Source organism: Falco biarmicus, chromosome 1 (genome assembly GCF_023638135.1).
Source record: "Falco biarmicus isolate bFalBia1 chromosome 1, bFalBia1.pri, whole genome shotgun sequence".
In the NCBI taxonomy this organism is placed as follows: Eukaryota; Metazoa; Chordata; class Aves; order Falconiformes; family Falconidae; genus Falco; species Falco biarmicus.
The window spans coordinates 109,650,793-109,931,197 of NC_079288.1; the positions used below are offsets into that span (position 1 = coordinate 109,650,793).

The window sequence follows — 280,405 nt, forward strand, 5'->3', positions numbered from 1 at the left end:
CGAGTACCATCAGATTCTAGTATAAAGCTTAACATTGCAAAGAAACTTTCTCTTTATGTTCACAAAAACACATGAAGAGGCTCAAGTATAAGAATATGCATTTTTTTTTTAGCCAACAGGCTGGAAGGGCTTAGTCAAGCAATTGGTTTAGGTCAATTCTGTCAGTAATAGGTCATTTTATCTGACATCTCTGAATTAAACTCTTGAAAAAGCAACACAGCTTTATTAGCATTTATATTTTGGAGTCTGAGTTAATGCTGTCATTAATCCTGATGGCATTGTGGGGGGATATGAAATTCCTCCAAGAAACTGCTGCCATCAGAAGTTTTTGGGGGGTTTTTGGTTTTGTTTTTTTTTAATACGTATTTTCTAAAAGTTAAGCCACAGAATGAAGTGCTTTAGTGCATGATTTGGGGAAGTGGGTTTTCTTTTTCCTCTTGATTTAAATGATTACAGTAGGAGTTTTGAGGTAGAATCTTGCTCAGCTTCAGTTCAGTTTTCATGCCCTTTAGCACTGACCTCAGAGAGGCAACTAGTGATCTAGTATGTACTGAGGGGATTTCCTGTGGGAGATAAAATTGACAAGTTGAATTCCCCACTCGTCAGTTCCACTGAAAGAGCAGTCACAAGCTATCTGCGTACCTGCCAGCAGCTAGCTCCGGCTTCAGGCCACCCAGAACTTTTACTAGGTGAGAAACAGATGTGCTTGCATGTTTTTTATCTGTAGAGTAAGCATGAATTTGCATAACTGGGAATCAAGCGCTTTAAAAAATAAGGGAAGTGCAAATACTTCTTCACTCTATCATGTCATGTCAATATCTACTTTTTGTTCCTGTACTGTATCTCTGCATTCTGCATGGGGCTTCTGATAGGATTTAAATAGACCTGCGTCAGATTCCAAGTTCCAAGTCATATAGTCATGCTATAATTAGGTTTCCCTTTTGTAAAATAGTGATGCCAGAATTCGTTTTGTTGATAACACCCTGAGATTTTCTGATGGAAAACCTTGCAGGAACTCTGTTTTACTACATTCAGTTTGCATGTTTTACATCAACATTAAGTAATTAGTCCTGTTTCTGAAGACTCCACTGGAGCTAATTTTAGTGTTTGTGCTTTACACGTGCCGAGTAACTATTTCAAGGCTGTGATCAGTGTCAGTCACTGGTTTGAGAGACCAATACAGTGGAGTCTCTATAAGTCAACCAGATTAGAAGGCACATCTTTGAGAGCACAAGCTCCTCATCAGAAAGGTCCTGTGCTACTTCAGAAAGCAAACAGTGCCTTCTTTTGGTGGTGTCAGGCCTTTCTCAATGGCTGTGGCTCTCTGCAATGTGACAGCATGCCTCTTGGGGGTGTCCTGATGAGCAGTCATTGGGTCTTTCCAAGATTTTGCAGACCTTGTTCCATGGGGACATGCCTGTGACATTTCCAGTAGAATAGAAAAGATAGATCTTATAGAAATGAAAACATGAAATCTGGGAAGTCCACTCATTCTGTGAAGAAAATTTTCAGTATCTTCTGAATTTACAGCCATTCTAGGTGGTGCAGCTTTGTGGCTCATCTTCTCCATAGGTATTGTCTTGGGACAAAGGTGCTTAGTAAGACCCATGTAGCAGTAAAAATGAGTCCAAACCAAATCAGTTCACATCCAAATTACTGTAAAGCAGAGCCTGAGACATAGAGCTGTAACTTGGATCTTGGAATCACTAACAGTACTTAAGCCTGTTTTGTTGCATTGTTAAACTCAGAGGACAGAAAGAATTTTCCTACATATATTCTCTGTTATTTTTCTGGCTCCTTTTCGAGGTGCTTGAAGGCTCCTGGAAATCATTTGGGGAAACTAAATTATTTATGTGCACAAGAGCCCCTGATCATACACACACGACAGGTCTCAGAGAAAGTTGATGTGACTTCATAAACATCTTGGGTACTGTTTTGTGCCCCCAAGTGCCACTGTTTGTTTAAATATTCTTTGAACACAGCTGTTGGCTTAGCAGCGATGGTGGGGGACTGGCCTCAGAGGTTGATGGAATTCTTCCAGTTCCAGGCCCCCTCCCATCATCCCATTTGCTAATACAGGGAGCAGAGGCATTGGGATCCTCAGTGTGTGTTCTCAGGGTCAACTCCTGTTTCCCACTTACTTTCACTAACATGAGGCACCTACACGCTTTTTGAGGACAGGACAGAGGATTCCTGATAATTGAGAAACGAGGTAGGTTTCATCATGTGAGCCTGGTGTCTGTGCTCATGTTACAGTCACTTGAGGCATAGTCACATCAGTGAAATAAGAGAAAATTAAGACACTACAGTTAAGGCTCTATAATAAGAACTTGCAGGTTGAAAAATGATGCAGTTGATTCAAATGATGCAGAATTGAATGCTTTTTTTTTCATAATTCTACTTTTTATATGTGTTTAATCTACCTTTATACTTGGTGGGCTTGGGTGTTTGGTGGAGTTATTTTAGTGTTTGCAATTACGTATGATTTACCACTGTATCTTACCTCTGTTGGAGCCTGTTGGAGTCGAAGCTAGCTAGCTTCCTGGCATTAGCAAGACAAAAATTCCCCTTCCATGATTCTGACACTCAAGAGTCACCAGGAATCATGAGCAAGAAGTTGCTATTGTTGTTCTTGCCTTAGTAGTATTGCTGTCTTTCTGCCTGGGTGAGGGAAAATCATCTCCCTGCCTTTTTCCTGTTCTGCTTTTGGTGGAGTATTTTTATGTATGTCTTGGGATACGTGACCTCTCTTTTATCATGTATTTGGATACCACTTAACACTTCCATGGCACAATTTCTTAATAACTACTGATTAATATGTTAGAGCAGTATAAAGAACTATGCTGTGCTGTTTTGAATGTCCTCTTTCTTGTGTAAATTTTATTCCATAGTCTGCATCTAATGAAATTCACTTCTGTAGATGTGGCAAAAACTGAAGTAAACTGCCTCATTTTCCTCAGCGTCCACCTACAAAGTGAGTTCCTATTAGCTTTGAAGACCTGTTCGGCCTGGTATCTCACTTAGCTTTCTTTTTTTTTTTTTTTAGTTACCTGATTCTGAACACACCATCAAGGGGAGAATGAACAAATTTCTAATCCCGACTTCAATTTTGCTCATATATATCCTGTATACATAAAAGGAAAACTGGTTTTTAGGCTTGATGAAAGGCTAAAAGAATTGATGAAAATCTTTTCTCCTAAATGCAGTGGGCTTGTGTCAGGCTTTTCTGATCTAGAACGCTTAGGTTACTACAGGAAGAACAGAACAAAATGGAAAATTGCATGAAAGACACCAGGAGTTTTCTTAGGTTCCTTAAGTTGAAATCCATTTGCTGTCCTTTTCTTTCCTAGAATTGGCCTCTATAGAGCACTTGGAGAAATGTTTGTAAATGGAAAAAATAGTTCAGATTTTTTTTTTTTTTCAGTTTCCAAGTAATGAAATTCATCTGGTTTTCACTTGTTGCATGTGGGTTTTTTCCCCAGATGCCTTCTGTCCCTTTTCATTGGAAACTATAGCTATGGTAAACTTAAGTCTTTGTTTAATTTTTATTTAAAAGAATCAGAAAATACTGATAGCTTAATGATTGTAGAGGATTCGTTATTTAGACAATACAGTGCCTTGTGGGTAGCTGGAATCTTTTGGACCAGGGGTCCTCAAACTTTTTAAACAGGGGGCTGGTGTGTGGATGAAGTGGCAGTCAGTCATCTGCGGCTGCTTGGTCCCCCCCCCCCCCCCAACCCCCGGGGGGGGGGGGCGGGTCTATAAATACCGGGGGACAGATTGAGGACCCTGGGGGGGCGTATCTGACCCGCGGGCCATAGTTTGAGGATCCCTGTTTTGGACAAAAAGTAGTTGTGCTACAGCCCAGCGCATGAAATAGAGCATGTGCAGGTCGGAACTGGAGATGCATTAGGGGTACATGTATTGAAGTCATTGCACGAAATCTTTGCCAACCCACACAGCTAGGAGAAATGAGCTTTTTACTTTTGAGTATGTTCAGTGTTAATTGGAGTAGTAAGCCGAGTGCTGGTAGCAAGTTAAAGAGTCTGGCTCAGCTAAAAGGTGAAAAGAAATCTGAAGATCACAGACACAGCATTTATTAGGGTACATTAAACCTGCTTCTTGACACCTGGTGGGTTTTCTGTGATGTTTATTAAACAAGTCACAAACAGTTTACAGGATTCATGTTGCTACTGGGGGAAAAGTATTACAAGCAGAAGCATTACTTCCCCCTGCTGTTTTTTTGTGTAATATCAAGATTTCCCCTGGAGAAAATAAAAATCCCACACTGCAGTTTGGTATCTAGAGTGTGGACATCTTACTGGTGCATAGACTGCATGTTGTTTCTCTTCAGTGATTCCTTAGGACTGTGTGAAGGGGAGAGACCGTGCAGTCTAAGTGTGCAATGATGGTGATGCTGGGAAATAGCAAGCTTGTTTGCAAGAGCAGTTGTGAAGAAAGATATGTGGATTTTTGTTGGTTTTTTTTTATACTGCAAGGGCAAAAGGAAATACTTCTTAATTCTCCTTGTAACTCCAGCATTAAGCATGAGAAAATGGGACACGGGAACTTACGTCCTTTAAACAAAATTGCACATTTATAGCTGAGAAAGTAGAAAATTTTACAATGAAACTAAAAAAAAGTGAAGTGAAATTAAACGTCTGATTTTATTTCCAGTGACTGTAGAAGTTCAGGCTGGGAAACTGGGTTAGGTGAGAAGAGGCTGAGCAATAGTTATCGTGTCTCTGAGTACAGGCAGCAAAAAGGTCTCTTGGGCTTTCATGCTGGAAATGATTGTGCAGTTTTGCTTCTGAATGCAGTGCTGTTTGGTGGACCTAAGGTCTGTTGTAGGATGTGGTATACTGAAGATGAACTGCTCCATAATCAATTACAGGTTAAACTGTGCACCAAAAAGAAATAATTCAGGTAGTATGTTTTGGTTGAAGACTCTGATGACGTTGACTCTTTCAGAAAAATGCGAAGGAATGACAAATTGAGTGCAGAGAATTGAAAATGAGGGAGCTGAGCATGGTGTGAGCCAGGTATCTTACACTAATCTCCCACAGAAACAGCTGGAAGCCTGGCAGCTCATTTTATTGCGTATACAGGTCATAGAGAAACAGGCATAAAATAGTCTTGTTAATTTGTTTTAACGGTATCAATTTTATGACATAAAAGCATTCCATTCCTGTTGAGTTTCAGAACCTTCAGACGATGCTGCCTCTGGAGACCACTTAATCGCATAATAGGCTGAGACCTCTTCCAGCAAAGCTGTGTCGTAGATGTTGTGCTGTAAGTGCTATGACTATTGTGATTAAAAGATATCCTAAATAGGAATTTGATATGGGATTCGCTCTTTCCACAGAAAATTTTCTGACGTAGAGTTGCAGTGTAGCAATCAAATGTAAAAACAGTTTGTGCAGCTGGCAGGTAATTACAGCAATTGAGCTGCATGAATCAGCTTTCATTAAAAAAATATCTGGTAAGTATTTTTCAGTGTAGAGGTGAACAACTGATCTCCTTGATTTATTCAGCAAATTGGGAATTTCTTGAATTGATGATTTGTACCTTATCAGCAGTGTGCTAAATTTTTTTTAGATTAATTGTGTATATTTGACTGACATGATTTAATACTGCATTCACAGTCTGAAGGGGTTACTCGGGAAGGTGTGTAGGCCTTTTCTCATATTAATTCTTTCAAGAATTAGCTGTACTTGAAGGAAAGGTAAAAAAACTGTGAATCATATAGACCTGCTTGAACTTGGGTTGCTGTGAGGTTTTGCTGGCGACAGAATTCCAATGTTGTTTTGTTTTTCTTAGACCATTGACAAAGAATTTATATATTAAATCCTTGTTGCAAAGGACCCAGTCAGGTGGCTAGCCTGCCTAGGTTGCTAAGTGCTGCCTCTTGCATTTCTATCAGGGCACAGGCCCGTGCAAAATGCATGTCACATTCTTTAATTTCTTGCCACCTTTCTTTTTTCATTTAATCCCTCTGAGGCTGTAGCTTTTGGAAAAAGAAAGTGCGTGTCTGGTCCTGGTGCTGAAGGGTTCCTTAAATGGCTTTTTTTATCAGTTGCTGGGCAGGGATGGGAGGTTCTGTCCTACAGGTCTGTGCTGTTTTACTGCCTAAGTGCCTTTGTCCTCACGTTCAGAAGGGCTGAGTTCTCCCAACTTCAGCTGGGCTTGTGGATTGGGCCAACCTGCCCCTGGGCCACTGACCCCATTGGGCAGCCCCATTGTGGTATTGTGACATCCAGGTTCCAAGGCTCTGGGGAGCTGCAGGGGCCATAGCGCCAGTTCCTTTAGGCAGAGCTAGAAGGTATGCATGGTGGTATGTCTCCCATTAGGTCTCTCCTTTAATTTTTTTAAGCATTCCTTGTCTGGAAGGCCTATTTGTGCATCAGAATAGGGACTCCAAGGAAATTGCTTATCTGAACAGCAGGGGGAGGGGGAAGGGCAGGCTTTTAATTAAGTCTCCTCTCCCGTCAGTGTAGATCAACAGGACCCCAGAGGATAGCCATGCAGCCAGGGCAGCACCTGCAAGTTTAAAGTCAGGTGCTCCATATGGACAATCTGGTATGATCCTTCAGGAACCACAGCTGTCCATTACCTTTGCCTGTGTTATCACAGGATTAATTGCTGTGGGCAGCAACATGGGTATGACACCAAAGCATACGTCAGCAGCTGCTGCTGTCTGCAGGGTTGAAAGCTAGCAGGATCGAGGAACTTGCGTTTCCTGGTTTCCATTCTTGTAGAGAGTACAGAAAAGGGATTTGGTGTCATGAGAAATGGAAAGGATCAGGTGACTGGGGAATACAGGGGCTTGAAAAGGCTTAATTACCTTATTGTGCCATGTGAAGCCCTGTTTTATCAGTACCCCCACCCCCTGTTAACAGTCAAGTCGTCATCCACCTGGCTATTAGCAGCTCACTTGAAAATTAAGGCCTCAAAAGCAGTCATGAATGCTGGGTTTCATGTGTTTGCCTACTTTCATGTTGGGTTGTGTTTCTTAGAAATACAGTAAAATTGTGACCTATTGCCAGAACGGTTCAGCGTTAATTTCTAGAAGATTTCAGAAGTTGTAAACGTAGCATCCACAAGTTATCTGTATGCTTCCTCTTGAGTACTGCTTTTACAGGTGGCTTGGGAAATGCTTATAGGTTTAGCTTTGCAGTACTGTCCTGTAGTTGTCATTCACAGCAAACATAAACAGTATCTTTGACCTGGATCTCTGTGCATACAATACAGAGGATGAGGGACACTGAACCTGGTGATTCTGCTGTTCTTCTGGCAGTCCTGCATTTCTCTTATTTCCTTTTTAGGAGAGAAAAACACTACTGCAGCTTTAACTCCAGATTTTTTACCACTTTGCTCTGCAAGCTGGATGCTGTGAATCATTTTTTCTGCGAGGTTAACTCACCATGCAAGTTGCAGGTAAGGCCATTTTTATGGATTTTTTTTTTTAAATTATTGTTGTTGATTATGATGATGTTATTGTTATTATTGTTATTATTAATTTAACAGCCTGCAGTGTGTCAAATTAATTTCAGGCGGAGAGGGTAAGGTTCCAGGAGGGCTTGCTGCTGATTCAGCTTTAAACATAAATCTTTTTGAGGATAGCCATTTTGTGCTGTAATCCCAAGGCTCTGCTGTGTAGTGAGTAGCCTGGCTAAATACAAATTCTGTATTGTGTGCATGATATTTCTCTGTAAGGGGTAGAGTAGAAAAAAAAGATTTCCAGAGATGTGACTTTTGGCAGGAAGAACATTTCTCCACCGTAAAACTGCCCCTTTAACTTGGGTTGCCAACTTGGAAACATCTTGCCCTGTAGAGCTGGCTGGTTGGTCTGCGCCAAGTCAGCCAAGTTCAACATGCAGCGGAGCAGCAGTGTATCAAAGCAGAGACCAGGGGCTAGCATGGGATTAGGAAGTAGTGTCACCACTGGGGCAGGTATTGAATCTAAAAATTGCTTTTTGAGGATTTCTTGAAGTTTCCTCTGAATCAGCTGCCCCCAGCATGCAACTGAAACAAGATCAGACTGAGGATCAGCACAAGCTGATGCAGTAATTGCAATGTATCAGGTGCAGCAAACCAGCATGCAGACATTGCTCACGCCAGTCACCACATTTCTGTAAAACTCTTAGAAATAGAAGGTATTTCAAAAGTGTTATGATGTGGAGGGCATCTGTCATACTCTTATTCTTACCTCAAGAGTAAGAGTTAGGACAGTTAAAATGTGTTCCCAAAATTATGCACCTAACAGTTCTGTTACATCATCTGCTGATGCTTCAAATTTGAACTTAAAATGAAGAAAGGAGTCTTATAAAATCAGTATTTAAATAAAGCCGGAAAAAGGAGCTTTGAGCCACTGACTGACATTAAATTCACATTTTAAGTCCAAATGACTCTGAACCTAGACTTGGAATGTTCTAGGATACACAAGTTTACTAAATGAATGAATTTCCTGCTTTTCTGTACATTCTAAACTAATACCTGCCACCAAAATAGTTGCTGTTGCTAGGAAAAAAACTCTGCTAAAGAAAGATTTCTCCACTGAAACAAAAGTTGTGTTAGCTGTTGTCTTCCTAACTATAAGACCTCACAGTGGTATTTTGCTATTTTATTTCCTGAAAGTTGCTATTTGCTCAGAAGTACTTTACTGTAGGACACAAGTGCCTAGGCACCTTCATCTGGTGTTTTCCAGCCTGAGGCGGGTTTACTGCAGGCTCTGTGGTGAGATAAATTTCACATGCTGTTTAGTTATAGGCTTGACCTCTTCAGTAAATCAAGAGGGCCTACAGGAAGCTGTGTGAACCAGAACATTGTGGAAGTGGTTTCTCTGGTGAGGTTTTTCTCCTGTGTGCAGGAAGAATATATATCCGAAGATCTATCTGCAGGATGTGGCACAGTTTCTATGAACATCGCTCAGCCTGCAGATGTGTGTATTGAGGGAGTTATCTCATAGTCTGAATGAATCATGTGGTGGAAATGTTTCTTTGCTTGTTAAGAAAAAAAAAAAAGGGAAGGTGACAAGAGAATATTTATGGGCATGAGGCTTCTCAGTCAGTCAGCTCTCCCAGTGTTTCTGTTGCTACTGTTCTGCTTCCTACCACTGATGAACACCTTAGGGGTACATAACATATTTGAAGGTCCTCCTTATTTGCTTACGGAGTTTGAGCAGAAATACAAGACAAGAATTTACAAGTCTTGCGCATGTACTTATGTGATGATAGGAAACCACGTCTTTGATAAAGTAACTTTATTGCATCGTGCTTGTGTGTATGAAAATTTACTGGCTAATTGGAAGGAGTTTGTTTAGGTAAGATTGGCATGCCTGAACCTTTAATGTAAGTATTAGGTAGTCCTTGAGGCAGAGAAGGATGTAGGCATCCAGCAGCCCCTGTTGCCTGACCCTACAGTGACAAGGAAAAGCAATGCCAAGGGGCCTTTTATTCCACCCCACCCCCCAAGTACACCTCTCATCCCGAGGAAGGACAGCAAGTGCTCCCCTCCCCTCTTGGCTTAATGTCTTGGCTAGGTAACGCCTGTCTGAGCTGTAACTTTTCCTGTCATAGCCTGTTAATCCTGTAGTAAAGGGGGGTGATACTGGCAGTGCAAAGCAGCTTGTTTCTGGTCTTTGTGCTGCCAAAAGGTCATGCTGCTGAAAAAGAGACGGTTGTGAGAAGGCAATCAGATCTGTGGGAAGAGCAACTCTTTGCATCCTCTTCTGTGGTAAGACCTGCAGCAGCTCCGTGCTGGAGACCTCCTTGAGCTGGTACAATCAGCTTCAGCGGGCTGGAAGCTGGAGAGGAGCCCCAGTACCGTGCAGGGCTCCCTGCGTTCATTTGTTTCCCTTCAGAAAATTAACATGAATTTGCGTTAACCTCAGTGTCAGCTTAGAAACACCTGATTCACAGTGTGAAACTTAAAATCGATTTGAAGGGAAGAGTAAGGTGCCTAGCTGCGGCCGAGGCAGGGTGTCATAATGTCACTTTCACCGGAGCCGGGGGCTCACGTCGCCGTGCCGGGGGGGGGGCGGGGCGAGCCGCCAAACCGTCCGTTTCGAGCGCCGAGGTGCCGTTACCGGGGTAGCAGCGCTGCCGCTGCCCGGCGGTTCGGGAGCGTTCTTCAGATCCACTCGTCGCCCGGAGGTCAACGCAGCGCAACGCGGGGCCGGCGGCGGCGCCCGCAATCGCTCGCTGCGGCGCTACCCGCGCCCGGCCCGCAGCCCCCCGCGCCCCCGGCGGAGCGGGGCTGCTCACCGCGCTGCGGCCACGGAGCGCCGCGCAGCAGGTCAGGGGGGCGGCGGTGCTCCCTGGGCGGGAGGGGCGCGGGGTGCTGGCCGGGGCCGGAGGGGATGGCGGCTTCCCTTGCCGGCCCCGGCGCCTGCCGCTGCCGGGGGCTTGCTTACCCGGGGCGGGGGGAAGCGGCCGGTGCTCCCCGCCGCCGGTTTGGGGAGGGACCGTCCCGGCGGTTTCAGACGGCTTGAGGCAGCTGGGCGAGTCTTGCGGTGCCGCGGCACGCTGTAGCGCAGCTTTAGCAGTAGCGTTAGCTGCTGAAAGTTGCTGCGATGTTCCATGGAAGGTGAGGTTAGGTGTGGAAGTGGTGTGTCCTTTCAGGTTAACGAGGTGATAACTGGGAACCCGGCTTGTTTGCAGGAAGGTGTTTTATCAGGGGGATTTTATTCCCATGTTCCCCCCCAGTTTTCCTTGACTGGAGCACAGGTTTTTCTGTCTGCCCGCCTCACGCTGGGTAAATGGGATCTTAGCTTGGGATCTGCTTTAGTGAGGAGCTTGTCCTGGGTATTATTACTCAGGAGAGTAATGCCACCCTTCTCACTAGGGCATGGGTATTAGCTGGCCTTGTAGTTGAGCTGTAGCACCCCATGAGTAGAGGGTGATGGTAAAGCATATGTGGAAGAACCCAAACTAGAGAAGTGAAGCCAAAACTATTGATACTTTTTTTCTTAGTTGTAATAATCCAAAGTCTTCTGTGGCTGTACATTGAGATGTCCCTTCACGTAATTTTATATATGCAAATGCATCAAGTTTTGCCCATAATAATACCATATCTATATATATAACAACAGTGTTGAAGGGAAGGGAACCAATGAGATGGGCACATAAGGTTTAACTTTCCAAGCGTCTTCCACATTCCATCAAAGCAGCTGTTTGCCTGTGGCTTGGTGGAGAAAGACAGAAAGAAGAGGAATACAAATATGTTGAGCTGAGGGATACAGAAATTAGTTTTGCCAAATACAGCCATGTAAGAAATTTGTAAAAAATCAGATAAGGGCCACTTGAGTACCTGCTTTCATCTCCACTGTATGCTGTGGCTGTCTATGACAGTAGCTTTTTAAAAATGAGGAATAACGATTACAAAGGGTTCAGCTTTTTTACCAGCAACTAGCCTTGCACTTCCTTTTGGGATAAATATGAAGTAGAAATGAGTAATTGGCAGCAACAGAAAACTGACGGCTGCAGATAGCCTATCCATGGGTAAAGCCAGTAAAACAAACCACTCCTCATGACAATACTTTTTGCAATTCCTGGGATACAGTCAGAGCTTTCCACGCTCAGCTCTGACAGTTTTTTTTCTGTTCATGAATACTAGTTGCAGTGTTCAAATCTATTTTAGATTATAAGGTAGGTACACGTGCATCTCACCTGGCTTTTCATTAGTAGTAAATTGTAAGCCATGGTACTATATGTATGTCTTGTTTCCAGACAGTTTGATGAGAAATACCAAATAACATTAAATTTGGATACACTTTCTGGTAGATGGGTAGATTACTTACTGGTGACAAACTTACCCAGTATTAAGCCAAGAGGTCTACCTGCACCCACAAACTTTGCAATGCATTCATAAATTTCACAGCTTGCAGAACTACATTGTCTAAGCTCCTGCAGAGTCAGTTCAACAGCATTTCTGTCACCTTTTGGTGCATAAGATTACCTTCCACAATTAAATCCTGGAATCCGTGTTTTTCTTGCCTGTTGAAGGCATATAAGGTACTCTTGGATCTATCTCCTTGTTGGATTGTATCATCAATTTAGGCAAGCTTCTCTTCTAAAGGCAGTGCTGTGGGGTTTTTGTTAAAAAGTTGGGGTTTAACGCTAATGATCTAGCCAGTCACAAAGCAGTCTTATGTCTTGGTTAGGTTGTGATGAAGAATCTAGCTGCTTCTGAGCATCTCATTTTTTCATTACTTTGGGGAGAGTCTTTGGAACAGAAACTGCTTGGTCTTGAGTTTCTAATGGTGGTTTTGCTGAGGTATGCAGCTCAGGTGTTGGCATTTGAGTGGTTAGCCCTCCAGCTGCCCTCAGCCCCATGGATTAGGAGCCATTGTTGGCTTGCCTGGGGTTAAAGGCAAATGTAGGCAGTTTCTTCCCCCAGCAGCTCTCCACTTCCTCAGTTTCAGTTTAACTCTTGATTAATCTGTACCTAAATGTGTAAAACAGAGCTTGGGTCACTAGGGTGCAGTGCAGGTGGATTAAGAGCTGCACCTCATAGTCACTGTTTTATGCAAGGTAGCCAGAGAGGCAGGGTGATTTTGTTTCATCCTCCAGGTGCCATCAGGGGTTTATTTATAGTATTTTTTCCATACGCCCTGATGTATAGTGCTAATGTTTCCTCTTTCTCATTGAAGAGTTATGATGTATCCTAAGCAGTGTTAAAACGTCTATTTCTAAGACCTCAGTAAAGCAAATAGTAAAAAAGTGACCTTTCCCACAGAGGAGCAAACTTAGCCTGTCTCCTTTTGCATTGCTTTACTTTTACATGACTGTTAGTGGCAGTGGTTTTGGAAGACAAGTTAGCAGCTTGTATAAATGCACACAGGCATTAATTTCTGTTTTCAGTCTGAAACTCTTGAAGAATGAAGCAAACAAAAAAGTCACTAAAGAAAGGAACTGTACAAAAACGGTTAGCATTTTTTGTACCTAAAAAGCAGTTTCGGCCAGTCTTTTGCAAGGGTGCTTCCTGACTGCCTCAGAAGGAAAACCTTGGCATCCTAGAGTCCCTGAAACACTGGGGAGTTGTGGGGGTGCTGCAGGGCAAGAAGCAACACAAATCACTGAAAATGAATGAAGAAAGAAACATTTTTTAGCTTTTTGAGCAAAAAGCACTGTTGATAACAGAACAGTTGCTTTTACAACAAGGAAAGGCATCCTAACTAAATTAGCCAGCTAGGCTAATTGACATCAGAGGGGAAAGCTTGTGTTTATAAACTTATCTTTGTTGCAGAAAATAAAAGCAAAAGCATTTGTAACTTGTTGAAATATGTCAGATTAATAATGTCCATACAACCTCAAATCCATGCTGCATCAGTACGGTTGAAAACCGGGCCCTGTCAAAGGCATTTGCAGAACTTGTGGATTGTTTAGTGAAACCTAGATATTACTGCTGGACGCTCACGTGCTTTATAGCCATGTTAAGACTAAGTTGGTGACAGAGCAGGCTTCCCCACCAGCTTGTGTTTAGTCAAAGGTGTGCATACATACCTTATCTGCCTACATTACTACAATGTGAGGTCCATGCACTGGCTGAGGAAACTTGTCTGAACATTTGAAGATCAGGAACACAGAATTAAATAAACAAAAGTTGAAAGAAAGTTGGAATGACTTCTTCTAGTACATGCTTCCTACTTCTCCCACCTTCAGTTAAATTCAGGTGGGTACCTTGTTCTTTCAAAGCTGTTTGCTAGCAAAGGTTGCAGTTTTCACTATTCTTAGGAGGAAACAAATATTAAGGGTTTGTTTGCTTTCAGATCTGTACTCTAAACTTAGTATGCATGTCTGTTACTTAGTCATCCTAGCTGCAGGTTGAGGTAGCTGTCTGACAGGATTCCCATCTTTAGTGGCTTGTGCCTTTTTGTGGCTTACAGAATGGTTATCTGATGGTATCTTACCTGGGATTAAAACCATGAGCTAGAGGTCAGCTGCTTCATTTAGTCATCAAAGCATCTGTGCTCTGCTCTAAGTGGGTTCACAAGGCTTCACATAATGCTACTGTAGCCTGTCCCCCAGCCATAAATCATTTTGCTCCTTGAGGAGTCTGAGGTGCTGCAAATGAATGTCACAAATAGAAATGTAAACTTTTTCAGTTGTATTTCTTCCTGTTGGAGATCTTTTGCTTCTGCTGAGATGATCTTGTACTTTAATTTATCTAGTCTTGTTTACCATGTCTGTGTTTCCAGGCATGTTTCTTTTCATCACAAGTCCATGTAGACCACGTCTTCGCTGCCCAGGGCACCCATGTGGCAAGCATCATGAAAACTTATGATGCCATCAGTTCTGCACACACTTTTGTTTTGTCTGCACCACCGTGAGCTAAAGACAAGCTTGAGACAGACAGGGGATGGTGAGAAATAGGTGTTGGACACAAAGCAAGCAATGAGCTTTGTGTGAGAGTATGCTCAGAGTTAATCTTTTTTGTGTGGATGTAAGCAAGGGGAATTTTTTTTTTTTTTTTTTTTTTCCTGTGATTGGCCAAAATGGCCCTGGTTATGTAGGGGCTGTGAAACTTGGCTGTCTCTGAGGTCCCTGCTAGGTGGAACTGCTGTTACATGAGGGGCTTGCACTCTCACAGTAATTGCTGTAAACCTTCCCCTTCTGTTTCTTCCTTGCTTCCTGAATGCTTCTGCTTTGAATTTTTATGAGATTTTTAATCTGTAGCTCTGTTTTTAATGCTAGGTTTTTTTATCTTCTCTCCTTCCCCTTTCCACAAATATTTCCATTCATCAGAGGGCTATTTGGTTGTCTGAAGGGAGTGCCCTAATGGCATATTTATTCTTAAAATTGAACTGAGTATCCCAGAACCTGTAGCAATAGCCTGGTTTGTCATACTCTTGGCCAAGCCTGTAGTTCTCTGTAAGAGCTGACCTGAAATGCAGTGTCACTGCTGGGGGAAGGGGAAAATGGATATCTTGGTTCTTCCATTCTTAACTACATATGATCCATGTATTTGGATCATGTGTTTAGGAGCGCTGCAGGGACTGCCAGTCAGACATCCCAGGTTCTGTGCATCGCATGGCCTGGAGATCTGGACCCAGTCTCCCTGCTTTAGGTAGGTGCTCACCCAGCTGCTGTTAAGCTCCCTGTTCCAAGTGCTGAAGAGCTCAGCAGAGATTGGCACAGCTGCTGACTTAGGTAGCTGTTAGTCCTTTGAAAAACCTGCTGTGAGAGGTGAGAGCCAGTGTCACGTGGCAGCTCGTGCTGCCTTGCTATTCCAGACATGATTACTAAATGTATTTTGTTGTTCCTATACAGTTATGGCCAGTTTCTACAAACACTCATTATGATATAGTGATGAGTGTTTGTGGCTCTAACAGATCTCTTTGAAAGCCACAGAAATGTTTACAGGAGTGTTCCCAGCGTTTACAAGCTTTTCCAGAACTCAGTTCCTTGAACTGTGTGTTTGGTGCAGAGATTATGCCTTAGCCTAACAGTATTGAGGATTGTGGAGAAAGCTGTCAGCCTAGTGAACAGCAAAAATTCAAATGATTTGCTGCCTTGGGTAAGCAATCTGTTCTTTAGGTTACAGCTAATCTTCCTGTTGTGTAGTATTTTACACAGTCATCCTGAACATAATTGAAAGATTATTTAGACTGCCAGGGAGAACTGAGGGATTGACACAATTCTGAGAATATCTGTGGGAGAGTGTTGGTGATGAGTACTGTGTATCTTCTACTTTTGTGGTGCAAAATTATTTTGGAGAGTTATTTAAAATGGAGATTTCAGATGTAGCACACAAAAACCTAAATGCAGAGTGCATGCACAGACATACATAGACAAAGGAAATAAACATTTAGATTTCATTTGCTGCAACAAACATTCTAGACATCACTATGCTGTAACGAGTTGCTACTTTGGAAACTGCAAATTTTTTATGTTTGCTTATTTGACTCTCCGTTTTTCCCCCTTTGCTGACTGAGGAAGGATGTTCCCAGGTTGGTCTCAGTGACTGCTGAAGCAAAGCTGGGGGGAATCTACTGAGTACCTGTGTGCTTTTGTAAAAGAGATGTTGAATATCTGTTTTTATCTCTTCCAGATGAGCTGACTGGATGGGAGCATCATAATGGACCCTACAAAGGAACAAAGCAGTGATGATGGGTAGGAATTAATTTGATTTAATACTGGCTTCCCAGGTGCTGTGACAAATTTCGAGATGGCTTAAGAAAATAATACCCCCCTCGATGCAAGAATTGTAATGGCTGAGTGGGAGAGGAGGAGTTTCAAATCTGACAAGCTGTTTTTTGCCAAAAAATTGATGCCTTTTGTAACTTGAATCTGTTGTGAAATGAACACAGCTTGACACTGGGTCTCAATGGGACCCTCACATAGATGTGGCACTTAGGTACATGGTTGTGGTGGACTTTGTAGTGTCAGGTTAATGGTTGGACTTGATGATCTTAAGGGTCTTTTCCAACCTAAGTGATTCTATGATTCTCACTGGTGAGGGTGGCCCGTTGTGCTGTGGAAACTCTACTCATCACATGGAGTTGAGGTGTTTGCTCACAGCACATAATGCCTTGATCTCTACTGCACCAGCCTTGTTGCTTAGTATCCTGACCTGCTTGTGGCCTCCGTGTAACAGGGGGCAACGCTGCCATCGCAGTGATCTGCGTGAGGCAACCCAGCCCTTACAAGAAGCGTTTCTGCACTCTATGCATTTGAAGTGAGAAAGGCAAGCCTGTCAGGTCTCTCTGAGTCTTGCAGGTACACGTTTGGAAGTTTGGACAACGAGGAGTTTACATTTAGACACCTAACTTGCAAAACTGATTATTTCCACACACACCCACAGGGTGGTGTTTTTCTGCAGTTCCCATTTCTTTCTCATTTAGCTCTTTACAACTGCCAGTATGCTTTATCCTCATACCACAGGTCAGTGTTCTTTTCCCCTATTATATGTACCATCCTGAGGCATAAAAGGACAGTGATCGCTGCACAATCACATTAAGGGAGGACACATGGGTGGACAGAGATTTTGCAAAGACATCCAGACTCCTCTGCTATCACTTAATTTATTTTTAAATTTTTTTGTTGTGTCAATACATCTGCAAGGATTGGACCTTAAAACAAAGCAAAAAAAGATCTGTTCTGGGTGGCTTCTTCTTGCAATACTGGGTATAGCAGCCTGATCAAAAAGCAAACCAAAATCATGGGCATTTACTTGCTCGGTGTCCTACATACCTCTCTGCCTCATCTAGGGATTGGATAACACCACAAAATGAATCTGACAGCTGTAGTGAATCTGAAGGGTACATTGTGTTCTGTACATAGATGTTATCTTGATTCAATTGGAATATAAATCAGGATATCTAACACTCTTCACGGTTTGGTTTCTGACAGTTCCAGTGCCAAAGCCAACAAGGACTATAAACTTCTTTCTGTTGTTTTTAACTGTTTGTGTAAGTTCATGCTTGTTATGGAACATTTTAAGGCATTCAGAGTGGTAAGTGAGTAATGCCAGGGAAGATGATGGAAATTGCTCCTGATGGCTGCCAAAAGCTGGAAGGGTGCAGCCTCTCATGCAGTCTGGTTCCTGGGAGAAGGTGGTTTCTTTTTCTAAATCTATTTTCTTCAATTTAAATAATGAAATGTTTTCCTCTCTTTTCTCAGAAATGTTTGATTCCTAACATCTGTAGAGCAATTTTTTTCATAACAGCCGGCATCCAACTTAGTCTTCTGTTGTTAAAGTTGAAATAACCTTTTTGTTACGTTCTTCCCTGCGATTTTTTTCAGTGTTGGACTCAACTCGGTTCCTTTCCTTTGCCCTGCAGCTTCTCTAGCCTCACTGTAGCTATGCTGTGTGGGTTAGACCTGGTGAAATCTAAGTGCTTTTCATGGTTTGCCCAGCAAGGATGTGCTGCTGGCAGTCAGCTTTGGTTCTGGAAAGTGCCAAGTTTAAGACGGTGCTATAAAGCAAGCTTATGGAGAAGTGCTTTGCTGAATCAGGGTCAACAGAGAGTTTTGCTGCCTCAGCCCTCTTCAGACTTACCATTGCTTACAGCGCACAGCTTCATTTACCTTGTTAAACTGGTTTTTGTTTACGCTTCTGTGTATGGGTTTCTGAATTTTGCTTGCTTTCCAGCTGTACTTTAGAGGCAGGAGTTTGGGAATGAGATTAATCTATCTCTTTTTCTATGAATATGTGGAGCCCTTGAATTTCTATGTTTTATGGTTGCAACCTGTGCTTTATGGTAGTGTGATGTATGTATTTGCTATGTGGCTAGTTCCTCGACTACTGGTGGAGCAAGACGCAAGAGTATCAATCCCTTAGTTTTGTGGGGGGGGTGGGATTGCCAGAACATAAGCAACTTCTAAGGATTTACCTCTCTGCAGGCATGCAGCCTCTGGTTTTCTGTAGAGGTAGCAAAGAGATGCAAGGAAGAAAGGTGCTGACAGCCAGGGAGGCTTGGGGGGCTGAGAGGTTAGGAGTTGTCCTGCGGGTCTGGGGCAGCAGAGCCTTTGTGGACACAGTCCTTGCCTTCTGACTTGGTGCAGAAGTCTCCTTTGCACATGAAAAAGCTACCCTCGGCTGCTTCAGGCTGGGAATCACAACATCCATTTGCCCCTTTTCACCTCCAAATGTGAAGGACTCCTCAGCGGCAATAAATGGCAGCAGTAAGATGGATCTCTTGTCAACAGAGCTGGGAGAACACATTTTAATTACAGGACAGCAGTGCCTCTTGAAAACTGAAAGTAAGCGGGTGTGTCTGTTCAAAAAACCTGATGCAGTACAGTGCAACGAGATGTTTTGAAAAGCTTTGGTAAGGGCATGAATTTGACCTATTTCTGGGTATAAACAAATACATGGTTTACTTTACAGCAAATATATTTCAGGAAAGCTTGTATGGTGGTGCATCTTGCCCCCTCCCCCAGGCTGTTGCACAGTCTCGGGAATCCCTCTTAGGCTCCTAGCCTCTGTGTAGTGAGGTGGGCAGTTAAGCATCCCTTGACTATACCAGCAACTCCTGCATGGCTGTGGTGGGGAATGGCACTGACTGTACCAGGAACATTCCTTATCTGAATCGTAACATCCCCTGACAGCCTTGGAGAATTCCTTATCTGAATCAAAACATCTCCTGACAGCCTTGGAACATTCCTTATCTGAATCTGACTGGTACAGTACCGCTGTCACTGGAATTTTGAAAATTCCAGTAATTACCAGCTTGGATTGTGGCCAGGACAGAAATTTATTGACTGAAGTCAATCACCTCCAACCCTATAAACAGCAGTCCTAAGTGAGGTCTTTTTGAGCTCTCCTGGACTGCAGCGGGCTGCGACCAGCATCTCCCTCTGCACGGGGTGCCTCTCAGAGCTTGCAGACAGTTTGTGAAGTTAGGAGGACCGTCACCGTAATCTAAGGACAGAGCCTGGGCTGATATCCCAACTCCTCAAGGCTCAACCCTTTCTCCATTGAGAAATGCAAAGATTTTTGATGTGAATATTTCACTGAACCTTGAGGGTAGCTTTGAAGAGGTATACCTTTGTACAATTTTTTTATATATATATCTCTATATACATCTATTCCTTTGTGTCTGCATGCTTGCATGTGTGTGTGAATTGATTTAGGTACCTCATAGCAAGTATAGAATGAATGTTACTATCTCGGATCTGAAATTAAGTTACTGTTGTGATTGCAGTAAATCCTGTTGATCCACTTCATAGATAAGCAGTGCTTAATAATTGACTAATTTATTAAATTTTGTGATCAGCCTTGAACTGTGGATAAACCTTAGACAACCTTTAGATATAAACTGTTGTCCAAGTCTGAGACTAAGATTGGATCTAGCCGCACCTAAACTCTATAAATAAGAGTTTAGAAAGCAAGGGGGTCCTCTCTGAACCTCGTGACTCAACGGGAGGATTTCCCTTACTCCGTATATTCCTTTAGATATAAACCGTTGCCCAGGTCTGAGACTAAGATTGGATCTAGCCGCACCTAAACTCTATAAATAGAGTTTAGAAAGCAAGGGGGTCCTCTCTGAACCTCGTGACTCAACGGGAAGGTCTCCCTTACCCTTTTACATCTTTAGTCTCTGTGTAAATCATTCCAACCTAATTTTTTAATTTGGTTCTTCTTTGTGTGATTTATCTATGTAATAAGTAATAGTGAACCTTGCCACTGAACTTTGTGAAGTTACACTCCTAAAAATTCATATTAAAACTATTTAGCTAATGCCTTTGATGGTGATTCTTTAAGTGACCTAAACCACTCACAACAGCTTATCGAGCCATGTGTTTAATTATTTTAATATAGCTTGGTATCTATTCCTTCTTCGTTGGTACTCAGTGCTTGATTAATTGTTTCACAATACTGTAAGCTTCTGGGATTTGTCCCACAAACTTAATGGATTATCATACATTTATTAGTATAATGTCAAATTGCATGTTTTTTCCTCAGTTAAGTGATGCTGTGTTCCCTTTTGAGCAGTCCTTGATTCAGATTTGTTGGATTCTTGCAACAAAAGCTAGGTATTGATGGCTGCTGTTAACGTTGTTGTTCTTTGGTTTATTTTATTTAACACTTCTTGAAAACAAAGATGTGCAAAGATTTCTTTAATAATACTACCCCTGTGCATGCCCACCCAAACCCCTAAACAGCATTATAACCAAAAAGGCCCAAGAAATTTTATAAATTTTATAGCAGGTGAAGAATTACAGACTTAAAGAATGGCTTCCTCAAGCTTTCTAGAGTTGTGGAAAACTTTCAGATGCTTTGGGAGGAATAAGTTGAATAGGTGAACTAGGCTGGAGATAAAATACCATGTGCTTGCTTTGAAAATCCATGTGTGTGTGAACTGAGGCATGGCAGGTGTTATCGGTGAGCAAAGAGATACTGATCTTCCTTCTGTATGAGTGCTGGACCCTGCTGTAGATGCTGTAGGTACTGATTTTGGCAATGTATCAGCATCTGCACCTTATTGCAAAACGTTGTCACTTAATGCTTGAAACTTCTGAGTCTTCTTGGGTTTGGGATTTTTTTTTTTCCCCTCCCTTGTAAATGCCAGCTTCCTTTTGGTCAGCATGTCCAGATATGCGTAGCTATATGGCCAACTGAGATGGTGCTGTGTACATAAAATACATGTAATGTACCCACATCCTATGCTTTACCACTGATGCCTGAGGTCAGTAGTCTGGCATTTTCAGGAGTTCAAAACTAAGAAACATAGCACCCAGGTTGCCTGCACACCCTCGTTTCTTTTTCAGTTGGATTTGCATTTCTATGCGGTATTTAAATCACAAGCTTCATGTCTGGAGAACTCCATTCTCATTCAATGCATAGGTAGATAAGAATGGATCTTCTTTACTTAAAATGCTCATAAATAGCTTAAATACATGTGGAACTAGGATCACCTGCAGGAAGCTTTTCCTGTTAGGTTTTCAAGAAGTGTTTCTTTGGTAATTCTCTTCACCGCATGAACATTTCTGAACTTACCATGAGCTGAAGAGTATGAAAAGCTTATTTTATTTATTCCTTTTGTTTGTGTTTTGCTTAATGGAGACAGTTTCCTTCATTTGCAATACTACTTTCAGGGGCAAGGACCTGAAAAAGGGAAACTTTAATCCCTGATCAGTGAATAAAATAAAATAAAATAAAAAGACCAGGTAGGAAAAGCTGCAGTTTGCTCATCTTAAATAGATGTAAGGGAGGGGTCAGCAGCTGACAGGATATATTCTGACAGAAAGCTTTCTTCAGGGAAACACTTACTTGTCTGACTGAAAATGTTCCACAGGAATTTACCAGTTTTCATCAAATCTTCCAACAAAAAAAAGCATAATTTTGTTTTAGGGCAACTGGTAAGCCAGAAACCAGAGGTGGGGAACGCAGGGCCTCTCGGCTGTTCCCCTGGTTGTGTGTCTGAAACTTTTAAAAAAGCATCAGAATGGCATTTGCTTCATGTGAAACATTTGTGGCATAGGATTTCTGAGGCTTTATTCTAGGTGGGATGTTCAGTGCTCTGCCCTGCCTCTCCTTCCCTAAAAATGGAAAGTGGCTGCCAGGCCAGCTCAGGAATTATGACTTACCTTTGTTAGGAGAAAGCAGGCACCTGCCTGCTTTGGCTTTTTGGGAAACTTCAGTAAGTAAGTGGGATTGTTGGGATGTTATAGAAAATCTGAAAGTAATACAGTGTTGTTGTTCAGTTGATTATCTTCCCTGTTAAATTTTTAACAGAGAGAATGCTCAGTTTAATTTTAAAACTCCTTTTATAACTTCAGCAAACTTGAGATGCTGTTTTCCATACATGATGCTTCCAGCGTTCTTTGCTTTTCCTTTTCCTGGGTCTTCCAAGGAAAGGAGAAGCCCTGCAATTTAGTAGTAGTATGTTGTTAAATCACTGAGAGCACTGCTGGGAAAGTCTAGTCCTGGTGCCCTAGTCTCCCAGTCCTTCCCTGCTTTGATTCCTGATAGTGTTTTTTCCTCTCTTCTAGTAGTTGGCAGGATCTTGATATTCCCCTCCTGTGCTCTGTGATGTTTGGTTTTTTTGTTGGGCTGGTTTTTTCTTTGGTGTGTGCTAACGTTTCAAATTTGAGTATTGATTTTACTTACAAGCTCTTTTCAGGGAGCATGTGTAGCATGACGTTATGGTGACTTCGTTGATCTTTTTTAACAAGTGAAATTAATCCACTTTTTATTTGAATTCACTGTTAAACCAAACTCAGTGTGACACAGACTGGGGGAAGAGAAGAGACCATTAGGTAAAGAATACCATTTATCAAAATTTAGATGATTTAAGTAAGGTTCAGGTAACAATTTAGTGAGAAAGGCAGGATTTCCCAGGGCCAGTTTGGCCACAAAATGTTGTTCTGTACATACAGCATGGTCCCTAGAAATCGGGAGCTCACAAGCAATGAGGCACCAGAGCTTTGGAGATGAGAAGGCAATGACTTCTGCTGGCTCTGTTGCTCAGGTACTGCCTAATAAAACAGTCTTTCTGCCAACTGCAGCCGCATATAGGGAGATCTGTAGCACAGTGTCACTGCTACAGGGGCCTGTTGAACCAGCCTGGTGCTTTTTCATGGCACTGATGCTCTGGGAAGGGTCTGCCTAGGACCCACTTGGGATAGTGGTGCTACTGCTGCAAGAAGCCCAGCGGAGCTGTGGACTGAGAGGAATGAGGTAGAGGCTTCAGGAACAAGGCCCGAAGAGCTTGTTGTAAACATTAACTCCCTTTCTTCTGTGAGCAGCTGTTTCACTCCCGGGATACGTTTGGCCCAAGGATTAAAAGTGGTTTCTAGGTGGTTCATGGCCATGTCTTGAAAGACTCTGTCATTATTGCCTGGTTGTAGGTGATACTAATGTTTCTTAATTTTGGAGTGCCTGCCTTTGCAAAAACGACAGCATCCTTTTCATCACAGCATATCTGTGTTTTGGGGGTGTGTAAAAATACAAATTAAAAAAATATTAAAAATGCCAGTAGCTGTTTCTGAGCTGCAGTTTTATTTGGTCAACCTTTTGATTTATCTGCAGGTTGGCAATCTCTTCAGAGTCTCAGCAGAGGTGTCTGCTGTGTGCTTTGAAGAAATTGATGGTAGGCAGTCCTCACCTGGCAATGTGAAGTGGGGTTAGATTTTTCTTTTACAGTCTCAGAGAGTTGCATAGGCACTCTCTGAGTGAGACGAACACTGAAATACAGAAGTTGAATGATGACATGGAGGTTTGTCTCCTGCTGCTGCATTTCTTCACAGTCCTTGTTCTCTTGGGAAGCCTCTGTGCTTCCAGTGCAGGTGCCTTGCCTTGGCACAGCCTTGTATGCCTTGGATCAATGCCGAAGGCCTTGCCATAAAGCTAACACAGTTAAACATCAATCCCTTTTCACAATACTGCAATCAAGAAGCACTTGAATAAGTGCTTTTCAAGGAGGAGGGGGTGGAAAACTGCTAGAAACTTTTGGTGCAAACAAAGCATGTTGTTCTGGACGTTTTTTCCTGGAGAAAGCTTAGTTGTCGTGGCAAGTCTCTATTTTCCATCATCTACTTTTCTGCCTGAAAGAGCTGAGATGAGTTTTATTTAATCTTCAAGGAGATAACCTGTATGGAAATCTCCAGTCTGAGCTATCTGGACTAAGAAAATTTATGTGATCAGCTGGAGAGGGTTTTTAAAGAGGAAAGCAGCTCTCCCTGTTACTTGTTTATCCCTTTTCCTTGGCCTTGTTTGCCACAGGGAAAGAACGATGTCCATGGGTTAGTATACATGGCGGCAAGTGGAGCTACACTTGTAGGTCGTGTCATCTGAGACACTGCTGTACTATAATAAATAACAGAAATTAAGGTAGTGATAGGTCAGATTAATGCTTTGAGAGGGGAAAATGCATTTTGTGGTCAAAAGTGACTGAATACCACAGAGCTCTGTAAAAGCTGGGAGGACATAAGGAAGCGGAGAGTGTTTTCTGATGCTTTCTTGTCCTTGTTTCTACCTCGCAAGTTCTTTCGAGCAGTGAAAGTGCTTATATGACCGATTTCTTAGCAGGGGGCGTCTACAGGGGTGGCTTCAGTGAGAAGTGGTAGCACCTCTGGGATAATGTATTTAAGAAGGGGGGGGGGAGGGGCGCAGCTGAAGCAAAGCAAAGGCAGCTTCAGCCACGGAATGGAGGAGTGAGAGTGTGTGAGAGCAACTCTGCAGACCCCAAGGTCATTGAGGCAGGAGGTGTCCAGGCACTGGAGCAGAGATTCCCCTGCAGCCCATGGTGAAGCCCATGGTGAGGCAGGCTGTGCCCCTCAGCCCATGGAGGTCCATGGTGGGGCAGATACCCACCTGCAGCCAGGGGAGGGCCCCATGTCAGAGCAGGTGGATGCCTGAAGGGGGCTGTGATCCCCTGGGCAGCCTGTGCTGGAGCAGGCTCCTGGGAGGATTTGTGGAGAGAGGAGCCCAGGCTGGAGCAGGTTTGCTGGCCAGGCTTGTGACCTGTGGGGGACCCATGCTGGGGCAGCCTGTCCCTGAAGGACTGCACCCCATGGCAGGGACCCACGCTGGAGCAGTGTGTGAAGAACTGCAGCCTGTGGGAAGGTCTTACGTTGGAGAAGTTTGTGGAAAACTGTCTCCTGTGGGAGGGACCCCGTGTTGGAGTAGGGACAGAGCGTGAGGAGCCTCCCCCTGAAGCATTTTTCCTTTTTGGGCAAAGGAAAAGAGTGGGGAAAACCGCCAAACATTTCTGATTTGTATTTATGTTTTAAAATTATGTCCTTAAAATTAATATGCTTGTGGAAGCTTTATATAAATGAGCTTTTGAAGTTGTAATGGGCCAGGAATGGGGTATAAACTCTTCTCCTGGCAACTGCTGAGTACTTTGACACAAGTTGTGCTTTAAAAGAGAGAATGAGGAGTGTAATCTTACTGCAGTGTTGGTAGAAATCTCAGCTGTGCAGTGCCTGCTGGGAAGAGCCAAAGCGATCTTGGATAAATGTCTGCCTGCTGAATGCCTGGTTAATTACTGGTGGAAAGGAGTTGCAGGAGGAGGTTGTTTTTATAATTGTGCTGAGGAACACCCAGAGCAAGGGCTAGGTATTGCTGCTTTCCGCGTGAGTCTACGTGCCATGGTCAGGGCAGGAGCCCAGCAGAAACCGCAGTAGCAATCTGCAGGCTCCTTAACGTGTGGTGTCGAGTGTGGGCACCTGCCTCCTTGCTGCATCTCTGCGGCCGGGTGGGATTCACCTTCACAGCTGGGTTCCTCATTCGGGGTGCAACCCCCCTGAGCCATTTTCTGCTGTTTCTCTGCAAAAACCAGACAGACGGAGAAACACCCCCGCACGCACCCCGCGGCCCGGGCCCTGCAGGCGCAGCCGCTGACCCCTGCGCGTCCCGCGCCTTCCCGCGCCTCGCGCAATCGCGCAGCTTCCTTGCGCGGGCACCACAGCATATCCTTTTAAGGAGGTTGGGTCGTACCATGAGAGGGTGGGTAAAGAGGGGGTGGATGTGCCGCCTGGCGTGGGTGTGCTGCCGCAAGCCCCGCTCGCAGAAAACAGCGGTGGAATAAAATGGCAGCGGGCCGCGGTGGCGGGCGGTGCTGGCGCTGGCAAGCTGCGGGTCAGCCTTTGGCTTTCCAGCGGCGCTGTGTGCCCCCCCCTCAGCTGAAAGTGCGAGGGCCCCATCACGCTCCCCGGCGGCCGGGAATGCGCGGGGCCGGGGGAGGGCCCGGTGCCCGGATGTCGATCAAAATGAGCGTAGCCCGCCCCTGCGCCGGGCAGCCGGGGCGCGGGGAGCCGGGGCGCGGGAGGCCGCCGTGACACTTCGGAGGGGCCCGTTCGCGGGGACCGGGCAGGGAGGGCAGCCGGCAAATGGAAGAGATCTTGGCAGGGGGGTAGAGCCTGGACAGCTGGGGAAGGAGCTGATGGATAGAGGACGCTTGGCAGCGTAAACTTCACGATGGCTGCCCAGTCGAGGTACGGCATTAAATAACTTTTTTAATTATTATTTTTATTTTTAATTTCTGTCTGCGGATGCTACCGAGGGCTTTTGCATAGCCTGGTGTTGGTAACGGCGGCCTCTCTCCTTTCCTGGCACGGTTGGCGGCGGGTTTGGCGCCGCGTCCCGGGCAGCCCCTGGCTGGCGCGCCCGCCCCCCGCCGCCGCTTCTCGGCACCAACTTTCTCGTAGCAGGAAAACCAGCGCCTTAACAGCGCCCTGTCAGACCTCCCCCTACCCGGCAAGTTAACAGCTCTTTTGAAACTGATTTTCTTCTCCCTTATGGACTTGGCGACTGTTCGGCTGGGGTTTTGGTGATTTTCTTCCCTCTTGTAACCAGCCCTGGCGTAAACAGGTTTCTGTGGTTGCTTACAGCAGCGTTGTACGAGGCGGTGAATGGTTTATATGTGGTCGGGCTGGAGGGCTGGCTGCGTAAAATGGAAGCAGGTTGTGTCTGCTTGTGTGCAAATCTGGGAGGGTGGAAAATGGTCGTGGAGTGTGAGGAGGGAGAATGCACTGGAGTTGCTGTCAGGGAGCAAAATTCAAGCGAATAGACCGATCTTGGTTAAATACTTTTTTTCCAGCTAGCTGTGTTTTTAAAGAAACGGCTTCTTGCCCGCTCTCAGGGGGGCATCCTGCCTAAAGTGAATTTCACACTCAGCATGGGGGAGGCAGCTTTTCTTAAGGCGTAGTACTTGATGAAGCAGTGCTATTTAAGGTACCTGTTAAATGCTTTTTAGCTTTTACGATGCTTTAATGGGCATCTCAGAAATGCCGAAGAGAGAAACTCCTCTCTTTGCTCTGCAGTCCCACACCAAACAGCCCACCCCCCCTGCTCCCCTTTCCTCCAGGCAAGGGGAAAAAAAATAAATAAATGGTGATGTATCTTACACAGCAGTTTGGCACTCGCGGTGTGTTTTCACAGTGGTGCTTTTCTGCAGGTTTGAAGCCAAGAGCTGGCTTTAAATTACAGGCTGCAAAATGACAGAGCCCTGAGGTTTGGGAAGATGGATTGCTTCGTTAGTAGCTGAACTCTTCTCTAGCTCTGCTTGCCTGCTCTCTCTGCATGTGGGGAGACTGGGAGTACTTAACAAAGGCAAAGGTTTAATTTTTCAGCTTTTTTTTTTTCTTTCCTTTGTGCAATCACTTATTCGCATGATTTACTGGCCTGCATTATCAGCGCATTGCTCTAATAGGCCTGCCTGCTAAGAGAGGATACAGCATAAATCTTGGTGCTGCTGGCTGGCCTTGAAGCTTGGCTTGACTCCAAGGCCAGGGACATGCTTGATGTCCCAGAGGTCACCCAGCCATTTTCTCGGGTGGCAGGGGGGCACATGGGAGTCAGGTCCCAAGCAGGAGCCCCCCAGCCTGGGCAAACGGGCTGAGAAAGGGCAAGGCTGGCCCTGGAGTCAGTGAACCACATCCCTAACTTGTAAAGGGAATGGTGCAGAGAATCCAGTTTTGTACGTTGAGTGGTCCAAACTGGGAGCGAGGGCTGGATCCATGTGGGGCAGGTGAAAGGACTGTGGCCCACACCTAGTGCTTGAGATGGGCACGGAGACAAGATGTGCACCTGCCGTTCTGTGTCCTCCCTTCTCCTCTGTCGGGTGCCTTAGCTTTTGCTTTTGTTAGGATGCTGTGAGGTGCCCAAGCTGTAAAGCTGCGTCAGAGCATTTCAGTGTAGTGAGTAAGAGGGTAACCTCTGTATCCCTGCAGATCAGTGTTAAAATCTCTGATTGTTTTTCATTTTAAGACGTTTAGAAGAGAGTAGGAGTGAATATGAGGAGCAGAAATTAGTCTCTTGCAGGAGAAGAGGTTACATTTGCTGGAAAGGCTGGTGCTTGTGGTATTTCTGTTTTGGTAGCACAGGTCAGCAGGGGTGTCTGTCTCAGTCCAGGAGATTTGTGCTTTGTGGGTGTGTAGAAGCTTTTACTCCACAGTGAGGCATGACTTTATATTTACAATAAATAACTGGAGTTATACTGCGTGGGACTGAGAGGCTGCACGTCTCCAGAACTCATTTGCCAAAACATGACAGAGGGTTTACTTTGCTAGATAGTCGACCAAAGGTGTGGGTGAGCTTTTTGTGTGCCTTTCTCCATTGTAACGAATATGAACAATTTTTGCAAGCTCAGTAAATTACTGTTGAGGTGGGCACGATACAGAGCAGCATAGCGTTTTGGGTATCGCTCTGTTTGAAGCCTTCGGGCACTCTTCCATCTGCTTGGGTTTGCTATTTCTCAGATGCTGTGTGTTTCAGCTGGTGAAAGGGATGTGACATTTGGGAGGATGCTTGTTTGGTAACAACAAGAAAATCCTGCATCCTTTCTTCAGCTTCAGTGCTGTGATCCTGGGCAGCTCGCCTAGTATTTGGGTTTCCCTGTTTTGAAGGGTGGAAGGAAAACAAGGTGATAAAACATGCCTGTTGCTGCTCTTCAGTATTTTAAAAACTATAGTAGTCATGACTGAGAAATTGATGTGCTAATGGATGCCATGACATTTTTTAAAAGAGTAAATCTTGAGAAGTGATTGTGTGGTGAGTTGGGTATGTTTTTGTTTCAGCTATTTGAGAATGATGAGCTTGTACCAGTGGCTGCTGTAAATAGCTTATATCCAGGCCATTAGGTGGAGAAACTATTATCCAGTTAGCGCTGTTTTGTGTATAATGTAGATTTTCGTATTATTTTTGTTTCAAGTTGCTAGCTGAGCTGTAGGTTTGCAGCTGTAGCTTTCTATGCACTTGCTTCTGGAACGTGCAGATGATGTGCTGCCTGTAGTGCCCCTGGGCAGTAGGGCCTGTGTCAGGTTTTTATGGCATATTCGGGAACATGTGAGTAGAAGCAGAATCGATCTGAATGAGGACGAGTTTACTTTCTTATGAAGCATGACATGATGTTCATCACGTGCTGTTTGGCTGCTCTGAGGTACGGCAGGACCCCTAGGAGGTGCGTGGGACAGACTGGCACCTGTGCTGTCCGTCGGCTGGTACCAGCGATCCGTGAGGGTATGGCTCCTTAGCTGAGCCCATCTCTCTTCTGCTTCCCTCTTCATTAAAAATGTGTGCTCTACTGCAGCGGTCGCAAGCTGAGGATCTTTAGGTGAATAGCTTCCTTATTGAAGATGTAGGCTGCTTTTCTCAGGCTGGTTGGGGTCATTTTAAATCACCTGTAGACCTCATCGATTACGCTTACTTAAAATTGATGGATAAATAAATACTTTGTTGCTGTGGATGCTAAAAATTTCCGATTGTCATATAACTTGCCTTTTGAAGCGGTCATGACTAGTGTGATTGCGGGTATGCAGAATGAATGCAATTCCCTAATCTTTGCGCATAGGTGAATACAGGAGCATACTTAGAACAATGTGAAATCTGAGTGTTGTGCTATCGCCCCTGCTGGGCTCACCTTGCTCTTTCTCCTGAGTCAGCCCTGCAGGGAAGGATAGTGATGGACAGCAGTCTGGGAAACCCTCTGTTTCCATTCTCTAAAGCCAAGTTGTACCAGCTAGACCCAGAAGAGTGTTGAAACAAGGCTGTACCAGTCATTTTGGTAGAAAAAAGAGGTGATGCTGTGCAGAAATAAGATGTGGCCATGTCTGCATTTAAAACGTGGTAAATGCAGCAGAATGGTTTCTGCTAAAGGGAATACCCTGGAGGCTTTTCCCTGGGGAGAAGCTATGCTGAATGATGCAGTTTGATTTTGTTCTATGTCGTTTCACAGCTTTCCAGGCCAGATCTAAAGACACATTTCATAACTTGTTTGCTTCGTGGGTCCTGTTGATACAGGCAAATGTCAGTATTGGTGATGCTGCATTCCAGTCAGCTGATACAGGTGAAGAAGGGCTGAAACAATGTCTTGTTGGAGTCTACCTATCTACTGAAAGCTAAAACGTACTGTGAACCACTGTCGGTTTTGCTTGTACACTGCTACTAGCCCTGCCTGTAGAAATACAACTCCATCTTGTCCAGAGCAGAACGCCTGGCTAATCCATGGCATGTTTTGCGGGCTGCTGGGGATTTTCAGTTCACAGTTCCTTGGACTTTCTGAGCCTGTAGTCTGTTGCATTGGGGCTGGCCTGCAGCTGAAGCTACCCCATGGAGAAGAGATGCTCCCAGGGAAGTGGATTTTTTGAAGTAGGTTTGTTGGGTTTTGGTGTTTTGGGGCTTTTTTGTTTGCGGTGGGGATTCCAGGTTGTAGCAGACTCTTGAAAACTTAGAAACACTATTGACGTGGTATGCCTGAGCTGGTATAGAAGGGAATGTTTCCTTAGATGACATAGTTTTCCTTGGTGTGAATCTGTATTGTGGAGAGAGGCATCTTCTCGCTGCTGTTTATGAGAAAATAATTTGCTAGCTCAACTGCAAGATGCAGCACGAATAGCAGGAAAAAAGCTTTTAATGAACTGCATAAATTCTCTTCAGCGCTTTTCTTCAGAGCATAGCCACAGCGAATGATGGCATGAAGCTTTTAAATGCCTTCAAAATATAAGAGGAAAGCTGTCTCAGTGAAGTACATGATGCTACAAAGACATTATTCTTTGTGAGGTGGATGACAGTGAAGTGAGGACAAGTTCTCCAGGGTGGTCCAGAGCACAGAGGCTGGTTTACTGCTTAGCTTGCAAGCAGGTTGGTGAAGGTTACTTTAACGTAGAGATGCCTGAGCCACCCAAAAAAAAAAAAAAAAAAAGTACTCATCCTGTTCAGGCTTGAATACAATGTGGAGATTTTTTTTTTCCCTGCGGTGTGTTAAGAGTAAAAAAAGTACTGGCTATGTTACGTTTTGCAATTTTGGCTGCTGCAGTTTGGCTGTATCCATGATAAAATTGAGAAGACACACGTAGCCCTGTCTGGGGTGGAGCAAGTGGCTGGGGCAGATCTCGCTCCAAAATGCGGTGTTATCGTAGGTGGATTAATATAGAGCTGCATTGCGCCGGCAGAATGTTTTTATGGGGAACAGAGAAGAGCTACTGCATGTGCTGTGAGCAGATTTTCCACAGTTGCATATTCACAGCCAGTTTGGGGAAGAGAAGTTGCATTCTAGATCTATATAGAAGGAAGCAGCTGTGGGAAGCAGGGAGAGGCAGGGTCCTTCCCACCCGACTTTCCTCTAGGCTGTGACGGTTGCTTTGTGCAGAGCCAGCCCCCAGCTCCCTTATACGTTGCTGAGGTGCACAAATTATTGATCACCTTATTTTACTGCACAGGTTTTAAAAAGTGCACTTCTTTTGCTGCCTTGTTCTTGTAAGAGAAAGGGAGAGGTGGCAGGCAGGGAGAAGAAGCAGGTGTGCAGGCACAAAGCTGCATTTGAGGAGGTGCTCTGTTAATGTTAGTACTCTTTCCACCATTGTCAAGCTGAGGTGACCAGGCAGTTTTGAATAGGCAATCTTCATCACAGGTGCCATATGCTTCATGAAGATGTTTGTCTTCTGGGTTAATTGAGGCTTAGATATTGTTTAGAGTGTAGAGCTGTCATTTTTAGTTGTATCAAGTGTTTATTGTACCAGTAACCTGAAGTTTTCCTGTAGTTTGATTTTGCAACGCTACCTGTCGGGTTAAGAGAAAATAATGTCCCTGCTTTAATGTTTAGAGAAAGTTCCACAAGCAAATTGGTAATGTTTAACCTCAGAGACAACAGTAAAGCTCATTCTCAGAACTCTAAAAAATGTGGGTGTCAATTTTGTACTTAAAAAAAAAAAGAAAAAGAAAAAAGGCAACAAAAAAACAGCAACAAAGAATAACAAACAACAAAAACACCCCTACGCCCCGATTCACCAAAACTGAAGCAGGAGGAGTACAGCAGAAGCCCTTTGTAAAAAGAAACAGAAGAGCAAACTCACAATATGGTAGTATTTTCATTCTATATGCTTTTTTGCCTAGAATGCCATATACTATCAAAATATATATGTACATATACATACTCTATAAGCAGCAAATGATGTATTCATTGATGCATGAACAACTCCTTCATGGCACAGTGGTACTTAGCAGCTGGTGTGTGTATGTGAGGTATGTGGGAGAGCATGAGTGCATGTGTCTCTTCCCTGAGCGGAGTTATGGGCATTACAGTTCAAAATAGGAGTATCTGCTAGCATCTGAAGTGGAAAGGAATTATTAAAATGCATAGCATTAAAGGGACATTTACATCTGTGGAGAATTGTAGACATGGTAAGAAATTGCTTTGAGTGTTGTTGTGCTTCTGCAGTTTGTTAGATTGTGCTTAAAAAGGTATATTCTGAGGTAATTCATCTTTGCAAGCACAGCTTAGAAAGTCTGTCTCTCATAACTGCTCTGCAGCTGTCTCTCAAGAATCCTTTTCCCCCAGTAGTCTGGTTTGGAAAAATCATCCTAATTTGAAGACGGGGAATATGCTGGCAGTTTAGAAGTGCTTTGATGAAATGCCTGTCTTTTCCCTGTCCCTGCCGCCCTCGGCAGAACAAGCTGTTCTAGTAAAAGTTGTTTTCCTGGTGCCAGTAAGCCTGTGGTTCTGCTGAGAACAAGCTGTTGTTGGTCCAGGGGCCTATTTCTTCATACCTTTGCTGAAGTAATGTGTGCTAACAGAAAGATAGCATGGGCTAGCCATGCTGCAGGGCAGGGAGGTTTGCTGGCGTTTGGTTTGTTGGGGGGTTTTTTGGTGGTGGGTTGGTTTTTTTTTTCTTCTAAAGACTTCCTAGCATTGCTATTACCTGGAGGCCCCCATCCCTGGTGGCTGCCATGTCTGTCTGTCACTGCAGCTTCAAGACCTTGTTTACCATGAAAAGTTACGCTGGCATAGCTAAAAGTACAGGTAACAAGTACACTGTGGAAGTGAGATAACTGTGTTGACCACAGCTTGGTGTGAGCTCCATGATGCTGGTGAATAAGGCTGCTTTTTCTGGCATGTGGCTTCTGGGAGGATGGGTATGGGGTGGTGGGTGTAAGCTGTGTTGACTGAAGGGCTTTTCAGGACCTTGGTGCCTCCCTTCTTTGCTGAGACCCTGCAGACCCCGCGTAGTGGCATAGTCTGCTTTGTCTGGCAGTTAACTCTTAATTGGTGAAAGAAAACACCCATCTCTGTCCAGCAGGACCATGATGTTTCCTGTAGTCCACCCTGAAAGTCTCTTCAATTTTACTGAAATGTTACACCCACCTTTTAATGTTGTTTTTAAAGTTACTTCCACACTTGTCTATCTATATATAAATTTTCAAAAGCACTAACCCCCCCAGTGCTTAACATAGATAGAAAAATGAAGATGCCTCATGCATAAATCACTGGGTTCATGGTACATGCCTCATGGAAAAACTAGTTTTTTCCATTACTAGTGCAAAATTGTCTGGCACAAGGAATGCAGTTACTTCTCTGTGCCTGCTGAGTATCCTTTGGCAAAAATAATTTGTACAGCTACTGTTCCTGTTGTCTAAACTGTTGTGCCTGCCTTCAGCGTGTGAGCAGGGTGGTTGCATTTGGGGCTGGTACTTGTTTTGGGGTGCAGGGTGAGGAATGGGGAGAATGGAAAGTAGTCACTAGAAATAAGGTGGGGAGACTTGAGACTGTAATATGTTGTCCCTGGTGATTCTTGTGCTAAACTGTGGTTACTGCCCGAGTTAGCACCTGGGAAATAAAATTCTTCACCGTTCTTGGAGCAGGGTGTTTTGGGGTCAGCCTTCACCGGTGCGGTACCTGGCTGTGGTTTGCTCACTTGTGCCTCTCTTTAGTATTTATTTAGTATTTAGCTGTGGGAAAGTCGAGCACACCTGTAAACTCTGGAGCCACAGCCTGGCTGGCAGTTAATTCTCTGTCTATGCTGCAGGGCGATCTTGGCTGACTGATGCTCGTGTTAGTGGTACATCCTGGTCTGGAGAGGGAGCTTTGCTGTCGGATGCTTTCCTGGTGGCTGGCTCTGGTGCAGGCTGATGGGACGCGTACGGCGGGACTAGCAGCAGTGCTTCTCCCTTCAAAAATAGTTTTAAAGCTTTAAGAACGCCAGTTCGGAAGCATGTAGAGTTTATATGGCTTTTTTCTGTGTCTAAGTATATTTTATGTACATTCATTTTTGAAAGCTCATGATTTTCAACTTGTTGAACAACAGGTTTTCTTTTTTCCTTGTTTTTTGTGTGTCAGAAATGTTTACAAATATCAAGTGTTGGGTTTGATTTTTGGCTTTCTGGTTTAGATATTTCATAACTTTCATTCTGGAAACAAGATGAATGAGTCCCTTAATATTTAAAGGGCATGTGATCACTTTGCTGAGGTATCGGAACACCGTTAACAATCTGTCTGTTTGCAAACCCCTATCCATTTTACGTGGGCTAGTTTCAACAAACTAGTAGTAGGCTTTCTTTGCTTAGCTAGTGTTTGTGACCCTCCTAATAAGAAATGCCTGGTTCTGTGTAATGGACTACAGGAGTAAAAAAAAAAAACTACTACTGGTCTGGAGCTTAAGAAAATACTTTAACTGCGCAAATTCGGGAGAGACAGGAAGATAGGTAGAATTGTGTTCTGTTCTTTGAGAAAGTCTAACCTGCTTTTAAAAACACCCTAATGATGAGATACAGTCTTCAGAAGCACGGGGGATTTTTCCCATTGCATTCTGAGTGAAAAGCAGTTGCCATGTACACTGAGGTGTTGAAAATAATAGACCAGAAAAACTTCCTGAATTGGCTAACTTGGAAAAATTCAGTAACTCAGTGCTTCACCTTTGAAAAACGACTTTTGGGCATTTAGTGAATAAAGTGCTACAAAGCTTTCTGCTGCAGTTCTCTATTCATAACAAAAGTGCCGCCAGTACTCTCAGCCTTTTCTGTTAAAAGTATATGCTGATAAAGGAATAAATACCTGTATGACTTTTTCTCTTCTACATATATGGAATTTTTAATATCATCAAGCTGTCGGGGTAAAAATGATGTGATATATGAAGGAACTGGCAGAAATTCTTCCCTGCTGAGAAAAGCCAGAGTTTGTAAGTTAGATGGTACCATGTGATCAAGAAATGTCAAGTAAGAAAGCTGAAAGAGAGTATGGATGACACTAATAATGCTGTAAAGGTGTGCCATCTAGCTGTAACAGATGTTGAAGTGTTTTTTTCCCTAAGTTCTCTATGGAAACAAAACCCTTATTTTCAGCATATTCAGCGAGTTTCATTTGGGGGGGTAAAGAAAAAGCTTTACTTTCTAGACTTTCTTAGCACGATACCAGTGTTTGTATTGACCAGTTCTGTGTCTTACTAGGGGGCCATTAATAACAACGGCTGAAAGGAAAGTTACTAGCTGAAATTAATCTCTCATGAAAATGAGTATTTCTGAGTATGAAGGTATGCTGAAGGTTTGGTTGTGGGTAGCTACACATTCCATCTACAGACTGCAGCCTTTTGTGCAAAAATAAACGACTCTGAAAAGTCATTTTTTTATCAAAGACTCTCTATGCAGATACATGGAATTGTGCCTACAGGGCAGCCTAGCCAACTTGTGATGAAGAATTTAACTTGGGAAAGGAGAAAAAAAAAATCAACAGCTTTTCTTCAGCAAAGCCTAGGCTTCCCCTCTGAGGATGCCCTTAACTTTTTGTTTATGTTGTTCCCTTCTCCTTCCAGACCAGCTTCAAACTCTTGAGTAAGTGGGATGACCTCAACCTTGGTTCTGAATGAGCCAAAATGAGACAGCCCCCAGTTGGAATTTCTGTACCTACCTGAGCATGTTGCTGAGCATAGTGTAGTGCAGTTAACTTGGTGCTGCGGTGCACAGGTGGTGCAACTCTGCGCCAGGTAGGACCACGGCGGATTAAAGTGGATGGGTGAAATTGTCAGTCTGCAGGAATGGTAACATTAAAACTTGGCTCCCCAGCTGGTTCTTCCATTACTTAAATGTGTGAATCAGTCTAGTTCCTAATGATTTGGAAAGTGTGTTTTCTTTCCAAGTCAGTTAAGTAAACTGAGCAAACTGACCTGCGGTGGATAGGTTTTTCTCGCTGCACATCACTTTGTCACATGTCTTTGGGGGGACAGTCTGAATTTATGTGCAGGGGGCCTATGGCTCTTCCTTTCTCTTACAATGTAGACAGCTGATGTAGTCTAGTACTGCGTTTCACAGCCAGAACCTTCTTTCTGTAATTCTTCAATAAACAAAACCAGTTTGTAATTGTAATATGATCTGATAATTGCAACCAAAACCTTCCTGGGCTCTGTTCTGGCAGCTGCATTAGTGTGTGTTCATGCTGTTTCACAATTTGAACAACTTGTGAGACAGTTTGTAATGAAAACTTAGGAACCGTGATATTTAAAACAAAAAAAATAAAATTTAAAAGCTATTCAAAATAAGACACCCCAAAACAAAGAAAAGGGAAATTGCATGCACAAAAAAATTCCTGTCCTGTAATGCTTGCAACCCTGATGTGTGTGTGATCTGGGTTAATTTTTAAATCTAATGAACATTTAGTTGACATTCCATCCTTTGGGCTGAACCTTGTGTTGTTTTGTGGCCAAATACAGTTGTGCAAGTCCTTACCCTAAGAACTGACTTGGTATCTGTGCTGTACTTAATTATAATGAGCCATGTATGGAGCGTGTGGTGTCTCAGTCAAGGGTCTTGCTTTCGGTACTGTTTCTGCTTAGCTCCCTTGAGAGTGCTTATTCCTGTAGCTGTCCTATTTGGCAGTAATCGTTTGTGTTAGCCCAAACAGTAGGGAGGGGGGAAAAAAACTCCCTTTTTTCAGCTGTAGCAAAAGAAAATCTTAAAAATCCTGTTTAAAAGTATTCCCCCCCCCCCCCCTTTGAAAAAATCTGGTAGAAATGCCATATAAAAGAAGGTATTATGAAGGAAACTCTCTTCTTTCTGTGTCCTAACCTCTTTTGCTTTTCTTTTGATGGATTTCTGCATTAGCCACACTTTCATTCTTTTTTATGGCCCACTGCTTTCTAGCTGTTGGTTTGGTGGGTGAGGGGTGTCATGCATCAGGCAGATGAAAAAGCGTGCAACTTAACACAGGGGAAATACTGGGAAAACTACTTCTTTACTTCCCTGTTCCTTTGTACGTTGATGAAATATCAAGTTAATGGTTTCCTTTTTAAAAAATTGCTTCCTTGAAAACAGGCCATCCTCCTCCCTCTCAGCCTAATGACGGAAATGTACAGATGATACTGATATAAGCTATGTTTACTTGAGTGTAACAACTTTAAAGATTGTTTATGTACGGTAATCTGCCAAGCAAATAATGATTTGTTTCTATTTGCTCACTATTTCTTTCTTTCCCCTAGAGAAGTCCCTGAACACACAAGGAGGAGAGTGTGAGGGCTGAAAAACCAGTAGCAATCGCTGGGGTTAATACAATGCGTTTAAAAGGCCTTTAAGTCATGCCGTTTTCTTAGGAAGTCCTTGAACTATTCTTCACTCTTTCCTCTTTTCTTTCCCTTTGCCGAGTACATGCATATAAGGTGGAGTGCAAGTGAGGTGCAGGCACTGACTAGATAGAGATCTTGGGTCCTGCTGGCGCACAGCGAAGTCTCTATGGAAAGTAGGAAACCAGAGGAGGGTTGAAAGGGTTTGTGTGAGTTTGGCCTGCCAGGGGTGTGCTGGAAGCTGAGGCAACGGGCCAGGGCTCAGCAGGGTGTATGTGCAAGGTGTTGTTACAGCTGCTGCTCTGAATTTCATGGGTTCCTTTGGGTTTTTCTGCATCGGTCTCGTTCAGGGCCACGTTGTAGCCTTCAGCATGTACGCTCAGTTCCAGCTGATCTATTCCTTCCACATCTTTTGAGAGGCTTAAACTGTCTGTTATAAGGCAATGAACTACTTTGGTGACAGGAGGAATTTAGACCACTATCTGTTTTTCTAGTTTTCTGTGGCTTTAAGCTCTCAAGTCCAATTGGAGAAAGCATTCCTGTTAGAGCCATGCTTGAGCTCAAAATGAATTCTTGACCTGGAGCTTCTGCATGGACAATGGGTTTTATGTGCACGTGTGTGTGCATATAAGCAGGTGCTCAAAATGGTTTCCTGATTCATAGCTTGAAACTGAGGAATGACTTCTACATGTGTGCATGACAGAGGAAAAGAGATGCGGGAGAAGGAGGGATATTAACCTTAGTTTCTTCTGTTCTTCCTCTGTGGTGTATATTGCTACAAGCATCATATTTATCAGTAGGGCTGTGTTAAGTGGAAAAAATGTGGGGCTAAGGCAATACGTGCTGGCCAGGAAGGATTCTAGGAGTTGTTCTGAGGGTGGGTGAAACGAAAGTTTCAGGTGGAGCAGGAAAATGCGGGAATAGTGACTCTCTCTGTTCTTTCCCTCCTCCCATTTTTCAGGTGGCTTCCAGAAATACTTATGCATAACAAGTGTGTTGTGCAAAACATTTACTCTTTTGTGGTTGCATGCCTAGTAACTGCGACAACTAGGCAATTGAGTAAGATAGAAAAGGTACAGAATGTGTTAGAAAGTGTGTACTGAGATTTTAGAGAGATTTAGTTGTCCTGTGGTTTTAAAAAAAAAAAAAATTATCCCAAATCCCTGTGATCATCTTCTGTTTTCGTGGAAATACCTAGCTTTCTACAGATAGCTTGGTTGGATGTTACTTGGGTCATTTGGGGTGTTAGCTGGTGCTGGGAGTTGTTATTCATCGTGTTTATGGACGCTTTGTTAATGAATCTCTGGGACGGTGAGAGACTATGGAGAGATGAAGCAATCCAGAGGAACCGCGTCCCCGCAACGATGCAGGAAGCTGTCTGGTTGGAAGCAGGTTGTTCAAGAGGCTTACCACAGTTGACACTGGATGTAGCTCTAGACAGAGTCAAGGAAAATGCAGCAGCCTACATGGAAGAATTTAAAACCTCCTCCAGAAGTTTGACGCAGTGGTTACTGCAAGGCATCTGCTCCGTCCCTCAGAGAGCATGGCACAGACCTCCTGCCTCGGGCTCAGGGCGATGAATAAGTGTCATTGGGAACATGTGTGGGAGGGCAGGGGATGAGGAACCCTAGGGAGAGGCAGTGCTGATTCATTCTCCTTCCAAACCATCTGTTGTCACTGTGGCATTGAGGACAGGGACTCGGGGGCCATTGGTTGTTGCCATGAAAATCCTCCTAAGGGCAGAGGCTCTGATGGGTTTTATCGGGGAGGGTGATGTGTCCCTGGAAGATGTCGTGAGTCACTGCTGAGTGGATAAAATGCTGCATATAGCTGGTGAATATCCTCCTGTGTACTTCGGTAGTAATTTTCCAGCCTTGGTCACAAGCGTGGCACAAAATCACTGTCATTATTGTCTGGACAGATGTGACTTCCTTCCAGAGTGGTAACTTCCCCAGACAGAAGGATAGCCAGTTGAGAACAATCTTGAAAAGATACCAGTCCCCTAGAAGATTAAAACTGGAAACAAAATGATACAGAGTCTGGAAACCGATAAAATAGAAGAGCTATAATGTAATTAACAAGTGCTTTGACTAGTTGCCTTTTACCAGTTGACTGTCAGGTTTTGCTCCTTGAGGAAGGAAAGAAAAGTTGCTGTGATATGACCCTATGCTCTCATAGGTGAGAGAGACAGGCATATTGTTAATACAACTAAAGTTCAGCTTCCTCTGTAATTTCCGTTTGCAGGAGTTGAATCTAATGTCTGTTCACTCTCTGTGCTTCCTGCCAAGGTCTGAGGAAGAGCATCTTCCTCGTTTGTCATAGGCTTCACTGGTACTGACCCTTTCCAAGGGCTGAACCTGTGTGCACGTGACAAGGCAGTGTGCCTTTCACCAGTAACCTCCAGTTCTCACAGGCTTAACATGGATTGGGCAGAGGGCAAGGACTTGGGAAAGAGAAGCAGAGCAATGCTCTACAAAAAGGAGAAAGGAAGGGGGAAAACCGCAAACCAAACAAAAAAGAAATGTGGTTGGTGTGTGAGGGGAACTACCCACAGACACTGCAAACATACTTTGTTACCTAGTTTTTTTGGTGGTAAATGTATTGACTGAGGCTGCACAAACGCGGGAGACGTCTGAATAGCTGAATTCCTACACTCTGCCTGCGTACTGAAATGTGAGGGACAGAAGTGATCGCTCTTTACAGAAATAAAACCTCCATAACATTTCTTACTCTGCTCTTAGAGGCACGAGCAACCAAGTTGTGTTTACGAAGGGAACTCATCCTGTGCCTAGGTAGGTGTCTAGCTGGTGACTTCCCAGTTTCACCCAGACTCCTGGAAGGCAGTCAGCTTCTTCACTGCTTACACCATGCTGGCCCATCTGTGTTCACGCTGCCTGTCCTCTCCCTGGGTTTAGGACCTGGCGCGGGAGGATGGTTTCTCTGTTGACCCACGAGCACTGCCTGCCCTTCCTAGGCTGCTTCGCAGGGACTCTGCCTGATGGACATCTGCTTCTGAGACTCCTGTGGTTACATTGCGTTTGTTGCTCAATTGCTTAACAAAGTGCTTTTAATGGAAACGTAAAACCGGATAGAAATACAAAGCCTAATGGAATAATCTCCTAATTGCAGTGCTGTAAATGATTATTCAGCACATGATTACTGTACTTGCAGGGGGGACAGTGGGGAGGAAAGATTATTGAATGAAAGACAGTAAACACTTCAGCTGCTAAGAATGATGATTTATTGCCAATCTGAGCATCAGGCTAAGCAGGGCAAATAAACTGACAATAGTAAGTGCTTTTGGAGGTAGAAATTGCCTCATTCAGGGTATTCACTGTGTGGGACACGTAAATTCTACCAGGATAAATGCACAAAGAGAGATTAATTAATAGTGGCGAGATACTCATGCATGCACTGTCCTTAGGCAACCCAGAAAAAGTATTAATCAGCACATTGCCCAATTATTGGCAGATAGCTCCTGGTATGTAGTAGTTTGCCATTTCAGCTAGAAAATGCATTGTCCCTCTGCCTCCCTGTAAAAATCATTGCTTTTGCTGTGTTACGTGGTTCACAAAAAGTACCTCATGCTTTTAAGCAGCAAAAGAGCTGTGCTCGAAGGTACATTGATGTTATCATTTTTTAGTATTGCTGCAAGCCTTTCAAGATACATCAGTCCTTGCAGAAGCTGTGTCCGTCTTTCAGGTATCTCACCTAGGTTAGGTGGCAGCAGGTAAAATATAGATTAGCTTGGTATTAAGCTGGCAGTTGATTTGGTGTTTAGCTGCGTGCTCTCCAGAGCAGAGCATAGTTATCAGGGAATATGTGCTGCAAGAGCACACGGTGGTCAGGGAGGCAAGGTAAGTGTTTTGGAAGTGGCCTTGCTGGTTCCCGCTGGCAGTCCTCTTTCCCACAGTTCACTGCGTGGTTTCCCTGTGCTGTCAGAGAACTAGGGTGCCTGACTTCACCTGCTTGCAAAAGCCCATCTGTGGCTTGAGCTTTTCTTTGCATGCTTAAGACATCCCCCATATCTGTTAGACTGACTTTGGTTTTCCTCTGCACGCGCAGACGAAGTGCCATGCCTGCAGCAAGCAAGTTGGAGAGATTTCCAGTGTTTGCAGTGGGTCTTGGCCCTGCCAAACCCATGCTGCTATCCCGTGGGAACTGGAGCTAGCTGTTGCTTTTGATCTGAGCCAGAGTGTGATGTTCCCACTGCCTGCACACAAGTGCTGCTAACAATGGTAAAGCTGAGCAGCTTGCTGTTTCTCATCTTGAAGGAAAGATAGGAGCTTTTCAAATAGGTGTTCGCCTGATGCGAGGAAAATTTTCTTTTTTTACATTGTAAAATTAGAAAGGTGTTGAATAAATGTGTTCAGAATTGAAGGGACAAAGTATTTGTAGCTTTCGTTATTTTCTTAAAGGAGTAGCTTTTTTGTAGCTGCTAAAAGTAATGACTTGTGTAAAATGTAAATATTTTGTAACAGCTGGAAAAAGGAAAGATAAGATACTTCAGAGTGCACTTTCAAGCGGCATGTGCGTTGCAACGTGCATTAGGCATGCATCGGTACCTGCCTAATGCACCGTGTCATGGATTATTGCTCTTGCATAGTCTGAAGGCTTTCCAAGTCCTTTTGAACGACAATGAGATGCTTTGTTATATAGACATCAGGCTAATGATTTGAATGCAGTTTGAAACTCCAGTGTAGAGAGGTACTCTGATACTGAGCATGTGCGCCTCTTAATAAAATTGAACAACGGTTACAAATCGTAGGAAAATTAGCAGGTGCTTCTGTGTGTGGATGGAAAAATTAGGAAATACTTCTGAAACAATTATAGTCTGGCAAGAGACTGCAGGAAAGATGTTTAAATAGGCTTTTCAGCATATAAACAGATCTTTTGTACAAACAGTGCTAATCTCTTTCTGTTCCTACTTAGTCCTTGCTATGCAGATAAGACTTGTCCAACCTGTTACTCAGTACATGCTGTTATGTAAGTGGAAAACTCAAAAGAATAGGAAACCTTTTCATTCATGCATGATTTGTTTACTGCTAATTCGTGTGAAAGTGTGAAAGAATTTAGGTCTTTAATATTCTTTATTGTTTTTTCTTACTCTCAAATTAGTTACGGTACTGTCCTGTTTGTAGCACATGAGGTCTGATTTAGTTAATTGTTTGGGAAGGATTTTACACAGAGAATGTGTTTCACAAATAATACTGTAGATTTGCTCGTGTGCTTAATAGGTTGCAGGGGGTGAAAGATTCAGGAGGCAGAATTGTATACAACCCTATTTCTGAGACAGTTTCAAATGCTCATGTTTGTAAGTTTTTTTGCTTTTGTTATGCTTTACAGCAAATTGAACTGCTGATAGTTTGATGTGCAGTTTAAACAACTTCAGGTTTGCAGTTATGAAAGAAACAAATGCGGAACTGATGTTACGTTTCATTTTATGTTGGGCTTTATTTGCCTTAAGCTGTAGGGCTTCAGGAGTACCTGTTAGCCCACAGCTGGGATGGTAGCAGAGGGTAGAAAGGAGGACCCTTCCGACTGTGCAGGAAACATGAGGTGAAACACTCTTAGGCTTTGCAAACTGGCAGCATTTAGGAAAGGCTGGGTGAAATCAGGCCTTTGAAAAACATAGAGCTTTTTTTGGAAGTGTTTACAGGAAAATGGTACGGATGGCTCTGCTGCCTCAAGAGGGGAATTGACAAAAAATAAGTAAGATGTATGTGCCTGTATTTGCATGTCATGCAAAGCAAGACAAAGTAATGCTGAAACTGGTGCTCTGCCTGCATGGCACGGTGTACGAGTGTGCAGGGGTGCTTTATGGAGAAATGGTGCTGGAGCTGAGCTGCCTGTGAGATGAGGCTGCGATGCGCTGTGTGGCAAGAGGTCTGTGATGTGGCACCTGTGGACCGCATGGCCGTGCAGGTGATGGGCTTAGAGCTGGACAAGGTCAGCTGATAGCAGGCTTCCACGGAAAACTGGTGACGTGTTCACTTGGCTAGATGTACAGGGATGTTAGCTATGATGAGGAGTGTTATGTGAAAAGGGGTTTAAAGTGCAGAGACATGAAGAAGCTGCTCACTAAATGTTTCTTTTTTACTGTGTCTCTTGTTAAAAATCTTCTTTGGTGTAGTAGAGAAGGATAATGGGTTGATTTTTTTTGTTTGTTTGTTTTAAATAGAATTTAGGAAGCCAGTTCTAGAAAATAGGTGAAAAAAAGGCACGTCCACTAAAATAATTTTATTGTAGTCTTAAAGTAGAAAATCTATTGAATATTTGACGACTTGCACCTGCAGTAAACATTTATGTATACTCAAAGAACTGAGATAGAAAAACAGATTGTGAGGCTTGAATCCTTATTTAACTAGCAAAATGACTTCACATAGAAAATGAAGCATTTGTTTTTTTCTGAATGTAATAGCTGATATAATCTAGACTTTTTTTTTTTTACTTAGCTGTAACCTACTTTTTTCTTAAGACCTTTTCACAGAACGGTCAGGGTTGTAACCTCTAGAGATTACCTAGTCCAACCCCCTGCTAAAGCAGGCTCACCTAGAGCGGTTGCACAGAACCACATCCAGGCGGGTTTTGAATGTCTCCAGAGAAGGACACTCCACAGCCTCTCTGGGCAGCCTGTGCCAGGGTTCTGCCACCCTCAGAATAAAGGAAGTTTTTCCTGATATTCAGATGGAACCTCCTGTGGGGCAGTTCGTGCCCGTTGCCCCTTGTCCTGTCACAGGGCACCACTGAAAAGAGCCTGGCCCCATCCTCTTGGCACTCGCCCTTAAGATATTTATATGCATTGGTAAGATCCCCTCTCAGTCTCCTCCAGGCTGAACAGGCCCAGCTCCCTCAGCCTGTCCTCACCTGGCAGATGTTCCAGGCCCCTCATCATCTTTGTAGCCCTCTGCAGGTTCTCTCCAGCAGTTCCCTGTGCTGGTGCGTGGGGCTGTGCCCACCAGGGGCAGGACCCTACACCTGCCTGTGTTGAGCTTCACCAGGTCCCTCCCTGCCCAGCTCTCCAGCCTGCCCAGCTCCCCCTGAATGGCAGTGCAGCCCGCTGGGGTATCAGCCGCTCCTTCCAGCTCAGTATCACGGGCAAACTCGCTGAGGGGACACTGTGCCTTCACCCAGGTCACCGGTGAATAAGCTGAACGGGACTGGGCCCAGCACTGAGCCCTGGGGAACAGGGTGAGCAGCCGCCTGGCTACAGCCCTCCAGCTGGGCTCTGCGCCGCTGGTCACAGCCCTCTGAGCTCTGCCATCAGCCACTTCTCAGCCCACCTCGCTGTCCGCTCATCCAGTTCACACTGCCTGAGCTTACTGTCATGGGAGACAGTGCCAAAAGCCTTGCTGAGGTCAAGGCAGACAGCACCCACCACTGAGAGAACTTAGGTAGTTCTTTGAAAGGCTTATTGTTTTTATGGGGACCCTGGGGAAACAGTAACTGGGTTGGGGGGGACACTGTTGGGCTTTTCTTTACTGAGGACTGCTGGGTCAGGAGTAAAATGTGTGGACAGTTGGTGTGCAGAAACAGTAGGTCTAAGCCATCATGGTTTCATTTCCTATGATCACTAAGTAGAAATATGCGTGTGAATCAAAATCTCGTAATTGTGTGAAAAAATAAGTTAAAATAGGTATGGGAAATAAATAATAAAGGCAAAAAACCATTTTTCTTCATACCTTACTTGATTATTTGGCTCTTTCTCAACCAGTACTAGTTTGCTCAGCCTTTCTACCTAATCTCTCAGATCTCCAAGATTTGCCAGTAAAAGACATTCTGTCAGAGCCTATTTTAAAGAAATAGAAACCTGACTTCATTTTTACATTATATTTTTTGTATATCGCTACTGTGAATGCACGGTTCTCTTGCTGCCTTTAAACCTATTACCAATAAATTGATTGTACTGATCAACAATAACAACAAAAAGCATATTTCAAGGCAAAAATGAATGAAAGGTAGGATAGGTTTTATATAGGGTAGAACATAGATTTTTACCCTATGCGTTTTCCCAGGCAAACCTGGAACGTCAGATCCAGGCCTCCGGGAGACAAGCTGTTGAGCTGGCATAGCTCTCTGCTGAAACCCAAGATAACAAGAAATGAAAGCAATACATAAGGACAAAAGCCAGAGCCAATGCATCTCTTTCTAAAACAGGTTGTTTTCAATGAGCCAATCTCATTTTCTCTTCCCAGGTAAAAGACTGTTTGCCTCTTTCAGAGAGGACAGAGAAAGACATAAAAGCAGGAACAAGTTTGTTCGGAGGTGCTGGATTTCTGTTGCTGAGAGGAGGAATTCAGAGGTGGATGGGGATGGTAGATTTCAGGCAGCCCTTGACTGAAGAAATCCCTCAGACTGATTAGGCAGCAGCTGATAACCACTTCTGTATTCAACTACGCTTTATCAGCATTAGAAACAGTGATATTTTGGTGGTGGTGGGTGAGTTGATAAAACGTCACAGCCCTGACTTCTGCATTTCTGCTGGGGAACACCTTGCTGTGCATGCAACAGAAGACCGTCCCTGCCCTTGAAAGCCTTGCTGCTTACCGCATAGTACATACCCTGTTCCCCCGCTCATATAACTGACTTACAGAGCCGTAACAGAAAGATTGGGCTTAGAGGTAGTAGCTGAAGCCATGCACTGAAGTGCAGGGTGCTAGAAGATCCAGCTGGGTTTAACAAAATTTGAGTTTTGGCACCCTTCCATGGATTTTACTTCAGCCACATCATTTTCCTGAGCTCGGGTTTGTAAGCTAATGCCTGAGTTAGATTGATTTGTCTCGGGCTGGGAGAAGTGCATGAATGTTTTTATGGTGAATGGTATGTAGATTAATCGAGAGGGAGAAACGTTGTGGGAGGGGATAATGCTGCAGGGCAGCCCAGTCCTGAGTGGTAAGAGTTGTAAGGTGGATAGCAGGTGGTGTGGACCTGGGGGTCTCATGGGTGTACTCGCCTTGATTTTTCAGATAGCCCTCATACTGTCTGAACACCGTTTTACCCGAACAAATTGCCACTGTGCTGCTCTAACGTGGCCGCATTTTGGTTCATTTCTACGTTCTTAATTCATGGCAGTGCTAAGTGCTTTACCTCTGTTTTCATCAAGGGGAACCCCCCACGCATGCTGCAGCAAGCTCTCGTTCTGCAGAGGCAGGGTAAGTACCACTGAAATAGTTAAACAGCAGCTGATGCACAGTAGCTGTTACCCTGCTGCCAGCATGTCTGCACTTGCCCTGTGGCAAGTCAGGAATAATAGAAGGTTGCTTTTTGTTGATGGGAGACTGTATGACCGCATTTGACTTAAAAATCCATAAAAAATGTGAAACAGTCACTTCTGAGAAGTTTTATCTCGATCTTGTGTTCAGGATGGGTTTGCATGTGAAGTGACTGATTTTAAAGCTGGACTCTGGCTACTGGAAGATTTACCTTAACTGCAGGAAGCTTTTAACAAAATCAGACTGTAGGCAGTAATGCTTAAGTAGATGACTGGTTACTTTTTCAGCCTGTACTGTGACAGCAGTTCTCTTGCAGCACTGGGTTACTACCTTACATCTGTGATTACTTAAACACACGCTTTCCCTAGTAAGATTTGATCCTAGGTCACTTCCTTTTAAAGTTATTTTGCATCTATGTTGTATTGAAATGTTTGGACTGGGTGAAGCAAGATCAGCCCTGGTCAGCTCTGGGAACTGACTGCACGGTGTGTGGATGTGTTTTTCAACTGTCTCTGTCTTTCTCCTCCTTATCTGAGGAAATCAAAATGAAAGTACATCATTAGAGATAACTTCTCCCTTGCCCATTAACACTTTTTTTTTTGGTTGGATTTCTCAATGTCTGGCATACCACTGGAAAAAGAAACCCTGGAGCAAATTCTGACAGACGGACGTCTCCCTCTCTTTTTTTTCCTCTCTTGTTTCCTTATTTCCTCATGTAATTTTTTCATTAATTCTATAGAAGTGTGCATGACACTGTGTGAGGGCTTTGTGGCAATTCTTTTTCATGTGTGATATTTGGTAGAAGCCTGGGCTTTGATCTGGAAATGTGTCACAGTTCTTACGTGGGAAGCTCTGCCAACTCTAGGAAGTCAGGTAAAAATGTGTTCATCTTTATGGGTGTAACTGCTAGTAAGGCTGCTGTCCTAGTGTGCGTGGCACTTGGTAGATGAAAACACAAAAAAGGAATAGCCGTTTTTTTTTGTGGTAAGGGTGACTCATAGGCTTTTAGGGATATCTTTCCATAGCTATTGATAATAAGTTGCTCGTAGATGGGAAAAGCTTGCTACTGGGGTGTAGTTTTATATGAGACGTCATTGTATGTGTGTATGAAGCGTTTGATTAGAAATGGCCTATCAACAGTATTGAAAATGTGAAGTTGGCTGCACCTTCTGTATAAAAGTCCTTTTTTTGCACTAATTTTTCATAGAACTTTCTTGAAGGAAAAAAACATAAACTGAATTCAACAAAAACAAAAAACAGACAACGTCAACTCAGGGAACATGCTTTTCAGGATAGGAGAAGGGAAAGAAGAAGAATGTAAGGATATAAAGCCATCCATCATGTATGTGCTCCTCTGTAAACTAAACAAACCTATTGAGCAATGTCTTTCACCTGCTTGTCCACTTAACATCAGAATCTGGCTGGTTCTTAGGCAATCCAGCTGGATTTTTAAGCAGCATTGTTGTATGTGGAGAGTGGTGAATTACTGCACAAAGTAAGTCTGTGTATAGCAATTTCCAAGATGTTTACAGCCATCAGGTATGTCAGTGAAAATTTCTGTTCTGCTCACGTGAAGAGCATTTTGTGGCCTTGAACCATTTTGTAATCGGTTCAGCCGCCCTTAACTTGACTCAGCGGGGCAGCTGGTATCAGGGTGGTGTGAATGCAGATGCTCTAGGCTGTGTTGTGCAGCGTAGCCATTCTCATTGGAAAATAAGCTAACATGGAAGGAGTTTGCCTCAGCACAAGCATCCAAGAAGATAACATCCAAGGCTTGTCAGAATGGCTCTTAGGCTAATGCAAGAAGATGCCAAGACAAATCGAGAAGAATGGTAAATGAAAACTCAAAGCATGATGCTGCAGTCACTGTGACGATGGGTGGTGGTTCATGAAGGCTTCTAGGAGTCTTCCTTTCTAAATACCTTATGAACTGGCATGCTGAAGCAGGTTGGGGGCAGGGGGATAGTGCTTAGAAATGGTTTGAGTGTGGGACTACGTGAAAGAAGACAAGTAGAATGGAGTGGGATATAAAAATGTGAATTAGATGCACGATTGCTGTGGCGGCAGCAAAAGGGACGGAGCGGCTGGCCTTTGAAATCTGGTTTTCCTGTGCTTTGACGGTGTATGTTTTCTGTCTGAGCTAAACTTCCAAGCAGACCCAAAGTTTGCATTCTGGTAGAAAGGCTACACCCCATGTGTTTGTTGATAGTGCCAAGGCCTTGTATTTACTTCCAGCAGCCTTTGATCTAGGAAGGCATGATGTAAGTACCTTTGAAGGGTGAATGTCTCTTCTGTTTGTGTGATCATTTCCTCAGACCTTTTTGCAGACAGGTCTTGGGGTGATCGTGGGTGACTCAGGGTCCCCTCCCTGTTAGAGCAGGATCTGCTCAGCAGGGAATGCTGTTTCTCCAAACAGACCGATTCTCAGACAAAGCCAGGATGTAAAACACTCTTAAGAGATCTGGGTATGCATTTCTCAAAGTGCCAGCAGGGCTTTTACCAGATCGGTCTTGGGTCTGAGTGTGCACTGTGGGAGCGCTGCTGGCAGCACTCAGGTCTATGTGAAAATGTTTGCTCAGCTCTGCGACGGGGGAGCGTAACTGTGTTAGTGGCAGACTGAAGTCTCCCATTTTGATAAAAAGAGTGAAGTTCAGAATAACTCGTTCTTCACTGTCACCTCTGCAAAGTAACACCAGTCATTTGGGTGCATGTCTGTCTGCATCCTGAGCAGGCTAATGTTTTCATCCTTGCTGATGAAGCGAGAAGAGACATGGATGGGCCTCTCTTTCCTGCAAAAGCTGGTCATGTGTAAGCTCAGTCCTGTCACAGTTGGATCACCACAACCAAGGCCAGGCTGAATGAGGCTTTGAGCAATCTGGTCTAGTGAAAGATGTCCCTGCCCATGGCAGGGGGAGTGAATCTAGGTGATTTTAAGGTCCCTTCCATCCCAAATGGTTCTATGAACCAAGGCTGCTCGGTGTGCAGCTGCGAGGGTGCTCTTGGGATAGTCCCATAACTGGGTCTCATCCTAGGCTGCACATCTGGAGCTGCTCTATCAGTGCTGCAGCCAAGGCACCAGCAGCTTTGTCTGAACCTTTTTGTGCATACTCAGTTACTGAAATGGCACTCAAGTTGCAGATCTTTACTTACCTACCCAAAAAGACATACATGCCTTCAGGGCTGAAAGGCAGGCAGACCAGTTACTGGGCTTGGGGAAATCCTGAGCTGTGTGCCTGATGAATTAGGCTTTTGTATACAGAGCACCTTGTCTCTTAAGAGGCAAAGCGGTCAGGATTTTTCATCGCACATACCTGGTGATTTAAATTTTTCACATTTCCTCCTTTGCCTGCCACATCCAGATCAAACAAAGCCTTAAATTCATCATGGTTCCAAAGCCTTGGCTGCTCTGCTTGTAATTACACATCACACATCCACACCTTCTTAGAAGTCGTCCTAGTGTATTTGCATTTAGATGGAGAATGACAACTTTTGTGTTCCCCAGCTAACTTATAATTAACACCGTTTTTGACAGCGTTCTATTAACATCAGCATGCATAGGGTGATGTTGAAAGCCTGGCTTTCTTCAGAGGCATCTGAAGCAATCATCATTCTGCAGCATCATGAGTGGAGAGACTGCCTCTTGGTTTGTTCTGGTGCTTTGACTATGGCAACATAGTTCAGGGCTGTTGCTGAAGATGATTAAGGGAAGACTGTATAAGCTGCAGTAATTGTCACATTTTCCTAAATTTTCCGAGTTGTTGCTGTATGTTAAGCGAGGCTGGCCCTCAGCGTGAGCTCCTGTGTTTTGTTGGGAGCATCTTTCTGCTGGCAGGCTGACTGTTTGCGTGCTGCGTTCTGGCCTCGGGGATTTACCGCTTTGGGGAGGGTGTCATTTGTTTGTGATACATATCCATCATGAGGCTTTTCTGCCTCTTGCAATCCAAAGCTTTCTGCTTGTAGGGTAAATGGTGTGTCTGTGGAGACTGAGGAATGGTCAGCTCGGGTGTGAGAGCTCTTCTCGCTGTGGAGGGCAGGAGGAACAGGATGCTCTGCTGCTTAAGGGAGCACTGTAGCTTGGAGCACTCCTGTTGGAAGCATTTTAGGCCGGACGGTGCCATGCTATCAAAAAAAAAAAAAAAGTATCCAGGGCCTGTCTAGTGCAATACTGCTACGGTGGGTTTCATTTACAACTAAATAAAAATTAGATTTTAAACATTTCATTGCATGAGGGAAAATCCAAGTCAGAAGCCGTTCATTTGTTTGCCTTTTTTGAGTAGGCAGAGAAGACATTGTTACCATCAGTAATTGGCATCTTGACACAAATCTTTCTCCTCTTTTGAGCCTTTAGTGGTGTGTAGAGTGTAGGCTGAGAAATACTGCTCCAAATCCTGGGGTGTGTTTTTAAGTGCATAGCCATTTGATGATTTGGAGTTTTTAGGCTCGACTCTGTGTTTGTCATGTTTGCAGAACATCTTGAGAGTTCACAATTCCTGATAAAGTCACTGGGCACTGCAGGGGCTCAGCTCTTCACAGGAAACGTTCAGGCTTATTCCTGGGAACTACTTGATGAAGAAAGGGGCTATTGATGCCAGAAGGAAGCAAAAGCCTTTTAATGGCCGAGTAATGCATATATTTTTTAATTTGGCAACAGCAATAGGAAACAAATGAGAATTTGAACCTGAAGATTACTGTGTAAGAGGCAGAGCGAGAAGATGCTTAATGTTACATAGGTAGAACTGATTTTTTTTTTTTTTTCTGGCAAAAACCAAGTTAGTTTCTGCTTTAGCAAACTGGTGGTTCCCTGCTGCCTGTTACAACATCCCAGCTGTTCTCCACTTCAGTGTTTTGGTGTAACCTAGAGGGCTGTGTATTCAGAACATAGGAAGAAATGTATTCAGCATTGCTTTTTTGAAGGAAAAGCGGTTCATTCATCCTTTTGAAGGAAAGCTTCCAGCCGTACTGGATTTTCTTGGAACTTTATTTTTGTTCAGAAATATTTGCAGGTAGGTTTCTTACCGTCATCATAGAAGTACGGATGGGCTGTGAGGTATTGATCTCTTGCTCGGTGGTTCTAATGCTGGCTGTTGTAGTTAGTAAACAGGGCTGGATAAACTTGAAAAAAAAATGCATTCCAACTCGTATTTCTCCAGTGTAAAGATACGTATTTTTTTGGAAAGCATGTACCAAAGCTGGTTGATGATGATGCAGAAAATAATTGACTAACTGTACCATCTGTTGCGCCTCTACCATATGTTTTCCTCTTTATCATTTGTTTCTGTTCAAACCATGTATGTTCTGTGAAATAGTGTTTGATGTGAAACAGAACTTTAAAATATCCAGCAAGTTACAATTTGATGATATTTCCATAAAGGAAAGGAAGCCAAGGTTAGGGCGAGCCATTTTTGATGCTGTTTGGTATTAAATGTAATGTCATCCTTTCATCTGCTTGCCTTACAGTCACGGTCAGGCAAGCTACTTGGGTGATACAAGCTGAGAGCTGAGCACATCTGGGATGCTCGGTAACTTTCTGTGCCCTGTGTTTATCCATGTTTCTTTTCAAGCTGATGGGCTGATGAATGAAACTGCATTTTTAATCTTTGTAGATGTGATCCTGGCTGTATAAATCGGTGGTGATTCTTCTATGGAGACTTGCAGGGTAGCACAGCTGAAGTGCTGCAGCGAGCCTGTTCCAGTGAATCTGTGTGGTTTCTGTTTAATCTTTTTTTGGGGGTGATGTGTCTTGTGTTGAGATTAAACAAGAATATGTCTCAGTCTTGAGAAATGATCATCAGCAGCTTCTCATGATTTTTTTTTTTTTTTAAGTCCATTTTAATGATAAAACAGCTTCAATAAATCTGTGATTTCCTGCAGTTGTACTGAAAGGAAATGTTCTCTCTGAAGTGTTTCGAAGGAAGAGGTTCTGTGTGTTCAGAGGGAAGTGAGCATCCTCATTCTGTGTTTGCTTTAGCCTTTCTCTACCCTCCCTCACTGCTGTTGAGTTAATTCCTTTTGGGAGCCAGCAACAGATCTTATTACAACTAAAACTAAAGCAGACTTCTATTTTAATTTCATTTTCATTTGGAGAACACACAGGACAGGAGGAGAAGCAGAATTCCTTCTTGCACCATCTATTTTTTGAAAATGCTGTCATGGGCTGGATTGTCACATATCAGCATTTGGAACTCTGTAGTAAGGATTGTCACGTCACTGAGTGTGGCTTCAGATCACGTTGGTATTTTCATGGTTTCTGTTACAGACCCAAGCCTGGATGATGTCATGAGTCAGGGTGTATGCTTGGATGAACTTAGCCCTGTTACTGGAGCCGGTGGGCTGTCTTCTCCAGCTTGTGCTGCTTTGAGCATAGGAGTATTTTACTCTTTCGGTGTGTAGCAAAGCGTGATTGGGTTTTGTTTGTGGGTTTTGGGTGTTTTTTTTGGGGGGGGGGGGGGGCAGGGGGGATTTCTGTGTGTGTTTACTTTTTGTGGAGCATGTTTGAAGATCAAAACTGACCTAACATTTCAGGGTGAGCATTCAGTCTCATCAGACTGTTTGAACATAATGGGGTGTTTGGGTTTTCCTGATGACATGTCAAGTGTAGCCCAGCTGCAGAAAGTGCAACACTGTTTTTAATTCTCAAATTTGGAACTGTTTCCCCTCTGAAGATGGATGTGGTGGGACCATGGAGACCCCCTGCTCCTTGTGCTTGACATGCTAATGCCAAATTTCACAAAGCATTTCCACAACAGTAAGGAAGAGCTTGGAGGTGGTTTTGAGGTTGGTGGTCAGTTTTTTGGTTTTTTTGAGTGCCCATTCTAGGAAAATCTTAATATGAAAGCTCATCTGGAGAGGTACCTGAAGAACTGGAGCTGGGGTTCTCCCTGCAGCTTTGGCCATAGCGAGGTTAGAGCTCTGTCATGCATGGGACGGTTTGCTGGAGACTGGCAGGCGGCTGCGCTGCGCGGGTTTCCTCTGGTGGCGCCTGGCTGGCCATGGAGACCTCCTTCCTCTCCTCTTGGCATGGGGCCACACAGGGACTGAGCTGATGGTGGCTCTCGGATGCTTTCTGCCTGCCTTCCTTAACGCTGACTTTGGGGAAACTGGGCGGCCTTAAGCTCAACAGCATAGCCCAGGTTTTGAAAAGCTTTAAAGAGCATCTCAACAAATACCCCTAAATGGCCAGGACAGACACGATGTCTCCTCAGGTGTTGGGACCAGGGTAGCTACAGGCTTATATTTAAAAAGTGGAAGTTTTAGCAGACAGCAGATGCTTCTGCTCTCAATTAGGAATGCAGTCTAGTGCAATGCAATTTACTTATTTTTAAATAAAAGCCCCGCAGTATGAGACGAGGCAGCGTGCATGGGAAGTGTATGCCTCCATGATAAAATACACGAATTAAAATGAGTTTTAGCTGTTGTCTTGAAGTAGTTTAAGGGCTCGCCTGTAACTTAGAGAAGGGGGGGCTGGTGCTCTCAACTGCATGATCAAGTCATGCAGCCACTCAGTGTTTATTCCCTCATCCTTCTGCTTTTAAAATGTGCTTCTTTCTGCACGCTAAAGTTGGAGGGAGACTGGGAACAAAAATTGGTTGGGTCCGTTGCAGAAAGAGAGGCAGAGGGTGGATGGTGTTCCTGAACAGCCAAGTGGAGGGGGATGATGGCTGGGCTGAAGGGGTGGCCGGCAGCCTGGGCCACTTGCCACTGTGACAGTACAAAGAGGTCTGCAGTGGCAGCAGCGCATGGCTAACCTCGCTGAGCAGTGCCCCGTCATCTCATACGTGTGAGAGCACCCATGCCCGCCTTGCTGTCCGGGAGCAGGCATGTTTGTCATCTTTTCAACCTGCAGGAGCTGGCATTATTACAAAAAGGCAGTGTCCCTTCCCCTCCCCTCCGGCCCTCCTCTCTTCATACACTCTTTAAAAAGAATTTATTGCTGGGAAGAGAGCTTGGGGTCAGTGAAGGTTCAGGGAAAGAAAGAGGCCTTTAGAGGTATTACAGCTGCTGTTTCTGCAGCAAGCAGGGTGTGAGATGTTTAGTGTTGCAATACATGTAGGAAAGATAGCTGCTTCTCGTTGTGTCATTGTTGCAAGAGATACAAGTTACAGTTGTTTAGGGGTTTTCCTTTTGCTTGAATGTAATCAGAATCTCTGAGCAAGATGGCTTGATTGCTCTGAACTTGGATGCTCGCCAGCCTAGAAATAGAAGGATATCCGTAATCCACATGGATGTAGCACAGTGTTTTAGTAGAAAACAATTTGCAGGGTCATAATATGTAGCTTGGGTTAGTTTTTTGGTTTTGTTTTTGGGTTTTTTTGTTTGTTTGGTTGTTTTGTTTTTTGGGTTTTTTTTGGGGGGTGTTAGTGGGTTGGTTTTGGATGTGTGGTTTTTTTTTATTGCTGGTGTTAGTTTTTAAACTACTTGCAAGTTATGGGCTTCTTTTGTTCAAAGTTAAGATTTAATGAGACTTTTGCAGCAAGGCATAATATAAAACAAGAACCCTGGTCAGCCAGTGCTGACAGCAGATTTTTATCCTGGGAGAACAAATAAAAATAGCCCACAAGGTTTCCCCCAGTCCTTCACACATATCACTGATGTTCTGCCTGCTTCCTTTCCAGTGAATTTTGCTCATGTGCACATACATGTTCTGTTTTGTCTTCATTATTAAGACGATGTTATTGTTAAGAGTTTGTGATAAATAGGATGAAATATATGAGTAGCAATATTGTGCTAATGGTTTGATTTATGATTAGAATTTATGAACTCATATTTTTAATATTTGAGGACTGGTGTTTTTGGGGTGTGGTGGGTTTTTGTTTTGAGGCGGTGGGGTTTTTTTGGGTTGTGTTTGGTTTTTTTGGGGGGGTTTGGTTGGGGTGTTTTGTGTTTTTTTTTTTTTTTGTTTAAGTGCAGCAGCTGAACCTTGTGAACTGTTATATAGTGTTCCAAATGATGACTTCCCCTCATTTTACGGGAGGCTTGCTCATGTGTGCCCAAGGTCAGGCCTGTTTTGCATGACTGAAGAATGCACTCTCATTACCCAGCACAAAGTCCGTTGAAACAGCTGAGAATTTTTTTGCCTGTTTCAGTGGGCTTTGGCTCACCCTCCTGCTCTGCAAGTTGAAATAACTGCACAAAACCTCTTGGTCAGAATTTCCGCTTGTTTGTTTCGCAGCAGAGTCTCACTGTGGAGTGATTCAGCCTCTCAGTGCTCTTCCAGCCAGGGAGATACACATGTGGTTATGCAGATATTTGTGGATCATCACTAATGCTTTTCAGCCTGGGTTTACTGCTGATAGTGGCATGCTGGTTTGTATTTTCCTGCAAGAATAGTAATTAGAATAGTTTATGGCTCCAGCCCTTTTTACCTAGCAACAGGAAAAAACCTGTTAATAGTAAGTCCTGTTCTGTATAGGTTTATAAACAAAGGGAGAACATGTGTGATCATGTGAACATGTGGATCCCCATTGAATCCCCACATCAGCCACCTGGCGTGTGGAAATTATACCCAGCTTGGTAACTGGATCCATCTAATACGGTATTGTGTGTATTTTTTGTTGGTTTAAGAAAGTTGCTCTGCGTTATCTCCTTTCTAATAAATGTTACGTGAAGAAGCTGACCAGGGGAGCAAATTTTAGATTATTGTTGGAAACTCAACAAGCAGAGAGTAGTGAGGTCATTACAAGATAGGATGCTTGACTCTGGCAGTGTGTGGAGGTGGTTTGAGTCCTCAGTGCTTTATAGGAATGGCCACTGCTATAATAGTGCACCTGCAGAAATCTGAAGTATTCAAATACTATTGCATGTGCCTTCTTACTAAATAATAATGCAGGTTATAAAGTGGTATGGTATGGTCCAGGAGTGATGTTAAGAGTTTTTGAAAGGTAACTGAGATTGTTAGGGAGGTTGGGAATGGGTCTGTGAGAAGTTACTCTTTTAGTCCTGACAGCATTCCCCAAAAGACTTGTATTCAGCCTCATGGCTTTTATGTCTTTCTCTGTCCTCTCTGAAAGAGGCAAACAGTCTTTTACCTGGGAAGAGAAAATGAGATTGGCTCATTGAAAACAACCTGTTTTAGAAAGAGATGCATTGGCTCTGGCTTTTGTCCTTATGTATTGCTTTCATTTCTTGTTATCTTGGGTTTCAGCAGAGAGCTATGCCAGCTCAACAGCTTGTCTCCGGGAGGCCTGGATCTGACGTGTGCCGCAGCAAGCTGCGAGTTGCAGTAGCAAAATCTATTTTGGGGCAAGCAAGCACTATTTCTCTGTGTGCTGTGTACTCCAGCCAACACCATGAGTAGTTTAATAAGTACTAAGGAGAAAACAAACAAAACCAAGTATGTATATTTAATGCTGCAGTTGTACTAAAAAGTACAGCATAGGTCTGAGTGCTTGCCGTTCATGGTGTGGATCAAGGCAGAAATAGTAACAGGGCAGGCCGAGATTTCAGCAGTGTTGTGCAGACCAAAAGGTGTACATGTATCAAAAGGCACAAAGCGGGAGAAGGAGCTTTGCTCTCTTTAGCGCTGCTGTTGTACTTGTAAAAAATACATCCTCTTTCTGTCTTTTAATTTCCTGGATGTCCTTTTGTCTATCAGATGATGAAAATTATGGCTTAAGAACTGACCAGGGAAAACATGACTAGGAAAACAGCTGATGCTCAAGGAGGAGTTAAAACTAACTTAAAATTGTCCTTTTATACCTTCAGCATCACACTGAGCCTAACAATAATATTCAGAAACATAGTTGGTGGTAGCTTCAAAAGGAAAAAGTCAGGGTGGGTGGGGGAGAGCTGGAGCTGAGCGCCTGGTTGCAGTAAGAGCCTTGATTAGTCCAAACACATTGTAAGTGCTCATTGCAAGAAAGCTGTATATTTTAAGCGAAGAGAGTAACTACAGGGCACAGAGGCTGTGAAATTGCAAGAAGTGAGGACTTGCCACCGAGGGCTGTGGTTTTGTTCCTTTGCCTTCCCCACTGTGTTAGCTTGATGGCTTGTGCAGCCATGGGGGAAATGGACTGGGGACCAGTGGGTGAAGAGGAGCCAATTGATAAAAGTTACATCATTGTCCCTGGGGGGGACGGGGGACGACGACACAAGTTTGTTCTACAGCTGGTGTCAGTACTGACACTGGGTCATGGCATCACAGATTGGGAAAGAGGAGGTTTCAGAGGCGTCCTTTGTGCTAAAAGCCAGCATCGTAGCTGTTAAAAGCATTTTCTGTGGGTTTTTTCATGCTTGGCGTTAAGGGAATTTCTTTGAAGTTCATATAAAGGATATTTGCAGAATCATTTTTAATTTCCTGCAGTGTTTAGGAAATTCAGTAAAAACTTTCCAGATAACTTGAACAGATAAGTTTAAAAAATGCTGTCAACTTGAAATGCATTCACTTAGGCAGAACACTGGCACAGGTTGCCCAGAGCAGCTGTGGGTGCCCCTCCCTGGCAGTGTTCAAGGCCAGGCTGGATGGGGCTTGAAGGTGTCCCTGCCCATGACAGCAGGGTTGGAATTAGGTGATCTTCAAGGTCCCTTCCAACCCAGACTGTTCTGTGATGCTATGATACAGTTTCAAGCAGTAGATGTAGCCAGGATCGCTTCTTGTTTGCTTTATAATTCTTCCCAATCTTTTGTCTTCTGCAGTTGATACCTCCCATAGGTGACTGCACACAGCTTTTCTGGCACATGCAGGGCAACTGACCAACTAACTGATTATAGATATGAAATTGCTCACATGCAAAATGATATCAGATGCACAGAGGAAATGTGTCTGTTGGATATTGTTTGTAACAGAAGGATGGTGTATATTTACTGAATCAGTGATCTGTGATTATTTTATTTCTAAAATTCTTTGCATTGTTTGCAGAAGTGGGATACATAGTGCTTACTGGAAACTTCTGTTTTGCTATGTTTGGAAAGTTTAGCCCTAACAAAGTTGGAAACTACTTAAAATGTGCATAGTCTAACCCCTGAATATGTTTTTCTGTCTCGGTGGCACAACTACATCCTTGCCGCAGTTCTATGTATGGAAATTTGCCATCAGACAGCATCGTTTTCCAGAGTTCACATTGAGACAGGAAACCGCCTCTGCAGTAGTCAGACCTCTTGGTTAACTGTTACGGCAAAGCCAGTCTTCTGACTCTCCTTTAAGGATGGTCAGGCTTTCAGTAGATGATTCTTGGTGTGGTATTTGAGAAATGTCACTGGTGGGGAAGACAAAGCTCTTCCCTTCCAAACTGGGATACTTGAGAATTTCAGCGTACTAAGGAGAGTATATGAATTGCGTGTATGCAGTGGGCTGCAGTAGAGTAGAAATAGGAGAGGAGAGAAAAACCTTCATCCACATAGTATGCCTGGATGCTTTTTTCCCCCAAAGATCCATAAATACTAGAGCAATAGATTCCCTTATTTTGCAGTAGTATTTCACAGAGGAGGTGTAGTTTAAAGGTTCTGGTTTTCCATGAAGTCATCCTGCTGTGCGTGTGTCACGGTTTTATTGTTGTTTTGGTGGGGCTGGTGGAATTGAGCACACACATATGTGGTTGAGGAGGAACAGGGTGATTTGACCTGGTGTCTTCCAAATTTTTGGGACCTTCTCTTTAAACACATTTATGTGATTGCTTTAAATGCAACTACATGGTTTGTCAGGTAAGCAGCTTTCCAAATGTCACTTTAAAGCAGAGAGTAAAGTTTTTAAGCCTGTTGATAAAGTAGGCAAAGTTCAATCTCTGAAAGTGGAAGCACCTTCAAAATGGCTGATATTTTTTTTTTTTCACTCTCAAGTGAAGAGTCAGGGCAGAAATCTGGAGGAGAACAAGAATGGTAGTCTTCACATTGATCATTGCAACTGGATTTGCCAGCTCATGCACTTATCGCCCACATTGACTTGTTATCAATTTGTGTTTCACAATTAAATGGATAGTTTTTCCCTTCCCACCCTTACCGATGCATTGTATCAGAAGTAGAAATCACTCAGAAGGTTGCATGCTGTACCTCATATATTCCATTACTATGCAGTAGGGCAAATACTTGGCATAACTAACTTTTCAGCTATAACCACTCTGTGGATTTCAAAATTACTTTCACACTGGACACATACTGTTGTATGAAAACACATGTTTCTGCACAAAGTAGATGCCTGTTGATAACACTGGTATAAAGTGTTAACCATCCTTTCTTTCTCTCTTTCCTAAAGCTTGTACAACGAGGACAGAAACTTGCAGCGTATTCGAGAGAGAGAGAGGCGGAATCAGGAGGCTCTCCAGGAGAAAGACCAGAGCCCTGAGAAGGCTCCCCTCTTTGCAGAACCCTACAAGGTAATGGTAAAGGGAGGGTGTGGTGGAGGAAAAGGTGGAAGGAGGGTTGGGGTGGAGGAGGAGAGCTGGACCTACGGTGTAGCAGACTGGAACATGATACATGCAAACCCAGCATCTTCCCATCTGCTTAACTTAAATTCATGTATGCGCGTAAAGCTCTGTAGATGGTGCAGGTGCAGTATGGACTTTGGGTTGGGCATATTCATCTGGGGGCCTCTTGTAGTCTGGGATTTTGAAGGAGAGTGCTCAAGAGCAGCTTGGCTGTCTCTTTCTGCAGCTGTGGTTGAAACGAAGTGGTCTGATGTTAATGTTCCTGAAGACTGCAAGCACATCTGCAATCTTGATTCAGAAGGACTAACACTGACTAAAGCAGTCCGATTTGCTTTGGAGAGACTGCATGCAGAATCAAGATGAGCATGTGTGACTTCACCGGTGGTGGTGCCTGGTGATTAAATTAAGACCCTGGAGAATGTCTCTTCTTGAGCTGGATCTCTTGGAGTGGGGGGGTCCATGCTTTTTTAACTTCCACCTCTGTTCTATTCCAGACTAATAAAGGAGATGAGTTGTCAAGCCGAATTCAGAACATGCTGGGCAATTATGAGGAGGTCAAGGACCTCATGAGCCACAACAAATCCCATCAGAAACTCATTGGAGTTCCTAAAAATGTCGCTTCTCTGATCCCACAACAAAAGCCTCATCACCCATACTTCCCTGAAAAGACCAGCCATACATTACCATCTTCATTCCACCGCACAACCCACCATCCACCCATGGGACCTACGGTTGTAGCTCCTCCCGCTTCAAGCCACTCCATTCACTACCAAAAGGCACAATCAAGAACAGACCCAGCTCCAGGTTTGCACGCCAAGAGTCACACCTTATCCAATGGTCAGAGCCAAAGTGAAGAACAGAATCATGGCAGCCAGGGAAGTCATGTGGATTTTCACCACAAGAGAAATGACAGGCATGTGCTTGGTGAAGGTCATGCTAATGAACTGCAGCCTTCCTTTTCGGTGCTTTCTCCATTGCTATCATCTTTGTCTTCTCCAGTGGCGCCCCTGTCACCTCTACATTCCAGCCAGCATATCGATTCCAGGTCACAGAACAGCAGTAAAAGTCATGGGCCGACCTACAGTCAAACAAAATCATTTCAGAACCTAGTGACAGGATCACAAGAGAAGGAAAGTCGGGGCTGCTCAGCGGTTAACCTGACCAGCACCACTCAGCCTTCCTCTCAGACTTTTCCCCCGCCTTTGCCATCAAAAACCAGTGCAATGCAGCAGAAACCGACTGCCTATGTCAGACCAATGGATGGCCAAGATCAGGCACCAGATGAATCGCCAGATCTCAAACCTTTCCAGGAGGAATACCATAGAGAACCCTATGAAGAAGTCTCCGATTTGAAGACAGACGCCAAAGCTAAACTATCCAAATTGGAAATCCCTTCTGAGCCTGTAGAGGTGAGTGCAATTGTTGGGGGGGCTCTGTTGTTGGCAGAGTAAGTTCAGCTGTGAGAGAACAGGTCCTTGAAGGGCAGAGACTACCAGAACTAATGAAGGCTGTGCCTGCGTTACTGTGTTTAGAATGTGTATTTTGAGGATGGCTTTTGCTGACCCAGGCGAGACATCTGTTTGGATGGTGAAAATGCAACACTTGCCATGATTCAATGGTTTTCTCAGTGAGGCTGCAGCAAGTTGTATGGTTAGGGAGACTGCTTCCGTTGCTGCTATTCTTGTTTTGCCTGTAAAGATTGTTGAAAAGGAGAAGGGGGAAATGATAGGCTGTGAAGATGAAGTGGTGATGCACCTGCAGTTCGTACATGTGGAGTGTCAGTGCTCAGTCTGAGTGATGGTGGATAGAAGCCCCGAATCCCCACTGAAAATGGGGACAGCTGACTCTGCAGTGAGTTCTGTGGTCATCTAGTAAGCTGAAGGGTTTGTGGCTTTGTAATAAGTGGCTGTGAATACCACAAGGTACTCTTAACTAAGTTTGCAAGATCTCACTGTAGACCCTCAGGAAGGTATTAATGTGAACAAAAAGCATCCTGTAGATTTCTGCCAGATGGATTTAGCCTAGCTTCCTTGGTAAGCATGAAACCATTCTGTCTTCCACTTCATCAGATGCCTTTTGAGCAAGTTCTGAAGGTTTAAGTATACCTAGTGCAGAGGCGGAATTCTCAGTGACAAGGAAGATCCTAAAAGTTCTGTAAAATTTTGCATTTGTGCAAAGAAGATAGCCTCTTTTTTTGTCCCAGCTATAAGTAAATACAAACAGAACTTGGTCAGTGTGTTTGATCTTAGCAGCAGAAGGCAGCCTGGGCAGCAAGCTTAGGCATACCTTCATTCTAGTCACTCACTTGTCCTTTTCTCTGCCAAGGACTGAGAGGGATGCTGCAGGAGACGTGGGATGGGAAGCTGCAGTCGTTGCAGTGAAGAGGTGACAGTTGGGCCAAAGACCAAAATGTGTTACGTTTATAACCTCTGGTTATTCCTGCTCATCTGAGAATAGCTTCCTAATATGTATTATTTTCTTGAGAGCGAAATCCTAGCTTCTTCATTTGGCTCCCATTTAAAAATGAATAATGTTTGGGGGCTTAGATTTCAATCTTCAGTTAGCAATCTGCAGTTAGATTTCTGTCTTCAACTGCTTTTCTGTCTTTCGTTCTGCTCTTCTGGTCACATTCAGGGATTGCTCTTGTCCAGGTTGAGACATTTCAATTGGTTGCAGCGGGGTTGAGGGCCAGGGTGTTACAGATTAGCGGGTGCAAATCAGAACATAATGCTGTTGCTTTTTTACTGCTTAAGTGGCCCTCTTGACAGAGGGAAGAAAACTTACGAGAATGTGCACCTTTTTTTCTTTTTTATTGTAAGTTCTCCCTGCATCTTGAGTTGGTTAGAGATCATATGCATGGTATGGTAGAGACTGGTGCAGTTGAGCTGGGTTAGATTGGTCAGTTCTACCTTTTGCTTGAGAGAAAAGGGGCAGTGGTCAGAGTGGTTTGGAAGGCTTTTCCTAAGATTTCGGAAAGCATCTCTCACCTGCATTTGGGCCCTGGCGTGAAGTTCAGTAGCTTCACAAGGAGCAGGTGTGTTGTTTAGGAGACTATCAGGAAACTTTAGGGGAAGGGGATAAGGGGATGGCTGGAATGATGATTGCTTCTTAACCAGGCAGTTAAGAAGAGGTTCTTGCCTTTGTAATTATTTTGGTACGGCAAGATTCCTTGTTGTACTCCATCTGTTTTTGCTGATCCCAAGACCACCTGTCTGATTTGTCATGTGTGATGAAGGCGGAAGCCTTGGGTTTCTCAGATGCATGCTGTAGGTTAAGGCAGCTTGAAGCTCACGCTGGTAAAGCAGTGGGAGAGGAGGAGCAGTGTTGTTCGCAAACGCACACTCTTTTCTGTGGTGCCCTTTGAAGCCTGTTGTTTCAGCTTTGCTAAGGGACCAGCACACTGATTCTGCCTGCCTTGCAGCTCAGCTGCCTGTGAGCTCAAAGGGACTTGGTTCCCACGTGCGTTTGGCAGTTTTACCATGCTCATCCTTCAGCACTGAAAATACTGCTCTGCCCTATGGGAGTAGGATCCCACAGTGCTGACCTAACGCAGCTGGGTGAGGGGAGATACCTAGATAGTTTTTGAATTGTATTTTGCGTAGTAAAAAGGGGGAGCGTGGTCTGCTTTTAATGGAAAAGAGTGTTGATCAGCTGCAAGTGGCTGTGGACAATTTCTTGTGAAAAATCACGGGAAACTGGCAAAATTGGTTTAGGAAGTTGTGAAAATACTTTTGTACTGAGAGAGACGCTATTTGCTTCAGAGTTAGGTTTGGCATTGCACATCATACCTCAAAATAGGAAGTGCCCTGCAGTCTGCATTTCGTCGTTTGCTTGACCAGATATTTTACTGCTGGGAGAGAAGTAAAGCAGTGTAGGACCTTATTCTCTGCGTTACTCATTCTTCTTTATCCATTGCCAAAAAGGTAAATGGCATTTCTAGGTTTAAAACTCTCTGCAATTTGTTGGTGTTTTTTTTCTCTGAGGGCATGCTTATTTTTCAGTAATGAGAGTTCCTTGTTCTTTCCCAGTTCTCCATTTCTATTTTCATCTTCTTTTCCCATCCACATACTTTTTATGTCATCTTGCGTATCTCTGGTTTAATACGACTTTAGATGAGGCGGTGTCGGCTATGATGCTGTACGCTGAACGAAACCTCTCACTTTCCATTGAGCATGTGGCTCTGAATCCAAATACCCGTAAAAATGCTGCAACTGCCAGAGCACAAGTAGTATTGCCCATGCTGGTGCAGGAGTGCTGTTAGATATGTGGTAGAGTAAGAACGTAATAAAAAGGGAATTGAAGATAAAGAAATGATTTTGCAAAAACCAAAGCCCTGCTTTAATGATATGCTTAGTCCATTTTGGAGCTGGTGATGAAACCTTTTCTGAATATGCTGAATGATTCTCTTTTGAGAGTATCTTTAGGCTATGACTTAGATTGTTTTCTATACATAGGCATTTTAGATAATGGCTCTGTAAGCTCCCGTGAAAAATCCATGACTTCATTTTCTGCTTGTTTCCTACTTTATCATATTTAGTTACTTCTGTTTGGTTTCAATTATTAACATGTATTTGATGATACAGTCTTTCAGTGCTAAAGCCTGGAGAGTGAAGAGGAGAGACAGTGCACTTGCACACTTGGATATATTCTGGGTGTGCTGGATGTGGGGGTATGAGCAAGGTGATTGGGGAACAGGGCTGGCTGGTTTGCTTTTAGGAAATACCCAGTTGCATGCAGGTGAAAGTTCAACCCAAGAAAGCATCTTGGGAAGGCTAATCAGGGGGTCCTTCAGCTGAAAGGTTGGCCCTCCCCTTTTGTTTTTGGTGAAACAGGAGCTGCAGGGAGGCTCCTGCCCTCCCATGACCCTGACAGTGAATAGGTCTAGACTAGCAGAAACTCTGCTGTTCCTCCCTCATCCTCCCAGCAACTGGGAGCATGGTTTTACAACTTTTATTTAAACTATTCAGCCCCGCTTATACTGAACAGCCACATGCCAAATACAGTTTTTCCTGTGATCTTCCTTGATATCATTTAGGAAAGCCATTTCTTCTACCACATGGGTTTTGACTAATTGAATTTCTAAGGCATGTGTCACCTGCAGCTGTGAATTCATTATTGACAGCTTCTGTTCATGGCAACACTGACAAGCTAAGCCTTCCAGTCTGAATAGACAAGCAGATTCACTGTAGAATGAATTAATCCACAGTGGATAACTGTGAAGTGACTCACTTTGCATTCGCATAAAGAAACTGAACAGCTCTTTCCCAAATAAAAACCTTCATTTTCAAACATCATGCCTGTCTCTTTAAGACATCTTTCCAAATTTATTGTGAGAAGACTTAAAAATATAGCATACATAAATAGACACAAGCATAGATAGATGTATCCCTTCTTTTTAAGTGCCAGGTTTTACCTCTTCCCCTAGCACCTAAACAAAGATGCTTTTAAAGCCATTCTCTCTTTTCATGTCTTTAGGAGAGCTGCAGCACCAACAAGACCCTTGTATTGCCCCCATTGACAAAGACTATGATGTCTTAAAGGGAACTGGCTTGACGGCGGGGCCAAGAAGCAGTGGGGCTGGTGTGAGAGAGAGTGTTTATAAATCTTCAAGCATTATTAAGGGCACAGTGTCTGGGAGAATCTATAGTACTTGATGCTCACTGAAGATTTGCCTTTGTTTTCCTGGCAGTTTCGTAAACGTTAGGGAGTAGCTCCTTTTATCTCATGTAATGAGACCTCATCGGACTCTCCTCTTTCACCTACAAACTGGGAAGCAAATAGGGAAGTAACCAATTAAAGAAACCAAAGCAACAACAACAAACAACAATGAAGGAGCCAGACCTGTGAAGTCTTTCAGGTAGCACTGTATTATCCTTGAAGCACAAAAGTAGGATTGCTATCACTGAGCTCTGTTCACCTCAGTAAATATTTATGAGTGGTCACCAGTTAAAATGCCGTTGTTGCATAGTCTATAGTAGTGATTAAATACCTAGAAAGAAGTTTGGATGACAAAAATAAAAGGTTCATTCTAGAGAAATAATTTTTCACTGACTTTTTTCCATGGCAGCTGAGCTTTTCTACTGGCAGGAGTGGCCAGACAGGTGAACCCTGTGAACTAGAAATAAATATATTGCTTTAATCCTGCATCCTTTAAGAATAAAAATCTTAAAAAAAAAAAATATATATAGCACTGTCATTTGGTCTTACCTAATGAATACAGAGTATTTAATGTTAAGCTACTACTGTTGTCTTTCTACAAACCTTATATTTATTTACTATTTATGGATGAGAAGGGAGATTAGGCTCTTTCCCCCCGCCCTCCCGAGGTAAGAAGGTCTTCTGGGTCTCCTCCAATCACATAACGCACTTCTGACTATAAAGAGAACAACAGAGGAGGATTTCCTTGCTTCACCACAAGCACTGTGTAAAATTGTCTTTTTGTTGGTGTGTGACTGCTAAAGAGGCAGATCAAACACAAATGAAAATTGTTGTTATTAGATTTTTAATGTTTGCTTATGGTCTCTGAAACAAAGAGCACTCTGCAAGAGCTGGAGGTTGAGGGCATGTGGGGAAAGAAGGCAGGTTCAAAAGCCAAAAGGACATCTTGTATTGTTACTTCAGTTTAACCAGACTGATGTTCAAAGTTCAGTTCATGTGTCAGACTGCAGAAGTCATAAATAACAGGTAGTCTTGTTCATCTTCCTCTTTGATGCTTTGAGAAGTACACAGTTCCAGTGTTCAACTATCAACTCTCAGCTGCAAGGCTTTTCAAGTTTGAGATCCTTGGTTGTTCACTTGACTCCCATGTCTGGACTTGGCTTTCATGCAAAATACCAAATAACAGGGGGATTTTTTTTTAATTATTATTCCCTTCCCCTCCCCCCCCGCAAAAAAAAAAAAAAAAAAGGCTGTATAGTGCTGCAGCCAGCCATCATCAGGTCACCAGAAGCATTTGTTCTTGCTGCTTGGAAGCCCTGTCAGAGTACCAGTATGAAGAAGGGAACAGGGATCCTGCATCTGCTAGGAGTGCGGGGTGAGGAGTGGAGGGAAAGGGTGCTGAGAAACAGCATTTCTGAGAGCAGTTGAGTCCTTGTGAGCTTCTCCCCCGCAGGTATGGATTGAGATGGACTTAAGCCGCTTACACCAAACCTGAATTCTCTCCACAGAGTGTCTCCATTACAGAACATTCGTCCAAATTCAGTTGCTAAATCCATCACTTTGCAAGGCAATGGGAGACTGAGAACGAATAGTTAGATGGGGATTTGCAAATCCTGTGGATCTGCAAACATGGCAGAGAGCAAGAGCAGCATAGATAGGGTCAGGCAAGAATTTCCATAAACTGTGTTGCATCTTTCCAGATGACTCAGAAGTCAGTGCCTCACCCAGACTGCTATGAGAAGCTCGAGCTTAAACAAGCTGCCATGGCATATTAATCACTGGGAAGTTTTTTGGTTGAGGTTTTTTAGTTTGTTGTTCTTCCTATGAAGGGCTTGTAATCAGCCATCCTTACTGGAATTAGTTGGGACTCCAGCACAGCATTTAGACCATTGCCTTTTCTCATTGGCAACTGTAAGGAGTGATGTGTTTAAAAAGGAGGAACAAAAAAGAAACCCAAAAAACAACCACCAAAACCCACACACAACACAAAAAAAATTGAAAGAAAACCAGTGGTCCTCTGCACTTCGCAAAATCAGGAGCCAGTAAGCTGAATTTAAAGAGAACTTACGAGCACTTCTGTTGTTAATTACCATTGCTGTGCAGAACAAAGTCAGTGCTTTTTAAATATTGTGTATGCAAACAGCTACTTTTTGTCGTGATAACCCATTTTGTGCCAGTGGCTGTATGTTAACGAGTAAAATTAATATCCTGCAGTGGCAGGTATGAGTAATTTTCCAAACGTTCACCTGTACAATGCAGACTAACACGTACAGATTTTACAAAGGTAAGCGAATAAACGTGCATAGAAACATTCAGATAAGTAATGCTGAGAAGGTATCAAAGTGAAATTGATAACCCTGTCGTCAGATGACGGTGTTGGTAGTGGTCTCTGGTGAGGCAAGCCAGAAACAGTGGTTTGGAAGTGAGGGGAAAACCAGCAAGTACTGCAAGCTGCTCTGGCTGACTAACACAGCAAATGGCAAAAAGTCTGTGTGGCACAAATTACCGCATTTCTCATGAGTGCTTGACATTGTCGGTTTAATATTCTTGAAATGCAGGGCAGCAGGAATGAGTGGCTAGCTTGTCTGTGAATATGGAAAAAGTCAGCGAGACTTTTGCTGAATCCCTCAGGTTTCCTAACTCTTTTTCAAGCTGAGATCATCTAGTGCCAGCTGTGCAAGTGTGGGGAAGATTGTGTGTGCTGCTGGGGCTGCAGTTACGTTAGCGTCTAACGTAGCTGTGGTTTGAGTGACAGCATGGAGCCTGTGGGCTTTGGTGCTGCTCATCAGTCCTGGGGAAGGAAGGAAGCATCATTTGAAGGCAGCTGAAAACAGATTAAGAGTCTGCTCTGTCTTGCAGGAGTTTCATGTTTTACTTGTGCTATAATTGCTAAACAAAACCAAATCAAACTTGCAGAACTTGTCCACAAGCTGCGCTTAGTGTGAAGTTTGTGGTCTCTGTTAGAGTCCTTCAGAAAAGCTTGTGCGCCTGAAGGCCTGACTTACTTTTTTCTGCTAAAGCATTGTCAAAGTGGTGGTATCTCTTTCTGAGAACCTGAAATCATGTGTCTTGAGAAGTACCATTGCTTCAGTTTCACTGATTGTAAGAGTTACATTGACAGAACTCATAACCAGCTGTGTGCTGGGTGTTTTCCTTCCTCTGAAAGATGTTTTTTTTCTTTGTTGGATCTCTCAGAAGACTCCCATCTCCTACCTTGAGGGCTTAAACATTGCTGTCATTACTTAAATCTGTGCCGCCCCTAATGATGGTAAAGTCCTTTGCCAGGACTGCTTAGGGAAAGTTAAATTTCAGCAGAAGGACCCAGCCTGGAGACCAGCATGAAATATCTGACCACAAACAGTATTCTGGATTTGAAGCCAAGCATCAAACTGCACCTTGCAGGTGGTTGCATTATAGCCAGCTTTCTGAACAGCAAGGAGTCTGATTTTATTTGGGTGAGTGACAAGTGTTAATACCTCTCTAGAACTAGCTTAGAGGAATTGGGAACTATTACAAAAACACCAACAAAAAAACGAAAGTTTTCTGCACCAGTCTTTTAAACGCAGAGGCAGCCTGTGCCATTGCAGACAAAGCTTAGCTGCTTTGATATCAGCTTAAGGAAAGCAAAATTCGAGGAAGAGAGCAGACTGCAGAAAAGTATTTATTAAGAAAAAAAAGTCATTTAGGAGTTGTCAGGTGGTCGCTGCAGTTGCATCACGGTGTTACTGGTTTATGAAATAGCTCATACATGGATAGCAAGCTTGCAAGGGAGGAAATAGTTTGGTTGGTTTTAACGGTCTTGTTAAGTTGAAGTAGTTGTTTTCAAACCTTGTGTGGATAGCAGTAGTTTGTAGTAATTGCCTGACACTCCTGCTAAAAATCTGTGGAAACAAGAAAGCTTTGTGTCAGCCTTGTCTTTGCTTATTGTTCAGGTGGGTCTCCGGTGGTGACTGCTGATGCAGAACTGTTGTCCAGTCCGGAGTAGTATGTACTTAGGTAGTGGCCTCTCAGAGCGAATTGTGGGGAAAGAAACACCAAATGAAAATAGAACTGAGGTTCCTTGTTCGTGGGTGCGCATCGGGAATGAAATTCAAGGAAGCTGTGATTAGCAGCAGAAATATTGTAAGAGACATTTCATACTGCTAATATGATGATTGTTATGGCCCACTAATAAACAAGAAAAGTGATCTGGAAAGCCTGAGGAAAAGGCTGAGAGCAGATGACAGCCAAACCTTCCAACAAGGCAACTTCAAAGCAAGCGCTGAAGGCAGCGAGAGGTGGCAGGCGACATGCATGTTAATGAGCTCCAAACAAAACACAGCCACTGACAGCTTATCGCTGCCGGTTTCAAAAGCAAAGCCAGACATTTAGCAAGGAGGAGGAGGTGACTGTGGTGGCCTCAACTTTGTCAGCCTGGTCTCCAGGCTCCACCCTCCTGCAGTTGTAAGGTCTTTGATTGTAAGACGAATAAATAGTTGGTTGGGGTTTTTTACCTTTTTTCCTTTTTCTTTTTTCTTTTTTTTTTTTTTATTTGAGATATAGTTCTGTAAAGAGAAAACCAACAACCTACAAATTCCATGGTCTTTTGAAAAATCATGTTGTACTTTGTTAGGCAGCACCAACAGACAGTTTTCTTTTAGCCTGGGGCGATAAGCTTGTTAAAATGCAAAGCGGAGTAGCAACTTTATTTCTGACCTGATACCTGTTTAAATGTGAGATATGTCTAGGGTTTGTTTAAAAAATTATTTGTGAGTTATTTAAGAATTCCTTTGGAGTTTGAGGTAGAAAATTTTTCTGTCTTGGACACAATCCATCAGTCCTCTGCAATCCAGACTGCATTGCTTGGGGCATAGTTTGGAAACCTTTATGGAAAACTGCATGTTTCAATGGACCGTCAAAGGTGTGGTCTCTTACCCCCTGTTAAAATAAATGAAACAACCAACAAAAGGATAAACAGCTTGAGGGAGACCACACATCACAATTCCTTCGCCTCTTTCCCTCCTCTCTTCCTGCATTAATGTTGCATTGGGTTTTCCCAGTGTTTTTTCTCCTAGCCCCTTTCCTGCTGTACCAAGCCGGGGCGGTGGGAAGGGTGCAGCGTTCAAGATGAGGTGTGGCTGAGCATAGTGGCAGCTTCTGAAGTTATTTTTCTGCAGATAGAAGTATTTGTCAGCTTCCCACAGTATATGGTTAGCTAGCCATTTGTTAGCCTTCCCATTATAAGCACCTCTTAATACCCAGGATGGAGTTTGTCACTGGGGTCTATATTGTGGTGTAAGATGCCTAGATCTGGGATGGCATTCACTCTTAAACATGAGTCGTGTGCTTGGAAGAAACAGAACTTTGATTCCACCACTGTCCTATTACTGGGCCTGGTGGTTGGCACCTTGGAAGACATTAGGGGTGTTCAACTGCATCTTTGTATGAGGATGGATTGTATGTGTTTCTAGGAGGATTGGGGGGTTTAATTACTTTTTTAATCATTTGACAAAACCATTTATTTTTATAGCTTGTTCACGTGTATATATTGTGATACTTTGATACTCAGGCTTGTTGTAATAGCACTTAGTCTCATCAACTACATTTTATTTTTGACTTTTTTGTATAAGAAAAACTTTTAAAAATAAAATAATAAAACCTCAGCCTCCCTATAATGACTGCAACTGAGCTACGTAATTCCCAGTAAACATCCCTAATAACTTGCATGTTGATTTGCAAAGCTGTGCAGTCCAAGGCCTTTCTCATAACCCTTAGGCGCTGTGCTAAGTGTGAGCTGAAATGATTTGCAGCCAGAGAAAGGCTGACTACAGGATTCTCTGCTACTTGTTTTAACACCAAGTGCCTGAAGATGTATCCCTTTAATTGAGTCTTCTCCATGGCCCTTTTTGGCTCTTATAAGTGAACGCAGTTGGTACCTTTTAGGCTCTTAGATTAATTTCATTCCCCCACACCCCATTTGCTGTAGCTGCTCTGTTGCAGGTACATCCAGAGGCACTGACCCTGATCAGTGGTGCTCCTGGGGGTGATGTTGCAAATGAGTGATGTAGATCACATAACGAATCACTGTTGGAGACGTATTAGCAAAAGTGGTTTTAATATGGTCTTGTAAAAGTATGACAAAATGGCAAGGTTCATTCTACTACTTACTACGTGGATGGAACATACAAAGGAAATTTGAGTTAGAATCAAACTAGAAAGACTTGCACAGAAACTGGAGATGCAAAAGGGTAAGGGAGACTCTCCTGTTGAGTCATGAGGTTCGGAGAGGACCCCTTTGCTTACTAAACTCCTGATGGAGCTTAATTGTGGCTAGGTCCAATCTTAGTCTCAGACTTGGACTATGGATTACATCTAACAATTGTCTATACCAAGTTTATAATGGTCAATACTGAATATCAATTTCATTAGTATTAGTTCAGCATGTTGTTAGTCACTTATGGAGGATCTGTGGCGGATAGGAGGTCTCTCTGCCTTGGGTAAGGAAGGGTCCCTTAGTCTCCGGTACAGAACCTCAGACCTTGAGGGGCATCCCTGCTCAAGAGGAGAGTCACCTGGTGTGCGGTCCAGTTGCAATTTAGGGAGAGCTCAGACTGGGCTCCTCCAGAGATCTGTCATTGGTAAATGATCCTCTGCGTTGAGGAGCAACCTTGAGAGATCTCCTAGCTGAAGCTGACCACCACACAGCCACACTGCTGAACAGGGAGAGGTCAGAGAAGGCTCGCTTAGGCTGTCATATTTATGGAATGAAGTGGTTGGCACGTAGTTAAATTGCATACAATGGCAAAGGTATGCATTAGGCTTCTTGCCCACAACTTTCTTTGTTCCTTGACAAACGAGCCTTGGAGAAGCTGCCCACTATTCATGCGTTGATTGTATGATCGGTGTTCCAAGCCCATATACATCGATGCTCACTGTGTCCTTCCGCTCCTTCTGGCCATGGCTCGGGCCCTTACCTCCTTCAGAGCCCAAACCATATTACTGCTGCTTTGGTTAAGGGGCTGTGGGCATCTGTCACAGGTGGCTTCATTGGCACAGGCAGTTTTGGGGCTTGACAGAACACTGCTGGGCACAGGGTCAGGGCTGCCTGCAGCTTTGGCATTTTGATATACATAAACAAATTTTGGCTTCTCTTTGTTTCCTCTCACTTGATATGCATGCAGTATCATAGGAGCAATTGAAGTCATTCCCAGTGGACAGGCGAGATTTATGTGGCAGTGCTGTGTTTTGGTGGGGTTTGTGGTGGGTTTTTTTTTTTTTCCTTTCCTAAACTAAGCCATATCATGCAGGTGTAATTATGTAAACAGAAAAAGCTACTTGTTGTATTTGATTTAATAGGCGAGTCCCACTGGATTCAAAAGACCTTTTTCCCTTGTGTAGTGCTCCTTTGGAAGAAGCCACACGTCTTACTGAAGCTGGAAATAAACCAGCAATAAAATGCCAAAGCAGCTGTAACGGCTCGCACGAAACGTCCTCCACCAACCTGTTTGTAGATTTATTTTTTTAAACTCTCTGCACCATTTCTTGCACAAGTGGAATGTGCCAGAGGGACAGATGTTGCCAATTTGAACTGTACAGGGGAAGGCAAATATTGCTAAGCAACCGTGTGCTTGAGAGAGCGTTTTTCGGAGAAGAGCCAAGGGAGTTATGCCTGGGAGTGCTCGCAGCTTCTCATGGCTCGGTGCGAGGGAAGAGATTAAAAGTTCTTTCCTGTCAGGGTTGACGCCGCCAGCACAAAAGACACCATAACCTATTGACACTGATTAGGGCTGACAAGGGAATGTATGAAAACAGGAAATCTCCCCTGCCATGTAGGAAGGCAGTAAGACATGTTCACGGAGGTAAGTGCACCCATACAGATGTGGCTCGGCACCCAGCCGCCCCGGCCAGGACGATGCCAGGCCCTGGCTTCGGTGGGAGGAGGTGAAAGCCGGGCAGGTGGCCGAGCCCCTGGAAGCACAGGGGACCCTCGCCTGGGTCCTGGTATTCGAGTCTGGCTGGGAGCAGGTTGCTGAAGGATGGGCTGTCAGGCAGAGGGGGCTGTTACCAGTGAGTCTTGTAACTGCAAGCTGCCCGACTTAAATCCAGTCAGCTTCTCTAGTTACTGAAGGATGAAAGAGCTTATAAACAAGGCAGGTCTTAAAACACCTGCGCAGAGTTGCACTTCTCCCTGGACAAGCAGTGCCTCATAGCTGAGTGCCGGGCTGGAGGTCATGCCTCTGATGGTCCCAAATGCCACTGGAGACCTTTCCTCAAAGAGTGAATTTGTCTTGTTTCAAGCCTCTTGACTTATTTTGGAGATATACCTCTGGTGTCTTGTTCAAGAGATGTATTTTCAGGAATAAACCACAGATTTGTCTTCCTACATTATGCATTACATTACTACTCTTGTGCTGTGATTTTGAGTATCTTCTGGTCTTTGGTCTGATTCTTCGCCATTGTTTGAGTGAAGGGAAATGGTAGCAGATGCTTTGTGTTTTATTTCTTACTTGGTGGGGTTTTCACTGGGTACCAGTGAATTTTTCAGCTTATGGATGCTCCATAGGCATCATCTGCATAAGCAGTGATGCATGTTATGATGAGCCTGGAGGTACTTCTCTTGCTGCTTGGGCTGTTGTGATTGCAGTGCTCTCGCTGGGTACCAGTGCTGCAGCAAGAAGTTGCTACACTGAAGAATTGGTCAGCTCTCTGGTTTTCAGTGAGCACTAAGGGGAGAAAAGTTTTCCTGCTATTTTGATGATGAGTAACTTGAGAGGGCAGCTGGTATAGTCCTCTATCACGAAAGTGATTCCTGATGTTACCTAGTGGAGCATGAGCTCACCAGAGCTCACAGAGGAAGGCAGTATGTAGCCACTGCTGCCTTCGGGGCAGTGGTACTGGTTACAGCACGGCTCTAGCCAGCATCCCTGGCAGGGGGGCTCGGAGTGGAGGTCCGGCTCTCTGTGAGCAGCCCTGTATGTGGGGGCCTGACCTCTGCAGTCTCCAGCATAGGCTGCTGCTGAAGCTGATGGCTGGTGCTAAACCAGTGATAAGACCCATCATGAATTCCAGCATCTCTGGCTGACATGCTGTGCTGTTTCCAAAGTTTGACTACACCAATATGTTAATTTTTGAAATGACATTCAGAAAGCTGTGGTATTCTTGCCCTGGCATACCACTCAGCGGAGTCTGTTTTTAATCAGTTATGCCTCTCGTTATTTGTCTCCTTCTGTAGTTATTCTGTACTCTGAAGTTTCAGGTCTAGTTTCTCATTTTCACTGATGTCTAATTGGTGTCACTGTCTGAATTATCTTTAATATCCTCCTCCCTCCCAAGCTTTAGCTGCCAGTTTTCATCATCATAATGATAACCATTTATTATTTAGCTAATAAATTAGTGCTTGTTTCAAGCAGCAGAATATTTCAGTTCCCAGTTGGAAAAGGTGATATTCCTACCTTTTTGATCTCCTACTTTTCAACCCACTAATTTATCTTTCTAAACTGCATTAGCAGTGTTAGATTTTCTTGCCAAATTGTTCAGTTGGGCAGCTGGTTCCTAAGTGTCATTAGATATTGAGGTGCTCTTTTTGCATGCAGTTAGGTGTAACAAATAGCGCAAGACATGACCTTGGCAGCCCACCACGCTCCAAGCAAAAGGTCTGTGTGCATTTCCCAGAGAGGCTGCGCTGCCAGCCCAGCTGCCTTTGCATATACCCAGCCACACGGAAAACGAACTGCAGCTGCCTATGGACATGGCATTGCATTTGTTTCAGACCCAGCAAGGGCTTGATGCTGGGAAGTGTCCTCTGCCCCCTCCCTTCCCCAGAGCTACCGTCATCTAATAAAAGACATTACTGCTTTCTATGAGTCCTGCTTCTCCGGGATGCTGAATTTAATCACCTAGGCCTTTCTGCCTATTCTTGAGATGGAGCTTTTCTTGGAGGAAGTGTAATGTTTGCCTTGGCTGCTGAGGAAATAGAGCTTGGTAGTACTAGACTTGTGGACTAAGCTTTAACCAGTCAGCCACCTTCGATGTTAGTAATAAAATTGGTAAAAAACCTTCACCTAAACTCCCATTACTTGCAGAATCTCTGGTTTGGGTGACTTACCCAGGTGTGTATTGCCCTCTCAAGAAAAAAGTAAATGTTCCTATCCAGTACCTTGCTGTATAGCTTAGATTATGCCACAGTCAGAGGTATTATCTTGGCTGGCTTATTAAGCTCCATTAAGTCAAAAGAAAAATCTGTCCATTATAAAAACCCAACAATGTGAAGTTTCCAGATCTCTTTTCCTCTTTCATTGCTTGATTTTGGAAAGAATAGCAACAACATAGCGATACTTACCTTTTTTCTTTTGAGAGATGTTGAGAAAATTAAATTTATTAGCATAATTTTGAGAGAACTTACTCCTTTTGAATCAGAGCCTAAATTCAAATATTTATTTTAATGCACTATTGAATTCAATAAACAAAGCACACCCAAAGGGAGAAATTCCTAAAGTTTAGAGAGGAAACCCACAGAAATGCAGAAAATTTTGTGCAAGCACTTCCCCGCGATTTTTAAGGCTAACAGCTGTGTGCATTTGCAAGTATTTTTCTGCATCTCTAGAATGAGCACACTGGCAGAGTGACTGCAGATTTTAAGTCTATTGTACAATAGACAATGTGTGGAACGATTCCTTCATAACACTGTGGTCTAGATTTCTTTTATAGTTTGATGGTTTGGGGTTTTTTTTAACATGACCATCGTGCTCTTAGGGAACACTAGTGTTTCTTTTAAACATGCCTTACACACATTGCATTTCAAATTGTAGTGGCTTATGGAGAATGCTATAGGTTTTGGAAGATGGAGGGTGAATTCATGTAGCAGGAGACAAGTCATGTCAGATTTGGATCCTGCCAACCTACTTCTCCTTATACAAGGAATATTTTGGTTTCTTTCATCAGCCTGTCAGCTCATTGCTGTTCAGGCTGAGTTGTAATTCAGTCTTGGTTGGATGCCATCTGTTCGCTAAAGGTGAAAGGTACAGTATTTTCAGCCTGAATGTTTTCACTTGAAGAAAGCATTTTACTGAAGGTGCTCTTGGCTGTCATTTTGCTTGTCTATTTGCAGTTTTTCTTTGTTAATTCTTGGCTGGATGTGCTGAAAGAATACCATCTGCGCTTTACCGATGCAGAGGGCAGGCTGACTTGCCTTGCCTCGCCTCCTGGGTTTGCTGTACTGCAGAGCAGAGGCAGCTCCCTTCCTTCCTCTCTCTGCTAACACAGCGTTCATGTTACCACAGTAATGCTACACATGTTTCCGTAATGACAGCAAGAGTAGCAGTGTGATACTTATTTTTCTGTTTGCTATGGTAGCGGTAACCCCTTGGGTATGTCCTACCCTTTCCTTAGACGTTTCCTCAGAGTCCTATAGCCCACAGCTCTCTGTGGTGTGCATGGAGGGAAATGCTTGTTGTCCAGCTTGCAGGAGGTTGTTTGCATGTGAAACTATTCCACAGCAGAGGCTTTGTCTGGGAGGACTTAAACAAGTTGCAGTACGCAAAGGTGTTGAGCCCAATTCATTGTACGACTAAAAATTATTAACCTGCCTGCTCGTAATCCTGAAATACTTCAAATTATTTGAGTATTTTGCCACTGGTTCATGGCATTTTCACACGAATTTCACAAATTTTACAAATTTTCACACGAAAACTGCCATCATATGTGCAATTACATGTGAAAGAAAGTATAGGCAGTGAAGCAGTAATACTGAAAATCTGGACATGAACGTAGATGATGAGAGCCTCAAGTAATAAAGTCTTCTCCAGTTTGCTGCTCCAGAAGCTGTTTCGGGGAAAGATGCAGAAAGATTTTCCTTAGGCAGAGGCTGGCTGCTGTCTTGGTAATTCCTGAACCATGTCCTCTTGGCTGGATTTTAATTATAAGCCATTCATACCGCATGTTAAATAAGCAAAAAAGCCACTTCTTCCCCCCAGATTAGACAAAGAAACAGTGAAGTGACCCTCTGCTGTCCTCTCAGCATCTCTTTGTGTTCTGCCAGCTGTGTGACCCTAGGAGGCTGATGACCCATAGCCTTCCTAAAACATCTGACTTAGAGGGATCACTTGTCAAATGCCAGCCAGGTACATAAGCTTAGCACCTCCTGCTTCACTTAGCTGCAGATAAAAATTGTATGTGACAGCTCTGCAGAGCATAAGCCTGGCCATAAAGTATTTCTGGGACTTGATAAATGCCGTCTGTGGCCTTTAATTTTAGGGGATGATAAAAAATGTCTCTTAAAGAAGCTTACGTTTTGAATCATAACAGAGGTAAGTATCTTCTGCATATGGATTTTAAATATTAATTGTGGACCAGTTGTTCTACACACAGCACAAGCAAAGCAGGTCCAGGAAGGCTGCATACAGCCCTGGCCTCTGTACCCACCAGGCAAACAAACTGAGTATGCTTGCGGGCTTTACACCGAGTGTGCAAGGCTGTTCGCTGAGGAGAGGATGAAAGTGTCTGTGTGCGTGCTCAGTCAAGTAATAATAATCTCCTAGGAGCACGCCTTGTCAGCCTTGGACACTGCTTTTACAGCTGAAAGTGTAAGTCCAACGGATAGTTTTGTATACTGGAAAGGGTGACCAGGTGACTGGTGGGCAGGACTTGCTGTGGCTTCCAGTCTCCCATGGCAAGATAGGGGAGTTTTCTTAGAGACTTGTCCAGTGTTCATCTTGGGAGGATAGCTTTCATCTCTGTGTACATGACTTTGTACATGTACACACTTTGTACAAGGCACTTTGCTGTTCCAACCCCAAAAGTTCACATCTAGGAATATTCTGTTTGCATTTAGGTTGGTTGTAAAACAATGGTGAAAGTTGCCTTTACCAGCAAAAGGATATCCTGCTATTTTTTCCCCCACAGGTTAAGTTCCTTGGTTTGGAAGCATTTAAAAATATTCTCTAAATTTCCATTAAGGTTTAAATATAGCACTTAAGCTCTTTCTCAGTTAAGAACTTTGCTTTCTTAAGGAGAGAGATAAAACACCTGTCCTCTCAACACACACATTTTCTTCTGTATTTTTTCCCTCTGGGAATGCTATTCTTGGAGCCACTAACAAGCATCCTTTTATTCACTTCCCTCCCACTTGCTGCCTCTGTTGATGCACCAGCGCTGGTGGCTGATGCTTTCCAGCTCCTCTCCAAGTTGTGTGGTCTGTCTCAAGCAGCAGCACAGACTTGGGACTGGTGATGCTGCTCTAGGCTCTTCAATTCTTTTGTTTTCCAAATTTTTATTTGCAGCGGTGGCAATGCAGACAGGTGGTATGGGATACTGCTTTTCAAAACAGACTGACAAATAAAAGGTCTGGGTTCAGAAAAGCAGTCCCATTAAGTGTTAAAACAGTGCGAGAGCCTGCATCTCCAAGTCTTGTTTACAGAGTCATTAAGGGGAAGTGCACCAAATGTCACCACTGCCATCATAAATCTTAACTCCGCTTGTTTTCCAAGGGGAAAGTGGTGTTTGGAGAGGGAAAAAACTTCTGAGAGATGGCAACAGTTAATTATCTGTGCTGATCCCACGGGACACCTCTCACCACTAAACCCCCCAGTTTCCTTGATGGTCTTAACAAATGTAGTTACTGGTTTTTTACCTTTTTGTTGAACTCAAATGAAGATTAGGATTCACTGTCAAATTCTCAAGCTCACATTAGGTAGTTGGGAAAGGAAATATACCAGCTGTAATAAAATAATGGGTACTACATTCATGTTTCAGTGGAAGGAAACCTTTGTACTAGTGGCGAAGTTACAGCTGACATCCGAAGTCAGCCTGCTTGAGGACTGTAGTTCCTATTATTTGAAGTTACTTCCAGCATGAATACCCAGGGGTTTGCGATACTGGCACTGACAGTCCATAAAATATACAGTAGTGATCAAGAATGGGATGCAAAAGAGTGGAAGTTTGGGAAGCATGCGTAGGTTTTCAAGTGTTGCTAGATTTATTTTTGTTTTGTTTTGGTTGAAGCAGTTGATTTAAGAATTGAAGTGCATCCTTCATATTCATATTGTTAACAAGTATCTTAATGCATGGATTTAATTTTATTTTTTTAAAAAAAGCACCAAAACTTCACTTATGCTCAGCTCTGATCTAACTGAATAGAATTTATTTGCCAAATGCAATTTGCTTTTAAGAGCCTGATTCCTCCTGTCCTCTGGCAAAATATGGACCCTTAAATGGTTAATTTTTTCATTTTTGTTTTTTTTTTTAGGGAAGTTTACTTCCTACTTTAGGAATTAAAGCTAGAGCTTCTGAGATACTTGAAGCCTTTGAAATACATACCTCATCATTTGAATTTCCTAATTTGTGCTGCATTTTCATTTAATTATAGCACTTTGTGCTTTTCAAATAGCTTTGCTATAGTTGATATGTCACTTAGGCATATATATTAGCCTTGATAAAACATTCCTACTAAATGTACTAAATTGTGCAAATAACATTGATGACCCTAATGCATGATTTTGTGCTATTTTCTTAAGAAAAACATTAAAAATCACTATCTTACAACAAGATCTGAGCTGTTTTCCCCTCCAGCCCCTAGGATAATAATATCAAAGCTGTGATTTCTCCTCCTGCTCTACTCCTTTCCTGTGACTAGTTTATATCAGCAAAAATTCTTACTTAAATTTAGTTATGTCAGAGTACAGATTTATTTTATTTAATCATCTGACATATTGCCAACAAAAATCTTCTGTGACATGAGTTCTGTTTGGTTCTGCTACTTGTACAGCTTTATCTGCATCAGCTGTGGTGACCAGGTTGTTTCTGGAAGAGGGTAGGAGTCAGGCTACTCAAAATACTGTAAAAAGTATAACTAATAGCCTAAATTGTGATTAGATGGTATTGGAAATGAGAAAAATACCTGAAATCATGGCTTGCTGCTCTTAGTCAAATGCTTTTCAGACCTTCATTTACATTGAAAGACACCTTGTGTTTGTTCTGAAGGGAGCAAGAGGATGCAGACTGAGTCTGTGATGGACGCAATACTTCAGATTCATATTAAGCAGTATTAAAAATTACTTACTGGAAACAGTAGGTAAGAAAGTTTTGCAGGATCAAGGGGTCAAAATTAGATTATTAAGAGGTACTACACAGGTGGTAGTTACAACGGAGAGGTGCTTTTGTGCAGAGGTTCTTTATATAGAGCAATTTACTGGTGAGATAATCAACCTTGGCTAGAGGTCTGGTCTGCATGGCTGTATGCAGGTGATGCTGCACTTAAATTTCATGTTTAGTTTGTTTGGGTTTCAATTATATTATTTTTAGATGAAAGCTAACAAAGGATGCATGAATTGCTTTCAGCAGCTCAAGATTTTTAAAGAATCCATTATTAAAACATATCAACAGTCTTCTCCCCCAGAACACAAAACCCTTTGCTCCTTCAGGAAAGAAAGACAAAATAGTGTAGTTTTTTTCTTATGCTGTTTGAACACAAGAAGGAGGCCCATGCATTTATTTTTAGATTGAGCAAAATAATCCATCTCAGAGTTAGAAAAGCGTGTAAAATCTTTGAAGAATGTTTTATTTCCTCCAGGCGCCCACACAGCAACATGACAGTACAACCATTGTTTACTGAGCATTTTGATGTAAAATGCTTAAATTGCCAGGATCATTCAGTGTCAGCTGAAGAAAGCAAGAGTAGAAGTTCATGGAAATGGTTTGATTTGTTTTCAAACCTGGGATGAGGGTGGTGGAAGGCTGGAGCTGCTGTCTTCTCTTGTGAGAGGGGGCTGCTGGATTGATGCTGGGGCAGAAGCGGGAGAGTGCCTGGTGGTGTGGCATTGTTTGGGTGGAATAACTTCAGCGTTGCCTTGGAAAGGAGTGGAACAGACTCAGAGGGGTTAAGTGCATTTGTGAAACTGTCCACGGGGGACTTGGCTTCATGCAAACTGCTGGTTAAACACTGGTGCCCACAGAGGACCTGAAATAGCACCCAGAGAAATTATTTCAGAAGGCTCCCATGGACTTTGAGGCTGATGGATTGGATTGGTACTCTATGATGAAGTCTTGTGTGTCAAAAACAAGCAAGGAGCATAAACACAAATGTGAAAGTAAAGTCATTTATAATGTAACTTTTAGGCTTTTAGTCTTGCTGGATGAGGCAGAACCCTTTTGTACAATTCTGTGGTACCTCAGCATTATTTGTGTGCATAAAGCAAAAAGTATAACATAGTTTTTGCTTTTCGTGAAATGCAGAAGTGAAACTTAATGCTGCAAGCAACAGCAAGCAGATCTACTTTTTAGCGTTGCTTTGCTGGAATCATTTGAGTCTCACTCCTTATGTTCAAGAACTAAGCTGGTGAGAGGGGAGACAGGGGGTGTTGCCCGTTTCTGCTTATCCTTCATTGCTAAACCCACCCAGGTGGCTACCCGAGGCTAGAACAAAACTCAAACAAGTGCACCCCCAAACATGTTTTATAGCTGCTGCAGTGTGCGGTGCCTTGTTAGTACTGCACTAGAACCAAGTTTCTTTTCACAAAGATAATCTGATAACAAGGTTTTTATAAAATTGTTTTTCTATTTCAGTTTTCTTTGTGTTTCGTTTCTTCTTTTTGGCCCTCTCTCTTCTACTTTCTTGGGCCTTTTTTGTTGCAGTTGTCATGTTTTTGTTGAAACGAGATGAGCTTTCTTCCTCTGTGCTAAAAATGATGTATCTTGTAGCAATTTTTAACCTCCTGTGAAAATTAATCCTAGTCTCAGGCAACCTGCTGAGAAAATTGCCTTCCCTTCTCACTGGTTTGTTGTTCTCTGACAGCAGCTTCCTGAATTGCCCAGAACAGCTCAAGCTGCTGTTACAGGGACTCTGCTGCCAAACAGTGTCTGTATGTTATTTTACAGAAGTAATGAAACCTCGGGCAATATTCTGCAAAACAAAATGGCCTTTAAAATCTGTAGCTCTAATTTATGAAGCCAGTCATTAAGGACATACTTAGCTCTGTACAAGCTGAGATTTTAAACGTCCCTTTTTATTGTAAGTTTCTTTTCTGAAATAAACGTTTTTGAGCTTAATACAAAAACAGCACCAAGGAAAATGTAAATGTATGCAAGTATTCCCACAGTGAATTCAGGGAAGGGATGGTCTTATCCTTACAGTACAGCTTGTTTTGAAGTCTTTGCACACTGGTCTATCTGATTTGTTATTGACTTAATTCAGTGCTCACAGGCTTACTTGTCTCAGTAAGTATTAGCTCAAATTCCATATTGTTCCTTTTAAAAATGCTAATACTTTTTTGTATGAACTTTAAAAAGAAAGGAAAAACCCAAACCCTACAATTCCTGAACCTGTAAGAAGTCAGAAGATAATCTTGTATTCATTACCTGCCTGCACCTCTTATTTGATGCAATTTTGCTTTTATTTGCCCTTCATCAGTGTTGCTGTTCCCCTGGACTGCATAGTCAGTTCTGTGGTTTGTAGGGGTCTTTTTGACTGCAGCAGCAGCAGCTGTGAGAACCATGTTTCCCCTTTGTATATTCTTGCAAAACCACAGCTACTTGGAAATGCAGGTGATGTATGAATCATTTTGAGGTTTACGTATATGTGTTTTGGGTTAACCACGTGCCCTTTTGAATCTGCTTCTCCTGCTTGCTCCCAAAGCCCCCCGCAGAGGTGTCAGGAATGTGGGAGAGAAACTCCTCTGGCTCTCGAGTGCTGGCTGTGCCTCCCCTGCAGCCGGCCAGGCAGCCAGGATGCTGCTGCTCTGAGCTGGGTTAGCAGAGCCCCTCGGAGCGCCCGCAGCTTGTTCTGAACTCTGTGCGCTGTGAAGAGGAGCCAGCTGGCTTGAAAATCCCCGCTCCTTGTGTTAGGGGCTCTTTCCCGATCTTGACCCTCCACCGGTGATGGTGCAAGATGTGCTTTCGACTTCAGATTGCTCTCACGAGCTGAGGAACCCACCTGTGGGCAGGGAAAGGGTTGGCATTGGCAGCAGAAATAGCTGTTTGGTTTCTCCCTCCGCGGGTGAAATCAGGTTCACTGAAGTGCTTGGTGGTGCCAGCTCTGAACAAGTTGCGTTGTGTTAGAAGGGGTGGACGCTGATAAAATCTGTGGGTTGGAGATGAAAATATGGTTTTTATGCCCTAGAGAGCTGTTGAGGTTACTAAGTTTCACCAGCATGTCCTGCATGTCAAAATTGAGTCATGGCTTTCTTTTGTTTCCATCACTTTCTTTTGTTTAGTTAAAAGGAATTTAAAAACCCCTCTGATCCACAGTTCAGAGTACTGATGCCAGGACAGTGCCTTGGAGTAGGTTAGTACACGTGAGAAAACTGAGTGCATGCTGCAGGCTTACCTATTTGCATGCTTTCTAGGGAAGAGGAAATTTGCTGGTAGAAAAACATGCATTGATTGTGTGGGAGGTTTTCTTTGTGTCCTTTTGAAACTGAGATACCCAGTTCATAACGTGTTATAAAATTACTATTTTTAAGTTATGCAAGTAACGGGTGCAATAGAAGAGGCACTTCAGATTTGCAGAATGCAAAGAATTGTAACATTTTTTCCACTGCAGTTCATGGGCATTTTGCCATTCCAGGAGCAGGGTTAAGCTGTGAACTGTGTGCTTCTGGAGACAACTTTGACTGCAGCTGCCTGGCTCTGGATCCACAGGGTCTACCAAACATTGGAAGCTGTGTATAATTAAGACCTTTGCTCCCTCCAGGTGCACTGAGCATCTGTGGGAAAGCACTTCCCCATCAGCTGCACCACTTCTGGTATTCATCTGGTGCTGTGGACAGGTGATCAGAGGAGCTGAATCAACAGGAGGGGAATGGTTGGCTGCCAGGCTAAGTCCTGGTCTGTCTGGGTGCAGGCTCAGGCCCCTGCCAGGGGAAGGGGTGGGTGGCAGGGGGGTGCACGTGGCCAGGGACCATGCAGTCACTTGGCCTGGCAGTTGCTGACGGGCTGCATTGCCTTCCCTGCACTGTCAGACCTCACCCTTGAGCCTCAGAGATGCTTCTGCTTCAAAATTATTTTTGCTTCATCTTCTCCCTGGGTCCCACTTGAGGCAAAAAGCTCAAAAGCAGAGTCCTGCTTTCTGTGGCTCTGCTGGTGGCTGACTCAGCTGCCCAAAAGACTTGCAGGGCTGATTTTTTTGCCTCAAGGCTATTGTTTTAGGTGGGATTGCTTTATAACACTTTCTTTTGTGTGTTTTCTCTCTGAGATTCATTACTGCTAAACCAAATACTGTTTACTGTAAGGTTCATGCTTAATGCTGGCTGGGACAAGCATTGTCTCACAAGACAAATCAAAATTTAAAGCTCAGGCATGATAATGTTGCATTACTGTCTAATTAGTCTTGGTTTGCATTTCTGTTCCTCCCTCCTGCCCCTACTTTTTTTTTTTTTAGCATATCTTAACAATTGTTATTCATGCTAAGAAAATTTTGTCAAATCTAGTGGATACTGTTTGAAGGGTTGTAAGGGAACCTGCCTTATCTGCAAAATAAGCCTTCAGCTGGTTGAGTTGGAAAAACTTGTTTGCCCCCTTAAGAAAGGGTTCCCTTGCACCAGACAGTTTGGGAATTGGTAAGTGTGTGCAAGGAAAGAGATCTGTTGAACAATTAACTGTCTGCTGCAAAATATAAATATCTTTTAAAAAAAAATGTTCAACGACCACCCATGCTGATAGTTTGCTTGCAGGATGGTGCCTGTCTGACTAGAAATTATTTTAGTCACAAATGTATTCATAGAGTCTTTATACTTGTTCTGATAAGTGCTCTCCTGAATATATAACTAGGAATTGTTGCTTCAGCTTTTCCTGAAAGCAGCTTTGTTACCACGTCCCCTAAAAAAAGGTGGATGGAGTAAGCCAGGTTTCAGATCATTGGACTTGTCTTTGTATCATAGATATATTTTCTTTTTTTTTAATTTGGTGATACAGAGCATTTAAACATCCTTGGCAGAGAATCTGCCTGATGTTTGTTGTTCCTCAAGACAGCATGCAAAAACCTTTATGAATTTGTTTGTCTTTGTTTTGATCAGCAAGGTAATTTGAGCTTCAAACTTTGGCAAACTTTTTCAGTACACAGCAGAACACTATTGCATCCATAATCAGGATCAGTAGAGGCTTGGTTAAAATACATATTGTCTCTTGTTGGCTGGGTCAGTTGGGAAACATGCTCTGTGTGTGTGCATCTCATGTCTATTTATAGTATGGAGAGGGTGGATTTTTAACTACACAGAAATGCAGGTGGAAAGCTGCTTTGGAGAGTAGCTTAGCATGCTATTCCTAGCCTGACTTGTGTACGAGGAGAGTCCATCTAATATGCAAGATCTTGCCCTGCTTTAAGCTGGTTAAGCATATGTGGGTGAAGGCAGGACAGGATGGTAGGTTTTGTTCTGATTTTGCCCTGCCTGTTATTTTCAAACTCACCCTTCATGCATATGCAGTTTTGTGATCTTCATTGCATTCAAGTGACAAAAGCCTATGCAGTTGACATGAAAAAATAAACTTTAAACTATATGTTTATTTTAAAACACAGTATTAAATGGGAAGCAGTTGTAAATGTAAAGCTGCTTTTTTTTATTATTTATTTTTAGCACGAACAGGTGACCTCTGCTGATAGTTGCAGTGGCAAAGCTCTTATTAGGAAACAAAACTGACAGCACAGTGAAGGGCATGGAACTCATAATTGGCTTTTCTCATCCTTGCTACAGTGCTCACTTGGGTTTTCACAGTGCTAATAATTTAGTCTGAAATCAGGTAAAGAGCAATAGCTGGTGTACTTGAGCTATACACACATTGCAAATCCACTTGGATTAGTAGGAGATAGCAGGCAGCACGCTCTAGCTGTCTTCACCTACACTGCTTGGGTATCTGCAGGCACCAGTGTCACCTCAGATGGAGGAGACTGGGAAGGATGGGTCTTGTTTGTGTGCCGGATGTCAGAGGGGCAGCTCTAAGTGAGCTGTGACAGCAGAGGCATAGAGATAAGCGGCCAGGTGGAAATTACCAAGATGAGAAGAAACAGAAAGGTCTGCAACACCTTAACGCTTGCCTGAAAAGCAGCCCGCATCCATTCCAGTTAATATCTGCTTCCAGACCTCCTGTCCTCATCTGTGCACAGTCTATATGCCGTTACTGCTGCTGGCCTTGTTTGAGCCCACACATCTCAGCAGTGCCTCTCAGTGACTTCTGAAGTAACGCATGGCCAACTCTCTCTTGGAGATGATGTTTTTTGACAGCCTGCTTGAAACTATTCTGCCACAGCCTCCTGACGAGGCAAGCTATTTAAAAACCAGGAAGAAAGCTTCAGCCCTCCGCTTCCATACGTGAGAGCCGAATAGTCCTTCAGCTCCATTTGGCACGCGTGGCAGAGTGGGATAAAAATGTGTGCTGTAACTTCTGATGGAATACCTTTTAAAAGAAAAAGTTACCTTAGAAGTTCTTCAACTCCATCTTCATTACCAAAAAACCCAGTGCTTGTTCCTTATGCTATCTATGGCAAAACCTTATTTTTAAAAAGCTGCCCAGTTTTTTAGTTTCCCAGCTTTGGCCAGTGTTGACTGCATTGTGCCAGAGAGGAGAAAGGTGGGCTTTTGCAAGGATCCTGTCAGCGTCTTTTCCCTTTCCCCCCTCTAGCCATCATGCTGAGCCCAAGGAGCAGGCTGCTGGTCCTCCTGCTGTGACAGGCTAGCAGGTGTAACTGTGTCAGCAGGAGAAGAGTGCAGCACTGGGGGAGCTGGTGCTGTCCCTTTCTTGTGTTCCTCCCTGGCTGGGGGCACTGCACTGCTTCTGCTTGGCAGTTGGGTGTCGAGCCCACGTATTATCGCGGCATCTCATTTGTGTGCGAGGTGGTTCCTCAAGCAGTGTAGTCTGTTTCTGGGTGATTCTTATTACCAGAATTCCTCTTTCATCCCTCTTCAGCATGTCTTACAGGGCAGTGCAAGGCTTGGGGCATGATGCAAGTGCATGGTTTTTTGGAATTGCTCGTGAAGACAGGACTTGGAGGTATTTCAGAGAGTTTTGTCACGCAGTTGCTATGCAGCTTGAATTGAGTGCCTGTGCGAATTTTAAATTGTTTCCTAAATTAAGAACTCTCTTCTTTTGTGGGTATGTGCACCTGTGCATTTTTGCCAGCCTGTTGTAGCAAAGGCAGACTAGTTCCTCATGTAACTTCTAAGGCTTGTTATGTTTGTTTAGATGTTTGAGATCTTATGGGACCCGGTTCTGAAGTCCTTTTCAGCTCAGGATTGAAGTAGTATCGTATCCTTCAGTGGCTGAGGTTTTTGACTTTCAGTGGGCAAGGGTAATATTACCCCGTTGCACAGTCACATCAGCAGATGGTGTGCTATCCTGGTACATACAGGGAGGGGACCACACAAAATCTTTCACAGCCAACTTTCTAATAGATACTTTAACTGTTAATTCTGCTTCTTTTCACCTCCTCTAGCACAAGAAAAGCTATTTTTCATGTGATTGAATGCCTTATGGTACAGGAAACAAATACTTAACTTCCTCTAGGGAAGCATGATGCTACAGAGCAAGGCAGAACACGTGGTGAGCTGCGGCAGATTACCATGTAGGTGGTAATTCCTGCACATCACTAGCCTTTGAGTTGTTTATGCTCTGGTAAAATGAAAGCATGAATGTCTATTACTCTGGTAAGGAAACTGTGTTGAAGTCTATCACCCAAGCATCTGGTATTTATAGCCATTTTTTGCTTTCTCTAACCATCCTTTGGCTTTCTGGATACGTTGCTATGTTTTGCGTTGTGTGTAAGTGCACAGAAGGGGAGTTGCTGGAATCTGTAAGAATTAATCAACTAATCTCTATTAGCTTCCTCAACTGCGTTTTCCCAGAGGGAAAACAAGTATAACAGTGCTGTCTGAAATGACTGAATCACATCGTCTGAGCAATGCACTTGCAGATATCAGCGTGGATGCTAAGTGAAAGCACACAACTTCCATGTAAAAAAAACCCCCAAAATCAAAACAAAACCCCTGGGAAATGTAGTAGCTATTATTATTATTATTATTATTATTATTTACTTCAAACTATCACAGGCATCTGCATAGAGATTGCTTCTTGGCTGAGGTCACTGGAGGTGATTTTGTGGCACTACCAAGGGGAAAGAGTGGATGTGGAATTTGGGTCATGCTGGTCTGAGCTATTATGTTGAAGTTAACGTTGAACCAAAAGGTTTGAAGTCCTTTTCAGACAACTGCAGCTATACTTAACAGTACTTCAGGCATATTGCCTTGTAGCACTGTCTTTTGTTAACCTTGGGATGATATGTCTTTGCAATATATTGCTTGGCCTTCATCAGCTACTTGTGCAGGTTGGTGAACTGGAAAAAAATACATATATATTGCAAAAATTCTAAAGAGGAGAAAATGTGGCAGTGTCTCAGCATTTTAATAGCACGTTGCTTGCTCTTTAATAACAGAGAGGCTTAAAAGTCATACTAATGGTACTCTCTGCATTTTTCTGCATTCAAAATTTATTTAATGGCTTTGGCTTTATGTTTATCTAGCTTTTTGTTCCCAAAACCTCAAAACCAAACTTAGCCTTCACATTGTGAGATGTCTGTTATGCTAATTAAGTCTGTGAACCCTTATCAAAGAGATACTTGATTTTGTCTTGATGACCTTTCTAAACCTTTTTCTTTGCTTTTTAAGCTTGCAAGTACGTAAGTCATCTATTAAATTATCCTTGCAAAACTTACAATGGAAGTTCATCAGTCCAGATTCTCCTCCCTTCATATGTTATCATATGAGTGTAATTTTAGAATTGTCCCTTAAATTATTGGTCATGTAACAGACATCACATTGCATAGCCTGTGTCTAGCTGTTCCCTTGAATTTTTGTGGATAAGCCCTGCAGATTACAAAGGTGGCAGTTTCTTCTGCCTGCTCTCTTAAAGGAGCTTTCTGTCTTTGTGAACAAGATTGCCTTCCCAGTTACATCCATTTATTCGACCTCTCCAGAGTCTGTGGGCTCTGCATCAGTAGAGGAACTGGGCTGGAGTCTGGGGTCAGATGTGAGTGTGCCCGCTTGCGGCTGGCTCCAGTGGTGCCTTCTGCAGGGGGAGATAGTACGTGGTGGAGCATTGGAGGCTGTGAGATCACTGGGAGTTGAGCCTTTGCTTGAGCGATACCAGATTTTTTGGAACATAAATTGGTATTATTGCTGAGAGGAGTGGCAGTTATTGAAACGCAGCATCAGTTTGGATGGAGAAGTTGGCATTAAAAAGCAAAACCAAGACAAAACCCCAGCGACCCAACAGGTCTGGATGTTCTGTGATTGCACTTGACCTCAGCCATCAAAATGTTTTGTGAGTGGCACTCGGAGGTGTCTGCATGGTTCTCAAACTGGCAGCGAGTATGAATGTGGCAGGAGGAAATCCTAGCTGGAGATTGTGCAGATGTCAGTGTCAGCCAGCAAATATGCAGAGGGCTTAAATCAAGTTGTCTGTGGGGAGTATGTTAGCGTGTTCTCTGTAACGGCTGTAAAACTGCTAGTGGGGATAGACAGCAACATGTAATACTTACTCTTCTACACCCACAGTCCTCAGCGGAGCTGATCTCATTTCAGTGATTTCTTCAGCTTTTTAACTCTTCTTCGAGCAGCACGTGTTTCTTACTCCTTTTTCCTAAACTCTTCTTTTAAAACTGGCAAGGACAGCCCTTGCTGCTGCGTGGCTTGTGGTTTAATGGTAGTTTACAGGCTGAAACACAGCTGAGATGTGACTTGAAGGAAAAGAAGAAATGGGGGGGAGGGCAGAACAATTGCGGTGTGTGCAGAAAAGCCCAGCTCCTTCAGGCACTGGTTATGTAGCTTTATAAAAGATGAGGAGTCCTCAGATACTGCAGCTGGGACAGTGCAAGGGTGCATGCCCCCTGTCTCCAGGGCCAGTGGGTTGGGGGCACAGGGACTGTGCTGGGCTGCAGGCTCATGGTAGAAATGATAGCCACGGTCCTACCTGAAAGACAGGAGGGTTCCCTGGTGCAGTCAAGTGTTCTGATCAGTTCTGTGGTGATTTTGGCACTGAAAACAAATTTTCTGTGCGTGTCCTGAACAGTCTTGTGTTTTTAATGTTTTGTCATATATTTGGTACAGGTGTTGCAAGTCCATTTGTGGGCAGTGGGTTTGTTTGCCCATTGCACATTCTACTGCTGATGAAAGGGTCATTGTTTTTTAGTCTTAGTGTGCAGCAGGATAGTAGAACAAACAATGAAGGTAGTCTTCGAGGAGTCTCCAGCAGGGGTATGGGCGTCCCAGCATGTCCTAACTTAGCGGCTCTGGGAGTAAACTGCTAGCCAAAGGTGAAAGCGGTGTTGAGCATCCCTGATACCTTATGTTGTGTATCTCCAGAGCTCCACATATTTTGGGGGCACATACTTAAACCTTGTGTCTTAAAAAACCCAAAAATAGAGGTCCTTGTGCTGCCGATGCAGACTTCTGCAGTACTTGTCTGGTATCATGTGTTTGCTTTCCTTTAAATTTTGTGCCACAGAGGAAAGTGGTTTCTGCTGAGCCACTGCACGTGTGAGGAGCAGCGCACTGTCACTGAACGATGCCCTGTGGGGTTACAAAAAATCCTCCTGACGGTGGTTGCTCTATAAATACTCATTGTATGTAAATCTGTATCGATTTCAAAGCACCTTCAGGTTTATGTGAAAGAACTTCAGGAAGGGGTGTGACTTGTTTGGCAAGGATAAGGGAGGTCCAAGCAGGCTGCTGCAGATATTATCTGATCCTCATGTTAATTGAATTACACTTTTGTCTTCAGTTATCACCCCATAAAACTTAAGTTTCTGGAATGGGAGAGGCAAACTGATTTTGATTTGTTGCAGTCGATTCATTGTAGAGAGAAGTTTTGAATACTTTGTCCAGGCAGGATCTTGATACCTTATTTGTTTTGTGGGTTTTTATTGTGGTACTTTACGAGGTATCTCAGGAGCTTTCTGAAGCTATCTGCCAGTTGCTGTTTTCTGTACAGCTGTCTGCTGTTCACCACTTACTAAATTAAGAAGTAAATTAGGTGATTGAGCTACCAGAGTAAGCTTGCTGGGAAGAAAAAGAAGAAAAGAGGGATCCCCTTTTGGCACCGTGAGTTATGAAGCATCCAGATCCCTTGCCATGTGTTCCCTGCTGTTTGCTCTCCCTCTCCCCTCCTGCCCGCTGTGGGGTGCTTCTGCAAGCCTTGCTACATCCCAGCCACTTTCATTCACGTGATTCATCTGGCTGTGTCTCAGCTTCTGTTTGTCCTGGGGTGAGTCAGGTCAGCAGCAGCTATCTGTGCATGATTTTCTGAAGAGAAGTCAAATCTTTGTCAAATGAGCACTGCCTCAATGAGAGCTTTATGTAGACATAGACAAATGAGGTTGCAGGGAAATGAGATTCCTCATCTCCTCCCTCCAGTGTAAATAGTGCAGCATATGGGAAACAGGTGAGTGACCTTTCTGTGAGAGTGCTAAGGACGATGCTTTTTGGCTTTATTGAAGTGTTTGCTTGCTTTGCTGTTTATCTTGTTCTGGGGAAGATCCTCCTGATCAGGCACTGTAGCTCATTGCCCGCTTCCTTTAACACAAGAAGCAACTTCCCGGCCTTTCACTTTGAGCAATGATGCCAATCGTTGGACGTTTCCCTTCAATCTCTTGTTTATGGATGAGAAGCTGGTCTTGGGATGCACTTGGCTAGTTCCAGCTACGCAGTTCCTTGGTGTGTTTTTTTCATTTCAGTTTCCTTTAATGATACCAGTTAGGAAGGATGTGTAAATGACAGGTACTTCCAAAATGCATACCTTGCTAGCAGATGAGAAGCCGACCTGTCAGAGTGGTGTTCCTCATGGCCAGGCGGCAGGTCAGTGTGTGGAAGCAGCACAGGTCCTCCTGCAGAGAATCCCCGGCACCTAGTGCTGCCAGTAGTGCTGGAAGGAGGCACTGCTGCTACTGCATAGCCTCCTGCTGCACACAGCTGGGGCACAGGGCAGGTGGGCTCTCTCGGGGGGCATTGCTGCTCGCCCTGGCCATGCAGTTACCCTCGTCCCTACGTGCCTGGGGAGCAGGAGGCTTTTGCTGTGCTCATCCCAGCCCCTGCCTTGCCCAGCAGTACCCATGCTGCTGATGCGTGGTGTCGGGTGTGTGCAGGGGGTGTCCTGCCAGGAGCTGCTAAGTGGTTTTGCTGATACATTAAAAGCAGATTTATGTGTTTGTACAAGCTGCAACGTCTGCTGTTTGTTAGGTAACTGGCAAATATTAGCACTGCTTTTGCTTTGTACTCTTCCTCAGAGCTTCCTTGAGTCTGGGCTTGTGAGCCCAAATGAAGGCAGCCACAGGTGCTGCCCTGGCTGTGTGTTGGTCTCCTTCAGGTGGCACTGATGAAGTGCCAGGGCACCAGCAGGGCTGGCTGAGGTCCTCACCATGCCTGTGTTGGGGAGCCCCAGCACCTGCCAGGCAGGCATGTGGTGGTCGCTGCCTGGGCTCCAGTGAAACAGAGGTGTGGGAGGTACAGGAGCAGTCCCTTGATCCAGATCCAGGTCATCTGCAGGTTTTCCAGAAATCGCTATGTTGCTGCTACCTGGTGCTATGTTCAAAGTTTTTTTCTAAGCTACACAAGTTGCAGTTGTATTGCTTTTCTGTATTTTAATGGCAGTTGATGTTCCCATGAGTCTAAAAACTGGCATTCAGGGACTTGATGCTTGATTCCTCCAGTTAAAACGACCTCTACTTTTCTTTCTGCAAGCTTAAGGGCTTCTTTTTCTGCTTGAGTCTACATTGATGCATAGAAGAACGCAGGTCATCAAACAAGGTGAATCGTGTCAGCTGAATGAGCGTGATTAATGAGCTCTGTTTCACTTCTTTCTCATCTTTATTAGAATATACCTTCTACTAAAGACTTGAAAACAACAGGCATTGTAAAAGTGCATTATTAACTACCCTTCTGATGGGGCTTTTAATTCTTACTAGCATTTTATTGTTAATGGACTTAAGTGAAATTTATAGAACTGTTGCTAAGCAAATGTTTGATGAGTGCATCTGTTTGTCTCATGTCAGTTGGTAAAAACAAACGAAACTCACGCTACTTTCCTCTTTTTGTGTTGTAGCAAACCTTCCCTGGTGAAGTCCACTCCATTGACGAAATTTTGAAGGTAGGTGCTCTTAAATAACACATCTCTGGTTTGCTTGTATTTTGCACGCATTAAAGTATTTTCTGGGGGAAGAATGTTGCTCTGCTTCTGTTCTGTCAGTGGATGTTGCTATCACTAAGTATGCTGTGGAGAAGTAAAGATAAAGGTCCAAAGAGCAAGACTGACAAGTCATCTGAAACACCTAGAGCTGCTCCTTCGCCAAGTCAGGGGGTTGCTTTTACCTCACGTGCTTCCTCCAAAGGCACTGGACATGCTGCCTCCTGTCCATGCTGCCAACCCCAGCAGCACCCATTCCACCTGCACCCATCCCACCTGCACCCATCCGCACGGCACTGCTGCTTCTCCTTCACTGTAATTCTAGTCCATTCGTACAGAGCTAAGCCAGCTCCAATGCAAAACTGTCTCTGTAACCTTGTGGCAGAGCTGAGTCTGTGAGCGGTGCGCGGGCTTCCAGTAGCTGGGTTTGAGTACGTGTTGCCTGTGAAAATGTGAAAGTGTGAAAATGCACTGTGATCTGCAAGGCGGTCATGCTGATACTGAGAAGACAGTTCCTTGATTTTGAATAGTATTCTGAGACAGTGAAGTCCTAACGGAAGTGTTTGGTTTCTGTGATTCATTTCTGTCACTGCTGCTTCAGGTTGCAAAATCTCGATGCCTTTATTGCTCTCAAGAAGCAGTTGTTTGGGCAGCATCGTAGCTGAAAGGTGCTCACTAGCTGTCATGCACTGGTTGGTATTGCAGCCTGTGTACGTTGCCTGGAACTACTGCATCCTTGCGTGTTTCACAAGGCATCCTGTTTTCTTGCCTGTTTGGAATGCATAACATTGTTTTTGCAGCAACTGCAGGGGAGCACATTCTAATACGTGAAGAGGTGTAGTGTGGTATATTGAAGAGTTTATCATCTATTGAAAGATTGCACAGCTAGTGAGTGGTGAGCAATGAACAGTGGGAGGGGAGAAAGGAGAAGGCGAGGGTGGTGGTAATGTGATCAAATAGTTACCCAGACCAGTTGTTGCACAGAAACCCCTGTAGATTGCTCTGATCCCTGCTTATAAGGCCAAAGGTAGCAATATGGTTTAATTCCCCGTAAATCTTTGCATTTCGTGTTATAGATAAAGAAACATGAGACGCTTCTGAACCTTCATATTTGTGCCTTGATGAAAAAACGGCACTTTTAAATTATGACACAGTAGATTCTCATACTTCAGCCTATTTGGTACCAAAAGTACAGAAATGTACTTTGCACTGACACGTTCCTCATTCATTTCTTTGAAGCCCCTAGGCAAACTGTGTGTGGTGTATGCTTGCCATGAGATGCATTCAGCATGAACATAACTCCTAACTTTCTGTGCTGAGCACAGTGCCAGTATTGTGTTACTCTGCATGCTGCTTTCTTCGGAAAGCTGCGGGGAACAGTTGTGATGACGGTCACTATGGATGGGGATGGTGGGTGTACATCTTGAGGTAATGTTGGGCTGGGGGGGAAGATCCTGAGGTAACTATTCCTGGAAGGGCAGTGAGGGTGATAGGCCGTATGAGATTGCTTACTACTTGGAGTGACTATTGCACTCTTCAGGATTTAAAACTTGAGGATCAGGAGCCAAGAGAAGTCAGTCTTGTGCGATTTCAGCAAGGTGGTGCTGAACTTCTGAGCCACAGCTTGCCCAAAGGCCTCATCTGGATTAACCCTCATTATTGTAGCATATGTTCAAAAGCCCTTGCCTGTGCAAGGTTTTTCGTGTGTGTTTGTTGTTAGCGAGCTGGTGTGGACCTGGTGGTGGTGCCAGGCGAGGCAGGCAGGGGGGTGATCTCGCCTGCCAAGCCCTGTCCCATGGCCGTGGTGTTTGTGCTCTGCTTTCACCTGGACCGTGGCTGAGCCCAAGAAGCCAGTACTTGGCAGTGATGGCGGGTGAGAGTAAGGGCAGGGGAATGGGGCAGAAGGATTCCTAAAGATGCAGCACATCGGGAAGTCTTTTGTTTGAAACCAAGTCACGGAGCTCCGTGTCAAACACTTCTTGGTTGGTCAGAGCAAAAGCCAATGTTTCAGGCAGAACAGCGTGGGGAGCGGCTGGCAGGCAGAGCGCTCTGGCTGACCACCTTGAGTTACGGAAAGCCTTTTGGAGTGTTGCTGCTGTAAGGGGATACAAGAACTTCCCTAGTAGGAAAGTCCTGTGCTTTGAAAAAAACCCAGAACTACTCCTATACAGGTTTTACTTAATTTTCCCTTTATTAACTGTGATAGCTGAAAGGCTGAGGCCTAATCCTGCAAACACAGTAAGTACTTTACTCTGTACAAGCTTCACTGAGATTGCTCTTCCTTGGGCAATGCAAGTATGTTTGCAGAAAAGGAGCGAGCCCTCACCGTGCTCTGGCTGCTGCGCTCAGAGGAGGGCTTCCTGCTGCGATACTGTCTCTCGGATTTATGATCGGGTCAGCAAGGACTTTTTTTGGCAGATCATATGAACCTCTTAAGTGTAAAACTTCATCTGCGTGTTATCGGCAAAAGTACTGTAAGCCGCTTCTCTCAATCTCTTTCCAGGAAATGACCCACTCATGGCCACCTCCCCTGACAGCTATTCGTACGCCTAGTACAACAGAGCGTTCCAAATTTCCCTTCCCAAAAAAGGTAAAACACCCTCTTTTTGCCAGAGCTTTTGACAAACTAGAAGAGTTTTCCAGCTCTTGCATGTGTTTTTCATGCAGTTTTGTCCCCCTTTCATAGATAAAGACTGTTTGAAGAGATTGGCTTTAGAAGAAGTCAGATAAATAAAAGCACAATGGATCTTGAGTTGTATAATGGCTGCTTGCAACACATAGTTTTACTGAGAATTAGATCAGATTGTGCTTCCGAGTAATTGGTTTTGAGTGGGCTATATGGTAGTATAATTATCTTTCCTCTTAGATTTTTTAAGCAAGCCTTGTATTTTTATTGAGCCACGGGTGGGGGGATGAATGAATGAATAGTGTTTCAGTGACTTAAACATTTGTTACAATTGAAGGCTTCAAATGTGACTGCTTTTCAGAAACATTTTAAGCGTCTCATCTCTGTTGCAGCACAACAAACATCTTATCTTTTTGTCAACAAAAATATTCGCTGACTGTGTTAAACATTTGGCAGCTCTTACAACTTTTTTATTATTATTTCTTTGAAAATGCACATACCACTAATGTGCTAGCCACACATTTTTGGTGGCAGGAGGTATTTCTGTCCATGCTAAGCAACATCAGGCCAGCTTTTGACTATTGAACACTTCAAAGTCATACTTTGATAAGTATGTCAAAGTATTTATTACAGTAGGTAATGTGGAAAACAAATCATCGATATGCTGCTATTAAGAGAGCTGATTAATTTTATTCTCAATTTGCCCTTTGTCCTTTCTTTCTAGGGATTGCAGCATGCTGGATCTGTAGCACAGAATCAGCGTAAGTAGAAATCAAAAAACCCACACTGTTATGTGTGTATTGACAGGTAGTTTAGTGTGGTGCATGTTATAGGTTGAGGAGAACATGTAAAGTGTTTACACTGATGAAGGAGCACAGTTTCGTGTGCTTTGCTGAACAGTGCTGAATTTAGCAAATGGTTAAGGGATTGTATACATTCATTACGTAGAAATTAAGGAGCAGTTCAACAGCAAACAAACAGTGTTTCATTAGGAAACCTCACTTGGAGTGATGAATAATCTCGGTGGCAAACAGTTACATTCTGGAACAAAGTGACTTTGTGATCTGATGCTCAGAGACCATAGGGTAAAATATGCTAAAGGTGAGGCAAATAAACCCAACTGATTCATTTTTGAATTACAGAACAGTATGACGCATCTTCAGAAACGTTGCCTAGTTCTCAACCAAGAACATCGTAAGTAATCAGACCCGGTTCCCATCTCTACTGTGCAGTTACTTAAAAGAACCTGGAATTAATTAAAATCTGTTTTACTTGATGGTTTAGGAGATTAAGATTTTATCAGTCTGATTTTTGTCATAAAATTTCAGTGCAGGGAATTTTCACCGATAGAAACATGAATGTTTCATGATAGAATCATAGAATCATTTAGGTTGGAAACGACCTTTAAGATTATCAAGGCCAGCCATTAATCTAGCTCTGCCAAGTCTACCACAAAACCCTGTTATGATTAGAATGATTGTGTTAAAAAGGAAACTGAAGGAAAAAAAACCCCAACTATTAATGTACCAGATTAAAAGAGCAAAAAAACTTTGATCTATGGCTACTTGATATCTTGTCATAATAAGTGCTATTCAAACCGGTAATAATGCATTCAACTGACATAAATTGTAAGGGATACAAACTGAACCTGATCTATTCTGCATATTGTTTTTAAGCCTGTGAAAGCTAGTGAAGCTACAGCTACAAAAACTGAGAACTAGGGGTGAAATGTTAAAGCAATTGCATGGTGTGACTTTCTGTGATTGCCCAAGGAAAAGTTTTCTTAAAAAGTGTTGTCTTAATTTTATTTTTATTTAAAACAACCAAACAAAAAAAGCATTTCATGTGGACTTTCTAAAAACCTCAATTTATATTCTAATCATGTTAGCTAGTTAGTGGGGTGAAGATGAAATCTCTTGTAGCTTCTTCTAATTAATAGTATTTATATATTTCTACTTCTCTATATATTTCTTCTTTTCCCTATCGTGTTATGTTTCCTCTCAGAAGAAAGCTTCTTAGAGTTTGAGTCTTAGTGTAAGACATTTGTGTATAATTGCTACAAAAGTTTTATGAGGCTAGGAAGGTGTGCCAACTAATGAACGAACTTCTCCAATAGAAAATTTTAGGTTGGTCGATAATGGTACTGTCCTTGTAGGTGAAAGTGGTTATCTATTCATTAGGTTAATTACAGAAATTACTTGAAAGTAGTTTTGTGTGGGCTGATGCTGGTCTTTCAGGATTAACCTGGCCAAATGGCAGCATTGATAGGTTCTGAGCATGGAGTAACAAACAAAAATCTTTCCATGGCTGGAAGGTGAAGGGGCCCGTGTGCAAGGCAACTGCCAAACCATTAAATACCTATCAGTTCATGTGATATATGAAGTTCTTGCATTATTCTGTGATACATTGTTTCGTGGAAGGCTGCACACTACAGACTACAAAGCTTACTCCACTTGTTTTCCTTTCCCTTATAATGAACAGTTTAATTAAAATAAAAACAAAACTGGGCTAGTCACAGATAAAGAGGAAAAGCATCTCTCCATCTTGGTTGAAATTGTAGAATTTTGCGCTCAAGTTCCATAAGGTCGTGAAACAATTTTTCACACTGTTCCAGCATCGTGCAGAGGAGCCCTTGCTGGCTGGGACTGTGAGACAGTGTCTTGCCAAGCAGTCAATAGCTCCCTTATTCCATTCTTTATTTTGTTTCTCCTTCTTCCACTCCAGCTTGCTCCTCCTGAACAAACTCTGGAAATTTTCATTGTGCTGTTAAAAATACTAGGTTCAACTGCTCCAGGCTCTGCCTTCCTCCTCTGCTACCCTAAAACCATCATCTTTATTTCAACTCTTCTCAGCTGCTTGTAAAAATCCCTCAAGCACTTCAGTCAGTTTTCCACGTGGCTGAGAGAGAAGAGACTTTTACTGTAAACAAGAATCTGAAAATACTCAGTTTTTAGCCCAAAGGTCCAGAATTGTGAATTTGGCATGGTACGTAGCTCTGTCCTTAGCCAACATCCCCTCTCAGCATCCATGTGGGCACTTCAGAGCCAGCACTCATCTACCAGGAACGCTTGTACCCACAATTGATGACAACAGTTGAAGCAGGAGGAACAGTGTGGCTTAGATGTGTGTCCAAAATGGAGCCAAGCAATATTTGCCCAAGGACTTCTTTTATATCTTTCCCTTGAATTGCTGCATCCCTTCTTTTTTGTTTTGTTTTTGTTTTTGTTTTCATTTGCACAACAGGGCTTGCTTTCTTTGCTGTTCAAAGCACACGTGACTGTCTGAAATTCAGCTGCCTAGAATAGCTTGTGTTACAAAGTGTAGCTGGCTGAAAACAAACAGCATTTGTGCTGGTTAATTAGAAGTTGAAATCCCAGCGCATCTGTGTGCCCAAATTAAGCATTCAGCTTTACAGAGCATGCAGGGGTTTCCCAGATGGCTTTCCTTCTTGAATACAGCCCCGAAGTTAGCACCTGGCTGCGCTGGAATGGAAGTAGCCTTTCTTTTAAAAGGGGAGATGCCAAGCTCATTCTTGGTGATGCATCTTTAACCCGGCTGGCAGAGGGGGACCTTCCTGTGCTTTCACTGGGGTTGTTTGGCATGCAGTATTCATTTTAATGCTGCTTCTCTTGCTTAAAAGAGCTGTTCTTAAATAGATTTACAGGGAGATTGATAGTATGTATATAAGCTGCAAATGAGCAGGTCCTGCAAATGAAAACTTGGCATCTATTAACTCCTGAGCTAATTAAAACATTAGAATTATTAAAAGCAGATTTATTTTCTTTAACTAGGCTATTTAATGATTTGTTGAAAACCTTGGTTTGGGGAAACTAACTGGCTTTGTGTCTATCCTTGCAAAAGTATGGCTCATTTAAAGTTTCAGTGTTCTTTCTTGATCTTAAATTGAACTTCAGTAGTTCCAATGTTCTTTTATGCTTATACATTTTATTTACCAGCAGCTCAGGTGAAAAAATCAGTTGTTTTTATTACAAGAAGATAAATCAGCTTTAAAATATGATCTAGATAGCGTTTCCTTGCATTATCCTCTTCCCTCTAAAGGAAATTCATCTGTAGTCCACAATTCTTAAAGCAAAACAAAAAAAATGAAAACACTTTCAGAACTTTCTAGCATCTCTGGAAGTTTGTTCATTATCACCTTTGAAGGACTACTTCCCCTAATGGGTTGGGGCTGGGGGGGTGGGGGGGTGGGGGAAGAAAAAGAATTCATTGAGATGCCAGTAGACATTTGGCCACATTGCCCAGAAGTGTGGAGAATTGTTGCTGTTCTTTCCCGGTTGTGTCTCAGTGGACTGGCAGTAAGCTTCAGCTCTAGCCCACGTGCAGAGCTGGTGTGTGCAGGATTGCTGCAGATGCTGTGCCGTTTGCCTTCTGTAGGAGATGCAGGGGCCTCATTTTCCGAGGTGGTGTCTCACAGCTCTTCCCTTCAGTGTTTAAAAGAAGAGGCAAGAGTTGATTTCCACTGAGAAAGTGTGTGAGGAAGTGAGGCAGCGGAGGCTGGGAGATGGAAGAGGATAGTTACAGGGGAATGGCAAATTCAAAATGCCTGAAAAAAGAAGGCACATAGGTCTTTGCGAGTGCCATCGAGCAGAGCCCTTGGGCACTGGGTACCTCTCTGCCTCAGTGAGAGGGACTTGGGACCCATAGGGTCAGTTCCTTTGCAGGAGGCATCCCCTGTGTGGGAGGGGTTGGCTCTGCTGGTAGACACAGGAGGCGTTTGGGGTTTCCTTATGCTGTCCTGCTCCGTGGACAAGAGCAGGTTTGTCACTTCTGGTTTGTGGAATTGTTCGTTGTGAGCTTCGGCAGTCCTGTTTTGCACGGAAGTATCTCCCTGCATGTCAGCTGCTTTGGTACGACTGTAAAATAATTTGTCTAGTTAGTGGGGATAGTGTTTAAATAAGGCAATTGCTTTTTTATTCAAGGTTTTTACTCCTCTGTTCTCATGGAATTGTAAAAGCAAACTGCTCAGGGTCATTAGAGGTGACCTGCAGAGCCATAAATCTTTTTTGCTTTGTTCATAATTTGACATGAAGGCTTGAAAGAGTGTGAAGGTCTGAATAGTTTTCCCTTTCCTAACAAGCATCGGGACCACTGACTTGTCTACACATTTTCCAAGGTGATGTGGTTCACTGGGGATTTTCATATTTGTTTTTTTGCTGTAAAATGTGTTATGAGGAGTTGGAGGGTTGTTTTTCCTAATTGGCCATGAGAAAGATTTCTCACAGAGAGCTTTTAGTTTTAAATGAGGTTGAAATAAACAGTTTTGACCCGATTGATTAAAATCACTGCCTCGGTTCCCAGGTTTTTTATACGATTTTTGGAAAGACACTTGCGTAAATCTCTGGGTTGAGGAGTTCAGTCTCCAGCTATTTTCAAGATTTGAATCATTATACTTTTGAGTAGCAAGGGGTTTGCCTGTCTTGTTTTCCAACTCCTTTTGGGGTGCCTGCATGATTACCGAAGAGGGGGGGATCACAATCTGGGAGAACTTTGGGTTCCTCCCTACAAATTCTTCCCTTCCAGCCTTTGAGGACCTCAGTAATGCATTGAAATTGCAAGCAGTAGTTACCACCTGCAGGCAAGAGAACAAAATTATGCTTTTGGAAACATTTACAGGCAGCTTGCCCTCTACTCTAGCAACAGTAAAACAAAGTTGGTGCCTCCCCACATGTAAACTGCTTTGGGTATCTGAATACATCAATGTTACGGTAACTGCTGAGATGTGCAGAATCCTTAAGTTCATTGTGTAGAGAAGAAATAGGAGATAGACTTGACCTTGACATTTACTTACGTGTGTGTGATAGGAGACTTCAGCAGCAAAATGAGGACTCCTGTGACAGAAGAAATATTTGTAACTCCTGAGAGAGAGCATGAACATGCCCAGGTTCTGGTGCAGAGATGATGCTTTTTTGCCCCTTGGGGAGCCAGTACAGGCTCATGGCGTGCTAGTCTGTTGCTGTACAAGGATCAGACTTCTTCCACCCCACCGTACTGTCTTAGCATGCTACGTAATCTTTGTTGATGAGCATTCCTCTCACAAACTGCATCTTTGTTGTCTGTAGATGGCAGCCAATAATACTGACTTCTGTTGCAAAATGTCCTGAGATTAGTTGGAAATCACAGTAAAATGCCTAGGTTGTGCATTACCATTTTATCATTCATTAGGTAATGACAGGGTTTAGCAGATTGAGCGTGTCAAATGTTCAAAAATGAAATGGGAAGTTGGTTTGTTTTGGCAGGCGCAAACCAAGTCTTTTTCAGGGTCTGCTGCTTGAAAATGTGTTTGCCTTGGCTGATATTTATCTTCTGGTTGTCTTTCAGACTGCTCCAGGAAGACCTGCAGCTCAGTGATAGTGAAGAGAGTGGTGACGACCAAGTCAGTTTTAGATATTTTATACACTAGGCACACAGACATCCCTTTAAATCATCATGACTTGTGTTCTTCCAAGATCCTAAAGCTAACTTTCCCCTCCCCCCTTTTTGTTTTTGTGAACGAAACAGGTTGTTGAAAAGCCACCTTCTTCACTTGCTCCTCCAAGGTACAGGTTTGTTCCCAAACTGCTAGCTAGACCAAATAAGGAGGGAAAACGAAACTACTTTTTTGTTATGGGGTAGATGGGTAAGGGTTCCTGGTTTTTCTTGTAGATACAGGCTTTGGTTTCTAGCTATCTGAAGCTACTGTTGAAAATTTGCTTTAGTTGTGTGGGGTTTTATGGAAAGCTCCAATTAGAAGTGAATAATCCAGGCATGCTGGGTTTTGCGTATGAACTAGAACTGTATTTCCCCAGCTGTTCTCTTCTTCTCTTCCCTTCCACCAGTGTATATATAGACCACACTAGAGCTAATGGCATTTTTCAGTTGTTGTAGTAGTGATGGATGAGGCACAAGTCCCATTTTAGTTCAGAAGGAAGCCCAGAATGGCCAAGTGGGTGAAGAACAGAAAAGACTTAGGTAGACTCATGGAAGCTGTTTCAGCTCCTCCTGATAAGGCAGCTGATTGTAAGCAGTTCCTGCCAGTTATTGTTAGGTAGAAGCAATATTCAAGGTAGACTGAATGGCTGCGTGCCAACATTAGAGGAAGAAAGGTGGAGAAGGCCAGAGTTTTTCCTATAGGAAAGCACTGACTTACATTTTGGCCTGGATTTCTGTATTCTTCATGCACAGGGTAATGGTCTACAAAGTCAGACTTGCAGAAGGGCACGCCCATTCTTGGCATGACCTGCATCTCTGCAGACTCTTGAAATAGTGTTCTCATGGTATCAGTCTGGATCAGCAAGGAGCTTGTCTCAAAATCATACCAATGTGTTGATACTGACAAGGGAAACCAGTTTTCAAAATAATAATGAAAAAAAATAACATTTTGATTTCATACGCCCATTTCAAAACAAAAAGAAGCTGTGCGTAAAAGTTCTGACTCTCCCTCAATTCCATCCACTCCCACTGTCAGTGCTGGAGACATCCCATTTTTGAGTAGGAGAGGCTGTTGCAAAAAATGCTGCTGCTTGCTGTGGCTATTAACAAAATGCTTACAGCACCTTGACCAAGTAACACAGATGGAGAAGTGAAAACTTAAGAGGGAGAATACAAAAAAGAGAAGCCATCCTGACATGTATATTTCTGTCTTTGTTAGCCCATATTGGCAATTTTTCTTTTGAGGCTTGGGGCTTTCATAAAAGCACTTGCCAGTTTTGGTTGGTTTTTAAACTGTGGTTTGGCTAAATGCAGCTTCATACTGTAGCAGTGAGGTCCTACTTACATATTTGACTGGGTTGAAATTGAAGGTTTTATTACTTTCAGAGTTTTTTTCTATTCCAGTGCCGTATCATTTGAGTATGGCTATGCGTTCCCTTGGCCTTCTCCCCTCTCTTCTCAGTGCCAAAACATGGGGTTTCAGTTTTATTTTTGAATCCTGCCATGTCAATGTAATAAGTAAGTAACCTCACCCATGCTGCTTTCTAATTTTATCTCATGGTGGCCTTGCAGTGCCCTACAGTCCCAGCCTGAGAGTGTGGCATCAGCACATTCCAGCAGCTCGGAGTCAGGGAGCACCAGTGACTCAGACAGCTCTTCAGACTCAGAGACGGATAGCAGCTCGAGTGACAGTGAAGCAAACGACCCTCCGAGAGCGTCAGCGCCTGAGGTGAATGCACGTAAAATGTAGAGGCTGCTTAATACAGCCTCTTGCCTCAGACTCTTCGCTGTTTGAATGAAGTCAGGACAGGAGACCTGAAATAGCATCATCGTTCAGGTGTCCCCTTGACGTTGTTGCCGTGTCATCAGACCTTTCTTGCCCTTTGCTTTCCTTCTACAGTTTGTTACTTAACCCTTAGTAACAACATAATTAGGCTTCTATGTGTCTAACCTTGAAGCGTTCTCCCTTCTCCTTTGACATCATTGCCTAGCGGTCCTGGAGGAATTAGTGCCTTCACTGGTGAGACACAAGCAAGGTACAGATGAGAAGTGTGGCTTGTCTGGCGTGTTTCAGGCCGCCTCTGCCCGTGCAGCTTTTCTGGGTGCCAAGCCTATGGGCTGCCTCAGGGTGAGACCGGTTTCCTGATATGTTAAGAGGAGCCGCTGCTTCCCTGCAGCTCTTGTGCATGAGTGACCATTCAGCTTCTCCTAGATCGCAGCTGAAGTGAACAGACCTGGAGGAAGGGCTGGAATGTGCTTAGACTTGCTTCTGTTGAATTTGGCTCAGATAGTGCTGTACTGGCATTTCTGAGACTTTCATTGGAAAAAGCAAACAAACAGAACTTGGTGCCTTAAAGTCTCATAATTGAGACCATGCATTTTAAAAAAAATCTTCTGCAGAAATACTCGTGTCCCAGTTTCCAACAGTTCCTCCAGCTTGCAAAACATTCTCAGGCCAGAGGGAAGTGCATGGTTGTAGCCTGCAGACCACAGTTGATGTAAACCAATTCGCTGACAGTTTTGAGGTGCTCTCATAAAGTCCAGAAACCTTGTAATTTATTTCTCCTCACCTCCCCCGGCCCTAGCTTTCCTTTCTTTTACATTAGAAGCACATGAACAGGGAGAATCTTATGTGCAGAAAACAACCTTGGAGAAGGCATATCTTTTCGTTCACATCTAATATACTTTATCCTCCATCAGTTCAGTTACAGACTTTGCCCTCTGCAATGTGGGTGTCTTTGGAAGGAAACAGATACTATACTTCTCCTCTTTTACCAGATCCTGCCTGGTTTGTCCTGAAAATACTGGGCTGTAAGATCCTTGTTGCTTTAGTGAAGTGCTAGCTATTTGCCGTTGATCCTTTTATTCTTTTTTATTCTAGCAAACAGTTCATCTGTGATGCTCAAGGAGCAAGTTAGTACACATGGCTGTTGGTTTGTAATCAGTTCTTCACATGAAAAGCACAGACTTTAAGACCTACAGGCAATAGTTCCTTCTGTTCTTTAAAAAAGGAAATTCTCTTACTATCCTTTGTGTTTGGAAAACTTAATAAAAACCTGTCTGATAGTGTAGATCACAAGCGAGATAACCAATGGTAGAAGTGCTAGAAAAGGAGCATAGTATGCCACTGTCTGATAGCTACCTACATTATAACCCAAAGTTTACTCAGTCTTTTGGCCATGTTTTTCTAGTGTTTGACCAAAAAACCCCTGCTCTTCAGTGGCTAATCAGTGAAAATTCTAATGAAAACAAAGCAGTTTTGTGTTATCTGAAAAGTATAGTGGAATTTGTGGATTAATTTTACTTACAAACCTGTGGTAAAACCAAACTCTGTTGCAGACATGTCTTGTTTATCCATGTGTTCTACAGTGAGTTGGGTCTGGATAGAGATAAAATCACCGCAAAAGGGATTCTTTAGTCTTGGAAAACCTTTCATGTACTAGGCTTTCTCTTTTGATGGAAGAGTTGTGGCTCTTCTCAGAAGTGAGAGTTGTGATCAGGGAGAGTTGGCGAGAGCAGGTGTGTAGCTGTACTCTGATGGTGCCCAGATAATGAGCTACATGTTTGAGCGATGCCGAGACATATGTGGTATTCTCAGAATGGGCCTCAGAGAATCACGTCCCCGATATGCAGCTTGCAAGCTCTGTTGTCTGTCTTAGGGTTAGCTGGGTTTGCTTTTAATTTGTCAGACTACTGTGAAATTAGGCAGGGCTTATAGCAGTCTCATTAGGTTATCTGACCATGGCTCCAGAGGCCTTCAGACCTTGGTTGTTGCTCATGCCTTGCTTGACCCAGAGGGAAGTGAGTGTTGGCTTGTGTAGGCAGGGGACTTTGAAGAGGTTGGACTTTGTGCTAGCCATACAGGGTTTTTTCGGTAAATGGTTTTCTTTTGGTTAAACCACAGCCTACCTGTCAGACTTCAAGGAGATGTGATAGCTGGCGTGGCTCCTCATTGGTTTTGAAAGCAAGTAACTTTGTGTGTGTGCAAGTAACTTCCCAAAAGTGTTGCGAGGACAGCACCTAATCCATTGTTACTACTCCTGCTATCTGTACGCTTTGTGTCTGATTGTGCAACAATGTTGATTAGCGGCAAACAAAGATGAAGCTTTTGTGTGGACTGGTCTCTTGCTACTAAGTGACAGGTAGGGCTAGCAGAGATCCAGGAGTGCTGTGCAAGGCGTTTGACTGGTGCTGTGCAAAAATGAGGTCTGTGTTTCTGAAGTAAGTGTTGATGTGCGCAAGCCAAAATGTCTCCACTGTCTCATGGTCTTTCACTTTCAGGCTGTTTTAACAGTAAGGGGAAATTTTATTTGGTTCTGGTAAGCTGTGGTAGGGTGGAAATAGCCCATAAAAGCATCAGTTTTGCATCCTTTCTTTCTCTTTTTTTCTGCAGCCGGACGCACCAACATCTAATAAATGGCAGCTCGACAACTGGCTGACCAAGGTGAACCCACCAGCAGTGCCAACAGAGAGCCTCGGGAAAGATACCCAAGGGGATGGACGTGAGGAGGGCAAGGAGCAGGGGCAGGGCACCAGCAGCAACTCCTTCCACCAGCAGGCTGAGCTGAGGGAGCCTCGTCAGGAGAGCTCCGGCCAGGAGGCCAACGCTCCTCAGGACACTGATCTTCCAACCAAACACAGCTGCCAGAAGTCTCCAGTGTGTTCCGAGGAGCCCCCACCCAGGCAGACTGTGGGTATCAAAAAGCCTGGTAAGGCCCCAGTGTACAAGGAGCCCAAGGGAGGCCTGAAGGTGGAGAGTGACCCTGGTCCTTTTGAGGTCAGAGACCAGTCTTCCAGAGACAAGCCAAAAGTCAAAACGAAAGGGAGGCCACAATCCTGTGACAGAAGAGGCCTGAAGCCAGCACTGGAAGAGTCCCCTGAGAACAGAAAGCACAAGCGCTCCCACCAGTCCGATGCCAAACCCTTCTTGGACCCCAAGCTCATGAGAGATGCTTTGTTTGGCAGCACACAGGAGCTTCTCGCTCTCAGTCCCCTTCCTCAAGTCCAGGACATGACTCCCACCAGGACTAGTGACCACAGGCCTGCTGCTGTGGCCGGAGACGATTTTCACAAGGAGAAACTTCCCGTGCTTGTCAGGGAGCCCCCACCAGTGCAGGACTCCTCCAGCCATCAGTCCCTCATGGTGAAAATAAAACTCCCTCTCCTGTCACGAGTCCCTGAGAAAGGCAGTCACCAGAAGAAAGCAGAGGCCAAGAAACACCCTGGTGCCAAGAAGCAGAACTTGGAGAGGAAAACCACGGACCCTCCGGACAAGTCTATTCAAAAGAGGAAGGTGAGTGGTGGAGGTGAAGGTGGGTTTGTGCAGGGGCCAAGGTGGGTGGTTGGAAAACCTACGCAGAGAGTTCATTTCTGCTTCATAGGTTGGGAGGATGAGCCATTAGGCTTCTGTAAAGGTTTTGTCAAACTTCTAAAGGGAACACGTATCAGAGCTGCCCACAGATGTTTCTTGTTGGTCACAAATCCCCTGCTGAGCAAAGGAAAAGCCCTGTAAGCTGTTTAACAAATGCTTTCGTGTGTTAAAACATTTTTTGCTGTGTTGTCTTGAAATACCAGTTTTCTCAGGCAGCAAAGCCCCAGCCCTCCGCTGTCGGAGGGGCGCTCGGCAGCAGGCTGTCGGCATGTGCTTGGCCAGCCCCCCTGTAGCATTTGTGGATTTCTCTGGCTTTCAGCCCAAGCAGAGCTTTGTAGGCCTGCGGTGTCCCCTCCCCCTGCAACCCCTCTAAAAGCAGCAGGACACCTGAAGCACGCACCCCCAGGCTGTGCAGTCATCAGCACTATCCATTTAATGTCTTTTGTGACGGTGCCCAGAGGGAGAACCGACGCAGGCTGTCCTGGTCTGTGGTTTTTGGTTTTGTCCATGTTCAAGTCTTCCGCTGCCTTTAGCCGTGTGACCTCAGCCTGAGTAGTGAACTCTTTTCCCATGTGGAATCATTTATTTCCACCAAACGGTTGTGATTGCTTGCTCATACAGAGGGACAAGTTCTGCAGGTGTGGACTGTGTTACTGCTGGGGTGATGGCAGGAGCCTCGTGTCTTTTGCTTTTCCGTAAGTGCAGGCTTTGAACTGAACTGGGTGGTTTGCCGATAGTAACAAATGTCACTAAACCCTTCTTTGGATCTAGCACTTGGATAAATACGTAAAAAACTTCTTTGGTTTTCCCTGGAGCTGCTGTGGTGCTAACGATGGTGCTAATGCTTAAAGGACGCTTCTGTCCGGTAAGGGGCTTTCCAGAGACCCCTTTGCGGAGTCCTTTAGTTATAATAGTTGCTTTCCCTTGAATTGCAAGACAGCCCTTTATTTAACTGAGATGGTAGTTGCTCACAAGTGTTTTTTGGAAAGCTGACTCCCAAAGGGAACTGTGAATATGCTTCCAGCCAGCTGGTTCAGCTGCATAAAGGGTTGGCTTGCAGGCCTTACGGTGAATGGGCACTCGCTGTGGGTATTTCAGTGCTTGTGTACCTTTTTGGTGCTCCCCAGAGAGCAGATGGCTTAGCATGTGTGCGTGAATAACCTTGGTTCACACATGGGTTTTTCTGAACTTCCCATAGTTGTGGGGGAGAATGGAGAAGAGCAGGGAAATGGTGAAGAAACTTGAGAGACCCTGGCAGCCACCCCCCACCACCACCCTTGCAGAGAAAGTGGGAGAAAGGTAAAACAGGCAGTAAATCTGTCCTCCTCCTGTTGTCTCAGTGACCCAAGAGAGGAGCTATTTGATGTTAGAGATGTCTTCCCTTGCAGTCTGACTGTCTTACTGCAGGAAAACCCATCTCGGAGCTTCCCTGCCTGTATTGTGTCAGTGTGTGTAAGTGTCCTTGGAGGCTGGGCCTTCACTGCAGCCGGGCAGGTCAGGTACAGCTGTGGGCCATCATCTGTGGCCACATGGAGCTCAACCTGAGAAACAGTTTAAGGACACTGGTCTAGTGGAAGGTGTCCCTGCCGATGGCAGGGGGCTCTGTACCTTTAAGGTTCCATAGAACCTAAACCATTCCATGGTTCCATGACACAATCTAGGTTCCAGAACTTTGTGTCTAGGTTCTGGAACTTTGCCTCTAGGCTCCAGAACTTTCCAGAGCTTTGTCTCTAGGTCCGGAACTTTCCGGAGCTTTGTCTCTAGGTCCCGAGCTTTGCCATGAGCACACTGTCAGAGGTAAACTGTGCCGAGCGCAGCCTGCTGAGCTCTCTCACAGCGACGTGAACCTAGAAGGTAGTCTTGAGAGAGAGAAAGTCCTGGAATGGTTTTGGCTATGACCAGGCACACTGTGGATAATGCTCACTGATAAGTGCCATTTCCTTTACGTTTTCTTCACTTGCAGCACATCACTCTGAAGTTTTTCATTCGGGTGAGCTGATGATTTGCACACTTTGTGTTGTAAGGTCTATGGAGTAAAATTAAAAACTAGTATTTATTGCCTCTCTGCCTTAATGGTTCTTGTTCTTCTAGAAGACAATGGTAGTGATTTTTAACTGACTGTTTAAAATCTCGTCTGTATCAAAATCTTGTTAATAAAACCCCTGCACATCTGGGGAATCTAAGCGATGTAATGCTCCTGTGAATGCAGTTATTTCCTTCCTTTTGGTAAGGTGTATCACAAAACACAATCACTTGTAGTTCATGACTTTGCCAGGAGGAATCTGAATATATTTCTGTAAAATCTGGGGGACGGGAGGGGACGACGGGGGGGGGGACACACGACATCCAGAAGAGGCACATTGTTTTATTTTCAGCAATGGAAGCGTCTTAATTTTGATTACTATTAGACACTTTACTAATATTACAAGAAGTTTAGCAGTTCCATCCCTGCCACTACAAAACAGTTGATCTACACAAACAAAAGTAGATAAAATGTTGTTTTAGGATACTTGTCAGTGAGCCTGAAATCTATGTCTGCTGTGCTCTGGGTTTCCACTTTGTCGGTTCCAGTATCTTACCTTTTCTTTTTTTAATCAGAATTGATCAAACTTAGCTGTGTTGGTCTGTACTTTACCTGAACTTTCAAAACCTGAGCAATTTTTTTTCTCTTCCTGTTAGAAAGAAATGGAGAAGGAGATTGATAGGAAGAAAATGAAATTGGAAAACAAGAAAAAATCATTGCAGTCTTCAGCTAACAAAGACTCCAATAAAATGAAGTGAGTATACAGTGGTGGGATGGCAGAAAGATGCATAAAACCGAGTCTTTCTTAAGAAGCTTAAAGCGAGGAACTGTGTCTCCTGTCTTTATGCCCATAAGTTTGCTTATAATGTGCCTTCTGAAGCTTAAACTGCTGCAGATTTGTCTTTACATCCTGGAGCCAACCACATGGCTATGGGAGTGTGATTTATTCAGCTTTTTATTTCTTGCAGATGTGATGTGATATTGGATGTCACCTATCTGTTGCTCCCTTCTTAATGTTGAAGATTATGGTTCTAATCATTCAAGCATAAGCTGGTGTTTCCGTGGCTGATTGTCTCCCGTACTTGGTTTGCACTGCTGCAAAACCATTGATTGTTGTGGCATTTGTCCTGATTTCTAACATTGAGATGGAAATGAGGACTTCACCATTTTAAATGCGAACTTGTCCATCCTGCAGCTACTATTGCTGCATGCTCTGATCCACATATTATATGTAGCTCAAAAAAAATCTCTTTATGCCATGTGAAGTTTAATTGCCAGTTGTGCCTGTACTGCTTCTTCTAAGCTGGTAGGCAACCGCTTGCACTGCTGTCTTTCAGACTAGATGCAGGAAATACATTTGTGCAGAAAAATTGTATGTTGTTTAAGTTGCAGACAGTATGGTAGACTGCCTGCGTGCTGGGAGGCAGGGGTCATTTCCCCTTCTCCAAACTAGAGTGGTAGTAATTTGTCAGCAGATGGTCGTCCTAGATGATCTGGGAGGTGATGGCTGTTGTGTGGGGAGTAGCGTGTGCTTGTTCTGCACGATAGTTTAGGTGTTTCAGGGGATGGCAAGAGAATTTGCTGTCTAGTTGAAAAAGTCCCTTCTCGTGCAGCGGGGTTGGACTAGATAATCTTTAAAGGTCTTTTCTAACCCAAACTGTTACATGATTCCATTCTATGATTTTAGGTGAGTAGGGCTTGCGAGTTCATGTATCATTTCTTTCTGCTTTCATAAGAGGTGGAACTAGCCTTAAAATGCTTTTAAAAAGGGAGTTGGACCAAATGGTCTTTGAAGGTCCCTTCCAGCCCAAACCGTTCTATGATTCTATGAACTTCTTTTTGTTTGCCCATGTCTTCCTCATTCTAGGTTCTGCTGCCATACTTACTTTGGGGAAGTTTGGCTCTCACTGCATGGGAAGCAGCAGAAAGCTTCCTGTCAGATGCACGATACTTCCCATGCGTGTAAGGCTCTCGGTCTTTGTGAGGTGAGAAGGTGATGTAAACGTGTTTTGCACATGGAGAAGCTGAGGTGCAGACAAGTTGAGTTGCTTGCTCAGACTCCTGCTGCAAACAGGTGAAATAGTTTAAAATGTTGCCGGGAGGCTGTGACTCTCGTTCCCATGACTGAGCAAGCACGTCCACAGCAGACAGAGTTCAGGCAGCCTCTTGGGAAAGGATATTGGGATAAGTGTAACTGCATGTCTGTAAGTTTGACTTGGTGATTGTTGCTGTTTTCTTAATTGGACAGATACTGATGAAAGAAGTGTTAACGCTGAGACTGTCAGCTCCCTCAGCTGCTTTTGCTGACACCATTTAGAGGTTTTGAGTAGCGCTGGGGCACACAGCACCTGTGCTAGGTGGGACCTGTCTTCTCCCAGCTGGGAACACCAAGGTGGATGTTGTAGAGCTTTATTTTCTCACCTTGCTGTGCAAGGCGGCTGAAGCGGGATGCTCCAGAAGCATGTGGCTATGCAGCTCGCCCTTTCTCTAACCAAACTAAGATGTTGCAGTGCCAACAGGCTTTTCACTGTGACTGACCTGAATTTGTATAGGGGTGAAATGTGCAAAGCTCAGTCCAGAAAAGAGATTTGTATACATAGGTGGTTAGGGTTAGGGAACATTTCCCTTCTCCGCTAAAATCATCGTGTTGTCTTTGTCTTTTTTTGTATGTGATCTAACGGACATGCAGCCAGCGTACCTTTGGAATCATGACACTCTGGAATTTCAAGTGGCCTTTATGGCCAGCAATTCCTCATTTATTCCAGCATAGCATTTGCAGTGCTTCTGGTAGATCTGCTTGAAATTTACCCCCATAATTTGCATACCAGCATACCACCAGCATTTTGGCTAGGACTTTGCTAGAGCAAATGTTGCCAAGAGCATGGCTTCAGATGGGCCATGTTCCTGAGAAGGGGAGGTTTGTGCATCAGCCACAGGCTACTGCATTCAGTTCCTGCTTGTGGCTTGACTTTGAGGCATTGACTTGGATTGGTATGTAGTGTTGAGGTTTGTCCTGACAATATGAGTTGGTTGGGTTTGGTTTTTTTTTCTGCAGAGAAAACTTTGACGTAGTCTTAAAGCACTGAGACATTGGGGCTAACATTTGTTTGGGTGAAGGGATATTTTGGCTGTGGTAGTAATGGAAGGGCTTTAATTCTGGGGTTCATTACTCCCTTTTTCTCAGTGAAAATAAACACCCCTGTTAACCGTGTTCCGGCTTTCAGAGTGGGAAGGATAGGATGTATTCTTGGGAGAGAGGTCACTGGATCAGGTCAGGGGAGCATCAGCTGGGGAGCATGTGTGCAGTGAGTAGGGACTGTACCATGGGAAAAGTGGGCTGGGGGAAAGGGAAGAGCACTGTCCTATGTGCAGCAGAATGAAGCAGGATGTGCAGCATCACACTTTCACTTCTCACTGGGTTTTAACTTCATTTCCTCCTCTTCTGACGTTGCAGTCCATGAGTTGGGATTCACCGTTCAGTGTTTTCTTGGAAAATTTTGAGAGGCTGAATAAAAATGATGTAAATGAGCAATAGTGAAACAAGATTCAGAGCTTTTTGGTGCTGCTTATTGCTGCTGGAGTTCTCTGGTAATCCTAACTTCAGGTGATCAAAAATCTGATATGCCACTGTATTATTAAATGTGATAGTCTCTGCCATTTAAAAGCACGGCATTTTAAGTCTCTCTCACTTGAACCCTCTCAACTTTGTAAGTGTTGTCTAGTTGAGCTGGCAAGTCTTAAAGGAACAACTCAGTTTAATTCTGTCAAAGCACGTACAGGATCAAGTGTCAGGGTATCTCTGACCATGGAAGATATCTTCTACCATAATGGGGAGAGAGAAGCAGTGCTACAGTTCATTTGCCTTGTTGGGCAATTTGCTGCAGGGATTTTAGTCTCTGTAATTACCCCTCTCCCTCTTTCAGTGAAAAGGGGCTGTGTTGGAGGGCTGCCTTCTCTGCAGCATCCGGATATTCTGGTTGCAAGCCTTTACTCCATGGGCAAGTCCTAAGGCTCATTCCTACCTGAAAAGCAGCTTCTATGTTGTTGGCAGCCAAAGATATATCTAATGGACAATGAAGTACCTGAAGTTTCATTTTGCTTTTGGTGGATTCTTCATCTTAAAAAGTAACCTCACACTTCCAGAGGAATTTAAACAGAATTGGCACATGATGTAACTGTTTTTTAAAAAATCCCTGTGTTACATGTGTACTGTATTTATCCCCATTGCTGAATTTGCTTCTCACCTCCAGAGCATCAAAAGCTGCATTTGAAACCCAGAAGAAAGATCCGCTGCATCCACCACTGCCACGCACATCTTCTGCACATTCTGCACCAGTGTCAACCAAAAAGCCCCAAAAGAGACCCAGAAGTGAGAGTAATGCCATGGATAACGCTGACAGGAACAAGAGCGACTACAAGGATCCTTTGTTCTCCAAGCACCAGAAAGTGGAGTCGTCGAATGGTATCAAAGTAGGTATCCATTATAACTGGTGGGATGTTTCCTGTGACCCGTGGGTACTGTGTGATTCTCTTTAGAAACATGCTTTGAGGATATTAAAAAGGAAGGAGGATAAACCAGCCACCAGAGAAAGCTCTTTGAAGCATTTTTGCCCCTTTAATGGCTGTGACCGTATGTTGCTAACCCAAAAGCCTGTGTTGTAACTTCTCTGATGATTATCCATCATTTGTTTGCATCTTACCAGTGAAACATAGTGACAAGGGGTGACCATGTGAAAAGCAAAGGCAAGAGAATCATGGTTATGGTAGTGTTTCTGATGTAGGCAACTGCAAGTACAATAGTGGTATAAAAATTAGTGTGTTCACAAAAAGAAAGAGTGGATTGCTTAAAAATAAGAAACAAACCACCTGTGTGTTTGACTGCAACCTGGGTTAAGGTTTTATAGCTTGCTTACAAAATTGTTAATGATCCTTGCAGCTGGATCTTTGAATTTTTGCATTATAAAATTCAGTTACATTGCTATTTACTGGTTGGTGGCTGGGTGTGTGTGGTCTAGGATGTTGTCATGTGTGTGTTAAGCCAGGCTTCGCATGGTGTGTTAGCTGGTTTCTAACTGCTTGCTCTTTCCTGGTGATGTCAGTAGTAATAGAGAATCAGCAATTGCTGTGTGCTTAAGATGGAATTAAGCTGGTATTAAGTCTTACTAGCAGTCAGGTAAGGAGCCAAGTTTCCATTTCTGTTATTGTAGGAGGTGCTGATGAAAAAGGTAAGAAGAGGGGGAGAGCCCGAAGAATAGACTATGCCTGGGACAAACAAGCATTTCTTTTTTTTCTTGATACTTAGGGAAGCCAGGCTTTGGAATTGGTCTAGACATATCTCTCTAACTAACTTTATCTCTGTGGTTTTTCAGGAATCTGCAGGGAATGTCAGAAATAGATTCGCAGTGCCTTCTTTGCCAAATGCCTTCAAGCCAAGGAGACCTCGACTCAAGTTTGACAAGTAAGTTTTTTGTTTCACACCCCATGTCTGTACTTCCTGAAGTCACCCCACCCTGGCTTCTGCTGCTTAGTAAGCACTTTGGGAAAGAGAGAGAGAGAGGGAGAGATGCCTGAGACCTGCTCTGTACTGCCTTCTCATGTCTGGGACCCACCCACCACAAAGCAAAGGTCTCATTACAACAGTTCTTGGTGTGAGGGAAGCTACTCTGGAAATAACGTACGTTTAACTCTTGAGAGGACGTGTCTCTTGTACCTGCCTACAAGTGATGGGTTTTGATTTGTCTGATTCTTGTTAAGTGGCATACTCCTCTGTGACAAGGTGCTGGGCAGGCAACTGACTTTTTCTTGAGAGGGCATGATTCTCTGCTTGCTCATTTTGTTAGTGCACAGGTGACTCTGTGCCATTTGTATGGTGAATAGATTATCCCAGCGCACAGAAATGCGTATGGTCCAACTTTATCGTCGTTTATGTGTTGATTGAGACCGAGGTCTGTAGAAGCCTTGGTGACCATCTCTCTTGCAAGCCGATAACTGGAACGCAAGCTCTTTCAGTCTGAGATGTGTGTGATACTGCAGAGTTTACTGTATATTTTAATCAAAACGTGTTTGTGGTATTGTACTTGAGGAATGATAGGAGATCACGTAACTACTATTTTAGCAGGGGAGCGAAGAAGTAAATTTGGCCACGTAGTAGCCCAACCTTCAGTGTCTTTCATTTCAAAATGTAGGTTTTCAATCTTATTCTAATACACGTTTTTTTTAAGAAATCATTTTTATCTGTGCATTCAGCTGTTTTTGAATGTACAGACAACATTCTCTTAGAGACTATTATAGTTGTAATCTGTGTTTGATAAGGCTGTAACAGGCTTACCAAAAAAGGATGTTTGGACTCATAGCATCCTCTAGATGTGAAGGTTAAACTGATAATTAACCTACCCTTTTTCTCTGTTTTCTGTTTCTTCTCTCTCAGTCCCCAATCCAGACAGCATCCAGTGGAGTATTACATGGACGAGGCCAAGAGGCTGAAGCACAAAGCTGATAAAATGGTAAGTCCTGGCCCTGTGCTAGAAATGCCAACCAGCTCTTGCATTTGGACCTGATACCTGCATGCATGTGAGTAAGATTTGCGGGCTAACATTACATCCGTACTCCGTACCTGGAGTATGTTCAGTTCATGTGGGGAGGCTGTCTTTATTTGCCAAATGTTCAGACATTGCATTTTGTTATAAACACATCTAGAGAATGTGCCTAGAGGATAGGATTCGGATCCTACATCCTCTGAGGTTAGCAGGCCTGTTTGCTTTGCAGAACTATCACAAAGTCCTTGGAAGGTAGATGGAACAGTTTTAAGACAGTTTACTCTGCAATGTCAGGATCTGACAGTAATTGTATTGCTGGTGAACGAGACTTGGAAGTGTCCTATGCGATGTAACTGGCTTTTTCTGCCATGTGCTGTTTAACAGCATGCATGGGTGAACACAGTTTTTTGCTAATTATATATGGCTCAGTCAGATAATGTATATTTGCTACTTGTCACTTACCTGTGAAAATAAATGAGGGATTACTGCGGCGGGAAGGCCCCATCTGCCTCTCACAAGGCAGGCCTCCAAGACTAGACAGTAATATCCAAAAAATGTGAAGATAATGGTTTCCTTGAGTAACTTATTGAACAAGAGGAAGAAATACAAATAGCCAGAGCACACAAAGCTGATGACTGGGACCACATGAGAGGTTCTGCAGAGGACCCTTTAATTATCACCCAGAGGCCTGACTTGCATCTTTTTCTTTCTTCAAATCCTGCCTAACTAGGGAGAAAAAAGGTATTCAGGTACACTGGAGAGAAGTAGTTTTTGTCGTAGTCTAAAAATGAGAATTTTCTTCCCAATAGACCAGCAAGACTGCAAGGGCCTATCAGTACCTAGATGCTGCCCTTTCCTTCATTGCATATGGGATTGCCTTGGAATCGGATGCAACAGCACCAAAATCAGCTTACAGCATAGTCAGCGACACCATAGAGCTCATCAAGTAAGCATTTTTCAAAGTGTGATGATTAGGCATTGCATCTGGAGGGGAAGAGTTAATTGCATTGCTCGTTTGCAACTGTGGCAGCTCTGGATTCCCACCATGGAGCAGAGTTTGGGTTGCTGTACAAGCACAAGACAGACAGACCATCCATAGGCACCAAAGACGTCCTTTGAAATGTTTCAGCATTGCTTATCAGAAGAAGTAGGCACCATGTCCTCCTCAGCATTTGAGCCTTGCAGCTGAGGTACGCCGGAGGACACTGGTTATGACAGCTAAGGACACGAAGGAAGTTTTATTTTATCCAGATCTAAAAAAAGTTACTTTTGTGTGTGAGCTCAGGAGTATTTCAGTTTAAAAAAGCAAAGCAGCAGTTTAGTGCGTGGAAGAATGCTTTGTACCCCAAAAGTCTTGCAGCTTGATTGAAGGCAGATTTTCCTGGCTTGTCCCATGTGCCTTTCTACCAGTATGCTTTATTGGGGTTTCTTTCAGCAACTGTCCCCATTTAGTTTCACAGCCATAGTAGGTAGTATGACACATACGGGCAGCGCAACCCAAGGAACCATGTATTGGATAGAAGAGAAACAGGTATCAGTTTATTAATATTGAAATTACAGGTTATGTGCGTGGTTTTGAAAACTGATTTGACGTAGAGCTGAAACAGCTGTCTGTGGTTTTTTTGTGGTAGGCTTCAAACTTTTTGCATTACATTGTTTGCTTTCTGGTCTTGACGGACTGTAGTTCTAAGATGCTGTTGAGGCTTTGTTTTCAAAAAGGCGATTTGCTTGTTTGCTTTTTGTGAAAAGAAATGTGTCCCCTAAGATGTCTGTCCTGTCCAGAAACACTTGAATTAATATTTCACCTTCAGTAGTGGTGGCGCCTTTTCTGAGCCCCAGGACTGTAGGTGGGCCCCCAGGGGGCATCTACTTGTAGAGGTCTTGCCCTTTAATCAGTCAGTGTAAGAGGAGAGTGAGTCACTTAAGGAAGCCACATCTGTTCCCACTGCGTGGAAAACAAGGCATTTGGAGACACAGTCCTCTGCTCAAGATCATACAAAGCACTTGGTGCCAGGACTAAGAACTTAGGGCAGATTTCCTGACTTTGGGGACCAGTGTTTGAGATAACAGCATGCACTGGTTTTTCATAAACAGTAGGACTTCAGTGCACCGACGGCTGACAGGATTCTTTTATTTAAACAAAAAAATGTTTATTTTGTTTCCTTAGATTCACCATGACATTGAAATTCGTTGTGGAAGCCACAGCAACTTCATATGACAAAATCTTTGCCGTGTTGTGGTGCGTAACTTTTTCTGTGCCGCCTTATTCTGTTTTTAGACTTGATAGAGTGGAAAACCCATTACTTTCAGGGGCAAAGGAGTTAAGTGGGAATCAAAGAGTTCTGCAAGGGGAAAAAAAAAGCACAATATAAAAGCCAGAGTGAACCTGGAACATCTCTAAAGTGAGCTGGGACATCACAAGGGACCACACATTGAAGGCACAGGCTCTAAAATTTGATCTGCTGGTAACCTGAGAGTGCATAAGGGCTTTCACCTAAGGTGAAAGAATGCGATTTGGCTGCCTGTGTTTGAGCCGTGTAACTGAAGCTGTAGCTGAACATAGCGGAGGCACTTTGGGATGGGGGCTTACTCAGCCTGTGGCACCTCTTTAAGAGGCTGGGCACCTGTTTATATAGAAGACCAGCCATAGCCCTTCCTTGGTGGGGTTGTTTTTTTTTTCCCCTTGCAATTTTTTTACACTTTTTTTTTTTTTTTTTTTTTTAAGATGAGCAGAAGAGGGAGAAATTCTGAGCTTTCTTGACTTTGCAGTCCAGCTGAGGTGTGCCTGCCTCTGTCCCACAAGGCTGATGACTGCTGGGCAGGCCAGCAGGCACAGACACTGACACTTGTGTGTGTTTCTGTTCACAGCCTGCGCTGCCAGGCCATTCTGCACATGGCACTGTTCCGTTACAAAAAAGAGATTGTACTGAAGGACTGCAAGATCCTGAATGACTACTTCAAGGTAGGGCACATGTATTACTAAGCTGCCAGCTGGGTGGCTGTGGTGATTACTGATGTTGGCTGAATAGCTCAGACTTAACAAGAGTTCTGTTCCTTGTTGCAGACTTCTTCCAAATTAACACAAGCACCTTGTTCATATGCTGCAAGGTAAGATTTGAAAATATATTTGCTGTAATGTGTCTATAAGGGCATGAGTGAGAACAGTAGCCAACGTGTTTGAGTTGCAAGCTGCTTTTGAGAGTGCTTCACCACACACACTTTCTTGCCACCTGAAAACATACTGTTAGGGGGCATCAGTATGGTTTTGGTTTCTCTTGCCTGTCTTTTCTTGTAGGAAAGAGTGGGGCTTTTTGTTAGGTGGCCCAGAGTTGCTGTGTATCAGGCAGAGCAGTTCTCCACCAGAGGAGCAAGGAAGATGTCACCATTTGCTGTTTCAGAGTCCCTGTTGTTTTCATCTTTGTTCTGTTAGAGGTCCCTTGAGACTTAACGGGATACCACCCCCAGCTCCCTGGCCACTGTCCAGTAGGATTATGCCTTCACCCTGCAGTAGCATAACTTTGAGGTGATACTTCAGTATTTTCTCTTTAGCTCAGTTGCCAATTAAGAAAAAGAAACTCATTTTCTAATTCATGAGTTACTGAGTATTTTGTCCTTTCTGTGTATCTGCTGCAGTGTTGCTGTGTATGTGGCAGCAAAAGTAAAAGGCAAGCTGTCGTTTAAGTGTTTGATGACCCAGGGCCCAGCAGACTCTGCCTGTGTTTTAATTACAATGAGTAAAAAAAAGTTTGTGTCCTGTGGTAATTGCATTTGACAGATAGTTACCCAGCTCCACATCTGTCCCTTTTAAACTCTGCGGTTGAGGGAGGTTTATTTGGTCTTCAGTAGTGATGCTGAAATTCCAGTTATTTTTCTGCCGCCTTGCACATTGCAGTTTATTGGGAGCTAAATGGGTCTCCCAAGAGCAGTGGTGGAAGCCCTCCACACCAGTGACTAAAATTAGGTTGGTTGAAGTGGTGGGGGTGAAGTGATATGATGAAGCCAGCTTGTGTCTGGGAGGTGGGCAGCTGACCGCATTTAGCTTCCCTAGGACTATAAATAAGTGTGTGTAGGCTGACCTGGCTGCTTTGACTAGCCGTCAGAAAGCTCCAGCCCCCACAGGTGGAGAGCTTCACTGTGCCTGAAATGGAAGTCATTAGGAAAAAATATCTAGATAATCTGGTGAAGGCTTTCACAAGTAGGTTTAGATTTTGAAAGGTGGACGGGTGTCCCTTTCTGATGTCTGGTCCCACATTTTCTTTTGTTTAGGGGAGTCCTAGAGTCACAAATTCCTTCAAGTGCAAGGCCAAGGTTTTTGAAGTTAAGTTACTTGTTACGTAGCTGAACACATCTTGATTTTTCAACACTTTGCTCCTGCAGGCCTGGATGATACCAGCTAGCTCCTGGCATAAGACTGTCTTGTGGCAAGGCTTGTAACTCTGAAGTTAAACAAACGTTCGTGACTGTGTTTCTTTCTCCTGCAGAAGCACAGGCATGCCTTCTCCTCCTCCAATGCCTTCCCCTGCCAGTTCTGTGAGTTCTCAGCCTGGATCGAAAGTTAGCAACCACAGTGGCAACAGCACTGGCTCTTCAGTCACTGTCCCCTCTTACGTCCCAAGCACCACTTATTCCTACGTCAACATCACTTCCTGTGTCCTCTATGCCTATAATATTTGGGAACAGGCTGATGAACTGGCCAGGAAGAATAAGGGTAAGTTTTTGTCCTCTGTCTTTTCTGTTTCATGTGTTGTGGTTGTATGTATGCAAATCCTAACGCTTAGTGTAGCAAATGCCATACCTAAAGATCATAGCATTAAATATGTCGAAATAGACATTTTTCATATTGACAGATTACTGGCAGAGGTCCTTGATGGTGATATATTGATGAGTGTTCCAATTAAAAGGTTGTCTTGGCATCCTCAAACGTCTAAGAGCTTAGGGATGAGGGTATCAAGTACAGGAAACCAGCCAGCTTGCTTCATAGTAACACAAGAAGCATGGGGTTTTTCCCCTTTGGGGTGCTTAGTTTTTCTGAGTTGGTTCACCTTTGTTAAAAGCAGCTTTTTGGCCTGTAGCCTTGTGTTTCAGTTTTTGTCAAACTTCCAGGTAGTTTTGTCTTGAAAACGGTGGAACTGCCTACTCTCCTAACTGAGAAGCTGAGCAGCACTTGAATTGGAGTCCTTGCTGGGCACGGGTCATGTATTTGCCAGTAACATTTCCTAAAATTGCTGCTACTTTTTTTTTATTTTACAGTTTTGCTGTTAAAAATGTCGTATTGTGCTGTGGTACAAGCAGTGGTGAATAAGCAAAAGCCCTAGAGTGGGTCCGGTTCAGTCTGCGACCTGCCAATCCCACGTGGCATTTGCAGTGTCATTTTTCATAAAACTCAAGTTTTGTGAGTTACTGTGGGCAAAGGGATGTATTGGCACAATCTGTCGGCAAACTTTTAAAAGAAAATAAGCACGATATGCCTGGCTGAATTGTTGGAGGGCTGTAAAAATACTCATGCTGAGCCAGCTGCTGAAATTCAAAAGGCTTTGCAAGTCACCTTTGAATAGAGCGACTCCAGTTGTTGGCTGTCCTCTGAGCACATCTGTGCTCGCAGCAGCAATTCATGTGTAGTGTTTTGGATTATATCCCCAAAAGGCTGATAAGACTGTCACGTAGAAGGAGCGGTGCATGCTGCTGGTAAGCCACAGGAGTAAGTCATGGAGGAAAGCCTGTGGCAGGGCAGCCTGAGCAGAATCTTGCAGAAATGCAAAACCTGCTCTGTGTTGCCGTTTTAATGTAGGGAAACGATGACTGGGGTAGTAAATACTCCCAGGGGAGTGGATCTGTGCAGGAGGACGGTAAATACTCATGTAGGCTTGGCAGTTGTTGTCACCTTCCAGGACAGTGGAGGAGTTTCAGAACTGGAACTTGTTGACGTTCAGTGTAAGATACAGATGCAAAGAGGTACGGAAGATGAGTACTTAAAACTAAAAAAAAAAAGCCACATCCTTGATTTTTCTATGCAATTCACAGGACATAAGAGGAAGAAAAAGCAGTGGCCTTCAGCTATCGAGTTCCCTTAAACAAGGAAGTCTGAAGCTAGTGAAAAGCAGTTAGTTGTAACTGATGTCCAGGTCACTTGTGCAGAGCTGAAGTGCTTTCTGGTGGGTCCATAACCAGGTGCTTCCAGGGCAGGACCCAGCTCCTTGCCCTAATTCAGAGCAGCCCCATGGATCATGAGGCTGTAACAGGTTGTCTTCTAGCCTCTTATCTTCCACAGCGAGGACAAGCTGAGGTTGCATGTGAAGTCACTCATGAGGTACATATGAAGTTACTCTCCTTTCACACAGTGCTGTGGTCACAGATCAGATTATCTTCTATTTGCTCAGGCAGGGGCTTTGGACTCTCTGTCTCTACTTACAGCTCTTCTGTTTCCCATGGAGGGAATGGATACCTGTTTTGTAAACAAAAGCAGGAGAATCAAGGGAAGTGTGTTCTGTGCTTCTGAATTGGGAAGTATTAGCATGAAAGTGTTGTGCACTCTTGCTTCTGAAGAGTTCCTTGCACAGCCAAGCAGAAGTTTTCAGCCTCCAGGTTCAATTTGTGTGTGTAATAATTTAAAAAAAAAAAAAATAATAATGCTGAGAACAACCAGTTTCTGCAAAGGTACTTGTCAACACAGTTGAGGTTGGAGGGACTGGGTGGGACAAGCCCATGTCACTGGAAGGCAAGTCATGCAAGAATGTCTAGGAAAGGTTACTGGAAAGGAATAGGTGCGATAATTTCCCATCGCTTGCTGTCACCTGCACGGAAGATTGCCAGCACAGAGCAGGGTGCCTGCCAGCACCTCCCAGTGGGTTCAGATATGCTGCAAGAGCCGTCTCCTGCCTGTGTGGGAGGAGGAATGCGGTGCCTAAGTTGGTGGCAGGCTAGGAGGACTCTGTTAAATTCACCTGATGTGCCCAGCCATAAGCAACCCAAATCAAAGCTGTATAGCCTGGCAAGCTGTACACATTTTTAAATCTATTCAAGTTGAGAAATGATGTCTTCAGAGTTTGAGGACGGATGAAGGAAAGGGGCCAGCCTGACGACAGCTGTGTGTGTTTCCAGGCATTGCTCAGAAAGATACTCAGATTTGGCCTGTTTAAAATCTGGGGGAAGCACACGGCAGGGTCTGGGGTGTGAACACCCAAACTTTCCCCACGTAGCATGGAGTCTCGATGTCATTTTAAAGCAAGCGCTTGAGGAGGTGGTTCAGTGTGTGTACGCATGTGTGAGTACTTTTTCTTTTCGTGCGCTGCCTAGTGTGCTTGTTAACACTTCCTAGGCTTCCAATATTGCTGAGCTCTCCGCGTTAGCAATGTGTTTGACGGGACTTGCCGACTGACAGTGCACTGCTGTTGTCGCTCCTCGCTGTCAGACATGCCTGTTGCTTGAAACCAACAAATGTTTTCTCTTTCCCTCCCCTTTTTTCCAGAGTTTTTTGCTGAACTCAGCTCAGTGACCTGCACTCTGACACTGAGCAGCCACATGACCGAACTGATACACTACGTTAGACAGGGTTTACACTGGCTGAGACTGGAAACAACTGCGCCTTCAACTGGTGCTTCAGGTGATTAAGTACCTTTAACTTCTTTGCACTTTTGAAACCTCATAAACAGTTGCATTTGTTGAATTTGTTGGATACAAAGCACCTGCAAGGGAAAATAAAAGGTGGAAGGGATCTGGTTACACTGGAAAGACTTTAAACTGTGTTTTCAGGGTAGCGTTTTGCTGCCTTGAAAAAGAAGAGATGGAGGAAAGCCTCAGCATTGATGGCACCTTCCTTTAAAACAACGAAGTGCAATGAATTGTCTGAATGGCCTAATGTATTGATGGTCTATAAACATTTCTATTATGAATAACCAGCAGGACACTAATCACACGTGAAGAAGTGCCGACAAGAAGGAAATCTGCCTCCAGAAGTTATTATGCAACATCCCACAGTCTGCAACAGTTGTGTTCCTGGAAGATGTGTTTTTTTGCAAGCACAGATGCAATCTTTGGTGTCTTTGTTCCTGAGATGGCAAGTAGCAACCCCATAGGATCGAACAATGTTCTGTTACAATAAAAACAAAAAAGTTGTCTGCCTTGCCTGCTTTCCAGCCTCACCCTCTTGCATTTGTCCACCAGCTGCTGTCCTGAGAATAGAGAGAAGCCACTGCATTCAGTGCTGCAAGTTCACTTTCTAAGCCATCGCTGCTTTGGTCCTCTTCCTTGCCATGCGCTCATGCACACACATGTCCTTAGCACTTGAACTGTGTTCCTTGAGGTTTTGTTTGGTTTAAGCCTTGTAAGTGTAAGCCAAACACAGTTGGGGTGGCAAAGTGACCAGGTGTGGCTGGAAACAGCTCTGCCTCTCTTCTGTGGTGGAGGGACGTCACTCCCCTGAGGGCTGAGTGTGTGGTTGCTTTTTGTCATTTTGGTGGGTGGAGGTGGACAGCTGTACTGGGTCACTGTGATTGCTTGGACGTTGTTCTGAGAGCTGACATGGGGAGGAATCACTTCTGTTTAAGGAGGGACTGAGTGGTTGAACGCGGAATATAAGACAAATTTTGCATTTGGATATTTGCCTGCAACCGTTGCTGTTCTCACTGAATATCTAAGAGCAGGATTCGGTACCAAAACAAAGCATCCTTCATGTGGGAGGTGTCTCATGGGCTCTTTCTCAACCAAACTACAGGATGGGCCCAGCAACTTGGAAACCTGTCAAGGGAACACAGAAGGGAATAATTAGCTATTTGCAAGCATTTTATCCTTGTCAGGAGCTGCATTTTTGAAATTGTGATTTTGCAGGTAACAGTAACGGTGAAGGCAGCATCCACGGCATTCATGTATTCAGTAAGATGCTACCCTTCTCTACCCAAAGATTTCCTGTTGTGTGACAGCAGTGTCCTGCCATCCTCCTATCTAGTAGTGTGCCTTAGCCCTCTGGTCCCCTCTTGCATCCCTTGCCCTGTCTCTGACAGACCCATGGGAGTGGTGAAGAGAAGGGTGGTATCCCAAAATAATTGTGCTTACAGGGAAGAATTTAGCTCCCTTTTCCACGTAATTTCAGGATGGAGGAACAGGCCTGCACATGTGCGGCGGGTGCCTCCTTTGTAAAATACCTGCTCGCGGTTTTGAGGCTCATGAAAATGGATGGTAGTAAATATCAGCAAAAGGTCTGCGTTTCCAAAAGTAGTTTCTGTAGAAATGGCCCCTGCCGTAGGGAAGCCAGGAGTCATCTTGTCTCTGGGAGAAGCTGGTGGGAGCGTGCTGTGGCTCTGCCTAGTCCCGAGCACAAGGGAGCTCTCCTCTTGCCTCCCCCGGTAGTGCAGGACCACTGGGATCCTGGCTGGGTCTTCCCACACCTTCAAGAGACTGTATTTTTATGTTCACTTTATTAAAAGCCTTAGTGTATTTCAGGGATAACCTGTCCTAACCAGTGGAAGGAAGGTCCACGTCCCCGCCCCCACCCCCTCCCCGTTTTACCTATCAAACTTCGCTTGTGCTCCTCCTCCCTGGAAGACCAACCGCTCTGGGTGAGCCAGGGACAGAGAGAGGCTCGGCGCTGGTTTGTTCTCAGGAAGCGCAGGGACGGCCAGCTGGCCTGAAGGCTTGATGTGCACTTTGGAGCTCGATTCCAGACCAGTGGGTCGATGCCTTTTTCTGACTTGGTCTTCAGACAAAGCTATTTTTAGGATCACCAGCTGAGGAGGAGGGAAGGAAGAAAAGCTTCATTGAACCTGAAAACCACTGTAGGAGTCTGCAAGAACTGTCGCAGGGTGTTAGGGGTAGAAGGTGGAGCAGGGACATGGGTCCCCCCATTTTGCATACACCCATCTCCCTCCCTGCTGCCAGGCCAGATTCCCGTCGGAGAGCTGCTTGCTCGCGGCTTGCCCGCGCCAGGGGGACCACGTGCCACAACCCACGAGGCAGGGCATGTGGCTGCCCCCATCCTGCATCCAGCTCGGTGCAGGCTGCGGGTGCTCATACGAGGTCCTGTCCTCACCTGCCCTTCGGGCACTTTGCTGCCCGATAGCGCTGATCTGTTGCCCGGCTCCTAGGAAAGCTCAGGCGAGGGCATTGGGTGAGCAGAGTTGGTAAGAAGATGCCCAGTGAAGGCAGGTGGACTGCTGGCAGCTGGGGAAAGGCAGCGTGTGCTCTGCCACCGCTCGGAGGTGGCCACGCGAGGGCTGCTCTTGCTCCCAGGGCAAATGCCCCTGGGCTGCAGGGGAGACGGTGTCGTGGTCATGTGGAGGGCTGTCTGGGGGCTCGCATTTCACAAGCAGCGATCTGGGGAAGCATCGGTACCAAGCTACGTAGCAGGAAGCTATGTTTTATTTCAGGTCACGGAGAAGACTGTTTAATAGGTAGTTTTTAAAAAGCCATTGTATTTTCAACCCTGAGCCAGGTCAGAGGCCTACAAAGGGTTAGGAAAGATGCTCACCGTTTTCACTTGGGCCTGTTCAGGCCTTTAAAAAACACAAAACAAAAAATAAATAAAAAACCCACGCCACAACATAACAGTGGAGGAAATAGCATTTGTCAATAGGAAAACCATGAATCCAAGGAAAAACAGAGGTGAATGGTTGGGTCCCAGAAGGAACGGAGGCAACTGTGGTGGCAAAGCAGCATCATTTCCATGCAATATTTATTCAGAAGAAATAATACATGTGTTGAAATCGTCAAATGTTCTATTTTTAAGATGCCAGTTATTTAATAGTTGAAAACCCTACTTTACGTGGAGATAGAGATCTCTTCTGTAACTGAAAGTCAAAGTCTGACTCTGCCATCCTTGGTTTTGGTTTTGTCCTCTTCCCCTCCCTCTTGGTTCCCATTATAAATCTGTACATCTTAAACTTATTTTGGGGATATGTCCCTCTTGTAAATAACTTTTTGTGCCCTCTGTGTGATGGAGTTTCCGAGATGGTTGATTCATTCGTGTGGGGAAATAAACAATAAATGAAGTAGCCTATTTGTTAAGAGTTGTTGCAAGAGTCCTTGTGTTCTCAGCTTCTTGTAGAGAAATTGTAATTTGCCTTTTCTCTCTGAATGGTGTTAGTGTTTCCCTTCTGAATGAGGTTTAAGTATGAATTTCTGTACAAGAAGCCTCTGTTTCCATTGCTCCCCTGTTTATTGCCCCTTGCCCTTTCCTTCAGGAACAAGAATGGGTGCAAATCTAGATGCTCAGAGTGGCAGGAGGGTCATGACTCCAGACATCTGCCTCCCGTCCTCTGGAAATGGATTCAGGGAAGGCTCTTCTGGGGTCAGCTGCTGAAGGCCAGCAGAGCCTGGCTCAGAGCACTTGCTGACAGGAAAATTGCACGGGTTGGTTTCGTGCAGCTGAACAAGTTCCGTAAGAAAACAAGGAGACAAGGCGTAGAAAACGGTGGTTGAAGCGTACTGCTCCATGTTTTCCTCAAGGGTGTTGCAGGGCTTGGTGCTGGGAGGAGGGGCCGCTGGGGTCTAGTTCATAGCTACTTCCCAAGTGCTTCGAGGAGGATTTCCCTCAGGGGATCTCGCAGGATTTCATGCGCTGGGGTAGCTCTGCTTCTCGTCGGTTGTTGAAGGTGATCTCTTTGCAGTGGCCTTACACTTCTTGTTTAGGACTCTTCCCACTTTCTGTTCTACGTCAGGCGGTGTAACTGCTCCTTGGAAGAACTGAGTTTTGCGTCTCTACGCACTGTTGTGATATACTTCACGTGCATAATTTAAGTCCTTTCTATAACAGGCATCGCGCCTAAAATGTTTGCTAATAACGGCTGTGGTTTTCTAATGTAGTATGTGAATTGGATACTGAAATCTGTTTTAATACCCACTGGATACGTTGCTATTGCAGATGTTCTAAATAGAAACGTACGCTTTTTTTGGGTCAATGCACTTTTGCACTGCGTGCTTAAAATCCCAGTGGCAAGATTGGTGTTGAAGTAAGAATAAAAAGAAAAAATACATAGTTAGGGGGAAAAAAAAGAAGGAAAAAAAATATGTAACGTCTGCAGGTGAGCGTCTGGTGGGATTTTTGGCTACAGACTAGTCAGGAGGGGCTTGGTGGTGCGTTTGCTCAGGTGAGGTGGGCCTGGGCCTCGGTTCCCTGCCGTCAGTGAAGCGCTTCAAGTGGCATGAAGCCAGGTCGCCCCAGGCTGGCTGCAAGATGCATGGAGGGTAAGAAAAGAGCACAGGAATATAGCTTGATGTTGTGGCCATACATATGTGGATTGAGTGTCTGTGAGTCTTGTTCTGGTTTTGATGGGGTGCGAGGGCCATTTGGACACAAGCTGTCCTGCTGTATGGCTGGGATGGAGCTGCTTTTCCAGGGTCACTCATGCCCTCTGTCCCACCGTTTCCTTCCCCTTCGCACCCCAAAAGGTGTGTTTCCCACGCTCCTTGCTTGGGGCAGAAGCAAGGAGGGTTAGTTTTGGAGGTGGGATAGGGGTGGGTGGCGGAAGGAGGGATGAAGAGGAAGGAGATAGAACGTGCCAGCAGGGAGGTCACCCAAAAGCCAAGGAGGGAGAAGGGGGAGCAGGAGGCCGTGGGGCTGCAGCAACTGTCGACTGCCCGGCTTGGCTTCATGCCTGCGACAGTGCCCCCTCCCCTCCCTGGGCTACCAATGGCCAAAAATATTTTGGAGTGGTTTTCCAATAATGTTTTATTGTTGTTGTTTGTTTATTTATTGACCAAACCCGATTTTGCAACCACATTTAATTTATTTTGAGATTTGTTATACATTATAGATTAGCTTGCTTTCTTCTCTCTTTGGCTTGGCTTACCCTTTTCAAAGACAAATGTTATTTTTGGCAAAACAGCTGCATTGAGGTTGATTGCAGTTTCTTGGCCCTGTGCTGCTCTCCAAACACTAAAATAACCTGTTGGCAGCCTGTGCTTTCTTTATATTAATTGCACTTCTAGTAACCCCTGTCACTGTCCGAAACCAACAGTGTTCTGGGCCATCATCGGCATTTCAGAGTGTGTTTCCATAAACTTTGCGTTTCCTGAAATGAGGACTTTTGTGTGTGTTACAAAGGCAGCATATGCTCACTGCTGTTGTGCAATGTGTTTTGTCAAGGGACAGGGTTTCTGGAATTCCCGCTGGGTTTTTCTCCGCTGGTACTCAGTAGTGCAGAGATTAAGGGGTTTTTTGGGTCCAGCATTTCATATCGTAGCAATAAGGTAATGTTGTTCGCTTCTGTTGAGCCAGCAAAACCGCATCCCAACCGACAGATTTATTTCTGTTCTCTTTCAAATACTTGAAGGCACGCGTCAGCCACACGTGGTCTGTGGCAGCTGGAAGGTGTTTCTAAAAGCCGCTCCAACCCATGCAACTTCTTGCGTGTTACACATGAGGTGCAGCAGGCTCTGAACTCGCTCGTGAGCTTTCCTCGCTGTTCAGAGAAGGGCTAGTTAGGATTTGGGGTCAGGCTTTTGCTTCGTCTTGTTCTTCCAGAGGGTGCTGGGAAATGGGGTTGAGCAAGATGCAGTCTGGAGAGCAGGCAGGAGCTGAAGGTTTCACGGGTGGCGTTTCTTTGCGACGTGAATGCTTTGACGGTACTGCTACGGGTGCCAGCAGGGCTTGTGTCATCCGGTGCCCGGGCAGCATGTGAATTGTGGCGTGCTGGTCAAACCGCTCCCCATCTGTTCAGCTGCCAGCCACCCTGTCCTTGTGCTTCTGGGTCACTTCCGTGGCATTTCTATTTCAACTGTTACTATACGGGGTTGGGGTTTTGTCTTTTTTTCAACCCGCTTTACTCGATCATCTTAGAGCGTAAATAAAATCTGCAATTCTTAGTGAAAATATCCTTAAAAAGTAACAGTGAGGTTTCCTGAGCATGGAACGTTGCTCTTAAATCTGTGAAATGGTGCTTGCCCTGTGGGGAGTGATGTGCCAGTCCTCCCTCTCATGGCAGCTCTTCACGTGCTGGGACACATGAAGTTGGGTGCCGGAGAGGCGCGATGTCTCAGAGCCTGGGGGAGAAATGAGGATGCCAAACCTCTGGCAAAATGGAGTCTCCAGTGGGAAAAGATGTGCAAATAAGTGAGGGAAGGAGACTGATGTGCTTGACTTCAGCACAGAATCTGCCCCCTGAGGCCTCTGTGAATCAGAAGTAGCTGCCTTTTATAGTCCTTGGAAAAGACAAAAATCAGGTCAGTGATACAGTGTAAAAAAAATGCCGCAACTCTCCAAAGAAATTGTGCCACAAATCTTTTGCTTGTTTGTCTTCTGTACTGAGGATGAATTGCTCCGTGTGTGTGTATATCTATATATATAAAAAATTAAAATATTAATTTTTTACTTGCTTGTCTTTACATTCTTCAGATGAAAGAGATATTGGTCAAAATTGTAAAGAAGAAATTAAAAACAAGCTGTCGGGAGGGGGAATTTCTTGCTTTGCTGATCGGAAGCAGAGATGTGTCAGCCTCCCCTGTGCTCTGCTCGCCCTTGGCTGCACAAGCACAGCCCCTGGGTGCAGCTGCGCTCGGCGCTGGGCGGTGGTGTGGCTGTGCAATGTGATTGTGCTGCACACCTTCTTGGTGTGTTGTTGAACATCTTGAAATATTCAGCACAAACTTGCCCCTGCCTTCACCTCATTGCCACCTTTCGAGGGAAGATACCAAAATGTGTGCTTTGAGGTTTTTAACCTTGAAGTCTGAAATTCCGGGCATCCATCCTGATGAGACTGTGATGCTGGCATTCATTTGTAAGTACTACTTCTGCAAATATTCAAGCATGTTTTCGAATCCCATTTGTTTTGCCTGAGACCGGGGCATGTTTTAGTGGGCCAAGTGTCCTCGGGGGCTCTGGATACCTGGTACGTATGTATCTTCCATTTTTTCTTCTCTCCTCATGACTGCATGCATAGTAGTCCAGTGCTGCCTTTTGGTTGGTAGCATGAAAAAAATCAGAACTAGTCTTCTGTTTTATGGGTTTGTTTTGTCAGACAGCTTCAACCTTCTTTCAATGAGGAAACCTTTATGAAGTAACTAACCTTCTACTAAAAATCGGTCACCAGTTGGTGTGAACTGGCACCGCGTGCGTGCAGGGGGGTGAATGGCAGCCTGAGCCCGAGGGGCTGGAGGTAGCAGCGCCCTGGCTAACAACTCCAGCAGGGCTGTGTTACGTGTTGCTGTGGCCACAGAGCAGGGCAAGCATATGCTCTCACCAGCTTTCCTTTTTTTTTTTTTTTTTTTCCCCTCTGGCAGGCTCCAGCGGAGGGAATTTTGGCATGCCTTAGAGCAGTGTTAGTGCCCAGGTGAAAGGGGCTTCGCCTGAAAGCCCGAAGGGTGTGTGCCTGCAAGCCTTGCAAGCAGGAGGGCAGAGTGCGTGGCGCAGAGGGGCTGGAGCGCGGGGTTGTAGACAGTCAGTAGTCATGGGGTAGGGTGGGTTATGGTTAGCTGACCTGCCCGCGCTGCGTGGGCAGTGATAAAGTGCAGGGAAACTGGCTGGGGAGAAGCAGAGCCAGGTGTGCAGGGCTGGGAAAGGAGGAGGGAAGAGAGAGGGAAGAGGCACGGTGGTCTGGAGGTAACAGGGAGACCTTGGGAACCAAACGGCAGCACGAGAGCGGCTAGGATGTCCGCTGGGAACGGGCAGAAAGAAGGGCTGTTCGGCTCGGCTCTGCCATTCCTGCCCTTTCTGACCTGCACTGACCAAGATTCTGGCGGGGGAGCTGGCAGCCACTTGCACTAAAGTGAGAAGCAGGAGAGAGTCGCCGTGTGCGATGGTGATGCGACATCCAGAGGCAATCGTGCTGGCAGCTGTAACGTGCTGTTGTTCCATCTGGCAGCTGCTCAGCTGGAGATCTGGCTCGGGCTGTGTCAGAACAGGGCATGGATTTGCAGTTACCTTCTCCCCGCAGCCCATGCCGAGTTAGGTATGCTGACTTGCACTGTCCTTTTTTTTTTTTTTTTTTTCCTTTCTTGGAAAATATGTGTCCTGGACGATAATTTGCTTATGATTCTTGGCCCAGGTTAAGCCTTACTCATCAAGCAAATCAAGACACAAAAATGTTTCTTGTTGGCTATGCAACCAGAGCCAAGCCTTGCTGCCACTCCCAGGGACGGCTAGAGCCGCATAGTTGCCTGCTTAGAGTATTAATTTTCAGGACCATTAATTTAATAAGCATCAGAGAAATTCTCCTGTGGGACGCTGCCAGGTAGCAGGGGTGCTTTGGCAGGCAGGCAGGCAGCCACAGCCACGCACGCGTTCTCTGCATCACCGCCCCGTGCACGTGTCTTAATATGTCTGTGGGGACGCTGGCTGCCGCACCCCCTGACGTGGGGTGTGTGCGCTTACTGAAAGATCGAGTCACATTTTGGTGGAAAACCTACGGCAGGTATGTATTTGCGTAGGCTTTTCGCTGGAAGCGATGGAATACAACCCCTGCAGACCAGACAGGTCAGATGGCAGAAATTACATAGCTGCCTGTTGAGTTGGTTTTTTTAATTTATTTTCCCCTTTTTGTGCTGGAACAGCTTTAAAACAAAAGCATCTGGAATCCAAGGAGCTGTGTTAAAATGCTGCAAAGTAGCAGCAACACCAACCTCGCTGACAGAGCCAGGAAAGAATTACAAAGAAATACCAGTTTCATCTCCTGGCGAAGAGTGCTCCATTTGCTGCCAGTTCCAGTTGGGAGAACATGCAAAGGTTTAGAAAACAAATGCAGCTGTGGTAAAAGTAGCCAGCAAAAAATTTAAGTGGAGCAGCTGGAACAAAGCACTTGGGTTTGCAAAACTGCGCTGCAGCGATGCTGAAAGTGGTTTTGAAAGCTGTTTCAGCCTAAATGAAGATAGAAAACCCCGTTTCACTGTAGGAGTAGTCTGGAGTTAGGGACTTCCCAGGCACTTGTTCTAATTAAGCTTGGACAGGTTAATCGGCTGGATTTTTATCACCTGATGACAACCGGTTTGTAAAATGAATCTCAGTGTCATTTGGTGTCGGAGCCACGGTCCCATCACGAGATGATACTGAGCATCCTGCAGCCATCTCAGCAGACAGTGGACGGGCAGCAAACCAGGTAAAGCAACTGCTTCTGTTTCTTACAGTGGTTCATTACATTGCACTGGACAAGTGTTGCGTTTTGAGCACTCAGTTTTAACAAACTTACTTAGTCAGGAGTTCCCGAGTCAGCGAAGCCTGCCTCCTGTTCCTCAGGGTTTGCCGTTTTTTGCTTGCTGACATGATTTTTCTCACGTGTCTTGTTTCCAGCTCCTAGAAGAGGTGGAATCACTTCAGAGTCAAAATGTTGTTGTAAGTGGAGGGAAGACACAGAACTGAGGCCCTGCAGCTGGGATGCAGGAAGGCAGCCTGAATTTCAGTAAGTGCTCATGAAAGTTCAGAGCAGCAAAGCGATCTCATAAAATTTCCTGGGGCTTCGATAGCCGTGTAGCTGCTGGACTGCCTGCATCTGTATTGTTGGCACATGAACACAGCTGGATTGAGCATAACAAGGCTGGTCAGCCCAAGCATTGCTTTCAGAGTCAGCTGCCAGTCATGCTGGTGGCAATTGTGCTTTTATTTAATTACATTCCCACTGCTCTTAAAAAAAAAAAAAAAGTGTCTTACCAGATCATAAGCAAGACAAGTTCCTCGGTTTTGGTGAAGAACTTGCTTCTGACGTGTTCAGTCTGCCCTACGTGTGTGCACGCTACAAGGGCTAACAACGCTGACAGGGCAATAACTGCCCCCAGATCCCACTGCATCTGAAAGAAGATCCTGGAGACCAGGCACCAGATCCCTCCAGCGCCTGGCTGGGATCATTGTTAACTCCTGCGTCCATGCAGCAGCCCGAGGCTGCTGTTTGATTGCCTGTTGGTTCTGTGCCATAAATACGCAGCGTCTGCAGAGTCCTCGGCGAGGGCTTCGTTACGTGCAGGGCTGCACCCCCCTCTACAGGCAGAGATTTCAGTGAAATCATTTTCTCTCAGCTGTCTTCGGAAAGTCTGTAGTCTTCCTGACGGGACTAAGAGGGCACACATACATTTTGTTTACGTTTTTAAACATGCAAGTAGCATGTGCACCGTCCTCTAATGTTTTCTGCCTGCATCTGAATACTTCCGCAGGGTGTCTAATCCAAACAGCTTTGCTGGAAGCATGGCTCTGTTAGGAATGGGATGCCTTTGGGGAAGAGCAATATTCAAAAGTATTCGAAGCTGTGAAAGCATAATCAAATTTTCGCAATCCCCTTTGAACATAAATAAGGTAGGAATTTAACATTATGTTGAAAGGACATATTTTACAAAACAGAAACAAACACTAATACATGCAAGATCCTTGTGTGATTGTGCTGTTACAGCATTTCCTGAAAAAAATACAACCAGAAATTACTATGTGAATGTAGTGATCAGAAATCTAACTTAAAGGGAGATCTTTGTCTTTTTATTGATCTCCTGTACGTAAAAGTGCTCAGACTAAAATTTTCCAAATACAAACGTGGCTGCGAGTAGTGCGGTAGCTGATGCGCTGCCCTTGGCAGCAGCGGTTTGGGAGGACTTGAGAGGCCACAGTCCAAGCCCTGAGGTGAGGAGCAGCAGGAGAGCCAGGATGGGGAGGCAGCACATCCCAGGCGCTGGGGCAGCAGGGTGACGCTGGCTGCGTGCCTGCTGGAGACACGTGGCCAAAGTGGGCTGGTCAGCAGCGGTGCAGAGTCTGGTCTCGCGCCTCCCGAAGCCCATGACGTGGTTACAATCAGCAGGCCGGAAACTTCAGTGTTAACTGTGGCCACGCTTGATTCTTCCAAAATTTTTTCTTTGTGTTTAAAGGATGTACTAATAGACATCTTGGGGTTCATGATTTTTGTGGGTGAGGTCAAGGCTTTCAGATGCTGGAAAAACATCATAAACAGAAGCAAGAGCAGTTCCACGTTCGGGATCAAATGCGCATCGTGTTTAGATGCAATGACTTCATGACCCCGAATGTTTGAAGACTTTGCTGTCGCAAATCCCAAGTTTCGTTTTAAATCAGAAGACACGGTGGGAGTTAGAGCCTGCTGCCGGCGGAGGGCTGCCTCACCGCGGGGAACCAGCGTGGGCTGCTCTGCTCCTCAGCCTGGGTAGGTTTATTACTTTGTTATCGTGATCCTGTTGCCAGGACTGGAAGAAAAATGAGTTTGCTGGTGTGTGTTAAACCACAACAGCTTTATATGCAGGTAAATCATTACAGTTTGCTGCCACAGTAATCCTATACATTTTATATATATATATTTTGACATCGTTATCACATTTGCAGCAATAGTGTTTCTACAACAGTTCTGCACAAAATATTTGTAGTTCTGGTGTCACCCAAGATTAATAATGTAGACACCGCTATACTGGCAACAGGGTTGTTCCTTGTAAACCTTTTTTGCAGTTTTCCTGCCAGTCCTTAACAATATGCCTCCAGAAGCCTGAGCACGGATGTTTGGGGGTGAGTGTGTGTGTGTGTGTGAATCAAAATACACCAGAAGTGTCTGTCTCATGATTGCGTTCTGACCTAGTACCATTTGACCTCCAGCTGCCGGGCTGACAGCAGAGCCTCCCACAGGGTACAGTGCTAGTGATGTGCTGTAAGCCAGCCTCTCTGCTGAGCACATGCCTCTCCCTCTGCCTGCAAGGCGACTGCTGCCGCGTGGCCCAGGTGCATGTGGGTGCTGGCACCCAGAGGAGAAATTTCTCAGCTGTCGGGCAGCACTGCCAGGCTACTTGGTTTCATGGTCAATGTTCCTTTGTGGAAAACTTGCCTTTCCCCCGCCCCCCCCCCCCCCCCCCCCCCTTAAGTTTTGTTAGCCAGGACATCCATAGAAGAACCTGTTTGGTTGCAGAGAGGGAACCTGCACCTCTTCTTTCCACCCCTCCTCCTCCTCCTCCAGTCACATCACGAGCCACAGGAGGTGACCACATCCTTGCACAGGAGCGGTAGCAGGGTGGTACGGCTCGGGGCTGTAGCACCAGATTTTCCCTGTTGACAAACGCTTCTTGGTGAGAATTATACTCTGCAGAAACCAAAATATACTCCGTGTTGTAATATTTCCCCAAAATAGCATGTTCCAGTCATACTATAAACAAGGTGCTTTGAAGTACAAATGTTTTATTGCAACGTTTCGTTATTTACAGTACCGTTCGCTTTGTCCCTGGGTGCTACCAAAGTGCAAGCTGTTTGAAACAGAAAAGCTAAACGATGGTAACTCAACAGCAAAACAGGACCGTGCCTTATGCTCGTACTCTCCTGCCTCCTCCCTGGCACTGAAGGCAGAGAAGTTTGCTGCTCTCCCTTGTCACTTGGCACATTCTGGCAATGTGAAACTTTGGTCACAAAGGATTGTCGGTTGTTGGTCTGTTCAAGGTGATGGAGGAACAGGAATCTGCAGTCTTCGCAGCTGGACTTTATTGAGAATTCAGGGTTTCTGACTGCGTTAACAAGACACCTTTGTACACAGCACTATTAAGTTCCTATTTCAAATTTTGATGTAAGTACTGGTTCATTTCCAATTCTTGTTGTTGCCGATTCTCTTTGGTTTGCGTAAGCTTGAAAGTCATCTGCCTGGTTTGAGGCTAGATCTTCCTGGCTTAACTATTTTAAGAGAGCCAGAATTGCCACAGAGTTGCTACTGGATACTGAAATTGGACTTGTCATCTCCTAGAGTTGCATTTAAAGGTCTTTACAAAATACTGCAATTCTTATTATGTGATTCCATTTTGTATAAAAATAGTGATTCAGACACCACTGAAGCCTACATTTTCACACACTTTCATCTCAAAGGAGGACAAATTACACTGGCTGCTTCAGGAATGACCTCTCAACAGAAACTTGCCCTTGTTGGGAGGGGCGGTGGTAGTTAGTATAAATTTATTGAAGACTTGAGAATTCCAGTGTTCCAATGGCTAAATTCAGGTCAAGAATCTTTTCAGCTAAGTGTATTAGCTTGAGAAAGTACTTAGACAGGTGTCAGACTTGAGTACCTGCAATTGCCACTGCGTTACCGTAGTATGAACAGGGCTGTTGTTACCTTTTAAAACTTGAGACACTTTGTGTTACAAAGCCTTGTACAATTAGGAAATGTTTAAGACTGCATTCCTGAAAATAAGTTACTTGAAATGGCACTCCCATCCTCCAGAAAACATGCAGCAGGGCTGTTGGGGTAAGGCTCAGTGCTACTAACAGCAGCGCTCTCTCCTCACCCCGTGCCTGGTTTACAGTTCAATAATGAGTCCCTGCAACAGCTGCCTCAAATGATTCTGAAATTAAAACTTCTCAAAAATGGGATGATTGTAGCTCTTGGCAGGTTTTCCCCTGCGAGTTTTTTATTCCATGTTTTCACAGGCTTTGCTGTATCACTATTGACAGAAAGTCACCAAAAGCTTTACAGTTGCAGAAGGTAACATTTTCACAAAGAAAACGTATTGTTTTCATTTCTCAACCTACCATACAAAACACGGTGTTTAAAAGCTCTGCAGTGCCTCTCTGCCGTCATTCTTCTGGAGTTTGAAGGAGGCAGCAGAGCTCACATGCAGTCAACAACGCTGCTGGATCCTTGGCCCATATCCCGGATCTGGCTGCTGAGACAAGAGCACACAGCCACGCCTGCTCCTGCCCTGCAGTGGGACACAGAGCCAACGAGTTCCCACCTGAGGAAGATGGCAGAGGGGAAAAAAGAAGTAAGTTCCTGTCTTTTCTGAGCAACTTGAAAGCATTTATTTTCTGTGTCTGAAATTCTGTTATACGGCCTAGCTGTTTACTCTGCACAAAAATACACCCCGCTGGTTTATTCGTACTATTTGAGTAAATTTAGCGCAAAATCAGACTGAAACAACCAGAAGAATGTAGATTCTTATTGAAGGAAGGGAAAAGGACAAGGGATGGAGATAAAGAGGTGGTGCTTAAATATTTACAAGAACCACCTAATGCCATAAGCAGCACTCCTGCATCACCAGTCATGAATATTACTCAAAATTATTACCAGGAAACAATAGATAGACTCCAGCTGCACATTATTTCTGTTATGTTGTGTTTTCATATCGGCAGATTTCATTATCTTATTAAGCCAAATAAAACATGTTAAATTACCTATTCACTATGGGATCAAATGCTTCCACTGTATTCAGGTACACATTGCCATTATGACCTCCAACTGCAAAAATTTTACCCATCAGCGTCGCTATGCCAACACCACCCCTCGGAGTTGTAAGCTCTGCTACATATTCCCATTTGTTACTGCGTGGGTCAAAGCGCTCCACCGAGCTCAGTGGAGAGTTGTCATCAAAGCCACCTGCAAAGAATCAGCACAGTATCGGTTTTTAGCCACTTCTAGCGCTGGTGATATCCAGCACTGGCATTATCAGGCTATTCTTAGCATTCAGTAGGCTAGTGTCCAGCTCTATTTCTTTACGTGAACTTTACAAACTCTTAAAAATTAATCTAACAGCTCTCCCTCCTGTCACTGCACAAGCATCACTGAGAGGGACAGTTTTCTTCTACCCAAGTTACGAGAAGAGGTATTTCTATTATTTTTCTCCTAGAATTCATCTTACACATAGTTATAATGGGACAGCTTCTAAACTGGAATAGAAGAAAACTGAGACCAGTAAAAGGATGGTCCTGATCTTATTTTGGCTTGAACAAAACACATTCTGGTGGTGTTTTCAAATCACAGCATCGCTGAGTAGGAAAAAATAATCCTCAGTAAGACTTCAGTGATGCATTCCCCTTGCTGGGGCAACTGTCAGAAGAGCATTTTACTCAAAACTATTTTAGCCACGGTAATACACAAGGCAGAGCTCTGCAACTATCACTGCGGCTTACCCACCTGGCATCTTTCTCCCTCAGGAAAAGCAGGTAAATGCAAGGTAGGGCAGAACAGGACAACAGGCTGTGGGATAAGTGTAATCACCACGCAAAAAAGCTGCTGTTGTCTACACTCAGAATAGAACCAGAGTGCTTTAAAAGTGTGCGAACATAAGAATCGTTTTCCTAAAAGGAAACTCAAGTCTCGAGGATTTTCTATATAGACATACTCTCCTGAACAATACAGCCCTCCTGAAATGTGGGTTAGGAACTGCTTTTTATTTCCTCACTAAGTGTGCCCTGGTTGTGCTTGCTTGCTTCTCCTCCCCAAGAACACAAAGTATAGGTCAGGTCTGTCTGTTCCCCGGTCCCTCTAGCAACAACAGCCTCTTCCAAATGCCAGTACTTGGCAGAGAGAGCACCACAAAATGCCACACCCCTACTCACCGACAACGTACAAGCATCCGTGGAGCTCACTGACACCGTTGCCAGCTCTTCGCTGACCCATCTCTTTCACTTCTATCCACTTATCCAAATGGGGATCATATTTCTCCACGCTGGAAAGAGATGCTACACCATCGTTGCCACCCACAGCATAAACATGGTTCTGGAAAAGAGTTTTATAGAGAAAGATTATTCATAATGTGAATGCATTTACTCAGCTTTCCATAGCCAATGTGACAAGTATAGGAAAATATGGTCTATCCATTCGGTCCTAATTATTTACTTTTATTTAAGAATTCCAACAGACTTAATTATCTAAACTTGTAAATGCTATCTTCCAACTAAAGAAGTGAAAAATTTATGTAGAGTTGCAGATATTTTGCAGAGTACACATGGCGACAGGGGGATTAAAGTGCAGATGTTTTCAGTACCTTTAAACATAGTAACTTAACAAACCGGAGTCAGCTGGATGAGACACGAAATATTAGCCTGATGTTAGAAGGGCCCTCGTACTTGCTCCCAAGACCTCAAGTACTGTTGGAACAGGGAGCGCAGTTCAATTCAATATGAGTATTATCCTGTATCCTCACCCTTTGCAGAGTGCCATAGGACTCCGATGACTAGAGGTGCAGAGACCCACCAGCTGCGTTTTGTTTAAATCTTGTGTTCTTCCTTGTAAAAGCAGATTTGAAAACAGGTTAGTTCCTCAGCTGGCCCCGACCTGGGAGGAAACGGTCACTTACCACCAGGGCTACGGAGCCCACTCCTCCCCTGGGAGTGTTCATTGGGGTGACTGCGCTCCATCGATCGGAATCAATGTCGTATCTTTCCACATCGCTGAAGCAAGTGTTGTCATCTAAACCTCCTATTGCGTAAATGGGGCCGCCAAGGGAGGCAAGAGCAATTCCTCTCCTACGAAAACCAAAGGATCAATACCTCAGTGCAAATCCTTAAGGAAAGGCAACGTGAAAGACATGCCAAGTGCAATGTTTCCTGACTGGCGCCTGTTTCAAACTATGGGAAAAAGGTAATGAAAATTTAAAAAGTGAAGTTGATAATAAATAATGACCAGTAACTGTGGCTGGCCCTCTTGCCGCGGTCTTGCAGCTTTGTCCTGAAAGCCTTTTGTGTGCTGGCAGCCTCCCGTTAGAGGGGCTCCAGAGTTTTATCTTAAATTCACCTCAGCTTTCCCAGGCACCTGTATGTTATTGTGTGATCCATGAACAGGACTGTTGCAGCTAGAATATTTTCAGACTGCAAGAAGACAAAGCTCCAGTTTGAAAAACAAAAAACAAACAAAAAAAATGCAGGAGGGCATGGAATACTGTTTTAACTGAATGTCACCTCAGGTCCAAGTCCTCTACTTACGTGCTTGGATATGTGAGACTGTCTTAGTCATTTGAATTCTCTGTCTTGGTACTGAATTTTACACCTCCTATCTTATTTTACTGAATCTGGTGGAGAACCAAAGCCAGCTGGTTTTAACTTTGTTGGTATAGCTGCTGCTACAATTTGGAAATGATTTGGGGGGGGCTGATATTAATACATATTAAAAAGCAAACCTGCGATGGACATTAGATGACTGAACTCTTGCAAGACTTAATTGCAATTTCTGCCATTCTGTTATTTTCTATTAAGTCTGTGTTAAAATAGTTGTCAGATTTTTTTCCTACTAAATCTACCAATATGAGAGTACAATCAGTACTACAAAATGAAAAGTATGGTCTGAAATGTAAGCATTAAGTTTCTGCTTTAACTACCCAGACAGGTGATTTACCATTTCACCAAGAATGTTCTTGTCTCATTACAAAGAGGGCAGGCTGGAAGATACCTAGGCAGGAGCAAGGGAGGCACAATCTTTCTACAGAACAAACATTGTGGCAATATCCTGGCCTTATCTTAAATTGCCTCAGCGGGTAACACAGACGCATGCCATCAATGGTGGCAGGTGAGGTTTTTTTAACCAAGTATTCTGACACTACCTCTGTGAATGGAAGGAGTGGAGCACAGCCAGGGTACAGCAGCCCTTTCCTTTACCAAGGTACCAAGTAAGAGATGTCACAGAAATCTAGGCCTGATGTTTGCTGATAATATGCCCTGGGGTGATGGCAGGAGGGAGGAAAAGGAGCAAGAAGCCACCTTCTAGGTGTCTGGGTCTTCTACTTTGATTAGGTCACAGCTACAAATAGCTTCAAGAACCATGCTCGATATTTTACTCCTACTTGTACATGATGTTTTTAGAAACAACAAACAGCAAAATGGAATGTAGAATTAAGGAGACTGATTTAAATGACAGCAGAAACAAAAAACTACAGATCTGTGAGTCCAGTAGCTCCTTAAAAGAATCTTAAATATCAAAAGGCAAGAAAATCATCAATCTGACTTCCATTTTCTTAGTGCTTCTGGCCTTTTGTGGCAAAAACATAGGCAGCTACTGGTTTCCTGAGCGTGAAGTATTTCATTCACTGTGCATATTCCGCAGGCAGTCATCTTGCTCATTCTTAAAAAGAGCAAAAAGCTCACAGAACCAATTAATCAGTTTTAAGTTCTTTATCAGGCACAGCAGAAAGGCCCTAGATACCGGCACGTAAGCACAGCTGGAACAGAAGAGTTCTCTGCTCCAGAAGCCAGCCCCCTCAAAATTAGAAAAAAGGAAAAGGGTAGTAGAGTGACAAAAGAAAGCCAAACGGTAAACATAACCAATGGTACCAGCCAGGGCCTCTCCCTGGAGAGAGGGATTACACAGTTTTGCACTGAAATACATACAGTACATTACGCACAACTATGTGATGTACACAAGTATGCAATGCAGATTTGAGTCTGCTTTACAGCTAGTAAATAAAGGTGTTTGACAGCGTAAAGCCCCGAAATAGGAAAAAAATATTCCTAAAACTAGCACAGTTTGGAAACCCAAACAAAGGCAGGACAGACATGTTTTTCCGCATCATCAAGAAATGATGTATCACAGACCAGGACTTAAATTTTGGATCACAGGACACGTACCTCTTTGTGTTCATTGATGCCTTCATCATCCACTTGTTTGTGAGAGGATCAAATACTTCCATGCTTCCTAAGTGTTCATTTCCATCATGTCCACCCACTGCATAGACTTTACCTGAACACATATGCATCTTACAATACAGAAATTGCTTGGCAACGTTTCAGTTTTCATTTATGTAATATCCCTGCCTACGTGGAGACAAAAAGCTCAAATAACAAAGTTTTCAAATGTTTTCAGTATCAGGATTTTATTAAGTACAGACTTTATATTTTTATATGCTGTACTCAACCAGAGATCTGTTCTAAAGTGGACTTTCATACAAAGCTTGAGAGATACATAAAAAAAAATTAAAATCTTCCCATAATTTGAGTACTGCAGGTCAGATCAGTTTTGGACATTTCTATCAGTCTCTCCAGATTTCCTATGGGGAAAAAAATACCGCTCTTCTGCCACAGCGACACAGGGGTCACTGTGTGCAAGGAAAAGCTGCATCATGGCTGCCAAGCTGCTGTGGGCTGCACAGACCTGGTTTCAGAAGATGGAGACCCAAAAAGAAAGGTAGGTCTGCCCTTGGAAGGGTTATGGTCTTAGTGACTTGCCTGTACGGATTTCAGCATGAAGGGAGCTAGTACGCATACTAACAAATTCTGGGTGACACTGCTGTATAACGCCGTTTCTTTATAAATAGATTTTTTAAAAAAATCACCTATTAAGGCAAGAAGCTCTATAGAATAGATAATTTATAAAAGAATAGTCTGGCTTGGAAGGGACCATCAAAGGTCATGCAGTCCAGCCCCCCTGCAATGAGCAGGGACATCTTCAGCTACATGAGGTTGCTCAGAGCCCTGCCCAGCCTAACCTTGAATATTTCTGGAGATGGGACATCCACCACCTCTCTGGGTAACCTGTTCCAGTGTTTCTCCACCCTCACTGTAAAAAATGTCTTTCTTGTATCCAGTCTGAATCTATGCTCTTTCAGTTTAAAACCATTACCGCTTGTCCCATTGCATCAAGCCCTACTAAAAAGCCTGTCCCCTTCTTTCTTCTAAAGCCCCCTTTAAGTATTGAAAGGCTGCAATAAGGTCTCCCCAGAGGCTTCTCCATGGTAAACAACCCCGACTCCCTCAGTTGGCAGTAGTATCTCTCCAGTACGCATGCTCTCAGACTGTTTCAGAATCAAAAACCCCTTCATGGGGAAGAAGCTTTACTAAACTAAGTACTATCCAACATTTAAGCCATTGCAAGACAGATTTATTTAGTAAAAGTATGAATTCCACAAAAGGAGCAAACAAATGCCTTTTGAATAGGGTTACTGACCTCCCACGGAGATCACGCCCACGTGCCGCCTTCTGCTGTTCATTTCAGGGCCGAAGAACCAGTTGTTCTTACTGATAGAGTAACACTCAATGCTGCGAAAGGGGTCACCTGATCCGCCTCTACCACCGACACAGAACAGCACACCTGAAGAAGACAAAACAGGTTTCCAGAAAACTAGTGGGAAGATGGGGGATAAAGTTGTCTAGCAGAGCGAACTGAAAATACAGTAGTTTGGGAGAGGTTGTATTTCACTTTAAGGGGCATGGTCATTGCCCTGCATAATTGGATGCTGGATTTTGGCCTTTGCTTGGCATTCTGCTATGGCAATTAACTATCTATGCTCTTGCAAAACCAATGCGTATTTTAAGCATACTTTTTGTGATTTTGCTCAGGGAGATGAACAGATGGTTTGTTAACTGCAACAATGTAAAAATTAGGGTTTGCAGTCTAACATTCGTTGCTCACTTATGGTGTAGGTTAGCCAAAGAGTTTAAAAGTTAGCTCAACCTTCTTGCACCAAAAGGTAAGTGTCCACTGTTCTCGGTATAGCTTTAAGCATACTGCCTGGTCATACCATAGTTAACAGTTCTAGCTTTAATACAGATAGACAGATAGAGCTGATCAGGATAAATAAATAATGCTTTAAAGAGAGAGACTTGCTAGGAAAATGCAGCACATCAGGTACATGATGGCTTTCCCAATTTTGCGTTAAGTCATTAACAACCATTTATACCAAGCTATCTAACCCTGCACAGATGTGCCGCCTTTCCTGCACACCACTCCCTACTGGATAATCAGACACACATTTAATTACCAGCAGTCTGCTTCCTTGGTGTTGTGCGAATGGAGTACTCAAAGTCTGGCACTGCCCTGCTGCTCAGGTGAAGGTGGTAGTTTCTTGCTTCATCCAGCAAATCCCTACATTTTAGATTCTGCTTGACAATCTCTTCCTTTGCCACAACACCCATAAGGAAACAAATGGGCAAGAGAGGCAGCCGTACCTGACAGAAATGAACACAGATGGAGTAACTGGCTGAACTGACTGAGTCTCACCATTTACAGTGACGCACGCATAACAGATGGCAGCTTCTGAGCCAGCTGGCAGCCCCACGCTCTTCACTAAAAAGAATCATTTACTTTTTTTTCTTTTTTCCCCAAGTAACAGTGATATGAACAGTTCTTTTTAGTGACAAACATTTTCTACAACCATTTGCATTTAAGCAGCAGTGGAGAACTGTCCCTTGGCCCAGGCTGAGCGGAGGACGGAGACAAGTGCCTCTGCCTGTACTGCAACTGGGCATGCCTGACATGATGCAGGCAGCATCTACGGCTTTACCAGGACAGCCTGTGTCAGGTTAGTCTGCTGAGGGTATGAATTTGCAGCTCATTGCTATGCCAGTGTAAGAGGGCTTTTGCTAGAATGGCTCATTTTGAATGGCTAGTCAAAAAGCAAACACTGTCGCCATGAGCTAAGTGTCTATTAAGGAGGTACTGCTAGTGCAGTAATGCCCTTCTCTGGTGTGGATGACAGACTACAGGATTAAAAAAAAATAAAATGTTGAGAGCTAATTGTTTCCTTCCCATGGTTCCCCATCAGAGTGGTGACCAGGCTGAGGAATGGAAGGCTCTTTCCAGGTTAGGCTACAGGTGGTCACTACCCAGAGCAATCCCCAGTGACAGGGCAGATCTGAAATAAGGTCAGCCTCTCCAAGACTGCTTCAAAATGTCCTCCCCGCAATCATTTACGTCAGCAAATCTTTCATTTGTCCTTGTGAGAAAAACAGGAATATGAAGTACAATCAGGCGCAAAGGTAGGCCAGGTGTCAGCGGGGAGGAACTGAAGTAAACCATCATCTGACTTCCTAAGGTTTGGAGTCAATGCTGTCAAGCAGCTCCCAGTTAGCTCAGCAGCAACAGTGAAGAAGTCCAGTATCTCTGGTGCTTCTCAGAGCAGCAGGATGGTGCTGTTACACAGCTGGCAAGTCTCTGTGTCTTCAAGTAAGCAAGTGTCTCTGCGAGTTCTTCCTTAGCCACTTGCTTTCATCCCACCTCTTCCTTTACTTTGGCCTGGCTTATTTTAGGCTGATTAAAAGCACCACCCTAGTTCTGCTAATAGACTCATGAGGTTAGTGATGTGGTAAGAACTGAAGGCTGACAAATTCAGAACCTCCTAACAGCAAAACCCGTAAGGCTGGTTATGATGTGGCTGTTAAGAAGCCCAGTCATGTTATCTGCTAGCAATCATGTCCAAATCAGCTGATGGCTCCATATATTCTGGCAAATAACCCATATTTATAGGAGGGGGGTTTACTTTTTCATTGCTTTGTCATAGACTCTGGTTTCCATGAATATAATAAAGCTGTTAATCTTATCTGCTAGCATAACTTGGCATTAAAAATCAATCTACCTTTTTTTCTTTTTTTACATCTCAAACTATAATTGTCTGTAAACTTAGTTATACTGTACTAACATTTTTTTTGTACCAGAAACCTCACGCTGATCTAGATGAAACTGAAGGTTTTTGGAAGCCACCTAATAAACAGTTGTAACCTTTTACCAGGAAATGTGAAAAATGATGCATGAAGACAATGACTGCAGCATGTTAGAAGACCTCTCGTTACTCACAGAACACTGATATTAGTAACTCTGTCAAATGGGAAATATTCGAGTTGTAGTTCTGTGACAACTGAAACAGCACAGTTGATCCTACCTGGTAAGATACATAGCACATTTAGCAGTGCGTGGCATTTGGCAGGAGGAGCTCCAACGGGTGTTTAAATTTCAGCTGAGTGACCTTCTGATACCTGTATGTGTTTGTTTCAGAAGCAGTGAACTTGCATCAAATCTAGACGATTAAACTGCAGACTCCTTCTGGATCCTACAGGTAACCAGCAGTGCTAGTCTTGTGAGAATTAAAGGGTCTAGCATATTTTTTCTAGCCTGCTCATAGTGCTAACACATCTTGGTCTTTTGTTAATGAAATAGATAGAACATTCCAGAAGTAGCATGACTTGATGTAACATCTCCATGACAGTTTTACTTTCCTAGCCATGTAAAAAACTTCCTCAACAGCTATGCTCTCCTTTCTTAAGTACAAATACTTACCAGCAAGGGAAGTGAGTGTTTTAGGCTGTAGTAGCATCAAACCAATTGAAGTGATGGTTTTATGTTCTCCACTATGTGTAAATCTAAGAAGTTTCTGCTCTGACACAGATACAGCTTTTTGTTGACTCCCCATCCCCTAGCCACGAGCATAAAGTCAGTACTCTTCTCTCTACAGAAATTGGAGAGTATGACTTCCTCCTGATATTCAAGGTATCTAACCTGCTTCCACAGTCAACTCACAACTGTAAATACCAGATGAGGTACCAAGCACTAAGAACATTTTTCATCTCAAGATCTACCTTAAGTACAAACTGTTGATTATATAACTAAACTAGTGACCAGACAGGCACCTGGCACCTCGGTCCACCCTACCTGTGCAAGTATTTCATCCAGCCACGTAGCATGATGCTGCGGATTGGCTAGAAGCCACTTGATAGCAGCGTTGTAAACTTGCTTTTCATTTTCAACATTCAGGTCACTGGAGGACAAGAGTTTATGGAGGTGCTGTGGTGACACGCTCACAAAGTCTTCACACTCCACCACCTCTGTGAAATGTTCGCAAGCATACTGATCAGCCATGTCCATCAAGTCAATGCGGTTGTGACTCTCTGCAAATGCCCTGACTGCCAGGCAGTTGGAGGGATGGAAGTGCAGTTTCATATATTCACAGCATGCCTTTGCTACCAGTTCCACCTGAAGAATGCAAGCAGCATAAAAGAGAGGCTGGACATTATCCACCGTCAGAGTAAGCCGGGAGGAGTACACAAACTTCACTAGGTCTTCTATTGCATTGCCATCAAAGTCCCTGATCTCAATCAACGTCTGCTTGGCTTCAGCCATTTCCGAAAGAAACATGGCTCTGAAGTAAGGTATAACACAAGCTAGCACTAGTTTGTGGCAGGAGATAAGCTTTGAACCAACCTGAAAAAAAAAAAAAACAGAACAAAAAATGCCCCAATCTTTTACTGGAATATCAGTATCAGCTATGAAAGAATGGGCAGTTAAGTTGAAATAAGAATTCTGAACTTCATATGCATTGAGCTACTGTATTTTGTTCAAACAAATTAACTCCATTTGCCCTGTTCTACTGACAGATCAATGCATCTTAAGCAGATCTGAGTTGTAACAGCCACGGCGGTAGGGCAAGGCCATAAACCAAGGAAGCAACAGCATCGATGCACTAAACTTGCTTTTAAGAGCTGTGTCCTATTTTTTAAATGAAACATCCTTAGGAATATTCTAGATGCATCTTGGAGACAGGAGGAGACTGCTAGGCACTTGTTTGTTTTATGTCTATTCAGAGACTTGGGGGGAGGGTGGGCAGGCGGAATTGGAAAGTGACATTTTTAGACTACTTAATTCAAATCTTTTACCACTTTTTACCACTTTTACCACTGCTGAGGAACTGATAATGCTGTTTATAAAAGCAAATTCATGTAAAACCACAGTAATAACAGCCGTTACAGGGATTATTAAAAGTTACCAATCGCTTCAAGATTTTTTAGAAGCTGTTTAGCCACAAAAGGTAAGAGTATTCTCCATAAAGACAAGGTATTTTCAAAATCCTAATCAGAAAGCTTTTAACTTTAAAAAGTCTGCCTGCGTTCTCTTTTAATGTAACTGGATTCTAAATACTGAAGGTAAATGAATAGTCCACTACTTATTTGTGTTAGAGAAGTACTTTCTTACAGCCTTTGTCATTCTGTAGTCGACACTAACACAAAGGGATGGCCAAGTTAAGCAACCGGTTTTTAAGTAACTTGAATTCAAGTTTTAAGCAACTTGAATTACATGTTCATTTTCAGATTAAGGTGTTAGTGAGCTGTCTTGCAATTTAAAAAATAAGGATATTAAATTGTAAAGGATAATCCGGAGGTTTTTGTAGCTCTGATTCAATACACAATTGCTCTACCCTTTTTTAAAAAGCGTGTATTATCAATACAAGGGTAACATTAAGTGGGGTACATGAAAGAGTATGCAGATTAAAATAGAGGAAAAGATGGATGGTGAGTTAATTAGACCACTCCAGAAGAAACAATTCATAGACCTACCAAATGAACAAAAAGGCAAACCAACAGGAGAAAAGCAGATGGTGTGCATCTGCCACTCTCTGCCTTTTAACAGGGATCTGTTCATATGACAGTAACAGTACAGTAGGTGAAATTCCAAATTTTAACTCTTTGGAGCAGAGGAAGTCTCCCTGTGAGCTCCCACAGTTTCTCACTGTTACAGTGTCAGCACTCCCAACTACTTAAGTACTGATGCAAAAAGATGCTACCAGCTGGTCTGCTATACCCAGGGAACGCTCCCAAGCCATTCTCACCTTCAGAGATTTTTGTTCTGCCCATCATCCCAGTCTCTAATTAGATCTTTCTGTTGTATTAAGTGGCTTCACTATTTTACCCAAATCTGCTTAATTTTAATTATCTAGCATGACTTGATATTTCAAAATTAGGAGTTCCCCTCCAGTCATTAACTATCATATTTTAAAAGCCAGCAGTTAAATCAATGACTGGTCTGACAACAGCAAAGCCAAAATTACTCACTATCACAGGCCATACACAAAATCAGCAACTTCAGTAGAGAAATAATTATTCTTAAAACATGACAAATGCCTGAGCACTACAAAAAGAAAAATCAAGCCCTGCAGAAAATTCTAGTTCAAGATACAGTTACCAGTTACTTGAAAATCACTGATTTAGGAAGTCTTACAGTAAGATGTACAGAGGTTGGCTCTATACTATCTACTTGAGGACTGGAAGCCAAGTCATGCAATCTAATATTCTTAAATTACCAAAATAGCTCCACACAAATAATATAAATGAACATCAATACAAGTCTAACTTTGGGAAAGTTAAACTGCAGCCACAGTAAAGTTTATTTTCCAAGCAAAGTTCCCCCAGCAGGAGTATACCTTTAACTATGTTTAGAAAATAAGATTTTCTGCCTTTTTTTCAAGGGTGTGTGGAAAGGGAGAAAAGTGAGGATGAGGTCAAGAAAAGGGAAGAGGAAGGTTGTTAAGAGTTCCAGTATGAACCTTCTTCCCCAAAACACCTTTTAAAATTACAGATGTAAAAAGACCTGATGATGAGCTGTCGGGCAAGTTCTGTTTCATGTCTCTTGTGCTGTCTGGAACAGCTTCAGTATTGTCATTCAGTGTCCTATGAGCATTAATTCAACTGTTGTGAGCCACTGGACCTATTCACTGGTGCATCTAGTGCCTGCTCAGCACCTGGTGACAGGCAGTTCAATATCTGCTGTGAAGCACAACAGAAAAATGTTCCTACTTATTCTACTCCTGTTCTCTACTGGGACAGAAGAGAGAGAAAACCTTTTCCTCTCAGAGATTTTCCCTTGTCTCCCAAGGGTTTCAGAAAGATGAGATGCCTACTGGGGGGCACCACAGACACACATCTGTCAAGGGTTTTCCCTGTTAATATGTAACAGTAAAAGTGGCAGGCAAACAATTTCTCCTAAAGACATCTGTCATTTCTTCTTGGTATAGCAGCTACACTTCATCTCTTTTTCATAAGTAACTATCTTGCACTACTAAGACGTCTAGCTAAGCAATACTTAATATTTGCAGGTGCTGGCAACCACCGTTACAGATGCTAGATATAAATTTCTTGTGATCAGGACATAAGTAATATACTGCTGAGTTACAAAGAAGGCATTAAAGCAGTGCTATGCAAGAATCATAAAACTGGTCTCCTCTTCCTCCTCCTCTACTCTTTTATCAGCTGTAGAACATCATAATCTGGGGTGGGGTTTTTTTTTTTCTTTCTTTGAGAATGCTGGAAGTTAGCTTTGTTCCAGAAATCCTGTTTGCCAGGAAAGATCTAGCAAAGCAACACAAAATGCCAAAATAAGAGGTAAAACTGGGGATGAAAGTGAGAACACAGGGGCTACAAGGAGCTGAAACTGCACAGTAATATACTGATTGTGGGAATTTGCTTAGAAGGCAAGTTGGGTGCAGTCACAGTCATGTACTTCTCTCAGAGTGTCAGTATCTAAGTGTTTACATTTCAGTTGTAAACTTCCTAAAAAGAAAAAAAAAAAACCAAAACACCAGCATATCTAGAGATGCCTCAGCCCCAACAGTATTCTGTGGCTTCCATACCCCTGCCCAAATTCACAGCCACCTCCAGCACACTTGTTCATAGCTTAACCTTCAGACTGTTAAGTGCAATGGATGTGTGACAGTATCACCTTCAGTGTAACATCGCAGAGCTCTCCAGCTTCGAAGTAGTGAAGAAGAGAGCTGTGAAAATCCTTCCAAGCTTCATTTGCCTCAAATACGAAGATATCATCTTCACTGTCACTGTTGGAAGACCTAGTCTGCTGCTGTTGCTGCCGCCTTTTTCCCTTTATCAGATGTTGTTTAGCCTGCTCTGGGACCATGGATTCTGAAGCCATTGGCTGTTTCTTCTTTCACTGCGTAAATCTTCGAAAACTCCTGCCAAGACAAAATCCAGCCCATCAGGAGTCAAGTCCTAAAATGCAGTAAAGTACTGTTCATTGCCCTGTTTTTACAAACACAAAAAAACCCAGATGAGACATCAGGTACGGCTAGTACCTAACACTTTGATTACATGTTATAAATACTACCTATAATCTTAGTTGGGGAAGGTGGGAGAAGAAGGGGCGCGGGGCGGGGGGAAGACCCACAGTCAAGAATCCTATGCAGGTAATCTTTAGGAAAAGCCATTGTTTGTGAACTTGTTGCCCACACTTCCTGGAAAAGATATGAAAAAGAAAAGGCAAGGATGCATCTTCCAGCATTCCTGATCTCACTGCTGTGGATGGCAGAGCAATAGAAGGGACACAGCCCACAGACAGCTGTGCTGCTTTGGTCCCTAAGCAGTATCTCTTATCACTGCTGCCACAGCCCAGACTATCGATCTGACCCTGATGGGTGCTTTGTGTATAATTACTGCTCAGCTTTCCTAGGTCTTCAAAAGCTAAAGCAATCCTTAAGTGTTTTGTGCATTTATGCAAATGGAAGCAAAATATAAAAAGCTTCTACAGAACTAAAGAGCAAGAATTTACACTTACAGAAAAATCTTGGAATTAAAATTACTTCCTTTTATTGAACAACCTTATTAATCCAACAGATTGATATTTAAAGCATGATAATGACTGAAATGCCAAATTTTCTCCTGCTTTCCAGCTTTTATTTTAGACTGTTTACTCAGCTTAGGTGATGATATTTCAGGTGTCTAAGATTTATACAACTTGAGCTAAAGGAATCTTAGCTATACTGACATCACAGCTTTCCCAGGGGTGAAACAGGACTAACACAGACAACAGGGATAAGGTGTTTTCTGCTTCTGTCACTCAAATATTTTGCTCTTCCTGCTACTGTGAGCTTCCATTAGGTTAAGCTCACAGTCCACCTTATTATTTGCAAAAAAAAAGTTCAGTAGGGGAAGAGCAAATTTTTTTTTCCAGTTTGGTAGTGTATTTTAAGTTTCAGCTCTCTGTGTCTAAAAGCCATGAAAGCCAAAGCCAACGCAGTGGGATTTAGGCTGTACAACCACATGCTTTGTGGAAGATTAGGAAGTCCACAAAAAAAATGAAACACCGTTTGAAAGCATGGCGTTACTGATTCAGCTTACAAGCAAGAGTTCTGTTAGATTTTGGCAAGGGAAGCAAACAGATTTGTAAGGTTTTAAGACAAAGTCTCTGAAGAGCATATTTAGTAGCGCGTTCCCCTCTTCCACTGGCTAGCTTTGGTCTTCATGTTTTCTGGGTAATTTAGTATGCATTTATTCTTCATTCTACACTAAGAGATGATGATTGCTGTAGTTCAGAGATTTCTGCTCATGGACTCTGCTGTTGGAGGAAGTGGACTGGCTGAAGAAACAAAAAATTCTTCTACAATAAAAATGTAAATCACATGTCTGGGAGCAGAACTAATTTTCTTCTGGGCTATTTTGAAAGTATTCATGCCTCTTACTAAATTTACAATTCTTCATGCATTGGTACTGGAGAAAGAGCAGGATCACCTGAGATGATCGTACTCACTTCTGTTGCAGGTCACAGGGTTGTTACCAGCTCTGTGTCCTGTGTGGTGACAGGGCTGTTGGCTGCACTGGGCTAAGCAGGTTAAAAACGTGCCTGGAACATTCACTAACATGCCATAAGCAAGGTAAGTATTTCTTCCTTTAAAAGATACCTTACTTCTTCCAAAACCACAAACTAGCTTATGGGATATTCATATAGTTTATAGCAAGGAATACCTTTTTCTGCTGAAAATTTCTATTATGCCAGACTTGACACATTACTATACTAAGATGTTTTTCTAGTTTTTTAGGAGGGAAAAAACCTTAACATCTTGGTTTTCCTCTTTTAACTTCAAATTAATCCTCCGCTACTGGTACTCACCCCCTTTGCTTTGTTTAACATGCCCTTCGAAGAAGTCGCTACTACCATTCAGATACAAAGTTAACACAGAGCTTCAGAAACAACCTACTGAAGTTACCAAAGTGAACCGAGACAAGAAGAAAAAGAGAAGCTGAAACGCTGTACAAGGGTGTTGAAAATCATCATGTATTATTCATTCAGAGGTAAGACACAGCATGTTTAGCCTACACTTCTAGGGAACTCTTGCTTATTTTGGTCCTTAACTGACACTCTCACTTCACTGCTCCCTAGCTACTCACACCTAACAGTATTTTTACAGCCAAGTAGAAACGCTGCTTTCAGACAGAACTGCCACTGACTACTAAATGATCCTTCACAGCTCCCAAGTCACAAGGTTTTTCCATCTGGCATATATGCTACATTTATCCTCATGCTTTCACTGCAATTGCACGTGTACTTCCAATACTGTTCTGTGTCTCACTGCAAAAGAGGCTGATGGTGTAAGTTTTACCTATTCTGGGTCGGCCATTGTAAACACCAGCACAAAACCCATGTCTCTAAAGATAAATCAGTGCTATTGGGGTGACTTTTTTTAATGTTTTAAACAAATTGAGCAATAACATAAAAGCCAAACATAACTGATATTAAGCAATACTTTTAATCCATGTCTGATGCTTGTATCAAATGAAGCTCTTGCAGGTGATCTGAGCTCTTGCCTTAAGAAAAGACACTGACTGCATATTTGGATTTACATATTTAGTACATGCTAAGTGCACACTTGATATTGCAAGGGAAGAAACTAGAAATCATACCAGAGGAACCAAGGCCATGACTCAGGCACATAACCATAGATAGGAGAATCACATGTACAAGGGAGGTCTCAGTATGGCAATATCAAGTAAGTGTATAGGAACATGACCGCAAGTCAGTTAATGCTCTTCAGATAAAAGAAGTTTATGTGACGTGTTAGAAACTAACATGTTTAATATAACCTTAAGGAAATTTTTGGATAGCAATAGGCTGACACACTTCAGTTTCCTTGGGATGACACTGTGACAGATAATAGTATCTTCGGTAAAATTTTTATTCATCCCCGAAGTTATGAATTCAGGAGCATCCTGTTTCTGTAATGCATCTCAATCATCTAAATCTTTTTAGATACCTATCCACAAGTCTTCCACTTGTCTTAATTACAGCATCTCACAGTTTGAGTCTTCAAACAATTCATTCTCTACTATGGAAAGTACCAGATATAGCCATAAGACAGCTGTAAAGCTAACTCTCAAGGAGGGCCAGGTCACAGTATATATCCAGTTCGCTCTTAATTGTATCTGTCTTGAGAAATAGCACTGTTATGAATTATATTGTCTATTTGAAAAATCAAGGGATTTTCACAATTGGAGGTTTAAGGTAAGTCAAGAGCCACTACTATACTTAGCTTCTGCAAAGAGCCAGTCTTAGCAACACAGTGCACTACTAAACACAAAGAGAAGTAATATTACAGATGTAAAACTCAATATTAAAATAACGCATTGAAGTGTGTGACACAATATATCATGACCCAGACAGAAGGAGAGAAAGGAGAGAATGGATGTTTTCTTTGCAGGGAACACTAGTTTGAGCTGATCTGAATGCTTAGGCCTTTACTGTTGTTATTTTTTTTAAACAGAACAGAAATTACTTTTAGTAGCGCTTGAATCAAGATACTAAACTCTGGAAATCTGAAGGTCAGTATATTTCAACTCCAAACCTACTCCTCCTTCCAGCTTGAAGTGGAATGGTAAGTAGTTTTGTCATTGCGCAACCTTAAAGGGATAGCATATGAAAAAAGCAAGAAGTTGAAGTTGTATTTTCACATCTTGAATTACACAGAAGTTCACTAGTTTAAGAAGCACTAGGTAGGAGGATTCATCAGCACTTAGGTTAGCGTGCATGATGCTCTGTTAATTATAAGAATCTACAAACTGAGAAGAGTCATTTACAGATTTGCTCCCCAAATCAACAGTAATGGAACAATAACATCCAAGTACTTGAGGTTACTTTAGCACTCCATAAATGCTACACAGTCTCTCCTCTCTAGAACAAAACACTGCCATGGCCATTCAAAATCCCAATATCGTGCTCCCCTTTTATCTTGGCAATTAAGTTTTCCAGCCTCGGTACAGTCTAGTATTTTGACTACACTAAGAGTGTAAGTGACCACCACAGAAAGTGACTCGACTCTGAGAAAACTAAAGTAAGTCCCTCATTCGTAACATCATCTGTTACTCCTTGTCACTTTTAATGGAGTGTCTGAATAAAAACTGCCTGAATTAAAAAACCAAACTACACATTGTTTATAGCTCACCATTGTTTTCTGAGAGCAGGTCAGCAATTTCCTTGTTCAAGCTAAATATTTAGAAGTATTGATCTCTGCTGTTCCCAGAGCGCAGCTGTTCCAGGCCCCGGAGCTGGTGTTCTGGTCCTTGGTGCTGGTCCTCAGGCAAGGGACTGAGGATCCCTTCCTAGCTATTCCTCACTATCAAATTTAGAAAAGCAAGCAGGGATGGGAGGGCAGAACACAAGCACATTGTCTTTTATCTGCTGCAATTCAGGTAACAGTAACATCCTGAAGTGAAGCAATTTTGATTCAGACATTCTAGCTAAATCTGAAACTGAATTAAGTGTAAAATTCCTCAAGTCACATAAATTACTTATGTTCAGTAGAGGTAAAATACCTCAATAATTTTGAAGCAAAAAGAAATGGAAGACATTAGACAGCAGCAGGACATGAATGAACATTGCTCTGTTTTCCCCTGTAATGAAAATAAACCCCAGGAATCCTGGCTGACAAGCCAACCTAGATGTTGGAGTACATGGCCTCCTCCTCCTGTCAGGTACCCTGGGAGACAGTGCCCCCCAGAAAGAGGAAATGGTCCTCATTTGTCCATTGACACAAGGGAGGAAGAAACTCCAGTGACACAACAGAAACAAAACCAAGATTCCCAGTATAACCGCAACTAGGCAGTGTTTAGATGAAAGCTATTGTGACAGCCATAAATCCAGTACTCTTTATGAGCAGTGGTACTGAAGTTAGAAAAAAGAAGGCAGTAGTCCAGGAGAAATCAAGATACAGGTGAAGTTTCACCAACTATCCTGTATGCAATTTTGGTTACCTGGCTACAAGACAAACAAAAATCATATCATGATCTGTCCAAAGGACAGTTAACCTCACTCAGAAAACACAAGATGCTTCTAATAGAAGGAGATGAGAAATGTGCCTTTTTTAAATGCAAAGTTTGCAGCCCTAGGAGGAGGGAGATTTTGGAAGTGCCTCGAGTACGAACAGACTGCATGCATATAAATATATACAAGTTTGTATGTGTGGCTGTGTAAAACTAACTTGTCTCATACGGTGAGACTCTGCTGACCTCAAGATTAGATAAGCATATGCAGCGACAAGATCTTCTGCAGTTTGATCTAGCTAACAGAACCAGTCTATCTGTTGTCCTCTGTTGTACTAAGAAAACTTGAACATTTGAAAAGAGGGCAGCTGGCAGAGCTAACAAACAGACAGAGGAAGAGAAACGGGAAAGGCAAGAGGCAGCTACAGTGCAAACTGCAGCCAAGCAGCAGCTTTGACAGGGACTGCACGAGCAGCTGTTCACTGTTCAGCCTGGTTACAGCTGCGTCACCACGAAGGAACACGGGAGGTAAAAAACCTGTTAGACAAAATAGCGTAGAAAAACTTCAGTACTCCCCTCTTCTCCATTCACCAATTCCATCAAAGGAGTTAGGGAAACCTCACGTAAAACTGCTCAGATGACCATGCTAATTAGGTCAAATCAGACAAGGTTGGAAAACTTGGGAAAGTTCAAGTTACACTCTGTATTACAAGCCTAAGACTACTGTACTTTTCAGCAGGAAGTTAATTCAACAAAAAAAAAAATAAAATTAGAAACCACACATCTAACTGGTTTAGCTTGTTTAAAACCATCCAGCTTTCTTTTGTAGAAATAAAAAATTTCTTAGACAACACTAACATAAAACTTCTAGATTCTTTCGGTATTTCAAGGTTTCTTTGTAGCAAAAAATGACATTTATTATTTTGTGTTACTTATCACACAGATAGCTCAGAAACCAGTGAAATGGGTAGGTGGCACCATCTTTCATCAGCTTCTATAACCAAAACCCCATCAGTGCTATAGACACACAAACAGTGAATGAGGACTGCCCTTTCTTGGAAAAATGCAACAGAAGAAGGGCAGAAGAGGTGTTTTGTAAAGCATGAAAGCATAGTCTGATAAAATCTCATTTTGGAAAGAATTCTGCCTGGCAATCCCTTAATGCTGTTTTGAGACACCTTCTTCCCCACTTCCTTTGATCCAATATATAAATATGCTCTACAAAGTTCTACTGAGGTTTAATCCCAGTTTCCATTGAACACTAGAAAGACCAACTGTCTTTTGGGCTGTATGGGTAACAGGCTGACAATTTTGTTCAATCTTGCATAATCAAAACCAAACAAACCACTTAATATGCCATGACTGATGCTTGATTTACTTTTGCTTCAGAACTACCACCCAAACCCCTCAGAAGCCCCAAAACAGCAAAGGAAGGATCTGCTTTGCAGATACAGGTATACCTAGGAAGTGATTTATTTACGCAAGGTAACCTTGGGAATATCCAAAAAATAGAACAAAACACAGAAGAAAAAAAAAAAGCAAGTCAGTGCAGGTCTTGGGAGCATAATGAAATATTGATAGGTATGTAATAAAAATTTTAACTAGTACTTTATGTTTGTAAGAACACAGAATAGGCCCTTACCAAGGAGAGGCACTATTGTCTTCTCTGATGGACCTGATTAAAAATAACAGTAGTTTAATGGTCTCCACAGTACCGTTTAGTTTAGCCCTTCCTGGGAAGTGTTAACAGAGAGCAAAATAATTTCTAAGTAATTTGCTAGCTGCCCTTTATCCTGATGCATGGTAACCACCAAAGTATCCCAGAGCTGTAGCCAAACACAGTTTTCCATACACCCACCACCCCTATCTTGCCATAGTTGGCAACCATCATTGTATTCTCTCATCTACAGTCAAGATTCACTGAAGCTGCAACCTCACGTTACACTCAAGTCAAACAGCTCAAACCATAAAGCAGTATCATCTTTCTTTTGTCCCAGAGCTGCAAGGTTCCTTCAAAATCTGTTTGAAATCAAGAGTGCGTAGAGGTGTAATACCAGACAAAAGGTTTCACAACCCAAGAAGCTGCAACTATTGATGCAGGAAATGCTTATTACAAAAATCTGTTTGGTGAAGCCTGCTGAGGGAGAATGAAGACACTGACTAACCGGGTACCCTGCTGCCTTGCATCTCATTACTGGCAGTAATTACACAATGATTGTGTCTGATTAAACTTCCTTTTACAAATAAACAGCCAAATAGAAAGCTGGATGCCAGGCTACTGAGGTCTCACTAACAATCGATAAAGCAAGTAATGAGTACGTTGCTAATCACATGCTGCACAGAAACTACAGGTACAACCTTGGCACATTACAAAGCAGACACACTTACACAGCACAAGAGTTTACAAAGATTATATAGGGGAATCAGCCCAAACTAACTCAAAAACATCAAACTGCTTTAAGGCGGCAGCTCATCCTTTTGCAGTTTAACCTCCATTGCAAGCAATCAAAGCCGTATGTGACACAGCTGCTGTAGTTTTACCTTGTTAACATTTGATGAGCTATTTTACCTGCTGTGGTACTTTTCTACAGTCACACATGTGAATTGTTTCTTGATTATACCCCCAGAAGCCTTTGCAACAGGCACAGAAAGCCAGGTACATCCGAGTTTTATAACTTTTACTGCTGCAGCATACATAGGAGCGACTAGGCAAAGGTGAAAATACAGCTATGAATTGGGAGGCCCTGTTTGGTTTGTGAACTACCTCGATGCCCCTTACGGACAAGAGCCTGATTAACGGGTACTTCCATGCAACCTGTAAGTAATCTGCTCAAGTGGAGATGGGTAGGTGGAACTTACCAAAGCAGGAAAGAAACTCAAGCAGGCAATATAAAGAGCTGGCAGAGTTGTGGCATCTGAAATTCTCATTTGAGAAGGAAAGAGAGATGTGGAACTCCTGCGGCTTCCCCCCTGCAGCAACAAGCAATTTCTTGCTGTTTTTTAACACCAGAATTGGTTTGGGGTAACCGAACTGACTCCGGTTGTTATCCATTACAGGATGTCAATGTAAGCCCACCATGGTACTAGTTTCTTGGGCTGCGGTCTCCACGGTAGGGAAATTAGATGCAGCATCTTGAACCGAGTGGACTACTAGCTCAGTTGATTTCATGTTTTTATCTCCGTGCTTGAGCTGCGCGGCATCAAGCACTCTGTACGGCCAGGACCCCGCGGTGCCTCCCAAGGGACGAGCCCCCTGACGCTGAGGAGAGGCCAGCCCAGGCAGCCGCCACCCCCGCCCTGCGTGATCTGCCCCGCTTCTAGGTTAATTTACAAGAAATCCGGGGTCGGTTTGGGTTTCTGAAGCCGGCCGTGACCGTTCGCAATGAAAGGCAGCCGGGCCCGTTACCAGCCCCACGGCCGAAGGAGCCCCTGAGGGGCGGGCTCGGGGCCGCGGCCGGGGCGTCCCGGGGGGGCTGTGAGGAGGAGGGAAGCCCGCCGCGCCAACACAGGCAGGACGGCTCCCCGGCATACCTGAGGGGAGGGCGGGTTACATAAAGGCAGGGCCCACCATGGCGGCGGCGGGCCCTGACCGAGAACGAGCGCGGTACGACGGCGAGGGGCGGCAGCGGCAGAAGCGCGGCCGCGGGGGAAGGGCCCGGGAGCGGGGTGCAGCTCTCCCGACGCCGGGGGGTGGAGGGGCTGGGGCGAGAGGCCCGGCGCCCGCCCCGCTCACCTGCGCTGCTGCTGCCGCGGAGAGCCGGGGAGCGCTGCGGTGCGGTGCGGTGCGGTGCGGGCCGGGAGGGGGTGGAGGCGCCGCCGCGCGGGGCAGGGCGGCGGGCCGGGGCGCATGCGCCGCGGGGCGGGGCGGGCTGGGCGGGGCGGGGCGCGCGCCGGGGTGCCGCGCTCCGGCCGTGAGGGGAGCCGAGGTGGGGCCGCGCTGCCGTGGCGCCGGCCGGGCTCGTGCCTCTGCCGCCTCGCACCGTGACGAAAACCCAGCACCTCGCCCCCCGCCGTGAAGCACCCCGTTAGGGGGAGGAAGGACTCGGGTCGCCTCTGAGCTGATACTTCTCCCTGCGCTTCTCCCGGCCGCGCGGTGCCGCCCCTGAGGGCAGGAGCTCGGGCGCCCGGCGGCACCTGTAGTTCCGGACCACCTCTGAAGAAACGGGAAAAACGAGGCGCCGAGGGGAGGGCTGTGCTGGTGTGAAGCGATGTGTTGAGAGGAAAGAGGCGAGCAGGCGTGCTCCGAGCGGGGACGTGCGCTCCGGCGCTGCGTAGCAGTGGGCCAGCAGCAGTTTGTTGTGGCTCAGGCAGTGGATGGCGGCTGCACGAAGCAGCTGCTGCTGCTCCAGGGCCGTGGTCTGATGTGTTGCTGGCTTGAGTTGCTCTGGCCATGCTTTGCCTTCGTCTTCTCCGACAGAGACCCGCAGAGGTCAGCAAGAGCTGGTGGCAGTGCAGGGTGGCTAATCCTGTGGCAGCTCCTCTCGTTTATCAAACGGCCTGTGAGAATAGTTGCTCTTCTTGCTGTAGTTGGTCTGTTACTTTAGCTATTCTTTTTCCATTAGGGAGTGGTTTCTGTGAAAAAATATTTTCCAGGCCAATTTAAAAAAAAAAAAACAAAACAAACAAAACCACTGCCAAAATTTGCACATAACTGAAGGTGCTGCTGGAGCACATATCTATTCCAGGACAGTTTCACAGCAAAAATGAATCTCTTGGCTTGGTATTCACTCATAACTGTATTTCCCTTCTCTGTTTCAATGCCATGTACCAAAACTTACCTGCTTTACTCTTGGCACTTTAAAGAGCTGCCCTTCAATGGGAAGGCAGCATAATTCCTGAGTAATACCATCACCCTGTCCCCCAAAATCAGACCTAGTGCAATCTCCTAGGTAATACAGATCATAGTGATCCCACTACAGGTTTTGGAGGAGCTATTCTTCATGAGTTCAGAGAGAGCAGGGAAAAGGCTGTACCAGCTCTTTCCTCCCCACCTGTCCACCAGCTCTGGCCTGTGCAGTATGTAATTACCTGTCTTGCACAGTGCTGCCATACACCCCCTTCAGTGTAGGAATACATTTCCCTATTACACGCTTTCCCCCCAGGTTTGTTTCTGTCTCTGTAGTCTCTTGGCCTGTGGAGCAGTAAGGATAAGTCTTGATCCCATTTTGCTTAAAGCTTGAGTTGAGAACGTTAAGAGAGTTGGCTAGGAACGTTTTACAGACTGTTGGAATTGAAGAAAGACCTTATTAAAGAAATACATGTCCTGGGAAGTATGGAGTCTGCTTAAATAATTGCTTTGGACAAAGGCAAGCACCACTATAGCCGACTGAAAGTGCCCTCCACCTCCAGCCCCACAGCTAAATAGCTCAATAGTTTTTCCGGTTACATACTGCAGAGTTGAAAGCTGGACTCTCATGCTGCATGTCAGGTTCACCTCTATAGATGTGCATAATAATTCTAGGATTTCCTTTTTTTCCTGAATACAGCACAATTCTGCTGAAAAGCAGGAAAAGTGTTTCATAAATCCATGCTTATCTGAGAATGAGTGGCTGGAAGTTTACAGTTCTACACTGAATACACACATACTATGCTTAGGAGGAGATGCACATTTATTTTGGAGTTTTTAAAGGGAAGAATGTCTAGCTAAACACTGCTATTTGACCTGGTCTGTTTGACATAGAACCAGAACACTATCCATGGGAAAATGGGGATAATCATTATTATGTAAAATACAACTATTTAATGTGTTTGCATTGTTATTCCCTATCACCCTGCCATGTATTTAATTGAGTTCAGAGGTGGTGACAATTCATTAGCAAACAGCTGAAATGATTACATGATGTGCTGAACTGCCCAGAGTGCATTAGTTTTGATCAGCCAAAAACATTTTAGGTTTTGCATAAACACCCCTCAGAAAATTCCGATTCAGCAGTCCCTTAGTGGCTATTTTTCTGAATACAAAAAACCAAGCCATCCTCCCTAAATCCATCCATGTGTTTGAAAGCTACTAACCTGTATGTGCATGGCAGAGACACTGCTGGCCATGAGAAATTTCCAGAAGGTTGTGATCAGACAGACTGACCCATACAGACTGAGTTCTTGGTCAGAGGGTCAAGAAGAGTGCTTTCCAGCAGGCCTCAGGAGCCACAGGCACACAGCTGATGGTCTGATGGCAACAAGTTCGTCAGAGCTTTGTGTTTTGCAGTTTTCTCTTTGCATTCTGTTGTATTGCACACTGTTGTTCTTTATTGGCCTCATAGTTTCTACATCGTATGTCCACATTGTCCAGCCTGGCAGCTGCTTTACTTCCCCAGATTGATTCTCTTCAAGGTTTAACTTCCTACAACTTCTGGACTTAAGAAGTTGTAGGAAATCTTTCCTCCCAGCTTCCTGAGATGAGTGTCCCGGATTGGAGCAAGGTCATCACTCTGTTCTGTTAAAAGGTGGGAGGAATCTGTGGGCAGACAGCTATTCTAAATAAGAAACTAATGCCTTTGTGCTCTTATTTCTGGTTTTGAGTTAGTGATACTGCTTGTAACGTATTGTGGCGCTCATCCAACACCCCTGGAAACCACCAAAAAGTCCCTTTGATTTCAGTAATGGTTTGATCAGGCCTTTAACCCACAAAGATGCCATTGTTTAGTTTTGCTGCCATTGGGGGTTTTGGCACAGTGTTCCCCTCCTTCCCTCAGATACATATATCTACTAAGTCCTTGCAAGTAGTGATTTACATGTATGGAGTGTAATTTCTGATGACAGCAAGAGGTTACCTTTTCCTGAGTGTGGAGAGACACTGAGGCTAGATTTCTTTGTGACTATTCTGGTAAATACTTTTCCTCTGTTCTCTTAGTAAATATAAAATAACTTATGTGATTGGGTTCTTTTAAAGACTTGAGTTTAAAACTACACTGGCTCATTGGATTAGCAATTGTAGAATCAGAAAACGTCTTCTAGAAAATGCAGTTAATATAAAATTGCACTGTTCAGGAATTACATTTTAGGAAATTGAAATCTGATTAGTCTCCTAATGTATTTAATTAAGTTTGTGCAGCCATCTCCTTAGCTCTGCAACAGTAATTTAAGAACACAAAAGACATATTAGTAGTGAAAGGGGCCTCAGACTCCCAAGCTTTGAACTGTGTCTGAAGTTAGGCAATGTAGAGACTATGGAATTAGAAGTTTCGTAGCAGGATTAATGATCATTTTAAGTAATCTACAACAAAAGAATAAAGCCTGGATGGTTGCTAAGCTACTTGGTTGGTTGGCTTTAAGGGATTTGTAAGACTTCAATAGTTTATCTCCTTGCTGTAAATGCTGACTTACTATACTGAGAAACGCAACAGGTTCTTAAAACTGTCATTTATTGTCCTGTATTTTTCTGCTGTTTTTAAACATATTGTATCCAGGATTAATGCTAACAAACTAAGAAATGGTTTCCAACTGTGTCCAGTCAGGCAAGGGATAGACACTTTTATCAAGCAGGGATGCTTTGAGAACAGGAGTACCCTCTGAAAAAAATAATTTTAAAGTATTTTGATTCCCTGATAGTAAGAATTCTCAAGGAACACAGAGAGAAAGAAACAGATATATGACTAAAGAGCCAACTATGAAAGTTTAAATAGCTGATTTTTTTGTTTTCTTCAGTGTTACTCTTCAGGGGGGAAATGCAGTTCACTTGATCCAAAAGAGAAATCATGACCTGACAGCTCAGAGACAGGACAGAAGCATGGATGAAAAGGGTCTTTGGGTGTTGAGTGATGGTGGCTTTGTGTGCTAAGCTCAGCTGAATCAGTATGTGCCACATACGCTTACAGGGTGAGATCCTGCAGGACCACAAACACCTACCTTGAGAAGGCTTCGGATAGAGGCTGAATGCCAGGTAATTGTATCTTGCCAAGGTGTCACGCAGGGAGCGTAGGTTTGCACTGTGTCCCTTGGCATCATCCAGAGATCCTCGAGTTAGCTGCTGAATGAAGAACAATCACTTTCCCAAACACATTACTACAGAGCTGCACTAACACAGCCGGGCTCCAAGGTAGCAGCTAAGCTTGGAGCTATCTATATATATGCAAAACATCTCTTTCTCAGTGCCTTTGAGCTAGCGCTGAGGGAGCTCAGCATTGCACAACACAGGCATTGTCTAAAACTGCCTTCAGAATTTTGAGGATCATGCTTTAGGATTTGGTTGTCTATCACCCATATTATGTTTAAGAACTTGAGAGGATCCTGATCTGTGCTTAATGTAGCTGTGTACGGAGCATCCTAAGTTTCATGACTTCTGAGGCTGCAGATATAAAGTGTTGTGTGACAGGGTAAGATTAAATCAATCCATGGCTTGAAAAATAACTATCTGAAAAATCTGTGCTGCTGCTTTGTTATCTGTAGGCTTGGGGTATACATGGCCTTAGATCATCGTGCTAAAGGAGAATACACCCATTTGGCACATGCTGCCATTCCTTCCTTTTTATCTGTTCTTTGCTCCTGAGCAGCCAGAGCTGCAGCCACTCCTGTCCCTGAGTTGGTTACTGATTAACCATATGGATTAGGAACAAAATAATTCTTGTGGGTCAGGAATTCTTTCTCTAGGAAATGAACATATAAGCAGTCAGTATAAAGCACGTTCATGAAATGCTGCTTTTTTAAATGATTCTTAGCCACTCATTCCTGATGTTATATCCATTACAATTAACAGATATAAAAGGAGTATCCTTTACAAAGTATCTCCACAGTCCTGTGCAGAGATACTCAGCTGAATCTCAGGAGCAATGTAACTGCGTTAGCTGTAACTGTGCTTCTGTTAGCGTCAGGTTGGTTTTGCTCTTACATTCTTTGTCCTTGTGAGGAATAAAGTTTAGTTCATGCTCAGTAGAATATTCTTACTGCACCTGTACTCTTTTAAACTTGCTAAAATGAGAAACAGTTATTAAAAGGGTTATTTTAAACTGGCACAGCGGGATCCTGATGTGTCCTGTGGCTGATGTTAGCTGTGTGGCCCAGGCAGAACTTCCTTGGCCGGAAAGGTATCTGTTATATATCAAACAACTGGCCTGTATATATGAAATGCACAGCCTTTGTGAAGCAGGATCTGCATCATCCTATCCCAGAGTAAAGGTTTTCTTTTGCATAAAGAAAAACCATGGAAACCACATATTTTGTCATGGTGACTTAATTTAAAATATATATATATATATTTGCATTTATTTTTTCTCTGATAAAGTAATCTTAGCTCAATTTATCTTCCTCAATTTTTTTTTTTTTGGCTGAAATTATTCATTACATCCACAGGAACTGACATGTAGCTCTGAGTTACCTAAAAGGGTACTTCCAAGGAAATAGCCAGTTAACCTAAAATGTTTTATCTTTTTTTGTACCATATTACTTTGCTTGTGGTAAATCTTGGTGTAGCCTCTTCCCAGAAAAACTCATTAAAATCCCCTTGGAATTGTGCTTGTGTTTAAAAGGGCTCTTGATACCATTTTATGTCAAGGAGAGAAAGGAGGACAGAAGTGGAAATGTGCCATATGAACAAAGTGTTTAGCTGGGAAGGTAACACTGATAATTAGGTGGTATAGCCAGAACCAGAAGACAGGATTCAAGCCTTTCTGGTATGAAAAAGAGTGAGGGGAAAAAAAATATTTATCTGGAGCTCAGTTCTCAGAGCCTGTTAACTGGTGTTAACTACATGTGTATGCTTTAAGGTCTTTGAGAATTGAGCTCCAGATAAATATTTTTTCTCCCCTCACTCTTTTTCATACCAGAAAGGCTTGAATCCTGTCTTTTGCCAGTATAATTTTAGTATAACTATACAGAAATCACTAGATGAGGGTAAATGCAGACCACCACCTCCACATAATATTAAGAACAGTTATTAAATGATCTTCAGTTCTTCATCTCTCTTAGAGTACACGTGTCAGTGCTATAAGGCTTGAACAAATTCTTAGGTACTATATTCCAGGTTAACTCTTCAAAGAAACAAGCAGCATTTAATCATCAAAGCTATGTGGTCATCAAAAGTTTAGTACGAGTTCCTGCTCAGTGTTTGGGTTTTTTTTCCATTAGAGATTACTTTGTGATTAGCAAACTGGTAGGTACTAGTGAACATGAGTGCATGGAATACCTTTATATAAAAACACAGTTGCTATGGTCACTGGATTATTTTTAAGCAATAAGCATATCTTCCTGTTGGAGCATCTGTTTAACTGGAATGTTTCTTGAAAAACTTTTTGTGATGTTTTGGAAAATTATCAGCTAACAGTTGTGAACATTGAAAGGCTGAGAACACAGAGGGGAAATAGTTTGCATGGGAGCGTGTTTACTCCTAGTAACACCTGGCTTGTTCATGTAAGCTTATTCATACTCTAACAGAGGTTTTGCAGTAAAACTGCGATCCTCTTAGTGGCAAGCTCAAACCAAACATTCTGTAAGTACAGAAAGCAAGAGACCTGTTTGGAAAAGGGCAAAATGCATGGCCAGATACTAGGTGCAGAATGAAAGAATCTCAGAGGTTTAGAATACCAAAAAATTGATTCAGAATGGAATTTTGGAGACAGTTTTGCAACACAGTAAACAGCCAGTGATCTCAGATACTGTATTTCAGTGGAAAAGTAGGGGGAAAAAAAACCCCCACAACAGAACAAAAACCCCTTTCACTGAACTGCTGGGTTCAAGAAGTTCTGTGCATTTGGAAATCCATGTTCTGAAATGCTGCCTAAAATTGCATACCGTCATTGTCTGCAAGCATTAAAATACTGTGAGTGTTGCCCCAGTCATGAGGCTGAGGCCTCGGTGCTAGCAGACAGTAGCAATAAGATGTACAGCTGTGATTTTCACTTTTAAGTGCCCTAGGTTTGTAACAAGAAACACAATTTGGGATGATACTCAACATTCTGAGTAGGATTCAAAGACTTAGCAAAAATGCAGCCAGAGCCAGTCTCCAAGGAAGAAATACTCTTACACTTTGCTAAAGAGACACATCAGGCTGCAGTGCTGTGGGGAGCTTTAATCCATGCCATTACGAATTCAGTAAGACTCCATGTGACTGAGATGAGTTGAAGCCACTTATATACTCTTGAAACTTTTACCAATCATGATGAAGACAGAAATTATGAATGTTAAATATTTTCATTAAATATTGTTTTAAATGTTCTTTCCTCTAATAACGAGCCTTTCAAATTTCAGACCAGTCAGGTCCACATATATAGTGGACAAAGGGAAAGTATCACAGCTGCTTCTTTGTTTTATTCAGTGTTGGTTTGGATGGTGTCCTCAGAAGGCTTCCTCTCCTCTTACAAAGAGGAAGGTCTCACTCACGCTGCCTGCCCAGCAGCTCTGTGCGTGGGGATACACTGCCCCCAGACTATGCCAAAGCATGTGCTTCCAGACACAGTTATGGGCCAAAACTATGCCAGGAAGCATGCTAACACTTCAACAGTATGGGTGACTGCAAAACAGTGCACAAGTGTGGTGTCTGGCCATATAGCTCACAAAAACAGCTATAGGGTTTGTGTTACCGGGAGTTCTTTTTCATGCCTCCTGTGCTGGGAAAGAGAGCCTCTGTCAGCTAGCAGGGCAGACAGAGCAGTGGCATCTGCATGCTGGGTGGAGCAGATCAGGGAATACACAGTGTGCCTGGTACATAAAATCCCTGGGGGGGTCACACTCCTGTACTTTCTGAGAGTGAAACAGCTGGATGAGCTGGGGAAGGAGCTCCACAGACCTCTAGCTCATGTCCCAGTGCTCTAGCTTCACTGTTATCTTGCGTGGAGGAGTCTGGGTTGACTGCAGTGAAGAGATTCAGAGCCAGGCACTTCCTAATTTTCTCTTGGAACTTAATTCTGTTCTTAATTAATACATCGGTGTTTGGGCCAGACCCTAATTACACAGCTCAGCGGTGCTGTTATTTTCCTGGCACAGGGCTCCAGTCAGTGCCATGGCCAAGATGCATGAGGCGGGGAAGCACCGACTCCAAGAGATGCCTCGGAGGGAGGCAGAGCATGAGGCTGAAATCACTAACCTGGCTCATGATGTGTCCTAAGCCAGGGTGTGAAGTATTGTTTTTCAAATTTGGTACAAATGTAGGTGCCTGTATGAAGCTTGCTTGCATTGGCTCCTGCTAGGCACCCATAGTGACCAGACTTTGGGATGAGCTTCAGTTCTCTGTTGTGGCCAGAAAGAGAACTGAGGAGCCTGGGAGGCTTGGTGATTCAATTCTGTCACTGGTGTTCAGGAGGAGAAGGCTTAAATCCTTCCTTTTGTGTCTGTTTCTTTATGCCAAGCAGACAACTTGCAGCCTCAGCCAATGTGGAGAGGAGGCTCTGAGTTGTGACGGGCCTGTCCTCTTATCAGGAGCTGAATATGAAGCTCAAACAGAAGCAGCGCAAAAAAAAAGAACGTAATTCGACACAAGATTTTAAATCACTATTCTTGGATTCGGTGGATGCCTCTGAGGCAGGCAAAACAGATTTACAAAATAAGTTACTGAACATGCATCCAGATTAGCCTCCTTTATACTTCAGGACTCAGAGCATGCTTCTCAAATGTCTTGGGGTTTGGAGGGTCTTGGATTTAAATAAAAAAACATTTCTAATACTCTTTAATAGCTTTAAATTATTTTTTTTAATGCCTTGAATTTTGCAAACCCCTTCTTTCTTTTCCTATCTTGGCTACAGGAATCTTTGCACTGAGAAGCAGAAGATCCCAAGCTGGGAACTTCTTACTTTGACAAACCCCGAATGTACTGTTACCACAAGCAAAAAAGAAACCATTTTTTGCCATCTGTGCTGCCAGCAGCACAAACTCCTACCTGTTGCCACCTAAGAGCAGGAGAAGCTGTATGATGAAGGCTTTCCCTTTTCTGAAGAACCTCAGTTTACAGAACAACATGAAATGCTCAGGTGAGTGGGACGGATTCTGCTGGAAGCCACCCGTTTCCAGCAGCATGTTGAGGCCTCCCTCACATGGCTGTGAGCCAGCAAGGGCCTGGCACAGTCAGGAGTTGCACAAGTAGGTGGAAAGATAATCTGTGCTCTGAAGGGGTCTTTGACCCGTGTGTCATCAGGTGCTGTTCTCTTGTACCACAGGCCAAAGACCTTTGGGGGCCTAACCTGCTGGTCGGGGTGGGCCCTGTCAGAGCAGGCTGCCAGCTTGTGATGAGGAGCTGTGAGGTGGCTCAGGTGGAACCTTCCCCCATGCACCGTCTGCCCCCTGGCCACCTGCCACCCGCACGGGCTGCGCTGCCGGCGTGCCATGCCTGGCCCTGCACCTCACTGATCCCGATGTGCTTTGCCGGTGTGACCGGGGACCTGCCTCGTCCCTGCGGCCTGACCTGGCTGTCGGCAGATTCTGCCTGACCCCTTCACCATTGCGGCACCTGCTCCACTGTCCTTCCTTGGACCTGGTTGCCACTTTCATTGTTGAGAGACACCTTTGGGTTAAAGAACTGTATTTATTTGGAATAAGGAATGCTGATGGTGTAAATGCATAATTGATAATCAGTGTAATTGGGTATTGCACTACAAACGAGGCTGTATTATTTCAGGTACTTGCTACAAAGCACATGAAACTCTTGAACGTTCATTAGAGCACATTTTTTAAAATTTAAAAAGGTCAATTGAGGTGAAACAGGCCACCCACCTCCTCTATAAATTGCTTCCTCCAAGATGCTTTTGCTCAGGGATGAGGCCATATGAACATAGTTGCAGGCAATCCCTTTGTGCTCAAGTAGACAGTGGTGCTGTCTCAAAGATGAGCTTTGAGAGAATCCCCACCTGCCTCAGCACTTGGAGATTGAGGCGATGCAACACACACAGCCAAAGCAGCCCTTTAGACTTCTAGAGCTGCATCTCTGCTTTGTTAACGCTTCATGTTACGCAGGTATGTCCCTACTGCAGGTGTGGGATAAACCCTTAGTTGTGCTTGGAAATGGCCTGGAAGCATCTGTCTTAGTTCTGCTCTGAATCAAACCAGCTGAGCTATGCTCAGCACATGTTTGGGTTTCACTCATGCCACTGGGAAATGAGAATCAAGTTTTGCTTTTCACTGGGTGCTTCTCTGCCCAACAACTGCATCAAACTTGATATCAGTCATCTTTTTCAGAAGATCCAGGGCACGTTCTGGAAACAACCTGAAAGAGATAATAATGTGAAATTAAATCTGGCTTAAGGAACTTAAATTACAGGGAAAAGTGGCACTGCAGGTGAGGGAATAGCTGGTCTGGGAGCAGAATGCATGCACACACAAAGACTGAGACAAAGCCTTAACCTGGCCATTATTTCCAGAGAATGTGTAGCCTCATCAGTCTCTTTCTAGTTTAATTCCAGTCCCACTCATTTCCATATATGACACTTCCAGGACAGGTACGTACTGGACATGATTTAGAATGCAATATTACTGCAGGATCTAGGTAGGTTTAATATTGAATATTGATATGTGCATTTGCTTTCTATTTTGATTTCAAAACCTCATCTGGTTAATTGGGGGAATTCCTCGGGAAAATGGAAACCCCCCAAACATCTTCACACCACCTGATAAAAAAAAATTTTGGGGTTAGACCTAAGTTTGCTGGCTTTCATAAACAAATTGCCAATTTTTTCATGAGATACTGTGAAAGTTAATATAAAACTTAATTTAGTTGTTCTGATGTGAATTACAGGTTTGGAACCTGAGCTCTGGTAAAAATGTCTCCTCAGCAGAGCAGTCTCCCTGGATATTAAATACGTGTGAGAGCACAAATCTTGCTTTACGTGGCAGAGAGAAGCAATAGAGCCCACTTAAAGCAATTTTCCCAGCCTCTGTGACCTCAGTCTTTGGCGTTGACATGAAGAAACAAACACTAATGAGCAGCAGGTCCTCAGCTCTGTCTGGAACTTCTCTGAGGCTGCTGTTTCAGAGAAAGCGTTGTTTGCAGGCCAAAGGGAAGTGTTCTCTTGTTCCCCCCCTCCCTCCCTGTCAGTCTGTAGAGTGCTCGAGTTCTCCACTGAGAACAGTTAGCTGCAAAAAGTAGATCATAATGATCTATGAGAAAATTCAACAAAATCTTTCTGTGAATGGTGTATGCTGATGGTCATTAGAAAGAAGCCGTGAACTATGTGAGTACCCTGTGATGTGTTCTAAGATAAAACAATCTTTAATCAGATGATGCAAGTTTGAGGGTTGTACACTCAGCAAGTTATATTTGATACAGGTGGGGGTGGTTTTTCTTAGTTTTTTCTTTTCTACTTGCCTTTCAAAAAGTAAACCAAGACGTTGATTTGATGGGACAAAAACCATTTTCTGGTTGGTCAGTATTCCTTCCATCAGGGCCTCTACAACTTCGTCAACCTCCAGAATCTTTCCAAGCCTAGACAAGAACACATATGTGTAAGAGCTACAGCGGTACAACAGGGGCAGTACTAGCTAATGTAGAGTGCTTCAATTACGCACAAACTCAGGTAATTCAAATGCAACCGTTATGCATGTGAAATGGCAGCGCACATTTTCCTTAGCCGGTGCTATACAAACGTTTATCTCCAGCTTCCTACAGTCAGCTGGAAAGCAAGGTCTACAGCTGGGGCTAGTATGTAGTGCCTTGATGCAGAGAAGGAAGGACAGGGAGGCAGAGTTCTGGTAGTTACCTTGTACTGGGGTTTTTGACAAAGCCCGTGTTTATAAAAACGGGACAAAGACATGTAGTTTTGATTCCATCCTTTCCCAGGGTAGACAGCTCCTCTGTCAGAGCTTTATGAAATCCAACTGCAGCAAACTTGCTTGAACTGCGGGAAGGGAAAAGCACAATTGAGAAGGCAGAAATACTATTTCTAGCTTTCTACAACTGCAAATAGGAGGCAAGAAAATGTAATCCAGCGGACAGACAGGGCAGGGGATAGTTCTAACTTTCCCTGTGCCAGAGGGTAGTGCTGCATTAGATATTGCTGCTTGGGGAAGTAGTTCTGGAATGCAGAGTGGGCATCTTTCAGAAGAAGTTGCCTCAGTGGAGAACAGACAAGACAAATGTCAGGAATTCTTAGAAAATGATAGCTAATGTGCATCAATCTATGGACTTGCCCGTTTTCCCATGTGAGAAGATTCTCAGAAGGAGCGCACCCAGAGGCTGTACACTTCAGAAGGATGGGCAGAGCAGAAATAGAGAACAACCCTCTACTGCTTCTTGTACCACACAGGAGCATCTTGTGACAGTCGCGTGTGAGTTTTGAAATAGAAGAGAGTATTACATGTGCAAAAAAACTGAGGAACATACTGCCACAGAAATTGGTGCGGGCCAGGAGTATAAGCCAACTCCAAAAGAAAGCAGGGCCAGAGAATCGGGGTATTGACTGCTATTGATTTGGACAGTGTAATCCCAGTAAAATCCCTGGCTCAGGAGCTCTCCCATTGCAAAGGGTGAGTGACTCTGTAAGAATGCGTGTTCCCAGGAGAAGATTGCTCTGCCTGGAGCTGCTCTTTAGAGGGCTAGGTGGCACGCAGAATTGCTGTGCAGTCTAACAGTGTTTCTGTTCACGCATCCGGATTCAAGTGCTTCTCATAGAAACAGGCCGCGTATTGACCTCTATTGACCTCTCAGTTCCATCAGTGAGGTTGCTCACAACACAGCATAATTACGTCTTCTACCTTCTGGCAGGTAATTTTAGAGTCAGAAATTAACCTTATGTCATGATGGCAGAAGCATTTCTATACACTACCGTCACAGCCACAACAGCAGAAAGATCAAAATCTACGTACTAGGGTTTTACTTCACAACACTACAAGAACTCACAGGAGCACTGCTTTCCAAGAAGGAGAAGGGAAGAGGATACCTTTTTTGCTAAGCAAAAGTCTGCATCGGTGAGGGAGGGAAAAAAGGAGAAGCTTTCATTAGTTGGTGTGTCTCATGACTGTTCCTACACCATTGCTCCTGATTCAGTCAGACCTAATGAGCAAATCGGGCAGAACCTCCAGGCATCCTTAAGTGCTGGCTGGTGTGCTTCCTTCCTCCTCAGCAGGGTCTTTGGTCGTACCATACCCAGTGGCAAGATGGTTTGGGGTGCGCTGTGCTTACTGATGGGGAAGACGCAATTAAAAATAACATGAAGAGAGCTGATTTTAAAATCACTTACCAATAAGCCACCATGAAAGAAGTCACAAAATGGCCTGCTGCCGAAGCCACCGTGACAACGTGACCATGGTTGTTGTTCATCATGGCTGGCAGAAAAGCTCTCGTGGTCTTGAAAGTCATTTAAACCAAGAGGCAAAAATGCAGGGGGCGGGGGGGAAAGGTGGAAAAGAACAATGTTTTGTTAGGCATATTCAGCACCGACCCTGACTATGATTAATAAAGCAACTAATGCTAATGCTATGTGCTGCACAGCACCTCTGATTCTGACAGCCACAGACACCCCTGTTCTCCGTTCAGCTGGCACAACTGGGAACCTGTTTTCCAAGCAGGAATGTTTCAGGAACTCTGCTATAAACAGAAGCTGATTTGCACATCTTTCCTAGGCTGCTTTCCAGGTTTCAGGTGTCAGCAGCAATGCTGCCAGTGTCTCACCCCAGCACACAGAATACAACACTTGCCAACCTGTAGCTTCTCTTTTCTTGCCACAAACAAGGAGTCCTTAAGGGCTGAAACCGTCCCACTCTGTAACCCCTGTGGGCATGTGCCCTGCCTCAGGGGTCAGCTGTGGGCATGCTGAGGACCCAAGGCTCAGCTCTGGTAGGCCCCGGCTGTGTCACCTCAACTCAGACTGCTGGGAGAAAGCTGTGAGAAAGTCTGCAGAGAGATGAGAGAGGAGAGGCAGGACTGATGGCAGACGGGCTTGGAAGTAGCTCAGGGAGCCGGGAGGGAAGGTGGTGACACAGCAAGGTACAAACCGTGCAGGGAGGAGCACTCGGGGAGATCAGCCTGGCTGGTGGCTGCAGTCAGGGAGGGTCCAGGCCTGGCTGTGCCCTGCAGCTTACTGGCCATTTGGGCCATGTGCTGGCTGCCCTTTGTGCAGGTCAGCTGATAAAAACATTGCTTTGTGTTTTTCAGCTGTGTACCGTCCCCCTGCAGGATCTCGGCGCTCAGCTGCAGGTGCCCAAACTACCTGCTGCAAAGAGGAACCCTAATACACCTCTGACAGAGACCAACCCATGCTGCAGATGAGGCTGTCGCCGGGTGGCTCACACAGAGAAAAGAGAGAATGAAAACACTCGGCCGGGCTCAGAGCAGCAGGAGGTTAGTCAAGTTTCCCAACAGTCAGTCTAGCTGGGTGCCCCTGTGCTATACGCTTCCGAAAGATGCTTTTGTAATTCACTGGTAGCTGAAAAGAGTCTAAATATGCCTCCTGAACAACGCTCCCAAAAACCTATAGATAGGAAGCTGGTAGTGGCCCTTACCCACATGTGAGCAAGAATGTTGACTTCAAACATTCTTTCAATCTGGTGGTCCTGAGTCGAGAGCAGGTCGGCAGCTGTGATCACACCAGCGTTATTCACGAGGATGGAGACGTCCCCGATGTCCTTTTTCACCTTTTGGACAGGAAAGAACCCAGAAATGTGCGGGTCATTCACTGTCAAAAACATGCAAGGCTGAGGAAGACAAATGACAACTAATTTAACTCTTAGTGTCATTTCTTTTAGGGAGAGAGAGAGTAAGAATGCGCCACGTTTCCAGACGTGGTAGGTACTATGCAGTGGTACCATGACACCTGGTTTAGAGCTGATGCTTGTCCCTTAATTACTGTTAGTATTTGTAGCCTTCCAGGCATTGCCCACAGGCACAGTATGCTCTGTGTAGTCACAGCTGGGACTATGGACAGGCAGACTGTTCTGAGCCAGCTGGACCATATCCTCGACAGTGAAGTGTTTCATAGGTCCCCAGTGTTGCCTGCGTGCTGTTCAAGAAACTAGAAGGCAGAAGTTTCTTCAGGGGCCAGAAGTCTAAGGAGCAAACTCTGCAATGAGGTGCAATACGCCAGAGCCTCACAAGAGGATGAGACGGCTTGCAATCTCGAAGTGCTACTTCACTCTTCGTACAGAAAGCCGCAAGAAATGGGAAGATTACAGGGGCTGGCACGGTTTGCATACAAGACCTCTTTTCTTGTTTTCCTGACTTTTCTGAAAATCAAGCAGCTCTGGGTAAGCCTTTGGACGTGCCCCTGCTCCCCTACCTTCTCTGCAGCGCTGTAGATTTCCTCCCTTTTGCTGCAGTCCACCACAAAGGCTTGAACAGTGGCTCCCAGCCTTTCACATTCTGCTGCCGTGTCCTCAACGCCATGCTGTACGAGGCAGAAAAGAAAGACACGTGTGTGCAACTGTACCCTGCCCGCGTGTTGCTGCTCGGGCACCACAGCAGGCCAGTTAGAGGCTATGGATTTGTCTGGATTGCCTAGCGGCTGCCAAGCCCCTAGATAGTTCCTGGCTACCCAGGGAAAGTGCTGTAGCCAGGGTCCGTGGGAGGACCAGTTTTCCAACCTTGAATTTGGACCCGTGTAGAGTGACTGTCGGAAAGGGAATGTGGCAACGAGAGTGAGTTTGCCTTGGTGAAGCACTCGTAGCTCGGCTGCAGAAAGGGCGCGCTTGGTGACTTCACAGCCAGCAGGCGGACATCGTGACTATAAACCGGGCTCATAAACCACAGGCCCAGCTGACATACACACCCCACACCCCCCTGAGGTATGAAAAGTGGGCCTGTGTGTTGCTGTATTCACAGACTGAGTGTGAGACGAGAGGTGTGCTCCAAAGTGCACAGCTGAGAGGCATTTCTTACCAGAACAGCTTTTGACATACATGTTACAGAAGCTCACCTAAGTCATTATATCAACCCACTAAGTGTGGGCAGAAGTGACTCTGCTGTAGCCTTGTCCCCAGGTGCCAGAAAACCATGCCGATGGGGACCTGTGCAATGAAAAGCCCCAGTTTACCAATGGCCTGGAACAGCTGAGCACTCGATAGAAGCTGTGCAGATCCCTGTGGTGGGTGACTGGGCAGTTCCACTCAGCCCCAGCTGCTGCGTAAGACTGATGGCCGCCAGGAATGTGGCCTTTGTCAAGGCATCTGGCTCGAGGATGCATATTCCTAAAACGTTTGGGATCCACTACCTCCTTTGGCATTGTATTTCAGTGCTTGCTTACACCCACCTTGCAATGTATTTCCCAGCACCAAAGCCAGGTCTTGCTCACTTTGAAGTTTATTTCTTCCGCCCCCTCCCCCAGCATTCCGGTTAACGTGGACAAGACTGCTGGGCAGTGGTCCTTTACACACTGGGAGATTAACACCATGCCTCGTCTCTCCCCTCCATAGTCTGGTCTTAGTTGTAATGGGTAGCATGAAAGGATACTGAAAACAATTGATAATATCATCCCTATTTATACGGCCCCTTGTCTTTTTTTTGGTTGTCTGTATGGTTGTGGGATTTTTTGGGGTTCATTTTTTTTGCAGCTTCAGGATGACACGATGAACCCCTCCGGAGTTTGTGGGCCACCGTGCCAGGCACCTTTGCTGCGCCCTGATCCCAGCCACGCACCCCTCCGCGCAGCCACTGCCACCTGCTGCGCGACATTCTCTGCGTGTTTGCACCTGACCGCGCCACGTGCCCGGCCCTTGTGGCGTTCCAGCCAGTTCAGCCGAAACGCGGAGTCTGGGCCGGTGTAAACGTTTGCGGCGGAGCCGTCACCGTCCCCAGCGTGCGTGCGCCCGCCCGCAGCGGGCTCGGCCCCGGCTCAGCGCAGCGGCGCCGGCAGCACCGCCCGGCAGGTGCGCGGCGCGGCCGTGCCCGGAGGGGCGAGCGGGGGTGCCCGCCTCCCTGCGGGTCCTGTGGGCTCCGGCTCCGAGCGGCCGGGCACCGCGTCCCCCCGCGGCTGCCCGGGGTGGCGGCGGGCCCCGGCGCCCCGCACCCCCCGGCGCAAGCGGGGCCAAACCCCGGAGCGGGAGCCGGTGGCGGCGGGTGCGGATGCGGGTCCCGGGGTGCGCTGCTGGCAGCCCCGCGGCCCCCGGGGATCGCGGGGCCGGGCCAGGAGCGGCGCCGTTACCTTGTTGATGTCCCACAGCACCAGCCGGCTGTGGCGCCGGGCGAACTCGAGCGCCGTCGCTCTCCCCACGCCGTGGCCGGCGCCCGTGACGAGCACGAGCTCCCCGCGGACGGACTTTCTCCTGGCGGGGACGAAGAGCTTCACGAAAGCCTCCAGGTAGGAGTAGACGAGCGTAGCCAGGAACAGGAGAAGGCCCAGAAACGGATTCATTGTGCCTCCGAGCGCCCTTTGCCCGCCGCACCGAACTTCAACCTCTTTTGACGTCGCTGCGAGTTGTTGATTCACCACCAGCCCACCCGCCATCCGAACCCGCGCCGCCCCCCCCGTCAGTCAGAGGCCCCGCCCCCGGCGGGCACCGGCCCCTCCCCGCGGCCCCTTCCGCCCCGCCCCGGCCGGGCACAGGCTCCCGTGAGAGGCGGCCGCCGCGATCGCCGAGCCCGCCCTGCGCCGCGCCCGGCCACACGCCCTGCGCCGCCTCAGCCAATGAGAGCGCGGCGTTTGGGGAGGGGCGTGTCCACGGGCGGGGACAAGCCGGCGGGCTGGCGTCGCTCGCGATTGGCGGCGGCCCGGCCGACGAGGGGCGAGTGTACGAGCGGCGGCGGCGGCGGTTCGGAGTGGCGGCGCTGCGAGGGGTCGCAACGTGCCGAGCCGCAGCTGGTGGGATGTGCTGGATGTGGCTGTCAAAGGAGCGGCTGCTGTCAGTGTGGCTACAGAAATGTGCCTCTGGGGTGGTTTCTGCCCCTCTGGCTGAGGAAGGTTGGTAGAGGTGTGCAAAGCTAACTCGGTGCTTTGCCCTTGGTTGTGATCGTGCCGCACAGCACCCGCTGGTGCCGTGCCCTCCAGCCTCCCCCATGACTGTTCTTTTGCTGCTTTCTTCCCCCCACCGCCCCTACAGGTGACCTTGCTGTTTCTCAGGGCCTTGTGTGAGGAAGTCGCAAAGAATGTTCTTGTTTGTCGTTTGCTGCAGGTGGAAGAGGGATGGAAGTGGCAATAAAATTGCTCATCCAGTTACTGGCAAAACCACCTTGGGGCTCCCTTTAACTCTGTATTGTAATTTTGTCTCGAATCCTGCTGTGTGACTGCCCATTTGCTCAGTCTCATGAGGTCCTTGGGCAGTTTTCTTCATGGTGAGTGCAAGTCTGTCCGTCTGTCCTTCCTTCCTTCCTTTGAATACCTTACCTGTGTGTTGTCAGCAGACTTTGTCACTTACCTTCCTCTCTCAGGTCACCTGACCAAAGCCAAATGGCACATGTCCTTTCAGCTCGTGGGACTCCACAGGTGAACTCTTTGCTGGCTGTTCCCTCTTTTTCTGTCTTGTAACTAGTTATCCGTAGCCAGGCCTTCCATCTTATGCTACAGATGTTTAGTTTCCTCAGGTCCTTTGGAAAATGGCATTGACTGCGTGAATTGGATCATACTTATCTAATTGAATCTAAAATGCACAACTCACACTTGGACATGGGTCTGTGTAATGGGGCATGCCAAACCTTAACCCAAACAGGGGTGCTTGTAGGAAATGGAGAAAATAGTTTTAGGTGATTCATCCAGCAATAAAGATATAACTGCATGGTTTTATTTGAAAAGGATTTCTGAGCTTATTCCTTTGCTTTCAGTTAGAAAACTGGATATATCCAGCTCACGTTCATAACTTTACTTAAGGATATTTGTGAGCTGCTAGGGGAAGAGTGAAGAATGAACATCTGTCCTCTGATGTTCTAATCAGTCTCCAGTTAAGATCAGAGTTGTTGAAAAGGATATTTTTGTCCTGGTGCTTTAGCTGCCCTGTTACTCATCTTGTATGCAGGAGACTGGGTTGACTATAGTGAAGAGATTTGGAGCTAAGCACTTCCTACTTTTCTCTAAACTTCATTCTGTTCTTAATTAACACATCAGTGTTTGGGCCAGACCCTAATTACACAGCTCAGCGGTGCTGTTATTTTCCTGGCACAGGGCTCCAGTCAGTGCCGTGGCCAAGATGCATGAGGTGGGGAAGCACCGACTCCAAGAGATGCCTCGGAGGGAGGCAGAGCATGAGGCTGAAATCACTAACCTGGCTCATGATGTGTCCTAAGCCAGGGTGTGAAGTATTGTTTTTCAAATTTGGTACAAATGTAGGTGCCTGTATGAAGCTTGCTTGCATTGGCTCCTGCTAGGCACCCATAATGACCAGACTTTGGGATGAGCTTCAGTTCTCTGTTGTGGCCAGAAAGAGAACTGAGGAGCCTGGGAGGCTTGGTGATTCAATTCTGTCACTGGTGTTCAGGAGGAGAAGGCTTAAATCCTTCCTTTTGTGTCTGTTTCTTTATGCCAAGCAGAAGACTTGTAGCCAGAGAGACAGAGGAACTGTAGCTGCATGTGGAGTAGAGCACAAGTTGTGCTGCCTGATTAATTCCTTTGAGCTGAGAGACTGGTTTAGATCTGGCAAGCTAGAAGTGAACAGGGTCTCCCTTTGCTTAGGTGCAATTGTGCTGAGCAACATGCTCTGCAGGAGAGTGCTTATTCCCCAGATGTGTTTTGTCTTCCAATTTAATGCTGCCATCAGAATCTGAGTGATGCTCAGGGCTATTAAGAATACTGGGCCCAGAGAAGCCAAATGTCTTTCCTGATGTGTCCTACTGGAGCCAGTCCTTCCCCTTCTCTTCCTGAGAAGAGGGCCTACTCATCAGATTGTGGACTTGTCTGTCTTGGGTCTCTTTGAGCTTTTTCTTCGGAATCATTGGATTGTACTGTACCCTTTCTTTGAAAAAAGATTTAAGCCACGAAATAGCAGAAATGTAAAAGGTATGTACTCGGAGAAGCTAAGCTGAGTGGAAAGTTCTAACAGTGTTTGCTAGCAATATGAGAGACAATTGTCAAATACTTTCAGAAAAATAAAGTAGAGATTTAGCCTTTGGGTATCAGTGGTACGGACAAATATTTTGGCCAGTATGCTGCTCCTTCTGACAGGGCTTTTGAATCATCACTATTTTCACGTCTTTTGACTCCTCAGTAGGTAAGAATAGGTGGAACTGAACGTAATGAAAAAGCCAAACAGATGTGCTCTGGCTTCAAGCGTCTCACATGTAACAGGACTGTCATCTTAGCAAAAAGGCAATAACTAACTAAAAAAAAGGAAGGGGTGGGGGGTGGGGAAGACAGGCAGGGCCACCACAAAACACGCAATTTGGCTTTCATTTTAAATGGCAATTGTGCCAAACTGTCCTTTAATTGGCTTTAAAACTTTTTTTTATGCTCTGAATTTTGCAAACCCCTTCTTTCTTTTCCTATCTTGGCTACAGGAATCTTTGCACTGAGAAGCAGAAGATCCCAAGCTGGGAACTTCTTACTTTGACAAACCCCGAATGTACTGTTCCACGAGCAAAAAAGAAACCATTTTTTGCCATCTGTGCTGCCAGCAGCACAAACTCCTACCTGTTGCCACCTAAGAGCAGGAGAAGCTGTATGATGAAGGCTTTCCCTTTTCTGAAGAACCTCAGTTTACAGAACAACATGAAATGCTCAGGTGAGTGGGACGGATTCTGCTGGAAGCCACCCGTTTCCAGCAGCATGTTGAGGCCTCCCTCACATGGCTGTGAGCCAGCAAGGGCCTGGCACAGTCAGGAGTTGCACAAGTAGGTGGAAAGATAATCTGTGCTCTGAAGGGGTCTTTGACCCGTGTGTCATCAGGTGCTGTTCTCTTGTACCACAGGCCAAAGACCTTTGGGGGCCTAACCTGCTGGTCGGGGTGGGCCCTGTCAGAGCAGGCTGCCAGCTTGTGATGAGGAGCTGTGAGGTGGCTCAGGTGGAACCTTCCCCCATGCACCGTCTGCCCCCTGGCCACCTGCCACCCGCACGGGCTGCGCTGCCGGCGTGCCATGCCTGGCCCTGCACCTCACTGATCCCGATGTGCTTTGCCGGTGTGACCGGGGACCTGCCTCGTCCCTGCAGCCTGACCTGCCTGTCGGCAGATTCTGCCTGACCCCTTCACCATTGCGGCACCTGCTCCACTGTCCTTCCTTGGACCTGGTTGCCACTTTCATTGTTGAGAGACACCTTTGGGTTAAAGAACTGTATTTATTTGGAATAAGGAATGCTGATGGTGTAAATGCATAATTGATAATCAGTGTAATTGGGTATTGCACTACAAACGAGGCTGTATTATTTCAGGTACTTGCTACAAAGCACATGAAACTCTTGAACGTTCATTAGAGCACATTTTTTAAAATTTAAAAAGGTCAATTGAGGTGAAACAGGCCACCCACCTCCTCTATAAATTGCTTCCTCCAAGATGCTTTTGCTCAGGGATGAGGCCATATGAACATAGTTGCAGGCAATCCCTTTGTGCTCAAGTAGACAGTGGTGCTGTCTCAAAGATGAGCTTTGAGAGAATCCCCACCTGCCTCAGCACTTGGAGATTGAGGCGATGCAACACACACAGCCAAAGCAGCCCTTTAGACTTCTAGAGCTGCATCTCTGCTTTGTTAACGCTTCATGTTACGCAGGTATGTCCCTACTGCAGGTGTGGGATAAACCCTTAGTTGTGCTTGGAAATGGCCTGGAAGCATCTGTCTTAGTTCTGCTCTGAATCAAACCAGCTGAGCTACGCTCAGCACATGTTTGGGTTTCACTCATGCCACTGGGAAATGAGAATCAAGTTTTGCTTTTCACTGGGTGCTTCTCTGCCCAACAACTGCATCAAACTTGGCATTGGTCATCTTTTTCAGAAGATCCAGGGCACGTTCTGGAAACAACCTGGAAGAGATAATAATGTGAAATTAAATCTGGCTTAAGGAACTTAAATTACGGGGAAAAGTGGCACTGCAGGTGAGGGAATAGCTGGTCTGGGAGCAGAATGCATGCACACACAAAGACTGAGACAAAGCCTTAACCTGGCCATTATTTCCAGAGAATGTGTAGCCCTCATCAGTCTCTTTCTAGTTTAATTCCAGTCCCACCCATTTCTTTTATGACAGTTCCAAGGCCAGGTATATGTATCTACTGAGCAGTATTGGGGTTGCAATATTGTTGCAGGATCTAGGTAGGTTTGATATTGAACAGGGACAGGTATGTACTGAGGGGTTTATACTCTGAAAAGCAGCAGGCCTATGGAAGGATGAGATGTTAAAACTGAGGTGCAGTTTCCTTTACTAGGATTTTTTTATGAGTCATGTCTTGTTAGGTACCCCTGCCCCACATTAAGAAAAAAGGCCAAGTAAGGGCTTTGACAGCTTTAGGTTTGACTTGTCTATGCTTCTGCAGACTTGCACTGTCAGCGTGGAGCTCTTGGAGATACAAAAAGACTTAAAAGCTTTTTCCCACTGTCTGGTGTCAGGTTTTGCAAACAAGAAATTACCACGTGTTTCATGAGATACCGCGGAAGTTAATAGAAAACTTAATTTAGTTGTTCTGATGTGAATTACAGGTTTGGAACCTGAGCTCTGGTAAAAATGTCTCCTCAGCAGAGCAGTCTCCCTGGATATTAAATATGTGTGAGAGCACAAATCTTGCTTTACGTGGCAGAGAGAAGCAATAGAGCCCACTTAAAGCAATTTTCCCAGCCTCTGTGACCTCAGTCTTTGGCGTTGACATGAAGAAACAAACACTAATGAGCAGCAGGTCCTCAGCTCTGTCTGGAACTTCTCTGAGGCTGCTGTTTCAGAGAAAGCGTTGTTTGCAGGCAAAAGGGAAATGGCATTGTAAAAAAAAAAAGGGTTCTCTTTGTTTTCTCACTCCCTCCGTATCAGCATGCAGAGCAGGTGAATATCATTAGCTGTAGAAAGTGGATCACAAGAATCTATGAGAGGGCTCAAAAAAACCTTTGTGTACGGTGTCTGCTGTTGCCATTATAAAGACCCACTGCTGTTTCATTACCTTGTTACGTGTTACTCTCATACTAAAATATTTAGGAGGTATGCCAGTATACAATGCTGAAGGTAATAAAAAAAATATGGGATAGCGTTGAAGGTGAACTGCTTTCTGGCTGTCATTCCAGGGTTTGCTATGCCGCCAAACCATTATCTTTCACTACCATGGCTGCAAAATGCATAAAATAAAACTTAATCTTGAATCAGATGTTAAAAGTTAGATACTTACATACTCAGGTACTTAGCATTAATACGTGTCTTCCCACCCCCCTTTTTTTTTTTTTTTCTTTTACTACTTACATTTCAGAAAGTAAAGCAATGTTTAGTTGTGATGGGACAAAAACCATTTTCTGGTTGGTCAGTATTCCTTCCATCAGGGCCTCTACAACTTCGTCAACCTCCAGAATCTTTCCAAGCCTAGACAAGAACACATATGTGTAAGAGCTACAGCGGTACAACAGGGGCAGTACTAGCTAATGTAGAGTGCTTCAATTACGCACAAACTCAGGTAATTCAAATGCAACCGTTATGCATGTGAAATGGCAGCGCACATTTTCCTTAGCCGGTGCTATACAAACGTTTATCTCCAGCTTCCTACAGTCAGCTGGAAAGCAAGGTCTACAGCTGGGGCTAGTATGTAGTGCCTTGATGCAGAGAAGGAAGGACAGGGAGGCAGAGTTCTGGTAGTTACCTTGTACTGGGGTTTTTGACAAAGCCCGTGTTTATAAAAACGGGACAAAGACATGTAGTTTTGATTCCATCCTTTCCCAGGGTAGACAGCTCCTCTGTCAGAGCTTTATGAAATCCAACTGCAGCAAACTTGCTTGAACTGCGGGAAGGGAAAAGCACAATTGAGAAGGCAGAAATACTATTTCTAGCTTTCTACAACTGCAAATAGGAGGCAAGAAAATGTAATCCAGCAGACAGACAGGGCAGGGGATAGTTCTAACTTTCCCTGTGCCAGAGGGTAGTGCTGCATTAGATATTGCTGCTTGGGGAAGTAGTTCTGGAATGCAGAGTGGGCATCTTTCAGAAGAAGTTGCCTCAGTGGTGAACAGACAAGACAAATGTCAGGAATTCTTAGAAAATGATAGCTAATGTGCATCAATCTATGGACTTGCCCGTTTTCCCATGTGAGAAGATTCTCAGAAGGAGCGCACCCAGAGGCTGTACACTTCAGAAGGATGGGCAGAGCAGAAATAGAGAACAACCCTCTACTGCTTCTTGTACCACACAGGAGCATCTTGTGACAGTCGCGTGTGAGTTTTGAAATAGAACAGAGTATTACATGTGCAAAAAAACTGAGGAACATACTGCCACAGAAATTGGTGCGGGCCAGGAGTATAAGCCAACTCCAAAAGAAAGCAGGGCCAGAGAATCGGGGTATGGACTGCTATTGATTTGGACAGTGTAATCCCAGTAAAATCCCTGGCTCAGGAGCTCTCCCATTGCAAAGGGTGAGTGACTCTGTAAGAATGCGTGTTCCCAGGAGAAGATTGCTCTGCCTGGAGCTGCTCTTTAGAGGGCTAGGTGGCACGCAGAATTGCTGTGCAGTCTAACAGTGTTTCTGTTCACGCATCCGGATTCAAGGGCTTCTCATAGAAACAGGCCGCGTATTGACCTCTATTGACCTCTCAGTTCCATCAGTGAGGTTGCTCACAACACAGCATAATTACGTCTTCTACCTTCTGGCAGGTAATTTTAGAGTCAGAAATTAACCTTATGTCATGATGGCAGAAGCATTTCTATACACTACCGTCACAGCCACAACAGCAGAAAGATCAAAATCTACGTACTAGGGTTTTACTTCACAACACTACAAGAACTCACAGGAGCACTGCTTTCCAAGAAGGAGAAGGGAAGAGGATACCTTTTTTGCTAAGCAAAAGTCTGCATCGGTGAGGGAGGGAAAAAAGGAGAAGCTTTCATTAGTTGGTGTGTCTCATGACTGTTCCTACACCATTGCTCCTGATTCAGTCAGACCTAATGAGCAAATCGGGCAGAACCTCCAGGCATCCTTAAGTGCTGGCTGGTGTGCTTCCTTCCTCCTCAGCAGGGTCTTTGGTCGTACCATACCCAGTGGCAAGATGGTTTGGGGTGCGCTGTGCTTACTGATGGGGAAGACGCAATTAAAAATAACATGAAGAGAGCTGATTTTAAAATCACTTACCAATAAGCCACCATGAAAGAAGTCACAAAATGGCCTGCTGCCGAAGCCACCGTGACAACGTGACCATGGTTGTTGTTCATCATGGCTGGCAGAAAAGCTCTCGTGGTCTTGAAAGTCATTTAAACCAAGAGGCAAAAATGCAGGGGGCGGGGGGGAAAGGTGGAAAAGAACAATGTTTTGTTAGGCATATTCAGCACCGACCCTGACTATGATTAATAAAGCAACTAATGCTAATGCTATGTGCTGCACAGCACCTCTGATTCTGACAGCCACAGACACCCCTGTTCTCCGTTCAGCTGGCACAACTGGGAACCTGTTTTCCAAGCAGGAATGTTTCAGGAACTCTGCTATAAACAGGAGCTGATTTGCACATCTTTCCTAGGCTGCTTTCCAGGTTTCAGGTGTCAGCAGCAATGCTGCCAGTGTCTCACCCCAGCACACAGAATACAACACTTGCCAACCTGTAGCTTCTCTTTTCTTGCCACAAACAAGGAGTCCTTAAGGGCTGAAACCGTCCCACTCTGTAACCCCTGTGGGCATGTGCCCTGCCTCAGGGGTCAGCTGTGGGCATGCTGAGGACCCAAGGCTCAGCTCTGGTAGGCCCCGGCTGTGTCACCTCAACTCAGACTGCTGGGAGAAAGCTGTGAGAAAGTCTGCAGAGAGATGAGAGAGGAGAGGCAGGACTGATGGCAGACGGGCTTGGAAGTAGCTCAGGGAGCCGGGAGGGAAGGTGGTGACACAGCAAGGTACAAACCGTGCAGGGAGGAGCACTCGGGGAGATCAGCCTGGCTGGTGGCTGCAGTCAGGGAGGGTCCAGGCCTGGCTGTGCCCTGCAGCTTACTGGCCATTTGGGCCATGTGCTGGCTGCCCTTTGTGCAGGTCAGCTGATAAAAACATTGCTTTGTGTTTTTCAGCTGTGTACCGTCCCCCTGCAGGATCTCGGCGCTCAGCTGCAGGTGCCCAAACTACCTGCTGCAAAGAGGAACCCTAATACACCTCTGACAGAGACCAACCCATGCTGCAGATGAGGCTGTCGCCGGGTGGCTCACACAGAGAAAAGAGAGAATGAAAACACTCGGCCGGGCTCAGAGCAGCAGGAGGTTAGTCAAGTTTCCCAACAGTCAGTCTAGCTGGGTGCCCCTGTGCTATACGCTTCCGAAAGATGCTTTTGTAATTCACTGGTAGCTGAAAAGAGTCTAAATATGCCTCCTGAACAACGCTCCCAAAAACCTATAGATAGGAAGCTGGTAGTGGCCCTTACCCACATGTGAGCAAGAATGTTGACTTCAAACATTCTTTCAATCTGGTGGTCCTGAGTCGAGAGCAGGTCGGCAGCTGTGATCACACCAGCGTTATTCACGAGGATGGAGACGTCCCCGATGTCCTTTTTCACCTTTTGGACAGGAAAGAACCCAGAAATGTGCGGGTCATTCACTGTCAAAAACATGCAAGGCTGAGGAAGACAAATGACAACTAATTTAACTCTTAGTGTCATTTCTTTTAGGGAGAGAGAGAGTAAGAATGCGCCACGTTTCCAGACGTGGTAGGTACTGTGCAGTGGTACCATGACACCTGGTTTAGAGCTGATGCTTGTCCCTTAATTACTGTTAGTATTTGTAGCCTTCCAGGCATTGCCCACAGGCACAGTATGCTCTGTGTAGTCACAGCTGGGACTATGGACAGGCAGACTGTTCTGAGCCAGCTGGACCATATCCTCGACAGTGAAGTGTTTCATAGGTCCCCAGTGTTGCCTGCGTGCTGTTCAAGAAACTAGAAGGCAGAAGTTTCTTCAGGGGCCAGAAGTCTAAGGAGCAAACTCTGCAATGAGGTGCAATACGCCAGAGCCTCACAAGAGGATGAGACGGCTTGCAATCTCGAAGTGCTACTTCACTCTTCGTACAGAAAGCCGCAAGAAATGGGAAGATTACAGGGGCTGGCACGGTTTGCATACAAGACCTCTTTTCTTGTTTTCCTGACTTTTCTGAAAATCAAGCAGCTCTGGGTAAGCCTTTGGACGTGCCCCTGCTCCCCTACCTTCTCTGCAGCGCTGTAGATTTCCTCCCTTTTGCTGCAGTCCACCACAAAGGCTTGAACAGTGGCTCCCAGCCTTTCACATTCTGCTGCCGTGTCCTCAACGCCATGCTGTACGAGGCAGAAAAGAAAGACACGTGTGTGCAACTGTACCCTGCCCGCGTGTTGCTGCTCGGGCACCACAGCAGGCCAGTTAGAGGCTATGGATTTGTCTGGATTGCCTAGCGGCTGCCAAGCCCCTAGATAGTTCCTGGCTACCCAGGGAAAGTGCTGTAGCCAGGGTCCGTGGGAGGACCAGTTTTCCAACCTTGAATTTGGACCCGTGTAGAGTGACTGTCGGAAAGGGAATGTGGCAACGAGAGTGAGTTTGCCTTGGTGAAGCACTCGTAGCTCGGCTGCAGAAAGGGCGCGCTTGGTGACTTCACAGCCAGCAGGCGGACATCGTGACTATAAACCGGGCTCATAAACCACAGGCCCAGCTGACATACACCCCCCACACCCCCCTGAGGTATGAAAAGTGGGCCTGTGTGTTGCTGTATTCACAGACTGGGTGTGAGACGAGAGGTGTGCTCCAAAGTGCACAGCTGAGAGGCATTTCTTACCAGAACAGCTATTGATAGATATGGAGGACATGCTTTACTGAGATCCATTTGTGGACATTGCCAGTCTCAGTGAAGGCCTGTGATTCCCAGTTGAATGCCAGAGCCCAAGCACTGCTCCCTGGAAACAAAGGCAGGGTTTTTTTTCCCTCAGTAACATGTGTGAATTGTTGCATCAGTTCATATTTTGGATCTGAGCATTGTTCCTGTGACAGGAAACTGTCAAAATACAAAGGTGCTATTTTCATACAGCCACATTTAGTGTGTAGGCATTTCATCATTTGACTAAACATTTTGGAGCTTGTGTTAGATGTGACCAGTAGTGTGAAAAGCATGTGGCAATGTCCATCTTTTATATTACAGTGAAAAAACAGTAAGCCCATCTTTCTGCTTCAAAGCAGGATCAAGAGGATCATGCTGTTTCTGACCTTCTATCATCATCTAAATTGTTCTTAAAATCTTCAGGAGCCACTGCATCCCTGGGCAATGTATTTCAATGCCTGCTTATTTTTTATCCTTACAACCTATTTCCCAGCAGCAAAGCCCACTCACTCACTATTCTTTTTTCCTTCTTCCTCCATTCTAGTGAACACAGACAACGCTCGGCAGCAGCCCTTTACACACTGGCAGTCTAATACCATGTAACCCGGCACCATTTGTGAAGATGGACATGACCACACATATACACAAAGTCTGATTTTAATTGTAATGGGTAGGATGAATGGACACTGAAAATATTACACAATAACCTCCGTATTTGCGCATCCCCTTATGCTAGTAGTCTCTTGGGGTTTTTTTGTTTGTGGTGGGTTCGTTTTTTTTGCAGCTTCAGGATGACACGATGAACCCCTCCGGAGTTTGTGGGCCACCGTGCCAGGCACCTTTGCTGCGCCCTGATCCCAGCCCGCACCCCTCCGCGCAGCCACTGCCACCTGCTGCGCGACATTCTCTGCGTGTTTGCACCTGACCGCGCCACGTGCCCGGCCCTTGTGGCGTTCCAGCCAGTTCAGCCGAAACGCGGAGTCTGGGCCGGTGTAAACGTTTGCGGCGGAGCCGTCACTGTCCCCAGCGTGCGTGCGCCCGCCCGCAGCGGGCTCGGCCCCGGCTCAGCGCAGCGGCGCCGGCAGCACCGCCCGGCAGGTGCGCGGCGCGGCCGTGCCCGGAGGGGCGAGCGGGGGTGCCCGCCTCCCTGCGGGTCCCGCGGGCTCCGGCTCCGAGCGGCCGGGCACCGCGTCCCCCCGCGGCTGCCCGGGGTGGCGGCGGGCCCCGGCGCCCCGCACCCCCCGGCGCAAGCGGGGCCAAGCCCCGGAGCGGGAGCCGGTGGCGGCGGGTGCGGATGCGGGTCCCGGGGTGCGCTGCTGGCAGCCCCGCGGCCCCCGGGGATCGCGGGGCCGGGCCAGGAGCGGCGCCGTTACCTTGTTGATGTCCCACAGCACCAGCCGGCTGTGGCGCCGGGCGAACTCGAGCGCCGTCGCTCTCCCCACGCCGTGGCCGGCGCCCGTGACGAGCACGAGCTCCCCGCGGACGGACTTTCTCCTGGCGGGGACGAAGAGCTTCACGAAAGCCTCCAGGTAGGAGTAGACGAGCGTAGCCAGGAACAGGAGAAGGCCCAGAAACGGATTCATTGTGCCTTCGAGCGCCCTTTGCCCGCCGCAATGAGCCGGACCCAGCAGCGGCGGAGGCAGCGCCGCGGCCCGGGGCGGGAGCGGGGCGGGCCCGTGCGGGCGGTGGTGCGGGGCTCAGCGCCGTGCCCGTGGGGGCCCGGCCAGGCGCAGTAGGGCTGCGCGTCCCTCCGCCGCCGCCAGGGGGCGCCCGCCGCCCGCCGAGCCCTGCGCCGCGCCCGCCCCGTCAGTCAGAGGCCCCGCCCCCGGCGGGCACCGGCTCCTCCCGCCCCGCCCCGGCCGGGCACAGGCTCCCGTGAGAGGCGGCCGCCGCGATCGCCGACACCGCGCAGCGACCCGAGCGCAACAGCCGGCTGCACGCCTCAGGGCCGCCGCAGCCAATGAGAGCGCGGCCTTTGGGGAGGGGCGTGTCCACGGGCGGGGACAAGCCGGCGGGCTGGCGTCGCTCGCGGTTGCGGCGGCCCGGCCGACGAGGGGCGAGTGTACGAGCGGCGGCGGCGGTTATTGGGCGGGCAGGGGTACGCTGGGAGGGGGCTGGCGGCTCCCTGGGCTGGCCTGGGGCGGCGGTGGCTCGGAGCGGGCTGCCCTGCCCAGGCGGGGGGGCCGGCGCCCGCACCGGAGGCCTGTGCCCGAGCCCAGCCCCGTGGAGCCGAGGCGGGGCCGGTGGCGGCGGCGATGTTTCCCTCGGTGTCAGCGTCACTCGGTTTCACGAGGGCAGCCGCCGTGCTTTCTCTCGCTTTTGCGCTGACCGCCCGGCCTGCCCGATGCGCTCAACGGTGCCGCTTTCCCCTCAGGTACCGTGCCCTGCCAGGCTGGGGCTGGCGCTCCTCAGCCGCGGAGCGTTCCTGAGCTGGGGGCTTTGCTGGCTTTTGGTCCCGTTGCGGTGCTGTCCCGCTCTCAAGGGGCTGCCTCGTTGCTGGGCCAAGGCCTCAGGGCTGTTTTGCCCCCCGGGGGCTTGGGGTGGGATGTGCTGCACAGCTGAGCTTGTCCCTTTGGGACATGACAGGAATAACCATCAGTCTTTAAAACTGGACTGATGCGCTTTTTCAAAACCAGAAGAGCGGTGTAACACTGACCTGCATGTGGAGGTTGGCACCTATCAAGTGTGGCCTTTCTCCCTCTTCTGTTAAAGATGTTATGAGCCTCAGGTGATCTGTGAGGTGACTTGTGCTCTTGAGAGCATCACCCCAGCAGTGCACGTGGCTGAACATGCGTGCTGTAACTGACCAAGGAATTCTCAACTTCAGCTTGAAGATGAACCCAGCCCCCTAGAGGGACCTGAAGATTTAATAGCATGAATGAGAAATTTAGAACTGGAACCGGTGTTTTTTAAAAAGCCTGGTCTGTTCTGCTAGTTATAATCCAATATTCACATCTATATTCAAATAACAGGGTTAATAGTGTATGAGTTGCTTTTTTGATTGGTCCCGTCATCATCTTGCCCAGATGTTATTAAAACCTGGTTGTATTTTTGCAGAGATGTATTTCCTTGTATGCTTGAAGTGACTCCTTATTGTTTATAAAAAAAAAAAAAAGTTTTCACTAAGAACTGATAAATATCTTGTTTCTAGAATACCCTTGTAGCTTACAGTCCCTTACTGAGCTTTGAGCATCTTTTCTAGAGTGAATACTCTTGATTTTTGTAATAGTTAAAAAAAAAAAAAAGTACAGGAAGGCCACCTTGTGTGTTGAAGGAAATCTTTCTAGAGTTTTTAAGAGCTGGTGATCAGGCGCTTTAACCCAATCTGCTGTTAAATATTTGATGGTTGACTAGTTTTTCAGCTCTTTGAAACCCATGGCAAAATAAAATACTAAATATGCCAAGTATTTTTTTATTTTAACTAGTTTGATGGTTCTGGCCTTCTTAGAAATTGAAGAAAAAGGTATGTGTTATCCTGCTCAGTATTGTACAAAATAATATGTTGTTGATCACAGCAACTTGTGGAGCTGTGTTCCTCAGGCATTTGGATATCTTGATTCGTGTTTTTACTTGCGTTACCACTGGATGTGGAAGCAGGACTCTTGTAAGGCTGGGCCGATTTGTTGATGAAATGCCCGCACTGAGATTTAATACTCAAGCAGGCCTTTCTGCTGCATTTATGGTAAATATCTCTGAGGTGTTCCTTGTATATGGTTAACAACTGGTCAGTGTTCCACACAGTACAGAATGGCAGTTTTAGTTCTCAGCTTGTCACTCATGCTATGAAATCTTCATGTGTGTCTAGCAGAATACTCTTCTGCTTCAAGAAGCTGAAGATAAAATTCAGAATTTGTTGTCCCGGTATACATTTGCATGATGTCTGAAAGAAGCAATGATGTATTACTGAGCGATGTTTTGTGTTCTGTTCTGCTTGCTGTAGTGTACTGTGAAGATCTGGGATTAAATTACAGGGTTGAAGCCCAATGAATGAGGTGCTTTTTTCTTTTTTTCTTTCAGTAACTCGTCTGCGAACTGTTGGGCTCATCTTCAACCTGTTAACATGTTCAACAGTTATAATGTTAAGTTCTACCACAGCAAAGCTCTTACCTCGCCGTACCCAGGATCGCATGTTGAGCGTAGCCAAGTTCCTAAAGATAAAGTGGGCTGGTTGGTTGAGTGGAAAGATTATAATCCTGTGGAGTACACTGCGATGTCTGTTTTGGCTGGACCCAGTTGGGCAGATCCCCAAATCAAGTGAGTGAAAATTGTGGCTCTTTTCTCCTGTGAACATGGAAGCAGAAAACAGTGATCAGCTGAGTTAATAAGATCATCAGTTTAAGTGAGACAGTGACGTGTGAAATTCAAGACCTAGAAGAATGGTGGTTAGGGAACTGAATTGTTTGGGATAGCTGTGAAGGTCTTTGACACATAATTTTACTGAGCTGGTGATTGAGATAAGAGTAGTGTTAATTTGAATGATGGACAGCTGTTGATGCTGTGTAGCGCTGCTTCTCTGTGTTGTGAGCTAAGTAAAAATCTAATTCTCTAAGAATTTGGCAGAACGTTTTCATAATCTACTTGTCCATGGATTGAATGCAAGATGAGAAAAGAATTAAGGTAGAAGTTTAGTACTTGCACTCTGACCCAGGAAATGTGACAGGTTGAATGCATGATTAATTTCTGTGAACGTGTATTTTTTTAATTGATTCTGTGTGTATATTCTCCTCTCAAGGAATGCTGTAATATGCTTCTTGGTGAGAAAGATGCATGCATCCAGTATAACTTGTGCACACACAGGAATCACCATTTCACATTATCACATCTGTGTAGAAAGATCAGAAGACAGTGGCACTTGAGGTTTCAGCCTTGCCTTCTTTGTTTCCCATTGCTGTGTGAACATGTGCTTCTACTTGCTCCTAATTTGATTTAGTATTCTGCTGATTGCAAGGCACACTGCTCTTCAGGCTCCGTAGGGTGGCTGATGTTTTGCCAAGGGATAGTTGGAAAAGTGTCAGGTAATCTTTTAGTAGGTGTTGGTAGTACTTGAAAATGCAGAGTAATGTTTTAGGTATTAGTGTAACTTCCTAAATTAATTATGTGTGGTAGAAGCTAGTCAGTAGTTTGAAATCTGTAATGGTTTGAGAGGAATTGCTTTTGGAAAAGGAAATAAGCTTATGTAGACAGCTGCTTCTCTACCAGTTTTCAGAGGTGGACATAGGAGGTTAGCATTAAGCTAATCTTGAAAAATCTGTGATTATTAGCTGGAAATTTTGAAAAATCATATGTAATAAACATTTCTGCTCAATTTTTTAATTAGTAAAATCTTTTTTTTTCATTTTTTCAGTGGATAACATCTTTCTGTGTTCTCTAACTAGCCAGAGTGCATCTACACCAGTGCACACAGCACAGGCAACAAACAGGAGGAGCTGGAAACCATTGTGCAGCAGAAAAACTGACATAGTTGCCATCACAGAAATGTGGTGGGATGACTGGCATGACTGAAGCGCTGCAATGGGTGGCTATAAAATCTTAAGAAGGGACAGGCAAGGAAGGAGAGGCGGTGGGGTAGCCCCATGGGTTAGGGAGTGTTTGGATTATCTAGAGCTTAGTGATGAAGATAGGGTTGAGTGTTTATGGGTATGAATCAGGAGGAAGGCCAACAAGGTAGATATATCATGCTGGGAGTCTGTTACAGACCACCCAACCAGGATGAAGAGGCAGATGGAACATCGTACAAGCAGCTGGGAGAAGTCTCAGGATCACTAATCCTTGTTCTTGAGGGGGACTTCAACTTCTCAGATGTTTGCTGGAAATAGCACAGAGGAAACAGTCTAGGAGGCTCCGGGAGCGTGTGGAAGATAACTCCCTGACATAGCTGGTCAGTGAGTCAGCTAGGGAAGGTGCCCCACCGGACCTGTTGTGAACAGACAAGGACTTGTGGGTGATGGGGTGGTTGGAGGCAGTCTTGAGCATAGTGATCACAAAATGATAGTTGTCAGTTCTTGGAGAAGGAAGGGGGTTCAGCAGAACTGCTACCTTGGATTTCCAGAGGGCAGACTTTGCCCTGCTTGGGAGGCTGGTTGACAGAGTCCATTGGGAGGAAGTCCTGAAGGGCCAAGGAGTCCAGAAAGGCTAGGTGTTCTTCAAGAAGGAAATCTTAAAGGTGCAAGAGCAGGCTGTGTCCACATGTGCTGAAATATGAGCTGGCAGGGAAGAAGGCCCACCTGGCTGAACAGAGAGCTTTGGCTGGAATTCGGGGGCGGGAGGGGGGGAAGAGAGTTTACCACCTTTGGAAGAAGGGGCAGGCAACTCTGGAGGTTGTTTTGAGGATTATGCAGGAACACAAGGATGTTGTGAGGTTATGCAGGAACAAAATTGGAAGGGGAAAGCCCAGCTAGAGTTTAATCTGGATACTGCAGTAGAAGACAATTAAAAAATGTTACTATAAATACATTAGCAACAGAGGGAGGGCTAAGGAGAATCTCTGTCCTTTATTGGATGTGGGGGCAAACATAGTAGCAAAAGATGAGGAAAAGGCTGAGGTACTTAATATCTCCTTTGTCCTGGCTAACTGGGGAGGACCCAGAAGACTGGAATTTAGCAAATGTGATGCCCATCTACAAGAACAGTCAGGAGGAAGATCTGGCACTACAGGCCTGTCAGCCTGACCTTTGTGTTGTGGAAGGTTATGGAGCAGATCATCTTGAGTGCCATCACATGGGCATGTGCAGGACAGCCAGGTGATCAGGCCCAGCCAGCAGGGTTGTATGAAGGGCAGGCCCTGCTTGATGAAACTGATCTCTTTTCTGTGACAAGGTGACCCACTTAGTGGATGAGGGAAAGGCTGTGGGTGCTGTCTACCTGGACTTCAGTAAAGCCTTTGACACCGTGTCCCACAGCATCTCCTGGGGAAACCGGCTGCTCGCGGCCTGTACGTGTGCGCTCCGGGCTGGGTAAAAGGCTGGCTGGCTGGCCGAGCCCAAAGGGGGGTGGGGAATGGAGCCACATCCAGCTGGCGGCCGGGCACATGTGGTGTTCCCCAGGGCTCAGCGCTGGGGCCGGTCCTGGTTCGTGTGATCTGGGTCTGTGATCTGGGCGAGGGGATCGAGTGCACCCCCAGCGAGTCTGCAGCCAACACCCGGCTGGGCAGGGGTGCTGATCTGCTGGAGGGCAGGAGGCTCTGCAGAGGGGTCTGGGCAGGCTGGATCCACGGGCCCAGGCCACTTGTATGAGGTTCCACAAGGCCGAGTGCCGGGTCCTGCCCTGGGGTCACACCAGCCCCACGCAGCGCTCCAGGCCGGGGCAGAGCGGCTGGGAAGCGCCTGGGGGGAAAGGGCCTGGGGTGCTGGTGGGCAGCCGGCTGGGCACGAGCCAGCACCGTGCCCAGGTGGCCAGGAGGGCCAGCAGCATCCCGGCTTGTGTCAGCAACAGCGTGGCCAGCGGGACCAGGGCAGTGACCGTCCCCCTGCACTGGGCACGGGTGAGGCCGCCCCTGGAATCCTGTGTTCAGGTTTGGGCCCCTCGCTGCAGGAGGGACACTGAGGGGCTGGAGCGTGTCCAGAGCCGGGCAGCGGGGCTGGGGAAGGGGCTGGGGCACAAGTGTTGTGAGGGGCGGCTGAGGGAGCCGGGGTGTTTAGCCTGGAGAAAAGGAGGCTCAGGGGATACCTTATTACTCTCTACAACTACCTGAAAGGAGCTTATAAGCAGGTGGGGGTAGGTCTCTTTTCCCAAGTCACAAGCAATAAAACAAGAGGAAACAGCCTTGAGTTGTGCCAGGGGAGGTTTAAATTGGATATTAGGAAAAATGTCTCCACCGAAAGGGTTGTCAGGCATTGGACCAGGCTGCCTGGGGAGGTGGTGGAGTAGTCATCCCTGGAGGTATTTAAAAGATATGTAGATGCGGTGCTCAGGGACATGGTTTAGTGGTGGACTCGGCAGTGCTGGGTTAATAGTTGGACTTTATGATCTTAAAGGTCTTTTCGAATCTAAACAATTCTGTGATTCTAACCTTAACAATAACACCTTTGAAACACTTTGGCTAAATAAAAATCTAGAGAGATGCAATGTTAAATACTTTAGAGGGGTGTGCTTATGTCTGCAGAACTAAGTACAGGGAGACTGTCATTGGTAGAGGTTGAGACTTTATAGCTTCCTATAGGAAAAGGAGGGCATTTAGCTTAAGTTGTGGTGAAAACTGCTTGTTGGTCAGGTGGGTATTGCCAGTCTGGTGGTTGGTCTTCAAGCTTTTGTAGGGCAGAGGAGTGTTCTGCATTTTATAACTTACCTATATTAAATTATTCTTTCCCATGCAGTGATAAAGGTTTTTCTCCCAAATTCAATGAGAGAGATGGAGAAGTGGAAAGGAAGAGTCTGAATGGTTTGTATGTGGTTGAAAACGGGAGGCCCCGGTGAGTGGTTTTTTTCGTTTGCATATTCATTTCAGGGATGTAGTTTCGGAGCTCTTACAGGTCTGTCGGTTTTGATACATGGTATCTGCTAGAACAAAATCAAGGTAGTGTCCCCTAGAGAAAGGAAAAATGAGACCTCAGGGCCAGAGAGTTCTTCCTGGAAGAAGGTTGTGGCAGAGAGGCACTAAAAGGTTAGCCAGTACTACCACAACAGGATTGTGGTGACACTGGAGAACAGAGGAAGTCTAACTGTTAGTAACAGTCTGTTGAATTACTTGTTTCCACAGTTTGACCAGTTGTTGGGTTCTGAAACTTTTGTACCATTTGTGTGCTGTGGTGGAGTGGAAGGGCGTTTCCTTCCACTGACAAATCCTGACATAGCCCAGATGGGTAATCTTATCTAAAATTAATATCTTTTCTTTCTGCCTTTTGTGCGTAATTGAATGCTCTGTGCATCTATAGTCTTGGAAACTAGATTCAATTTCCAGACAAGCATGTGAGCGCAGTGAGAGTAACACTTGATCAGGAGTATCACATGACAAGATCTGGGAAATGACAAAGCCATTTTGTATATTCCTTTTCCTGTATTGTCAAACACAAAAAGACATTGATGAAGAAGAAAAGCATGCTTTGCGCTCTTGCTCTTTAAAGCACATAGTAGCACCAGATGTATGTTGCTGCTATTTGCTGTTATTTAAGCTTCTTTGAAGCTGCTTTTTTAGAATACTTGGAGTGTCTTTTGAATGTGGGGAAGTAAATATGCTTAATGTACTGTGCTACTTATTTCAGAAATCCAGCAGGAAGGACTGGCCTCACAGGCAGAGGATTGTTAGGGCGCTGGGGACCAAACCATGCTGCTGATCCTGTTGTAACTAGGTAAGGGACAGGTGGCTGAAAAGTGCCCTGCAGTAGAGTAAAAAAAACCCATGCATTTTGCTTTTTCTGTGCATCTCTGGACAGGCTAATACTTTTCGCAGGCCTTTTGTGTGTATTTCTGAATGTGTAAGCCCCTTCAGATATGGATGTCTGAAAGGAGATAGACATGTGGAACATGAATTTCATAATTTTTTAGTCTTTGTCTGTGGAGAAGAGTAAGGACTCACTGCTTATGTCAAGCAATAGCTTCTGAAATGCTGAGGAAACAGATTTTTTTAAAAACTAACCCAGGAAGCATAATTCAGCAGAAATACATTATACAAATAATCATCTTTAATGAATGTAAAAACTGACAGGATTAGGTGGTACTGTGCTACTGTATAACTAATATGCCAAAAGGCCTTAGATGAGGCAGGCTGAATTGCAGGAGTAGGTTTTTCTGTTGTAATCAGTCAACAGTGAAAAAAAAGCAGTGTGCCTGCTTTTGCTCTGTAAGAAATACTAACTTGGCCTAGTATCTTGCAGGAGGAGGTGGGGTTAGGCTTCTCTCTTTTTGTGAGTGTATGCTCTGTTTTCATGGTGCTTTTGCCAGCCGAGTCTGTGCATACATGTTAACTGTTTTGCACAAAGAAATTCAGAAAAGATTGTATAGTTACCAAAGGTGCAAGCGAGGAAGTGCCATGCTGAAGGTAGAACCATTGTGAAAATCACCCTAATCCATTTTACTTCCCTCTTTCAGAAGGCTGCCAATGCTACGGAGCTGGTTCCTTGAAAGTAAAAGACAAGTTGTTTTTATTTTGTCTTTGTTGAGGTAGCTTTTTGCTTTAACTACACGTGGTTCTTAATTCTTTACTGAAGGCAATGATGGGTGTTTGTGGCCCTGTGCTGAGTGCATGGGTCAGAGGTATTGCAGCCTGAATGCATGTTCTGTTCTAGCAGAAGGCATGCTTATCTCCATGGATAGGCACAAGTGCAGCTCTGTGAGTGTTGCACCTGGTGGGATGTGCTGGATGTGGCTGTCAAAGGAGCGGCTGCTGTCAGTGTGGCTACAGAAATGTGCCTCTGGGGTGGTTTCTGCCCCTCTGGCTGAGGAAGGTTGGTAGAGGTGTGCAAAGCTAACTCGGTGCTTTGCCCTTGGTTGTGATCGTGCCGCACAGCACCCGCTGGTGCCGTGCCCTCCAGCCTCCCCCATGACTGTTCTTTTGCTGCTTTCTTCCCCCCACCGCCCCTACAGGTGACCTTGCTGTTTCTCAGGGCCTTGTGTGAGGAAGTCGCAAAGAATGTTCTTGTTTGTCGTTTGCTGCAGGTGGAAGAGGGATGGAAGTGGCAATAAAATTGCTCATCCAGTTACTGGCAAAAACATCTTACAGTTTGTAGCTATCAAGAGGAGAGACTGTGGAGAGTGGGCCATTCCAGGGGTAAGAGCAAAGCTCTGGAGACAGTAGACATTTCCCCGCTTGGTAAAGCCATGAGGCAATAACTGGTGTGCGTGTGTTAAAAGCATGCTTTTTAAGGAACGACCTCATATTGCAGAGGTGAGGAGAAATGCTCCTTGAATTAGCTTTGCCCAAGCATCACCTGGTATGCCTTCTGCTGTTTCTGCATTGCAAGGTGGTATTCATATTTAATTCTGACCATACCTTTTGCTCAATGCAGGCACAATTTAATTCATTGCAGGTTTTGAAGGATGTGTATGTTTGCTTTTACAACTAAATGTAAAATTCCTCTCATGTCCAGGGTACGATGCAGGTGGATGCAATATATAAAGAGCCAAAGGACAGTAAAAAGAAGAGGAATCTGAGGGATGATAATCTTTTTTTCTTTCTCTGCCTCCCAAGGGGATGGTGGACCCAGGGGAGAAGATTAGTGCTACCCTGAAGCGAGAATTTGGGGAGGAGGCCTTGAACTCCTTGCAGAAATCACCTGAGGAGAGAGCAGAATTGGAGAAGCAGCTCCACAGGCTGTTCAGCCAGGAACACTTTGTGGTGAGCTCTGTCTCTCTTGTGATAGCCTCTTGAGCTATGCATGTAACTCTCAGCTGTGTGGAACTTGAAAAAGTGTAGCTCAAATGAAAGTAAGCTGTGATACTTGGGTTTTCATGGTGTAGGAGATGGAAGGGACTTTTGAAAACTCTTAATGGCAAATGTACCAGAGGGAAAGAAAAAAACCAAACTTCTTATTGATTCCACCTTGTCTGTTGTGACACTGAGCTTGTTTTGGTTTGTTTGGGGCCTTAGGTGTACAGAGGTTATGTGGATGATCCTCGTAACACTGATAATGCCTGGATGGAGACAGAGGCTGTGAACTATCATGATGAAACCGGTGGGTATCTCCACGTGTGCTCTTCGTTGGCTTTTGCTCTGCATGTGGGTTTGAGATTGGGATATGTGTTGGGCTGAGACTGACTGAAATTGGGGGAGCATGCAAGTCAGGTGTAAAATATTGGACTTAAACCAATAGGCGTGAGGGTTTCTTGTCTCCAAAGATGTTCAGCCATGACAGGTAGTCCTTTTTGGTTTCCATCAGTCTTGAAATAAGAAATATATGGCTTTGCCTGAAAACTTATTCGTTAGCTAGTTCTAAGCTATGGACCATGTGTCTTTGTATGGAGATAGTGACACGAATTGTCCAATATTCTATATTTCTTGAGTTGGCTTAATTTCCCTTTTTAATGAGTTTGGGGTGGAAGGTTAGTCAGTTTCCTTTGTTATTTTTCCTTTAGTAGCTAGTGTGTGCTTCAGGAGCGTGGCTGCTGGCAGATTTTCACTGCATTTATTGTTTCGGTGTTGTAATTGCTCTGAGACACTTTATCCTGATTATTCTGCCGGATTAATTGTTGGACCTCACTTTATTTCTGTAACCCAGTAGGAATGGGCATACATTGGTAGTTCTTAGATTGATCTGTTATTTTGGATTCTCATATCTCACCTTTAAGGTAAGTCAGTCTAATTAGGTGTCTCTAACTTGTTTGTGTCAGAGACATCATTACATGAAGACTCTGACGTGAACATTTCCCCTTTGTTTTGGGTAGTAGATACCAGTGGTGATGCTTCACTTGTCACATGTTCTTGATTTATCAGCCCCCAGAAACAGTGACGATACTGTTCCTTTGGTCTTTGTTTCTATTATATATTTTGTAGTACTTATAAAAGCATTTCTTCTGTTGTTTGTCTGTGAAGTCCTGGGACTGTTTTTGGAAACGGAGTAAGAAACTTCAAAGAGCAATTCAGAAGCTTTTCTGCATGCCTCTTTAAGTGCTATTTCTTATTTTAGAGCCTTCAGTAAAATTTTAATTATTCTGGTTTTCTAAGTTTATATAAAGTTTTAGAATTTGGTTTGTCCTGTAGAAGAGTACCTGAGAAAGGAAGCAGTCAAATGTTAGCGAAACAAACAAAAACCAAGCTAGAGGGATTGGCTGAACTTGCAGTAGTGAGTACATGCTGTCATAATGATTTCTTGTAACTTGTCAGGCTGCTGATGGTAACCTAGAAGTTAACACCACTTCTGCCACTCAGATTTGCCTTAAAATATTGCAAGTATGAAAAAGGTTTCTGGCACAGAATCAGTGAGGAACCTAATTGGCTTCTCTCTGAGAAGCAGTTGAAGGTTGCTGCCTGTGAAGGAGCCATGTGGAAGGGTGGAACTGATCAGATATAAGAAGGAAAAGCAGGAGAGAAGATGCAATAGCATGTCCTAATTCTTGTTTTGTGAACAGGTGAGACAATGGATAACTTGCCTCTGGAAGCAGGTGATGATGCTGGAGTAGTGAAGTGGGTTGATATCAGTGAGAAGCTCAAGTTGTATGCAAGTCATAGCTACTTCATTAAGCTTGTGACTGAGAAATGGGGAGCCCACTGGAGTGAAGATCCTGGTCCTGAGTGCTGTGAGTGATGTAAACGAGGAACCAACAGACACCGAGGGGAGAATACATTTTCCAGCTTTGAAACTGATGATGTTGTCCTTTTCAGTGGAAATTCTTTGAAATTCAGCTGGCAGAAATGCTTGGCACTGACAAATAGAGGCTTTCTCAGACACTTCAGATTGCTGCTTTTGATTTCTTAGTGAGAAATGAGATGAATGTGGAGCTGTTACCTTGTTTTGCTTTGTCTTCATTATTTGCAGCTGTTTCATAGTATCTGCAGATTTGCATGACGACCCTGGAATTCTGACTGGTTGTGGTTCAGAGGCTGCTCACTTCAGCTCTGTATTTTTGCACCGATTTCTTGTCAGGAGTATAAATCCTTAAGGGATGTGAGTGAGACTTGTAGGATGATAACCTGAATGATGACTTAAGTGCTGCATAATAAAGTGAAGTTTCTTTTCTAAGTTGTTTCACTTAATATGTCTTTTCAGTGTTTTTCTATTGAGAGAGTAGTTTTCACATTTAATTGCTTTCTAATTTACAGTATTCACACTGAATGTCTGACAGTGCCTGTATCTAAAAAGATAACTGTTGGAGGATGTAACTTGGTGACTGATTTTGGGAGCTGGATTTTGAGGTTCCTTTCTTCCCACTGCTTATGGCAGTACAGCTGTTGGGGAGACCGTGCCATAAACAGGATCACTGGAAAGAGCAGCATTAAAGTATTACCTTGTAAATTATGGGTTGGGGTTTTTTTTTGCAGTTTAGGTAATGTGCATAATTTGCAGTCAGGAGGCTGATGTGGACCTTCTGTGCATTCATGCTGCTAACAAGAGCTGCACAACAGCTGCTGACATTTCTCCCTGTGTTTTTAATCAAGGTGTAATTGCTGTTAATTGTGTAGTAATGTCAAGAGTTGGTGACAGTAACAGCTGAAAGTTGTGGCTGAGACTTGGAAAGGGATCTTAATGAATTTTGAGCCGTGTGTTGAAGCAGGGTGGTGATAAATGTCATGGTCTGGAATTACCTTGTGTGACAGGACTGTGACATGCTCATGCATTATTGAGACTGTTGGCCACATCCTGCTTAACTAATGAATGATTTTAGGGCTTGCTCCTTTTCAACACCACCCCTGTGTCCCAGTTAGCTGAATCTGGGGAAGATATGTGCATTTATAAAGGGAACCCTGAGAGTCTTGTAGATTTACTAGTATGTTCCTTTCAAAACAAAAGGTAATGCTAAGAGTTACTAACTTTTCCTTCCAATCCAATTCACCTCTTCCTCCACATTTGATTTATTCTGTGGTATTAATAAAACAGCATAAATGCTTTCTGTTGCAGTAGAAGCTTCCATAGACTTGGTTTACACAAACTTTCTTCAAATTGTATGTAAGATCTAGTGGTGGCTTAGGCAGAAATTATTTTGATTAATCTGTCTTCAGCATAGTATGGAGACTGGGTAATATATAGTAGGGCCAGATCAAGACCTGAGAGAACCAATGAAACTTGGAATGGACAAAAGATGTTGCCAGCTTCAGGAATTCCTTTCCCTTTCTACTCCTGGTCTTTGGAAACAGGATCACTGAAATAATCCTATTTTGGGGTATATTTTTTCTTAAGAAAAGATGAAGACAGCTAAGAAATTAAATGCTCAGCATTTATTCAAGCTTAACAAGTAATCAGACAAGGTTTGAGAGAGCTGTGCACTGTAACTGACACTGGCTTCAGAGGTGGGCATGTGGAACGGGACTTGCTTGTTATCCTCGGTTTCCAGTGCACTAGTGAGACAAAAGGTGGGAAGGAAGATTATCTAGAAGCAACAGTGTTCTGCAGGAGATGTTCATAGTTTTCCAATTATCTGCAGAGTAAGAAGAGAATGGAAGGTTAGAATTAGTAGTAGGTTAGAATTAATAGCAGTTAAATTACTTAAATGTGCAGTTAATATGTTATGCAGAGAAGGCCCCTGGCTAGTTTGGTTTTGAAATAATGACTGCAAGAGCAGACCCTTCTTAAGTTCATGGGAGATGAATATGCAGCTCGTCATGCCTGAGAACAAGGGTGACTGTACTGTGACTTGTCAAAGTAGCATGATTTTTTTTCTTGAACGTTATTGTTTACATATGAAGTGCTCAACATAATGTACAGCACTAAAGATGAAAACAGGAGAAAATAATTTCAATTTTGAAAGTACCATATTCAATGAGATGGAAAAACTGCACGGTTTCCCATAACCAGTGTATTATTCCTGGAAAGCAAAAATTTCTATAAAGTATCTTTTCAGTTCTCCCCAGTCCTTTGTTAAAGCCTTTTTTTTTTTTTTTTTTTTTTTTTACAGGCAAAGTGGACTTGGCTATATGTTTTTTTGATTGTCGTGTTTTTAGGAAAGCTTTCTGGTCAGACAGTTTTCAGTTGGAGTTTGATCTTCGCGTGCTATACATAATGCACTTTATGTGTAGCCCAGTACCTTACTAAACAGGTTTTGATGCTTACTTGTATCCTGAAATTTGTTGCATAATTACAGTCTTGAAAGTTTGTAAGTAAGCAAATGTAGCGGCATTTGTTTTTGTTTGGCACATCTGGAAATTGGTCAACTTCTTTATATGGGTGATGTTAGCTTGTACATTGATGCAAGTTAGGTGTGTGGGAAAGTGTTATTTTTCAGCCCTACATTATGTCTCTTAACTTACTCTGAAATACTTTTTAAAAAATATCTAAGAGACCATCTATCCCTAAGGACTAGGATACCCAGACAAATACTCAGAATATTTAAGAAACAGCAGCAGAATTTTGAGGAAGTTTCCTCAGCTTGCAAAGAGATTACAAATTGAGGTGTTTTGTATTAAAAAAACCACAGTTGTCCCATAGAATACATGTCTGCTAAGTAAAAAGCAAAGTGGATTATTCTCCTTGAGCTGCAAAGATTAATAGCATCCCTCCCCAGCAACCTTCTGTGGTAGTTTGTCATTCAGAAGCTGCTCTCTTGATATCCCCGACAGTGTGCTCCTTGGCCGGCTAGAGCTTCCTACAGTCTTACGTCCCATTATACTACCAAACAGTTAATTACCTGAGACTTGGACTTGATTAACCAGCACATCTGCCTGTGGTACAGGCATCTAAGGATGCGACCAATCTCTTCAAGGGGCACTTGTGGTTGCTATTGAAAAGAAAGTAATCTTGTGTCGGTTTTTTCCTGTTCAGTACCAAAATCCACAGTTAAATACAAATGTTAGAACTAGTGAGATTACGTTAATTTATAAAGACTTACGTCCTCCATACTGTCAGAACCGGAGCTTTCAGTACTGTTATCCTGTAGAAAAAGAATGAATTTTCTTTTAGAGTGAGGTATAATCCCTCCTGCTTGTATTTCTTAAAATAAAATAAGTACTATGGTTTTGTTTTGATTTTTTTCTTTTCCTGTTAGAAAGCAAAGACAGTTCTGCAAAGGGAACTTTCTAATCTTCAGTGTCTGTAATCCTGTCAGCTGAAATAGCTCACAGAGAAAATATGGGACCCATTGTTGGGCTGGGTATGAGTTTGTTACTAGTGCTTACAGTATTTTTTTTTTCTTTACAGTCTAAGGAGGGCCTAATAAGTTGAGAATCTAGGATGGTAATAACTTAAGTTTAGGCCTGTCACAACATGAGGATTTTTAAGGCTGCTGTGTAACTTTAAAAGCATGTGATTTCCAGTTCACAATGTTAACATTTCCTGCTTTGGATGCCTGTTTAGTTTCTTATTCAATACTTACCAAGTTTCCAAAAGCAAGAACAGTACTCAGAACACAAGAAAGCAACAGGAATTGCAATTTGAGAGAGAGTCCTGTAGAGCAGATTGAAAACAAAGAGTTAGTGTCCTTGTTCTGGCACAAGGAAAGATTTGGGGGGGATTATGGCTCTCTGTGTGGAGAGAGGAAAATCAGGCAGCAGGAGCTGTTCCTAGTTGAGTATGGTTTGTGGTGTAACCTTAACTGTTATTTCCATCTTAACTGCTCACATACATGGTCAGGGTAAGTCATGGAATAAAGCTTGCTATGCTTCTGCTTTTTGCTGCTTTGTGTTTTGAGATCTTGCTAGCATTTTACTTATTTTTGTCTTTGATTTTAACTCTCCCTTATTTTACTCTTTCCTAACAACGCTTACGGAAGCCTCTTGCGATTTTTTTTTTTGTTTTGTTTTAAGCAACAGGCATAGCAGCAGGGCATTGGTATTTCTGAGTAGTTATTGTCACGTGCTCTTTTTTCAGACTCACAGAACAGTTGAGGTTGGCAGGGTTCTCTGGAAATCGTTTAATCCATTCCCCAGACATGCTCAGAGTCAACTAGAGCAAGTTGACCAGGACTGTCCAGTCAGGTTTTGAGCATCTCTCAGAATGGAGAATCCACAGCCTCTCTGGGCAGCCTCTGCTAGTGCTTGACCACTGTCACAGTGGAAAAAAAGTTTTTCCATCCCATTGAGTCATGTGGTCTACAGCTGTACCCCAAATGATTTTTGTTACAAAATTTAGTCCAGGTAACATTAAAGCATGTATATTACCTTTGGATTGCATGTTGAACAGCAGGTTGGTGGATCAGACAGTCGGCTGGCTCCAGTGACAGTGTTGTGTGAATGGCTGGTGTCTATATATACAGTTTTGAGTACTACGGCTGACCTCAGAAAACCACAAGATGTCATGAATCATACCTTCTTAAGACCTTTTGGATATTTAATTTACTTCTCAGCTGATAAAGAAGCCTTTTTTTATGACCCATACTAATCCTTGGAGGATTGACAGGTTTGGCAATGGAAGAGTGTTGGTATTATAAAAGGGATATTTGTTGTGTATTTTTTTCAATACAGATATTCTGACTGTAGGGTTCTGCACACTTTAGTGGTTCTAGAGGAATACTTGGCAGATAATGCCCAGAGCTTCTAACTGAGAGGAATGTTACAAATTCAAAAATTACCTTTTTTTTTCCTGAAGAAATGGAAATGTGAGTTAAAGTTTCTGCCGCCTTTTGAGGCCAGCTGTATACTGGCAGCATACTTGCAGTTTGAGAGCTGTGTTTTCTACCATCTGACTATACGCAGTTTAAGCAAAAAACTATTGAAAGACAGTTTTCTAAAGAAGTTTTCAGTTGGTGTTTGGTCCTTCTGTTTGGTGATTATTTTAGTAGAAAAGTCTGAACTGTTAGTAAGTTGAAATTAATACATGTATTTGGGGTATTGCATCTTATTTTTGTAGGATGCAATTCAGAGGAAACTGGCGTTAGGTGGATCTGTTTGAGAGCACTGACATCAACAGCTCATCTCCGTGCTCTTTTCTGGGGACATGTATTATGCACCCCCAGACATGCTTGTTGGATCACACGGGGGCTTGCAGCTGAATAAAGATGTGAGGTGAACTGTAAATTATTATAAAGCATCCTGTTTGCCTGTTGTGGAGACAATAGATATTGGTTGTAAAGCATAGGGATGAAAGAGCAGAAAGCAGAAAACATGCCTTTAATAGGATTTTCTACATTGGCGTGTTTGTGCAGTTACTTGACTCGTTGGAAAGATTGTCCTCATCCTCAGTGATAACATCTATTAACAGTGAGTGTAATTAAAAGAAAAAACCAAACACAAACAAACCAAAAAAAACACAAACAAAACCAAAAACCCAAAGAAAAAAAAATCCCAGAACCAAACAAAAGCTGAAACGAGACAGAAATGGAAATAAACTTTTGGTAGCCTTCTGTGACAGAGTTACAGTTTGACAGAACCAGGACGAGTGACTGATGTTATCTACCTGCACGTGTGCAAAGCTTTTGACACTGTCCCACATAATATCCTTGTCTCTAAATTGAAGAGACGTGGATTTGATGAGTGGACCATTCTGGATAAGGATTTGGCTGGATGGTCACACTTGAAAGACTTGCGGTCAATGGCTCAATGTCCAAGTGGAGAGTGGTGACGAGTGGCGTTCCTTGGGGGTCCATACTGGAACTGGTGCTGTTAACCATTGTTGTTGGCAACACGGACAGTGGGATCGAGTGCACCCTCCACAAGTTTGCCAATGATACCAAGCTGTATGGTGTGGGCAACATGCTGGAGGGAAGGGATGCTGTCCAGAGGGACCTTGACAGGCTGGAGAGGTGGGCCCGTGTGTATATCATGAAGTTCAGTAAGTCCAAGTGCAAGGTCCTGCATGTGGGTCAGGGCAACACCCAGTATCAGTGGAGAGTGGGTTGAGAGCAGCTCTGAGGAGAAGGATTTGGGGGTGCTGGTGGATGGAAAGTTCACCACAGCCCAACAATGTGCACTTGCAGCCAAGAAAGCCAACGGAATCCTGGGCTGCATCAGAAGAAGCATGACCAGCAGGTTGAAAGAGTTGATTCTCCCTTTATACTACGCTCTTATGAGACCCCACCTGGAGTGCTGCCTTCAGCTCTGGAGCCCCCAGCATAAGAAGGACATGGACCTGTTGGAGCAAGTCCAGAGGAGGGCCATGAAGATGACCAGAGGGCTGGAGCACCTCTCCTGTGAAGATAGGCTGAGGGAATGGGGGCTGTTCAGCCTGGAGAAGAGCAGGCTCTGGGGAGACTTTATAGCAGCCTTCCAGTACCTAAAGGGGCCTACAAGAAAGCTGGAGAGGGACTTTTTACAAGAGGCTGTAGTGAAAGGACATGGGGCAATGGGTTGAAACTAAAAGAGGGTAGATTTAGGTTAGCTCTTAGGAAGAAATTCTTTACTGTGAGGGTGGTGTGACACTGGCACAGGTTGCCTAGAGAAGCTGTGGGTGCCCCATCCCTGCAGTTGTTCAAGGCCAAGTTGTATGTGGCTTTGAGCAGCCTGGTCTAGTGGAAGGTGTCCCTGCCTGTGGCAGGGAGGTTGGGAACTAGATAATCTTTAAGGTCTCTTCCAACTCAAACCATTCTATGCTTCTGTGATATCTGGGAAATGTGCTGAAGTGTTGATTGACACTTTTCATGTACAGTACATGCAAGGTCGTTGAGAGGACAAACATGTTATCCAGACTTTATAGTGTAAGGGTGGTTTTCTGGGGAAGCATTCTGTGCGAAGCAGATCAGTGTTCTCCCACAAAGTGTAAAATCGTGGCCCCAACACCTGTTGGCATGGACTGTTGAGCCAGAATCCATAGGTGATGTGCTGGTCACCTGTATTTCCTTCTTTTTGGAGTCTTCCATGTGGCGATGCAGGAGGACTGAAAATTAAACTTGATGCAAACACATCTGGTATCAGTACGGCACTGCTAAGGAGATCCATCTCCTTTGAAAAGGAGATTTAGATGGCCAAGTCGGTGAGAAAGAGAGAAGCCAGCTTGCCTTTGGCAGCTACAGCCTTCTGGTTTGTTAGCGCTGGATCAGATCACACAGAGGGAACCCACTTAACTGAGCAATTTCACTAAATTTTGGTGGAAAGGTTTTGTGAGTTAACTGCTTTTGTGCCAGTTGGTGGAATCTGGGCAGAGGTGGTGCTGCTCATTTATGGTATTTATGGCCTTCTGTCTGTTCATAAGCCTAAACTAACAAAATCTAGCTAAACTTCTTCATGTTTTTAAGCCTTTTTGTGGTGTCTTGAAAGCTCTACCCACGGTGACTCAGAGAAATGACATTTAATAGAGGAGATCATGCTTGCCAAGAGCTGAATGTCCTGTCTCGTAGGAGATGAGACCTAAATGGATGAGAGCAGGCTGTTTCTGTTGAATTTATTGTTGCGAGGACTGTTGCATGTAGCTGTTGAGGATGCTCGCCCTGGCGGATACAGTTCTAGGTCCTGAGGACAGACCTCATCTACAGAGGACTTGGTGGTGTTATGGATCAGAGGGAAGGATTGTCTGTTCAGGTGTTACGTCTATAGCAGTGGGTGCTTTGACTTAGAATGAAGAGAGGGGAAGTGCAGGCTGATGTTTTTCTTGGAATAGCCCATGTGTTGTCAGCCTTCTGTTAGGGTTGGAAGTTACGGCTGGATCCTAGACTTTGATATCCCTTAATGGACCCGTCTAAAAACATCTGTCCCCATCTGCTTTTCTTCTTGCTTAACAGTGACCTGTTGTTTTAGCTGAAATAGAGGGAAAGTCAGTAGGTCATATAATTTTAGTCCTGTTCATGTTATAACCAGCTGCGCACAGTGGATAAGATTGTGCCGTGGTTTAAGTATGAGCAATGAGTGCATCTGTGAGCGTACTCTCTCTATGTGCATATATATGTGAATGTGTGTGTCTCAGAGGATGCCTGAGTCTTGGTAGGAATGTGATTTCACTCTTGATTCTCCCTCATAGAGCGGGAAAAATACTTATGACTAAACAGATGTTTAATTTAGGTTCATTAAAACTAAATGGAAACAACTAAGTCTACAGAAGGCCAACAAAATCATCACTTAGCTTTTTCTACTTCACAGAAAGAAATAATAAGGATTAAAATATTTGTAAGTTAAGCTAGAATAGTAACAACGATATAGTTAAAGTACTGATGGGGAAACTAGCTTTCATTTATCATCCTTACTGTTCTTATAATTTGTAGATCAAATATTGGTGGTGCTTGCCCCCTCATGCACTGCAAGAGCTCAGGTGAAAATTTTTCTTGTATTGTGACTGCGACGTTTATCTATGCATGCATTAGCAAATGCTCCTTTTCTGTGTCTTGCAGTAGAAAAGTGAGAGTGGCAGCATCACTGAGAATTTCAAAACAGGTGGGATGTTGATGTGCTCCTTAATACATCAGGTGCTTCATATATCCGTGGCTGTAATCATCTTGGTGATGGTCAGTTTGCCCTGCAGAACTTGGACTGTTTAAAAGAAAATCTTCCCTGTTTGCCCTGATAAATTCAATTTCACTGTACCTTTTTCTAGTACTTGGGTTGAGCAGAGCAATGGTGAGTATTAGCCTCAGCGGAGAATAGGTTAATCTCTTGTGAGGTCTGCTTGTGTGAACTATATTTGATTGTTTTAAGGTGACTGACTCTTGGCTGTAGAAAGAGCAAGTAATCAATAGGTTGTAGTCAGGCAGAAAAAATGCTGCTAAAGTTACACCTTCCCCGAGACACTGGAAGTCCCAGCGGAAGGATCTTTTTCAAGTGGAATTAACGCAGAGAATGTGCTTTTGTACATGCAATCCTGGCTGATTTATATACACTGCCTTGTGGTGTTACAGAACATGAGGTGGGTGGCAGGTTAAGCTTGCAGGAAGAAGCCGTCAGTGAAACTGGTTTTGGTGGGAATTAATCTTTTGTTTGTGTAAAGTTCCTGTGTTGGAAATAATCATAGCTTGATTAGTTGTCTCCTAGGGCATCAGGCCGGAGTTGAACTAGGATTAGCAGCCCTTGCTGGTTCAAGAGCAAATTTGTGAGGGGCAAGGAGATTTCCACTGAGCTACCAAAACAGCATTTCTGAATTCCATTTTCTTTTCATTGGAAAGGTGTCATGGTTCAGGTGAAAGGTGTTTTCTGATCTTCCTTTGTAGTAATGGCATCTGGGGCTTCTTGCTTACAGCAGAGCATGACTGGAGTATTTTTGGTGAAGTGCTTGGCTCTAAAATCACGGTTAGTGAGATTCAGAAATAATCTCATTCTGTCCTTTTTTAATGCCTAAATTATGCCTGTCTTCAGGCAATCAAAAGTTGGGAGGTGGTGAAAGAAATAGTGTTTTTCTCAGGAAAAATGGTAGCAGTACTTGGTGCTTCTGTGGGAGGAGGGAAAAATGTGCCTGCTAAGGAGAACAAGGAGGTGTTGGAGCTATGATATTATCTGCTCCTTGTGATGGTGGACCTGTTGCTCATCAGTCTTTTGACACACATCCACACTCACCATGCTCATACAATTAGCTCATTACACAGTTTGTCAGTGGGAATCTGCTGTGTGGCACTGGTACTATTACTGTTGTTTTTCAAGAGGTGGGGGCCAAGTATCAGATAAGTGCTGATTTTTTAATGTATTTTAGGAATTATGGTTTAAACACTGGTGTATATCATTTACACTCTGATTTCTTCTCCTTCCTTAAATCTATAATGAAATTTCCATTGAACTGTTGCCTTTTATTTGACAAAGTTCTGACAAACCCCATATTATCTAGGTAGACTTTCTTTTTATTTGAGCCTTCCATGCAGAATGTTAAATTGACAATACAGTAAATAAAGGAAACAAGTCCTATCTCAAGGTAGTTTTCTTCAGTGTGTGGTAAAATCCACATCCTATAATACTACTGGAGAGTTTTGTGAACAGCTTAGTCATCAGGTTAGTACTATTTATTGGTTCAGAGAGGTCATGGATACATGTGGGGAAAACACTGGTTGTTTAGCTATGAACCACTTGGAGTAGTTACATTTTTCTGCTGTTAATAAACAGAACTTTTCTGCACTTGTGTTATTTGACAGGAGTGCAGTGAACCTTGTGCCACCTTTGTCTTGAAAACTATGAAGCTGTTAATTACAGAAATAAACAGGATTCATATATTTCACCAGTTTTAGTGCAGCACTGGGATTCTGTTCAGGCAGGCTCAGAATAGGAGATTTTCATTTATGTCTTCTGCAACAAAGAAGAAAATGTTATTAACATTTGATGCCAAAGAGACATTTGTATGTTGTATCAGTGTCAAGAATGTGATGCTGTCAAGTCAGAGGGCTCATGTAGGTGAATGATGTCCCTAACAAAAACCAAGCATGGTTACTGCTGTCATATTCAGGAGCCATTCATTTAGACCCCTCTTGGCTAGGTAGTTTCTTGTTTCTAGTACTAGGTCTCCTTGATCTGTTTGTGAGTCAAGAATCCCTTCCATGCCCCTCTTCACAAATGAGTGATCCTAAACCCCTCTTTGGATGAACAATCAATCATTAGCAGCAGTATATGTGTATTACGGTAACTCCTTGCAGCTTGCTTCCACGCATGGTTTGTGACTGGTAAATTGTCATCAGAAGAACAGGAAAAATTCTGGGAGGAGTGAAGACTCTGCACGTCTGACCTCTGACCAGAATCAGCTTCCACTTAAAGTGAGGGAGTTGCTAGTAGGATTTTGAACACGTTTCTTCAGTCCGCATGCTTAGCCAAATGCCTTTGGTTTGGCTAAACCTGGATTAACCTCTGCTACTGCTACCTTTGCTTAATGACTGTCAGTATTGTTCAGCTGTCGCTTAGGGCTAGATCAGAAGAAGGAAGATTGCGAAAGAAAGCCTTACTTTGAATGTGGTCAGGCAAAATTTCAAGTGGCTGTCATGACAGCTTCTGTTCAGCTGCTGCTTATTTCTAGAGGAATCACCAGCGCAGTACTACCTAGCTTTTCCCTTTCCCAGGGAAGTCTTGATGTGGGTTGAGCTGAACCAAACATATGCCTGGCTCATTTAGGATTCAGAAACTGTCCCTGCCTATGCCTAAGCCTCCTGATGCATGCAGTCTGGTGGGTACCATCTGAGCGTGGGTACCTCTGACAAATGAGGTAAAATAGATGGTTTCACCTGCAACTACACCGTGATAGCATTTGTGTTGTATGTAGTAATCTAGAGGTAAGCATAGTCACTTGATCAGTGAGAGATCTATGGTTTTTCCCCTGCTTGACTTGAGATCTTTAAATACGTTTTCAGTCAATGTGCTTTGACCACTGATTTAAAAGTACAAGCTTGCTTTGCCTTTCCTTTGGCACTGAATGATAAAGTAGCGTTTCATGGGAGACAGATGTGTAGAACGTATGGGCTGAGACACCACACAGGAATTATTTGATGTTAAGTACAAACTACATCCCAAGTTTTTCCTCATGGAAAAGATTACTTTTTCCTATCTTTATAAAACAATTCAGAACCTTGCATCTTTTGAGTCTTCTTGTTACTGTTGGCCTCTGTGCATAGTAGCTGTGAGCTTCCAGCTATAATTTCTTTCCTGTATGTTGTGGTCTGAGAATGTGCCTAGTTTTGACAGGAATGCTTTGTCCTGTACATCTGCTTGTTCTTTTATGTTTACCTTCCTTAATCCCAAAGCAGTGGCACCATTCCTTCAAAGCAATGAGTTTGTCTTGGTCTCCATCACACTCCTGGAAGAAACGGGTTATGCAGTGTTCCATGGGAACAAGGGAGGCTCTCAAAGGCGCAAGCTCAGAGTGTGTTAATAATCTGAAAGAAAGTACAGGTATGTAGAGCTGTATTTCATTAATAAATCATCAGGAGCACCAAAGATGATCTAAAGCTGCTAGAAGATGACAGTGGTGGCTTTGACAGATGCCCCAGTGGATTCTGTTGTAGTTCTGCTTTAGTGAATCTGCCCCAGGTCTTTATGATGATATGTACTACCTGGTAAACTAAAATGTTTTAACTGTTATTTGTTCACAGACATTTTTATTATTTTTTTTTCTAAAACAAGTATTACTGTGACTTGCTCACAACTCATCAGTTATGGATTTTTGCCATTAATCTTCAGGAGATCAAGCTTGCAAAGGTACTTAGCTATGCTTTAAGACAGTAGGTGTGATCAGCACGAGGTATTGAGGACCTGCAGCCTTGAAACATGGATCCCACCACTGAGTGTCATGACCAGAAGCCTGAAATCTGAGTCACATTTTTCAGAGGCTGGGGGCTTCCTCTGAACTCTGACACTGGTGCCAACTTACCATATCTGCTGCTTAAACTCAGAGACTTCTGTAGTACTAGTTGAAAACTATGGGTACCTCGCTAATGAATTATTGCTGACAGGCCTCTGCCCTTCATACTTAGCCTGTTGCTTTTAGTTTCAGTAACAGGATCTCATGAGCCTTCTTTTCTTCCAGAGTCAGGGCATGAATAGCTATTAAAGACACTGTAGAGCTTTAAGGTGTAATACACGGTGATTATGCAAGGCAAGAGGATAGCAGGTTCTGACCTGAGACATGGCTCCAGCAAAACAATGAGAGAAGTTCTGTGTTAAAGGTGAATGCCTCCTTAGAAAGAGGGAGATAATGGCTTCTATCAGCTGAGGGACTGGTTCTGTATGTAAAGAACCCTTCAAGTGGTTTAGAAAAGTAGAACAGCCTGAGCTTAAACAGAAAATTGGAACTGAACCTGCAAAATATAGATATATATTTTTTTTTTACCTGTCAACAGGGTGGTGATCAAGCTGATGAAACTGCCAGTGCACAGGGTACACATACATGTGATAGTTTTTCTCAAAGTCATGCAGGAGCAGCTCAACTGCGTGGTTGCCAGCCACGAGGCGCTTGTCACTCTCATAGATTTTTTTGACCTGGACACAACAGAGAAATTGATATTTTTTTGTTTAGGGATGAAGATCTGTTCTGGAGAGAGCTATCTAGCAAGGAGATGGTTTGGAGAAATGAAATGTGATACAATATTACTGGGGAAACTGGGTTTAGTGTTTGTGACCATATGCAGCATGGAAAACTTGCCTCAAGTAGTCCAGATGATTTTTGTTGCTGTCTATGTCTGCTTTGGTAGTAACTAGAAAAGAAGTGAAATCTGTGTGGCTTAATAGTCAGGCTCAACTAAGCAGGACAGTACCTTCAGGTTGGTAGGAGGTGAAACTAATTTTAATCACATTTGTTCGTCTTCTATCCTGAGGCAAGCAACTCAGTTTTTGGTCTGAATAAGCCATCTCAGAAATCATTTAATTCGTACCATTTAGTATGAGATGTTCCAGATAGGTCAGTGTCCCTCTTGGTGACTCTGGAAGTAGCCTTTGGTGTGCTCAAGCATATTTTGTGTAAACCTGTTGTGACCTACTGCATGCACCTTCTACTCCAGAGTTAGAGCAGCCCAGGTCTTAGTTTAACTTGAACAATTTTCTAACAGTTGTGGCTTTTTAAGCAGTATGGCATCTGTATCTTCAAAAACAAACTACTGTCACCAAATCACCTGAGATAAATCCTTCTCTTAAAAAAAAATAATAAAAAAAGACCCAATGTTAATAGATGCTTACTCCATTTTAAGACAATGTAGTGTGATGCAGCAGGTCTACTGGTTGATAGAAAGCAGCTCTTTTCTCTTAAAACTCAGTGTCAGACTTGTGTAATTCTATTACCTTTGAATATCATGGTGTAGACAGTTCATGTGGCTAGATTAAAAGGTGCCAATTATACCCTTAACTGATGAGTCCATTTTCAGGTATTTTTGTATCGATGACCGAGTAAAAAAGGTGTGTGTCAAGAACAGAAGAGGAGCTACTTTTGGTCAGTCCAAGGGAGGGATACCCTGCCCCCATGAGGAGCCCCTAAACTCTGTATTGTAATTCTGTCTCGAATCCTGCTGTGTGACCACCCATTTGCTCAGTCTCATGAGGCCTTTGGCAGTTTTCTTCATGGTGAGTGCAAGTCTGTCCGTCTGTCCTTCCTTCCTTCCTTTGAATACCTTACCTGTGTGTTGTCAGCAGACTTTGTCACTTAATGAAAGCCAAATGGCACATGTCCTTTCAGCTCGTGCAACTTCACAGTGAGCTCTTGGCTGGCTGTTCCCTCTTTTTCTGTCTTTTAATTAGTTATCCATACTCATGCTTTCCATCTTATGCTATGGCTGCTTAGTTTCCACAAGTCCTTTGGAAAATGGCATTGACTGTGTGAATTGGATCATCCTTATCTACGTATTAGTTGATCTTTCAAAGAGGTTTCTCACAAAGCACTTCCCTGAGGAGAAGCTGTTCCATGTCTTTGCAAGCAAACAATGTTTATCTAGGTGTGCACTGATTCTGTTTTTCTGCCTCTTGTCTGCAGACACTAACTTCAAATACACTTGGCTTGCGTTTGCTTGGATAGAAGGAACATTCATAGCAGAAATGTGTCTCAGCTTAAATGAGTGTGAGGGGACATGTAAGTGTATTTTGCAACTTGTGAATCTAATTGAGTCTAAATTGCCTTAACCAGAAAGGGAATGCTCAATAGAAATGGAAGAACTCATAAGATGTGAATAACTTCTTTTCACATGGTTAGTCCAGCTCTAACAATGTAATTGCATGATCTTATTTGAAAAGGATTGCTGACCTTATTCTTTTGCTTTTCAGTTAGAAATCCAGAAGTATCCAGCTCACGTTCATAATATTGCATAAGGATGTTTTTGAGCCAGTCTCTCATCCGGAGTGGGAACTGATCCACTTCATAATCAGTACAGTGGGGGATGTCTGTGCCAAATAGGAAAGTTTTTGTTAATAAATGATCTGTTAAGTCCCTATTTGAGCTTTTCTTAGCCATGTTAGATTTGATTCTCACTAGCAGACTAGTTAAGCTTAACATCGATTGAGCTATTAATACATAAAATTGGGAATGCAGCTAATAGGTTCAATTAAATCTACAATTCATTTGTGCACATGCTTAGCTGGTTGTGCAAGCCACAACCTTCATATATGTGTGCAACTTCTGAGCAGGGCTGTGCAGTGAGGCTGAAAGCAGAGTTCTCCACAGTAAAGCAATATTCTGGCTAAGAGTGCAGTTTCCTCCTAGGGTATGCAACAATTGAATAGCTTGAAAGTAACTTCTGGCTTTTTAGACCCTGACTTCTGCATTTGGCATCTAGGTAGCTTTTTGGGTGGTTTGTTGTGTTGTTTTTTTTCAGACTTGACACTTTCATTTATTAATTAGCTGTAAAGGCTGGTTTTCTGGTCAAGGTATTAAAAAAACATCTTCAGATGCTATTGCAATGGGGGCATGTAAGACAGTACACAGGGAAGACAGGGTTGGCAACAAACTGGTGTAACCACAGGAGGAATGTCTTTAGGATCCAGATGCTTAATACCCTTAATTATAGAAGTGACTTGTTAGATATGTTTAGGGTTTTAAGGTCTTAATTAGCAGATAATTGATGCAGAAGAGGGAGAGCACAGGAAGAAAGCAAATAACTTAGAGCTAGTTGATGATTAATGCTACTGGCTCTTTATACCTAGGTGAATTCTTCATAGAAAAACAAGCCTTACATTTGCAGGAGCCCATGTAGTCTAGGTGCAGCTGGCGTCCCATTTTTGTCCCTTCAAGTTGACATTTGGTGCCAAAGAGTTGACATGTGCCATCGTAAGTCTTATTATCTGTACCACAGACCTAGAGGAGGAGTGAAAAACAAAACCACCCCCACCACCACTGTGTTGAGAGAAATTCTGGTCACTCATACAGACATTACAATAGTAAAAGTGTCAATCACTTATGGTGTGACAGTTGTGAATACCCAGAGGGAACATGTGATCAGAAGTATTGAAAGTTGTAGTTATATGCCTACATAAGGATTTGTTGTCTACTACATACCTAGTTTCAAGACGCTTGAATTTATTTTTGTATGGCAGTGATACAGTTTCTGAGATGGTACAGGATTACTACACTATATATGTACTGTATTCAGTACATGCTTTAAAACATCAAATGGTTAAATAGAACTTTTAGTGACAGGGAGAAGCTACAATCTCTAAGTGAAGCAAATCACTTTAGGTACTACGTAGCTACATGTGTTCATACTATTCTCAAGCTATAGCCAGTGAGTTTGGGTACTTTACACTTACTTTTACAATTGCTGGAATCACCCAACTGCATGCTTTTTAGGGTAGAATTAGTCTAAAGTTTAGCAGGGGAATGTGTTATCTTGTAAACATTTTAGCTGGCTTTCTTCCACGCTGTGCACTGAATGAAAGACTTACATGCTCATAGTCTTTGGTAGAAGGGCAAGCAGCAGGATCTTGGCAAATACAGCTGGGTTTCCCTTGTTTGTCCACATGGCAGACTTTACCTCTTTTGCAGTGGAAGTTCCTACATGGGTCTAGCAATCATAGCAAGAAGGAGAGACCGTTAGAGGAGATGACAGGATGCCAAGTGTTTGTCAGGTACTACTGACAGTCAAAGCAAAATACAGTCCAGTGTTCACCAATAAGTCAAATACTTTCTGTAAGTTTGTTAGAATGCAGCTGGATCTTGTATTCAATAAAGCCAGCCAACTTTAAATGAGAAATTTTGTGAGACATCTAGCAGTCCCAGGTTTGAGTTGGATGGGGAAATAAATTTCTCAGAAAAAGCTGTTTCTTCTGTAAGGCCTGACATTCACTTCCAGCTTCCTTTGAAACATATCCTTTCTGTCCTTGCTAAATCCAGCACTGGCACTTGTCCTAAATTCAGGCTACTGTTCTGAAACTGAACTGTTTCAATGCAAGATAATTCCTATTCCAGTATAACTGACACAAAAATTTGTGCACTGTCTACAACTCTTTTCCACAAACAAATGAGTAAATCCAAGGGTGTATGGAAGGGATTTTCTGGGAACATAACTGTAATACAGGATTATGCACAAGCAGAGTTCAGTCATGTGAAATTGTGTGCTGCCACAGGCAGAAAAGAAATGCAGACCAGCAGATTCTCCAGCTGCCGAGAGCTAGCAGTTACATGATGGCTTTGCTTGTTTGTGGCTTACCCAAGAGAGCCTTCTCGCTCCTGTTGCTTGCACTTTCCATCTCACTGTCAGAACTGCCTGTAGTCTTAACCTGTAGAGTCACAGAGACATTGTGGTAAGTCTTGGGAAGAAAAAAAGTACTTGGACAAAATTTTTTCAGGTACAAATACAGAGCTGACTGAGGCGCAGTTTGCTCTGCTTGCAGCAGAACGAGGTTGCTGTGCAGAATGTGTGAGAAATGCATAAAGCCTCTGGTAGTATTAAGGCACTCCGTCATTTGGGGCGGGAGGGGGGAGGGAAGTAGGAGATGGAGAAAGAGACAGGAACTCAGTAAGGTCTGAGCACCTGGAAGTTCTGTAGTACTTGACATACAGCACCATAGTACCTTGAGGTTGGCAGAACTGGTGCTTCAAGTCTTAGTTTGTACTGGGGCCCTCCAGTCAGTGAGCATGAATTGCCTCTTAATACTGCCTGGGAGCAGCATCACCATGAGCTGCCAGGCCGAACACGTGAAGAAGGAGAAAGGAAGGATAAGTCTTCAGTTTCGACCCTTCTTTGGTGCTGTGGGGAGGTGCCTGCCCTCTTTCAAATTGATGCCTCCTATCTTTTTCTAATATTACAGGTCCTTATTTAACAGGCATATGAAAACTCAGTCCTTTCTTTTGAAGAACACCCGCTGGTTATCTAATGGCTCACAGGGCTATGTGAGATCTGGGTGCAACATCCTCCTTTGCTGAAGGGACAAAGCCCACATCCTTCATTTTGTGTGGGAGTGCCCTTGCCACTAGGATAGTAATTAATCTGGGGACTCTAGCCCTGCCTTTCTAAGCCGTTTACTTTTGTATGGCAGTGTTTAAAAATCTTTGGGAAAGAGAAGCGAACAGGTTTTCCTAGTTGGCTTGAGACTGGGTTCCAGGTTTTGCACCTATGTGTCCATATTTATTTGTATGTTTTGTTACACAGCCCATTGGAGCTGGAGCTCTTAATATGAGTTGTACCAAAAAGGAAGTGAGCACGATTCATCTAAATGTTGTATGCGGAGTGATGCAGCATGAACCAGATGAATGGTGAGAAAAGGGGAGATGAGACTTCTGTGTATTAACAAAATATTATACCCGTTTTTCTCCAAAATGTCCTTTCAATCATCGTGAAATTAAATTTGGGACTTATGTCATTCCCCCTGCTTTTTGTAGTATTCTAACTGTATTTTAAAGAGAATTTACCTTATTCTCACTTTCCATTTTCATGCTCTGAACAGAGCTAGTCGTTTCCAGTTGTTGCTCACTGTCAGAGTTAGGTGGCTCATGATAGTAGTCATCTTGTTCAGAGTGAATAAGGTCTTTAATCTTGACATGTTGGTAATCCTCAGTCTTTATATAAACTGCAGTGTCATCTTCGGTGGTTCCTTCCCCTTTGTGCTCAGTGCTGGTGTTCTCCTGGTCATTACTCTGGATTCCCTCCTCTTCCTGATAGGCTGATTGTTTCCAGGTGTTGCTGAGATAGTCCTCACCATCAACATCACCACTGTCATGATCATCATCATCAGCATTACTGTCCACCATATCTCGTCTCTTCACCACTGTGTTGTGATCACTCTGATAGTTTACTTGAGTGTTGTCGGTCTTCTCTTGGCTTTGCCATTTGTCATCCTGATCTTCATTATGGGTTCTTCGAGAGAGGGAGGTTTCTCCTTTATAGGATTTCTTCTGGCTGTTTTCCCTCTCTTCTGCCTCTAGGTCAAATTTCTCACCATGTCTTTTGGTTATCCGGATTGGTTGACTGGAATCTCTCAACATTTCATCAGATTGCATACTGTTTTCATTTTGCTGTCTTTTGTATTTGTCACCTTGATTTGTCTGGTGGCCTTTGTGCTTCGTATCTCTGTAATCAGTTTCTTCACCCCATTCCTCATCCTCTTCTATCACACCTTCTTCATCACTTTCACTGTTTTTTTCAGCTAGGCCAACTGTATTTTTATTGTATTTCCACGTGTTGTGCTCATGGTCAAGACTGAGAGCATCCACTGGATTTTCTGTGTTGCCTAAAACGTGTCGACTGGCTGTATTGCTGTGTTTCTCGTGCCTCCTGAACTGGTAGTGCTCAGAGCTGGACTGTTCTCTGCCACTGCTTCCAGAGTCACTGTCCTGGTTATCAGAAGCCAAAACTGGTTTGTTGTGCAGCGCAAGGAAATTGATGCTTTTTAGACTGTTTTTCACTTGATGCTCGCTACCGGTTCTTCCTTGTTTTCTAGTGGTCTGGGGCTCGTCCCTGTGCTCAGCATGTGGTACTGACCCCTCTGGGTTTAGGTTTTTGTGACTGGGCAGCAAATCACCCTTGTCTACATACCCTGTGTTGTCTTCCTTTGGGGCTTCGGGGTGAATATCTTCAGTCTTAAAAATTAAAAAATTAACAGGTAGGTTAATAAATCTTAGAATTTATTTGAAGTCAATGGAACGTTATTTTTGCCTTGTATTACAAGAAGGGGGATGTGATACTCATCTTCCTACATAGATAAATGCGAGGCCTGTGAAAAGAGGAGCAGGGTGAGAGAGAGCACCTTTCACAAGGTGGTGTGTAGTAATTTCTGAATGCACTGCATCTTAACTATTTCATAATCATCTACTTTGTCTGATACATCATTGCTTCCTCGCTGAATTAATCAGGAACTATTGTATTTGGTGGCAAGTACAGTATCGTAAGCTCATAAGCAGGTGTTTGAGTGGCTTTTTTCTTTTTTTGCGTGCTGTCAAACTAACAGCAAAACTACTAACTTCAGTGGAAAAGGTTCAAATGCTCGAGGAGAAAGCAGGTATTAAAATGATTGTTAGCTCTTGCTGTAGCAATTGACTTTCTATTGCTGTTAGTATCACAGCAGCTGCTGGGTGAGTACAGGCACTTCCAATAGCAGCAACATCTGGCGTATTTCTGAACACCGCCTATGGATATTCAGTATTCCTTATTGCTTACTACAATATAGCACCTGATGTTGATTTTCCTTAAAGCTTTAGGGGGGGTTATTTATGAGAAAACTTCTCAGTGCCCAAGTTGCTGGAACAGCGTTTCCTTTAGTGTGGGCAAAGTCATGACGGCTTGGAAACAAACGCTCCACTAACAAAAAGTTACACAGATTAAAAAGAAAAATTTAAAAATGGCAGGATTAGAAATATTAGTTTGGTTCTTGGCAGATCAGCTGTAATCTATTTCCTAATGTCAAGGTGGTATTTGAATTTTTTAGTTTTGTCTTTTGCCTAGCGTACTTGCTGGTGCAGGAAAAGTACAAGGCAATATATTCACTATCATTTCCAACTCTTAACTTTTTCAGGGAAAGATTGTATGTTTGCTGAAATCTAACAGAAATTTAGTGAAGAGCTTTTACAGTTTAAATGCACATTTCTTGAAGACCTTATCAAAAGTGATCTAGGTGTTACCAAGCATCTCAAGCTGATATTAAAACATTTGAAAATTAGGTTTCAGGAGCAGGGGTTTTATTCCATGTGGTTTGGGGCACTGCTGTATACAGTGTGTTATATGTCTGTAAGTTTAAGCAAAACACAGTCTTCTGTGAAGGGCTTCTAGTTCTGTAGAGTTAGAAAGCATAAGGCTAAACAGTCATTGTCTATTATGGGTGTTTGAAGCAGTAGTTTGGGAAAGATGTGGCTCACATCTTGACAGAGAGCCTCATTATGTGCCGCAACCTCAGTGCACAGATGTGTCTGGATGTGGCTTTCAGGTGCTGCTTTCTGTTATACCTTTGTCCCAGGATAAAAGAAACCTTTAGAACTCAGTTGCTCATCAAGATACTTGGGTCTCTTAACATGATGTTAAATTTCAGCCATTGTAGCTGTCATTAGTTATTATTAGGGGACAACCGGCTTTTGATAATTGTTGCATATTCACTTGGAACTGATGATTTTTCAGGTATTGCAATGGTTTGTTTCGATGCAAGTATCTTCTGTATGAGTTGTTTCTGGGAGACAGTTGTAGGCTGCAGACTAGTGTTTATAATATAATTTGTTCTGCTGGATACTTCATTAAGAAAAGTTAATTTTTTGGTTTTCATAATGCGAAGCGCCATCCGGATTGACATGAAGTGCATTTGGAAAGCTGCATAGTGGGATATAATTCATAACTTTAAAAAAAAGACTAGCATAAGAGTTGGGATTTTGCATTTCTTACTACAGAGCATGCTCTGAATTTAGTTGTTCCAAAACATTTGTTGGCTTGGAGCCAAGGTCCATTGTGTCTGAGCCACAAATGCTCAGCAGAATGGTGCAATAAAAAGGAATTTTAATTTGGGACAACCATGAATGTAAAACTGTGAGCTCTATCATTAGCGTGCATATATGGCATAGGGCTGCTGAGGTCATCTGTGGGATTACCATGAGGGCTGTGTATCTGGCTTGTCAGCCACAGTGTACTTTTTCAAGATGAGCCGTAGCAATGCTCTGTATTGCAAATAATGAAACACGTCGTGGCTAAAAGTCTTACGTGCTTGAGTGTGTCACTTGGAGTGACAAATTGAGGATTGCGTCCTCCTTGTTTACTGGAGCAGTGATAACCACAAGTTCAGCTCTCAGTGGAGCTTATTGTTTGTTTGAATATGGGTGTAATGATTATACGTGGGGTTTCATTCAATTTTTTTCAAGTAAGTGAAACTTCTGTTGTGAGCTTTAGGTTTCATCCTGTTCTGTTTCTAGCTATGTAATACATGAGGCATGAGATGCTTGGTACTGATTCTTGAGGTCGGGCTGCCTACTTTTTTTTTTTTTTTTTTTTTTTTTTTTGACCTAAATCCATTTGCCAACCACTCTATATGTGCTAATGTGTTTTATATATTTGAGATGAATAATATATGTTGCTTCTTAATGTTTAAAGAACAGGAAGAGTACCTTTTCTGGAGGTTTCTGTCCATGGATTCCGAGTTTGTAGTGTAAAGAATGGGTCTAGAATAGACAAATACATTCAATATGTGCATGTAAATAAAATTCTTGTACAGGTCAATGGGACAGCACAGAGAATTCACAGAATGGGAACTAAGTGCTCAGTAGTCATAGCATGAGGAGGACTTACTGGAATAGCAAAAGCTGATCCTGTGAGACAAATGAAGAGAGCTACAGCCTTCATGGTTTTCTGATCTCGTAGAGGACAGTAGTTAATGGTACAGTGGGTAGGGTTTAGAGGTTTCCTTTCTGCAAGCAACATGAAAAGAAATAAAGTTAGGATTTGGGTATAATGGTCTGATAGAAGACAGGTAGAGGCTGCTGTAACTTGCTTAGCATGAAGATTCATAGAACTTCCATGCAGTGTCCTGTTGTATGTAAACTCAGGTGTTAGACCAGCTTATCTAGAGGACGTTTTGGTCTCAGTTGTTTTACAGGACTTGAATTATATGCTGTGTTCACAAACTCCAGTGGTGTTACTGAAAGGCAGTTATTAATGTATATAGGTTCAGCCCTGTAAATCTTTATCCACTCTTCTGACATACTACTTTGTCTCAGAAATAAATACAAAGAGACATTTTTTACAATGCCTGTTTGTGGCATCTCTATGGCCAAGATGTCTTCTGGCTGCTCTCCCTTGTGGCTGTAGCAACAAGAATTAAGTGGTGAAGTTCTGCTCAGAAGGTCTGAAAGCCTAGAAATGCTGTCCACGCTGCTTGATGGATGGGTGCTGTCCTGCCTGGGAAGCAACAATTCCAACTCTGCTGTGCAGTAGTGTGCAAGATGGATCACTGGAAGAATATGCAATGCATTACAAATTTCTTCAGTCTGTGCTAATGTCCTCATGTGAGTGAAAGACAGGCAACTCATTTTTACCTCAGATGTCATCAGCAAATTTTCTTACTTTTGCAGTGCATGTGAACTGGGAGTTTCTATGCCTGTAGCTGTATCACAGAGGAAAGCAAAAATAAACGAGTTATATTGTTTGTTTCCTCTCCCCTCTTTTTTACTGTATGCTTTCTTACGCTTTATAATTTCTTTCTGTTCTTTTTTCTGTATTCATGCAAATTCAGTAGGATTTTTACTGTGCTTCTGTTTCGCTTCTCATTCTGCTGGCTGTTCTTCCTTGGAAATTGTTGTCTTGGTCTTCACCCCCCCTTGCCCTTTAAAATTTTTTCACTTTCTGCATAACACATCCTTTTTCTTTGTTTCCCTGTTTCCTAATGAAACGTGTGTTGCTGTGTTCTTAGTTGAAGGACATCACGTCTTTTGCTGGTTGAATTCCTTGGCATGTGAGGAAACCAGCAGTGATTTCAGCCAGTTAGGTCAACCATATTCAGTCACATGAGGCTCAATGTATAGTTTTAAAATGTTGTTCACCCAGATGTTCTTTCCTGGGGTGGGGAAGGAACTCAAAACCCCAAAAAGAAAACTCTAGGGAGCTTGTGTTTATGGGGGCCAAAATGGTGAAGCAAGAAGGAAGGACTTTTGAGCATTACATGGATATTTTTTTTTCCTATTTTTTTTTCTTTTGATGTAGAAGCTTGCAAAAGCATACTGGCTACTGCTATGCTTAGATCTGAAGCGTACACTTTGGAAGATCCCTGTGTTATACATTATTTAATGTCAATATCTTTTAGTTAATGAAGAGCAAAATGCGTCGTTAGTGGGGCATATCTAGTATGCAAATGATTTTTCTTGCAGTTAACTGATGTAGCCCCCAAATTATTATTATCTCTTTGGAATTTAGTTAAGATGTTTTCAGAGGGAAAGACAGAATAAAACAAAAGCCATTAATGAGCATAAGCAAGATGCCTTACTGGACTGTGTAAGTGCAGCCACTTCAGATCAAGGCAAGTTTTGCTAGACTGAGGGTCATGCAGGCGACTTGCCAGAAACTCAGAGGCATAATCTGATTTCATGTGTAGCCCTAAAAACTATATACTGTGCTTTTGAAAGCCTGGCAAGTGCCGGAGGAAAGAAGAATTTGAATGTCAGGTAGTCTTGATTTCTGTTTCTCTTTGCTTCTGGTGAACGACACAGCTCTGCGCATGTTACTTAACTGAATTTCTAAAAACCTCATTTGTCATATTTGTTTTGGTAAGCTAGTTAAAGAGCTATAAATGAAAAGCTCTGCGTGTTGTATTGTATTTATAATTATATTTTGCTAACTTGTGTCTGTCACTGACTGAAAAGTTGCCTTTGCCACCTTTGTCCAAATAAAGAAAAAGTGGTTGGAATAAATCTTTGAGTTAAGGTGGCAGGTCAGGGCTTTTGTATTATTCCTCTTAGTAACTAGCCCGCAGTGGTCCATAAGAAGCATGTCTGTGATTATTGGGAATGGACATAGTCTCATTTTTTTTCTAGTCATGGTAGTCCAAATGAGTTGCAAGGTTTTACAGTACTTCCTCCAGTAGGATAATCTATTCCAAACATTAAGTAGCATTTCAAAACACACTCTTAAACTGTAATGCATGTGCAAGTATTGCCAGTGTTGATTCCTGGGATTTGCCTTTCTGGATATGGCAGCAATACTAATTCCTATGCAGTAAGTGTTTCCTCCCACTGTTTTCAGAGCAATGAGATTTGAGATTTAGGTGATGCCTCTTAGTGGACCTGATTGCTCTCAGTTAACCGTGTGATTCTGTGTCTCCTGCCTGTGATGCCAGTCCCATTTGCAACTGGTGGCTGGAAACTGCCAGGCAAGTTCAGTAGCTACAGTAAACCAATTTATTTTTTCAGTGCTGGTGGTGCTCGTGAAGGGAGAGCAGTAGGGGAATTTGGGATGGCAGATAAAAGCTGCAAGGTCAATCACAACAGCCACTTCAACAAGGAGGAAAAAAAAAATATCTTTGTACAATGAACTGTGTCCTCCAGGGGTGAAAGGAGTGTTTCTGTTGGTGTCACTCCATGTTTGGTTAGGCTCTGGGGGCTTGGTTGCGCAATATGCCAAGACCTTTTGCCAGAATCCAGGAGAACCTTTTTGCTTGCTGCACGTAATTCATGTGAAGGGTTTTCAGGTGGTTTGCTGGAGCAGGAGCCAAGGGATTTGCAGCTTGAAGGGTAAAGCTCTTAGTGAGAGGGGAAAAAACCACAAGGAACTCTTCCTGCAAGCCTACAGCCCTTCTTGCTGCAAAGGTTGTGGCTTATGGCAGTGGGATTTTTGTATTTGCTCATAGTCTTTCAGCGTTAGAAAGGAAAAGTCATTTTTGCTGGAGTAATAGAATAGACAGCCTGAGCAGGTGCACAGATGAGAAAGCTCTTGTGGGTTGTATGTAATACATGGCAATTAAGACGATGGTGATGGAAGAAATTAAGCATTAGCTAATTGTCATGCAATGCACAGATCTGCATTGTGGCATTCACTTTTCTTGCACTGAAAATGTGAAGACATTGTGTTCTTGCTTTAATTTCCTAATGTGTCCTACAGAACAGAATTTCTAAACCCAAGCTTTTTGTAACATCTAAGATTAATAGAACTGTCAGCAAAGAACTATTACACAAGAAGCTATTTTTAAAAGCAAGCAGACATCCCTCTAGAGAAATGTAGTCACTATACTCCGCAGGAAAATCTGTAGGAAAACTTAGCCAAAGGATGAATATGAAATTTCTTGAATATCGTTGGTTTTGACCAAGAAATGAGGAATTTAACAATACTTCAGCTTGGGGTATTAAGAAAGCAATGCTAACTAGGTGCGTTGGGTTTGTGTGGCAAGGTTTTTGTAGCAGGGGAGCTACAGGGGTGGCTTCTGTGAGAAGCTGCTGGAAGCTTCCCCCATGTCCAACGGAATCAATGCCAGCCGGCTCCAAGATGGACCCACCGCTGGCCAAGGCTGAGCCGGTCAGCAGCAGCGGTAGCGCCTCTGGGATAACATATTTTAGAAGGGGATGGAGGGGGGGTGGGAAACAAAGGCAACTTCAGCCAGAGAAGAGGGGAAGGAGAGTGTGTAAGAGCAGCGACTCTGCAGACCCCAAGGCCATTGAGGCAGGAGGTGTCCAGGCACTGGAGCAGAGATTCCCCTGCAGCCCATGGTGAAGCCCATGGTGAGGCAGGCTGTGCCCCTCAGCCCGTGGAGGTCCATGGTGGGGCAGATACCCACCTGCAGCCTGGGGAGGGCCCCGTGTCAGAGCGGGTGGATGCCTGAAGGAGGCTGTGATCCCCTGGGCAGCCTGTGCTGGAGCAGGCTCCTGGGAGGGTTTGTGGAGAGAGGAGCCCAGGCTGGAGCAGGTTTGCTGGCAGGACTTGTGACCCCATGAGGGACCCACACTGGAGCAGTCTGTTCCTGAAGGACTGCACCCCATGGCAGGGACCCACACTGGAGCAGTGTGTGAAGAACTGCAGCCTGTGGGAAGGTCTTACGCTGGAGAAGTTTGTGGAGGACTGTCTCCCATGGGAGGTACCCCATGCCAGAGGTGGGGAAGGGTATTGAGGAGCCCTCCCCCTGAGAAGGAAGGAGTGGCAGAAATAATGTGTGATGAACTGGCCAACACCCCCATTCCCTGTCCCCCTGTGCTGCTGTGGGTGAGGAGGTAGAAAAAATTGGAAGTAAAAAGTTAAGCCTAGAAAGAAGGTGGGGGGTGAGGTGTTTTTAAGATTTAGTTTTATTTCTCATTATCCTACTCTGATTTGATTGGTAATAAATTAAACTGATTTCCCCAAGTCAAGTCTGTTTTGCGCGTGGCAGTACTTGCTGAGTGACCTCTCCCTGTTCCTATCTCAACCCATGAACATTTCATTCTATTTTCTCTCCCCTGCCCAGCTGATGAGGGGAGTGATAGAGCAGCTTTGGGCACCTGGCGTCCAGCCAGCATCAATGCAGATGTCCTCCACTCCTTTTTCATGCTTGGAAAAAATACATTTTGCTTGAAACTTGGAAGAGGCAAGTTATTTATTCCATTGCAGTGGGTTCCCAGCAGGATACAGGTAGCTCAACTTAAAATGGGGGTGGGGGAGTTGCTTTTCTTGGTGTGGATGTGATAATTGCTCTGAGTAAACAGACCCTGAATGACCCTTTTTCAGGGGACAGCTACTGAGCTGAGGTGGAGCTAAGGGTGCTTTGGTGCACTTGGTCTTACTGAACACAGATGCAGCGGGCAGTGTTAGTCAGCTCCAAGGTAGGATCCTGCAGCTGCTGCGCAGTTGAAGTACATCCAGCTTGTGAAAGCCTCTGCCGGGACTTGAGCCAAGTTGCTTTATGAAGAGGAGTTGCCTCTCTGAGTATAGGCTGCAGGCAACAGCCCTTCCTTGGCATCTCTGTATCCATCCGGGGGCCTGCTGAGCATGGCGATCGTCAGTTCCAGCCTGTGATCAGACTTACAGAAGTGTATGGTGAGGTAACTGAAACCTCTGATAGATCAGTAGGTTTTAAAAACCAAATGCTTACCCATCTGCTTGGCTTGCTGAACTTGCCGACACTAACACTTTCCCCCCCTCCAGTAAGGAGAGCTGGAAAAATGGATTACAAGTTGAATGTCAGTTTCTACTTAAGAGAAGTACTTTTAAAAACCCAGTGCCATTTAGAGGCTCATGACTGTGTGTCTTCTGTTTGGCAACCCAAAGGTTATGACTCAACAGTTCAAGTTTTTTTAGCTGAGATGACTGCTCGAGACCTTCAGTTGTGGAGACTGCTGCTCAGCAGTTATTTCGCTCCTTGTGGTTCTGCAGTTGCTGGTATCTTTGCTGAAAATCAAGCGATGTGCTCTTGAGGATCAGAGGGACTGTGAGCTTACCCTCAACAGGAAGACTGCACAAGGGCTGTCATTAAAATTGTGTCAGCATTCACTCGAAATACTGATCAATGACATTATTTTTGTCTAGAGAGCTTGAAGTAATGGCATCTGGCATGCCAGCTAGTCTTGCCTGTCCTTCTCAGCTAATGCTGTACCACATGCATTTTGTACACCAGTCCAGCTCAGTCACCCAGGAACTTCACCCGGGTTCACTGCTTCTCATTGCTTATAGCAGGAAGTCTGCATCTTTAACTGAAAATCAGAGAATTTCAAAAACAGATGAGATGCCAAGTGCAGTCTTTCCTGTTCTCTCTGTATTTTGTTTCTGATTCAGTATTGTTGTCAGCCACTGAAATAGAAAACCTCATGCAGCTGAGACCTAGCAGATTCTCTTGCTTTTTGAAATGCCATCCAGAAATTATGAGCTTGCAAAGGCTGTGGCTGAAGGTGACAAATGCCTCATGTTTAACAAAAGAAACGACACAGACTGACCTACTTTCAGCTCTGGCATTGGCAGAAAACTGCACAGGCTTTTGTCATTGGACCTAACTCTAGAAGATGCAGTTGCCCAATCTCCTGCCATTGCTAATGAGCATGGATGTTGTCTGGCATTTAGAAAAGAGATCTGGGAAGACAAAGGGTCAACTTTGGAACTCAGTTTCTCATTGTGTAGCGTGGGCACGAATGCTCATTTCATGAAGATGAGACTTGGGTAATAAGCTTTTGTAAAACTGCAAAGTGAAATGTTTTAAGACATGATTTTCATAATTATTAAAATTACAGAGAAATTTCAGAGTTGAGCTTTCACATATTCCCAAAGTATCACTGAAAAATCATGTAATGTGATTTATTTTTTTTTAAATCACCCCTTTGAAACTTTTGAACTGCAATAAAATCAGATGTCTTGTAATTATTGGAAGAGGTCTCTGCTTGGTGCTGTGTCAGGCTTGTTAGCAAGAAATGTTGATGCCCACATCTTCACTGATAAATGCGGTAAAGATGTAGTTCTTGTAGCCAGGTGATGATCACAGCTCTAGAACTCTGAGTGGATGGAGTTTTCTGTACAAGGGGAAATTCATGAGCATGGAAACAGAATTCTCTGTGCAGTGTCTGTTCTTTCTATAACCAAGATGTACACATGATATTCTTAAATTGCAACTGGTACAGCACATTCTTATGTCTACGTGTGTTTCAAAAGACTTTGTTGAAAGTGTTTCTGTATATGTGTTATATATGTGTATAACCTAGTTCATGTGTGCACATATATAAAAATGAAAGACAGAGTCTGAGGCAGAGATCTGAGTAAAAGAGATTGTAATAGAAAAGTAAATACCAAAGCATAAAACTTTTCCACTCATTCTGTACCAGTAAATAACCGCTGATGAGAGTTGATCCCTGTGATGCTACCAATTGTACAGCTGCAAAAGCCATTGGCCTTAAGTCCTTGATGGCTGGATGCACAACCCCCCCCCCCCCAAAAAAAAAAAACACCAACAAACAACCACCACACCAGTATTTCAGGACATGTTAAACCAGTTTTTAAATAAATAATTCTAATTATCTTAATGTAATTGTTTGAACTGTTATACTACTACCATTTGATTTTATTTTTTACTTGTTGAGATCTGGAGGTTTAGGTTTCTGAGCCCTGTCCAGTTCTAGTTTAAGTGCAGTTCAAGCCAAAAAGAGCTGCTTTGATTTAATTTGGGAAGGGTCAAAATGAGACCTCTTCAGTGGCCAAAATTATTTTCTCTATTTGATATCATTTGATGGGTTTTGTTGTCTCTCAGAATCTGCATCTCCTTCATAGATGTCCTATTTGCTACAGGTTTTTGCTAGTTCTACCAACACCTTAATGAAAGGTTCCTCCAAGACCAGCCACAGTTTCTGTCAGGATGAATTTACTTGTTGTGGCCTTGTCTGTTGGATTAAGGTTCCTGAACTGATGTTACAGGAGGTTGTGAGAAGTGTTGGGCAATCAGGCTGTGCCATGGGTTTCAGCCGGATGATTGTATGCTTCTGCAAGAGTTATGTGTTTTGCTTGACTCTTGTTGGCAATTGTATAATGTTTTATTGTTTTGCAGGATCACAGGAAAAATAATGGTCCCAGTGGTAAGATAAAGGTCATCATCTTCAACACAATAACCGTACAGTGGTTTCTCTTCTAAAGAACATTTCTTCTGTTCTAGACATAAACACCTGAAATGATTTATCCTTAAAACAAACAACAATACTCTATGAAAGCTTCAGCTATTTTACAGTAAGTGAAAAAAGAATTTGCAGAGGGTTAGATACAAAGCATTCTAAGGTTTTCATTAAAAATAAAGAAGAAACAGTACCGTGGCAGTAGAAGAGGTGCTCCTTCTTGGTTAGCCACTGCTGAACTGGAAATCCTTGAGCCTTGCAAAATCTTGCTGCTTTTCCTGTGATGTATATGGACTCTCTCAGCAAGTGTGTTTTGCTGTAAGCTTCAATGAAGGAAGGTGATGCTCTATGGGTCTTGGTAAAACTAAAGGAAACAATCTCCTAGGCTTCCATGGGATGAGGCGGGGGGGTAGTGGGCTGGTGTAATTCTGCTGAAGTAATTGAATGAGAAAGACCATTCAGTGTTCACAGGCTCTGGGCCAGTGGAGCTCAGCCATTGTGTGGGAAGGACATATTTAGTCTTCTGTGGGGAGGGGAGCCAAAGGGTGCAATAGTTTCTGCTGCATCGGCTGGCCCCAGAAGAGCTGAACTAAGGGATCAGCCGAGGTGGTCACGTTGTGGGCCCGGGGGAAGGTAAAGCACAGATGATGCCGGTCCTTGCTAAACTTTTCAGTGTTTTTTTCAGTGTGCTGTACATGATGTGTGTAAGCTGGTGAAAAGCAAGAAGGTAGGGAAATGAAGAGCAAAGCTCTAAATAAAAAATGTAAAAAACAAGATCAGTTGGAGAGTCTGGTATAACAATTAGGAATTAACTATTTAGAAGCTGTTGCCATGGCTGCGCTGTCTGATAGCGACAGTACAGAGCAAGCCAGTCTGAGTGTGAAAGCCTCTCCAAGTGGTGTCTGCCTGCAACAGATGCTATGTGGCTTTTGCTTTCGTAATGGTTCAGTATTAATGATTCAGTGTTAATGAGTTTAATCTGTCTTTTTTTTCTTCCCGTATCATTATTCCATAAAATGCACTTCCTGAACTGGAATACTTTCTGGGAGGTTTTCAGATCAGAAATAGTGGAGTGGATGCACCAGCATAAGACCAGAGGCATTTCCAGTGGTGTATGTGGTAAAGTCAGCACATCAGGCCTCAGTTTCCCATTCTGCCAGTATCATGTATTGCTAAAGAGGATGCTTTGCATATTGTGCTGACATGATTGGAAAAGAGGTCAAAGTAAAATGAAATAAGGTGTGTGAATGGTAAAAGCTGCAATGCAAATGCTGAAAATACAGTTATTTTAGATGATGGTTTAACATTTTTTTTAAGGTTACAGTTTTGCTAGATTCTACTCTGCTTATCCCAAAAAGTGATAGATATTGTGGATGTGATTAGATGAGATACAATGAGAAATGTATGAGAAGTTATCATGTTTTATATGGCCAACTGTGAAGTTTATTGTTAATTAAAAAAAATAAAAAAGAGGCGCTAAAATAACAACCGAGCCCTGTCTCTGTAGACCAAGCAGAAAATAAAACTTTGACAAAACCCCATGAGAAATTCTTTAAATCCCTTCCCCTTTTATCTCTGCTTCTTTGCCTGGAAACTAATTCATGCCTGTTGGAGTTGAAATTCTGCTGGTCTGTCAGCCAGTCAGCATCTGAAAGGAGGGTGATATTTCAGAAATTGCCAGCCATTCATTGTGGCTTTTTGTTGTGCATTACTAAAATATGATTGGTTTTATCTTTTCAAAACTTTGTTGTGTGCCATGAGCATCCCTCTTTCTACCATGAGATTAGCTTTATTAGGGGATCAAAGATAAGTGTTTTTCTGTGATTTTTTAATATTCCAGGTGCGGACAGATCCTCAGCTAATAAAAGACAGATATTTAGGTGACTCCCCAGAAATTAACACAAATAAGCCAATGATAATCTTACGTTAGCTAAGTATTTAGCTCTTTTACATTAGCTAAGTATTTAGCTCTTTTTCTTATAAGATTTTCAGATAATGGCTATTAGCATTGCCTTGAAATTGTTAATTCACAAAAAAGTGCCAGGCTGCAAAGAACTTGCAGGAACATGAAGCTGGTAGTTGTAGGGGTTTTAAGGTTATTATATGAAAACACGTATGTGATTTCTAAGCTTTGCTTGTTTCTGTGTTTAAACAGCTTTCTTGGGACTTACGGAGGGGGTGGGGGGTGGGGAATATTTTAGTTTTGAGGATGTTGAAGGATTATACATTGCTTATAAAAGCTGTTAACTTATTTGCAGAATGTTTCATTACAACAAAATTTCTGGTTTAGGTTTGATGACAAAATGCTTTGGCTGAGAAAAGATCCCTGGTTCTGTTCTGAGTGTCATCGAGGTGGCTTGAGCTTGTCTCAGAGCCATCAGTGCTAGCAAGGAAGTCTGTAGCTGGTCCCACTGTGTCAGGTAGCATTCATTTTTGGAACTTCTTCACTGATGAATTAATAGTTCTCTCACCAGAAAAACATGCTGTACCATCATGGTAAATTTGGGGGTGAGGAGGAAGCAGAGTAGTTGCTGTGCTGGAAAACTCCAACCTAGAAATTATTGTTGTGACTCATTAGATGAGTTCATTTAGAAACAGAGTAATTCTATCCTGTCCTCACCTCTGTTTTCACTGGGGAGGAAGAACTAAGCACTAGCCTGTTCGACAGCTAGATGACCTTTTAGTGAAATACACGTTTGCGTCAGTTCTGCCTTAACAATAGAAGGGCACGAATTCATTCAACACCAGTATTATGTCAGAGGTCCTGATATCCTGGCTTGATTTTTGCTTTGGTTTCCATTTGTGTTTCAGTGTTGTGCTTGTAGGCTGTGTGCTGGATACAAAAATGCAGGACACAGCAGCCGCATAAGCGGAGAGGTACCTTCTCATTTCAGTAGGCTTTGGATTAAACCACAATTTATTTTATTAAAACCAGAATTCCCCAAATTGCCTGATCCGCGCTTGGCTATTAACCAGCAGTGAACATGACAGCTTCCACCAACATGGGCTGGAGAAGCACTGGTGTATCCCTGTGACTGGAGCATCAGTGGATCCCCTTTTGGTTGTCTGCTGTACTGTGCAATCACTGATGTACCTCACATGAAATGCCTGGGTTTATTTTAGACTTCAGCTTTTTAATTGCAGCCTACACTGTTACGGTAAAGTTGGGTATTATCCAGCAGGAAGGTGGAAAAACTGGACATGTGGGGTTCTCCTTAAGCATATTTTCAGGCAAAATGAGTGCTTACTGGTGAGTGGTATGCACTGGTCTTCAGTAGTCTAACCTGCAGTGAGGAGGAGTATGGCTGTTGGAAGGAAAAAAAGGATATGTAGAGGAAAGTGAAAGAGAATAAGCAGCAAACAATAAAAAAAAGACTAAACACAGAAGAAAGAAGACAAATGAGTACAGGGAAGTGAAAAGATTTGTTTTATCTGTGTCTCATGGTGACAGCTGCTAAAAGGACACTTGAAACAATGGGAGAGGAAAAGCTCGGAGGCGCTTGTTACATTTATTAATATGCCTGTATTGCATTGTATTCCTTGGCAGAAAAGGTCTGTGGGTATGGCTGTCTGTGGGGAAGAGGAGTTAGACTCAAAAGACGTTTGTTTTTATTGGAGCTGTCTACACATCTGCGTGCTCAGCACAGCCATAGGCCTTCAGAGCTCTGCCCACAAGAGAGTGGTGTTGAGCCATCCACTTCCATACCAGGTACAGGCTTCAATTTACAGGTTTTTAAAACGTAAAGTAAGTTTTAACCTCGGTGCTAGGTCTGCTTGACAAACAAACTTCGACTTTTCCAGAATATATATCCGGATACAAATCAAATATGCTTTACCCTGAAAGGAAAAACTGTAAGCAAGTTGGAGTTCAGGTGGGGTTTTTAGAATAGATAAAGAAACTGTGCGTGTACACTGGCTGCTGTATCCACGATACCATACCTAGCTTATGTGTCCCTGCTTTTTCTCTTTTTACTGGAGGTGGAATAAAAAGAACCACAAAACGACAGGCATGGAACGGTTTGAGTCTGGTTACAGCCAGGGCTGGTCATGCCGTGCTGCCAGGCCTGTGCCGTGGTTTCCCAGGTTGCTGGGGATCATAGTCTGCCAGATGGTGTTGATAGGGCTCTAAACATCTCTGGTTGCCTGTTAATTTCCTGATCGACTGTTAATTAAAAACTAAGGAAAGTCTCTGTGTAACTTCCTTACCAAATGGTGCACCTGAAGCCTTTTGTGAGCCCGTGGAATGGCCTGCCTTTAGGATACCTATATAAATAGTTTAGATTTGCAAAAGACCACAGCCTGTAGCAGCTCCCGTTGGAAATGTGTCAAGTATTGCTTGTCCTTCCCCGTTGGAAATAATTGCTTGGGTTGCTGTGAGCCATGGAGGCCTTTCATGAGGAGTTCAGTTTTCTTGAGAGTTAGCCAGGTAGAAAAACTGGTTGGAGGCAGCGCTGGGGGAATGAGGCACCTGGTGCCTCTGACCAGCTCTCTTCAACCTGCGTGCAGTTGTGCTGCACCAAAGGAATACCGTGAGGGGGTTTCTGTGCCTTGGTCTTGAGGAGGCAGGAGAATATCTGGATATGTCAGTATATGGCCAGTTGCGGCTCTTTAGGTATCTTATGATAGATATTCTGATAGGGGAGTTTGCCCAAGTATTTCTGCATGCATTGCTTTCTAAATTATCTACTGATAGTAAATCACTGAAAATATATAGTATTTATATATGTGTGTGTTTGTGTGTGTATATATATATATATGCATATCTTTTACATCCTCTGGACTAAGTAATATTAGTACTCCTTCCTTCTATTTTATCTCTAAAGAAAGAAAACCTGACTGCCTTCTCAAGGCTCCTTGGGCTGAAATTTTTATACTCTGAAAAATGAAATTTCGGCACAGCTTTTTTGACTCTAAAAGCTGCTCTTCTCAATGAGAGATCAGCAGTGTCCTGGACCTTTTCAAGATTAACAAGCATCTCTTAAGATGGAGCATAATAATAAATGCATATGAGCTGATGATGCATATTTTGAAACTGAGCTATCTCCTAAGAGGTTTTTCAGTGGAAAATCTCAAATGTGGTGTATCGCTAAAAACATTTAAGAAATCATGGAGGGACTAATTCAAAAGTTCTCCTATGCATTCTTTTTAGTCTGTTACTTGGTCAGCTTTGCATCTGAAAACAGGTTCAAGTGCCATACAGACTATGTGGTTTCCTCATTTATCTTATGCACTAGTCCAGGGCCCCCCATCATCAATATTGTATTCCATATAGCAGGAGTTCTATCTACTTGCACATTATAATTATTTTATTATGTGATGTTTTCTAATCCTTCAGCAATCTCGCTTTGTCAAAACCATAAATTGTTTTTCAGAAATTTTGTCGGTCTTTATTTCTTGATCTATCTTTATTAAATGCTGTGCTGAATTTATTTCTGTGTATACTCTTCATGATGCCCGAGAAGTGCCAGCCAGGACTCTTGTCGCCTGCATGTATGGACATGAGTCACATCCATAATGCACAGGAACTGACTCCAAAATGGGCCGAGGCTCTGATGAGACTGCCGGTGTGCTGCTGCTAAATCAGGCTTTCGTCTTTCGAGGCGTGATGCAGTTAGTGTATTAGAGACTGTCATCCTGTCTCCTGTGAGCTGCTGCGCTGGGCTGTGTCGTGTTTGACCACATTGCCTACATAAGCTGAAATTAAATGTTTAAAAAAGAGGGAGAGAAATAAACATCTTTCCCAGCTGGGGAACATTTGACTCCCGTTGGGGAGGAGCTATTTTAAAGCTCAGACTGAGGGATGGCTATTTTTGCTCTTCAACCAGACAGACTCAGCTAATGTTCTATATTGTTCGAAATGTTTTGTTGGCCAAATTCTTCAAAAGAAGAAAAAAAGAACAAGAAATGTCCTTGAACTAGCAAGAGGTAGACATGGCTCTAAACTGAAAAGATCTTATCTGTACCTGAACTGTAGCTTAGGGTGGTGGTGATGTGCTTTGTCTTGCTGTATTATTCAAGTATGCTTTTGTTTTAATAATGTGACGCAGAGATTGAGGTCAGCATGGGTATTTTAAAGGAGTTCTGCTGGAAGCACTCATATTGCACAAGTTGTGCAATCTCCAAGTGTGGCTCAAGAGTTGGTGGTTGTTTCGCTTAATCATTTCAGACACACAGTGCAGTTAGAGGCTTTCGGGGAAGTGCAACGCAGCAGCAGTTACGCAACGCAGACTGCTGTCCCCATAGCATCAGATGTTGTTGTGGCTCATCTACCTTGTTGCTGATGTTCCACTGAGTACTTGCATTAAAACTGCCTGCCTAGATGGATTTAAGTTTTGGAGCAGGCTTTCAAACAGGTTTCACATTACAAATGGATGCCATTTCATTTAGTATTGAAACAGATTGCCATGTGAAGCAGATCTGCAGCTGTTTGGAAACACCATGAAGCAAATGTAAGTGGAGAAAAAAGCCATATCAGCTTGTGGTGGGGAAGCTGATGTAAAAAGCATGTCAAGACTTACAAAAGAGTTTGTCAAAACTGTTTATTTAATCACTGCTGTGATCTTTGGTGATGACAAGCAGCAAAGCCTTTGTAAGGAGATATAAAAATTGTGCAACGTTGCACTTAGTCTGTTCCTTATTAATTCACATGACCATAGCCTGGAGTATCAATGTAGAACCATAGGATCATTTAGGTTGGAAAAGACCTTTGAGATCATCAAGTCCAACTGTTAACCCAGCACTGCCATTGCTAAACCATGTACCTAAGCACCGCATCAATGTGTTTAAAAAAAACACCTTCAGGGATGGTGATTCCACCACCTCCCTGGGCAGCCTGTTCCAATGCTTGACCATCCTTGTAGTGAATAAATTTTTCCTAATATCCAATCTAAATTTCCCCTGGTGTAAATTGAGACTGTTCCCTCTTGTCCTACTGCTTGTTACTTGGGAGAAGAGACCGACCCCCACCCGCCTACAGCCTCCTGTCAGGCAGTCGCAGAGAGCGATAAGCCCCCCCAGGCTCCTTGTCTCCAGGCTAAACACCCCGGCTCCCTCAGCCGCCCCTCACAACACTTGTGCCCCAGCCCCTTCCCCAGCCCCGCTGCCCGTCTCTGGACACGCTCCAGCCCCTCAGTGTCCCTCCTGCAGCGAGGGGCCCAAACCTGAACACAGGATTCCAGGGGCGGCCTCACCCGTGCCCAGTGCAGGGGGACGGTCACTGCCCTGGTCCCGCTGGCCACGCTGTTTCAGATGCAAACGTCTTGAGTTGTGGTCCTGGTTCTGCTGCTGCTGTTCCATATAGCCTGTGAGTGCCTTATTTCAGCTCTAACGCTGGCTCCCTCTTGCTCAGGAATGGGCAAAAACCAAGCATGGTTTTGTAGAGCTAAACAAGCCCTGCCCTCTCCTGGGCCCCTCTTACCCTGCCTTCAAGGCAGCATTTCAGGAAGCTTCCCTCACTGGGAGCTCCAGGACAGCCACTCTTGGGATTTTTCACTCGGCATTGTCCTGGAGCGGGCAGCTGCCTTTGGAGGTTCGCAGGGCGCAGGAGGGTTCTGCTATCCCCGCGGCATTGTGCCCTGGGCTCCTGCCCTGGGTAGCTGCTCCTCTCTTCCCTCAGTTTTTTCCCTTGCTGCGTGCATTCTCGACTTTATGCAACTGCCTGTTCCTCAAATAGAAATAAATAGTGAGGAGTGTGTGTTATTCGTGGCAGCACGAAGGTCAGGCTGCTATCGAATCTGCCATCTGCGCGTGTGATATCTTGCTGCTTGCAGCTCTCGCAAGACAAAGAAGCGTCTGCGGGTGGGTGGGTGTAATGTCTGTTGTGGAGAGGCTGATGGGTTTAAAAATACCACTTGTGAATTACCTGATGGGAGCAGTTTTAGAAGGCAATCCACGCCTGGCACATTTTAATTCTCTGGTGGGAAAAGTATTTGGAGATGTTTATTTCAAAACAAAATTAACGAAACATGAAGGGGACAGGACACTGGGAGGAGATAAATATCTCATGGACTTAGGCAGATTCAGCGTTCTGGTGGCTTTCATTGCAGTCCCAATGCCTCTTGGGGGTAGCTCAGGTCACTGGATTTGTATCAGGGAGAGGGGGGCGGAGGGGCAGGGAGATGGGGTGAGCTGGGCGCGGAATAAGCAGGCAGCTCGCTCTTCACAGGATGACAGGGAACTTCTGGAAAGAAGGGAGGAGTGAGGAGAGAGAAACGCTCTTGCCGCAAGATGTCCATCATCTCTAGCTCCCCCAGCACCAGAAACACAGAAGGCATTTACAAGGGCTTGTTCCCCCTTTAGGCAAAGGTCTGGGGTCAGTGAAGTCTCAGTGTGGTTGCGCTGGTTTACGTGTGTCTGACTGATGCTCAGTCAATTCCTTGGATTTTTACGCACATCCATCTCACCTCTTTTGTATGGGTTCTAAATTATTTTTTGAGTGAAGTCTTCATGGGTGACTCCAGATGGTTGTGTTTACGCTGGAGACTGAAGATGTGCCTCACATAGTAGAACTTTGGTTTTTATTTATTTCATTTTCTTGTTATTTACTTAGAGAGGTTTGTTCAAGCATCTCCTTGCCATTGCAAAAACTCTGTGGTAAGTTATGCAGCAGTGTGTGTTATAAAAGTGTTTCCATTGCCTTTTGCCTAAATGACGTAAGGATAAGGGAGCAGAGCAGTCTTCTGATAAGCCTTTTTTTCTATGTCTGTTTTGGTGTGTTTTATTAAAAGGGTTTTGGACATCTGTCTTTTAATCAAAGACTGGTATTTATTTCCAAGTCCCCTTCTCTAGTGCTGCAGCAACGACTTCCTGTCTGAATGAGTGCTACTAATTTCAGTGCTGAAAATCCAAAAATAGCTGTGGGGAAAGGAATCAAATTATAGTTTTACCATGGGATGAGGTGATGGGAAGGAGAAGGATGCTGCACCTTCTCCCTGTGTGGGCACGGGTGCTTGTCTCCCTGTGCCACGAGGGAAGCAGAACCCAAACTGGGAGCAAACGGAGCATTTTGTGGAGGCACCACCTTGCAGGGAACTCTGCCTGTTGCCTGGCTTCCACCAGAAGTTCAGTTCCTGAGGTCCACAGCCAGAAAAAAACAGCCTGTCAGCAGCACCACACAGCACAGAGCAAGACCTCCATGGCCATTGCGACAGGATCTAATCGTTACAGAAAAGGAAAGAAAGAATTAACATTTAAAATATTTCTACATGCAAAATTCTTAGTAATACTGTACATTTGCTAGTCGCTTTGTTATCCCTAAAGGCAGAAGCTCCAGGCACAAGCATTGATGAGCTGTGCATAGCTGGGGGGGTCTGCGGTGCCTGGCACGTGGCCATCTCTTGCGCCCCACACCTGTGCCCCTCCGTCCTGCACCTCCGTCATGGCAGCATTTCCCATCGCTGCACTGGAGCCGTGGCCAGAAGCACCTGGTCAGCTGGAGAAATGGCTGTCACAGCCGAACCTAATGCAACACATGCTGCAGGCACGTTGGGAAAAGCTCAGACAAAGCAAACGTGGCTGGCATCTGTCCCCAGCTCCCACCAGCTCGGCAGAACGCTTATGGCTGCCACTGGCAGCAGTGATGCTGTGCTGCGGGGATTCCCTGGTGCAGCACACAGCCAGCACGGGCTGCTTTTGCTCATGGATCTACACTGGGAAATGAATTTTCCTGAAAATTGAATGTTTTTTGACGATGCCTGTTCAAGCACGCTGTTTGTGTTAATGCTCGGCCAGCTCTCTCTAGCTTTATTTTGGGGTTTGGTTTCATTAAAAGGAAAAAAAAGATTGGGAGGAGAATCAAACCCAAATCTTTATTTTTCATTTGTAGGACTGAGTGTTGGAGGGAATGGAAAGAATTGAGCTTACCTGCTGGAGCACATTAGTCACATGAAGAGATGATGGCTGTGGGCTTGGGCAAGATTTGAACGTGGGCTGGGTAGTGGAGTGCTTAAGCTGATGATGCTGAGAGGAGTAAGGGTGGAGATGGATCAGTTTTTGTGATTCTTGCCCAATTTCTTAATAAGGAGTGCCTACACCCTTGCTGAAGGCAGAGGGATGCCCTGGCATGTCAGCTGGGCTGATGTTTCCAAGGATGCTGTCGCTCCTGCCCAGCGTGGCTGGGCGGATGGAGGAAGTCCTTTCATGGCTCTGCGCTCCCGGTTGGGCTGCCTCTGTGGGCGTGCCTGGCAGAAGTTGGAGGTAGCCTTGTCTTTTTTTTTTTACAGAAAGCCACAAAGTGTACTGTGTAATTACATCTGGGCAGCACAGGGACCTTACAGTTAATATCATGACTTGAGAAGGCAGGCAGTGCCGGAGCTTGCAGACATTTCAAGAAGTACAAATACTAGAAACTCTCAGGAAGGCTTTTGTCAATGTCTTGAGCCCTGAAGTTACTTAAAAAAAAATTAAAAAAAAATGTGTTGTGTTGTGGACCTGCTTCAGCTGTGGGACCGTGCAGGTTGGGAACAGGCAGCGGTTCTTAACCCTGCTGCTTCAGCCAGCACCTTGCCTTCATTTGTTTGCAGTTTTTTTTCTGCTTGGTTATCAAACATATCTCCACATCTTTTTGTTTCTGACCGGCTATACGAAAGTGTGAATTCTGTGCATGAGGGTAATTGCTTATCCAGTATTCATTTCTTATGAGCATTTTTTTTTTAAGATTTCTGCTTGCATTATCTCTTGTGCAATATTCTTCTACGTGTTCAACATGCAGAAAAAAAGCATTGTGTGACAAGAGGGATTTCCAGTGGGAATAGTGAAGGGGAAATAGCCTGAGTCAAAAGGCTGCGATTAGCACGTGCAGTCATGTACGTAACTCCTTTGAGGTGTACCATTGAATTCAGCTGGAAGTTTAACAGAGTGTGAAGGTACTGGTCCAGCAGAATGAGCCTGTTGTGTAAGACTTCGGTCTGTCATTTACAGCGTGCTCATTTAAATGATTGGTACAGAAATGCAAAGGAAAAAAAAAACCACCTTTATTTGTGAATAGCTCAAATAAGGAAGAGTGTTAAAGTCATCTTGGTGTTGAGAGTGAATTGTTGGTCCAGCCCTACAACCAGTATTTGAATTGGGTAAACCGATTCCTGGGGTGAATAAATAGAACTTCTAAATGTAGGTCTTAAAAGCGATAAGATTCAATTCCTATTGCAATACAGATGAATGTGGAGCAGAAATGCAGATTCCTGCCCCAGGGTTAGGGGTGGTGGCTGGCAGCGCTGGGGTGACGTTCCTGAGCTGCCCTTTAGTGTGCTGACCGGACACTGTGCACAGCCTCCCTGGAGAACGCACACCAGTGCCGTGGCAGCTGGCTGAGCACTCGTACCAGTTTGCTACCTACAACACCACGTTGTTTTCAGGAAAAGTATTTCCAGTTAATCGTTCCAGGTTTTCCTTTGTCCCTCTGACATTCAAAATGCTGCTGTCCCCTGTGCCCCCACCTCAAGTATTTATACACTCTTTAGGAACTAAGGAAAACCAAGAAACATCTCATTGGATTTGGTACTTGTTTATTACTGAAAACAGTTTAATGTAAGCATGGAAATTCGTATATAATATAGAATAACTTCTATGTGATTTTTATTATATAGACCTTTATACAATATGAAATACCACGAAAGATCTGCTCCAGGAGTCATAATAATAAAGTTAGATCATCAACTAAGTGAAGAGGATTTGCCAAGACACCTGTGAAATGCCTTTGGGGTTTGCTAAGCATTTTGACGTTGGAAATGAGGCTGTTCCTGGTGAATCAAATAGGAGAAACACTGTGGCTTTTTGGTGGGCTCCTTGGCTATTGCAAAGCTGTAGGCTTCATGCCTGCCTAAAGTGTTTGTGGGTAAGCAAAGACACATCTGGATTCCTCCTTCCTCCTCCTCCTCCTCCGTCCTTCATAATCCAAGGAAGCAGGCAGCTTCAGACTTCCTATTCTCGTGCCTTTTCTGCCCTGAGCATCTTTTCCTGGAAGGTTTGACTCCCTTCTCTGCTGTAGGACAGCAGTTCAGCTGTGCACAGCTGTGCTGAATGAGCTCAACTCAAAGGGAAACTCACCTAATGTGTGATGTGGTCCTACATTTGGGCTTGGCTTGGCTTTTGAACGAGGAGGGTTTAATTACTTTGCAAGCAAAGGAGGAAATCTGCATATAAAGAAATACGTTTGCAAGACTGTTGGAAAGTGCTTCTGCTGTCCCAGAGATTTAATATCTTCTATCTTGCTTTTATTTTCTATGGTTGTATTGGTTAAGACTTCTCTGTTTTGGGGGCTTTTTTGGGCGATGTGGGTTTTGGTAGTAGTTTTTTGTTTTCTTTTTCGGTGGTGGGGTGGTGGTGTTGGTCTTTTTTTTTAAAAAAAAGTTATTAATATTTTGAAGATGAAAAAATATGAATAAGGCTAAGAAAAAGCACGTTGTCAGCCCAAGCATTTCAGGGATTTAGCTCATTGCAAACTGGACAAACTTTGAGATAGGATTTATTGTCCCAGTTCAGACCCAGGGTCTGGTAACCCTCTTTCCAGTGGGGCTGGGCACGGGACGCATCTGCAAGGAGTGTGCAGACCTCGTCACAACAGTTGACGCTTTGACTGTGGGGTAGGCTTTCCAGTCACAGGGTTAGGCAGCGATGGGGACCGTCTTTCTCTGTCGTTCTCTGATGGAGTTGTGCGCTCTGTGGTGGCTGAAGACTGGGCTGACCCAGCTCACAGCTGCTCGTCACGGAATGAAGCTCAGAGCGGAGAGAACGCTGCAAACTGGCTTACTGTCCTTTGGAGGTATGAGCCAAATTGCTGCTGGTCTCTTGCTCAGGGCTGTGTTGATGATGTCTATCCAACTTTTCCAGGTTCCCAGGGAACTGTGGTAATGCTTCCTGTCCAGCTACACCAAGCAGCACTAAATTTAGACCAAGTGAGCCATAATGACATTACAGGAACCAGAGGAGAGCTGACCCACCCTCTGGGAGGAGGGCCTGGCTCTCTGTACGGATGTCTTCATCCCTCGAGCTGCCAAACCTCTCCTGACCTCTCTGCTCACTCCAGGCAGCCTGTGCCTCCGCATCACCCGTTGGCACTTGTGCAGTCTCCGTTTCATACAATCCTTACAATCAATTGTTTCCTCCTGATTTTTTTCCCTCCAACAAGAACCTGGTGTACCGTGGAACATCTATGGACATCTGATAGGCACACACAGTGCAGCTGGCTGTATTTCAAACCAGCAGCCTGGGACAAGTCCCCCCGAGCTGCCAGCTGATGCGAGGGCAGAGCTGGCCCCAGCTCCTTGCTGTATTTTATTTCCTGAGAGCACTGCCATTACGCTGCTTTGCCAGTGTCTGGCACAGATATCTGCAATTCCAGCTGGAGCGGGGGCGAGCACAGCGGGGTGGTTGGAGAGGGCTTTTCACATCAAGGCTCTGTTATCGTTCCATTTCCAGCATGTGACTGATGAATACTTACTGCTCCCACCTCCCAGGGGACTGACTTCTGAGCAGGGAACGATTGTAGAAGATGCTGCATTCTGAATGAATTTTTAGGAGCCGTAATTACTCATTGCTGTTGCTGTGATTACTGCTGTCAGTGCTGAGCTATTAGTCCAGCCACACTGGGGCTGCCCAGCGCCTGTGCCAGCAGTATCAGTACTGGTCCCCAGTGCAGGGCCCAGCTGGGCATCTGTTCCTTGCCCTTATTTTGACCAAGGACAGCAAGCTGCCCTACTGCCTGTGTGCAGGAGCACATGTTAGATCTGACAGTGGCCAGACAGAAACTAGGCACCTGTTCCACAGCTGACGAAGCCATGGCCTCAAATTAGCGAATTCAGCCAAGCTGGCTGATGAATATCGATTTATAGGACCTGAGAGTCTGGTCACACGCATCTGGCAGAGATGGCACAGGGTACCTGCTCAGCCACGACTTCCAGCTGCAACGGGCACAATGTGAATACCAGTTACTGCTCCGTGCATTGTCTCCGGTAGGAGCACAAATGGCACAGTAGCGCGGAACAGGTACACCACCTGGGAGCCTTTGTGCAAACACACCCTCAGGGTGATGTGCTGGGTTTGCAGCTCCTCTGCCCAGATGAGGCTGGAGCCATGGGTGTGGAGACAGTCATGGGGAGGGATGTGGGGCTGCAGAGGGACCAGCCTTGTCCTGTCCCTGAAAATGTAGGTGCAAGGGGCTGAGCAGCCTCCATTTGTGCTTCCCAGCTGCCGCAGGTATTTGGGAAGGGGCTCTTGCATGTGACGGTTGAGCGTGCCCAAAAAGCAGCAGCTGGCAGTAAGAATGTACCCAGTTATCCACAAGTGGCACTTTAGGCTCCCATAAAAGAAATGACGCTAGCACCTGTTAGGCAAGTCATCTTGCATCTGGAAAAAGTAATCCCATTATTACTCCCATAGTTATTTTAATTTCCAGAGTTATTTGCTGCTTTCTGCATAGAGCCAAGCCTGCAGGGCTGGGTTCTCACCGCCCAGCCCAGCTGCCTGCTGCCTCCAGGAGGGATGGGGGTGGCCACACAGGTCTCAGTTTGACAAGTGCCTCTGTCTGGCATTTTCTTCCGAGAGAAAAACATTTGTGAAGAGCCTGGAGCCTGTTGCTTAGAGGAGGGCAGTATAAAAATGCTTGAAATGGAAGTGAAGGGAGCATGGGGCTGGCATGGCAGGTGGGGAGAAGAGGGAGTTCGGGAACTTGGTTTGCACGTGTGTTGGGAAAGAGCATGGTGTGTCTTGGTAGGACAAGATCAGCAGGCTTGTTGCCTTTCTTTGGCAGTGTCATGGAGACTTCAAACAGTCTGAAATGCAGTTCAGCCTGAAATAGGTGCTTGAAATAGGTACTTGAAATAAGGCAAAATGACTGATGCCTTAAAAGTCCTCATTTTCCCTGGCTGTAAAGAGAACTGCATGGTAGGCATCTAAGGGTGGGTTACTGATCCCACACCTGGGCTGTCAAGGGTCAAGGGCTGTTGGTCTTGTGCAGGGGTCTCCTGTTAGGGGGGCCCTCTGTGTGTCTGTAATTCAGGGCTCCAGGACTCAGGATGCTATGATGTGGGGTTTTTTCCAGTGAGGAGAAATAGCAAATTTTAAAGGCTTAGCATAAACTGAACTTGTGCACGCCTCCGCACTGTGAAAAACAGGATGATAACATCCATCTGCCATATATCACAGCATTTGGGTAACTTTGGGGCTGCTGGGAGGAGTTGAAATACCAGTGCTGTTCTTCAAACTCCTAAAAGGTTATCATTAGCTGCTGTCTTACATTAGCGCCGTGAAATGTGGGTAATATGTGCTCAGACTTCAGGGAACAGCCACAATGCCTTTGCTCAGGCCCCTTGCACCTACAGAGGAGCCAAAGCCAGGGTGCTTCTCGCTGCTGCAGCCACCAGCTGTCATCTGTCCACCTGCAAAGCAGGTAGCAACCTGGGAACCTGGTTGGTTTGCAAGGCTGAGCAGCCTTTTTTAGAGGAGCAGTATGGGAATGAATCCCTGGGGATTGGGCCCTGAGTAATTCCTGGTGCTAATGTGGTATGTATGAGGGAAACATACGTTTAGGAGGCAAGGTTTCTCCGGCCTGCTGCCAGCTGAAAACGCAGCACTGCACTGTAGCACCTGTCACCAGCAGGTGCTTGGTGAAGGGATTTGGATTTGGATCTGGGTGTAAGGCAGGAGCTGGTGTTGAATGTTTGGGAAAAGGCCAAGGATGTGTGCCTTGAGTCCTGCTCTCATCCTGGTCTCCTGCTCCGGTTCATTCATTGATCCTTTTCTTTTTGATACTGCTGTCAAAACCCATAGGTATAACCAGGAGAGAAGTGCACCAGCAACATAAATACTACAAAAATACCTTGAACCGAACAAAAAGAAGGAATGGTAGTTTTTTTGAGCCATACTACTTTCTTGAGTTTTCAATACTGAAATGTCTCAACTGGTGGAGGAGAACAGCCGTTCTGTGCCTCCACCATCAGCTTGCTCTCTGCGGTGCCAACTTCTGTCTTGCTTTTGGCATCTCTAATCCCTCCTGCTGTCTGTGCTCGCATCTGTTCTCTGTCCTCACGGACACTGCACAGCCCAACTTGTCAAAGAGGAAGGTGATATTCCTGCATCTTTTTACCAGCCCTGCCAGTCCTCTTGTTTCTGACTCAGCCACCTCCATCCGAGCAGTCTGAGGGTGCCAGCTTTAGCCTGGCCAAGTTTCCCCCATCTCCCTTGCCCTGCTGCTTCCCGTCCTGGCCATCTCAAGGGACTGAGCATCTCAGGAGAGCAGGACTTGGGGAAATGCACAGTGTCATTTAAAACACCAGCCAGCCACTTCCCCCACCCTCAGTCCATTTCTCCCTTCTGATGTAACAACAGTAATCCTAAACTTTTTTTTAAAGGTTTATTGTAAAGTACAATGTGTAGGCTGGGGTTTCCTTTCCTTGCAAAACAAAGGCAAAGCTGCTTGGGTGGTCTGGCTGATGCTGTGGGATGCTATCTGGAAGGGATTTGGGGGACAGACCTTGGTCTTTCAACCCAGGGCTATTGGAGGTCGCAGGGACCTGGGGTCAGGTTGGGGTGCTGTCAGCAAGTGCTACTGGGTGCGCTGGTGCCACAGGTGTTTCGGGTCCACTGGAGGGGAGAGAGCTGACCTGGTGGGACAGCAAGTGACCTGTGTTATAAAGAAGCCAGGTATGTGCAGCTCGGTGTTTATCCCTTTCTTGCACAGCAGCACTTGGACAAAAGGCAGCACCAGGTCTTTGGGGGCTGAGTTAAATGCAGGTTTGACATAAAAAAAAAAGCAAACAAGAAAACATGGTAATTGTTGGAGGTGCCTAAAAAAGGTTAGCAACATGAACTCATATCTGGCCAGGGCCAGGGGTATAATTTTGTCCTAGATTGAGAGGAAAATACGTCCCACGGTATCTGCGGCAGGGGTCAGGTAGTGAAGAAGAAGGAAAAAACCTGCTGAAGGTGTGCGCATGCGTGACAGCGAGTGGCTTCACGGTGCCTGTCTTGAGGCCGAGGGGCTGTGGGGAGACCAGCAGGGCTGGGGTGGCACTGGGGTCTTTGTGCAGCGGGAGGGGGGGGACGGGAGGAAGGAGAAAAAAGATGCTAGTCACGCTTGGCACCCACGTGGTCCTTGCAGTCCTCACAGGGCAGACTCACACGGTCCCCTGGCTGGTAATGATGGGAGGATAAGGCAGGAGATTTTGGAGGGTGAAATTGTGCAGGCATCCACAATGGCAGATCAACACGTCTGGTTTCATAAGCTGCGATGTCAAGCCGCGGTGGTGTCACAGCACGGGGAATGCTTTCTGGATGCTGTTGTCTGTGGGTAATACATCCTGGGCAAATTCAGGTAATATGCAGTTTACAGAGCCCTGGCTCAATCCTGACCATACTCAAGTTTAAGTCACTTATTTTGCAGTGCCAGCATCTCATGCAAATCCCTGTAAACGTGCAGCGCTCACCGTGTCCCCTGGGCTGTGCCCCCGCCTCTGGGAATTTGGGTCCCTGTGCCAAGGGGCCATGGCAGGTGACTGTGGTTAGCCAGGGCTTTGCAGCAGGGCAGAGCAGGAAGGCGAGCCATGTGTTTCGCCGGCTTCCTGCAGCAGGGCTCTGCTGCCTGAAGGCTTCTTTCTTCTACCCAGAGCAGCAGCAGAAACACCTCCTCCCACGTGGGGAGGACGTGCAAATGCTCCTTGTGGAGTATCAAGGCTGTCCTTTACACTTCCCCCCAATGCAACACACGTAGGCACCATTCTCCTGGCCCCCTCGCCCTGTGACCGTGCCCATCATCTGTGGCTTGGCTACGGGGAGAGCCCAGTTTACAGGGGTGAGACACTGCAGGCTTCAAAGCAGCCCGTGTGCATTTGTGGCTTCTTTTTATTAGCAGGGAGGGGGTGTTGTGGGCACAGAGGATGCAGCAGCCAAATACAGGCAAGGAAGTCGCCTTCTTTCCGCACAGGCTGGGGCATTGGGAAAAGCTGGGTGTCCAGCTGGGACGTGCTTGCCCTGTCCTGAAGCGCATGAGCGTGCAGGCGCCCTGTGTCAGGGTGCGTGCATGTGTGCGCATGAGGAGGTTGGCAAGCTCTCCCTGGTGTGATCTGTGAGCGAGTAGGGGCTGTCTGCACTGACGGCTTACTGTCTTGTTTGGAGTAGATAATCCATGCTACACCAAGAAAGCTACACCAAGAAACGCTGGGGTGCCTGTGGTACACATCTACGTAATTGCACATACATGCCTGTGTACATACATATGTGCATGTGTTGTTGCCTGTGTTTTCCAGAGCAGAGGTTTCACCCCCTGGCCAGCAGCTGGAGGAAGTGCTCAGGGTGCTACACTCCTTCTGCGCAGGGTGTGGGATCCCCCTTGCACACCTCCATTTAGTGTTTCCTTTCTCCCTTGCACAAGTGCATGTGTGGGCACAAAAATAAGCGTGTCCTCTCCTTCTAGCATGGTGTTTTGTGCTTTTGCCCCGAGGCACAGGGAAAGGCTAAGTCCTGGTGGGGGAACGGTTCCACGTGGGTTTTGGCACCCTAGTCCGTAGCACGGGGCAAACGCCATTCCCACGTGCACACGTTAGGAGGATGCTGTGCTTGGACCGGGTCCGGTGCTCAGCGTGGGCAACGCCGTAGTTGTTTGTGTGTGTCACGGCGGGAAGTGTGTGAACGGAATAAATTTAGCAGTCAAAACACGGGGCCAGTGCAGTTGGTCATTAACTGCCAGCCCGTCTCGTCATCCTGCAACCACAAGGAGCTTTTTTAGGGCCGGCGTCCCAGCGGAGGCCAGAGGAAGCGTGGGAGGCCAGTTCCCGGTGACACCTCCACGCGTGGCAGCGCTGCCCGCCGGTGCCATTGGCTGCCCCCTGCCCGGGGCCGGCACCGGCCAGGGGTTAAATGCCCGCGTGGCCCTGCTGGGGCACACAGCCCAGGGCATCCCAGCACAGGCAGGCAGCTTGTCCCACCCTGAGCACTGGAGGAGACGCTGGCTGGCATCACGCCTCAAGGTAAAAGCTTTGGTTTCTTTGGGTTGCTTTGGAGTGAAAATAGCAACATTTGGGGACAGGGGTTGTAGATTTCCTTGCGAGTTTTGGTAGAAAGCTTTCTTTGGTAGAAAGAAAGGGGTTGCTTCGTAAGGGAAGAAATCGGGAGCAGGGCTCTTTGCTCCAGCACGTCTTGGGTGCAGGGTGATGTGCAGTGCAGTTAATGTGCCCCATGGGAACGTGGTGCTGGGCTGCTTAACGAGAAAACGTTAGCGAAGCTGGAGGGAAGCCCCTTGCCCCTGCTGCTTTACCTGCAGTGCCGCTGGGACATCAGAAGGACCCAGCAGCCACACGGATGCAGCTCTCCGTGGGGTTATCTTACCGGGGTGCTCCACTGTGCCTTGGTGGGAGGTGTTACAGGGCTGTGGGGACCATGCCAGGTAGGAGGTCAGGGGCACAGCTCTGTAGCCCGTGGTCTCACAGCTCATCTGTGGCGCTGGCTCTCATCACAGCTACCAAACTCAGCTGGGTGACGGGTGATCTTACTGTGGGAGCAGGCAATTTGGAGGAGCTTTTCCACTTTTTAGCGATGCTTAGACAAAAAATCTGCAAGAACATGGCCAGATATTTGAAATCTCAAACTAAAGGAATGTTCCTGCACAGGAGATACCAGGAGGTGGCATGAGCATAAATCCTTGGCTTGTTTGATGACATACTAGGCTGAACACCACGTGCTGGGACAACAAGGCTGTATCAGTTGGAAAGGCTTTGTGGGGCCAGGTTACAGCCAAGGGCATGTACAAATGCTTTGCTCTAGTGTGCAAATACTTTGCTCCCTGTTGCAGTCACAAGGGACCACAAGCAACATGAGGACTGCATTCCTGGTGCTGCTTCTCTGGGCCGTAGCCTGCACTCACCCTGTAAGTATCTACTAAACAGGTTACTCAAACCCTACACCCTGGTGGTTTTGCCCAGCCAAGACACACTGATCACTGACCAGCTGTTTCCTGGATGTGTTTAGGTGCCTGACCATGAGCCTGCCCACCCCCACCTCAGCACTCAGCAGGAGGTAAGCCAGGGGGTGCCCCTATCTGCAGGTGGTAGCCACTCGTGGAGCAAGCCTGGGGATGGGGAGCCAGCCCGGGCAGGCATCCTCGGGCCGTGTACCCGGGGGAAGAGCTGCTGCTTGTGCAAGTCTTTGAGCTTTGCCTGTCTGCTCAGTCTTTTCACGCTGGATTGGTTTCACCTCATTTCGCCTTGCCTCCCTGTCCATGTTCCCAATTCATCTGATGCATTCTGCTGCGTTGGTCCTGAAAAAGAAGCTTCTGTGCTCTGAACCATCGTGGTTTGGGCTTTTCTGGGTTGCCCTTTTGTTGGTGGCTACTTTTTTTTGCATCAGCAGAAACAACTGAAGGGCTGAGGTGCTAGTGATGAAAAAGGCTTGAGCTCTTACATGGCTGAGGAGCCATATATCATCCCACAGCAGTTGCAATAGCAGTAAATGTGCAGTGCTGTTTAATAAACCAAAGCACCATGCCATATTTTCTTTCTAGGACACGACAAGTGAAGATTACATCAACAAGCTGGGCAACCTCCTGGGTGATGGAGATGGCAGACATCCTCCTGCCAGTGTGGTGAGGGGGGACAATGCCCTTGCCGGGGACCTGACAGTTGGCAACACCGTGGGTGAGGAGCTGGGTGAGCATGGTGGCCGAGATGTGGGAGGCAGAGTTGGGGAGGCTCCGCACCTGAACCAAGTGGACCATGAGGACATGAGTGCCCGGGATGGGAACGGCCTTGGTTTCCTGGTGAGTGATTGGGGAGGGGTGTTTTGCTCTTCTAGGAAAGCGCACTTAGCCCCAAAGCTGGTGTCAGTCAGGGTGGTGCATGGCCTGTGTGGTGAGCCGTGCCAATAGCGTCTGTGACCTGCAAGCCTTTGCATTCATCTCCATTTGTCACCCCCACAGGAGGAGGATGCACACGATGCTGATGGTGGTGACAACAGAGAGCACCATGGCACTGGAGTCAATGGGCTTCCCTCCCGCGCCAGTGGGCTCCTGGATGAGGAGGACGACAGTGGGGACGACACCTTCGATGAGAATGGGGAAGAGGAGGGGGGCGAAGGTCCTACTTACACAGCTGGTGCTGACAGGGCAGGTGAACATGGCCATGACGCTGGCCGTGGGGATGCCAGGGCTGGCGGAGGGCATGGTGACAGCAGCAGCAGTAGCAGCAGCGAGAGCGCTGGGGCTGATCACCGGCGGTACAGGAGCTACCTCAGCAGCCGGTATGAGCAGACCTACAGGCGGGGAGGGGGCAGCAGCAGCAGCCAGGAGGAGGAGAGCTATGACTTCGAGGGCGAAGCCGTGCAGGGTGATGACCCCTCTGTCTTCGACGGCCCAGGCAGCAGCTACAAGGGGCGCCGTGCTGGCCCCCGTGCCCCGGGGAGCAGCCAGGAGAGCAGCTGGGGGGCTGGCTCCCATCGCTGGGAGGAGGGCGACAGCAGGTCCCCAGAGGTAGAGGATGCTGACTCAGAAGAAGACAGCCCATCCACGGAGGACAACAGTCAGTTGGAAGAGCCCATCGCCAGCCAGTCAGAGGAAAACAGCACCAGCCGCTCTGGGGAGGATGAAGATGGGGAAGACAGCCCCTCCAGGGAGAGTGAGGGTAGCGAGTCCAGGGAGGACACTGCTGAGCAGTCAGACGAAGAGCCAGGGGAGTCCCCGGAGGACATCTCCCAGGAGGCGGTGAGTACATCGAGCGAGCGCAGCAGCAGCCAGTCCCAGGAAGGGCAGGAGGAGCGGGAGTCTGCCGAGGACACGAGTGTGCCGTCTGTGCCTGACAGTGAGTCCGGAGAAGATGAGGATGACCAGAGCCAGTCCACAGAGGACACTGTGGAGGAGTCAAAGGAGGATGAGAATGACTCTGACCCTGATGGGGATATGCCAAGCACATCAACTGAGAGCCAGAGTGCATCCCCGGAGGATGATGGCAGCCAAGAGGACAACACAGGCGAGGACAGTAGGTCCACAGAAAGCAACAACAGCGAGTCCCCGGAGGATGATGATGATGATGAGGAGAGCCACTCCCAGGAGGACGCCACCCAGGAGTCCAACAGCCATGGGGATGACAGCTCGCCACAGAGCCTGGAGAGCAGGAGCCGTAAACGGTGGCCGGGTGCCTACCGCAACAAGCCTGCTGTTGACTACGATGACAATGACTGCCAGGATGGGTACTGACACGTGCCCCGCAGCCTCGTCGGTGCTGGCGGGAACAGGGGGAGGAGGGGTTTAATTTATTTGATATACAGCCTGGTTGACTTCTTCCTGTGAAGATGCTGTGGATAAAACAGAGGCGGGTTCTCCAGGGCTTGACCTGGGCTCACTACACAGGGCACGAAGTGGGAGGTTATGCCAGCCACAGGGAAAACACCAAACCACAGCGAGAAAAGCCCTTTCTTATACCAAACCGGAGAGCAGCTGAGAGCTGTGAGTGCCAGCAGGGTGCTGCTGCTTGCCAAAAGGGCACAGCGGTGGCTCGGCACTCCAGGAGCTGCGCCTGGGCATGCTGGGCAGAAAGGTCCCTGCATTCACCTTTTGTATTTACCTACCACTGCCCTAAAAGCATCTGCCCAGACTCCAGCGGGAGCTTTCCGTTAGCTCCGTGTCCTGCACATAAGGAAGAAAAGCTGCAGCTGGTGTGCACACACAGCGTGTGGGCTCAGCGGTGCGTGAAGTACCACTTTTGGGGGGGATAGATGTAATATTTTGTAAGAAATGTACAGTAAACATTGTATTGTATTCTTTTTGCACTTGTATTTCAAAGCTGAAATGTACCCTTGTTGATTCCTTTAATGACCATTAAAACCATCACATTCCACAGCGGTGTGGTTTCAGCTGTTGCTGTTTTCTCTCCTGAGGGAGCTGGGTGTTTGGGGTCAGACCAGCGCGAGCGGGTAGCAGAGGGCTGCCTGCTTGCACAAGGAGCTGCAGCGTGCTGGAGTGAGGTGGAAAGCAGAGGCTGAGGGGTGCTCCCATTTACAGGCACCCCGAGGGCCACACCTGGCCCTGGCTGACCCAGGGGGGTGGTGGAAAAGCTGGCAAATGACCCTGATGACCTGGGCTTAGGGCTTTGCTGTGTTAAGGACGTCACCTGCTGCGAGATGGGCAAGGGTTGTTCTGCTCTTCCTGAAGTGCTGGGAAGAAGATGCACCAGGGGATGGGGGCTCTCCTGGACCAGTGGCTCTGGGTGTCTCTGGTGGCCCCTGGCACCAGGTTGCCGGCAGCAGAATTGCAGGTGAGCCAAGGAAAAGGGGTTATGATGGGCTGGTACATCGTTGGTAAAGCCTCTTTTACTCAGTGTGCCTTGTAGTATTTTTCTCCTACCAGCAAGCAAGTAAACAATACAATAATTGTTTTAAATCCCATCCAGGCCCTTGTTCACACGTGTATGATAGGCTGTACAGCACGTGCATCAATGCTGCTGGAGGAAACCATGGGTTGTTGTGTAGCTGCACAGTTTTGCAGCGTGGAGTTGTGGCTGGGCAGGGGACAGTCTCCAAGGGTCAGTGTGAGCGGGTACGTGACTTTCACTACCTGCCTGGGGCCAGTGGTGTTATTGCTGGGCATTGCAATACTGAATTCAAGAACCAGTAAAAAAATGAAATATTATTTTTATTACTTGTAGCAAAGCTGCACTTAATTTTTGGACTCTTTGCACCACTACAAAAGCTGGGAGCTGAACAAGTCCTGCTTTATAGTGGAATTTATGTTTTGATTTCCACCCTGTGGAACCTTTTCCTACTTTTTGAGATTAGCTCTGAAACGCAGCTTCCCGATGCTGCTGCCCTGGGAACAATTCTGTGTTCTGACCCTGCCTCCTCTGCCCCACTGGTCCCCACTTCACAGCAGATGCCTTGGCTGTGATTTGCCCCTCATTTTTTTGGGACCTTTTGCATTAGCTGCCTGAGGACGTGGGGATGCTGTGACAGTGATAATGCCTGTCAGGGTCGAGGGTACCAAAATGCTGGCGCGCAGCCCCATCGCTGGGGTGAAAGACAGCAAGAACAGGTTTGGCTGCAGCCCAGAGGTGCAAAAAGGGCTGGGTGACAGCTGTCACTTTGGTTTAAAATTGTAGCGATGCTGTGTTTGCTGGCTCCTCTGCGTGGCGGTGCAGGGTAGGGCGCTGCTGTGAGCTCTCCCGTGTCCAGCAAGCGGTGCCACCGCTCAGGCAGCAGGGACGTTTTGGGTGCTGGCTCTGCCACAGGACTGGGTCACATCCCCAGGGCCATCAGAGGTGGTGTTTGCATGGGGACAGCTGGTGAGGATGGGGACTGGAAGCTTTTCTTCAGGTCCCTGCAGGAAAGCAAAGGGTGCCCCGCAGCTCTGCAGTGAGCCCAGCCCATGAGCGGGATGGCTGAGACGTTGCAAGGATGGGATGAAACGGGCTCGGGCTCGGTGAAACTGCTTCTTGCAGGTCGTGCGTGACCCTTTCTCCTTCCTTGTCCTTGTGCGAGAGGCAGCACAGCACAGCTGGGGAGGGAGCCACTCGCCTTCATCCTCCTGCAAAGGGGGTGGCGATGCTCGTCCTCCTCTTGTTCCATGCACAGAGAAGAAAACTGTTTGATTTGGCTTTAGTTTGAGCGGGAGGGGTCTGTGCCTTGCAAACAGGGCATGCAGCCCCCCGCTGCACCCCGTGCCGGAAGGGTAGCTGGATGCACTCCGCTGCATGCAGGTCCCCTTTGCATGTCATCCTAGAGACACACTGCGGTTGTACGCATGTCCCCAACAACAACGCCCAAAATTTGCCTCTTGCTGGCTGGCTGCTCCCCAAAGGCCGGGGAGCCGGTGCCAGAGCTGGCTGCTGCCCACTGGGCCGGCCAGGATGGCTTCCCACGGGACCATCCCTCCCAGGCATCACCAGGGAGGGGTGGAGGGGGGACAAAGACTCAGCCCTTCACTGGGGAACCTCCCTGCCTGGCCGCAGGGAGGGAACCGCTCACGTTGGCCTGATGCAGGGATATGCCCAGCACCTGACAGCACGTCTGCAAGGACAGGCAGGTTTTTGGGGACATGCATGGCACAGGGCTGTCCCTGTCAAATGTCGTTCATCCATGTGTGAACGGGGCCGCCCTGCTTCTCATCTGGAGGGGCTCGGTGGTGGGCAGTGCTCCACAGGGTCAGATATTGGATGGCCAGAGATAGCGTGGCCAAATGATGCTCGCTTTGAAGGATTTTAAGGCATTTTTAGCAGCAACCCATGTGTTTGGTTTTTGTGGCATGTGCCTGTGCATGGTGAGCATCCAAGGGGGGTGCTCCCAGTCTCTGCTGTTGGGCAGGCAGGAAAAGCAGCTGGGAAGATCAACCACAGGCTCTGCTGTTGCTGGAGCTGTTCCTGCATCCAGTTTTGGGCTGATTGCATGACAAAGTTATAAGGGTCAGCTTGCCCCGTGGATTAGGCAAGGATAAAAAATGACCACATCAATGTATGCATTTTTCTTACCCACCCACATGGCATTTTTTGCGCATTGGGGGTGGCCCCTAGAGCTGAACGCAGTGATATACCTAGGAATCAGCGCTGGGGTTTAGAGCAGATAGTTTTGGTTGCATTTGGGTTTGTGAAAACACAAGTTTGCATCATCTTAAAAGAAAGATTTCATGTTTATTTTTTTGTCCTTTCTAAGAAGAGAAACACCTATTTTTAATAAGTAGCTGGTATGGCCGAGGTGGTGGGAGCCAGAAGTGCTGAGCCTGACTGTGGCAGCTGGACTTGGGGTGGCTGCATTTATTCAACCCCCTTGTTTTCCTGGCTTTGGTGGGAGAAAGAGAGAGACCCTTGTGACCCGCAGAGCACCTCTCCATCCAGCAGCAGTTTTTTTGGCAGCACAGCCAAGTGTCCTGGGCTTCCCATGGCAGGCTGAGCACCATGGCTGGCCGCAGGGCTTCTCCTTGGCCCCTTTTTGCCTTTAGTAAAATGGGAATATCTGTGGAAGAAACAATTCAATGGGATTGTCTCTTCTGTGCCCCTTGTGATGGATTTCTATGACGGGAACTGCTCCTTGCCAAGTGCATGGTGAGGCTGGGAGAGTTTGATTGCATTTCTGTGCGCTTTTCAATGGGGAGGAAAAAACCCTCTGATGGAATCGCTGCTGCCGTCAGCCTGAACAAAAGAAATGTCTCCGCCGTGGGAAAGCGGCCTCTGACCTCAGTGAAATCCTGAAATATTAGGAACCTTACAAATGCTCTGAGGACATTTTTCTTCCAGCTCCCTTTACTGCCCTGCACCTCAATAGCAAATAACGCCCCCCACCCTCCCCGGGGGTCCTGGGGGTTCTGTGGTTCCCCTGGCACTGCCACAAGGACTCAGGCACCACAGGATGGCCTGTTAAGTGCAAGCCTGAGCATCTACCTGTACTGCACCCCTTGAACTCACTGTGAAAACATTAAAGCTGCAATGTGAGCAAGTGGTTTGCAGTTCAGGTTTTTCTGTTTTCACACTCTGAATTAGAGAGCTGCAAAAAGCTGGTGTTTCGATCAGTTGTCTGAAAGTAGGAGCTGAACCCGCAACTGGGGAACGGAGGCAGTACCTGCCCTCTTTTGTCCCACAGACGTGATACTGTTTCACCTGCAGAGCAAAAATTAGGTTCATTATAGCATGAAAACTTTCAAAGCTTTCTTAATTTTGACATTTTGAAAATAAAACGAGTGCCTGAGTGTTAAGGTTCTTATCGCAACTGCCACATACTTGCCTGTGTATATATGGGCACATATGTAAGCGTTGTGCAACCCCTGTATGTGCACAATAGCAAACAGCCAGCGCAAGCGCAGCGGACCCGCACTGACACACAGCGTGCTCTGCCTCTGCGGGAAAGGGCAACTTTTAAAGCCCAAACACAGGATTTTGCAGGTTTGAGCAGGGCATGCAGTGGTGGGGAGGCAGGCAGTCACTGCTGGTGTGGCATGGGCAGCAGCACGCCTTCATGCCTTCTAGATGTTTGACTGCCCAGGAGCACTGATTTGGCTTTGGCAGAGAGCTCAGTTCCCGAGCTGGGTGTGCAGGTTGCCAGTGGGTACCTCTGCAATGAGCCTGGGTGCTCTGCCTGCTCTCCTCCTGAAAATGGACCCTTTTTGGGGGGTTTCTGTGTTTCTTTTCCTCCTGTTTTTGTCATGTGGCTGTGTTTGAGGGCACTCACACATGGGTAGAGGCAGCCAGACTGGTGGTGGGATCAGTCCTGGTAACTCATTCTTAGCTGGTGCACTGTTTCTTCCTCCTGAAAAAAAAAAACCAACCCAAAAAAGGCAAAAAAATAGAGGAAATCTGATGTACAAATAGTGCTCAAACACGAGAGGACCTGGGTGGTGGTGAGTGCTGGGATTTGTGATAACGCTGTGGCCTTGCTTCTGTGGTTTGCTGGGCTTCTGTTCCCCAGAGTTCAGGTGCCTCAAAGCGCTTGCATTAGACAGTGACTCATGGCCCATGTTTTGCCCGGTGTGGAAACAGAATTAATTTCCTTTATCTTCTTTCCTGCCTCAGAACAAAAGGAAAATCATAGGAAATGTTTAGTTGCAAAAGGTTAATCTGTAAAGGTTGTGTACTGATAACTGAGGCTCATACACGGTGCTTTTGGGTCTTCTGCCCTCCCACTTTTATTCTAAAACCAGCTGCTTGCGAAAAAATAATAAGCCACTTGCCCAGACGACGTTAATTTGCATCTGGGTTTGTGCCATGGAAGGTAAGGGGGATGAGAGAGGATCCCTTATTTTTATGCTGTTCCTGGTGCACCCTCCCCTTGCTCATCACTTTGCTCCCCAGTTTGTGGCCATGGCACACACTCCTGTCCCTAACAGCACACGGGGAGAGGTGGGAGCCAGGACAAGCTCTGCCTCTTGGTGCCCCCCTCCCCATTTCAGAGGTGCCCTAGCCACTGTGATGTGTGGTAGGGGTACCCCTTTCCCTAGCTGCAGCAGCACCTTGGCCTCTCCCCACCATGCTCAAAGTGTCCCTCTGGTTTTGTTTTCTTTACTTATTTTTGGCCCTGAGGTTTCCTTCCAGAATAGCTCTAGGGTGTGGAAATAGGACAGTGCAGCCCCGACCACAGCCTTGGCCCCATGGTGGACCAGGGCAGGACAGGAGCAGGCTGCTCTGCTCATTTACCACCCTGCAAAAATAATAATTACATTTGGACATAGGAGTTATGTCAGCCTGCACCAGACGGGGATGCTCTGACCATGAGGTCTCCATGGTCTTGGGCAGTTACATCAAACCCACGTGCGGTGCCCTTGCTGGGCCATGCTGGGTGCAAGCCCACCTGGTTGCAGTGCAAGTCTGGTGCCGGCAGCTGGTGCAAACCCACCAGTGTTGGGTCACAGGACCGATGGTGGGGCACGGGCGCGGCACCAGCTGCTTGGGGGTTTGTCATGGTCTGCTGTGTGAGGGCAGCAGTGTGCCCACGCAGGGCCTGGGGAGTGGGCTGCCTGCCTAACCCCCGGCTCGCTCGCTAGAGCATGTAAAGAGCAACACGGCAGCATATTCGTACATGTTAAAAAACTGATGGGAGTGCAGAAGGGAAACCATCGCGTTTGCACCCATGGGCTGCGTGCTGTACGCCTGCCTCGTTGTCTGAGCATGCTCCTGAAAAGTGAGGTTTTGCTGCGGTCACCTATTGGCACATCCCTCAGGGGCAGGTGAGCTGTTCCGTGTTTTGTTTCCAGCTATTTATCTACGAAGGTGAGATTATTTTCATTAAGCTCTTAGATCCTGTGGTCACTTTTAATAACAGATATCAAATGACCTCTCCGGCCCTGCTGCTTTGGAGAGCTGGAGTTCTTGCAAAAGCATTAAGAGACCAATGCTCCAACCCTGAGATGTGATGCTTTTTAAAACGTCTATTTTATTATTAATATTATAATTTTAAATGGAAGCATTTTGGATGCGTTGGGCCAACTTCCCTGCTGGCCTCCCTGCGTGGCGCTGTGAGGTTGGTGCTGACAGTGGCCTGCCAAGGCAGCACCCACTCTCTGGCCCAGGAGCTAAACATAGGTGCTGGCTGTGCAAGGCGCTTCGGCACACGTTAATTATCCTGGTGCTTTTTAGGGATCTTCCGTGAATTATGCACTTTTATAGTCAGTTTTCTTTTCTTTTTTTTTTTTTTTTTAAGCAGCCTGGAGCAGCAGGCTTTTAATTACATTAAAAATCACCTCCACCAGCACTCTGTTCCCCAGCCCTGATGAAATTTAAGCTCAAAGCTGGGCACGTGCTCGCTGCTTTCCTGCGCAGGGCAGCTCTGGGGCAGCGAGAAGCAGCTCTGTGCTGTGCCCTTCACATCACCCCCCCCAGCAGGGCAGCCCCTCCAGCCACCCCAGCTCCGTGGGGCCGCTGGGTCCCTCACAGCACTGGTGTCACAGTGCTGCTGTGCTGGCATCTGAAAACCGCTTGGCTGCTTTTTTAAATATTTTTTTTTGCTTTTGCTTTTGCTTTTGCTTTTTTTGTTTTGGTTTGGTTTGGTTTTTTTCCCCCTTTGTGTGTGTGTGTGGGTTTTCCTGGCCCAAGGCGCCAGCTGAAAACCACGGCCAGCTTCAGGCCTCCCTTGTAATTAGGGCTCCTTGCCGTGACACACCGCGCTTTGAAGCCCATGGGGCAGGCGCAGCTGTGCCATGCACCCCAGCATTTTGCACGGCAGGCCTGTGGTGGGACTTGCTGCCGGGGCTGCCAGACCCCTGGAAGGCAGCAAGGGACCTTTCCCTCCCCAAAAGCATGTCATGTACATGGTGTTTCATCAGCAGTTAGCAGCTCCCCATGATGTACCTGTTGATGTGGTGATGAGCAAGAAGACAAAATAACAGGGAAAAAAAAAAAAAAAGAAACAAAAAAGCTTTGTCTTTCTGGTCCTAACCTGAGAATTTGGTTAACTGGAAAACCTTTGCTTCCCAATCAAATTCAGACTCAAATTGGGCCCTTATGGATATGGGTAAGGCTTTTGGCAACCACAGCCTTGGGTTTTGAGCAGAAACATACGTGTTCAGGTCTTCCACTGCAAAGTGGGGTTTTCTGCTCTAAATAACCATAGTTTTATCACTGGCTAACCTGAGCATCGTTGACCTGCTTGAAGGCATGTGTTTTCCCAGCCCCGCCATTCCCTCTCTGCTGGCTGTAGGGCTGAATGCACCAGGTGGGATTTGCAGTTCTCGGTGCCCTGTGAAAAGCAAAGCTGCGTTGGTGAAGGAACAGTTCCCCTGAGCTGCTGCAGCCCAGGCGTGTGCAGGAGTGCCGAGGGGCTGTCACTGATGAGTGCAAGAAATATCAGGGAAAGAGGGAGCAGAGGCACACTGGGCAGCTGGAATCACGGCAGGAAATGATAAATATAGGGAGAGGAGAAAGGATGTCCCTGCAGAGGCGGTGCAGGGGAGCAGCCGCAGCACCTGCGTGCCCCCATCCCCTGCTGTCAGGTGCAGGGAAGGAGGGGTGGGCTCTGACCACTAGCCGTATCCTACCACCAAGGTCTCCGCTGAGCTTTGGGTAGCCATGGGAATGGTGTTTGGGCATTTTTTTTTTCCCCCCAGGCAGTTATTCTGCTTTGCTGGGGACATGTGCGGAGCCATCAGATTTCAGCTGGGGAATATCTGGGTTTGGAGACCAGGGTCCAGGCTGGTCCCTGTGTGGGTCTGCGTGGTTCTGGGGGCACGAGGAACAATGCAGACATGCATTTTGTAGCATCACTGTGGCAGAAATGGCTCTCTTAGAGGGCTAATGGGGACTGATGACACCTGTACCTGAGTCCCCTTTGCTTTCCCTGCCCTTCCCAAGGCCAGTTTCACCTCTGCAGGCAGCCTGGAGAGAGACTTGTTTGGATTTAGTCTTTTTTTTTTTGCCTAACGGCTATGCACAAATGACTGTGGAACCAGGCCTTTGAGGTTGGTCTTTTTTGTCTTCTTGAAAAAACAGCGACAGAATTTCCCAAAAAGGGAGGTAGACACCCCTCGAGAACAGATTTCCCAATATTTATTTTAATTTAAATCCAGAGTGTTATTATACCCTTTGGCCTCCTGGCCATTCCGCTGAGGCCAGACCCTCAATTAAGCGGCACGGTGCAAACCTCCCTGGGTTTGGCAGTGGTGTGGGGCACTATGTTTGTGCACCAAATCTGCCGGTGTTGAAGTTTGGGGGTTTTCTGGCGCATGCTGGCGGGCTGGCGTCACTCTGAGCAGGGCGGTGACTGCCTGGGGCGGGGGGGGGGGAGGCGCAAAAATAGACCTTATATCCCGGCAGGGCAGCAGCAGGAGGAAATCTGTGCCTGCTGACTCTGTGGGTAGCCGTTGGTGCCGTGGTGGGGTAAGCTTACTGCTGCTTTTCCCAGCTGGGTTGTGCATTGCCATCCGCTTTTTGCAGGGAGGTGGAGGGGCTCAGCTTGCTGGTGGGGCTGGAGGATGCTTGCAGCCCTTTTCTGGATCTGTGGCTTCATGAAGCACTTGAGGGGATGAGCATCCAGAGCCTCGCAGCATGGCCAGGGAAGTTAGCTTGTGGTCAGCTTGTTTTCTAGGCTGAGCTAAACAAAGGTGAGGAAACATCAAGTACAGATAAATATAATAACGACTCCCCCCAAACCTCAGCACAGCTGATGGTGGGTTTAGCTGGGGGACGGGTAGGAAAAAGGAAAGTTAGTGGGCCTGACTGAGCCTAGGGGGATGTCAGGAGCATCCCTCCCTGCAGGGAGGCTGAGGTGCTGCGGGAAGGGTCGGGCGTGCTCCTTGCTGAGGCCAGGACGGAGAAGGGCAGGCCAGGTTTTGATGCTCAGGGGCTGCAGCTTGGACCTGCCCAGAGCCAAACCTTCTCCCTGGATATGCCTAAGGGGGACCCTTGCGTTGGTGCCTTGCCACGGCTATTTTTGTCGCTTACAGACTGTAGAAGCCGATTATATTCATCTATTTGCTGATTTATTTATCCTGAATGAGGTTAAACCCTCTGTGGTGTAGTTCCCAGGGGCGTTGCTCCCTGGGCAGAGTCCGAGCAGGTTGCAGGGCTGTGGGAGGGCGGCTGCAGTGGGCAGTGCTCCCACCGGCTGCTCCTGTCGCATCGCCGGCAGGGGTTGGGTTTTGCTACTCACTTGCAGGCAATGGGGAAGCGGGAGTGAGTAGCCCCACTCAGGGAAAGCAACGAGTCTGCTACTGGATGAAACTCACTCTGCTGGTATTTTGTGGCTCCTTGCAAAACCAAAATGTATTCATGGAAATTGAGGCAGATCTTTCAAAGAAAAAAGAAAGACTTGGGTCTCTGGAGGGGTTGGGTGACCCCAGCGAGAGGTGGCTGGAGGTTGGCCTTTCTGGTTGCCGGATACCCATGTGGACAGATACATCTGTATGGTTTGGGTAATGACGGTGCTTTCTTGCTGCAAAGCAAACCCTTGCCATGTTTCGCTGTTCCTAGAGAAAGCAGCCATGAGGACTGCCCTGGTCTTCGCCTGCCTGGTGGGGATGGCGTGCGCCTTCTCGGTGAGTGCCGGGCAGCGGGGGGACTCCCCGGCTGTGCCGGGGCTGGTGTGGGGTGCATGCCAACCCAGCCTTTCCCCCAGGTCAAGAGCTGGCTGCGGCGAGCCAAATCAGACGACTCGGAAGAAAATGCGGTAGGGTCTCCCCCCACCCTGTGTACCCAGCCCCACGCAATGCTGGCCTTGAGGACAAGGACGTTTTGGTACCCAGCCCCCAGACTGAGGTTTCCCCCTTCTCCCTGTAGGTATTCAAGAACAGGCAGCGGTATTACCTGTACAGATACGCCTATGTGCATCCCCCGCAGCGATGGTACCAGGTGGGTGCTTCAGAGGCGTTGCTGATGCTTCACTGCCCACCAGATGCAGAGATACTGGCCCAAATGAGATGGGAGCATGGTCTGCTCCCCATCTGCCACTGGCCTGCAGGGCTGGGCTCAGACCGTCACGCTCGTGACACCGATGGAGACCTGCCAGCCCGCCTATGGCTTGGTTTTCCCTCTCCTTAGGGCAGTGACTCATCGGAGGAAGAAGGGGACGGCTCTGAGGACGAGGAGGAAGGGGGGGTGAGTACGGCAAACCAACAGCCTGCAAAACAAATACAAGAATTTAGGAACTTTCTTTGGTTTTGTAGTCTCTGCTCATTAGCATTTGTGGCTGCTGACCGCCCACAGCCTTGCACCCTGGATGCAACTGGATTTTCTACTCTGGGCTTTATTTATTATTTTTGGTGTTGTATACTTTTTCCTTTTTCTTCTTTTTTAAAGAAGATGGGTGGAGGATGCACCAAACAACCCTGAGGCAAACTTTCCAGGTTTCCATTTTCAGTGGCTCAGAAAGGAGCAGAACGGGCCAAAGGGCAGAAACAGGGAGGCTCACACGCCAGGCAAACGGCACTGTTAGGGGCTCCTCTTACCTCCCCCTTTCAGGATGCATTGCCCCCATAGTGCTGATAAAATTGCTGTGGAAAACAGGGTTATGTTCTGCACGTGTGTGTGCAGAGGGACACAAACTGATGCTGTATTGGGAAATGCATGTTTGTACCAGCCAAGCCGTTAACGCTTCTCCGGTCTTCTGGGGCAATGCGAGCTTGGGCACCACTGTGTTTGTGAGAGTCATCCAGCTCCAAATTTAAATTCCAGGGATCACAAAGGTCTCTTGTGCCTCACCAGGCTGCGAATGCTCAAAAATAATCCAGTAGTCTCAAGGCACACAGGTGCTTTCAGACAGGGATACAGCATGCTTGGAAACCTATGTGTCAGGTCTAATCACGTCTCTCTTTTTTTTCTTTCTTTCATTTTTTTTTTTTAATTAACTGAATGCTAATTTCAGGGATCTTTTTTAACAGGGGTATAAGCCTGGGCATCTGGTCTTAAAATCCCCTTTGGAGTCCCACCTGGGGCTGGGGTGCAGCACGGGGTGGCCCCTGTCCCCCAGACCTGGCATCTCCCTGCAATTTGCCCCTTTCTGCCTGTTGCTCTCCCCTACCACTACAATCACTAGGGATAACTGAGTAGTGGGATGAGACAGCCAAAGGGGGAATTTCGTTCCTGAGGAAGAAATTAAGTGATATGCAGGAATGCAGCTGCTGTTTGGGGGTGCCCCTTTTGTTTCAAGGGCACCAGAGCAGTGGTGGTTCCCAGGCAGGGATGCTGCGTGCCTTCATGGGCAGGGGGTGGTCAGCAAGATAAATCATGATTAAAGGCCCCAAGGTCAGTTGTAGATACGTAAAGAGCACCATGGTACTGGCTGCTAGATGGGGGGCACTGCTCCCATCGGCACAGCCAGCTGCACCGTGTAATTTGATGATTTCTGCAGCGGAGAGGAAAAACAGCCTGGGTTTTCTCTGGCATCAGTTGCACCTATATTTTAAGTGTCTGAAGTTGGCCCAAAATGCCAGAGTGACCATCCTTGGTCTTGGTGCATGAGCTGCAGGGATTGCCCAGGGCAGGGACAGTAGCAGCCCTCTGTCTCCCTGCCCCAGCTAGGTTCATCTGCTGGTGGCAAGGTGCTTCTCCCAGGCTAGGGACACAGTGAGCTGCCCCACCAGTTCTTCAGTGGTTGCTCCAGGCTCTGCTGGCATTTGGGCTATTCATTGCCTTTTTATAACTGCGTGGGCTGCCACGCACCCTGCTGAGAGACCCGCTGTGCTGCATGGTCTCTGGGGCCAGGCAGTGTTGATGGCTCATTGCTGGTGGGCTTTGGGCTCAGGACTGGCTTTGAGCTGTCACGCTCTCACCAGCTGTCTACACCTGCTGCATAGTGTGTTCGCATGCAGTGCGCCGGTGGCTTGCTTTGTTTCTTGGAAACTGGGAGAGGAAACTTCAAACGCAAATCTTTAGATGCTTTGTAAAGCAAAATGTGTAGCCAGAATGGGAACACCCGACTCCAGCCACCACCACTTAATTGCATGGCTCAGGCTGCCCTGCTGCAGCTTCTCAATTTCAGCCTGGGGCGAGACCCGTGGGAAAGCAGGAGATTAGGAGCAGCGCTCAAATGCCGTCTGGGGATGTTGCATGCCCCTTTCGTTGCTGGGAGGGTTGCCCTCCACTTCTGCTGCTGACCACCTGCCCTGTCCTGCCCCTGCAGGAGGCATCGCATGCTGGCACCGAGGCAGCTGGCCACCCCACTGGAGCAGCCCCTCGGGGCAGCCAGGGTGGGCTGGGAGGAGACATCACATCCCCCCAGCAGGTGTGGTTTGGGGGGTTGGAGGGGAGCAGCCATGGAGGAGGGAGGGCATGTATGCTCACTGCATGGTTGCTTGCACCCATGGCATGCTCTGCGTCCCATTTCTGTTTGAAGTTCTGCTGTGCAAGGTGCCCCCAGCTGGGCAAAGCTCTGGTCATTAGCCCAGTGGGAGGGTCTGAAGGGGCACCCCAAAAAGGCATCCTTGCCATGCAAGGTGCTGGGGGGATGCTCGGCTGTGCACACACCTTCCCCATGCCACATCACTGAAAAGCTGCCACCCCCTAACACCGAGCTAATGCTGTGTTATTTTCCCCCTGCCAGGGCAAGGGCTGCCAAGGGCCTCTGAAGGGGGGCAGGGACAGTGCTGCCGGTAAGGGGGGTGACTCTGAAAATGAAGACAGTGACGAGAATGAGGAGGAGGAGGAGGAAGAAGAAGAAGCTGAGTACGAGAATGGTGTTAATGGCACAAGCACTAACACCACGGAGGGGGCAGATGGATCTCCTGGCAATGGCACTGCAGTGGTTGAGGAGGGCACTGGTGTGGCTGAGGAGGAGGAGGAGGAAGAAGAAGAAGAGGAGGAAGAGGAGGAAGAAGAGGAAGAAACCGAAGCCACCACCATTGCCAGCACCACTGATGAAGAGAGGCTGTCCCAGGCAACGACCACGGGAGATGGGGGACCCACAGATGCCACCACAGCTGGGGAGCAGTGGGAGTATGATGTGACAGCCGGGGGCCATGGCCGGGGGGACGAAGGCACCACTGACAGCATCTATGGAGAGCAGGATGAGTACACCCGTGGGGACAGCTACCGGGCCTACGAGGACGAGTACGGCTACTACAAGGGGCATGGCTATGATGTGTACGGGCAGGATTACTACTACAGCCAGTGAGCGGCCAGCGGGACAGCCCCTGTGGTGCCCCCCATCTGCCCCATCCCACTCAGGAACATGCATCCAAAGGCTCCCTGCAGCCCCTGCATACCAGAGGAGACACCAGATGGCTTGCAGGGCGCACCAGCTCTGTCCCAGGCTTCTTTTTTGTATCTCACAAAGTGAAATGAAATAAAGCAACCGAACTGAGCTCGCTGGTGATGAAAGGTTTGCTACTGAATGTGCTGGGATCAGCAGGGCAGCATGGTGCTTGGTGGGCTGAGGGGCTACAGGTGCTCGTGCTACTCAGGGTTACATTTCTTTATTCCAGCTCAGATGCACACAAAAGGAGGGAGGAACAGAAAAGCTAACTAGGAAAGCCCCTGTAGAGTCCCCTGAAAAATGGAAGGGCATTTTTAGGGTCACTGCTAATTTGACGTTAGAGTTGACGTGAATTTGCAATATGTGGGTGACAATAACTTTACCACATCTTCCACTCCTCAGTAGCATGTTTCCCGTGGCCTGACCACGCACCAGAAAACAGTAATAATTATAGAGGCATTGATTTTTCTTTCCATGCATCGCTAGCTGCAGATGTACACCCTTGTAATGACAGCTTTTCTTCTGCATCCCTGCACCAGGAATATGGGTCCCACTGAGGCTGGGCACCTCAGACATTTTTCAGACACCAATGCTGCAGCCCCAAATGGTCCACATCTCTCCCAGCCACATGGCCTTATTTCCAGGGCAAGGTAGGGCTGTCACAGTGACAGCAGCATGCCAACTCACCTTCTGCACCAGAGATGGGAATGCCTGGCTTGCAGTCCTCAGGATCCATGCCCAGAGTCACGTCCCCACGGGAGCATGGCCCTGGGCAATTGGGGGTCAGCACCAGGGATGGGGAAGGACCAAATCCTGCTGAGTTCTGGGAAGGTGCCCCCATTTATGCAAAGTGATGTTCCTCACGCATGGGTTACAGTAGGTACTGTGCTGTCCTCACATTCCTGGAAAGGAAACCCGTGTTCAGCTCCTGATATAGGTCCAACTGCAAAATAAATTTCTATTCTCGCAGCAGGAAGCTTCCGGCCGCTGTACAAAACCACCTCTGTGTGCCAAAGTCGAGCTGCAGCTGATGGGGTGGTAGGGGGTGCTGCCTGCAGGGTGGGCACCCCAGGGCCAAATCCCTGTGGTGGCGCTGGCACGTGCTCGTGACCAGCAGGGAGGACACAAGAGCCCCATCATCTGTATCCCCAGGGGGTGCCCAAAGACGTCAGGGAACCAGTACAGACAAAGGGCCCTGGCACTGCCAGGGGCTGGGTCTTGCTCCCACAGGGTGTGCAGCCCAGTCCCACGTGCGTCAGCCCCCCTAGGCACCCGGCCAGGGCTCTGCCTCCCTGAACCAGGGTGCACCAGCTGGCTGCTCTGAGACCCACAGGCAGCATCTGGCTCTGGCACCCTGGGAAGGGGGAAAGGGCAAGTTTCCTCCTGGCTCCGAGATTTGTTCCCACCTGAGACTGGCTCCTGATGGTTTAAGCATTTCTGGTGTTCAGGCATGGTCGTGCCTGCTCCCAGGGTTTGGGTCGGGACGGGGTGGTGGGTGGAATGGGAGCATTTGTCACTATCACCACAGTGAGTGGCTGAGCCAGGCTGGCCGCAGGAGGGGGACCCCCCAGCCCCGGCCATGTGGTGCATAGGTGACCAGCAATACCACCAAAGCTAGAAGAGGGCAGGAGGAGAGTATGTACGTCATGCACATCCTCGTAGCACCTTCCCACAGCAAAAGTGGGCTCGAAGGGACCTGTGCAAGCAGTGCATGAAAAAACTCTGGTTTTTTTCTCTCTTTTTTTACTACACTTGTATTTTGCACTTGTTCGGTGAGGGCTGAGGTTGAAACCCACAAAGCAAGTGCCAGAAGTTACGGTGTGGCAGCAGCTCTCAGCTTGGCCAGTGCTGCCCTATGGTGCTGGTGGTGGCCATGACCAGGCTGGGCTCAGTGTATTGCCCTTCCCTCTCTGCAGCCCTGCCGACTTTCCCATGTTGGTCACGGTGAGCACGCGTGACCCCCTGCACCCCCTCTTATCAATAACTGGGCTGGATGTGTGCCACCTTAAGATCTGCGCTAATCATCGAGCAATTTCGCCTTCAGAACAGATATTTATAAACCATGCTTTCTGTTTATCCAGCCAGGTGGAACATTTGATAGCTGACTTCCACCACAAACACATTTTTAGCTGGAAATTACTCCCCCTGGTTATCTGCGGGTGCTGCCAGCCCTGACAAATGTCCCTGGGCAGGAGCTGATTGGCTCCACGCGCCTGGGGCCAACTTTAAATTTCAGCAAAGTGGGCACAGCCTCCACGGTCTGCTGCTGGGACCTGCTTCCGACAGCGACAGGTAACCCTCTTACCTAGTTTGCCTGTCCTATCTCTTCCCAGCCCTCTGGCTCTGCTCTCCCTGAGCAGGGCATCTCCTGCTTTCACACTGGGCAAGCTGCGGTGGGGACGGGGTGACGGCCTGAGCCTTGGCTGCGCACGTCTCTGCGTCGGGCTCTCTGGAGCCTGTGTTGCTTTGTACTGCTGCTCCTCGTGCATGAATTTCCCTCCAATGTTTTCTGTACCAACGCTTGCATGGCTGAATATAGTCTCCAGGCTGGACCTGCGAGCCCAAGCCAGAGTGGATGGGTGAGATGAGAACTGTTAGCCAACAGAGCTATTGTCTCCTGCCATTTAGCAGTGCTATTGAAAACAGCATGTGCGTTCCTCAGTTCGGGCTTACAACTGCATGGCTTAGCCTGCAGCGGTTTTGGTGGTCATTTACTGCAAATAAGCTGCTTTGACAGAGTTAAGAAGCTTTAATACCTGGTGTTGGAATGCTGCTGGCTGGGTATGTGTCCTTACCTTGCTGCCATATGCTCACGGTGAGAGCATCGCCTTTGCTGCAAGGAGTGCAGAAAGGCAGAGTGATGCCAAGGGCCACCTCAAAGGCTGGGGAAAGCCAGGGTTGCTGGATAGCCCCACTGCCATGGGGGCTTTGGGACAGCAGGAGCTTTTGTGTTGCTGCTGACAGGGACTGTTAGGGACCGCAAGTCCCAGGAAGACGAACTCCAGTGGCACTTCACTTTCTGCTAGCAGGAACTGTCCAAGATGCAAACAGCCCTCATGTGCCTGTGTCTGCTCAGCTTGGCCTTCTCGACACCTGTGAGTATGGCTCTCCCCAGCTTCCCAGCGTGCCACCAGAAGCGCAGGGTATACACCCAGTGCACACTGGCACGCTTTCAGCAGCAGGAAAACACGAGTTGTACTTGCATGTAGCATCTCTGGAGCTTGGGGTGGGGAGGGCTGTTGAGGTGCAGAGGTGAACCCAGCAGGAAAAATATACATCACCACTGAGGTGCCTGAGCAAGTCCCTTTAATTTAGCAGTTTGGGCACTGTGCTAGGGCCGGTCTGGCTTGCTGTAACTCTTTGCCTTGATTTCTGTGGATCTGGGATCTGCCCAGAGCCTTTGGCCTGGGAATAACCTGAGTGGAGCCTCAGGAAGGGAGGCATGGGGACGATGCTCACCTGACCCATGAGGGTAACAGGGGTCGGAGGGGCACCTGCAATTATATTCCAGCTCTCCTAATGCAGAATTTGGACAGATATAACTGAAACAAAGAGTAAACTAAGATAAATGTAATAGCAGCCACTTTTGTCCTGCATAACTGTTGTCCAACATAATAAATACATAGCTAGGGTGAAAATCTGCTCCTAGTGAAGGCTTGCTTTTCTGGCAGAGTAAAGAGGAGGGAAATCATATCTTCCCTGATGTGGGAAGCCCTGACACAGGGCCCAGCTGTGTGTCCTTTAGCCCTCAAGTCAAGCTTGTACAACTGGGTCTGTCGCAGGGCAGCACGGTGGGGAGAGGCAATAAATCAGCACAGATTTCCTTTTCAGATAGGGGCACAGAAGACAGCCAGTTAATACCCTGCTGCAAAACCGGGGATGTAATCTGGCCTTTGACGTTTTTCATAAACAATGGAATAACCTGGGAATATTCAATACTCTGGGGCACATTTCTGCCTCTTTCAGCTGGGCTTGGGGCACTTCAGTGGCTGATTTTGCTGAGATCGGAGCAGGGTTCCCTCCATGGGGCTGTCTCCCACTCTGGCACATAAGGAATACTCTGAACTGGCCTGGTAGGGCTCACAGGATGCTCTCACCTCCAGGTCCCACATCTCTGAGGGATGCACTGGCCAATACATCCCCAAAACTGCCAGGATAATCAGGGGAAGCTGGATGCTTGCAAGCATGTACAGAAATGCCTGTGAGGGCACAGGCATTACTGCTCAGTTGCCCAGTAAACACTGGGAATCCCCAGCAGGTAACCAGCTCCAGGCTCCCATCTCAGTCAGATCCCAGCCATGAGTTGGAGCATTGCAGTGTGAGCAGTGGCGCTCTGTATTAAAACTGCTCTGCAATAAAAGTACTCTGCAGCAGAATCCCGTAAAAGTATTTGCAAACAAACAATATCCTAGTGGAAGCAGCATGCAATGCAAGCATGCTGTAGTGGAATTTGCAATACTTTTCAGACCCTTTAAATGGGCTTTTGACTTTTCCTAATGGCTGACGTTAAGCCGGCACTCTGGGTAGTGCTGGGATTTTTTTGGCTTATCAACAGTTTTTCCACCCTTCCCTGGACGCTGTGGTGTGCCCACCATGGGGCACATGGCTGGCGGTAGGCATTGGCATTGGCATTGGCAGCCACCTGCATGCCAGGGCAGCGCTGGGCTGCTCAGCTCTCATTTTGTTTTGTTGTCCGCAGGTGCCGCCGCCACTGCCTGGAAGAACTGCTGGGAACTGTGTGGGACAGCACCGGGTATGTCCCCCCCCTGCCCTATCCAGACCCCACAGGGTGCCCTGCGCCAGGGCCACAGGGAGAAAAAGCCACTTGGGGAGGGCAGCCCCAGTGAGCCATGGAAAAAGAGATCAGCAGCCCCCTCACATCTGAGCAGCCCTTACAAAGAGCAGGGGAGGGGAAAGGTGGGACCTGCTCAGGGGAGAGAAAGGCTTCCCCCCACCAGCTGCTCCTCTGCCCCTGCCCAGCCCCGGAGCAAGAATTCTTTATGTACCCACAGGTGAGGTTATAAAAGTCCCAGGTCCAGCTTCTATGGAGTTTTTTTTCAAAGTGTATCAGTGTAAAATGCATCAGTAGCAACATTCAGATGAGTAGATGGAAGAAAATGCTTGATTTTGCTTACTGGAAGCCATCTGCTGTCCTTCCAGCACTTTGGTTATCATCAGTCCCATCACTTATGTCTGATGGGACCATCAACCAGGGTGTTTATTCAAGCCATAAGCTACCTTGCAAAAAAACCCAGCTGAAACCCCACAGCTCCTGAAAGCCAGCAAAGGTAGAAAATGAACCCAAGGGAAAACCAAACCCCGGAGCCCAGGAGACGAGCACACACGTCCTGCCCAGGTTCCTGCCCACACTGACAGCCACAAGGCAGTGAGTGCTGGTGGGACCCTGCTGCAGTGCCAGGCACAGCAAGGAAATCTGCCATCACATTTAAGAAGAAAATTGTGGGATTTGGTTACTTTCTTCCCCACCAGATACTGCTGAAAGGCTGCAATGCCAAGCATGGCTTCTATGTTTTCAAATATGTCTACTCATTTTCCACACGGAGGAACCAGACGCAGATAAAGGTGAGGAGAGGGCCTGGTGGCATTCCAGGACCCGGGCTTGGCTGCAGCACCCCACGCAGCTGGCAGAGGCTGGGGCTGGCCCTGACCTGTCCCCTATGTGTACTGCACAGAAGGAAGAGGCTGACGGCCAGGGCACCATCCCCAGCCACCAGCTGGGTGAGGACGATGCCAGGCAGGGGCCGACAGAACACAGGGTGACCCTGGAGCAAGGTGATGGCGGCAGCACTGACGCAATGGAGAACAGGACCAGCCTCAAGCCTGAAAACCGCAGTGCCCCAGGCACCGGCAGGGATGTTCCCAGTCCTCGCCCGGGCACCAGCACGCGAGCACGCAGTGGTGTTGGCATCGCAGGGGCCACCCCGGCCAGCTCGGAGGGCAGCGGCGACCTGGATTTGGTGGTTGAAGTGGACAATGGTGTTTCCGTTCTCCCCCAGGGCGAACGCCCCAGTGGGGCCGTGGCGGGGAACAGGTCTGGTGTCAGGGGTGAGGACAGGGATGATAGTGCCATTGGAGGGGTTCCAGTGGAGGGGGCCATGACAGCTGGGAGGGAGAGGGCCCCCACTACCAGAAGGGCTGGGGATGAGGGCAGTGGTGAGGCCACTATCCCTGGACAAGGGCAGGAGGGCATCATGCAGAGAACAGGGATGGGAGGTGCTCTCGCCTCCGTCACTGAGAAGATGGAGGATGTCCAGGTTGATGCCGAAGGTGTGGATGAATATGCTTACATCCCTGACTCGGGCAGTGTCACTGTCACCCGTGGTAAGGTAGGCAGTGCAGTGGGGGCCACCAGCTTCACCCAGATCTCTCCGGACAAGGATGATGAGGTCAATATCTTCATTGGGAGGGCCAACATCCACGTGGGCGAGCAAGAAACCACCCAGGCCGGTGCCACTGTTGGCAGTGACGATGACGGCATTCCCACTGCGGGAACCAGCAGCCCCCTGCCCAGGCTGGGCGTCACTGTGGCACACACTGGTGATGATGATGGCACCCCTGCTCGCAGGCAGCCTGAAGGACCAGCCACCACAGCCACCTCAGGCCATGGGGGCAGTGTCACCAGCAGCCCCAGGGGTGGCCGTCCCATGGGAGATGATGAGGATGGTGCCACTACCATTGCTGATGGAGAAGAACCGGTGGCTCCTGGCCCCTGGAGGGTCACTGGTAGTGTCATTACCATCCCCACGGGGGCTGGCATCCATAGGAATGGCGACGATGAGGTGAGAGGTGAGGGGCAGAGGTTTGAGGGGAGGCCAGGGCGCCTGTCTGTCACCACCCCCCGCCAGGGGGGTGAGGAGATGGCTGCCACTGTCTCAGCCAAGGGGGCCAGCATCCGCCTGGGCACCACCATTGCCTCCCCTGGGGTGAGTGAGGGGGACTGCACCACTGCCCTGGGGACAGCTGGTGGCCGCAAAGCAGGCAAGAGCACTGTGGCCGGGAGAGGGGGGAGTGGGGAAGCAGGGCCAGCCACCCTCCAGCCCCACAGGGAAGCACGGCCCAGGGTGGGGGTGAGGGTCCAGCCAGGGGGAGCAGGGCTGGACAAGATGCCCAGGACGGATGAAGTGCCATCCCCACATGGGAAAGCTGGCGGCCGGACACCAAGCAGGGCCCAGACAAGGGCTGGCACCCACGGCGGCAACGCGGGGGGCAGGCTGCAGGGCACCAAGGCAGGGAGCAGCCCCCCTCTGCAGGCAGGGCAAGCCAGGGGCAGCGTGGCAGTGGGTGAAGGCCGGCAGCGGGGGCAAGGCGGCGAGGCTGGGGTGGCGGTGTCCAAGGGTGGCCACCATGGCAGGAGGCTGGGAGCTGGGGGACCGGGTGCATTCGCGGCGCTGAGCCACAGCAGGCAGGTGGACCAGGTGAAGCGTGCAGACGTGCTCCACGTCCGCGAGCGGGCCTTCTACGCCCTCGACGGGGCGGGGGCCGGCCCCTACACCGGCCTCAGGAGCGCCGACAGCAGCCAGTCCTCCGAGGGGGAGCAGGGCAGCCACAGCGACAGCCGACAGACAGGACTGCAGCCCTCGGGGTGGGGAGCCCCGGGGCACCCCCACAGTCGGTGGAGCCGGGGGGCCCTCTGAGGGCCTGCCAGTATCCAACCCGGCGGGCTCCAGCGGTGAAGCTGGGGGTGCCCACATGTCATTGTCCCCCCCCAGCATCCCCGCTGCGGGCGCTGCTCTTGCCTGGGCGAGGGGCACGCCACACGTTGCTGAGGGTCGCGCGGTGCTTTGCAGCCCAGGAGCCAAAAGCCACTGGTTCATGCAATCCTGCTGTTAATTTGAGGGGGACTGCGTCCAGGGCTGCACCAGCGATGCAGGGGTTTGCTGTGCTAGGCAGCCGCGTAACAGCAATCGTACTACATGGCATAGGGTAGTGTTGTTCATGCACTGATGTGAAGCGAGTAAATAAACAGTGAGGAAAAGCCTCTGTCCTCACAGTTTCGCTTCCAGCCTAATGGAGAAATAAAGGCATTTCTGTACCTAAGGCTCTGCTGGCTTTTGTGTTTGCAGTGGGACTTCAGGCAGCTGCTTTGCCATGAGCAGCATGCTGTAGCAGGGCTGGTCCCTGAGCGTGGGGGCATTTCTGGCTCCAGTGCATCCCTGGCCCTGCCATCACTTCTGGGGCTGCAATTTGGCCAACCAGCCCTGCACACCCTTCCCTTGGGGTATCAAACCCCACTGACTCCTGCCCAGGGCCACCCTCCTCCCTGGGTGGTTTGTCCTTTTTGAGGACCCCCCCAGAGCATCATCCCCCTTGGCTCCTCCATCTCCTGCAGCGAGAAATCTGTATCGCACCCTCCAGCACACTGCTGGGGTGCTTGCCAGCCCCACCGGCCCTTCCAGCAGCATCGTGACACCCTGGCCGTGTCACCGCCATTCCCACCGCTGGCTCCTGCACGTGAGCAAGGCTGGGCTTCGTCACACTGGAGCCGTGCCGCCAGTGATGCTCAAAGTTAATAACTGTTTATGCAATTGCAGGTTGCTTTTTCTGTCCAAGAAGCTGCTAAAACAGGCGTGCTCAGCAGCAGGCTGGAGCAAACGGCACAGTGGGAGTGGTGCTGAGCCTCACGGGGAGTGGTGCTGCCCTCAGGACAAGTGGGAGAGGACCCCCCACCAGCGCTGCACCCATGTAAGGAGAGGGGGTAGGAGCAGCTACGTCAGCAATGTACCCGCAGAGCACCTGCTCCCCTGCCTCAGATGCAGGGAAGTAGTAGTTCCCATTTCGGGCCGTAAGCTTGCTTCTTAGGGATTGTGCGTGGGTGATTGATGTTGGGACCACCAGGACAAGCATAACACTGTGTATCCCACTGGTGCTATCCGTAGCACCAGCTGTCAGGGCTCTACCTTGCTAGAGCTCATGCTCTCCAGGGGAAAGGATCAAAACCTGCATGTGCCCACTATGCCCCGCAGCAGGGCGTCAGGCCCTGGTGCCTCCAGGGCAGCCGTGCCAGGCAGCCTGGTGCCAGGCAGGGACATGGAGGTTTAAGCAGCCTAGGGCAGGGGGTTGCCTGCAGCTTCCCAGGCGTGGGCCAGCATTCATAAGACCCCCAAAGGTGCAGGGACCTCCTGTGCTGGCCTACCCAGCTCAGAGCAGAAGGGGCCACAGGGCTGCTGGCAGCCGAAGCTGGGTGGTTCACCCCCAGAATGGCCACGGCACGTCACACTCCAAGTCTGGCGGACCACAGCGATGCTCAGGGAGCTCAGGCTTGGTATATGCCGTTGCCTGATAAATGAAAGGGACCGTTCTGGGATCTCACCGCTGGCAGGACTGGGACTGGTGGGTCTGCAGCCCCATAGGGACCCTGGTGTGGTGCCCAGCCACCTCCATCCCCAGTCCTGAGCACATCCTTGTCCACGTCATTAAGCGACATCTATAAGCAAGGCCTGGGCACCATCTAGTGGAATAAAAGGCCTTTTGCTGGAAACATTTTGTGCCTGTTGAATGATGCTCAACTCTGCCTGGTGCTGGGATGGGTACTGCTGCCCTCTTGCCCCTCTGCTTCCCTGAGATCCTGAGAACACTGCCTGAACAGCAAGGTCAGGTATAAAACTGGCTAGTTCAGGTATGAACGGCCTACATTCACAAAGCAGCACTACTTCCTTGCACAGCTGCTGTTAAAGCACATGGAAATTTTTTTTGTGGTGACTGGCTCTACATCCTGGGGCACGCAGCATTTTGAGCATTTTGGCATGCTCACCCTGAGCCCCCTCCTCACCACCACCAAGCTGCGTGGCTCTGCTCTTCCAAAACTCGCTTGCCAAATGGCACAAGGGACCACTGAATGGACAAACTGTGAGTTTCCTGAAGGAAAAATTTAGTCTAGCCCACCTGAAACCAGGACAAAAGGGCTTCCCAGGGCATTGGAGCAAAGTGGAGAGCTGCTTTTCGCTTGCAGCAAAGTCTGAGCTGATGGGCGCTGGCAGGGTGGGAGCTGGCAGGGTTCTCACCACCACCCCTTGCAACCCAGCACCCACAGCAGGCTTGCAGCTGGGCCAAAGGTGGCCACCACGTATAGGAGGTGCTCCTCTGTGGCTTTTTTGCCTTGGCTTTGCTGAGCTGTATATTTTTGGGGAAACTTTGATTTTGACCTTTAATATATATGTCTTTACTTCCTGTTCCCATGTGTTGCTTGGTTTTTTTGCTGAAGGGCAGCAGTGACTTATCAACAGGTGCTTCTTCATGTGGGGACAGCAGAAGCTGTTGCTAAAGTGCTTTATGGTCTCTCATCCCACCCTGTAAGTGAGTGAACCCAAGTGAAGAGCTATATATACACTAGAATACTTTCTGGGGGTACAGAAGCGGAAAGACATTGTCCCTAAAAATCCCAGCTTCCCTTACCAGTACTGACTGGGGGGGCTATGTCCAGGCAAGTATCGGTGGTTGTTTATTCAGGTAAATGTCAAGCTTAGTGGGGGAAAGTGCTATTGTGAGCTATCACTGATTTCTAGAGCCTAAAAGTCATCACAGGTGCGGCAGTGGAAACTCCCCAGGTTTTGCAAAACCAGACTTCTGTTGACATTCCAGCACAGGCAGCAGTACTGGAAAAAGCAGGCACTGCATGAAAAGGGAGTCAGCTCCCCCATGACTCAAGTGAGCCAGATGAGGGGAGGGTGAGCCATGCCCCCTAACTGGGGATTGCCACAGCAGGCCAGTCGGGCAAGGCTCGGGTCAGGTCCTTTCCCCAAAGCACACACAGCTGCAAAGATTTTCCAGTGATGTATCTAGGAGTAGCATCCTTATTAAGGAAACCTGCTGACCCCAGCCTTTGGGTATTCAGCCTCCTGGGGAATCATTTATATCTACCAGGAGGGCAGCAGCTGGCTGTGAATGGCTCCTTGTCCTGAGCACTAGTACCAGCCCCTTTGCAAACTCACACCCAGCCCTGCCTGGGGAGCTGTGGGTATCCAGGCCGCTGGAGTGGGATGGGAGCAGCATCTTGTGCTCCTGGCTGTGGGGCTGGCAGCACTGCAGGTACCAATACGCCAGCAGCGGAGTGTGATGTGGGGCTGTATCTCCCTGGGTTTGCTGGGCAGAGAGGAAGCAATGGCCAACATGCCCTGCTCTGCCTTTCCTGGCTCTCCTGCCTAGGGCAGGCTTTTACCTGGGTAGGCTGGGGACTGGGAACTGGCTGACTTGGCAGCACCTTTGCTGTAAAGAGGGGAGCAGGGGAATGACAAAAAAAACCCCAAACCACTAAACCTTTGCTATATGTTTTAAAAATAGCTCTCTCGGTGGTTACTCTTTGTGGCTTTATGCCTTGTGGCTGCATCAGGACTTATACAATGAAGTGAGCTGCTCTGTTGTGTGTGTCTTTAGTATGTTGTGGCTGGACCTTGTGTGGCCGTGGACGCTGCGGATGCCTCGCAGACATCCTTGTGTGCCTGAGCATGTGGGGTGAATTATCACATCTCCTCACCATCATGGTCTGTAATGTGGCCTTGGTCACCTGCCAGGGCTTTGTTAATTGGTGGTGACAATCCTGTAACCCAGGTAATTAGGAACCTGTACCCTGGAGCCACAGGTTAGAGGACTTTGAGCCCTTGGACAAAGAGTGCAAGTGAATGTCGGTGGAGTTCTAGAAAATGGTTATTAACATTCAGCCTGTTTCAGCTCTTAGAGAATATGGAGGCATTTTTATAAAGCAAAAGGCTTTCACCAGCCTCATGTTGTGACTTGTATAGCCCTGCTGAAGCGAGAATTAAACTACCTCTTCTCTGGGGGAGAAAAAAGTGCTTTTTCCCTAGTAAGGTGGGTGTGGAGCGCAGAAAAATTCAGGCTTTTGTGAAACAACAAAAAGCTGGCTGGGGCTTTGATATGCAGCTCCAGGTACTGATATGAAGTTCCCCAACCTTTAGGGGAAATTCCCCTTTTGGGGGCATTTTTTTTTCCACCACTTTTCTCCCCTTGCTAGTGCTCACAACCCTTGGACCAGTCCAGTTCAAAACTTGGAGGTGCACCTGTAGATTTCACGGGGTGTTGCCCCAGCTCAGTGTGGTGCTGAGGCTTGCGGACTTAGTGTGCAGGGCAGCTGTGTGAAGCTGCGGAGTCCCTGGTAAGGTGTTATCTCCTGTGGTGACGGCTGAGGTCCCCTGACCGGGTTGATGGGTGTGCTCTCTGCGGGGAA

At 45.5% G+C, this 280,405-nt stretch overlaps 9 protein-coding genes and 4 long non-coding RNA genes across 33 annotated transcripts; 8 read left to right on the forward strand and 5 right to left on the reverse strand.

Annotated features, from left to right (window-relative positions):
- Positions 1-26,160: 26,160 nt before the first annotated feature.
- On the forward strand, positions 26,161-125,168 carry AFF1 (ALF transcription elongation factor 1). 4 transcript variants are annotated; one of them, XM_056359948.1, is made up of 22 exons: positions 26,161-26,390; positions 60,111-60,231; positions 60,777-61,691; positions 93,991-94,035; positions 96,575-96,661; positions 97,422-97,458; positions 97,840-97,891; positions 103,037-103,091; positions 103,217-103,254; positions 104,699-104,855; positions 107,520-108,419; positions 111,177-111,274; positions 114,771-114,990; positions 115,890-115,978; positions 116,948-117,023; positions 117,866-118,002; positions 119,224-119,295; positions 119,925-120,018; positions 120,121-120,164; positions 121,538-121,764; positions 124,522-124,656; positions 124,953-125,168. In XM_056359948.1, exons 1-22 carry the CDS (start codon positions 26,374-26,376, stop codon positions 124,961-124,963), a joined length of 3,627 nt encoding a protein of 1,208 aa, XP_056215923.1. In that variant the 5' UTR covers positions 26,161-26,373; the 3' UTR covers positions 124,964-125,168. The 4 variants fall into 4 exon arrangements, with proteins under 4 accessions (XP_056215923.1, XP_056215931.1, XP_056215943.1 ...); XM_056359956.1 differs by having other exon boundaries at positions 124,956-125,168; XM_056359964.1 differs by lacking the exon at positions 26,161-26,390 and adding an exon at positions 31,138-32,252.
- Positions 125,169-134,257: 9,089 nt separating this feature from the next.
- On the forward strand, positions 134,258-138,479 carry LOC130158979 (uncharacterized). The gene is made up of 4 exons (XR_008825577.1): positions 134,258-136,108; positions 136,405-136,461; positions 137,148-137,500; positions 138,355-138,479. It is a non-coding gene; the product is annotated as an uncharacterized LOC130158979 (long non-coding RNA).
- Positions 137,105-161,077, reverse strand: KLHL8 (kelch like family member 8). Of its 4 annotated transcripts, XM_056360004.1 has the most exons (11): positions 160,946-161,077; positions 160,072-160,182; positions 151,892-152,138; positions 148,055-148,603; positions 145,392-145,578; positions 144,578-144,721; positions 143,263-143,374; positions 141,003-141,171; positions 140,263-140,422; positions 139,099-139,300; positions 137,105-138,659 (listed from the first exon to the last, which is right to left on the reverse strand). In XM_056360004.1, the coding sequence occupies exons 3-11, from the start codon at positions 152,096-152,098 to the stop codon at positions 138,536-138,538; spliced, it is 1,854 nt and encodes a 617-aa protein (XP_056215979.1). In that variant the 5' UTR covers positions 152,099-152,138; positions 160,072-160,182; positions 160,946-161,077; the 3' UTR covers positions 137,105-138,535. The 4 variants fall into 4 exon arrangements, with proteins under 4 accessions (XP_056215979.1, XP_056215974.1, XP_056215988.1 ...); XM_056359999.1 differs by lacking the exon at positions 160,072-160,182 and having other exon boundaries at positions 160,946-161,076; XM_056360013.1 differs by lacking the exons at positions 160,072-160,182; positions 160,946-161,077 and adding an exon at positions 160,744-160,912.
- LOC130158957 (uncharacterized) lies at positions 141,153-148,294 on the forward strand. 9 transcript variants are annotated; one of them, XR_008825575.1, is made up of 7 exons: positions 141,166-141,286; positions 142,024-142,207; positions 143,668-143,818; positions 144,626-144,739; positions 145,802-147,461; positions 147,858-147,892; positions 148,157-148,294. It is a non-coding gene; the product is annotated as an uncharacterized LOC130158957 (long non-coding RNA). The 9 variants fall into 9 exon arrangements; XR_008825564.1 differs by having other exon boundaries at positions 141,180-142,207; positions 145,737-145,931; positions 147,064-147,461; XR_008825554.1 differs by having other exon boundaries at positions 141,180-142,207; positions 145,737-145,931; positions 147,138-147,461.
- On the forward strand, positions 152,147-158,037 carry LOC130158991 (uncharacterized). The gene is made up of 2 exons (XR_008825582.1): positions 152,147-154,251; positions 155,718-158,037. It is a non-coding gene; the product is annotated as an uncharacterized LOC130158991 (long non-coding RNA).
- Positions 161,078-170,636: 9,559 nt separating the features above from the next.
- LOC130158944 (estradiol 17-beta-dehydrogenase 11-like) lies at positions 170,637-178,506 on the reverse strand. Its single transcript, XM_056360074.1, has 7 exons — positions 178,197-178,506; positions 176,337-176,444; positions 175,564-175,695; positions 174,303-174,409; positions 172,824-172,961; positions 172,433-172,549; positions 170,637-171,334 (listed from the first exon to the last, which is right to left on the reverse strand). Exons 1-7 carry the CDS (start codon positions 178,497-178,499, stop codon positions 171,247-171,249), a joined length of 993 nt encoding a protein of 330 aa, XP_056216049.1. The 5' UTR covers positions 178,500-178,506; the 3' UTR covers positions 170,637-171,246.
- A 285-nt stretch (positions 178,507-178,791) lies between these two features.
- Positions 178,792-202,491, forward strand: NUDT9 (nudix hydrolase 9). 3 transcript variants are annotated; one of them, XM_056360062.1, is made up of 11 exons: positions 178,792-178,952; positions 179,164-179,323; positions 181,475-181,702; positions 187,166-187,309; positions 192,899-193,135; positions 197,194-197,289; positions 198,079-198,165; positions 199,472-199,583; positions 200,004-200,150; positions 200,403-200,487; positions 201,881-202,491. In XM_056360062.1, exons 4-11 carry the CDS (start codon positions 187,275-187,277, stop codon positions 202,054-202,056), a joined length of 975 nt encoding a protein of 324 aa, XP_056216037.1. In that variant the 5' UTR covers positions 178,792-178,952; positions 179,164-179,323; positions 181,475-181,702; positions 187,166-187,274; the 3' UTR covers positions 202,057-202,491. The 3 variants fall into 3 exon arrangements, with proteins under 3 accessions (XP_056216037.1, XP_056216032.1, XP_056216024.1); XM_056360057.1 differs by having other exon boundaries at positions 181,475-181,698; positions 187,124-187,309; XM_056360049.1 differs by lacking the exons at positions 178,792-178,952; positions 179,164-179,323; positions 181,475-181,702; positions 187,166-187,309 and adding an exon at positions 190,981-191,255.
- On the reverse strand, positions 182,230-190,511 carry HSD17B11 (hydroxysteroid 17-beta dehydrogenase 11). Its single transcript, XM_056360083.1, has 7 exons — positions 190,255-190,511; positions 188,244-188,351; positions 187,471-187,602; positions 186,210-186,316; positions 184,731-184,868; positions 184,340-184,456; positions 182,230-182,927 (listed from the first exon to the last, which is right to left on the reverse strand). The coding sequence occupies exons 1-7, from the start codon at positions 190,462-190,464 to the stop codon at positions 182,840-182,842; spliced, it is 900 nt and encodes a 299-aa protein (XP_056216058.1). The 5' UTR covers positions 190,465-190,511; the 3' UTR covers positions 182,230-182,839.
- A 137-nt stretch (positions 202,492-202,628) lies between the features above and the next one.
- LOC130158985 (uncharacterized) lies at positions 202,629-205,945 on the reverse strand. The gene is made up of 4 exons (XR_008825579.1): positions 205,775-205,945; positions 205,292-205,333; positions 205,091-205,180; positions 202,629-203,884 (listed from the first exon to the last, which is right to left on the reverse strand). It is a non-coding gene; the product is annotated as an uncharacterized LOC130158985 (long non-coding RNA).
- A 6,120-nt stretch (positions 205,946-212,065) lies between these two features.
- Positions 212,066-232,528, reverse strand: SPARCL1 (SPARC like 1). 2 transcript variants are annotated; one of them, XM_056359980.1, is made up of 11 exons: positions 232,332-232,528; positions 224,393-224,511; positions 224,212-224,265; positions 220,546-221,712; positions 219,344-219,413; positions 218,580-218,698; positions 217,872-217,992; positions 216,946-217,082; positions 215,050-215,198; positions 213,948-214,096; positions 212,066-212,525 (listed from the first exon to the last, which is right to left on the reverse strand). In XM_056359980.1, exons 2-11 carry the CDS (start codon positions 224,444-224,446, stop codon positions 212,497-212,499), a joined length of 2,049 nt encoding a protein of 682 aa, XP_056215955.1. In that variant the 5' UTR covers positions 224,447-224,511; positions 232,332-232,528; the 3' UTR covers positions 212,066-212,496. The 2 variants fall into 2 exon arrangements, with proteins under 2 accessions (XP_056215955.1, XP_056215962.1); XM_056359987.1 differs by lacking the exon at positions 224,212-224,265.
- Positions 232,529-250,675: 18,147 nt separating this feature from the next.
- LOC130158915 (dentin matrix acidic phosphoprotein 1-like) lies at positions 250,676-254,950 on the forward strand. Of its 2 annotated transcripts, XM_056360038.1 has the most exons (5): positions 250,676-251,093; positions 251,915-251,989; positions 252,091-252,138; positions 252,623-252,877; positions 253,037-254,950. In XM_056360038.1, exons 2-5 carry the CDS (start codon positions 251,936-251,938, stop codon positions 254,306-254,308), a joined length of 1,629 nt encoding a protein of 542 aa, XP_056216013.1. In that variant the 5' UTR covers positions 250,676-251,093; positions 251,915-251,935; the 3' UTR covers positions 254,309-254,950. The 2 variants fall into 2 exon arrangements, with proteins under 2 accessions (XP_056216013.1, XP_056216004.1); XM_056360029.1 differs by having other exon boundaries at positions 250,984-251,989.
- Positions 254,951-263,326: 8,376 nt separating this feature from the next.
- IBSP (integrin binding sialoprotein) lies at positions 263,327-268,301 on the forward strand. Of its 3 annotated transcripts, XM_056353102.1 has the most exons (7): positions 263,327-263,396; positions 264,489-264,553; positions 264,634-264,684; positions 264,795-264,866; positions 265,056-265,112; positions 267,136-267,237; positions 267,556-268,301. In XM_056353102.1, exons 2-7 carry the CDS (start codon positions 264,500-264,502, stop codon positions 268,123-268,125), a joined length of 906 nt encoding a protein of 301 aa, XP_056209077.1. In that variant the 5' UTR covers positions 263,327-263,396; positions 264,489-264,499; the 3' UTR covers positions 268,126-268,301. The 3 variants fall into 3 exon arrangements, with proteins under 3 accessions (XP_056209077.1, XP_056209091.1, XP_056209088.1); XM_056353116.1 differs by lacking the exon at positions 267,136-267,237; XM_056353113.1 differs by lacking the exon at positions 264,634-264,684.
- Positions 268,302-270,399: 2,098 nt separating this feature from the next.
- MEPE (matrix extracellular phosphoglycoprotein) lies at positions 270,400-276,259 on the forward strand. The gene is made up of 5 exons (XM_056345064.1): positions 270,400-270,498; positions 271,171-271,301; positions 272,906-272,959; positions 273,697-273,789; positions 273,900-276,259. Exons 2-5 carry the CDS (start codon positions 271,248-271,250, stop codon positions 275,859-275,861), a joined length of 2,163 nt encoding a protein of 720 aa, XP_056201039.1. The 5' UTR covers positions 270,400-270,498; positions 271,171-271,247; the 3' UTR covers positions 275,862-276,259.
- Positions 276,260-280,405: the final 4,146 nt, after the last annotated feature.

Bases quoted from the DNA above. Each gene is read 5' to 3' on its own strand.
- AFF1 (XM_056359948.1), top strand. The intron at 94,036-96,574 runs GTAGGTGCTCTT...ATCTCTTTCCAG, and splicing joins CCATTGACGAAATTTTGAAG to GAAATGACCCACTCATGGCC. The intron at 103,255-104,698 runs GTACAGGTTTGT...GTGGCCTTGCAG, and splicing joins TCTTCACTTGCTCCTCCAAG to TGCCCTACAGTCCCAGCCTG.
- KLHL8 (XM_056360004.1), bottom strand. From the start codon at position 152,098: ATGGCTTCAGAATCCATGGTCCCAGAGCAGGCTAAACAACATCTGATA. The intron at 148,604-151,891 runs GTGATACTGTCA...TTTTTTTTTCAG, and splicing joins TCTGCGATGTTACACTGAAG to GTTGGTTCAAAGCTTATCTC. The intron at 138,660-139,098 runs GTAATTTAACAT...CATCTTCCTCAG, and splicing joins TTTGATCCCATAGTGAATAG to GTGGGAACTCGTTGGCTCTG.
- LOC130158944 (XM_056360074.1), bottom strand. From the start codon at position 178,499: ATGGCGGGTGGGCTGGTGGTGAATCAACAACTCGCAGCGACGTCAAAA. The intron at 176,445-178,196 runs GTAACGGCGCCG...TGCCTCGTACAG, and splicing joins TGCTGTGGGACATCAACAAG to CATGGCGTTGAGGACACGGC. The intron at 175,696-176,336 runs GTAGGGGAGCAG...CCTGTCCAAAAG, and splicing joins TCTACAGCGCTGCAGAGAAG to GTGAAAAAGGACATCGGGGA.
- HSD17B11 (XM_056360083.1), bottom strand. From the start codon at position 190,464: ATGAATCCGTTTCTGGGCCTTCTCCTGTTCCTGGCTACGCTCGTCTAC. The intron at 188,352-190,254 runs GTAACGGCGCCG...TGCCTCGTACAG, and splicing joins TGCTGTGGGACATCAACAAG to CATGGCGTTGAGGACACGGC. The intron at 184,457-184,730 runs GTAACTACCAGA...GTTCTTGTCTAG, and splicing joins GTCAAAAACCCCAGTACAAG to GCTTGGAAAGATTCTGGAGG.
- NUDT9 (XM_056360049.1), top strand. From the start codon at position 191,137: ATGTTTCCCTCGGTGTCAGCGTCACTCGGTTTCACGAGGGCAGCCGCC. The intron at 199,584-200,003 runs GTAAGAGCAAAG...CTGCCTCCCAAG, and splicing joins GAGAGTGGGCCATTCCAGGG to GGGATGGTGGACCCAGGGGA. The intron at 200,488-201,880 runs GTGGGTATCTCC...TTTTGTGAACAG, and splicing joins GAACTATCATGATGAAACCG to GTGAGACAATGGATAACTTG.
- SPARCL1 (XM_056359980.1), bottom strand. From the start codon at position 224,446: ATGAAGGCTGTAGCTCTCTTCATTTGTCTCACAGGATCAGCTTTTGCT. The intron at 224,266-224,392 runs GTAAGTCCTCCT...TGTCTATTCTAG, and splicing joins GATCAGCTTTTGCTATTCCA to ACCCATTCTTTACACTACAA. The intron at 214,097-215,049 runs GTAAAAAAAAAA...ACTTTCTTTCAG, and splicing joins GATCACCACCCTGTTGACAG to ATTATTAACACACTCTGAGC.
- LOC130158915 (XM_056360029.1), top strand. From the start codon at position 251,873: ATGCTTTGCTCTAGTGTGCAAATACTTTGCTCCCTGTTGCAGTCACAA. The intron at 252,139-252,622 runs GTAAGCCAGGGG...TTTTCTTTCTAG, and splicing joins ACCTCAGCACTCAGCAGGAG to GACACGACAAGTGAAGATTA. The intron at 252,878-253,036 runs GTGAGTGATTGG...TCACCCCCACAG, and splicing joins GGAACGGCCTTGGTTTCCTG to GAGGAGGATGCACACGATGC.
- IBSP (XM_056353102.1), top strand. From the start codon at position 264,500: ATGAGGACTGCCCTGGTCTTCGCCTGCCTGGTGGGGATGGCGTGCGCC. The intron at 264,554-264,633 runs GTGAGTGCCGGG...CCTTTCCCCCAG, and splicing joins GGATGGCGTGCGCCTTCTCG to GTCAAGAGCTGGCTGCGGCG. The intron at 267,238-267,555 runs GTGTGGTTTGGG...TCCCCCTGCCAG, and splicing joins ACATCACATCCCCCCAGCAG to GGCAAGGGCTGCCAAGGGCC.
- MEPE (XM_056345064.1), top strand. From the start codon at position 271,248: ATGCAAACAGCCCTCATGTGCCTGTGTCTGCTCAGCTTGGCCTTCTCG. The intron at 272,960-273,696 runs GTATGTCCCCCC...CTTCCCCACCAG, and splicing joins ACTGTGTGGGACAGCACCGG to ATACTGCTGAAAGGCTGCAA. The intron at 273,790-273,899 runs GTGAGGAGAGGG...TGTACTGCACAG, and splicing joins GGAACCAGACGCAGATAAAG to AAGGAAGAGGCTGACGGCCA.